The sequence below is a fragment of the Chelmon rostratus genome, chromosome 4 (genome assembly GCF_017976325.1).
Source record: "Chelmon rostratus isolate fCheRos1 chromosome 4, fCheRos1.pri, whole genome shotgun sequence".
NCBI classification, from domain to species: Eukaryota; Metazoa; Chordata; class Actinopteri; order Chaetodontiformes; family Chaetodontidae; genus Chelmon; species Chelmon rostratus.
Genome location: NC_055661.1, coordinates 25,382,630 through 25,670,987, shown reverse-complemented (window position 1 = coordinate 25,670,987; position 288,358 = coordinate 25,382,630). Strand labels below are relative to the sequence as shown.

General features: G+C 43.8%; 10 protein-coding genes across 19 annotated transcripts; 6 read left to right on the top strand and 4 right to left on the bottom strand.

Moving 5' to 3' along the window:
- Positions 1–52,683: 52,683 nt before the first annotated feature.
- Positions 52,684–85,859, bottom strand: prdm5 (PR domain containing 5). Its single transcript, XM_041936178.1, has 16 exons — positions 85,815–85,859; positions 85,315–85,398; positions 84,646–84,768; positions 82,588–82,756; positions 82,312–82,489; positions 81,054–81,146; positions 80,815–80,936; positions 80,067–80,146; positions 77,453–77,537; positions 77,202–77,359; positions 76,623–76,716; positions 72,596–72,756; positions 69,504–69,597; positions 60,894–60,979; positions 56,319–56,423; positions 52,684–53,967 (listed from the first exon to the last, which is right to left on the bottom strand). Exons 1-16 carry the CDS (start codon positions 85,857–85,859, stop codon positions 53,803–53,805), a joined length of 1,842 nt encoding a protein of 613 aa, XP_041792112.1. The 3' UTR covers positions 52,684–53,802.
- A 9,327-nt stretch (positions 85,860–95,186) lies between these two features.
- ndnf (neuron-derived neurotrophic factor) lies at positions 95,187–105,344 on the bottom strand. Its single transcript, XM_041935814.1, has 4 exons — positions 104,986–105,344; positions 99,306–99,500; positions 98,764–98,888; positions 95,187–97,634 (listed from the first exon to the last, which is right to left on the bottom strand). Exons 2-4 carry the CDS (start codon positions 99,497–99,499, stop codon positions 96,238–96,240), a joined length of 1,716 nt encoding a protein of 571 aa, XP_041791748.1. The 5' UTR covers position 99,500; positions 104,986–105,344; the 3' UTR covers positions 95,187–96,237.
- A 15,715-nt stretch (positions 105,345–121,059) lies between these two features.
- Positions 121,060–138,814, top strand: cpeb2 (cytoplasmic polyadenylation element binding protein 2). 3 transcript variants are annotated; one of them, XM_041935398.1, is made up of 11 exons: positions 121,060–122,351; positions 123,764–124,033; positions 128,311–128,401; positions 130,774–130,824; positions 131,933–131,956; positions 133,583–133,756; positions 133,858–133,947; positions 134,131–134,249; positions 134,362–134,476; positions 134,707–134,888; positions 135,204–138,814. In XM_041935398.1, the coding sequence occupies exons 1-11, from the start codon at positions 121,416–121,418 to the stop codon at positions 135,429–135,431; spliced, it is 2,280 nt and encodes a 759-aa protein (XP_041791332.1). In that variant the 5' UTR covers positions 121,060–121,415; the 3' UTR covers positions 135,432–138,814. The 3 variants fall into 3 exon arrangements, with proteins under 3 accessions (XP_041791332.1, XP_041791333.1, XP_041791334.1); XM_041935399.1 differs by lacking the exon at positions 131,933–131,956; XM_041935400.1 differs by lacking the exons at positions 130,774–130,824; positions 131,933–131,956.
- Positions 138,815–140,026: 1,212 nt separating this feature from the next.
- On the top strand, positions 140,027–144,280 carry LOC121605748 (complement C1q tumor necrosis factor-related protein 7). The gene is made up of 3 exons (XM_041935804.1): positions 140,027–140,201; positions 142,089–142,325; positions 143,462–144,280. Exons 1-3 carry the CDS (start codon positions 140,180–140,182, stop codon positions 144,088–144,090), a joined length of 888 nt encoding a protein of 295 aa, XP_041791738.1. The 5' UTR covers positions 140,027–140,179; the 3' UTR covers positions 144,091–144,280.
- A 455-nt stretch (positions 144,281–144,735) lies between these two features.
- Positions 144,736–160,992, top strand: cc2d2a (coiled-coil and C2 domain containing 2A). 4 transcript variants are annotated; one of them, XM_041935063.1, is made up of 40 exons: positions 144,736–144,896; positions 145,043–145,124; positions 145,374–145,427; positions 145,627–145,707; positions 145,825–145,972; positions 146,338–146,429; positions 146,578–146,679; positions 146,782–146,862; positions 146,947–147,165; positions 147,258–147,417; positions 147,502–147,638; positions 147,735–147,866; positions 149,187–149,396; positions 149,546–149,652; positions 149,753–149,893; positions 150,277–150,433; positions 150,978–151,249; positions 151,537–151,714; positions 151,906–152,059; positions 152,232–152,379; positions 153,059–153,197; positions 153,310–153,513; positions 153,632–153,724; positions 153,819–153,910; positions 154,530–154,544; positions 155,449–155,616; positions 155,732–155,789; positions 155,878–155,987; positions 156,399–156,495; positions 156,595–156,693; positions 156,802–156,978; positions 157,922–157,936; positions 158,056–158,259; positions 158,376–158,465; positions 158,556–158,669; positions 158,793–158,927; positions 159,013–159,135; positions 159,219–159,277; positions 159,361–159,538; positions 159,709–160,992. In XM_041935063.1, the coding sequence occupies exons 3-40, from the start codon at positions 145,422–145,424 to the stop codon at positions 159,892–159,894; spliced, it is 4,881 nt and encodes a 1,626-aa protein (XP_041790997.1). In that variant the 5' UTR covers positions 144,736–144,896; positions 145,043–145,124; positions 145,374–145,421; the 3' UTR covers positions 159,895–160,992. The 4 variants fall into 4 exon arrangements, with proteins under 4 accessions (XP_041790997.1, XP_041790999.1, XP_041790998.1 ...); XM_041935065.1 differs by lacking the exon at positions 154,530–154,544; XM_041935064.1 differs by lacking the exon at positions 157,922–157,936.
- Positions 160,377–168,079, bottom strand: fbxl5 (F-box and leucine-rich repeat protein 5). Its single transcript, XM_041935067.1, has 11 exons — positions 167,951–168,079; positions 167,008–167,223; positions 166,115–166,210; positions 165,706–165,901; positions 164,778–164,963; positions 164,513–164,638; positions 163,638–163,792; positions 163,459–163,541; positions 162,550–163,284; positions 161,828–161,976; positions 160,377–161,425 (listed from the first exon to the last, which is right to left on the bottom strand). Exons 1-11 carry the CDS (start codon positions 168,032–168,034, stop codon positions 161,349–161,351), a joined length of 2,103 nt encoding a protein of 700 aa, XP_041791001.1. The 5' UTR covers positions 168,035–168,079; the 3' UTR covers positions 160,377–161,348.
- Positions 168,080–169,069: 990 nt separating this feature from the next.
- Positions 169,070–189,181, top strand: nek1 (NIMA-related kinase 1). Its single transcript, XM_041934888.1, has 35 exons — positions 169,070–169,098; positions 169,516–169,664; positions 169,770–169,866; positions 170,795–170,892; positions 171,119–171,202; positions 171,302–171,369; positions 171,475–171,561; positions 172,033–172,087; positions 172,850–173,050; positions 173,146–173,212; positions 175,278–175,429; positions 175,653–175,718; positions 176,029–176,088; positions 176,172–176,219; positions 176,360–176,440; positions 176,590–176,762; positions 177,197–177,319; positions 177,447–177,549; positions 179,500–179,583; positions 179,679–179,756; positions 180,617–180,712; positions 180,973–181,185; positions 181,290–181,343; positions 181,438–181,678; positions 181,977–182,105; positions 182,230–182,406; positions 183,852–184,034; positions 184,131–184,236; positions 184,414–184,490; positions 184,577–184,794; positions 185,477–185,631; positions 185,890–186,293; positions 186,544–186,677; positions 186,771–186,903; positions 188,385–189,181. The coding sequence occupies exons 2-35, from the start codon at positions 169,548–169,550 to the stop codon at positions 188,396–188,398; spliced, it is 4,176 nt and encodes a 1,391-aa protein (XP_041790822.1). The 5' UTR covers positions 169,070–169,098; positions 169,516–169,547; the 3' UTR covers positions 188,399–189,181.
- A 5,359-nt stretch (positions 189,182–194,540) lies between these two features.
- Positions 194,541–224,960, top strand: sh3rf1 (SH3 domain containing ring finger 1). 2 transcript variants are annotated; one of them, XM_041935080.1, is made up of 12 exons: positions 194,541–194,805; positions 195,756–196,261; positions 212,087–212,362; positions 212,930–213,025; positions 214,336–214,641; positions 217,026–217,136; positions 219,005–219,132; positions 219,986–220,156; positions 220,485–220,768; positions 220,870–221,189; positions 221,716–222,071; positions 222,212–224,960. In XM_041935080.1, the coding sequence occupies exons 2-12, from the start codon at positions 195,881–195,883 to the stop codon at positions 222,378–222,380; spliced, it is 2,598 nt and encodes an 865-aa protein (XP_041791014.1). In that variant the 5' UTR covers positions 194,541–194,805; positions 195,756–195,880; the 3' UTR covers positions 222,381–224,960. The 2 variants fall into 2 exon arrangements, with proteins under 2 accessions (XP_041791014.1, XP_041791015.1); XM_041935081.1 differs by lacking the exon at positions 217,026–217,136.
- Positions 224,961–227,320: 2,360 nt separating this feature from the next.
- cbr4 (carbonyl reductase 4) lies at positions 227,321–231,709 on the top strand. 2 transcript variants are annotated; one of them, XM_041934802.1, is made up of 6 exons: positions 227,321–227,427; positions 227,905–228,053; positions 228,185–228,305; positions 228,477–228,613; positions 229,621–229,755; positions 229,882–231,709. In XM_041934802.1, the coding sequence occupies exons 2-6, from the start codon at positions 227,909–227,911 to the stop codon at positions 230,058–230,060; spliced, it is 717 nt and encodes a 238-aa protein (XP_041790736.1). In that variant the 5' UTR covers positions 227,321–227,427; positions 227,905–227,908; the 3' UTR covers positions 230,061–231,709. The 2 variants fall into 2 exon arrangements, with proteins under 2 accessions (XP_041790736.1, XP_041790735.1); XM_041934801.1 differs by having other exon boundaries at positions 227,322–228,053; positions 229,882–231,708.
- On the bottom strand, positions 231,174–283,868 carry palld (palladin, cytoskeletal associated protein). 3 transcript variants are annotated; one of them, XM_041934798.1, is made up of 21 exons: positions 282,874–283,868; positions 263,517–263,692; positions 263,062–263,128; positions 262,176–262,293; positions 261,996–262,058; positions 258,869–259,010; positions 258,718–258,741; positions 257,863–257,982; positions 256,021–256,471; positions 240,833–241,507; positions 239,937–240,081; positions 239,481–239,582; positions 238,426–238,464; positions 237,273–237,494; positions 236,639–236,788; positions 236,228–236,316; positions 235,270–235,402; positions 233,537–233,744; positions 233,288–233,453; positions 233,032–233,165; positions 231,174–232,918 (listed from the first exon to the last, which is right to left on the bottom strand). In XM_041934798.1, the coding sequence occupies exons 1-21, from the start codon at positions 283,866–283,868 to the stop codon at positions 232,758–232,760; spliced, it is 4,380 nt and encodes a 1,459-aa protein (XP_041790732.1). In that variant the 3' UTR covers positions 231,174–232,757. The 3 variants fall into 3 exon arrangements, with proteins under 3 accessions (XP_041790732.1, XP_041790733.1, XP_041790734.1); XM_041934799.1 differs by lacking the exon at positions 238,426–238,464; XM_041934800.1 differs by lacking the exons at positions 256,021–256,471; positions 257,863–257,982; positions 258,718–258,741; ... (4 more) ...; positions 263,517–263,692; positions 282,874–283,868 and adding an exon at positions 247,375–247,512.
- Between the last annotated feature and the right edge of the window lie 4,490 nt (positions 283,869–288,358).

Below are 288,358 nucleotides of genomic sequence, written 5' to 3'. Positions count from 1 at the left end.
GCGTGCAGAAATAACACAGAGGCTCTCAGGCAGAAAATAAACCAAGCAAAGATTTAATTTGGCTCATATGTTGCAGCAAAGGGCTTTTACATGCATGGCTGCAGCTCTTTATTTGATGTAACTCGCTTTTAAGCTGCTGTCAGTGATAGCCATAACATGTCACCAGAACCTGGGAAGTGTGCGATGGTGACTGCGATAACCTCGGCCTCGGAGATCCCCGGTCTTAACTGTCACTCTCAGCATCTGCAGACCACCAAGCTAGTCCCACTGACCTCGCCGTGACCTGCTCCACCTCGCTGTCGTGAACTCTGCTCACCACACACCCGCCTATCTGTGGGCCTGCGTGCCATTCTGCTACACACTTCACACTATAACGCTTTTTAATGAGCTTCATGTTCATCCAGATTTCTGCTGTTTTTGCTATTGCTGTATTAAAAGTGTGCAAAATCTTTTTTTTTTCCAGATAAAAACAACTATTTCTGCTAAAAGATACACATCATGCAATTTGGTATTTAAGTAATTTACCTGTTTGGTGAGGTGATATCAGTGTATTTGGTTAAATCTCAATCGCTTTAATTAGACAGGGGACGTTTAAAGAAATATTAATATTGTAACTGTAAATAAAATGCAAATTTTTAAACATCTTATTGGATTTACTTCTACTTCTGAAAGTGTTGATATGAAGTTACATTTTACTTCACTGAATATTCATTTCTCACCAACTTACATGCACCAATAATATAATACAGCATTATAAGTGTTTCCATTCACGTTCACAAACGTGATCCCTGTCAACATCAGTGTCCCAAACCTCAAGTCAAAGTTCAGCTGGACTCTGACAGCTGCTCAGTCCTGCTAACACGGCACAGATGAACGAGTGTTTCACACTATGACCTTATCTCTCCCAAATAACCTGACTGAGGAGCCGCTGGTTCAAGTGTCAAGATATGCGCGCAGATCCATGTACTATCATGTGTCGTTACTGCAATCGCTGCATGGACATGTCATCCATCAGCGGATCAATGCACAAATGGATCAGCCAATCAAATGCATTAGTAGATTAAAACCTATACAGTATGCACGTAACACGCTTATCAAATTAGTCTGGAGGCCACTTGTGCAAAGATGATATAAGATCTGAAATGTTGTAGAGATTTGATGCATTAAGGCAAATGAAACAAACACTCTGTTGCACAGTTTGAGTTGGACACGGAGAAACAGTTAAGATCGAAGAAACAACCACTCACTACAGGCTAAGCGTCACAGTAATTGACGGAAAGGCTATTATTTTTTTGTTATTCATTGTTGTGTAAGTAAATGAATTATTATTTTTTTTGATGGTATTAAAAATTGATCCCAGCTTACGTTGAGCAGACAGCAGGCAGAGGATTCACAGGTGTAACACAGACGCACAAATCCTTCACATTTACATTCGCTCCTGAAGGAAATAATAACTGAAAGTCTTTCTTTTTGTAATGAGGCACAAAATAAAACCTGTCACATTTCCTCCAGTTTCACTGAAATACTGGGGATTGAATTTGGATGTTTGACAAACATCACATCCGGAGCCTAATTTTACACTAACTCACTTACTTAGTTATTTTATTCCATTTCAGTCAGTATGAGTGAAAAGAAGCTACTGGCATTAAAATCTTGTTCTTTTATAAATTTGGATTGGAAGTTGGATTTTACACAAAACATGTGCGAAGGTCAAACGTCGCTCAGTGAAACTGTGTCGTTAGTGCCACAAAATTCAGGCCACAAATGCGCCGCTGCTACAAACAAGGTGTTCATCTCCAGATTGTTTTGTATATTCTTTTATTGGAACTGGAAACAGGAAGTTGGTGATTATTTAAACGTTAAATGTTTGCGACTGAATGCACACTGCCACGAGGAGGCTCTTACTGGGAACAGAATAGAGTGAACAGAGAGCAGATTATTGGATTTCAGTGGTGCCCCTCCCTGCGTCCCTGCGTCTGAGGACAAGTCTCTGTTGGACACATAACTCAGAAGTGGTTCTTGGACATACTGTTCGCTCCATATAAATCCTGGTCGTTTTATGAGCCCCTAGTTTACTAAAGCTGTCCCCTTCTCACACACACACAGCCCAGTCAGGTCTCCGCTGGGAAGGTCACATACCTCGTCCTTATTTTGAGACCTCAGACGTGTCTTTTGGTGTAAAAACACAAAACTGACTCACTGCACGCAGACATGTTTTGCTCTCATTCTAGCCAACCTCAGTTATGCGTTTCAGGTCTCAACACACTGGACTCGTCCCTCATCATGTAAACAGATTTTTTGCACCAACATGTGCCACGGTTCAAAATTAAGAGGCCACAATTTCAGTTTCGGTCCCTGTCTTGTGTGGCCCACAGTTTAGAACCCGCCCGCCAAACTAATTTATGATCCTGTTAAGAGAAACACTGCCCAGGATCTTGAAGGCTGAATTTCTGGCCCCAGCGCTGCTACAATATTTCACGATTATCAGGCTATCCCTGGCGGTATCATAAAACACCTCATATTACCACACTTCCCTGTCTGTCTCTGCCGCGGCCTTTTTTTACACCCTCTCTGTGGTGGGTCAGAATTTAAGGCACTTTCAGGAGGCCATATTTTCCTGCAAAACCCTAAACTGGCGTGTGACACAAGGTTGTCGGATGAATTGGTCATTAAAACGGGGAGTTGGCCAAAGTCTCTCCTCTTATTATTCATGTATTCTCGAGGCTTTTTCAGCGCAGCGTGCATTGTTGTTTCAGAGTGGATGCATGTTTTGCTGACAGTAATGCTGATGCAGAAAGAAGGAAGCTGGAGGTCGCAAAGGGACTGCCCACAGCGGCGTTTCTCAGAGAAGTGTTTTACTGGCAGGTCTTTCACTAAAGCGTATAATACCGGTGTTGATTTTAGCCGGCTGTAGACGAGCTGCAGTTAGCCCAGTCAATGGCACTGTTCAAGGCCTCTCCATCACTCTCTATGAGCAGAGCTGCGACCAGCTCGTAAAGCTGCTCATAAACTGACACTAACAGAGCCGGCTGTGCCCAGATACATAAAGCGTCCAAAGCAACACACAAACGCATTAACAGCAAGGTATTAACAACAACTCCGAGCACCGGCGGTTCTCCCCACCTGAACGGAGCCGTGAGAGTGCACATGATTAAAGAGGCTTTACGCTGATAAATGTTTCAACTTGACTGCATTAAAACTTTATATTAAACTGCCTTTTTTAAAGTTTTTGCACTTACAATGTCACTGCTTTCAGAGATGACCCATGAATCACCCTAAAGTGATTTGACTGAGAGCTCAAAATCAGCAAGAAAGAGTAAGTAGGGGGCTGAATTAAGACGTGGAGTTTAAAACCTCTTTTGTGAGATGAAATATTATAATCTTCCAGAGTATGGTGAGATTGACCTGTCAAGCCCGCACTGTATTCAGCAAGGGCTCAATATTAGCTCAAATAATGGCTGCTCTGAATTACTTAATCCTGCTATTATCTGAAATAAGAACAACTGGCCAGACCCAGTGAATGCTTGGCTGGGAATCGGTTTTGTGTCTTTGCTTACGCTTGTAATTGTAACAAGCTGAGGGGAGAAAGCAAAAAGACAGAAATCTATTATGCCAATGTCACTTGGGCAAGCATTCCCATCGGAGCATCACAGCCGAAGAGGTCTTTAGGTGCAGATTCCCACCAGAATGGCACAGAAACCCAGCCAGGAAAGCCAAAGGCAGGTCTAAAGAGAGACAACCTCATTTTACTGGAAAATTGTTAAATTGAGAAATCTATGAAGCACAAAGATTGCAATCAAATGGAGCAACAAATGGAGCAGACAAAAGGGGTCAAAGGTTTTTGTTTTTTGCAGTGAATGGAGGCACAGTGACTGAGGGACGAAGACAGAGCAGCATTTAAGGGCCCACAAAGCTGTGCATTTAAATAAACAGGGTTACGTCCTTCTCCTTTGGGTCCAATGAAGTCCATCAAAGAACATGGTAATGCCCCACTGAATGGACGCAAGGACTCCCGAACTCCTGCCTTTTCACTTCGTGTGAAAGAATGTGACATAATAAACACGACCCTCCCCCCCCCCCCATGAAAAAACAGACATAAACTGAGCTTTAAATATTTTCTGCCCTGGTTACAGCTTTAAATCATTATTGGGGTTGCCATGTTGGCTGTTTGGACGTGTGCACATGTCATTATTAATTGAAGTTAATAGGTAACGTTGCGCCCCCAAGTAGTAAAAACAGCAATACAGGAATCAATATTAATTGCTGAGGGGCCGGAGCCCTCCCAACAGCAGTGGAACAGTTCTGTTTGTTGTGTCTGAACAGCTTCCGGGATTATTAATATACAGGTTCTGCTCTTCCATTACTACAACAAGAATTTATCATAATGGAAAGTTATGGAAGTGAAATTACTGATAACACAATTTACAGCCCTGAATCAAAAAGAGTCTGTGTAAAACACAAATAAAATAGAATCAATCATTTACAAACAGACAGTTTTCTGAAGTGTTCCTGAGCTCATGTATTGATCTCCTTTATACAATCATGTGTTCACAAAGTGTTGAACCTCGCTCCATCCTCGCTTTTGAACCACTGAGCCTTTCCAGGACGCTCCTATTACCTGTTACCAATCAACCTGTTTACCTGTGTAATGTTCCAAACAGGTGTTTTTGGAGCGTTCCACATCTTTCCCAGTCTTTTGTTGCTCCTCTCCCAACTTGTTTGAAATGTGTTGCTGCATCAAATTCAGAATAAGCAGATATTTACGAAAATCAATGAAGCTGATGTGGTCAAACATTAATTTGTCTTTGTGCTGTTTTCAGTTGAGATTATCATATTTTGATTTATTTGTTTTATACAGCATCCATGTTTTAGAATATGTGTCCTGCATTTAAAATTTGACTTTAACCTGCGTTAATTCATGTATTTGGCCAGCTGGGGGCGATGCAAGAAGTAGTCAACACAACACTGACATATTATTACCTTAGCATTAGCATTAGCATTTGTTTGGAGTCATGTTTCCAGCCAGCTGGCAAAGGTAAGTCCAGTGTTTGTTTTCGTTTCCATCAACTCCTGAGGGAAACATCTGGCTTGTTAGCTGCTAAATGCTGCTCTGTGTTCACCAGCTAGTTGCTAACTTTGTGTGTCTGCTGTTTGGTGCTGAGCAGGTTGCGTAATGTGGGCTTATCAGAGATTTTCGATTGAAGACAGCTGCCTGAAAATGATGCGGATAAGAGCGGTGAGAATCAACGACAGTAAAGCTAAAAGATGCTAAGCTGTACCGCGTAGCTGAGGGAAACTCCATATTCAGCTAATAAATTCCGTGGGTTCATACGAGCAACTCCTTTCACGTTACACATAGTCTTTTGATCCATTGTTAGTATAAACATATTGATTGGTGAAGCTTTAAGTATAAATAATTAGCATAAAAATTACCAGCAAAATATAATGGGATGTTAAATGTCAAAACACTCATGCAGAAAGGCTCATTATATACATTCTCATGTAAACATGAACATTTTAATATAGCATCTGGCTGGCTTGTACTTTGTTACCCTCCACCACTGCTGAACGGGCCGTGCACTGAAAATAAAACATCATTCAGACAGAAAAACATGTGACTAACCTAATCCTACCCTCCACAATGAGCCAGATATCAGCGAACAAGACAAGCTTTTATGACCCTGAACAGATGTTATTTTTCCTGCTTATCATCTATTTCTGTTTAAGTGAGCGTGCACACACACACACACACACACACACACAACTGCACGCAGAAAATCTTGTTTACGACGAGAGCTCAGATATTGTGGGCCGGTCCAGAGCAGAGACAGGTGTTCCCCGCCAGCTCGGTCCCAGCTGAGCGGCTACATAGATGCAGCTCTTCCACTCGCCAAAGCATCCACATTCCAACTACTTTTAATTTTACAAGAGCCTAGGGGCCACTAGACCCACTCTGGCTCTGGATCTATGGCGTCTGGGCCTGGATGCACTCCATGGACCCGAGCCTCACACACACACACACACACACACACATACTATCCTGAGTAAATACTGCAGGCCAGGTCCAGCTAGGGCCAAATTGGGTGGCAGCATGGTGCTGAACTTCCACTCAGACATCTGTTCGTTTAACAGTTATCTGCCGTCGTGCCCTCAGGTCGTCTCATTTGGTAAGCCACTTTGTTAAACTTAGAGGTCAGAGGGAATAATACTGTTTGAAAGTTAGCTGTGCTTGTATTTGGTTGGATGTATTTAGCTCCCTATGCACTTGAAGTGTCAAGGCTTACTTAGTCATAAACAGGGTGCGGAGAGATGATGGTATATTTCTGGTTTTCTGGAGTGCAAACGAGTAGCGTGTTTCTCTCTCTCTCTTCTTTCTGCAGACACAGTATCTCATGCCGCTGGGTGTGAGCCCTCTCTTCCTCCGTATAAATGATTAAAACCCTCATTAGCGTTAGGTGATATGGCTGCAGTGGAAAAGGTCTTGGAGAGAGGCAGAAAAGAAAGGGGGGGTGGAAAAGAAGACAGGGAGCAGACTGGGCAAAGAGAGGGGGGTGGCAAGTAAGAGGAGAGGAAAAAACTGATTGGGGTGAGGGAGCGGTGGAAAAAGAATGGGTGGCAGGAAGCAAGAGGGTGGAGTGATCAGTGTGGTGAAACAGCAAAGGGAAAGAGAAGATGGATGAATTACAAGGATTAGAAAATTTAATGTTGATGGCAAAGGATGAGAAAGATCATTCCAGCCAAGGGGGAAAGCAGGGTTCCACTTCTGTTTGCAGCCTTTCTTCTAAAATTTAGCATTTCTACAATGGGATTTGGTTGACTGTAATATTTCCAGTATTAGAAAGATTTGTTTGTAATTCTAGAGGAGCAAAGGGGTCCGTTGTCATTTGGAGCAGAACTCGGGGGGTCTTGACTTGCGGATCTGAGTCTTATTACCGAATCATCTCTAATCTGTGGTACAATCCTCCACTCTAGCTCTTGATTATGAACTGTTCCTGAAGGAGCTCCTATTTAAAATCTGGCACTTTCTTCTTTCATTCACTCATCAGTCAGGGAGGTCCCGCTCAGATGAACAAACTGAGGTTTGCTTGTTTGCTTGACTAAAAAAATCTGCAGAACACAGTTTTCTAAATAAAGCCTGGTAAACTTTGCCTTCTGTGGTTATGCCGTGTGTGTGTATGCGTGTGTGTGTGCGCGCACGTGTGCACCTATCGGTGCACAAGCGCGGGTGGCCTCCACAAAAGCAGATGTTACAGCACATCACAGCAATACAACCACTTTATTCCTTTAATCAGTGACTTACAACAAACTCCTTCCAGCCAATGACACGCTTCGGTTGCAGGAGCTTGGCTTCAGCCAGCACCTGTTGTCTTTGGCTCTGATAGTGTATTTATCTTCTTCTGGCCACAAACACCTGAGTGCTAAACATGGTTCCAAGTCCCCCGACAGATAAGATAAAAACGTAAATGATGCCAACGATGAACTCACGCACTTGAGATACCGAGAGCCAATAAAATGCTGCCAAGAATGATTGACTTTTTAATTAGAATTATTTTTCTTACATAACAAAATGTCAAGTGAGTGTGATTTCCTGCATCCAAGTGGCAGGTAGGTGCTCAGAATACGTGCTCCTTTATTTTGATATATATTTTGGCTGTAGAGATGGCAATGTTGGTGTGCTGATCCACTGCACTGTCCCGACTGAAACATCTTAACAGCTACAATTTTGTGCACACATTTGTAGTTCCTGGAGGATAAATCCACTGGTAATCTTTTTTTTACCAAGGTTGGAAAACAAAGCCGGGACTGGAACGATGCTGGACTTTTCTCTTAGATAACATGCGTCTGTGTTCGTCTTACCATCTCTCAACACACTGTTGATAGATCTGCTGTTAGTGATGGCAAGGCCTGCATGAGATATGACTCAGTTATGACAGATATGAACACCCATGGCACCTTTAACCCCAGAGCTGTCATTATATAAGGCTGGAGACATACTTCTGCATTCGGCATGCCACGGGTAAGGGCATCGCTGAGTCCAGGTCCCACCCCTCCCTTCACACTCATTACAGCTGAGCGGCCTTGATAAAGCGCTGGAATGTCTTGTTTAGATCCACTCCCAAGTGCCACCTCTCAGCTGGGGCGGTCATGTGTCGGCACTACTGGTTCACCACACTATCAATGCTTATTGATGGTTGCTCGCCATCATGTGGTCACGGGCTGGGGGGGGATTCTTACATTTCTGTCCTTTCAGAGAAACACTGACAAGATAAAGCATGTGCAGCACACAAGATAGGGAAACACAGGCAAAAGGAGGTGATGCTATCTAAAATGTGCAGACTGAGCGATTTCCCGTCTCTTCATTTTTGACAAAGGAAAGCAATTAACACACAGTGAGGAGGCTAATACTTCTCATTACAGACCTTTGGCAGCCTTAGCACCATACAAAAGGAGAAATTACACTGGGGTGGATGAAGAGAAGCAATAAATGCGAACCTCAGCTATAGGATGTTGCTATTTTAGATCTGTCTGTGGACCTACTACAATGTAAATTAACTCCTCTGTGGACTCTCAGCTCTCTGCAGAGGACGAACACAATAAAAGCACACTGTAAAATATAATGCAATATGACACACAATCCATGCAATAAATACAACGTTTGTGGACTTTTCCGTTCAGCCTGTGACAGAGAGAAGTTCTTTTGTGGTGGTTTGTGATTTTGTTGTATTGGTTTGAGTTATAGACAGCTTTTCCCATTTACACATAATCCAGGTTGTACATTTGGCACAAGGATAGAAGAGATGTTGCCACAATGTCATGATAGCTTAATTATGGACATTTTTAGTATTGAGAATTGAAGCAACTTGTTGGAAGCCAGTCAAAAGACTGTTTCTAGGTAAATTCGTGTGCAGCATTTGTTCTTTGGTCTTTCAGATACTTAAGGTTAGCACTGAGCAGAGGCCCGTGCAACAGACATGAAATGTTAGCATTAACATGTGTAACAATTTTAAAAAAGTAATGATAGCATGAAAAATGGAATAGTTAGTATTCTAAAAAGTAACGTTAGCATTTTAAAAAGTTATGTTAGCATACAAAAAGTACCATTAGCTTTGAAAAGTAGGGCATAATGATAACAACGTTAACATTAAAACAGTAACATTAGCATTTCATAAAGTAACACTAGCATATAGCATTTGAACTCCCTGTATAATCAGCCACATGTTGTCATGAAAGAGATTTTGTACACCTGTTTGATTTATTTCTCTATAAACTTATGAGCTGAATAATGAGCCATCACCTGTCAGTCACACACTGAAACTCTAATGTCAAACATCGAGCTGATCGCTAAAGCACAGACCACGACAAAATCATTTTACTGAAATAAAGACATCGTAGCAGTGTGAGCTGTCTTACCTTAAATCAAGCATCTCTACGTCACCAGGTTCTCTACAAAAATCACTACAGCCTACAGCTAATTCAAGCTAGCCTGTGGGCATCATTCTTTGAAAAATGAACATTTTCCACCCATTACATCCAGAAATCCATCTATATTATAAAATTTTAGCTTTGACTGCATTCTCACTCTACATAAAATAAAAGAAATTTCAGTGCACTTTATTTTTCAGACTGGCTGTTTCAAAAACAGACTCTGTGTCCAATAGACCAGCTCGAAATCTAAGAACGAACCTGCTGATCAAGAGAGGATTGTCAATAAGACAATATCTGGCAATGTAGGTAAACACATGACACTCAGCATATCCATCTCTGTGGGTAACAAGTAGGCTCGTCCGCTGTTTCACCACTAACAGCCTGAACAGCTGCCTCATTCATTGTCCTGCTGCTGTTCATACAACCACAAACTGCAACAATAGCGGGGCTGAACCGGAGGAATGTCACACACTCGTACACTCCGGCCCGAAAGTGTGCACACAGAAGAAGAGGACAAGTCTCTGGAGGAAAAATGTCTCACCTCAGCACCAGGATAGTAAAGTGAAGTTTAGGAGTGCTTTAAAAGCCAAGCTGCGTCCTTAAAAGAACCCTCGCTGTTACGTAGAATTGAAGCACTTTGTATTGAGACACACCCACGTGTGTTTGTTTGTGTTAGATGGAAAAAAAACAGCTAAAAAATGTAGTATTAATGTTTTTTATGGCGCAGTTTGATGTAAGCTTTGTGACGATCACAGTATAGGTCATGGATAGCGGAATGCAACTTTTAAATGACTAGTTAGCTCTGTTGTGATTATAACCTTTCAGTCTGAGGTTTTCACCTTTCCTGCCTCTCTCCGGGACTTTTTGGATTCCTGTCAGGCTTCATAAGCAAGATCCCAAGTTCTTTCCAGAGGTCTCTCCAAACTGCAGCTCATCCATCACTATGATCTCTATTACGGCGCGAGCTCCCTGCCGTGGTCAAGGACCGTGATAACAAGACAGCGTAGAAACAGATGTGTGTAAAGGTGAGCCGGGTGCACGCCGCACATGGAAAAGGTGAGCACACACCTTTATTTATCACACGAAGAAAGGGACTTTTGAAGTTTAGGGTTGAAAAAAGGAGAAGGGCAATCACCGGTCACACTGCATAGCTGCACTACAGCTAAACTACAATTATATTCACCCTACGCCCATCCCCTCCGGATTCGACATACAGTATTTAATCACAGAGCAATGACCCTCAGGTCGTCTGTCATCTTTGCTTCGGCACAGTCACGCTTTTCAGGCCAATTCACAGCTGGGTATTCCTGGCTCACCTCTTTACCCTCTGCTTAATTTATCTATTTCCTTTGAGAGTACAGGACATCTTTGACTCCGTGTAATGAAGAAAATCTCAACTGCTCAACTTGCGCTGTTCAAATTCCCAACTTTTTTTCCACTGATGCCTCACAGGGATCCACCGGCTCTGGGACGGAGCGGCGGTTCCTATTCTCAGGTTGTGCGACCCTATTGTCTCCCTTGTGTTTTCACTGCAGTCAGGAGGGAAGTGTGACAAAGGCGCCTTTTCTTTCCCTGCTTCTATGTTTGACTGTCTCTGCAGTCGGCCGGTTGGTCTTCCTCCCGCCGCGGGGGGCACACGGGCGATTGTTTTACGCGAGGTTACAGGAAGGTCAGATCCAAAATCAATGAGGAAACAGCTCTGCTGCTCTAAACTCTATTTCTGCCAAGCAGTATCCTCTGAGAGGAGCTGGGATATCAGGAACCCCAAATGGGAGGATCGTTAACATGACAGATAGAGGGAAGAGGAGGGATGAGAGGGAGGGAGGAGGGCTGTTAGTCGTGTGAAACGTGAAACGCGCAGGTGTAATGGAAGTATAATGTTTTCAAGAAAACATTCTCGGTGCTAAGCAGAATTTTATCCACTGGATCCATTTCCCACGTCAAAGCACGCTCACCGAATGTGAGAAAAATAAAAAGCTGCAAGCAGGAAATGACTAAAAACCACAAAATGTTTTAGCTTGTTAATGGTAGGGCAGGGCACACTGGAGCTGCAATTACCAATATCCTGATAAAAATGACACAAAAAAATAAAATAGCACTTCACAAATAGAAGAAAAAACAGTTTAATGTATATCCAAATAGGCATTTCAAGGAGGTGTGGCTTCTTTTGGAGGATATTTAAGCAGTTTCTCTTGAAAAGAACTTCACAATGCAATAATGTCCAGAGTGTCTCTGTGCCCTATAGGAAACCTCAGGGGGTTCCTTTAATGTTTCCTTCCCTCTCCGCTTCCTTGGAGCAGAGCGGATATTACAGATTGGAAGCATATAGTGACTTTATAACTCCATTGATGACGAGCAGTGTGAGCCGACAGCTTTCGAATTATTCTGCTCAGTGAGGCTGATCCAGGACGTTTGAGTTTGGGACAAAGCATTGAATACTGGGTTTGGCTCCACTGCACTGTTTGCTTCCACTGGCTCCAAACCGACTGAGCAGCCTCTGGTGCTGATGTCCACAAATCAGAAATAACTTCCCCATCTACAGGACTGAACGCCTTGAAAGCAATAGTTTGGCTTTTTGTGAAATGCTCTTATTTGCCGTCTCGCTGAGAATTAGATTAGAAGAATGATTCCACTCTCTGTCTGTAATGTAAATATAAACAGCTGCAGCCAGTTAGCTTAGCTTAGCATAAACATGTAACCAAGGTAACAAAACCAAACAAACATGATATAAGTTGCTAATTAGTGAGCTTCTATGTTAAGCTAAGCTAAGGGGCTACTGGCTGTGTATTTTCCAAAATGTCAAACTATTCCTGTGAACCTGCAATAATTGATGTTTTGACCACTAGGGGGCAGTAAAAACAAACAGATTCAAGCTGTGTCACAACACTAACAAAATCCTACAAAGTGGACGCGGTTGTTGCTAACTTGTTAGCAAAGAGTAGCGTATTTACCCATAAAGCAGTTACAGGTAACGTTAGCTTTCATTTGGAGTTGTGTTTCTTGGCCGCCTGGTGGATGTAAGTTATATGTGTAATATTCACTGTGCTATTTAGGCCTCCATGCTTGAAGAAAACATATGACACTTTAGCTGCTAAATGCTAGCTATGTTCACCAGCTAGTCGCTAGGTTTGTCTGTCTGTGCTGGGGACAACCAAAACAATGAGCTGAAAGATGCTAAAATGCTCCATAGAGCTGCAGTCAGCTGATAATTCTCTGTATGTTCATCACCATTTCAAAACATAATATCACTTATAGCTGCTTTATGAGTGGGGGGTACCAACTTAGAAATAGCCATTCTGCTGGTGATTTTTTTAATGTGCAGATTTGAAGTGTAAATACATTTATTACCGTGACCCGGGGCAGGCTTGGCCCCCTTTTTACCCCCTTTTTTTCTGAGTAGTAGTGAAAGTGGACCTGACCCAGTAGGCAGGACATGAACAGGAGGATGTGAGCTCACAGGCACTTAATGTATGAGCTCTACTCATAAATGCCAGTCAGCATCAAAGCGTAGCCACAGTGTGGTGCCAGCCCCACCTGCCTGGGGGCCTCGACGGTATCACTACATGCAGTGATTTGTGGTCTTTTGCCTATTTTCTGTAAATCTGGATGGAAATCTAGGTAGTGAGAATACATTTCATTAGATTCAACTGTATTTTCTGGCAGGTACCAGGTTGGAGGAGAGAGGATTGACCTGTGGAAATGCCATCAAACCAAACTCTAATCCAGTATGAAGAGAATATGCGGCTGCCAGCAGCTTTGTGGGTGCTTTACTAACATCTTGTGTGATTCGGTTTTGTGTATTTACTGTATGTAGCTAAGTGGAGGCTTTGATAGGAGTAGCTCAGATTTACTCAAAACATTACTCTATAAAAATGATACGATTGGCACTTTGTGAAATGTTTTCTGTGTCACATGTTTTTGTTGCTTCAAGTCTATTACGGCGTGAAATTTTGTTGTCACACTGTGAAGCAAGTTCAGATGAGAGTTTGGGAATAACGCCATCCAAGTGTTTGAAGTTTCCTTGTGGTCATCCAGACAGCACGCAGATGATTGGTCGAATTTATTCAGCGGTGCTGAGACTGCTCTCGAGAAAACATCAATTACAGCAGATTGTTCTGGTGGCATTTCAGTTTGGTGCGAGTGGTTTGGCTGAACCAGCAAAGCAAAGGCTGTGTGATGCGTGTTTAGTGAGTTCTGACACGGTCCAGATCTCGGTTGATCCTTCTCTATTGAATAAGCACATGTCTTTGGGGACGAGAAGATTGATACTGCTCCCATTGAACTCTGGGATATCCCTGTCTTTGGCTGGGCAAGATTTCGGGGTTTGTGGGCAATGGGGGGAAACCACTTCCCTTGCTTGTTAAACAAGACCATTAAAAGGCATTATGAGCTGGCCTCTGGAAAGGCTTTTGCGTGTCATTGCTTGCATCTGTTCAAGGGTGTTTCTGTGCTCTCTTGTTTCTTTTCATTATTCCAAAATATAATAATTCTGCTCCAAAGTGTTAGAGAAGCCAGTGGAAACACTGAGGCTAACAGTGAAGAGGAGCCCATATCAGACAACCTAACCTACGTGGAGGATCATCAGTGTTTCGTTCAGCTATCAAAAGATTCAGATTTGGTTTGTATATTAAACAGCAGAGCAACAAGAAATAATCTGTATAATTCAATCCCTCTCATAAACAGCATAAACTCAACAAAGGCTGGAAAATAATAATCAAAAGTGGCACATTTCTGACTTCAAAGCGTCCGTCTGCTAGCATGCAGCACATCTCATGATCTGAGGCATCCAAAGCCTCAACCTATAATCACATGTTTCCCAGGTTACACTGGTGGGATTAAGGTTCAAGTGGTAATAGTGCTGTTCTCTTATGGGTCAGGTGCTGTGGACAGAGTTACACCGGCTTACTGTGTTTGTCAATCATGTTTGTGTGAGAAGTCCTCGCCGTGATTTCAGTGATAACTCGTTAAAACGAGCATTTTGAGGAACGCTGTACTTATTGAAGTCGTGAGAAGAAGAAAGAAGCTGCTTTTTCAAGTTTCCATCAGCATCTATCACATTTTCTCTTCAGTACACCAACTTTTCTATCTTAGCCAGGCACAGTTTCAGCTGTTTTTTGGAAATTCATTCCTATTGTTGCCCCACATGTGTGCATTGAAACAGGTGACATATATGACGTATGGATGGGTGGTCACTGCTGCTGACACCACTTGCAAACAGTATTGCAATAGTACCAGAGCACATTTTTAATAGTATTCATTGTATGCATGATTTTTTTTACGTTCATTAAATTTGGTGGCAAGTGCATAATAATGTATTTGGGGCTCAAAGCCCATTATTTCAAACTTCAGTGTCGAAACTTTATCCAAACTCAGCTAAACTCATAATCACATAATAATCTCTCCTCACACCTGAGTCGGATGTGTTATCCGTTCTGTTGATGATGTTTTCTCTTAACAAGAGAAGTTATACATGCTATGCTGTCCGGTTTGGTCTGTTCTAATGATATGTACTTCTGAACTTACTTTACACTTGTGTTATAACAAGGCTTAGTTTCAGCGACGAATATCTGGTGCAGCTGGCTGGAATCAAATCATGGAAAAGATTAATAAGCCTACATGCATGCAGGACTGCAAGCAGTGCTGTGACATTACAGAGCATTTGCATGTGTGTTTGAATAGACCCGTTGCTCCTCCTGCAGTTTCATTACTGTGGACAGCATTAGTCTGCCAGATAACCGCAAACCAACTGGTGCATGTAAAATAACAGCAGTGTATTGATTTCAAATACATATGGCTTTGGGTTGTATGCGCATTACCAGAAAAAAATATTGTTTTTCTATACTTACTGCATGATTGTCAGTTTACATGGCAAGTCTTTCACCTCACTATTATTATTTGTTTCATCTGTCCATCAACGAAAATGCATTTTAATAAAATTCTGTGACACACTGCGGTTTATAAACTTTGTGGTATAGCAGGACTTGAATTCTTGGACAGGCTGTATGGGCTTAACCCAACCACCTTCGAAACTATCAGGAACCCTGGAACTAGGTTCAAGCTGCAGGTCTGGCACACAGTGGAAAAAAGGGGGTTAATGTGATTAAGGTCGTGGCTGAATAGAGACTTCCCTGTTAGAACTTGGAAGGAGGAGGATTAGATTTGTCATATGCACAGAGGAGCCCTGACTGTGGTTGTGCACACTTCACTGCTCAGGAGGAATCCGTGAAGCGAGTGTCCGTGCTGTTTGGGATGTTCATCGGACAAAGTAATATGAGGGCAGTGTCAGCTGGAGAGGTATTGGGCTCAGTTCCCAGAAATAACGCACTCGTGCACATGGATATTACCAGAATGCTTGTATAAGGGAGAGGCGGCACCAACGCAGAAGCTGTAATTTAATCTGTGTTGTGTAGCTGGATCCCAGTGTGTGAGGGTCATTAAGTATGCATGTTAACACAGAATGAGACTGGCATTGCTTTCTCTCCCTCTCTCTTCCACTACACCATCATTCCAGTGGCAGTGGATGGCCCTCTTATTAGGTCAGCTGAAAGTGGAAAATTAGCACAATTCCCCCAGGCTGGGATTTATCCCACATCTCTTCCAATTAGCTTCCTGAGCTTCTGGAGATAATTGCAGTGTACAGTGCAGAGACAGGAGCTCCCACAACCTTGCTGCTGCTGCTGCTTCTGCATTCCTGTCTCCATTCCTCAGACAGTCATGCACTTCCTCACAGAGAAAAAGAGAAAGTGAAAAAAAAGAGAAAGAAACTTCGGGAACTGAGAGAGTAGCTATAGGATCAACATCCCATCTCTCCTGGTTAATCCAGCTCGGAGGCGGCCCCATCCCTTGAGCCTGGTTCCGTTAAGTACTTACATACGCTAGCAAGAGTTTGGAGTTGGGAGAAGTTTTGCATGTGTTGTCATTTATAGCGCTATCATCTTTAATAACGGGGAGGGATTAGCGCCATTGCCTTTTGATCCTATAATCCGCACTCCTCAAAATCCCAAACTTTATCGGCTTGCCTCTCCGCTGGACCTGCTGATCTGCTGGGAAAGACAGAAATTGACCTCAAATGAGGCGCTGTCCTGTGAAATCTCCGACAGGTGACAGCAGTAATTCATGGCAGAGCAGAGAACAGTTGGCCTAATGTGGCCATTGGAGATGAGCCTGTTGGCTCATATGAGGCTGTTGTCAAGGGAGATTAAAAGACTTCATAAATATGCCCTTCCATTTTGCTGTGCCGTATATCACCGGGCTGCATTAATCAGCGCTGCCCATCCATAGCGCAGTAATTGCATTTGAAGATGAAAGCCGAGGAACTTCATCTTTCCACCTGTACCATACATCGCTTCATAGATTTGTCACACATGATTCATGTCAAATATGGAAACAACACAGCATATATCCTCCTCCAGCATCCATACATGCAAAATGCGGACAGAGAACACTTTACAGCCTTACTCACTTATTGGTGGTAGCATACAGTAGCACTCAGAGAAACATTAGCACTAGTTTAAACAATATCAGTAAATTAAATTTGTACAGCAGAAAACTTAAAAAGAGCAGAGAAAAGAATTAAGGGAGGAAGTCACAGCATCCATAGTCAGGTCCAGTGTTACAACTGGCTTGCCTTGCTCTCTTCATTAACGTGACATGGACTGCCTCCCATCGCATCCTCAGGATTGATGCTCCACTTTCATTTACGGCCCTCCTTTCTCCACCACCGTGCTTTACATCGAGAGGGAGTAGGTTCATCTCAGCGTCTGAGAGCAGCGGCTCGTGATCGCACACTGGAACTAATTAACGAGCCGGGCCTCCGTTTATGTTAAGCAACGTTTGAGAGCGGAGAACGACAGGAACTTAATTACATGGTGCTGGAGACAAGAATAGCCGCTAAAGGTTTCAGTGGCAACGTGTGCAGGGTTGCAGGGGCTGGTAGCTCTGTGAGGCTCTCGGCCGAGGCTCGCGCTCGCACGCGCTGTCACTGAGTGGATATTAAAGTCGTGTGTCACATTGTTTCTCTCTGAGATTTGTGAGGATCGTATTTCTTGTGGGACGTGTGCAGGGTGAAGTACATACAATAGATTTATCCCCATGTTTTCCATCAGCCGCATGACCAAAGAGGTTCACCATCACACAGCCGCTGACTCTTGGCTGAGAAACAACTTAAGGCTGGAATTAGCAACCTTTGTTGAATGACTGCCAGAAGACCTGGGACAGACAACATACTTACTAATCCCAGTAAAACTCCATTACTCCGGGACGTGTTAGCGTGGCACATGGCCCGGCGGTGTGTTGGGGCAGCTAGCCTCTACCAAAATGCAAACAGCTCCGAAAGTGTCTTACTTATTTGTTGTGTGTTCTTGGGTGCCTTGCTAACACCAGCTAACCCTACATTCAGAAGTCACCCGGTTTTGTCTGGAGCTGGAGGACACGTGAACCCTGTGGCTTCACCGTCACCGTAGCTAACTTTAAGCTAGCTTGTGGCTAGTCAGTAAATACATTGAAAACGTAGGCTGGCTGCTTATTTAAAAACAATGTCTCATTTTCTGTTTCTACTTGTGTTAAATACAGCTGATGCAACAGCTTTCACAAGCTGGTTGGAGTTACAAAAAATATGTAAAGAGTCATCTAATTACTTTTCTTGCAGTAATATGTAATATGTAATTCAGTAATTCAGTGGACAGACTGTCCAAAACACGCTACTGTAGCGGCTAAAGCAGCTAGCATACACCCAATTTGTTGTATGTATTTGAAAGCTGTGTGTTCCTAGCTAGCATGCTAACTAAAGCCACCAGTGAACCTACATTTAGAAATCATCTTGTTCAGCGATGGAGGGTTGTGTGAACCACACAGCTTCATTACACCGACATTAACAGTTACATTAAGGCAGCTGTTCATGCTTAGCATCAACAACAAAAACTGCGGCAGGCTACGTGATGTGTGGGTGTGGAGGATCTGGAGCTGTTTAACAGAACTGAAGTAGTGAGTAATGTTACTACTTTTGTAGTTATTGCGTACAATTTTCAAGTAACTTGCCCAACACAGGTGACGTAATCTGGCTGTAGGTGTGTGTCTGGCTATCCTGGTGTGGGCAGCGGGACCCCCCGGGTGACGAGGAATGTCTGTTAACCTAAAGAGGGGCTTGAGAGGTTGACAGGAAGTGAGAATGAGGTTAGCTCGGGGAGCCTTCTAGAAAATGTAGCTGCCATAAAACAACGTGCTCTTGAAATACTTCACTGATGGATTTACAAACTTCAGGCTGGAGAAGAGGAAGTTTGGTTTATTTGATATGGTTTTCGGGGGGGCTGCAATGTACACAAGAAAAATTATGTTAACTACAGGATGCTGTTGTTGATTCACTTAAAGGGCAGAGAGCGAACAGGGTGAGTGAGACTTTCAGGCCTGAAAAGGAGGAAACTATTAGCGGAGGGACCCGTGAAGAACTGTGAGCTTGGCTTCTGCCCCGTCCTTTTATCTTCTTACGCTTCAGCCACAAAGCTCCAGTCCTCCACCTACGGCCGCACATTAAAAATGCATGTGGCTTTCTGCACCTTCAGTTCTTTGCATCGCTTCTGCTGAAGCAATAATTGGCAACTATTCTTATAAATTCGTAGCTCTTAAGAGCTTCCAGATTTGCTGCCGAACACCTACAGTGTGAAGTGGTTTCTGTTTCCTGGGAGTCCTGGGATGTGCATCACATTTACAAGATCAGCATCAATAACTGATTTTTCATATGTGACAGGAAGAAGAAATGTTCAAAATCGATATTTTTGATCTTTTGTGTTTGAAGTCAGAGAAGTAAGTCTCACTTTGAACATTACTCAAGTCCGACTGTGGCCGCTGACATTTTAATGTAGTTTTGGAAACATTTTTGTAACTTTAGCCCAGTGAATCCAATGAAAAACACATAACACAGGTTTGTTTTGAAGATGTTTATGTGGGTGATATAATGTATAGTAAAACGGTGTGCCATTACTATGGTTTATGCTTTGCAGTAAAAGACCTGTTCATGGCAAATATGGAACCAGTTTATGCGGAGGAATGTGGAAGACTTCACTTGGTCATACGGTCTTGTTAGTCCAACACATTTAACCGCTTTGTTATTTATGATGTTGGATTCCAGGGTTTCAGCGCTCACCGGGACCTCACCTGCCGTCTGCAGGAACCCTCAGACCAGACTGGCTGACCTCTGGCCGTGTGAGACAGACAGAAGGAAAGAACGCTCTCGCCGGTGACGACAGCTCGGTTTCGTGTGAATGCGCGAGGAGGAGGGATGACTTGGGCGTCGAAGTACCCGAAGGAGAAAAAGAAGCTGAATTTGTAAGAAAGGAGCACTGTGCTTTAGCTTGGGAAGGGTGGTCAGCCTTTCCTCCTACTTCCCCTCACAATAACCATGCTGCAGAAGCGGCTGCCAAAGCCGCAGCTCTTATAGAGGAAACCGTGACCAGCTGTGACGCAGCTGCCTACACTTGACACTCCAGCATCACTGAATTATTGCATTTAACATGGTGTCCTGACCTGGGCGTTCAAGCCTTGATATTTTCATCTGCAGCCGAGCTTGGTCGGAGTCCCCGTCGATTATCTGACTCCGTTTTACCTTGGCGCTGCGTCACCGTGATGAAACAGTGAGCAGCATTGTTTGGCATGATGTGATCCGTGCCCACTTACGGCTGTCAGCAGGAAACCACATGGAATTCCCCCGCGCTTCGGTAAATGTCGTGTCTGGAAAAGGAAAGCTTAGAGACATGACTTTTACTCTCCTGCAGGCTACTGTGTGGATTTGTTGTTGTGGCCTTCGGGTCCACTGTGCACAGGATGCGATGCGTATTTTTGTCAACCAGTGATCAGTGACCAATTTAATTATACACTAATCAATCAAGTGTAATGAGTCTGCGCCTGGCCGGGTGTGGCCTGCTCCACCCCTAATCCGCTGCATCTGTTTAAGGGTAATTCCACAACCTCACTTGTTTAACTTCACACGCCAAACTTTTTTTTTGTCTACATCTTTCCCATACGATCTTTCTCTCAAACACGTCCTGTGTTCGGGCAGGGAGGAAATTGAGGGTTTTGATCAGCTTTTGATGGAAAGGGAATCTTGGGGTGACGCAGGAATACAGAACAGGACACTACATTCCTAATCTTTTTTATCTGAGCTTTTATTTCTGGACTGGAAAGCCCACAGTCTCAAGCGTTCTTTCCCACGGCACTTTTAAAAAACTGATCTGTCGTTCCCGCGAACTAAACAACGCCATCCTTCAGTGAAAAATGTCATTTTCTTATATGTTTCTAAGCTGCAAGTGAAACATAGCAAGGTATATATCTGAGAACAATGAATGCATTAACCTCGTAAAACATCCACTTTGAGGTCAAAGACGAGAAAAAGACCAGAGAGCCGGTTTCCTCCATACATTTCTGTTCTTTTCCTACATCCTACAAATCTCCACGAGACAAGCTCTGAGGTTCTCTTATGTGTGCTTTTATTTTCCCTTTTCTTTCAACTCCACTGTGTTGGTGCGGTTCTTTCATGACATTTCTGTAATTAAAGCCAAATGGCATATCCCTCGATTATCCCTGCAGCTGCTTGTGTTTAATTCCATACAATCAAAGTGTCCCGTTCAGCTGCTCGCTGTCACAGCTACCAAAGCTATTTGTCACAACAGAGATAAAAGAAACATTTAGGAGCAGTGAAGATATTGCTCATGTTGTTTTACAGAGTTAAGACTTATTTAAAAAGACATATAACATTTCACAAAAATGGTAGCGGCAGATAATACTCCTGCAGCCGCAGAAACCGCCGTTCAAATGAATTTCTATAGTTTGACGCTGGTGCAGCCACAGAGTGTTAGAGTCAAAGACATCCCTGTTGGGAACTTTAGAAATGAAACCCTGTCAGACACATACGCACGTACGAGAGCTTAACGTTTCCAAAGTTGACACTTGTGGAAAAAATACAGCCTGAGTGTTACCTGATATTCTGCACCCCTGTGTCATAGGTTCCTCCAGATGGGCTTTTTTTTCCAAAACCTTGTGACCTTTAGAAAGCGGCATTGGTGTGTGATCCCATGAACACCCCTAAAAGTCAGAGCACAGGCTTGTTTTTGTTTTTGGACCCGTTTCCTTGTGTTTTGACTGGGTTGCATGTGTGCCAACTGTGGGGTGAGCTCATACTTTTACATAAACGAACTCATCAGTGGAGCTTATTAAGGCACGGAAAGCTCAGAGTTGCTGAATTGTTGGAGAGGAAAGGCTTTAGTCCTGTACCGTGATTGTCTTTTCTCTGCTGCTCTTACATCTGCAGAATCACATCTGGTCGTTTGAGACAGCATGTTCAAGCATCAAGAGGGGTTGCATAATATCGTAAGAATATTTTTAGCTCTGTTCCTCTCCTTATTTCTTTTTTCTGAAACCTTCTGGCCTTGTTACATCTGAGAAATACAAGAATACAGGGGTTATAGGATAAAAAAGCACATCACAGGAGGCCTGTCTCTGAGAATGAAATACATTTGTTTTCATAAAAAGAGCAGTAATATAAAACTTTCCAGCCTCTTAAAACTGCCTGACTGTGTGCAGTTACAGTGTATTCCCCTGGGCAAAATCAGTTCATTTCTTTTGGATGCAAGTCTCAATTTTTAATGCCACAAGTGAAATGAATCCAAACTGATCCTGTTTCTGGAAAACAATCTTTATTTTGGCCTTTGCTGGAAAAAGCATCAAAATGTATATAATTTCTTCACAATTCTCTTTTTGCGGACAGCCTCCAATGGCGAAGACCCATTCTGATTGTCGGCCCATTGTATTGGACGCAGTAGGGAAACACTCCCACTCCCACTGCCCTGTATCCTGGAGACAAGAGGCCTAAACACTTCAGCTTGAATTTAGTGCAATCGTTAAACTATTCTGAAGTAATTATGAGCCATTAAATGAAGAGTGGGATTGCCCTGTCGCTGTTGGAGTAAAAAGTCACTCCACATGAAGGTGATTTCAGGAGACGCAAGGGCCTGTGTGCCCTGGCTGCAGGCCGATGGGGTGGACCTCACACACACACTGGAGCTCTGAGGGCTGATGACATGAATGTGCACCAAGGCTGCTTAACGTTCGAGCATGGATGCATGTACAGGCGGTTAAGTACGCACCCGACGACATGATCGCACACACATCGCAGACTAGTATATCATCTCTCAGAATTTGCGAAGCATGATGATTTAGTTCAGTGTCACATTAAGTGAACTTGCTCATCCTTCAGTCTGCACGAGGGCATTAGCCAGCAGCCCAAACACACCATGCGGCCCTTTTATACTCGCTGCATTTTAACCCTCACAACTCAAAAGTTGTGTGTTTACTGATAACAAAACATAGGAAAATATGGCTTTGAGTTCGAGTACGGCAAAGATCAACAATTCGCACAACAAAAAAAGAGATAGATGCATGACAAGGTCCAACCAGAAAAGTTAAAAATACTATTTTATTTTCAACATGTTACTGGAGAAATATGACTTGGCAATGGATCAGTCACAAGGTTAAAATTATGAGTAAAATTCATGATAATCACAATAACAGCTACAGAGAGGGCTGGGAAAGAGAAAGCCACCAGGGTAGATCCAGCCACCACAGCACCGCACATCATTCCCGTGGTCCTGCTCCTCAACACACACACGCTGGCCACACCAAAAAGTGCTGTTAGGTGCTGGGGTAATGCATGACTCCATGCAAGTGAAAAGGAGCGGAGAGGAGAGCTTGAGCCAGCAACCCTTAGAGCAAGACCACACCCTCGTTCTGCAGCCTGCTGCCTAAAAAGGGATTCAGTTCAAAGCTATTATCAATATTCTTTCATTTTACTAACAGATCAAATTATTATGTGCAACTATGCTGTTCCTCTCAGCGCTGCAGAGGTTCAAAGCAGGTTTTTTTAGCTCTGGTTTTCTGGCCTGCAAATTTACTGCACTCAGTTGATTTAAGCCGTTTACAGCAGATAAAGGCTCTAAAAACCCACCATACGCTACCTGCCGAGCACCAGGCAGCAGCCAGAGAAAGCTAGCAACATGTTGGTGAATATAGCAAAGCATTAAGCAGGTAAAGAGCCGGACTTTTCCTTCAGGAATTGGTGGAGACCAAAAACTGAGCTAAAATGGATTGAAACTGGGACTTACATTCACCAGGTGGTCAGAAATACAACTACACATGTTTGCAATGTCAGTGTTCAGGACATAATCTTAAACAAAGACATATAGTCCAAGAGGTGTTGAAGTAGCGGAAGTGGTCAAAGTCACAAAAACATGACAGACTGCAGGTTTTGATTCTTGTTAACTCATCTGAAGTGCAGATCTGAGCCAAGACGGAAAGTGACGACTCATAAATTGAACCCATCTCACGGTTCGTGTGGAGCGGGCCTCTCAATTAAAACGTCAGAGTCCCTCAGCCTCAGCGACATCTTATCTGATTTCCCCGTCGCCCCCCCAGTGTCAAACACGCAGAGGGAGAAGCCCTTCGCTCACTCTGCTTCACCACTCAGAAACGTCCTCTTCCTCTCCCCGTGGAGCCGGGGGGTCTGCAGCGCGATCAGTGTGTCCCCGCGGTGACACGGCGCTGACCGCAGAGAGGCTGCTCCAGACTACCGGACAGATGTGTTTCATTTGGCTTTATCTGTCGACACATCCTGTCTGCGTTGCATGCGAGGACAGCATTACAGAGCGGCACCGAGGGCAGGAGCGCAGACACCAGACTGAAACCTGAACTCGGCGAGCGACGTTTCCCTCTGAGCTGCTGCCTCACGCCACAGTCAGCAACATGAAAACGCAGAACGGCTCACGAGTGTTTCCTCTTTGAAAACACTTTTGACACAGGTCTGTGTTTACCAACCAAGGCCTGGTTTCAGTCATTTGCAGGACTAAAGACATGAAGGTGTGTACATTTACATTGAGCTAAATTTGCCTTAGAAGTGAATGGTTAAGCCACAGTAGCAGCATCACTCTACAGGGGTGGCAGTGTCAGCCTGCTGATTGGTCCCCAGCTTTGATCCAGACTCAAAGATCTCAACAATCTTTTGGATGATTTTCCATTAAAGTACAGACATTCATGGTCCCAAGACGATGAATCCTAATATTAGTGATCTATTGTCTTCTCCATTAATAGGTCTTTTTTTTAACATTTGGTTTATGACCAAAGCATCCCATTAGCCTCTGTTGTTATTGCACATGCTAATCAGCTAATGTTAGCTTGCTGACACTGTAAACTAAAATGATCATAGTAAACATGGTGCCTGCTAAAAATCAGCATATTAGCACAGTCACTGTAAGCACGTTAGCATGCTGGTGTTAGCATTAAGCTATAGTGCAGCCTCAAGAGATGCTAGCTTGGCTGTAGAGTGTTAGGCTGCAGAAATCACTCCCTATTTAAGTTCCAGTACATTATATTTACAGCCCACCATTGTATTTGTGTGTGTGAGCTATTATAGTTGCCTCAGAAATTTCACAATAGAATGAAAAAAGATAGTGTGTGTGTGTGTGTTCTACCAACAATCCCACAGTGCAATTTATATTTTTATAGTACACCACATTTTATTACCTATTTTAAAGTATACAGTTCCCATGTTTGACAGTGTACAATCTGTCAATAACTGCAGTATATGACAGTGTATAATTAGGACCTGCTTCACATTGAAATACATAAAATGATGTTGAAACAACACTTTTATGTAACCTTGGATGTCTTATCATAGATGTCTAGACACAATTTACCCTGAAAACCCACAAATCAATGTTTAGCGACTGTTTGGATCAAACATTCCCTGTTGTCCACTGTCATCAATAAAAATCAAATATAAAAATCCTGTGAGAAAACTATAAAACGTGTAGTATGCAGTAAAATAAAAGGTTTATTTACTGCATACATGTTGCAGTACATTACATTCTTTAAGCTACATTCACCACACACTCGAAGCTCTGTTCTTTCTTTTCAGATAAAGGGGCTACCTCGCATATGTATGGACGCCTTGACTGAACAAGAGCTGACCTACAATGCTCTGATGTGGTGTAGGGAAGTGACCCTCCCTCCCACACGCACGCCTCCCCTGCTGGTCACTCATGAATATGGCTCTAATTGAATTCACTGGAGACAAACGAGTGTTAATTGGGAGGATAACGATGACCGCAGCCAACTATTCAGAGGCCGGTCTTCAAAAGGGGGGAGGCCTCCTGCCCACCACAGGCCTGTTCTTCCCAGCAGGAGGGGGTCTGTGGGGGGCTGAGGGGAGGTCGGGGAGGGGGCTCTACAGTCCTTTGTGCTCCTTTTTCTTTGGGAGGAAGCAATAAAGCAATAAAAAGCCTGGGTAGTTGAGTCCTCTGTGCTCTGACTCCCCCTACGCTGCAGTGTGAAAGAGGAGGCCCTGTGACAGATCATAACCGCAAACAACAACTCAGCCTGTGTGTGTGTGTGTGTGTGTGTGTGTGTGTGTGTGTGTGTGTGTGTGTGTGTGTGTGTTTCATTCACTTCTGATTGTGCTGAGATCCTCAGCATTATCACATCCCTGGAGCAATGCTTCAGTATTAAGTTTTTAGGTTTTTCATGAGGTGCATGCAAAGCGGGTATGGCATAAACATATCAATTATTTAACAGGCTCATGTGTCATCGCCATGCATTAACACACACACACACACGCTTACACAAACATGGATGCCTGACTGTGGACATCAGCTTTCATTTTATACTGTATTAGGATTTGCCTGCAGGACCTTTGCCAGTTGCTTTGGATATTACTTTTGTTTCTTTTATTGCAGTCCCACAGAAGTCTGTCGATATTTAAAAAGCATGGAGGCAAATGTCTTTGCGCTCACTTGACCTCTTGATATTTCATTGCTTTGTTATAAATTCTTCATGACATAATATGATTGGAAATGCTTAAACGCTGAAAAACACACGGAGATAAACAACTGGAGGCAGCTCCGTTTTATTAATTTCTGTGTTTATTAAGATAAAGGAAAGGTGTGACACCATGAGGCCAAACATTGAGGATTTATTGCAGCATTCATTATCCTCGTGTCCTTGTAGCTTGAATGAATATTCCACTTCTGGCTTTGAGTAAGTTGCGTGTTTATTACCTGCACTGAACTTTTGTTTCTGCTGTTATTTTATTAATGGTTCTTCTTTCCAATAGAAACACTGTGATCATTGCTTGAATCTGGCCTGTAGTCACTCACTCCCCTACATGCACACTCACAAACTATCTGCCTTCTCCCAGACTCTCTGACTCTCGGACTCATGATAGACCGAACTAAACTACATAACCCAGGAGCCCTTTGTGACCCAAGTAAACTAACATGATCATAGTAAACATGGTGCCTGCTAAAAATCAGCATATTAGCACGGTCATTGACAGCATGTTAGCATGCTGGTGTTAGCATGCAAGCTATAGTACACCCTCAAGAGATGCTAGCTTGGCTGTAGAGTGTTAGGCTGCAGAAATCACTCCCTATTTATGATCCAGTACATTATATTCACAGCCCGACATTTTGTTAGCATGCTGACGTTAGCATTTAGCTGAAAGCACCACTGTGCGGCCCGACAGAGCCGCGAGCATGGCTGTGGACTCTTGGTCTTGTTTTAATACATAAATGTTTTGAAAATGAGAAATATCTCTGATTATCTTTTACTGTAGGAATTCTGAATGTAATCCTTCATGATTGGCTGATCCCGGTCAAGACACACACACTTATGTCAAACACGTCAGCCTGTTTCGTGTGACTCATGACAGCTGAATTTCTTTGGACCTGAGGCACTGTTGCAAACCTTGCTTGAGGTGCAGCCATTAAGATTATCTTCTTCCAGTTGGCTCTCTGAAAATAAGTTCTCATCCTTTTTTTTTCTCCTATGGGAGCAACAGGAGCACTCAATCACCTCCAGCATGACCCTGGACTGTGGCATGAGTTCAAAGCTGCGCTCGGCCTCCGCATCACCCAGAAGAATCTGTCCAATCACCTCTGTGTCCCACTGCCTCCCTCGCTGGCATCTGTCTTCTTTCCATATATCACAGGTGAGCGTCGGCCATAAAGGGGATTACTCTGTGGGGAGACTGTGCATCCATTTCCACCATTAAACCGGATTCAGGTGCTGCCTCCTGCGCTCTCCATAGGCATCCAGTGAGTAATGGATACCCTCGTGCCTCTCGCTGCCCTTTCTTATCTACTGCACAGCCTGTGGAGGCTCACTGACTCACACAGAGAGAAAGACACAGGCTTACACTCGGTCTAACAGGAACACTTAGTCACTTTTAGTTCTTGTCTGGAGGCTTTCTGGAGTTTTATACAGCAGATCAGTGTTCAAAAGAAGAATTTTGGATCATGACCCGTTTCGTGACAGATTGGCCTCTGCACTGTAGCACGTCCTTCATCCCCCTTCCTCCAGGGACTCATGAAGACGTTTAACGCGCTCTGCAGGATGTTGCCGTGAAGGCTTTGTGTTTAATCGCTGCTTTATTTTACTGATCTCGGCTGATTTTTATTTCTGGGAGTCAGGACTGTGGTGTAACTTTACCCCTGGTGTCTGCGAGCTCCAAGACTCAGCTGGACAGTCGATAACGCTTCACTGGTCTCGCAGTGCTAAAAGCCAGCGTCACAGGGCTGTGTCTAAACACAGGAATGATTTTCACGGCTGAGAGGGCGACGCTCCAAAGGAACTTTAGTGGTGGAGGAGGAGATGAAGTTTGACTATAACTCACAGTGAGCAGAGAGAGGATGGGAAAGGATACAAGAGAGAAAGGATAAGGTATCATCAGGTTTCAACCTTTAAGACTGAAGCAAACATATCAAATAAAGTCCTCTTCCAACAGAAGGACACAGCCCAATCTGAAAGCAGAGTACAGTGAAAACACAAGCAATATTCCCCACGTATTTTCAGTGAAAAAATTAAACTAATTAGCCTTAAATGCAATTGCCTTTTTAAATAAAGCTTTGGATAATTATTACACTAATCAAAACATAATCCTAAAAGTCCATTTCTTCTTTCTTTCTCTTTATTTCCATCTCTCACCCTGCTCATTCAATCTGTTTCTCTCTTTGGAATGACTTTGAAATGTTTTCAAATGGGATTACTTACTGCCAACTGTACTCCATTCTGTCGTCTTCCAAAAGCTGCATAAATAAACATCAGCCGTGTTAGCAGCATGGCTGCAGGGACGATAACGTCAGTTTGTTGTCAGTCCACCACTTTGGTCCAGACTGAAATATTTAACTACTGTATTGATTGCCATGAAAATATCTATAAATATTCATGTTCCGCAAAGGATGAACACTCAGACTTTAGCAATCCTCTGACTTTTCTACTAGCGCAGGTCAAAATTTTAATGTTTCCAGTACTTTGGTCTGACTAAATTCCTGAAAAACTAATGACACTTGCATAATCATGTTTAGTGCAAGTTCGCTAATGTTAGCATGGTTAAACAAAGGTGGTGAACAAGCATGCAAACATTGCTATTGTGAGCATGTTACCGTGCTTATGTGAAAGCAATGGATGAAACATGCAGAGCCATATTAAATATACAACTTTCTCCTCCTTCTGAGTCAGTCAAGTCATTTTTATTCTATTTTACATAGACTAACATTCATTTCCTGCAGACTTACCATAACCATAACCACTACTTGTCCAACCTTAACCTCAACCTAATCTAACCTTAGCCCAAATCTCCACCCTAAAATTATATAATTTACATTATGGGGACTTGCGTTTTGTCCCCATTAGGGGAAGGTGGAACGCACTTGATTCAGTGTTGGCAGGATATCCAGTAAGTCCCAGGAAGGTGAGTCCCCACAATGTGACTGTGTAAACAGATATATGTCCTCACAATGCAATATACATACATACACACACACACACACACACACACACCAACTACCACAAGCCTGAGAGGAAAGAAATGGTTTTAGACTGCTTTAGAAGGAAATACAGTTGCAGCAGACAGGCAGGCAGTTTGTTTTAGAAAGCAGCTCAGATTGACTAAATGCACCTCACCTGATTTAGCTTCATCCAGGAGACACATGCTTGATGATGAGGGATCTGATTGGGCTGTAGCATGGTGCAATACATTTTTGCAACACAAATTTTTCAATTCACACCCTTCTTCCTTCCCTTAGTCTTGTTCCATTTGCAACCAGTCTAAAAATGACTTAGTCTTGTTAAATACTGGACTGCGATGATTTGCTGCACCAAAATGGTTGGAGGCAGTGTGAATGACAATCATCATGAACCTGTAAAAACAGTCTGATGTTGTGAATCATCACACCGATCAGGCCGTGATAACAGTGCAGGCATGGAAAATGCTGATGGCGATGATATAATTATCTGACAGTAACATTCCCTCACCAAACCCTTTGCAAAGGCTATAACGTGGAAAACATTTAACCTATGACTCTCCCTGAGTCTGCCTCACAGTGGCAGATCTCCATCCGAACACGTCTGAAATGCTTCAAACACAATCCTCCTGTGTTCTCTCTCTTGTGCTGAGAGCTTCAAATCAAGAAATTGAGTTGAAGTAATCCAAAACTTGAGTAATGTGAACGACACTTAACGTGATGGCGGCGATGAAATGCTGTCATCGAGGCCTGCCTGTTACATGCATCCGTCGGTCGCATGATGTCATGTCTATGAGGTTCGACACGGCTAAAGTCCCCGGCATGGAAAAAGCTGGGACTTACTGGATATCCTGCCAACACTGAATCAAGTGCGTTGCGGCTAAATGTAATCCCACAAAGCAACTCACAAAGGCATTTTGTGGTGCCCAAACTGCACCTGGATGTGTGTGGTGACGCCGGGAAACTGTGATGGCAGAGCTCTGAGCGCAGGTACAGGCCAGTGAAATAAAACTCCCCCCTGGAGGAGCGCTGCACAAGCCGCATGTTTGACGTGAAATGTTCCAGAAGTGTTAAATTATTCCTGCGCGAAACTCAATCTATTCCCCTCTCGTCGCTGCAGTTTCGGCCCTGTTTGATGCTGCCACCTCAGTTTAAAGTCGTTCTCTTCTGAAGGCTGCTGTACATTCCTGTATCACAAATAAACATCTCCTGGCAGTGGCGCGCAAAATCTTTGATGGCCGAGGCAAAGAGCACCGGAGATCGTCTCTCGGGGGCTGCGATCGTTCATCAAAGACCTGCAGCAGAACCATAACCCAGCTTGAACAATGCACAAGCAAAGGCTTCTGGGAGATGTTCCATATTAAAGCTTGTCTGAACACCTGAAATAGCAGGCAGAGGAGAGGAATGGGAAATTCCCATCTCGTCAGAAAGGCATGGTGATGTGTCCTGAGGGTTGCAGGGAGCACCTCCTGCTGTGTAATTACTGGACTGAAATATATCGTTCATTATACCGTGCAGACCCCACACACTGTGTCGGTGTCACCACAGAGATGAGAAAATGAGACTTTTTGAGATTTATAGCGAATGACAAATGAAGGAAGTAGCTGCTTGCTATGGAGTCAAATGGATCTGACTATATGTTGCATTCATGAGTGTGCCTGACATTTGTTACTGGACAGCAGCGCAGGTGTTATATGTGTAGAATTCATTTTCCTCAGTCAGTTTTTTATACAAACCATATGTACAGTCATTAGATTTTTAACATTCTAAAATACAGTACATGTGGCAGTAAGTCAAGCTTAAAATATACAGCTGTGTTATCAACAATGACTGGACAAAGATTATTTGTTATTTTTAGTTAATTTCCTGTGAAGGACAAGAGAAATACTGTACTTGTTATTTAAAGTTGAACTGAAATTAAAGTTAGATTTTGTTTAGAAATGGATATACAGTATATGTCATTTGTGTTTATTTTGACTTTTGTACTGATTTGGTTTTACCAAAAAGATAAAAACTAGAATTTTAACGCTTCCTGCTTTGATTTCTCCAGATGGCGCAAACAGGGAGGTATCAAATGTTCGTAATAAGACTCCACCTCCAGAGGACTAAAGTTTAACCAGCTGGCGGGTCGACGTTGCTACGGAGACCTGCTGCTTAGTCCAATCCAGGTAACGTAGTCCCAAGCCGTCCCTCCACCGTTACCACTGTGCACATACCCCTCACATTTAGACAAGGGGACACTGTTAAGCCTAAAATCTACCTGGCAACCACTTCCTGTAAAACATCAGAGTGACAAGGACTGGGTTAAGTAGTTCCTACATGAAGTAAAGAGGTGGTCAGAGTCAGATTATATACTGTAAATGAAAACACAAGGTCACATAAATTCAGCACTTAGTGTATTTATTTATTATTTGAGGAATATGTACTCATCACACAGCATTATCATCATTATCATTATCATTTCTATTATTATTATTACTATCATCATCATCATTATTATTAGCATCATTGTTATTATCATAATAATCATCATCATTATCATAAGTATCATTATTATTTCTATCATTATAAGTCTCATCATAATTATCATCGTAATTATTATCGTCATTAATATTATTATCCTTGTTGTCACCAGATGTAACAGACAACGCTCTACATACTGCCACCTGCTTTACCGGAGGGGCAATGCAGCGAACACATCTAATCGGCCTGGTGATTAGAGCTCCCATCAACGTTTCAGCCAACCTTTACTTTTTTTTTTAGAAAGGTTAAAAAATCTGGGAGATTTACTCGAAGATATTTTAACAGAAGTACAGAGAGAGAGAGAAAACAGTGATAAATGGGAGGATACCAGGAAAAAACGCAGAGTTGACAGGTCTGCTGGCTGTGTCTATGAGCTAACAATGATTCAGAGTAAAGCAAGTAAAGCAAAGTAAAGTAAAGCAAAACTAGCTTTTACTTGACGAGTGGAATACAAACTAACTGCAAGATGCCTCCTTCCAAATGTTCAATGTTGTTAACTGATGGCTTGAATTGCTAAAATAGTCTGCATCAAATCTCACATTTTATGTCTGACAGGTTACCAACACGTCTCCAAGCAACGGTGATCGACAGCAACAACTTGATGTAATAAGGTTATGTGAGGCTTGAGTTTAGATTTAAATTAGAGAACCACTTGATTTACATGTGTGTGTGTGTTTCAGTGTGGAAACATGAAGAGAAATAAAAGGAGAAGTCGTTGAGACCAAAGCAAGCAGGGAGAATTTATGCGAGAAAAAAGGAAGTTTGAGTTTATGGTTACTTTTTGTTAGTTAACATCTTTAATTTTACTTCTGGACATGTGCTTTTCTTCCAGCATGTTTCAGATGATACAAAGAAGAGAGGAACACAATGCAGCATTCAGCTGACTCAATGAAATCATGTTAAAACTTTAACAAAACCACATCGAGGTTTTGTGCTTATTATTACGGCTCCTTTAGGTAATGAATGCTATGCTGTCAAAACTGAATGGTGGCAATTTTGAAACAGAGGAAAACAAGCGCACCTGTCTTTAACCACGTCCCCTGAGTGCCGACACTAGCAGGAATAGCCTAATGTAAAGCAGCGGGCCGGACGGTACAATAGACACACGCTGGAAAAAGAATGCGAAGTACGCACACGATGTTAGCGCCTTTGACTTTAAGAGCACATGGAAGTTTAGTTAGCGACGACAGAAGCCGTGTTTGTGTAACTTACTCCGCCTCGGGGCCAGACGGCGGGGACACGGGGCACCCTGTGACATGTATGAGAGGTGACTGGATGACAGACGCTAACGGCGGGACCTTGTGTAAACACGCCCATTGAAGACAGTGTCAGTCAACACCCCAGATTAGAGCGCAGGCTATTAGTCAAGTCAGAAATCCTTCATCTCTCCTTCAGCACACTAATTGAAGTGCCGGCGGATTGAACTGACCCGCGGACAACAAAGCGATAACTCTGAATTATGACAGATTATCAGAGACACCGGCGACGTAAAGCTGAAATAACTTTGAGATAAAAGTTTTAACGAGGGAGCGCTCAGTGGAGAGCAGACCAAGGCCAAATAGTTAGCCTTCGTTTCCGCAGCAGTCATTGCACAGGGTGGATAGCAGAGTATTGAAGCATGCAGGGGAAGCCATAGCTGTGGCTGACAGACACACAGGAAAAGTCGCCTCAGTGATGTACAGACCTCTTTTTCATTGGGCCCTGAATGCACTCACCAAAGCGAATGTGGTTGTTGGCGATTGTTGGCCATAAATGACCTGACAGTCAGTCAGGTTTATGGATGGACGCGATGCTAAATATGTCCAAACAAAACGAGAAGCAGCAAAAATGTATGAGTGATAAAACCGGATCGTATTTAGATGTAGCAGCCAGTGATGGTGGCTTGCAGCCATTTCACGACAGGTTTATTGACACTATTGTTCTTTTCACCAAGTGAGAGATGTTGTTGTTGTTAGAAATTCCCAAAATCCTGGAATTAAGTCTGAGGAGGCGTTTTTCCTGACCGGACATGAATGCATCATCAGGCAGCGGCGCTTCGAGCTAAATGCTAACCTCAGCATGCTCACCATGACGATGCTAACGCTCCAATGTTTAGCAGGTGTAGCTTTGCCATGCTAACCATCTGAGTTTAGTGTATTCATATGCTAACATTTTAATTACCACTAAACACAAAGTACAGCTGAGGCTGATGGGAATGTTCGTAGTTTTGCAGTTATTCGGTGATGAATTAAAGTATTGGATACATTTGCATGGCAAAACAAAATCAGTTACTTGAACTGTTTATTTGTTCTGAATGCTGAACACTAACATCTGGGCTAAAATCAGTGCGATAGTTTGGTTGCTGTGATAAACATCTGGTCCGTGTGGCGTTCTTGAAGCCTGTTTTCAGCGTTTCTGCTGAGACTCGCTCACTGAGATCCACGCTGCCAAAGACCAGGTGTTCTGTTCCGAAGTGCCAAGACTTTCCTCTGGTTGGAGGCTGGCAGCCGGGGAGCAGAGGCTGAATGAACGAATTACCGTTCAGCACTTTTGTACAGCGGCCATGGTCGTCTGATTCTCAAAGATGGTGAAGCCTGGAGCTGGGGACTGGAGTGCTGTCTTATTCCTGAATCAGACGAGCCAGACAGGAAGAGAGGACGGGGATGATGTCATCCGACAGAAGAGGTGATGCTCTCATCCTGTCACACGTCACATCCCCCAAAGTTTAGAAAACACCCCTGCTTTTGTGTTTCTGGGTAATTCCCCCGTTCGCTTTAATCCAACTCCAAGATGAGATGGTTTAAATGTTTTGCTGTAAAATCACGCTGGCGGTTGTGGCGAGGCTTTATCTTGCTCATGTCAGAGTAATGTGGCGTTCGGAACCTCTGCAACCGGCAGCAGGGTTGTGACTGTCAGGATGGGGGACTCAAAACATTCGTGTTCAGCTGGGCGCGCTGCTAAACCGCCGTGTGGATGATGTCATCGCAGCAACCACGACCACAAGAACCATCTGGGTCCACGCAAACCAAATGGTATCAAGAGGTTAGCGCAGTCAGATTTTGTGATTATTTTCATTCTCACTGAAAACAAAGGTGGTTTGGGAGCGTAAGCTAACAGCAGGTACGTCAGACAGCAACACGACTCGCTCAGTTTGGTGATTTCTGCTGCCAGACTGCACAGTTCTGCTTTTTCACAGACCCTCTTTCACTTGTGAACCCGCAGCTGGTGCTTGGATGCATTTGAGCAGAAAGTGACATCACATATTTTTATGTATTTATTGGTCACACTCCTGCGACACCAGTAAATGCAGTCTGGCTCTGTGCAGGATTTTATTGTGTTAACTCGATGATTTGTGTCAGTGCTGGTTTGAGATCTTTCTCAACAGCTTCATCCAAATCGTATTTTTGTTGTATTTAACACAAACGACGGCTGCATGGATTGGCATTCATTCTTATTAGGTATCAGATTTTCTAGCCTTTAACTACTGACCACTGGAACTAAAACTCAATCTGAGTTAGCCAAACAGTCTGAGTAGAAAATTCTTCCTGGATACACCCGTAGATGTTTGAGGATGATGCTTTCAGATCTGTGGATCTGCAGGTGGGTTCAGCATTTTGATCCAGACTGTAACCGACTGTTTCCTCAACTGTGGGGTCTATAAATTAAAGGTCACTATGTGAGGAGTGTCGTCAGGTAAGTTTTGTTGTGATTTGGTACTATATGAATAAAATTGAACTGAACTGAAAATTATCATGAAATTTGCTTTAGATGTTCGTCCCATTCACCCCCCCTCAGCTGTACTTCCTGTTTTTTGCTAATTAACAAATATTGGCATGCTAACCTGCTAAACTAAGATGGCAAACATTAATGGAAGTCTGTGACTCTGACGGTTTATCAGACACAGCGGATTAGATTTTACATTTCTTGAAAGTTAGCAATTCAGGAATTATTTCATCTTTTGCAGCGATGCTCCGGAGGTAAAATTAGAAGCAGCCATTTATGTCACAATGTGATCTAGATAGATAGATAGATATACTTTATTTATCCCAAGCTGGGAAATTGCAGTGCAGCAGCAGCATTACACACAGTGAAATAAGTGAAAATAAGACTATATAAAACAAACTATACATAATAAAATAGCAAAATAGCGAGCAGTAAAAAGATTATATACATAATAATAAAATAGCAAAATAGTAAACAGTAGTAATTAAAAAGTATTGCACAAAAAAGAATATCTACAGCAAATGGCAGTGTGTAGAAGTGTACCGTGACTGTAAGCATAACACAGTGAAAAAAGTGAAAATTTGTGAAATAGGACTAAAAAGAGCAAACTATACAGAATAAAATATCAAAAGTAGCAAACAGTAGTGGATCTATCGGCAGCGATACCACGGCTCAACTTTAAGTCTTGTTCTAAAAGGTCTTTTTTGAAGCAGCACTTCACACAGCGACTGCTCCTCACATTCCCGTGTGCTGGCGTTGGCCAGTCGAGGGTTAAGTGCCTTGCCCAAGAGTCACCTCATCAGCAGTCACGGAGGGAGGGGAGCGAGTTACTCATTGGCTTCCCGCAGCCAAATTTCCTCAGCCAGAGTGGATTACAGTGCCAGCCTGAAACAGCTCCTCGGTGCAGCAGTGCTGGCATGCGACCGCGTACGTTCGTACACAAACACTGACATTCCTGAGCCTCTGGAGGTTCCTCTCTCCTCTACACGGATACATGATCCAGTGCTTATTAAACAGAGCTTACTTGTAATTAAGCCTCCCAGATGGGTTTTGCTTGAGGTTCACTTTAAGCCTCTCTCTCTCCGTCCGTCTCCCTGAAAGTGATGAGTGAAGAGTAATAGGTTTCGTAATGTGCCATAGAAAAATGACAGACCGTTGAAAAACGATAGGGGGCCGTTAGAGTGTGCGCTCAGAAGATTCAAGCAAAGCAAACACTTCTTGTATAGTCCTCAGTTGGCATCAGTAATCAGTGTCCTGATCTTACCCATCCGGTGGTGCTGTATGCAAGTGAAAGCCCAGCTCACAGTAAACTGTAGCAGACTGATGACACAATATGATTATTGCACCGTCTGCACAATGAGACTGAAAACCTTTTATTTAGAAATACGTCTTCCAGTGTGTTTATCTCTTTATCGGTAAAAGTCAGCGTGCAAACAGGATCTCCAAACACACAAGTCATTATGTAACAAACCTGGGAATGAGATAAAGGGTTCATTCTGACTTATTGCCGTCTTTTGTTTGACTCAACCGCAGAAGAGATTCTGCACGGTATTTGTGTTTAACGGTAAACAAACTCTGACAATGTGCACCGTGAAGAGCAAGATGGAACAAGCTGAACATGATGCAGCACGTGGAGGCGCACAGCTGCGCAGGGCGGCAGGAAGCCAGGTGTCCAGCAGGAGAGCGGTCCAGAATCCCGACGGCGCCCTGTGATGCATGTGTAGGCCTCCGACACGTCGCCGCGGACCTGCGCCAAGCTAACAGCTTTTACAGAAACATCTGGCGGGCGACAGGTCTTATTCTCCACTTTCTTGCCAATTAGAGTTTCTCTGCACGCCGCTGTGTTCCCATGCAGCACACACACACACACACACACACACACACACACACACACACACACACACACACACTCAGTCTCTGTTCTCGACCTGCAGGCTCCTGCCAGGTTGGACACACAGGGACGCACAAACATGAAAAGAAACCAATTTAAAAGGGCTAATCTGCCCATTTTTAAACATCAAGTTTATTTTTACAGTCTCCAGCTGGACGTGCTTCGAGTGTGTGGAAGCAATCAGGGAACACGGAGAGGGAGGCAGAGAGAAATTATGTTCACAGATTCGAATGTCACTAAGCCCGGAGGATAAACTGCAGAAACGCATGAAGGCCCCATTGAAAGGAGTCCTGATCCGAGTGTTTGGGCAATTGCCTCCAAATGGATGTCGCGTTTTGTTTTTATTTGCTAAAAAGGAGGCAAAAATAGACATATTCAGTTTGAAAGCGGGCCACATGCCGATCATTAGCCCTCGGAGGCCACTTCAGAGTGTGCTGGTGTGCCAGTCGCTGAGCAGAGAAATACAAGAAAAGCTCTGATCATTTTCACGTCTTCATGTCTGTTTGTGTTCATTTATCAGCGCAGTGAGTGCTTTCTCAGCACCATGTGGTATTAGTGCTCCTGCAGTAATGCTTTTGTTAAACTGTGTGTTTTTAGCTGTGTGGGGAATCCAGGGACAGAAGGACGAGTTCTGGACAAGAGACGAGCTGAACTTTCCAGAGTTTGAGCCAGGACTGTCTGCTAGAGGCTCAAATAGGCCTATGAGTACTTTTCCAACAGGTTCCAGAGCCCATGTAGTAATCTCCCTTACACAATCATGTGGTCACATGAATTCATCACCAATCATGATACTATCACCTGTTACCAATCAACCTGTTTACCTGTGGAATGATCCAAACAGGTGTTTTTGGAGCATCCACATCTTTCCCAGTCTTTTGTTGCTCCCGTCCCAACTCGTTTGAAATGTGCTGCCGCATCAAATTCAGAATAAGCAGATATTTACAAAAATCAATAAAGCTGATGAGGTCAAACAATAAATATTTTGTCTTTGTGCTGTTTTTAGTTGAGTTAATGTCAGAAAGGATTAACAAGTCAGATTCTGTTTTACTTGTTTTACAAAGCGTCCAACTGTTTTGGAATTGAAGTTGTATTACCGTAAATTTATAGAACAGACAAAAAGTCAGAACGAGCAGGCTGAAGTCTGACAGTTCTCTGTCCCCTTTCCGGGCGCTAAGCTAACATCAGCTTGCGTTAGCCGTCAATGCTATGTAGCTACAATGTGCAGAGCGGCAAAGTGATGTGCGTAGGCAGCTAATGCTCGATCATTGATCATTGAGCAGCAGACATTATGAACAACACAAACAAGCTTTAAATGAGATGGTGCATCTCATTTCGTGATTCAGAGCCGTTTCAGCTGCTAGCTTAGCCGCGTGACGATGCTGCAGAGAACGTTAGCAAAGGTCGTACTTTTACTACTGCTACTCACTCACAGTCTTTCATAGTTGATGCTCTCATGCACTGCTGATAGCTGACTGTTGTATTTCTGTACATGGATGTGTGGATGGGGGGTGAAGGTGATCTTGCCTTTTTCGGTGGTCAGAATGACTTTTCGTAAAGTGATAAAGTGACTGTGCGTGTAGTTTTTCAAGAAAGTGTAGTGAGTATTAAGTTGCACCTCATTATCAAATAAATGTTGATACAGCTTATAAAGTCTAAATATGAGGAGCCTTTTTATGTTTTAAAGACGTCAGTGTTGCAGTGGCGTTCTATGGCTCAAACCCTGAATCACTGTTGTATTTGCAGCGTTGTAATCTGCCTGCTAATGCATCAAAAGTGCATCTCTACCTACAGGACACCGCTGCCGAGGTGTTTGTCAGGCTTAAACCCTGTCTGACCGAGCCAATAACCTTCCTTCGCCCCGCGGATGACTCTCCTCTGCCCTCGCCGTTTGACATGTTGCTCCTCTGATGGATGTTTGCCATCTGGACAAGGTGTCCCTGCGCTTTCATCAGGCCCTCAGCAGGCAGGCGGCTAGGCCGAGGGAGCGGGACGAGCATCCCGTGCCTCCGCACAGGAGATAAAACAACCGTCCCATGTCACCACGCAGGAGATAAAACAAGGCTCCTCTTCACAGATCATACATCAACATTATACCATCTGACGCCAGGAAGCAGCAAGGCATGCTGGGTAGATGACACACCTAGAAAGATGGATCTCTCTAATCTGAGGAGTAAACACATAAATTATCCGGGGATATATTTAAGCATGTGGATGGGAAGTTCAATTTCGCTGCGATGCAGCAGGAGAGATTTTTAGCTCACGTTTACATCTTCATTTCATATGACACCAGCATGCAGATTTAAATTGAAACCAGTATGTGAGATAATCTTTCAACCTTGCTGAAATGCATTATAGTGCATGTGAGTGGCATGTCACTCCCTCACTATCCTGCTGGGACTGCAGAGCCTGACGAGCAGCATCTATAGCAGCTTACCTTGCCACACTCTTCATCTGGGAATCAAAAGGCATCATCCTTCCTGAGCTCCACAGGCTCCTGCAGGGGCACATCGCTGTAAGATCGACTGGACCGTGATTCTTCAGGAGACCTTGATGATTTGGCAGGGGAGACACAGAGGAATCACTGCAAAGGTCTTCATCTTTCCCCTCAGCTTAGGACACCATTATTCTTTCTCTCAATAGATTCTGTATCTTTCTCAGCACATTCACTTCTCTCTCCTGAATGTCGTAAACACACACACACACGTCAGCTCACACACATTTTTTCAGTAATCCTGTGGGTCACAGGATTCCTGTGGGATTCCCACAGGATGGGAGTCAGTTTCACTGATCATCATGTGACTGGGACAGGACAGGAAAAGACTCAACAGGAGCAGGTGGGACAGGAATAAAAGGCGACGCCAGTCTTTAACACAGAAATATGCAGTTCTAATATGAATAAACATTATTATTTAAAACGCTTTATTTTGAACATAAAACTAGTCCCTCTGTTAGTCTCTGTTGCACCCTGGCATAGTTAAAAAGGTCGCACCCACTGTAATCAATCACTGAACACACCACCCAACAAGCACGCTGAGTGACACGAATCAAACACACCCATGATGTTGCAGGACCAACAGGTGTATGAGTTTGGCTAAATGCTAAATTGTAAAATCGCGTTGGATCACCTTTAGTGGAAGGACTGGTTATAGTGGGACAGAGAGGCTGAGTGGACTGGTTATAGCGGGACAGATAGTTTGAGAGAGGGTGAGAGGACAGGTTATAATTTGAACCAATGGTCAAGTAAAGAAGTTGAACGTAGAGCTGATCAATTTATTGCTGGTTTTGTCCTTTTTTCTGGTTAAGTCTATAGAATGAGGCCATTTTGCATATCTTTTTACTTTTATCCAGATAAGTACATTTTTCCCAGTACTTTTACTTGAGTAAAAACTCAACATCACAGGAACACGGCAGGATGGGAGTCTTTCAGTCAGTCTGGGACATGATGGGAGTATTTTTGTGCGAGTGGGACATGACAGGAGTGAAAATCCAGTCCTGCGTCACCCTCTAACACGCACACATTTGCATTGAGTGTGATGCAGTTTGATCCTCACTGAGCGGAGCAGTTTTCACTTGCAGCCTGACAAACACTTGACATCAGAATCTCGCTGTATCACTCCTCAGTTCCTCCTTATGTTCTCAGCCTCTCAAACCCGATTATACGTGATTGTTGTGTTATCCTCTGAACATGCTCGAGCCACCTGTCATCCTTCTTGCCACTTAACTAAATGTGGTTTTCATCTCTGGAACATGGTTTAGATTTCTCCTCTGAGCTGAACTGCGCTCTCCGCTTTGCACGACTGCGAGCCGGCCCGCTGTGAACTGGATTACGGTGTTCAGATGCCCATTGGCTTGCAGCGGGACTGTTTATTTGGAGAACTGGCACTCACACTGTCTCAACAACCTCCCAGTCAAGTGCACCACAAGCTTTAATTACTGGAGTTTGAAATGAGGCTCCATTAAAATGAATGACCTTCATTAAAGTGGTATTAAGGGACAGATGCCTTCGCTGGTGGGGTGAACATGCACTAAGGGGGGGTGGGAGCACTTGACCAGGCACACAAGTGCCTGAATAAACAGCTCGGCAGGTTTTTCTTTCTTTTGCCCTCTTTGAGCGAAGCCCCACTGCGACCAGCATCGAGATTACAACCACCTGGCCGCGCGTCCTGCTCGCCCCGTACCCCAAACATTTTAATCATGGATGAAATTCATTTATATGTTGCGATAATTGTGCCTAATTGTTTCTTTGAAGGGGACTGAGGCCGGCAGCATCTGGCTGACATATGGCTCCATGCTTGAGAGAGTGACTTTGTGCCCAGCAGGAAACCGTGGGCCTGATCGGCTTTCTATCGTCCATTTAGCCCGAATGAGCCTGAATCCAAGCCGTGATTCTGAGGTAATGAAGCCGACCCGGTGACTGAATTGGACGAGGTGCTTAAGTGCTCAGCCTTCCTCCACATGTGTTTGAACCCCGCTGAAGGTGTGTCATCGCCAGCGCTGGCTGGAAAATGTTCTTCTCTTTAGGAATTCAGCAGCCTCTCCTTCCCCAGCTGGCCTTCCTCTCTCTGGTTGTACTGTACATTCCATATGGCCCGCAGACCTGGTGATGGTATGCACAAACACACACACGGCACTCCGCTTTATCCGTGCTGTAATGAACACACAGAGATACATGCATGCACCAGACGTGTGCTCTTACAGGCCAGAATCTTAACTACCTTCATCATGGATGACTCTGTGCTAATGTTCAGCGCTGCAAGGAGCGGTTTGCTCTTTATGCAGCAAGGTGGAAACTAAATGTGTGGAGGTCGAGGTGGCGGATGAGTGTGTACCATGTTTGCCTCCTATCACAGGCCTGACATTAAAGTGTAATCCTTATGGCTTGTGACTGCATATAAAGCTGAACACACGACAGCTCCCCAAAAGTGAAGCCAAACCATCTCCTCCCTCCACGTTAGCAGATAGGAATAGAAAATGATCATCAGATAAATCTTTTACCAAAGATGGCTCCTGTCATTTTAGGGAGTTCTCATCACACTCATGTTGAAGTGTTCATTTAGTTATTTGATGCTATAAAAGGAGGCCGTGACTGCATGATTGACAGCTGTGATTGAGTTGTGGCTCCTCGCCGCGATCACTACTGTGTGCACTCTGGCTCCAGATGACGTCGCCGGTGCAAGATGGCAGCGCTTGTATTGGGGATATTTTGGCTTGATTTTTGGGAGGAGGTGAAGTCATTCATCTTTATTTACACCCAGTGCTTGAGGTCTGTTTGCCAGAAATACAACAGAAGAGCAACTGCACATGTATCGTCTTACCGTGCAGCCAAACAAACTAAAGTTGGTCGGTAATGATTGCCAGAGCAGTCAGATTTCATGCTCTGCATGTCAGGGAAGGTTCTCCACACGACAGCAGGTCACAGTAAAGTTTGCTACGTCACTCAGGAGTTGGAGGTGTGTGTCGTCTGCAGCTCTTCATCCAACATCTCCGTCTTACTCCATCACTCACTTGCAAAAATCAGCGCCCCACAAAAACCGACCATGCCTCGTTTTGAAGTATTTTTGCTGAATAGTTGTAACCGCAGTGACAGATAATAAAAGATACTAAAAGCCACCCCACCTTTCACCAACTGAGGGCTTTTAATGTGAACTAGCAGCAGGAGGAAACGTGTTTAGTATTTCCAGTAGCTTCGTAGCGCTCTGATAGGGCTGCAGAGAATGATCAGTCAACAGTGAGGCTGTTATCAGTGAGATGAAACAGGAACACTGGATTACATGCATGCATCTTCTCTGGGGATCCCTCCTGCATGTGAAGAAGTAGGAATGTCAACCTCTGCCACAACCAATAAGAAACTACTATACAGAGAGATAATGACAGAATATACATGCATTCAATGGCTATTGATGGTATGTATATTCTGGTATATCTTAAATAGTGTTTAAAATATGCAGGTATTTTATTTGCAATAACCATGTTTTCCCTAACATCAACCTTACACAGACATACTGGACATAAAAACGTTGGCACTGAACACACGTTTTTGTCTGGCGAGTGGGTCGACTCAACATGCATGACCAAGCTCATAAACGCACAGCTCCTCTGTCATTAAAGGATGCATATTATACACACACGTGTTTCTCTTTTTTTTCTTCCTCACACACCCACTCTGATGTCGGCTACAAGGTGTGTGTTGTTACCGAAACACGCGCGCCAACCTGAGCGCAGTCATTCCCGTGTAAACATAACCTTCGCCAATGGCGTCCGGGGATGCGAACACAGGTTGCCATTGAAGAGATGATTATTTTCGTCTTTCTCTCCTTGAGTGATGTTCTCATTCACGCTGAGAGCCTGTCAGTCAGTCAACCCTCCCCCCCACCCCCCCAAACATCCCCACCTCGTCATTGAGTGTCGTTGATGCTGACATGTCACATCTGGAAGCTCTTCCCTGCATGTGCTGCATAGACATTTCTCGACTCACTTTCCCTTTCCCAGGAGGCCTGATTGTGAAGCTCCTGTAACGATGTGAAAAAGGAGACTGAGATTCTTCCACAGCAGCTCTGGGCTAATGAATGCATTCTGGACGCATTCCACCCAATGCTACGGGATCAGTTTCCTCAATAGGTGGAGAATAAAAGGAGATCAAAATGGTAGCAATTTGCCGCGAGTCCCGGACTCTTTAACGCCTTGTTTGTTCTGAGGGGCTTTGTGGAATGTCAGAAATGTGAAACCTATTTTAAGTTGGCAGAGATGAGATGCTTTGTGGCATGTGTGATAGCATGCGAGCATCTGTAAACAAAGCATGAAATCTAAAAGATGTTTGTTGGACACTTGACACGTGTCGGCTTAGCGGGAGGCAACAGTGCCACTTCAAGCCACTGTTTCCTGTGGAAAATCTCTGGGAAGTGTGCTGCTGTGCGCTGTTACAGGCGAGGGCGTTCCTTTGGCAGGAGGAGAGAATGAAATAATCATTAATACGTCTGAAGGGTGAATGATGTCATACACAGCGAATAAATGCTGCTCGTATGAGTTTGCAGAGTGTGACACTTCAGGCTATAGTGTTTCACACAGTGCAGATATGTTGCACACTGTAACATACACTGCACACAACAACATAGGTGTGCCCGCACACCACACGCACGCCAACACACATGCGCGTGTAGCTGGTCCATTGATGAAGGGTAGGCTGATCTGCTTCCAGTTAGGTTGCACACTGTTCCTGTTCGCCGGGCGTACAAAGAGATGGATCCAATTTCAGGACATGCTTTTAATGAAACTCAAACTGAAACACGTTTCTGATTGGAGAACAAAGACCGAGAATCAAAAGCTGTTGCAGAGGTGACCTGGTCTAAAGCGTGCTCACAGCTCTAAACACCAGCTCCTCACAAAACGCCAACTCCAAACAAGGCCCCTCCAAGCATCCTGTTCCTGTAACAACACGAAGCGGCCCGCCAAACGTAGCCAGGCTTTCTACCTTTGCTATCTAGAATTACAATTTGTTTTGAAAACTCTCTGACACATGGATAAACCATGATGTAGGTTGCTTATGACTTCCAGAGATGTAAAGGCCAAAAACTGAGGCTACTGAAACCTTGGAAAGCTTTGAAGAAACATTTCAAAAATCACTTGAATGAACGGCAATCTCAAACACATGTTGCAGTAACCTCATGAAAAGTATACACCATGAATAAAAGACAAGTCTTTTTCTATAATAAGAAACTGTTTAATCAGGTTAAAAAAAGGGATAAATTCATTTTAAGCGAGTGAGTGTATGCGAGTGAGTGTATGTCATGACAGATTTCTGTGTTTAAACCAGCAGTGTTTTGGGAAATATTCTTAATTGCTTAGAGGAAAAGATGCTCCCTCATGTCTGTGCTCCCTCGGTCTGAAGCTACTTATCTTGCAAGGCAGCTGGATTCACAAGATCTCAAGATCACACGAGATCACTCGAGCCGAGAATGCATCTTGCCAGGCTTCATGTTTGTGGCCAAACCACAGTCGTTTCTGACCAGTCTGCGTCCTACAGGCATGCTTTAGGTGTGACAACAGAGACTGACTGCTGGTTTGCTAGCAGCTCCTAAAGATGTTAGCATAGCTACTATAGCATCAGTTCAGAACTGGAGAGAATTTCTTCATTGAAAGAAGAGCAAAGAACGGCACTGATGGCTTTTCTCCATGGAAAAGACGTTTTTGCTCTTCTGCCGACTGGCTTCAGCAAGACCTCGTCTACAACAGCATATGGTTCATTGATTGGTTGAAGTTTGCTGGTTGTTGACAGATGGCTCATCCAATCACCTGTCAAGTCTTTTTTGAAAGTGCCTGCCCTTTTCCAAACGGTTTCCAAGGACGACTTCTCAGGTGTCTCTGTGTAATAAACCATCTGGTGTGTCAGGTTATGAAGCTACAGCCAACAGTAAGTAGCTTAGCTTAGCCTGGTGATAGATAGAGAACAGAAGATAACAAAATCAATCAAACTAGAACTTCTAAGGCTTATCAATTAGCACATTATATCTCATTTGTTAAATGCACAAAAAATCAAGGTGACTAGTTTGTTGGTTTTTGTATGAATTAAACAATAACTTGACAGCCAGGCTAACTGTGTTCCACTTTATGCTAAGCTAAGTTAGCCGGGCAAGAAAGCAGATAAGCATATTTCCCAAAATGTCAAACTAGCTTCTTGTAACTTTACAACATGCATGTGTGCTCATCCTAAAAGACCAAAACCAACCTAATGCTCCTTCAAACAGCCTAATTTGCGGAATTAAAACGTTTTTGAAAATTGCATCCTTTGTCCCTCAACTCTGCACACAAGACTGCATTGAGAGCACAAATCACGTTCAAATGGTCCATATCAACGTCCCAGAGGGGATCTGAAGTCCATTCTCCCAGCCCGACCAGGAGGAAGGTTTATTGCTTTCCCCACAGAGACGGCTGTGTTCGGTGGTCCATTTCCCCGAGGTCCCTGAGCTCAGCCTGCACCTGTGGCCGGCCACGTCCAGAGCCGCAGAAAAGAAAACAAACGCAGTAAATAACTGCCCCTCTGCTTAATGGAGCTTAAGCGTGGCCTCGCTCATTTGCTGTGAAGAACAGAAGGCTTGAAATTACTTACACCGCAATTCCTAGTGTGAGCGGTCTCCAGTTCTGGTGTGCACGGGTAACCTTGAGATGGTATCAGTTTAAACAGTTGTGGATGAGAAAAAAGGGAGACATAAGAGCAACGACTGTAAAGGTTTGGAGCAGAGGTTAAATATACGGGTTGCCCACATTCGCCAGGAGAAGCGAGCGGAAAGTCCTACACAAACATCATTGTGTGCTACTGAGGCACAAAGACTGAGGGCTAGTGCATCAAAGACTTGTTCAAGGACATGGAGGCAAACTGTCTCAGACCCAACACAAGCTGAAACTTGAGAATGTAAATGAAGCCGTTCTACAATCACTATCTGGCTATTTTTGCTTGAAAGAAAGAAAAGCAGCTTTTTTTTTCCTTTTTTTTTGGTGCAGCCATTGTTTTGAAAAGTCAATACAACTGTACTGCATCTGCAGACAAAAGCGCTATCTATGTAGTATGTTCTTTGATTTTCATAGAAGTGAACAGAAGCTGGATTTCACCACTTCTTCACGGTTTCGCTCTGTGGACAGGATTTTATTTATAACAAGGGTGTAATTTATGAGAATCTGAAGGCCCTGACTGCTCCATAACCCGGGTCGGACTCACTCATTCTTCAGCATGACAGGGCCGGGCTCCTGGAGTTATGGGATCAAGGCTGATGTCTTGCAGAACACCGCTCGGGGGAACAGGTATCTGCGCTTCCTTATTTTATCAGCTCTCCAACAAGTGAACATGAACAAGGGCCCCTATAAATCATTTGCTTCTGATGACAGCCCAGAGGCAGCAGGGCAGCGCATCGTCTGATGTCGTACATATGTGCCATCTTTTTTTGTCTTAGGAGAAATGTAGCATGACAGGCTGAGCTCTCCTCATGCGTCTGTGTGGGTGCAGTACACCTGCAGAGGACTGAAGGGCTGCACGCTAGTTGTGCTACAATTAGTGGCTGGCGTAGCTTTAGCTCCAGCTAGCTTACTTTTCTGTCTTGTTTGTCTTGGTAGTCGGTGAAAGAAATGCTACGCTACATTACCTTAAAACATACAATACTGCATGCAACATGCCTGACATTACATGAAGTGCAAGGGACATTAGCCTGTTGGAGAAGCTAACATTTATTAGCCTAAACTGTGTGAAACAGATTTTTTTAAAGCTGAAATCATAAACTTTTGCTTGTAAGTTGCACATAATATATACAAATCAACATATTTACCAGTGTTTTTAACCCCTTCCTGCTTTAAATTACTACTTTACTGACAAACACATCATAACAAGCTAATCTTTCAAGCTAATCTAAACAGCACATTAGCTTTTTAGCATTAAATGTCAGCATTAAGGGGGAGCCTTCTCTGTTTTTTCCTGGCTGGTGTTGAAATGCTAATGTTTCCAAAGTAAGAGTTATATTTTCCTAGCAATGCTTGAACATTTCACTCTTTGTGTGGCGTTCTTGGATTTTTATCCCACTTAACCGCTGAAACCAAACGGGTGTGGGAGGGAACTAGACTTCTTTCATGCAAAATGTCCATGACCTTGATTCTCTTTCCACTCGACTGGAAGAGAAAGTGAACACACGAACATGTGCGCTTGTTTTCAGTGTATGTACACGGTGTGTGTGTGTGTGTGTGTGAGGGGGAGACAGATATGGTCACGGTCAACAAGACAAGAACAACAGATTCATTACATTTGTTTGACCAATAACTTCCTGTGGAAGATAGATGTGTTTTGGCCCGAGCAGCTGTTCGCTCTGACAACAGTCACTCCCCTCGCATGATGTCCCTGTATGGCAGGCGAATTATCATGCAGTGCACGTACATATGTGTGTGTGCGTGTGTGGTCTGGGTTAACAGGTTCAGCGTGGCTAATTCAGAGGGCCCAGACACAAAGCCAGTCCTACCTCACACTTTTCAGCCTGGCCACAGACACTGGAGGCCTTTCTCCATGAAGGTAGCGCCCTTGTGCATGTTCAGCTGCATGCACATGTGTGTGTGTGTGTGTGTGTGTGTTCGCCTGGTCGTGGGACTGAAACCTAAATCAGCACATGAAAGGTGTGTATCTCAGTGTTGCTTCTCCTGCCTCTCTGACAGGAAACAGACCCTCGCTGTGGTATTTGGTTTCTCCAAACTCACACAGGACTCGATTTCAAACATGGTGCAAAATTCAAAACAGAAATGTAGCATGAGCGGGGACAATAAGGCCAATGTTATGTCACGAGTTAAATTTAATTCCACGGGTTGCTCACTGCTGTTCCAGATATATCAATTTGGCACGAATGACAAAATCAAGATATTTTGCATGTATTGAAATGTGCTTTTTCTTCCATCCAACAGCCCGATGTTTCATATTTACTTCAAAAGCTTTTAAGCAGAGTTTAATCATTTAATTTCTCTGCAGAGTCAATCCTCCTCTCTGTGTGTGTTCTTGCGGTGAAACATTTGCAGCCTTCGCTCCGGGTTTCTGCAGCCCAGCAGGAGTTTGGTGTTTGTGTTGGGCCGTGTGCGTAACACAGGTCTCCCAAAACACCAGGATTATGGGGGCTGACACAATAACAGCAGAGGAGGGGGAGGATGAGCAACACTCCGACCAAAGAGAAAAAGGAGGAATTATGGCGCATCTCTCATCACATTTGCACAAATGTTTTGGCTAGACCAGTTGAGTCTTCTCTGTCATCACTAATCACCTTACAATAAATCCCTGAGCAGCAGTCAGAAGGAAGGGAAGAACCAGAGGGAGGAGGCTGGTTGGAGGAGAAGCAGCCTTTCATGCAGCATTTTCAAATATTCACAGACTTTAGAAAAAGAATGGGTTGAATTTGGCTTCTGGCAGCTCATCACAGACATTTTCTCCGTCGTGGGTCACACTGAACCTTGGCGAAGGTCAAAATCTTACTGGATTTGCTTATTTGTTGTGTGTTTTCTGCCGAGTCGAATTTCTCCTTCGATAGATGAGCTTGAACAGAACACCGGCACTGTTCCTCTCACCCCTGCAGGCGACTGCCGTGGCGCCGCTTTTTGTAGGATCACACACGGTAAACGGACGACCTTGTCTGACTTTTGCATCTGTCCTGTTGCTGCGGCGCACGGGCCGCGAAAAGGGACGCGAGACGTCGGCCCAGCGTGTATGAAGTGAGGACAGCGCTGCGGTTCCTAATGAGGCTGAGGAGTGATGGCACGCAGCAACAACGTGCTGACAGAACTGACCAGAGGTGGACCGCCACACTGACTGATGTCTTAAACCCTCCAGCCTCTCTATGCGAGGGGCCGCTCGTCTCCTGTATTTCTTCACAGTTACAAAGAGTCAACATTCTTGTTTATTGGAATTAGCAGCTATTATTTGGCATAGGCTGCGTCATTCTCCCCTCCCAAAGGGGACAAAACTGGGAAAAGGAGACAACCTTCCATCGTTCCTCTGGAGCGTTTCCTGGCCAGCGTTTAGCCTCTGTACATTGTTGAGTTCTCGTCTTTCTCACGAGTCCGTGTCCAAGGCACCATTGTGCTCCAGTGCTTTCAAATGTGGTTCCATTTCCTGCGGGCAGTTTCAACATAAACAACGGGTCGTGCCGTTTCCCAATCAATATACATCTATTTTGAATTTGCAGGGTCTTTCCACACGGGAAACAACCGCTGATGACAAAAAATGACAAGATGTGGTCCAAAGTTTCTCACTACAAGTGAAATTATTTTGGGGTTAGGGCACGATAAAGTTATTCAAAGCAGCATTTTGCTCTTTTTGTGGACGCTTGCAGGCAGAAATAAGCTATGAACACAATATTGACATATTAACACCGTATGAATTTGATTTGGCAAGTTCGTTAGCAAACTGTTTACACATCTAGCAGACATGTAGCAACATTAGCATTCATAGCAGTCATGTTCCACCAAGTCCACTATTCACTCTCCTTTCAGGTCTGTCTGAGACCTGCTGAGGGAAATATCCAGCTGCTTCATGCTCCGCTATGCTCATACGCTAGCTGTGTCTGCTAACTGGTAAAGTTTGTTTTTAATGAGCTTTTTTTAACAGAGAGCATCCACCGCTGTCTGGAAACAACGTTATGAGAACAGCGAGAGCGAACCAAAAGCGAATCTGTGGGGCGTAAAATTAAAACAGTGAGCTTAAAGGAGCTGAAACCTGAGGGGGGCAACTGAGGGGAACCACAATTCATTGTCCATCACCATGAGCGTCCCCCCTTTCATAAAATAATTGATTATACCTGCTTTAAACATTCTGAAATGATGCATGACTAATAAAAATCATTTTTTTAGGAGACAATGCTTGCATTTTGTCTCTCGTAAACGATGTGTATAAACGACGTTTTGGGCTGTGTGTTATTGGGGGTGGGGGTAGCTGCGTGCAGCCTAATGATAGTTCCTCTCCCAATTTCCTCCTAATGAAATAATCCCTGTCTACCTGACCTGATGCACCGCTCTCTTGCCTGGAGTGGAGTCTGAGCTTTAAATTAGAACCACCTTGTAAATCAGCAAGCAAGGTATTGTGAGAATGGTGTGTGTGTGTGTTTATGTGTGTGTTTTTCAGCTCTAGCCCTATGGCCTCGTGTCAAGCATTTGACCTTTTGCTGGTTTTCAGTGTCAAGGCTTTTTAGGTGCCACAGTCTGTTGCCATGGAAATGTGGCTTTAAGGGACCATCCATCACTGCTTGAAAGGTTGACCCAGAATACCCAAACACACCCTGCCCACTCGTATTAAAATTCTTCGGCATGGCACTCTTCGCTGGGCACACGCATTCCACATTACTCTGGTCAAGGGAGGTGGAGGGGAAGGCTACCTGTTGCTGTGGCAACGCTGGCCAAACACAGAGGTCAGACAAGCGTGTCCGTGTCATTCCTAACGTGACAGCGGTTTGCCATAAACCCGAGCCGGCGTGGTAATAATACTCCTGCGCAGTGGGCGGGGCTGGCGTTCGGCTCTGTGGACGCTGGTCGGGGCCCAGTCTGGCCACACTCACAAATGGGGAGGCAACACAGGAAACTGGGGCTTCCAGTAAAAACATGTAATTAGAAACACATTGACTGGGAGCTTTGGCATGATACACCCAGCAGGAAGGGAGAGACACATGCAGGCAGGGATGCACACAGGGGGGAGAAAAAAAAAAAAAAAAAACTTTACTGAAGAGGAGGACAAGATCATTGGGTCAGTGGGAAAGTCCCATGAGAAAATCAAAGGCTGTGAGACGAAAATGGAAAACCGGAGACATGGACGGTGACAGGCGAGACACATCGTTACAGACAGAAGGGAGCAGAGCGATAATGAAAAGCAGGGACATCGCAACACCCAGTGTGACCCGTCTGCCAGTTTGGGACAGACATGTGGCAGACAATAATACTCCACCGTTGGAAACCCTTACAACTACTACTGTTTACAAGATGCGGCATAGATGCCACTGTATTTGAGAGTGCGTCAGTAAGGCCTGCAGGCCTCACCACTAACAAGCAGCGCGGGCCTTGGCGTGGCCCGGGTTAACTCCAGCCACGCCCTGCACGGCCACGCGGTGAACCGAGCTCCAGAGGGAGGGCAGGTTAGCCCGGCCGCGTGTGATCCGAGAGTCACCGCCGACCACGCCGCCGACGGAGGCCGACCTGAGCCGGAGACATCAGGCAGAGCTCGATTCCTCCGCTGTGAGCGACGGAGCCCAAATGTAACCAAACATGAATACCAGTAATTAGTTAATTGCAAAACAAACAGCACGCACTCAAAGACGTGAAGATAGACATACTGTGACAGTTATGTGTTTTTAGGAAACCAAAACCACACGCGGCGAGATTTATTGAGCTTGAACAGCAGCCCGTTTGACAAACTTCACAGAGCGACGATGAGAAGCTCGCAGCTCGCCCACTTCACTCCGTGAGATTCTCACAGAGTTCAAGCTGGAGATACCCGAGAGCCTCTGCAGGGGACGGACGTGAGAAAGCGTCCCCGCGTCCGCAGAGACAAACCATCAGAGGCGCCCTTTAGTGTGTGGCTTTACAGAGCCTTAATTAGCCTTCGCTCCCAGCAGACTGCCAACCCAAGAATAGAGGTTAGATTAACAACGAGGACTGAACACTTTTAATCAACTCTCAAAGCGTTTCCTCGTGCGCCCCCCCCCCAACGTCAACAGCTCACAAACACATAATTAGAACGAGTGGAGGAAATGGATGTTTGGTAGGTGATGAGGTTTTATACAATTCAAAACACAAAAGTGTGAAGTGACAATTCACAGTCTGCAGACGCAGCACAAACAGCAGGAAAACGTTAATCGGATGAGGAAGCAAACGGCTCTGGATGGAAAACAGGACAGAACTGCACTGCTCGTGAAATACATGAAATACTGTATTGAACGGTGGTTAACAAGGAGCAACGTAAACATACTGTAAGGCACAATAACCCTGGGACACTGGCATGAAAGCATGCTCAACAGTTCACCACGAAACGTCAAGGCACACACAGTACTTTGGATTTTCTGTTGGTCCCTCGTACAGTTCGGGACGCAGAAACAGTAACACGTTAAGCACCAAAAGGCCTCTGGACAGGAAGGGACCGGTGAGCTCCGGTCTGACTGTTTAAGTTTTTAACAGGCAAAATCTAGAAATTTAGAGCTAATTTTGAAATGACGCCGTTCCAATCAACCCACTTTTCTCTGGGCCATTCATAGGGATCGGAAAAGGAGCATGAAGGACTGAGGACAGCATGTTTACAATGTCTGGCTGTGGTGTAAATAAAAACCTCTACATGTGAGCTGTTTCGCATTTTCGTCTCCTGCTCCGTCTCCCGTTCGCCCATCCTGTTTTAATACTTCTTATTTTGGAGTAATAAATGGAGCAACATGGTTTTGGCGTGCGCTCCGCGGCTGAGCGGAGTCTGAATATCAAACATGTTGCCAAAAAACAGCTGTCGAATCTAAAAGAAAGGTGTAAACATGCAGGTAAAACTGGAAAAAAAAGTGCACTTAAAGGTCTTTGGTCACATGGCAACTGGCCACAGGTGTACAGTAAGGTGTAAGGACAGTTGGTGGAGGAGGTCAGGCTGTAACAGTACGAACAGTAACACTGGTTAGAGTCCCGCAGACTGGGGAGGGAGGTGTCAGACAGGGCGGCTCTGCAGGCAGCGCCAACATATTTGGGATTTCTTCAGATATCTAGAACAATATCTAAACAGTATGACAGAAGAAAATACAAATGTACAGCCTACAATTTGGAAAATACTCGCCCAAATGTTTTCCATATTCTACATGTATGTATCTTGAACAGCAACGTTTCTGCTATCTATCCATCTGTGTATACAGCGTGTATACATGAAGCACGAGAGCTTTATCTGAGGAATCAGATATCGTTCTAGCTCTCCGTCTCCCCGTGGACATTCTCCATGTGGACTTTGAGGTAGTCGTTCCTGGTGAACTTCTTGTGGCACAGCTGGCACTCCGCCATCGGCCGGTTCGGGTTGTGCGTGAGCTTATGCCTGCTGAGCATCTTCTTCAAGCTGAATGACAGGTCGCACACCTGGAAAACACACACAGGTAAGCAGGACTTTAACAGTGATAATTAAAGCACGTGAGCAGACTTTGTTGAAGTTTTTGAACCTCTGGTCTTGTTCTCCTGCTCACTGCAGCGGAGACATAAAGGAAGATTTATAAATCGTTCTTTATGTGGACCTTGGCGACGGGGACAGGGAATGCATGCAACTTAACATCCATCACAAATGAGCCATTTTACACTGTACAAATGGCTCCATCGTCCTCGATCAATCATGGTAATCTGCCGCTGGCTGGCGTTCAGCTGCAGTTTAACATACTGCTGCAGGAATCACAGCATGTGTCCTGCTCACTCCATCTGTGAGGAACTTCAGCAGGATGAATTACATTCAGAAAGTCTCACAGACTGTTTGCCTCCGTGGGCAGACGGCGGAAAATACATATGAATGAAATCGTTTTCGGTTTGGTTGGCAAAAATAAGGAGATTCCTGTCGTATTATTATGTCGTCAGTCCAAACATTTCTGTTTCCCAGCTATTGTTTGGTTCAGAGCGGTTCTATGTTTATAACCATACAGCCTGTCATTAGTTTTTCAGGCATCTTGGACCCTCGTATTGATGTGCTATCATGTTCTGGCTTTACTATCCAAGTGGAATTAAATAGCGTTCAAACAATCTACAAATCTGATCCAGTGTCAGTAAAATATCAGGACTTTTAGAGAGCGAAACAGTGACAGGAGCTGATGAGAGACGGGCCTCCTCGTCTCATCACAACCCAGATGTTACTGGATGCTCCTACAACATTTTTAATGCTGTTATGACAGACGCTGCGTACAGAGCCCCTCCAGCCCGTCTGGAAAATGTTCCTGGAACTGTGCGACCCTTTTGTCTGAAATCCACCCCGAAATAAAATCCACATGTTATTTCTATTATCTCTAATAGTTTAGCATAGAATTATTTACATGAGAATCGCTCTTCCACAGCTGGGAAAAAAGAATCCAGATGAATGCTGGATGTCGCTGGGAGACGCTTTCTGCTGATGCTTCACTGACAGTGAATACAAGACTGATTCTGCGGTCTTAAACAACAACTGCAGGCCTTTCTCCAGGGGTATGGGCACATTGTCTGGGATTAGAACTCAAGATGCCTCAAAAACAGGAACAAGAATCTAAGATTAGATTAGATTCTAAATTAATGTCCATGATTGAGCCGTCCAGAACAAAAGTTTTCATAGTCTGACACTGTGGACTCCTGTCAGACAAAATCGAGTTAACTGCGCCTCCCCACTGACTTTATATAAAGATGGAAAACCCGACAGCTCCTCAAAAGTGAAGCCAAAACGCCTCGATCGCCCCCTGGTGGCTGGCAGCAGTATAGATCGATAATCCTAAACTTTTATTTCACGCTGTATATTTAAGTGCTCATTTTTTGGAGAAGTTTGGTTTTAATACATTATTTGATGCTATAAAAAGCAGGTGTGACATCACAATTGGCAGCTAACCCTAACCAGTGACTGAGTTGGGTGGATGTATGGGCGGGACCTCGCAGCTCCAACCCCCAATCACTACTGCGCATACACTGGCCCAGAAGTGACTTCTGAGTTGCACTGCAGTGCAACGCAAAAAAGTTATTAACAATGGATTTTATCATCATTGTTAAACTAGTATTGTTATCTTATTTGTACTTTGGAGATAATCATGCTTTCAATTTTGTATGTTTTGGAACTACAGTTCCCATAATGCTCTGTCTGCTTCTTAATTCTGTTTAAAAGGTGTCTTGCATCCCTGAAAACTTGGGCTCCTTCACATTTAACAGTTTTGAGAAGTGGATTTTGAAGTTGTGGCTTTAAATTTCTTTATGTTTCTAGCTTTCAGAAATGGCGATAAAACACAGCCTTCAAAAAGTTAGCTCCTAGCATTCTGTCGCATGTTCCCTCCCCAGTCTCTGAGAATAATTATTACTCCTACAGTATTATAAGCAGAGGGTAATTTCTCCCTCTGATCCTCTCAATGTGTTTACGTGAGATCAGCCCACTTGGCCCCTCCAGAGAAGCGAGATCGCTATCTGCCTCTAACTGAGTCCCCCCGCAACTCTTCCCCACATCTGGCCTTGTTCCATCACACATACACACACACACACAAAAACACATCAGGGGAGACAGCGGCTGGTTTAGAGCCGGGGTGCCCAAACGTGATGGTGGGAAACAGGCCAGAAACAAACACCTAGAATGTCACTCTGCTCACATTCAGAAAAATAATTCAGAATTAGCAATCCTGCACATTTCAAGAGCATTTTTAAAACAGCATAAACAGCATTATAATTTATAAAAACAGATTTGTTCTTCCAGCCCTGGTTGGGGGTCGAGGTGGTTGGACACTCACGTCACATTGGAAAGGTTTCTCTCCTGTGTGGGTCCTCATGTGCTCGTCCAGCCCTCTTTTCTGGCTGAAGGCTTTGTTGCACTCGCTGCATTTATACGGCTTCTCCTGCGGCGACACACACATACACAGCGCATTAAAAGAGGCCACTTGATCTGTCGGCCTGCAGCAGAACAATGCTTAAAACAATGCCTCCCCTCACATATGGACAAAACCTGGAGAGGGATTTGTGTGCGTTACGGCGTGCACACGTGTAATGGCGTACACATGTACACACACAAGCAGAAAAACAAACAGACACAGAGGAAGATGTGGAAATATCCCTGTAACACACACACACACACACACACACACACACACACACACACACACACACACACACATTCACACACTGATGCCCTCTCTCCTCACACCCCGGTGTGTTCATGAAGATATGAAATGAAAGATTGTACAGCCCCTGCAGTAGGGAGGAAATGACCGGCGTAGGGGCCATCAAAAACACATGGATTCCTCAAAAGAGTAAAGAAAACATGGCAGAGAAAATCCCTTTGAACGTGTATCAGTGCACCGGCACTCTGGGGCTGTAGAATATCACTCCTCTGCCTCCACACCTCATCAGTTTACCAAAGAACATTTCCTCTGCGCCTTTTGGAGGCCTGTCTCAGTGTCAGTCAAAGCAGCTATCTCACTGTGGGTGTGTGCATGTACAGGAGTGTGTGTGTGTGTGTGTGTGTGTGTGGACGGCCATGAAGAGTAGGTGCGTCCCGCGGTCTGAGGGGAAACGGCGTGACAACTCAAAGACTTGAGGAGTGAGGAGCGTAGAGATAGCGGGAGCTCGTTCCCGACGCCACTCGCCGGGAAGCTGTTTTTGACAAGCCCGGCCGATAGCGAAGGCTCTACCCATTTAAAGCTTAGTTGTCATGGGAACGGGGTGAATGCAGGAAGTAAGGGTCCTGGGAAAGGCGCTATCATGTGGGCGGGGCGAGGAGTGCCCAGTGACACCGGATACAAAAGGTGGTAAAGATCAGGTCCGCTGCATGTGCGCCTTGTTTAAGCATGCAACTGTTTGTGTGCACGTGATGAATAAAGACGAGTGTGTGAGAAACGGCGTGATGCTAATTTCAACCTAAATCTCCTGCTTTAACGAGGATCACTTCTTTTTCCATAATGCATGAACGGTTCTTGTGTGACAATGAAAGAAAAATCCATGAGGGGTCAGAGATCAAAGGTCAGGCAACACATGGATGGACTTAGGTGATGCAGTGTACCCAGAATGCATCACTATGACCCCCGTAACATCGAACATCTGTACCTGCTGACCTTCACTCTCCAGCAGCTGTTCACCCTTTGACCTCTGACCCGATCTTTCCTCTGAATCTGACCACTCTCAAACGCAAAGATGGAGTTTGGTTTATTTGCTCCAAAAGAGCCTGGCGTCTCATGTGTCATGTTTAATATGTTGGTATTTGTAAAGCAGCATGCTAACAGGAAGTCACTGCGCTCTATCAGGCTGCAGGGCGCAGTCAGAAAAAACAAACAAACAACAAACAACTCAACGTCGAGATGGTTGATGACCAGGATTTATTTGGAGCTATTGTTCGAATGTGGAATAAATTTAACTACTTGATCTGTAGCGATCAAAATTTATTGTGCCTTTTATTTTAATGAGGACGCTCCTAAAATAAAATGCAGCTCAGTATAAAAACTAGAAATCCGCGTTGAATGAAAAACACCAACAGCACAGCTGGATGAAGGTGAAGCTGGTCGCTGCCACAACAACATATCTGGGTCACCTGTAAGCTCGTCAGCAGAGAGGCGGTGAAGGTTGTACTCGATCCACTCGTCGATACTGAACTCGTTACAGGATCCACGTTAAATGCAGTTTTCTCTGCTGCTCTGTTCATTTGCTGTGGCGAGTTCATGTGGATACATAAAACACTGCTGATACCAAGCCACTTCCTTTCAGAACAAAAGTGCCTTTTAATGTGAAGGCAGCGGTAAACCTTTATTGTGAAATCAGAAGTGTTAATGATGCCATTTAGTTTTTAGATTTATACTTTTTCTGCATTTTTTTTGCCAAGAGACCATTTTTAAGCACGGACAAAACAGTTTCTGGTGTTTGTTGAAGTTTGTTTAAGGAGGACTGACATTACATCATATTAAAGACAAACTTACGGAAACTAGAGCAACTAAAACATGCCACTTTAGTTTGTGATTTGCACTTGATGACATTCAGTGAAGCTTTTTCTTTTACCTCCCGCGTCAACACACAGAGGACAGTGAATGCAGCATCAGCTCTGGTTACCGTTTTAAGGTCTCTATGTGTGCACAGCACTTGTAATCCTGCAGGACTGTGTGTGTTAAGTCGAGTTGGACACAGTACCGCTCGCAGTCCACCTTTATTTAGTCATGGAAAGAAAAGTTTAGCCTTGAAAGCCTCTGAGTTTTAGTGTCCTCGTCAAAAAGTGAAACTCCATGCCAGAGAACACAAGATGGAAATTTTACATAAGAAGTGGATTTGCAATCATATAACATACGGCCACATCCATTCGCATCAGAGATCAAAACAATATTGCAAAAAAAAAAAAAAAAATCTCTTAATATCCAAAATGTCAGCAGTTCATATCGGCATTAAATGTGTTCCTCTTTAGTTCGCCGGTGATGTGGTTTGTGGTATAAACACGCAAACTCCAAACGCATCCATCTCAAATCGTCTGTGCATTAACAAAGAGCTGCGGCTCCTTCTGCCAAATGACATTTGTTTTGCTCCGCAGTGACTTCATCTGGCTCTGCTGTTTGTAACTGTTCAGCCCATATTTCAGAGCGCTGTGAGCAAAGGCAGATCTGGGAACATTAGGAACAAAACATCAGTCAGTTTAATCAGCAGCTCGCTCGAAAATTATACCTGCCTGCTTCTACTGGGCGACCTGGGCAGGATGCCTCCATTATCAACACGCTGCGACGGCCGAGCGCTGCGCTCTGCACAGCGTCACGACGGGACAAATCTTTGAAATTAACCGTGCTGACAGGCCACGACGGTCACAGTCATAGCTGCATAAACTGACGGTGGAAATCTATGATGAAACGCATATTAAGTCTCATTTATCAGAAGTTGCGCTAACACAGTCGTCCACGAGCTCGCTGGGAGCTCATGGGAAGCGTTTTGGTGGAGAACTTCAATGTGTCGAGACGTGACGCAAGGAAATGAGCGGCGTCCCGGCCCAGGAAATGACCTCACGACGTCCAGCGAGGAACCTGCCTTTGACTCACTTTGCATTAGGGCTTGGCCAAAAACGAACGTCCTTCTAAAGAGACACATAATTCGAATTATTTGAATATCTGTTTTTGCACATTATGTCCATCAGGGGGAAAACTAACACAACAAGAGACAGACGATGTGTATGATCTACATGCCTTCAATATACAAAACACATGAATAAAATGTCCTCTTCCATGTAGTTGAATTATGCGCTCGTTTCAGCCTGACCTACATTTCATTTTCAATCAATTAAAGTGACATCTTGCTTCAAGTTGATGCCGGTGTTCACGGGTCCTGGAAGACTTCAATGTCCCAAACGGGTGTGTTTGAAACAGGAGGAATTCCGATCACATATTATCTGATTATGGACCTTGTTTTCCCATGTTTTTCGCATCCAAGAGACGAATGGAGACAACGATGCAGCCAGCAGCCAAGAAAGGTACTGCAATTTAACTCCTCTGGGTGTTTGTGCACCGTCAATGTACGTCCACTAAAAGATTGTTAGAATAATCTGACAACATTATGGAAAGGATCCCTACATTTTTGTTTGTTTTAACCAGAACCAGCTGTTATAGCGCTCTGGCCAAAGCCACCAGACTCCATTCACAGAAACACCAATTTTATCATCGTAAAACACACTTCATTCAAATGCGACAAAAACAAAATAAAACTCACCAGAACCTTCTTTGTTCGTCTTTCCACTGTTCCAACAATCATCACTAAATCTGCTTTGTTTGCAATAAACTCTTAATCTAATGAATAAGGAGAAGAGCAAGAGAGAGAGAAGCAGTGTGGGAAAACAGGATCTTTTCACATTTAAATTGGGAATTGTTTTCACCAAAGAGACTTGTCTGCAGCCCTGGTTCACATCTACATGTTCAGGCCATCAACACGTTTCCCGTGTCTGCATCCGAGCGTTCTGCATCGGCACACAGTTCATCTTCTCCTCAGCCTGCACCCACACTCTCTCTGCCTTTTCTGTCAGCAGGCGTTACAGCATGATTTATGAAAGAACCTGCACATTACCTCATGATTAAATGGGCAGGGAGTGTCACGTATGTTAGACACAGAGGAGCCTTTCCTCACGAGGCGTGGTGTGTGAGACTTGCACCGCGAAGCGCTCCAGATTAATGGTGGGACACCTGACACAGGGTTAGCATCCCTTTCTCCCTGTCTGTCTCTGCACTTATTCACTCGTCTTGCACTGTGAAATGTGGTAAAACACTAAAAACTGTGCAATTAGCTTAGCAGCCTCAGACCAGTTATGATCCCATATACTGTAAAACGGAGAATAGGCGATAGAAACAGGGAACACTTACACGAGTGTGCGTGCGGATGTGCATCTTCAGGCCATCGTTCTTGCTGAACGCTTTGTCACAGTAGGGGCACTGGTATGGACGCTCACCTGGAGAACGAAAACCATTAGTGTGCATGTGAAAATGATAGTGTGGCATGCAGGTTACAGCTGACTCCCATTTTTGGCACTTTGCATTATGAACATTGCACATCATCCTGTAATTTCAATGTGAACATTAATAGATTAATAACCACAAGTTTAACCAACAAGAATTACTGGTGCGGATGAGCGAGGGTTGCAACGCATAATCGAGTAGTCAACCCAAACAGGAGAGCACACTTGTACATATACTGCACATTTGCTTCTATATTCTCCAGCATGAGCTTCTTACAGACAGAGCTTCGCTGTCAGATAGATCCACAGATGGTTCGGGGGTCTGTACTCCTGCTCCATCACAGGTTTTGACCTGGCTACTGGTAGACCAGATATCTTTCGCCCGATGCCATTCGTTCCTGATGCACACTGACTTTCCACTGCAGAGCAAAAGCTTATGTTGGCTGCACTTTGTGGCTCGCTATCTGAGCCACGACTGGCCAACAGTTTAGGAACACATCAGAGGCAGTGTGGCTTATCCCAGCTGGATCAAACGCGGTCCGGCCAAACCTCCACAGATCCTATCTGAGCGCACGCCAACGACGACAAAGAGAAAGTGACAGGCTGTCAGTCAAACGGTCCGCTGACACATGGATCTGTTTACCGTGTGCTGATCCACAGGCCAGATAGGAGCAGCAGAGCTGATTACTAATCTATAGAAGGGATATGAGGTAACCTATAGAACCGCACTGAAATTAAAGACTCAGGCAGGAAAATACTGTATAAAACTGATGGGAAAAAATTCTGCTCTCAATAATTGCTTCATTTATTTCATAGATGTCCACAGAAACAAAAATAGAGCAAGGAATCAAACTTAAAAAGGCCTAAAAGTCCCCTTTCTTATGATACAAAATCACCCTCCTCTGAATTAACATATATGCCTGCAAGTGCACACAGTAGAGTTTAATGAAACGGTGCTAAAAATAGATACCTACAGCTGCACATTTGTGTTCATTCCTTCAGTACAACAATCTAATTTCTGATCCACTTCACAGTAACGTAATCTCTCTTTAGTGGCTAATCGTTGAACAGGCAAGCAAGTAATTTTATTGAAGGGGGAGATGTTTTGCCCCTTTAAGTAATAAGGTTAATTAGCTGTGTTTCCTTGGGATTCAAAATGCAAAGATGCTTATTAAATCAGAAAATCCATCTGGGGAATATACGAGAAGAGTAATATTATCCCGCTGCTACAAACACGACTGTGTTGGAGGGATGTTTCTCTTCTGTTCCTCACGGCACGTGACGAAGCCTCGATTGAGACACAAAGTAAATATTCAATGCACGTGTTATTTCATTAAAAAGCTGCAAAGGCAAATATTCGCTTGTGTGCAGGCTTTTATTTTGGCAGAAGCAAGAGCTTTTTGGTTACTATGTATTTAAATGATTTATATCGGTGGGGTCTGATGCGACTTTGACTTCACACATTTTTATCCTTCCAGCTTTTGCTTGTCAAGCCACAATGGTTTTATTTAAATCATTCATATCCCACAAATCCCACGTCTTTCATCAGAGAAGCTACGACAGCTGTCATGTAGCAGATGTACAAGTCCGGGGTCTAAACCCACCATAAACCCCCCCACAGCAGAGGGCTTCAGAGGTGCATGAGAAGCAGCACCGTGACACCCAGCAATAAAACGTGTAACGTCGCGTCGGCGTGGAAAGGGTTAACGTGACATATGTGGACCGATCGCACAGACTGGAACATGTGCGAGAGGGCAGCTCGCCATTCGGTCCCAAAATCCCCTCCTGTGCAGTTTCAGCCTCTAGGAGGCCTTTTGTTGACAAACAGGAAAATCTGAATGCCAGATGTGTTTTGAGAAAGACGAGAGCGAATCCTATGTCTTATGTAGCATGTGTGGTATCGGGTTCAGGCCCAGCGCTGGCCTTGGGGAGTCCTGGGGAAGGCATTAGTGTGCTAATAGCACCGGAGCACAGTGTGCCAGGGTAGCTCTGCGGCTTAGAGCCCATCCCTCCCAGGAGCTGGCTATTGTCAGTTAATACACAGCACAGACAACCGCACCCTGCGAACACAGAGGCCCGTAATGAGTGCGCACCAATCCACCTACTTAACCTATAAACTCTCCGGTTCTGGATGTGTGTGCCTCATCTGGAAAACGCAAACAGAGAAAATGATGGTATTCGATATTCTAAAAGAGGTCGTTCATGAACGCGGTCGCTCATAGATCACACGACCTCCTCCAAACTACTCGGAGCACAACTCAATCCCTCAGCGATAGCAGGAAATAAACATAAGTCCGAACTTTCTCGCAACATGGGCGTGTGTTCATGCGAGAGGCTTTGTGTCTGTTCTGCTGAGTGTTACTGTAACCAGAGAGCCTCCACTTATTCTCCAGATTGAGCCAGATTGTTTGGGGATTATGAGGGGTGGCTGCAGCACTGAGCCGGGGCTTTATGTGTGTGGAGATGGTAACTGATTTAGCATGTGCTGAAACAGTACACCATCTCTTTGACCCTGGGTGTCTCCCCCGGCCCCCGCTGTGGCCCTCACACTCCTCGTCTGCTAATCGATCCGTTTGGCACCCCCCCCCTTCCCCCTCGTGTGTGTTGTATATGTGCGCGTACGGCCGCGTGTCTGGTTAGCAGATGGTCGGCTTCGTCGCCGCGCCTGCCGCGCAGCCTTCGTGTTATGGAGAACGCTTTGTAGCTTCGGGGCTCCGGTCTGAAAGACATTAGCGCTGTCCGTTAGAAATTAATTCCCGGCTTCCTCCAGTTCAACCAGACGGTGGCCCTCCACTGTCCTTCCCTGCGTCACATGCCGACAGGGGCCACGGGGGTAATGCGACACCGGCGTGTTGGAGATAAGAGATCGCCTTTGATGAGCCGTAGGAACCGCCGACAACTTTTACACTTGACCTTCCCATTATAGCCGTCGATTTCTCCACTTCCTCGAACAATTCTCTTGAACTTGACCACGTGAAGGTGCATCAGGCAGACTCGCCTTTACACGCGTCTCCAAACACAACCCAAATCAAGTGTCCGCACGGCAGCCAGAGAGAGTGAACGGCGCGATGTCGAGGCTCTGACAGACAGTAATTCACTACACGGTGATTTCGCTGTGCAACATTGTAACCATGACCACAGTGGAGACAAACAAAATCACGCGTACGTCAACAGGTTCGGCGGTTCCAGAGTTCTGCCAGATGTCCATCTGAGGGCAGTTGTTCCGTCTGACGTGAGATCGCTCAAAGCTGCAGCTCTTTAAAACATCAAAATATGGCTGTGTCTGATTACCATAACAAATGATGGCGACCGTTAGCATCCTCCGCCCGGTGCCGGTGCCGCATCTAGTGCGTGTTTAAACAATTAAGCCAGCATTTTTTTTCCTCGACTGAAAGGCAAAAAAAAACATCGATAGAGAAAACCCATGTTTACACAAAGAGCAGTGGCCTCTGTTACAGCAGCTCGGGGTCAGAAACGCACTCAGAAAGTTTCCTGGCCATTTGCGTGATCATGCAATTGATTTGAAATTTAGATGGCAATGATTTACTGACGTTAAAATTCTTCACGTGGTACATAGCCGTAGTTCAGGGAGGCAGCTCTACTTTACTTGTCATCTGTAGTCCAACATTTAGAGCAACCGCTGTGTTCTGTAAGTCTCTGAGGAAAACCAGACTCCGGGCTTTGGCCTGGATGTATATTATCTACTGTATGAGACCGGATAATAACAGAATATTGGGTTTGACGATGATGATTACCCAGTGGCCTGGATCGGTGAGAACTCGGGCCTGTTGACTTGTCAGGGTTGTCTCAGTCTGGAGACTACAAATTTGAGAGACGTGACTAAGCAGGAGGGCTCTAACAAAAAGACGCTATTGACTTGTACAATCCAGTGATTTTGGTGGTTTTACCGCTACTAAGTGGGCACTCAGACCGAGAACAGCCAAGTCAGAACAACTCGTGCTGACAGATGCATGAGTCTGAAAGCTTATCAGAGGCCAGAGCACTGCAGAGTGGTTTCCTCCGACACAGCCCAGGTCCAACAGCAGTACACTTTAATGTGTTAGAAACATATCTGAAGTAGAGAAAAGTCATTACAAGTACACATTTAGTTTTCGTGCTTAATTTAAAGTATGTTTGACATATAAATTTAAAAACTGTACTTCTAAATAGACGTCACTTAAATACTTAAAGTGGTATTTCAAAGTACTTACACAAAGTGTACCTTACTGTAAATATATTATAAATTGTACTTAAGTGTAATTTTAAAAAATGAACTAAATTACAAACACTTTTAACAGTAATTTACTTTTTTCAAGTCCTTTGTAAAACACTACTAGCAGCTTAATTAAAGTGTACTTTAATTTCACTTAATCCAAATTGCAAGACATTGGTGATATAATACAATTGTACTGTAACTGTGTTTTGCTCATGAATCCAAAACTTGTGCCAATTTAGCAACTATTTACACTTCGAGTACACTCAAGTATTACTCAAGTGGTACTAAATGACTACCTGAGTACACTTAAGTATGCTTGAAGGTGACAAAAAAAATGTACAAAGTGGACTTTGTACAGTCTGCAAAAAGTAGAATTGAAGTACTTCTAGGTGAAAGTACAATATTTTTTCAGCTGGACAAGCTTTTCAACTCTGGAAAGTTCGATCGAAAGGCAAATACAGCATTCTGGTTACAAAGCAGATGACGAGCCAGGCTGAACCGGGCCTAAAAGTCAAGATATCTTGACTTTTGCAAGTCCAACAACGAACTAAACAGCCCGAGTGGCCCTTTAATGCGACTACATGTGCATTTTTCATCTTCAAATGATTCTAATGTCAGACGTTTTTGATTGTAGACAAATGAGACAGTCCCAGTACATCTGGTGCGGTCTACGTGCTGCTTTCAGTCCATTCATGCCATCGTCCCGCGGCTGAATTGGTGGCTTTAATGCACCCCATCTCACACAGCTGTGCAGAGCCGACGCGTTACAGTGGGGCTTTTCTTTTTGGTTTTCTCTGTCACATGTTTTTGCTTGTTAAATTTACAGGAAAAAAGCTTTTATTTGTTGGTTATGATGATGATGATGATGGTTATGAGCGTGAGCGTTCCCTCTCCGACTACCGAACATGTGCAAACAGTTGGCGACCCGCTGGCTTCACTGAGCATGTGGAAAAAAATAGCGCAGCCGGCTTCCTAATACAACACAAACACTAAATCAGCATTTTTAGGGGTTAAAATGCTGCACCAATTAGTCGTAACAAAGCTCAAGGGCTTACGCTGATCGCCGTGCCCAAACATGACATGTCCAATGATGTCAATGTGACAGCCAGGCGCTGCGTTCTGTCAACGTTTCCCCTGGCGCAAATAATTTTCATGACCCCAGCGTGCGTATTCACCACATCATGGCACACATGGTGGGAAAATGTGCTCTCACTGGGCTGCAATGTGGAGACGGACGCACTTGGGCCACAACGGGGCCAGAAAGGATCGTTTAGAAAAATGATAGAAACATCCATCATGACTGCCGAGCGCCACGACGTCTTCAGCGTCCCGCTCCAAGTTTCTGACGGCTCGCGCTTTTATTGGTTGTCTGTGATCTCATAAAAGCTGCGAAGCCTCGCTGCTACTACACGATGCTCACACCAAATCAACCAAACACACAGCTCACGTCTCTCCGGCTGCTGATGTTTTCACATTTCTCACTTCACCCATTCCTCCCATGACGCTCCCCGATGTTTTTTAATGGTTAGACGATAGGGGAAGGAAATCCCCAAGGAATCCTTACAAAGTCCTCTGTGTTTAGCAGGTAAATAATCAATGCCGACTTGTTCCCGCGAAGCAGGAAGACAAACAAGATCAAGCTTTCCTGCCTGCCACGCGGAGACGCCGTCCATTTAAAGGTCTTTACCTCAGCCGGTGGCCTTCTTTAACACGCGTCTGTAAAGTTTTACTTACATTAACAGTGCCGTTTTATGATTTACGCATTCCACATCTATCACACAGATGGGCTACATGAGCCGTGTGTGCCCACGAAATTACTCCTCGCTGTTCGAGAACAAGACGAGTCTTGTCGGGATTGTCGCTCCGGGAACGACTCACCAAAGCTTATTTTTTCCCCCTCGCACAAAAACACAACAAACAACAAAAAAAAAGCCCGGTCTATAGAATGAGGGGACAGATTTACAGCCAGTCAGGGTCAAGGGTCATCCGGCTGGATGCTTTCTTGGAGTGGTCTTTTCTCTCCTTCCTCCTTTCTTTCTTTGAGGTGTCCCCTCGGCTCCCACCCCTCCCCCAGCATTCCTCCCTTTTGTTTATTCTATATAAATACAATCAGACTGGGCCGCGGCCCACACGAGAACACATTCGCTCTCTGTTGGTTTGTCCTTCACACATACGCATGTACGAAAACACACACATGCAACGGCTCCCGCACGCACACACACACACACACACACACAAAGGAAGCTGTTGACAAAGTGTGGTGGGCTTGTCAAACGACCGTCGTCCTCAAACACACACACATTTTGACACACTATAATCTGAAACACCTGAAGGGAACATCAGATTTCTACATGTGATTTAAGATGAAATCACTTATAAATCAATGTGTGCTTAGAATTTAAAAAGTTGGTGGATGAAGATGACTGGCACATGATTTAAACACAAATAATATCAGCCAATTAATTCACTAATTAGAGCGATCTATGTGGGCTGGTAATGAGGACGTAGCTCTACCTGGATCACGTGAGGAGCCATTTTTGAGAGATCTACTGAGCTTAAGAGCCTTTCAACGGGCCAGTCTGAAGCTAGACAGCAAGTCGAGTAAAGTGATGAATCCAAGCCCCCGAAAAAACAACGGGACAATGAGAGGACGACATGAGAGAGGCGAAGAGATGGAAGTTAAGTCGCAGCGAGGAACAGAGGGAGGCAGCCAGGAGCCGGCAGGGAGGCGGAGAAAAAGACCGAGTGAGTGAAGGAGTTTAGAGGCCAAGAAGTGTGTGTGTATGTGTATGTGTGTGTGTGTGTGTGTGTGTGTGTGTGTGTGTGTGTGTGTGCCAGCTCTCTGCACCAGTCTGTTGGTAAGGAGACACACAGGAATGTGTAGCTTTCCAGTTTAAGGCAGTTTAATGAACATCCAGGGCTCTATTTTTGTGGCAGAGCAAAGGCCGGAGCGAGCAGCGCTCCATCACGCTGGAATTCTCTCGTATTAAAATGCTGGTATGTAGAAACCTGGTTCCAGACCTCTAATCGCCACACACACACACATCTTCCATTTCAAATAAGTCTGGTGTCATTGGCAGCGGGAGGAGCAGGCGACCAATCAGAGCTTTCCAGGTAGGATTAAAAATCGTGACGTCATCCTCTTACATAATTTAGCTTAACTAGCCACCCAGCTACACCCCCTACACTGTGACACACGGCCAATCATCACGAACGTCATCAACTGCTCCGAACAGCCGCTGCTGGGGTGGGATGGAAGGACAGATGACCACAGTAATTACATCCAAATGGAAACAAACGCAAAGTGCCATCTAAAAGTCTAAATAACGGCGTGATTCCATTGGCTGGGACGTGGTTTTGTTCTGTCCTCCACAAGGCTTCAAACCTTGTGTTTCAGAAGGGACTGATGTTTGCGCTTCTACCATGGACACAAGTTAAATAGCTTATTTTTTCAGTCTGTTTTAATTGTGTTTGATGTTGATGTACAACCCTGATTCTAAAAAAAGTCTTCATCCTCACTTGTGAAGCACTGAGCCTTTCCAGGATGTTCCTTTCATACCCAATGACACTATCACCTGTTACTAATCAAACTGTTTATCTGTGGAGTGTTCCTAACAGGTGTTTTTGAAATGTTCCACATCTTTCCCAGTCTTTTGCTGCTCCTGTCCCAACTTGTTTGAAACATGTTGCTGCATCAGTTTCAGAATATGCAGATATGTACAAAAATCAATGAAGCTGATGAGATAAATATTTTGTCTTTGTGCTGTTTTCAGTTGAGTAGATGTCAGAAAGGATTAGCAAATGTGTTATTTATGTTTTACAAAGCATCCCAACTATCTTGGAATCAGGGTTGTACTACTGGGAGTCCACACATGGTGTTTTATTTTGAAAAATCCTGTGTCCAACTTCCCGTCCGGCTCAGTCTGCTCTATTTTCGCTGAAGTCAGACGTTCCTACTGTGAGGAAAAGCTTTGTCTGGCTGCCTCTTCGATCACTGTCTGCTTCCACACAGCCACACAAAAGAGAAGACAGTCGGGCTGAAGCTCCTCTGTCACTAATAATTCTCTGATTAACCTGGTTTACAGAGTGAATGTAAACGGCTGCATGAATGAGGTGCAGCCGTTCGGCTCGTCTGATTATCAGACTGGGTGTTTATGGAGAAGAGTGTCTGATGTTGGCCTGAGAAAGACCGCTGACCGCTTCCAAATGAAGTGTCCGGCTCTTTCACTGTAGTCGGTGACGTTAATGGCAGCTGATGGAGGGTGGGTGTGACGCAGCTCTGACCTGCGGGGGGCCACTGACCTGTATGGCTGCGGATGTGGACCCTTAGCGTGCCGTTGCTGGCGAACTTTTGCCCGCAGTACGGGCAGATCTTCTCTTTCTCTCCCGTGTGAGTCTGCCGGAGGAATGACAACACAGACATATGGTTGATGTTAAGAAAAACATTGGTAACATTCATCCTCACATCCGTCTTCCATTATGAAGTCAAATGTGATTGGCTGTGGAAGCTGGAGTTCGATGTCAGAACATCATCGTTATCAGAGACTCATCAGAGCGTTGGCACAAATAGAAAAATCAGCTGTTGGTATTCTGGTATTTTTGATTGAATTCCCTCGTTATACCTTTTTTTTTTAACTGCATTGTCCGATCAGGTAAATAAAATGTACTTTTCTCCCATAATGCACCACCAACTAGCTTTGGACTCATGAATGGAGATGCACATGTTCACATGACAGTGGATCCACTGAGCCGCCCTGAAGGCAGGATCAAAGAACACAGACGATGCAGATTTGCCAGGGTCCAGAGCCCAGGGGACTACAGGCCAGGTTGCACGTATGCATTCATCTCCTCCTCCTCCTCCTCCTCCTCCTCCTTCTTCCTCTCCCTTCACCTCCAAGCAGTCCTCAGTGCTGAGCTCTGTGGGCTCATAAGGGCTGCACATGCAAACAGGGAAGAGGAGCATGTGGAACGAGTGTGCCACCTCCTCCTCCTACCTTTTCCTCCACCCCCCCAACCCCACTCGCTCCTCTCCCTCACTCTCTCCCTGTTGAAAGGTCCGCTCTGAATTCCTCCCCCCAGCCTGCTGTAAACTCCCCGAGAATAATCGTGAGTATGAAAGGCTCAAACTCAGAGCGACACATTCAACAGCAGTACAACAATACAGGAACACCTCCTCTCTGGGCCCCCATCCTTCCCTCCATCACCCCACTGTGTCCCTCTGACACCTCGGGTGTTTCGTTACAAAGGCAACACACACACAGACACACACACACATGAACAAACACATGCGCTCACACGCTCGCCCACACACAACCATGCACAAACAGATCCACACATATGAGCACATGTGTCCCAGATGGAGCCGTGTTGCATTATTTACTTACTTGTTTGTATAACAGAGAAAACATGGCTGGTTTTCTACCTTCCTGAGCAGGCGAACTCGGGGGAACGCGAGCGGTTCCACTTGAGAACTCAACAATCACGAGTGTGGAATTTATTGGGAGTTGCAGGTAATTATTCAGCGTCTTTAACATAAACGACCGGTATGTTTGTGTAAAGCCTCGAAAACCCGACCCTGTAATTTTCATTCGTGAGGGAATTCTTCCAGAGGAGCTTTGACAGAGACGATCTCGTACAACGCGCAACACATACAATACATGCACATACATGCTGACACACACGCCCTCTCATATAACACCAGAATCACTGTAACACAAGAGCTCCGCAGGAAACTCGGGCCCGTTCTGCCAGATTCACCGTTCATTTACATTTGCACAAACGGCTGCTGCAAGAGCACATGCGGCTAAAGCTCGGGGACACAAAGAAGGACGCCCTGTGCAGCCATTCTGTCCTGTCTTCAGCAGGGCCAGGGAGGAAGAGGATGGCCGATGTCCACAGCAAGTCGTTCAGACTCATCTTCAACCGCGATTTCTTTTCTCTTTTGCTTATAAAATCCCTTCAGGTGGTTTAACTGCATTTGCCAGACAAACTGTCAGATAGTTATTTCTATCAGGATCATCATCATGTATCTACTAAAGAAACTGATATTTGATTAGAAAGTCTCTTAGAGCAGCTGAGTCAGGTCATTCAGGCTCAGCAGCTACATCTAGATATGCTGACCTGGTAATCAAAACCAGAGCTGAAACGATTAGTCGAATAAACAGTCTGTTGATAGACAGAAAGTGAATCTGCGACAAGGGTTTCAGTCATTTTTCATCCACTGGATTCAGAATTTGTTGCTTTTCTCTGTCGTATATCAACGTCTGCTGTCATTTGTTCACAATTTCTCTTTTTTTTTGCTATTTCAAAGACTGAACGATGACCTAATTGATCAAAAAAATCAACAGCAGGTCGATCTATAATAAAAACAAGCATTAGTCGCAGCCCAGCTCAAAAGCACCCTCATTCAATCAGAATGATGGAAACCTGGATCAGATGTTTGGCTTTCACAATGCTCAAAAAGTGACTTATCTTCCTCCGTTTCCTTTTGATTTCCATCATGTGTAAAATCCGACATGGTGCACAGAGCTACGCTCAGGCTTTGACACTAACAAAACATGGCTGTGAGAACTATTTGCGATTATTTAGGGGCCAAAGTTTGCTCAGACAAACAGTTGGCAAATATCAAGGTGCACATTAAATAAGACCTCAACGATAGCATGGCCAGAAGCGGGGTTACTCTGCGCATGTAAACACAGCCAGCGAGTTGTCGTCTCCTCGGCAACCTGGCTTTGATCAAGGCCAGATCTCGCTCAGCCTCCAGACCCCGTGAGCAGCGAGACAGTTCAGCATGCCAGTCTTCAGCCCTACTGTTCCGAGACAACCTCCGAGACGTTTTCTTTTGCCGCGTGCCAAGAATCTGTTTGGTTTCAATCTTGATCCATAACCACACCGGACGTTGTCAGACTTAGGGCTCATAATCTGCAGCGAGATCTGTTTGGGGCTTTGAAACCCCGCGGAGCTAATGGACTAACTGCCATTTCTAATCAACACAGGAATTGATTCCCAAGCCTTCATGGGCAGCAACGGTCAAAACGCACGTCTCCGCCAGGTTTGACAGTCCAAGATATTAGCAGAGCGAGCTGCATCACTTCCACGAGACGAGGAGTCGGACTGGATGTGAAACAACGGGAACATTTTGGTCGCGCTGTCATTTCTTGCCTTTTAAATTCAGTGTGATGGCAGAAGATTGATGATGGAAAATCTGATTTAAAACTGCTATTGAGTGGAATGCTTTCATTACTTTTACCTTCACCTCAAAATGCTCTAACTGTTCCAATAAATACAACAAAAATGCAGCTTGAACTCAGCTCGGGGACAAAGCGACGGCGCTCGCAGACATGCAATCACCGTCTATGATTGAGGTTTGTCTGGCTCGAGCTCTTTTCATTCACCTTCTTGTGGCTCTTGAGAACCGACGGAGTGACAAAGGCCTTCTCGCACAGGTCGCACTTGTACTTCTTGTGGCCGTCATGCACCACCTGGATGTGCACGTTGAGCGTGTCCTTCCTCTTGAAGGTGGCGTCGCACTGGTCGCACTTGAATGTCCTCTCACCTGCAGCAAGCACAGAGGAACACTTGTAAGAGCCATTTCCAGTCCTCTATTGTTGTGCCTCTAAACACACAGTCATCACGCACAGCAAGAGGGAACCAATTTCACCGCGATTGTGTGGACAGAAGAATACAAAAAGGGGTGTTTCGCTGCAGCAGACAACCCCAAACAATGGTCTTTAGAAAGGTCTGGCTCTGCTTTTTTTAAACAGAAGTCGTCCGTTATTGTGCATCTGTGGCTGACATCGCAGGAGGAACAGTAAAATAAACTGCTCTGCCATATGTTTCATCTGAACGTCAAATGTGCTCTGTTAGAAAGCATGCCTTATTTTATTAATCACTCCACTGAAAAGCACTAAAACGGCAGACAGCCAGTATCAGACGGCGCAATCTCAGCTGTTCAGAGCGCGGCCCGATGTTTTCCTTCACGCCTCTGCTCTCTGCCTCCATACAACAGCCTCGATTGTTGAAGAGTAGTTGTTTCCATTATATGGAGATCATTCAATTTCCACAGAGTAGTTTGGAGAGACAGTGTGTGTGTGCGTGCGTGTGTGTCGGGAGCAAATGCTTACAAGCCTGTGCTCATTCTCCTATTACCAAGGCCGCCAACGGCCAGCTCAATAAAATGGAACACCAGAGAAAGCCGGGGTCCATTGTGTTTTTAATCAAATCGAAGCGTTCGCTTGATGATAATTAATGTCAACGACACTCTCACATAAAGATTTCATTATTACTTGGAACAGGGCTTCAGTCTGGTATTAAACCGCCTCCGCAGACACGCACACACAGTAATTTATACAGTCACATGCACGCAGGGTTGCGCTCGAGGTCTTAAGTCCACAGCTGAAGATTTGACCCAACTTAAATGTGCTGTGCATGTTCACACGGCGAGAAACACACGCACTGACAGATTTGCTCGAGTGACACGTCTGGGAATTAATGAAGAATTCTAAATGAAAAATGTTCCAGAAATCGACTAAAATAAAAATAAAAACCTGAAATAAACTTATTCCAACATTTATCTTAGCTTGCAAAGTGACTGACGTTTTTTGTTTGTTGTAGTTTATGATCAGTTATTGAATATATTACATATTACAAGATACTTTCATTTGAAAGTACTACATTACTTTACAGTATGGCTGCCAGTGTAGAGTAATATATTACTGATTACACTACTTTTACATTTCTTTTAGCTCAATATCTGCAGAAGTACGACTGGCATTATATTTGGCTATATATAACAGTTATATTATAGTTTGTGACATAACACAATCGCTGCCATAGCCACAGCCTAACCTGGTCTCTATGGCAACACTAGCTAACCTTACGATTGGCTTTGACAAGCTTTATCAGACGCGCTTGAACATCTCGCGACAGACACTCTCTCAGTTTAATCCCTGCAGCTGTCTGCACTGCCTGTGTGCAGGGTCGCACCTCGGCTGCGTCTCACAGGCATGACCACAGCCTCAAGCCTTTATTTACACTTCAGGTCTATTTTCTTGACTATACGTGCTTAAACGCAAGGTTGATGCCCAATAAAAAAGCACTGCATACATACTTTTATCTCCATTCTTCCATTCTTATCTATTTCAAAATGCAAATCTTACTTTGTGCTTGTGATGTGTGTTCAGAACATGCTGGTTTAAGTTGGTGATTGTCATTTTTGTGCAGGTTTAACCGTCAGTCAGGTCACGTTTCTTAACACTGGCTGTATTTAAGGAGAGCACTGCTGAGTTCTTGTTCCTTGTTCTGAACATCATCATCATCATCACATCACATGCTTAATAGCCAGCAGTAGCCCCTTACATGATTTCATAATGGTAATAATATCACAGAAATGTCATCAGTGATCACTTTTATGACTTCATTGCTGCAAAGTAATATATTACCTATTACATGCTTATATTGTGATGCGTTTTCAAAACACTGTTTATGACTCAAGTTCAGCAGCTGGTCTGACAGCTGCACGGGGGTCTGAATCGTCCTCCAGGATCATCCTCCAGACAGAGCAACGTCACCTTCAAGCTCTGCAGCATGAAAGTGACATTCATCGAGCAGAAATGAGCAATTTACAAAGTTTGTCAAGTTAAGAGAGTTTGGTGAATCAGACGCGGGACACTCGAGGAATTTAGAGAAGATTGTTAAAATGTTCTTGCATGAGTTGGAAAAAAAATGCGATTACACCTGAAAATGCTCCGACAGCTGTGCTTCATTTTCTCACCCTGAAACCATCGCCGGATCGCTAACGTGGTGCCCTAACATTAACTCAGACACATGTATTCACTGGCATGTCTATTCTCTCACCTGCAGTGAAATCCCACACTCGATCCTCCCGCCCCACATACTGTCTAGAACTCGATACATAATACGAGCCCCGGTATTATATAGCCTGCCTCCTGAGACAGCGGCAGGAAATGCCTTGAGCTTTACAATCCCTTTGTTATCTGGCTCAACTGGAGGAGCAGCGCTGCATCCTGCCAAGGCTCGACTGCAGCTCAGGGGAGAAAGTCTGTGCCGGGCCACATCAGCCAGGGCCCACTGGACAACCTCAACGCATACTCTAACGTCTCCTCGGCGAGATGTCTGATAGAGTTATGATTTTTATTATTAATGGCAATATCCACAGGGTGAAGATGAGTCGAAGGCCAGGGAAAATACAAGACTATCTACAGCACGCCAGGCTGGTTTTAACTGAAAGCTTTTCTTCCTGGAGATGATAAAATGCTTCCAATTCTAGATTAAATAATGTGTTCCAAGGTCATTTCTCCTAAAACCTAAATTCAATACATAGCAATGAGGAGAAAAACTCAGGTTAACCCTAAAAGTTATGGGAAGTGCTGCAGCTACAAGACAGAACACAATCCTGCTCGATGTGAAGACAGTATAAAGACACACATACATGCATATACAGCATTCATGTAAACTAATGGGTAGTATTTACCCATTTTGTTTTGTTTGCAACCTGCATAACAGTTGACTATATAATTATTGTATATAATTATTTTCATTATAAATTACTCAGATTAATCAATTAATCGTCTATAGAATGAATAATGCTCATCACAGTTTCCTACAGTGACGTCTTCAGCTAAGACTCTTCATTTACTGTCATGAACGACAAAGAAAAGCAGCAAATCGTCACATTTAAGAAGCTGGAACCAACCAATGTTTGACGTTTTTGCATGAAATACGGCTGCAAAGATCGATCGATTACCAACATAGCTGGCGATTAATTTTCATTGGATCAGCCCATTGATTCATAGTTGCAGCTCGTACACACACACACACACACACACACACACAGACATATTTGACATTTACTTGATTTCTCTCTGTTCAGCTTTGTTGTCTGTATTTTTAGCCGTATGTCTGTTTCTATCTTCCAGGTAATTTTTCTGACTGTGAGTAACTTTAAATCCGGCGTCACTTTCCTTGTACGTACTGTAAGTGTTGGCCAAAAAAGCTGATTCTGATTCTTCCAAATGAAAAGTTGAATTCAGCAGCAAACCCTCAAAACCCTCCATGACTCGATTCACTGCATTCAGGTGTGTTGCAGCTGCAGCCTTACCTGGTCAGGTACGACCAGGTATAGAATGAATAATGCTCATCCCTGTTTCCTACAGTGACGTCTTCAACTAAGACTCTTCATTTACTGTCATGAACGACAAAGAAAAGCAGCAAATCGTCACATTTAAGAAGCTGGAACCAACCAATGTTTGACGTTTTTGCATGAAATACGGCTGCAAAGATCGATCGATCATCAGTTATTAAACTAGCTGCCAATGAGCTAATAGATAAATCGACTGATCTTTGCAGCTTTACTGATGGGTATACCGTATGGACTCATTGTGGGCTCACACTCATACTTACTGTTGTGGATGAGCAGGTGACGCTGCAGAGAGAAGGGGGTGCGGAACAGAGCTTTGCACTCCTCACACTGGAAGGGTCTCTCCTCAGAGTGGGTCTGCAGGGAGGGCAGAGCAGCATCAGCATGTTTAGAGCGCGTCAGCAGAGCCGCCTCAGTCCTGATGTTAATGAAGCTTCTTAAACTGATGTGAGAAGATCAGGCGAAAGGCCCCGCAGCCGATCTGGTTCGTTGACCTGATGAACACAGGCAGCTCGGGGGGCTTTGAGTTCAAAGTGCTTCTGTTTTTCTGCCTCCCCCACCCCGTCGAGCCCGACCTATCTGTCTGAGTGACACTTCAATCCCAAAAGTAAACACGGGGGACCTCAGGGGTGGAGCAGGCCAGAGACCCCACAGATAACAGCCACCAACGAGACCCTGATTGATTACAGCCTGAGTAATAACTCCAGCTTTGAAGCGACTCTGCTTTTCAGTGAATATCTCTCTTCAGCAAGCACCAATCAGCTGCGTATAAAGCAAATATTTAGAGCTCGCTCTTGAAATCCCAAACACATCACCTGTGCTTTATAACATGCGATGCTCACCTTCTTGTGATTCTTGTAGACGTTGCGGTGAGCGAACTCCTTGCCACACAGCTTACATTTGTACGGTTTGTCCTCGCTGTGGATGATCTTATGAGCCGTCACCTGGTCCAGACGCTTGAACGAGCGGCTGCAGATCTCACAGGTGTACGGCCGCTTCTCTGATCATTGACAGATTGAGACAGATGCATTCTGGTAAGCGGAGATGATGCATGAGGTTCAGGAGGGGCGTCTTTAATGCGCCATTTTCCTACCTGAGTGTGTGATCATGTGGCGTTTTAGCTGATTTGTGGAGATGAACTTCTTGTCACATGAGTGGCAGTCGAATATTTCATGTACCTGCAACAGAAGAGCAAAAGAGAGAGCGTTGAAGTTTTTGCTCTTGCTGGTAAATTTTAAAAACTGAGAGTAAAGAGCGTGTAAAAGCTGAAGGATCACGATGGTCAACACAAATGAAATCTTGTCCGTTTTTATTAGACTGATGTCCGCAGACAGAAAAGCAATTAAAGTGATGAAAAGTTTCAATCCCTTTTCTGCTTCAGAGCGTCGCTCCAATAATTGCACATTCAATAGCTCCCCGGCGTACAGCTACAATAGCATGTGCTAATGCAAAGCAGCTCCTCTTGTCACAGCTGCTACTGCAAAAGCTTGTTCAGCTAAATGATGATAATGGCAGTTTTAAGCTGCTTCGGAGCTAACGTGTCATTGTGGAAAGTTTGATTGCTGCTCTGCAAGAATAACGCTTAATGCTCCAATGTCTTCGATTGAAGCTGAAAGAATACACCATGTTTTTTTTGCCAGAAATGTGCCACATTCATAATGACGCTTCTTCTGAACGTCTTTATTAAATGTGGAAAAGACAGAATTTTTCAAAATCTAATGTAATCCTGACCTACATTTCTAGAAACACATTCTGCCTTTCAGATCTAAGATTTTATAGCAGACAACGGCTCAGACGACGTGAGTGGAAAGAGTATGTGGAAGAACTGGCACATACACACATAAGGAGGCCACATAGGACGATTACATACGCCTATTTTAAAATACCCCGGAGATGTGAAACTGGAGAATACTGACTCATAGGCAGGTGAAGTAGGTTAAACGATGCGCTGCAGAACTGTGTCACAACTTCCAGGTGACTTGTTGGACAGTTCGGAAGCGGCTCGGTGATGAATAAGGTGGCGGCGATGGATTAATGCTTGTTGATTAATCTGGTGCTGACAAGAGAAAATGAAATTACCGGCAGGGATAATTGATGACGAATGTTAGTTAATGAGTGACAACCAATAAGAGAATTTGCATAATAATCCAGAGCACAACATATCATCGACCTGAAGCGGAAAAAAGCTCCCAGTGAAGCGATTAATCCATGAAGAAACTGCTATTTATACAGAATTATTATTATCTTTATTATTAAGAAATAATTCATGGATAACTTATGGATGTTATTGTTGCTGGTGGCAGCAATGAGTGACTTAAAATCTTGAACTTTTCTACACCAAACTGAAGCATTCTGGCTAATTATTTAATGCAGTTATATAAACTGCATGTAACTGCATTGAAATAACATCTCTACATGGAAGATATATTAGCCCACTTTGTGCACAGCAGAGGAGGGCAACCTGGAGAGAACTATCCACTCGCATGTAAAAGCTTTCACGAGGGGAGCAGAGGCAGATGCTGCCGGCACACAGTACCAAAACAAATACATATCTGCATGAAAACATTTCATGACAGCATCTAAACAGGCCAGTTCAAATCTGCGATCCATCAGTTCGAGGGAGAATCCTGACGCAGAGGTTAAAACCTCATTGTCTGCCAGCGGAGCCTCTTAAATTTCACAAGGGCTGTGGGATGAGCTTGTGAAAAAGAAACCACCCCTCAGCTCGTTGTCACCCAGAATAAATCTGCAACAACTTGATCATAAAGACGTCCTCACGTGGAGAAGGAGCAAACGAACAAAGTGAAGTCAGGAGCTCGGGGAGCGGAGACGACCGCATGATGAAGAGGTTAGGCTGGGTTACAGACAGGCAGAGTGTGATGGCTTCCACTGTACAGCAGGAAGCAGCCAAAGAGAGACATCACTCGGAAACTGGATCACGCAAAGCTGCGTAAGCTGAGTAAATCCTCTCACATCCGATGCAAAGTATCTGCAGCAGCGCAGCCGGTTTGTGCTGATTGGTGATCGGACTGTATATCGACGATCGAAGGGATGATCGATGATCCTTTGCAGATATGCAGGCAAATTTAACTTACAATCAAAACTAAGATGTTATAAATTAATCTGCAGAATCTGAGCTATGTTGTGCATTTACAGATGTTTCTCCATCAGAGCAGTTGAAGTTCTGGATATGATTTGGATTGTGATGTTAAACATAAAATAATAACATTAAGCAGCACACGTTGCTGTGATGTTGGTGCATCGATCATAAACACGTGGACTTTTAAAAGCGAGCCCTTGTTTGAATAGAGGAGACGATGCTATTAAATAGATTTTTTTAACATTTAAATACATTACATAGAATTTTTACACTTTTTTATGAGCGTTTATTCACTTAACTTTTACTGTATTTCATGCAGAAAGCTTTGCGGTACAATTATTTCAAAGATCTCCGAGCCACACTCAAGATGATTATTGAAAATCTGCATGTGCTTCACTGGTACACATCTTTTATATAACCTGCAGACAGGCTAACATGTGTACTTGGGAATAACTGCAAATACAAGATACGAGAAGTTAATAGTGTCACTTCACTGTCGTGCCCTCTTGTGATGGAATCGCATACTGGCGATCTCCAGTAACCACGACTGGATGGTAGGAAAATGGAAAAGCAAACGATGGCCCAACCCTGCTGCACAGAGCCTCACCTTTCTGTGTTCTTGCAGGTTCAGGGACGAGGAGCACTTTCTGTTGCATATGGTGCACGTGAGTTTCCGACGTGCGCTCCCTAAAAACAAAAGAAAAAGTTCAACAAGTTCGATACACTCATCGCACAGAAACAGAAAAACACCAGCAGTTTAACTGGACAGTGAACTCACCTCCTCACAGCCCCAATCATCCCACTATCCCACTGTTGTGGGGCCTTCCCCTGATCCCCCTCTGAATCACATGCCCCACATCTGACGAGTCTGACCCACATCCCGCCTCGCCCACACACACACACACACACACACACACACACACACACACACACACACCTCTTGTCCCAACCACATTGGTAAAACATAAAGGCCTGGATCTCAGCTCCATCAGCCTCCGAGATGAACGTCTTAATCTCGGGTTGAGGCTTGATTCACGTGTAAGGCTGCACAGATCCCCGCTGCCCTACATCCCATCATAAATAGCTATGGAAGTCCAATTATCTGAAGGAGTGAGCCGCCCCAGAACACACAGGTCAGCAATTATGTAGCGCAAGTAATTAGAGATGTGTCTCAACATTGCCGAGATTTAACTGATCGAGGTCAAGTCCTGCGACTGCAGTTCCTCCAGTGCTGAGGCTGCTAATGGACAATTAACTTCATTACATGAACTTCATTACATTTCGTAAACAGTAAAGTGTGCGTCTGAATATTCGTGACAGAGGAAATCACAGCAGGGAGAGAACGAGACGCCGACCTGTGTGAACATTTCCTTTATGCTTCTTCAGGGCGTCCTTGCTCTTGAATCTTTTACCACAGCTCTCTGCTTTACAGATGAACCTGGCGTCTCCTTTACAGGCCTCCTTATGCTGCTCAAAGCTGGAACACAGGAAACAGAAGAAGAAGAAGAAGAAAGAGCTGTGACCGTGCGTCTGTGCACATGTGAACGTTGTGCTGTATACAGGTTATAAAGTCATTCTGGGCACTGTGTATTACCTGGATTCAGAGCTGAATGTGTTGTGGCAGAGGGAGCACTGATGCGCTTTAGAGTCACCTGATGGATCCAGAGTCTCAGAGCAATGCAAAACACTGAGGAAGGATTCAAATACAGACAAATTAGGGACCAGAGAGGGAATGATAATGATGGCTAAACAAAATAAATCAATACATTTATTTGAATAATTCCTACTAAAGTTATCATCAAATTATCAAGTTTGACCGGAAATTTAAATCAAACTTGTAGAGAGAAAATTATCATTGCTTAAATCAAATTTAATTAACGTAACACTTTTAGATTTTAAGAAATAAATGCATTTGATTTCCGAGAGTTAGATGAGAAGATTGACACCTCTCATGTCTGTTAAACATAAAGCTACATCCAGTAGCCTAGCTTAGCATAAACACTGGAAGCAGGGGGAAACAGCTAGCGTGGCTCTGTGTCTAACAGCACCTGTAATGCTCGCTAATTAAAATGCTACTTCATCTGTTTAATCCGTACAATAAACAGTGTAAAAATGGTGTGTGGTTTAATGTGGGGTCATGCGGCGCGCTGTGTGGACAGAGCCAGGCTAGCTAATTCCCTGTTTACAGTCTTTGGGCGAAGCTAAGCTAACTGGCTGCTGTCTCTAGTTTCACACAGACATTAATCAATTAGGGCTGGGCACTTAATTGAATTTTACATTCAATTATGATGTTGGCTTCCAATAATAACAAAAAAAGAGAATCAAGCTGAAATGATTATTGTGGCATCTATCTGCGCTGTTGCAGTACTGGTGCTTAGAGCAGTCAGTAATCAGTAATACTTTCACACTTTGTAAATATTGTTATATTATATTAAATAAGTGTTTGTACGTATTATATTATCATGTTTTTCAGTTGAAACCAGGGAAATCCACTGTTAAAAATCAAAATATTGACCAAAACAATCCATTTTGGCTATAACTGAGCAGCCCTGGTATCAGTCTTTTCATTAATCTCTCAAAAAGAAAGAAAATAAGTATCTTTCCAGAAACGTCATACTTTGCCTTTTTTCCATTTTATTTAGTTTTATGTGGAACTAGCATTCTGAATTAACTGAGACTGAGCAAAGACATAAACAACCTTAATAAAGCTGAATTTATTTCCTTACCGTTACATTTTATGTAAAACCTACATTTCTGCCAAATTGATTTTTTTCACTACCTGCAGCTTCATTGTTAGAACAGTTAAATAAAACTATGCTACAAGCAGCTAAGTGATGGAACAGAACACCCACTGGCGCTGCAGAGCCTGTTTGATGGGGAACTTCTTGCCACAGTTCCTGCATTTGAAGTCCTTCTCCTCGGTGCTGGGCCTCTGGTGCAGACTCTGGAGGTGGGCGGCCAGGATCTCCTCGCTGGGAAAACTGCTCTCACACAGCAAGCAGGGGTGGTCCTCCTTCTTTATTACCAGCTCTGCAGAGATGTGGCACACACGCGATGAGCAGCGAGGAAAACGGACAGTGATCTTCTATGTTTAGGATTACAAACGAGGCAATGTAACTCCACTGTACCCATTTCAACAATATGTTTGGCATCTTTACTGTTTTCGTCGTCATCTTTGATGACCTCCTCCTCTTCCTCCTCGTCCTCCTCCTCCATATCACTGTCCAGGTAGCCAATCAGGAGCTCCGTGTCTGTCTCTATGTCATCCACAGCCAGGTAAAAGATGTTCTCTCCATCCTGAGACAACAACATGGTTACAGTGTGGTGATCGCACAGCAGTAACGATGCCGCGGCGCGCTGGCAGAGCTGACAAATCTGAGAAGAATGTCGCTAAAGAGAAAAGCATTCCTGCTAAAATACAGTTAGAACCATTTATGGTAACAAACTGTTGAGACTGGCTGACGGTTGAACTCATTACACCCAGACAACAGTCTGTTAGGCCTGATTGAGGCCACAGGTCAAAATCTCAAACCCTTGAAAATGTTGTCATTAACTTTCTTGTCCTTAAAGGTCAAGCTAATAAAATCAAACCGTCATTTTGTTTTAACTGTGGGATTGTAAATATACATAAATAACGATTAAGAAGAGGAAAGCTGCGCAATAAATGTCACTGCTGATGGAACACAGAGCTTCAGCACACATGGATGACCTTTAAACGACCAATCGCTCTGGACATTTGTGTATTAATGGCAGGAACTTGGCCCTTAGACCCGAAATGTTCGTCTCCTCTTCGTTCAACTTCTATTTTTCTTCCATCAGGAGAGAACAAGCTTTTTTTTTTTTTTTTTTTTATCTCTGACACAAGAGCGCAGGAGGTGAAATTTCCCAGAACCGGAGCGCTAATCGAGTGTTCACATGAGTGTGTAAATGTGCGTTTGCATGCTTAAAGAGGTCGCGCAAATTTTTCAGCTGTGTTTGAATCCATAGGCCTCGCTGCTACTGTTGATGCACAATTTGTCAATATAATAACTTCTAATAAAATGCTCTTGTAGTCTTTAAATTGACAAAGAGAAGCATTCCCAGCGGCTGCAATAACTCAACAACAATCACAAAAACATTTCCTCAGAGGAGCTGTTGTGTTAAACCCTCCTCCAGTTCAGGACGTCTCACTGACTTAAAGTCTTACATGTGGATTAAACTTATAGCTCCCAGACGTACAGAGATATATACAGAAACCTCTCCTTACCCAATGTTACATGCAATTTATGGCAATTTGTGCTGCTATTTTCATTATAAAATAAGAGAATTCCTTCGAGAGCTTTATCCTTGTGTGCATGTTCACCCTCTCACCGCTGATCATCGTATTGTAACATATTCAATATGTAGGTCTGTAAATCTAAACTCGTGTGGTCATGTGGGATGTCTCAAACACAACAAACACACACAACAAACACATGCTGCCATTTTTGACCTGCACTGTTGACAAAAAAAGTGATTTTTCAGATCTGGCTTTGAAGGTTTTCCACACTTTAAACATGAGAACAGTGAACATCTTCTGGGGGAGTTAAAAAATCTCACATTTTGGTAAATCATTAGCCTGTCTGATGTGTATTGTCTGTAATATGTATGGTCTTTCTAGGTAAGCCTGAGGGATTCATTGTCCACTGAGAGGAAATGTACCTGTAAGTGCTGTTGTAGAAATGCAGTAGGCATAATTCTTTAGTCAATTCATTGGTTTAGTTCATAATTTATTTCATTGAAGGTTAAAAACAAGTTAAAATGTGTTATTCTGAGCTGATAAACAAGTTACAGGTTCATGAATTTATTGTGTATGTTTTTGTTGTTCCCGTGGCGGAACTAAAGATTTTGTTTTGTGCTTCTAACTGGCTACGACAGTATTAACTGAAGGACAGAGGAGGAAGTTGTGAACGCACAGCTCACATTGTTTAAGTGTAACTGTCAAATGTGAAGCCAACGGACCTCTTTTCACGACCAGCAGCTGATGAGGTATTTTTTGTTGTTCACGTTTTCGTTAAGTTTTATCTGCATTTGTTTATACAACGCGATGCATTGTGTTTTATGACACATACTGTTTGTATGTAATTTATCACAGTTCTCACGGCGTCAAGGAAATGAAGTATGAGAAGACATCAGTGTGTCTGTTGTTGTGAAGAGAGCTACAGTACCTGTATGGCTGCCAAGTTCTTCTGCTCTTGTGAAGGCGCCTGATGGACAAACCGCAGCCAGTTGGCGTAGCGCGGGTTACTAGCATCCAGAATATACAGCACATCTCCTTTACTGCCACGGACCTGGAAAGAAAACACCAGCCGCATGAGCCGTCAGAAGTGAGCTGATTCTTCTCCTGTTGCCTTCATGGTCTGTCTTCTGTGCATCAAAGTGTGCTGGCCTTTCATCGCGTGCACGGGCCCGTGCCTCGCAATGTGGCGGCTGCAGATAATAACATCACAGCGTTTATCTCAGCGGCGAGCATCGGCGGGTTCCCCGCAGCGCGAGATGTGAGTGTGAATCAGTCAGGATGGTTAACAGATCTGCAGTGTAATTAAATGATGTCTTTATCACAGACTACACGTATTTGGACAGAGCTGAGAGCAGCTGTGTCTTTCTTCCACAGCTGTCCTGCGATAAAAGGATGCGTTTTGTGTTTAACCGCAATACGAGCTGCAGAGACTTCCTGCACTCTGTTAATTGCGCCATCACATATTCAGTGCAGCTTTTACAGGTGTGAGGCCGGAGTTATGCCGCTGTGTGCACCTCACCTGTGAGTGAGTCTTGCTTTAACCTCTGGATTCTGAACCTGTAAATGTGTGAGCATGTGCAAATGTGCGTGCATTCACCTCCCACATAAGCCTGGTGTCCAAGCTTTCATCCAGCTCACTGGGCAGCTTTTTCTCACCTGCGAAAGGGCCAAACTTCTCTCCCTTGAAAACAAGCACAAGGATCATTTGTCAGACATGATGCTGCCGTCACATGAAAACATTTCACAACCCAGTGGACTTTTGTTTTGCATTAATTGTTGGAAAACTAGTGAGCATGCCTATTGTTTAATGTGACATGTGAATCCTTCAAGTTCGTGACATTTTTGTTTTTTTTTTGAATTTCCAGAAGTGCCAAAAATCCAGGGGGCGTGGCCAAAGCGTGCATTCATGTTCATCCCCATGTTTTCCTGCAGAACCCTTCTGAATGTGACCACATCCCTTCTGATCCATGAAGCCACCCCCACCCCCTCAGCACCTCCGCACTCCTGCACATGTCTGACAGCAGCGAGGAAACGTCCGCACTTTCACAAAACGAACTAAAACAAAAAAGCTTAAAGCTGAATGTAACGTTCACGTACAGTCGGCGCAGTGCCGGTGCACGCCGACGCCTTCTCTGCCGACATGAATACGCGGTCATGTCGTGAACCAGAGGAACAACCGGAGTAGCTACGTGGCACTTCACGTCAGAGCAGCCCTGGGTTGAGACTGAGACTCTGACACACTACAAGGACTAAGGCGCACAGAAAAACTAAACCACAACGCGTAGAAATTTCTAAAAAGCAACATTAAACGCACCCCGCCTCTAAAGTCGGACACAAAGTTGCGCAGTGAGAAACAACAAACCTTTTTCACCCGCCTCGCCGTGTAAAGACCGATTCCATCCTGGACCTTTGACGATTTCAGAGAAAATCTGTCTGGCACGTACATGCCCAACATTGTCATTTCTCGGAAACCCTTCCTTCAGAGACAATTAGTTGGCTATCAGATGAGCCGGCGGAAGGGGACGAGCATTGTCAGTTTGAATTGCGAGCAGATAGTTTGTCCGTGAAGCGCTCCAGGTTGAACTTCTGTTGCTCCTGCTGCAGGAAGGCAAAGCGGCGTCCTGATTGGTCCAAAGTTTGTAACCAGAGGCTACCTTTGCTGTCGCGCCTGTGCTTCATTCAGGCTGCTGTCTGCCAGCCTGCCACACAGCAGGACTGCAGTCAGATAGCTGAAAGTTGGAGTTTCACCCACAGACTGCATCCTACTAACCCTGCATCTGACAGAAGTTTTGGGGCTCCAGAAATATTAGAAATTACATTAAATCCCTCATCTGAGACGCTTAGCTGTTGGACATTGTGGTGAAAAAGAAGCATTCTGTGAGCCATGTTATCTTATGGGTTTAGAGTGGGTTAAAACATACAGGAATTAAACAGTTTGGACACCTGAGCACGCACCTGAACTCAAGTCCCCACTTAAACCATCAGAATCAGCTTTATTGGCCAAGTGTGTGTGCACATGCAAGGGATGTGACTCCGGTTTAACGAGGACAGAACAATAAGTTAAGTCAAATAAACAACACATACGATGAAGTTTACAATGTGCAGGTATTCATGTGGACATTAAAAGCTATTAAAAGCTGTGTGTTAATTGATTATAAACAGCCAATCAGTGCATCGGAGCGGGTGTCCTTTTCTCTGCTGGGCGGGAAAGAATGGTGCTATTTGAAATGGGAAAGCTTTCTTCACTACGTTAATGGCCCTTAAATACAAACCTTAGTTCCCTGCCATGCACACACACACACACACACACACACACACACACACACATGCATTTCCAGCACAGCCTCATCTCTACTCTTATTTAACATGTATTTAAATTTCTCCTTTTAACTCCTTTAAGTTGCATAAGCCCACATTGTCCTTTCCTCCTTCTCTCATGTCTGTTTATATTTTGTCTTTTTAAAATTAACAATTAAATGTCAATAATAAAAGCAGACCCACTGACAGAAGACACAGTAATGCAACAATAAATAATCTGAATGTTGGCTAATATCACGTGAGAAAAAAAAATCCAATTCAGCAGCTGAGATGCACTTTAGTCTCCGCTTATATTCGAAAATGTTTGATTATCATTGTGCAAACAGATCCGTTAATACTGAAATAACTTCTCACGGTGAACTGTTGCAGGAGCGACGTTGCGTGCCGATACTGAAAGCATTTCACATAGCTCGGAGTAAAAAAAAACTCCATCATTCTCCTCATTCCCCATTAACCTCTAAAGCCTCAGAATAATGTGGTGGATGTGTGTCTTGGCCGGAACTTGTGTGTTCTATAATTCAGAAACCGCACTGTACCAACAAGCAGCGGACCAGAGGTCTGACTGACCCTTTCAGCTTAAAACAGTCGGCTCAGCGGGCCAGAAACCACAATTTACCAACAATCAAAGGCTGCGGGGACAGATGGTTCTTCTGGACCGAAGCTCAAACCCTCTGAGTGAAGCTCTGCAGGCTGAAACATAAATCCCGTTCCCAGTAATGATGGCTGGTACCATATCGATTCTATACAGTAATTACTACTTTCACATTGCTGCTATTCAGACTCTCTGAAGAACGTTGTTGTACCTCTTCATGTCATATTTTTTAAAATATTCACATCATGTTGAGACTACATTCTTTTATATACTCTTTTATCTTTAAGGATTGTTTAAGGTGTAATATGTATTGTCATGTCATGTAACAATGCATGTAAAAGCTGTCATTTACGGATTATTGCATATATGGATTTTTTTCCACATATCCATAGCAGCCGCTTTTCCCCCATGAAGTAGAAGTGTGGTCTTGCCAGTTTTTATATCTAAATTGAGGTTTTTCATTGTTTATTGTTTGAGCTAGTTGTAAATTTACTCAGGGTAAAGCTTACTTAATTTTGAAGGTTGAGAAGGAGTTCAAATTTAGAAGCAAAACTTGACATTTCAAAATAAAAGTTTGCAAAGTGAAGCCAGATGACTCTTTTTTTTTCCATAGCTGACTTACCGCTTACTCGAAAAGCTGGCAGTGGATGTGGTTTCCCACTGCAGCGAAGAACACGACTTAGGAATATGCGAAAAGGCCGAAAGCATCAGACCTCACGTTGTCTCCATCATGCGTCCCGCTCATCTCGACTCACCTTGATTTGTTGATGTTTGCCCCGCGCAGAGAGATTAGCATCGTCTCTGATCGCTGACTGTTTGTGTGCACTCTGTTTTTGAACACCTCTTCAGCAAACGTCTTCGCCCTTTAATCAGCGGCGCGTCAGCGCTGTGTTGGTTTTGTTCGCAGTGTTTACGGCTCGTGTTTATGCCAGCGTCTTCCTGTTGTGTTGTGGCTCCGTGCCGAGCTGCTTCATGATTGGTCCAGATGACCGGAGTTCGACTGAGTCATGATGTCCGTGTTTACCTCAGAGTCAATGAGCTGTCGTGCTCCAGTGTCTCTGTCAGAATTCACTGTTTTTACAGAGTTTACGCTCCACAACTGGAGTAAACATGTCCTTCAGTTTTCCCTCCAGATGACTGTTGTGTTTTTCATGTTGTCGTCAGTGGCCCGGGGTCATGTTCCAGGTGTATTTCAGGGAGTTAAGCCATAGGAGGGGGCTACAGGGTGACAAGCCTGATCACAGCACTGAGAAGGTCTTTGTGTGTCTCTGCCCCACCCATGTCCTCCTTGGTCCATTTCTGTCCCCCCTGACCTCTCTGTCAGTGCCTTGGCCTGTCGGGGCAGGACGATTAAATGTCACGACCCCTTCTTTTTCCTCCGTGCCCCCTGAGGACCCTCCATCCCATTAACTTTCACTCAGCTTTCACTAAGATCCCAGGGTTATCCCCACCAGCTCTGATCTTCAACACCTGCACAAAAGACGCAAAGAAACACACACAGAGGACCCCATTACGAGATGATAGCGAGAAAGATGATAATCCAGATTTGGCCGTTTTAAGACCGTGGAGAGTCTGCTCAGGTAACTCATCGCCTTTTGTGGTGTGTGAGGGTTTAGGGCTTTTCACTCATGATTAAGACTAAAATAGAGGCATCACATTTTTGATCTGGGACGATCTGAACTCGATCCTGTAGTTTGAGCTTGTTATCAATGAAAGCTGCACCCCAATTGCAATCTGAGAAAGTCTGTCGTTAAATGTGTGTCACAGAGAATTTTGCAGCATGATGTGACTCAAATGAGGTGAAGAGTCAACCGCTGGCAGCTCTGTGTTCTGGGCTAAATGCTAACATCAGCAACATTTTCACAGTTGCAGTGCTTGTAAGTTGGTGTTGCTGGTATAATGTTGAAATCCACATTAGTTTAGTGTGCTAGCATGCTAATTTTTGCTAATAAGTGCTAAACCCAAAGTGCAGCTGAGGCTGATGGGAATTAGTTTTGCATGTATTTGGTTAAAACACAAAATATTGGAAAAATAAACACTTTGACCTGATGATGGCGCTGGATGAAACGTTTCACCCTGAGGTTGACCGTTATCATCTGCATCAAATTTCATGGCACTCCATCCAGTAGTTGATGGGAAATTTCACTCAAAACCTCAAATGTCAGAAGATGGAAAAGTCAGAAGATCACCAAAGTCAGCAGGATTCATCCTCTGGAGATCACGAATATCTGCGGAAAATTTCAGGGCAAACCATCAAATAATTGTTTAGATATTTCAGTCTGGAACATTCAGAGAGTCGTGTCAGTAACACAGCTAAAAATCTTTAATTGCACTCCCGACGTAAAACTCACAAACACCAATAGACAGCAGCCGCTTTGATGTTGGAGCACACTTAATGATCATATCTTAAAATCAATAAAGTCATCACCGGCCTTTTAAGTGTAAAGTCTGGCTGTTCAGTGCAGCGGCAGCACATGTCACGAAGGCTTTCTTCTCGAACGTCTTTCATCATTTCTGACTAATGCAGACCCGAGTGAAAAATGCTTTCCATGAATGGCCTCATGAAGTGATGACAAGCCTGCACACAGGCTCAGCAGCAGCGTGATGCACCGAGGATGTGAAAATCCACCATGATAAAGGCTTTTTTAGCTAAACAAAGACATTGAAATCATCAATCCCGCAGGTCCAAGACTTTGACCCTGAAAGTACCCAGGCATGGAGCTGAGCCACTCCGAGGCTGGACTGCCAGTGGAGTCTCCGATGGGCCAAAAACTACAGAAACCACATTTATGACATGCTGAAGGAAAGGATTGCGCTGAAATAAATACTTTGAGTTTCTTTTTTTCTAAGTAAATATTTTCACTGGAGGAAAACCTCAGTTTGGCCAACACACAAATGGTTCCATACAAGATTTTCCAAATGGATGTGTGCATTTTTCTGAAATCTCTCAAACCTGATACTGTAGATTGAGGGGCCAGACCACCTTTTGTTTCATGTTTCACAAACCCCCGCAGTCCCTCACCACAGCTCCCTATTTCAAGGCTGTCGCTGAATAGCCAGCAAACCATTTCCTGAAGCTCCGAGGTCACTGGATAAATGATGTTTTCATTTGACAACCCCGGGTCGCCGCTAAAGGAGGGTCTTCAGAGGGAGCCTTTTGAAATTACAGTACTGATGAAGCGTGAGAAATTACAGGCACTTAGAAGTGATTTCATGAGCACAAGCGAGCACGGGGACCACCCCTATGCAGCCCGGGCGAGAGGGAGCGATGGCAGCGAGTACACAAACACACAAACACACAAAGCTTTTAACGCGTGCACACACAGAATCACGTTCAACCGCATCAGCACCTCAAGAGGACCCTCAGCGCATATCATGTGCGCAGGATCGTTCATGTCTGCGTACAATAATAAAACTGACCTTCGAGTTAAATATACAGGGGGATTAAATGAAAGTCATTGTTTTTTTTCTCGACTTGAGCTATCCTAATGGAGATCGGCTGAGACAGGCAATGCCCGAGGGCCACTGGTCCCTCTCCACCCTTCCTGGGAAAGGGCTCTTGGTCAGGATGGGTTTGGAAGGAAGCCTCCGATTTCTGCCTGGCCCTCCGCTAAATCAGAGCTATGTGGAGCTGGTTTGGACCCGAGCCTCAACAATGATCTATCCCCGGAGCCGCCGAAGTGGAATCGTTTTCATCGTGGTCTTACTCCTCTTTACCTCGCTGCTGGGGCTCCTCTCTGTGTGCGTGTGTGAGATTTCAAAGCGGCGTAATTTCATTTCACACTGTTTACTTTAGAGATTTCTGACACAGTGGCAGCAGTGTGAGAGCGAAACATTTCATTTAGCCGCTCCCCAGTGTAGCACCAGCCCCGTCGATGGCAGGAGTCCTTCATTCAGGGCTGAGCTCTTTGCACACAACAATGTTTCTCTGCTGCAGGAGTTACACTGAAAGCCCCCCCTCAGTGGGTCCGTCTGTTTGCTGTCTGTCTCTGTTTGCATTCTCTCCTCCCTTTTCACGATCTCTGTCCAAAAGTGTCACTCACCTCTAAGTTGAGCAGCAAGTGCATTCACACACACGCATACACAAAACATGCTCACAAATGCCAGCTCCTAAAGCCCCTCATAAAGGGTGGGGGGGGGGGGTGGGAGGTCCACTCCTGTCACAACTTACAACCGCTGAAGCACGTCTGTGATGTTATTTTCAGTTTGACCAAAAAGCTAGAGTCGTTCCAGCGCTCCACTGCTGCTTCAGTGAAATGCACACTCTTGCTGAGTGCTAGATCAGAAGATTAATATGACTCTTACAGCCAGGAGACAGTTAGCTTAGCATAGCAGCTTGACAGCCAGTTTGACTCTGGAGGTAAAGAGAAATCAGCCTACCAGCATCTCTGAAGCTAAGACTTACAAAAACCAAAGAAAAACCAAAGTTTAAAGCCAATTCAATGTGGCGTAAATGTCGTCGTCCGCCCACGTCCACCAGGTGCTCCTACGCACTCCATCCTCTGCGCATGCCTGAAAGTAATAATGATGCTTCTCATCGCTTGCACCAATGTTCTGCGTTCCTTGTCCCTGGTCCTACTCTCATTGAGCAGTCGCACGTTATATTTTCTTATTTTACAGCTAAAAAGAACAAACACAGGAGCTCTTCTTTCTGTCTGATTAAGGTCAGCATTACTGGTACAAGTCCACCCAAAAAATGGCAATGGTCTTAATGCTAAGCTAAACTAGGCCTAACTGATGCCTTGTCTAGAGACATGCAGTGCATGATACTGGTTGATTACTGCATCACTGCATCACTGCAGCTTCACACCACAGACCACATCTAAAGAGAGAAGCCTCGTTCCCAAAAGAAAAGAATGACATGTTGAATATAATTTTACTTTCTCAGTGTCAAATTGTGCAAGAAGAGAGCCAGTTTACATTTCTAAAGGCATAATTTAACATTTTAGGAAGTATGCCTCTTTGCTTTCTTGCTGATAGTAACCAAGAAGATTTATATGACTCTCGTGTCTGTATGATAAATACGTTCCAGCTAACAGTCAATTAGCTTAGCTTATCACAAAGGCTGGGAACATATAGCCGTGGCTCGATCCAGAGGTTAAAAAAATCCATGTTCCTGCACCTCTAAAGCTCACTTTTAAACATCATATCTCATTTGTTTAATCTGTAAAAAGAATAAATAAATAACATCCTACATTTCAATATAAAGTTTAAGAGGTGCTGGTAGGTGGATTTGGTTACTTTTGGGCTTAGTCAGGGACACTGTTTCCTATATTTCCAGCCTTAAATGCTAAGCTAAGCTGCAGCTTCATATTTATTCGACATGAGAGTGGTAGCAATCTTCTCATCAAATTATGAGCAAGAAGGTGAATAAGCATCCATCCAAAAATGTTTCTTTAAAGCACTTAATAAGATCTTTGATCCTCCGAGAACAGACAAATCTGAAAACAGGCGGTCTTATATTTATGCAAAATGTACAAAACCCATATTTTCTGACACCATAAGTTACTTAACCACCGCACACGATTGAGAATTTATGAGGCTGTCTCATTTGCTTAGGACTCAGAGTCTTCCGTGAGCTGCTGCGATTACTCCACCACTTACCCGAGCACTACACGTCTGTCTCCACTCCTTAGCCTGCTCCGTGTACTCACATATATACAAAACTTGTACATCAAAGCCCCGCGCTCATTACCACGCAAAAGATAAACACGGACAGCCCTGCAGATGGTTAGCTCTCGGATAGAGGTTTCTCTGTGTATGTATGTTTGTGAGGAGATCTCCTGGAGCATGCTGGTAAAATAGAAGTGTCTGTACATTTTTCCATCCCAGACCTCTTGAGTTGACCAGAGAGTGGGAGACTCTTTGAAAGGAGCCAAGGACTTCACAGCAGATCTTATTCACACATGCAGCATAACATTTGAGCAGAGCTGGCCAGCTTTATTGGTGGCGCTTTACAGGGATATCCATGACGCTCCCACAGCTCTCTGGAAGCTCCTCCACATTATTCCAGGGCAACAGCAGGTTAATGGAAGCCAGGTGGAGCCTCCCTGCATTTCCTCTGACCAGGAGCGCTTGATTGACAGTGAGTTGTGGCGATGGATCGGAGTTCAGCTACCCAGAATCAGGGTCGCGATGGAAACATGGCAACTCAAGAGCAACAGCTGCTTTTCTTGGCCACAAAAGAGAGAGCATTTCCATTCACCTGAGACTACTCTTAATTGGAACGTGTGGATATGTGCACTGATGTGTGTCTGGCTTTTCTCTTTGCTTATTTGTGGTTAACTCCATCTAATGGTTAAATAGTATTTCAAGTCACCCAATTCTTCCAAATTTGGAGCCTGTTTTTATAAGTGTATGCACTTAAATAAGGGCAGGGGAGCTGAGAGATGGCTTTAGAAGTGGTGACGTGTTTGGTGTCATCTGTTTTTTATTTTGAAGTGGTGCAATTTCAAAAATTATGCAAAAATCAGGTGCAAAAATGTGCTTTTTTGATTAGTGTATTATTCTAGCTTTTAGCTTTTAGGCTATGTAACTTTTAAAAGAAGAAAAATCTCATTTTGCAAATGAAAGGTTGGATTCCTACACAATAAAAAGAACCATTGCTTACTTTAATACACTCTGAGGCTTTACTGTTACAGTCCTACTTGGTCTGGTATGACCAATAGCAATAGCATCTGGTGGCTAATGTTAGCTAATATCAGTAAATTTTAAACAGATATTGCAGAGTGTCTGATTTTACAGATTTGGTTTACCCTTAAAGTATTCTTCATAATTCAACAGTTTTTTTTGCATAAAGTAAAATTACCGTCTTCATGGAAATGTGCTAAAATGTAGCATAGCATTAGCACAAGTGAAGTAATATCATCAAGTGGTCAAACTGACCGAGTAGTGTCAGGTGCACAGCAATATCTATGGAAAGTTTGCTAACATTAACAAACATGTGTCACCATGAGCTACAGGTTAAAAACAGACCAAGTGATGCTGTAGCAGCTAAACCTCTGAGTGTATTTAAGTCTGCATGGTGCGTTCAATTGCTTTAATTTGTAGATTAAAAGAGAGGATTATTTCCTCTATTAAAAGTTACATAGTGTCACTTTACCTAATATAAAAAAGATGATAAACAACAAAAGTATTTGTTGTATTTGACACAAATTATACCAACAAATCATGATGAGAGTTATTTCAGTATAATTTCAGACCTGTTCCTCCACCTCAGATTAAACAAAATTTCACATATGAATATTGCCTGCGTGGCCACATTTCAATGTCCTCATCAAGGAGATCAGTGCACAGAGCGGCAACACCATATGAGGTGTTTTTATCCAAAAACAAAGATGACGAGCAGGCCATGTGAAACAGATGGTCTGTCCTCTCTGAGCTAAAACAAACTTTCAACCCACATTTCTGCTCTGGCTTTTATGTGCGGGTGCAGTTCTAAGTCAGCTTTTATTTCTCAAAAAATCTTCAGCATCAAAAATATGAACAGTTCTCCAACAGAGACAAATAAATGGACTCATAAGTATGCTAAAATGGACGGATTTATTACTGTACATCTATGAGAATGCATGTCACTGAGACACCGGGCTGATTGCAAATGATGGCGCCAAGAGGTAAAATGCTTCCAGCGGAGTTAAGCCACCACTTGTGTGATCTTAGACAAGAGGTCTTAAAAGTTATTTCCAGGGAATAATTTGTCCTCTGTCGGTCTTTGCTTGTCACAAATCATTTTTAGGATCATTTCAAATTGCTAGTATCAGGTTCTGCTTCTGCAGCCCCAATGTAAGAGTCTATAAACACAATGCACAGTGTGCTCTTTCATCTCCGAGCCACGACTGTGATGTTAACTGCTCGGCAAAAGAACATGACACCCAGGGTGACAGAGGGATTACTTGTTCTATATTTAGTGTTTATGTACATGAATATTGGCAGGACAACTCTGTACATGTGACACACACACAGCGATACAGTGATAATAACACAGATCTCCAGCACAGAACACATTTACAAGATGGGCTCTAGAGCAAACACTGGCTGAGATACATCAGGGAATGTCTGAACTACGACAACTTCCTCATAAAACTGGAATTTCCTTGCAACAGTTATTATTGTCATCAATAAAAACGATCAAAAAGAGAGACGAAAAGTATAAAATAATTTAAATTCCTCCTAAAACATGTAGTGAATATGCAGTGAGAAATCTATACAATGTGGGCAGCTACCGCATCTCCTCCAGTCAACGTGATTTGAAACTGAAGAAACGCACAAATATGACAGACAAAGGTGAATGTCATGCAGCGACAAAGAAACATACGAGATGAAAGATGATCTTCTTTGAAGTTCCGCCTCCCCAGTGGCAACATGATGACAAGACGACAAGCCAGGTAACAAAGCGCCTCACGCTATGGGCCACCCACAGGTGCCACAATGAAATGTAAACATAAATATACAGGTTGATATCTCTCTCTACAAACAGTTCAGTCACTGCCACAGGCCCATCCGCTGTGTGAGTAGTCAGTCTGTATACACTCCTTAGTAGAATATCACTTAGAGTTAAATAAACTTATTTAATATATATATTTATAATAGATTTATTCTTTGCAGAGTCATTTAGCAGTATTTCCTTGTTTTCACCAGTTTGCTCTGGTATTTCACTGAGTGACCACTGTGTCCCACCACGTAAACGTCCAGCAGGTAGGTCTTGCCCGGCTCCAGACCTGTGATGGTCTCTGTAGTCACAGCTTTCTGCAGGTTCGGGCTGTGGAAGTACTTGCACAGGACCTTTTCTGACTTCCTGCGGGTCTCTGGCCCGGCACACTGGTTTTGTTCCCGGCGTCGCTGCTCCTCGCCGTAATTGTCAGCCACCTCCTTGCGGTAAATGCAGTATTTGTTGCGGTCCTGCGTGCCCAGCCAGGCCACGGTGACGGAGGAGCAGGTGCGCAGCTTGTCGAAGGCCTTGATGCGCGTGTCCTCCGGAAGCGAAGGGAAGGGCTGCTTGCTGCTGGGTCTTGTGGTGGCTAGCACCTTCAAAGTGGAGGCCCCTTTCCTGCTGCCCCGCAAACGGATGAGGTACTTGGCTTTTGGCTTTCCCCGCAGCTGGAACTGCCGCACACCCTCCACGTTCTGGGAGAGCAGCAACTTGCCATCGCGCCTCACCTGCACCTGCACGGCGTCCAGACACGTGTGGACGAACAGAGTGACCCTCTGATGGGAGGACACGGGAGCAAAGCGCAGAAACTTGCTGCCCTTTCTCTTGATGAAAACATCCGACACTTTGCCGTCCTTCAGCTCCACTGTCTTCTGACGAGCCTCCTCTTTGGTGCGAGCGAACGTTCCCACGTATGCCGTGCTGGTGTTGGTTGCAGAATTCACGGCAAACACGTCAAAGTAGTACTGCGTGTCTGGCTTCAGGTCTGACACGGTGAAAATGTTTTTATTGCCAATACACACCTTCTGAATGTCTGCAGCTTTGGGCTTGGCTGCGTACGCCCGTGAGATCTTGTTACTTGTGAGGCCTCGGTCCTTTCCGAAACCAATGTCAGAGGGAACAAAGCCGAAGTGCGCAAAGTCGAACGGGCTGAAGTCTCTGCCAGGCTTCGGCGCCAGCATGAAGGTATCGTCGACGCTGATCTTAGCTTCAGCTGCACACATGCTCTTGAAATTGTGCTCTTTGTTGATCACGACGCAGTACTGGACGGGCTGGCCCATCAGAGAGCCCGTTGGCGTCGGCTTCCAGGCCAGAGTGACGGTGGTCCGGCCCAGCGCGGTCACATCCACACGAGGGTCGTAGGGCAGCTCCGGGTAGGGCTGGTCAGACTCTGGGGTTGTGGTGGCGTACACCTTGAAGTTGCTGTCTTTCTCTGTGGACAGCAGCTCCAGCTGGTAGAGGCCGGAGGGCGTGCTGGTGGCCACATACGACTCCACATCGTTACCCTTGTAGGTGAAGAGCTCCGTCCCCTCGTCTACGGTCACCTGCTGTTTCTGCTGGTCCAGAGGTTCAGGGTCTCCTGCAAAACCAAAACAAAAAGGCACTACATGAGCTCTTTGACTGACACAGCATCCGAACCTATTTTACAAATTTTGACAGAGATCTGTTGTCGTGACCTTTACGGTATTTTCCTTCCATTTCATTTTTGGCTTTGAGGAAAAATAATTTCCACCCATACTAAAAATGTTTAATGTGTTGATGCTGTGAGGTTACGCCGAAGCCCTGCAAGCCTCACAGACGATTAGCCCCTCACACGGCAGCCATGTTTTCACTCCAAACATCCCCAAAGATCACAGGCCGGCATTCACTTGGCCTTTCCGGGGAAGCTGTGCTACAAAGAGGCGCCTTGTAGCTTCCACGTGAGAGCGACGGCCCTAGCATAATATTATGTTTGTCAACCAGAGAGTGTGCTCAGTGGTGTACTAAAAATTAATGCTCAAAGATCTACTCCCACTAGACACATTTAGCAGAAAGAGCTGTAAAGACAGGAAGAAGTTCACCGGTTCAACTGCTGCGCCAACAAATCTCTACCAATGGCACTGCAGGTGTCCAAAGCTGTCATTATGCCTCTACTTACAGATGAATTCTTTTCACTTGAGGCAAAGTGCACGTCTTCACCAGTCTAACAATCCAATAAATCACTTTGTAATATTTGACCTGACAAGAGCGCAGACACACACGCAGGTGCTCGTGTATTTATATTCAAATGTATGCTCACATCACGCATATAGGCTCTAAACCGACGCTTTGGTCATCTGGCAGGGTCTCCTGTGCCGAAAGGACGTCCTCCAGATGGAGAAAGTTTTCATGTGAGGCAGAAAAGACGAAAAAGAGGAAGGAAGACAGACAGAGCGCAGCGGGATTTACCTTAGGAAGACCAAGACAGCTTAAGTAAAGGGATGCAATGGCTTTGATTCAGCAGGGTGACTACAGTGGAGTGGAGGCCTCCTCTGAAATTACAGACGTCAGGCTGGGCCGAGTCAGACATCATAAGTGGTCAGACTAGACGCTACGACTGTGACTTAATTAAAACCCACCAGAACACAAAGCCTAACATCACTGCGTAGGTTAATTGTGTGTGGAGGATAGTGATATTTCCACATAACGTGTCATTAACCTCTTCCACTGCTGCCTGATGTCAATTATACCTGATCCCTCTCCACTGGCCTCTTCTGGCAGCTCCTGCAGCGTGAGTTTCCACTCCAGAGGAGCATCACAAGGTGTCACAGTCACAGACAGGGGTGTGTTGTCTTCCTCCACCACAAAGTAGTACCTGTGAAAATAATAGGTTGAAGGGACTGATATTCACATTGACTTCATCACATTTTGACGTTATCCAAAATACTGTGTGGGATAATGCGTGAGCAGAGTGAGGCTGTGGCACAGCGTGACATTATCGTAATACTGACCTTGGTCTCCCTCGCTCTGAGCTAACAGACACTCAATTACACAAACAAGACTTTCTCATTTATTATTTAGCTTTTGCATCACCATAACAGATCGTGTTACAGAGCAACATCTGATGTTTCCTATCTATTTACAGTAAGTGGCCATCTGCAAGTTTAATGTTTTCCTCGGTGGCTGTTATGGCTCAGTCAGCAGCGGAAGGTGGGACTGGCTCCTCATAACAACGTGCAGACAGTTTGAATCACTAGCATTATGCAATTCATACAGTCATTGTTTGTCTTACCTTCTGGGTGTGTCCCTGAACAGATAGCCACTGATCTCAGCTCCATCCGGGATGACGGAGGAGTCGTGGAACAGCGACTTGTCCCTGATCTGCATCTGGAAGAGTCCTTCGTCTCTCGTGGGCAGCTTCTGGGCCAAAGCTCCCAGCCCCAAAAGCACCAGCAGAACGGCGCTCCAACCTTTACACTGCCTCATTCTGAAAGACACAGACAGATCACCTCAGTGTCATTCACGTTGCATCCTGGAAACAGTCTTATCATTGACTTCTGTTTGATTTTAAAGGAATAGTTTGAAATTTTGTTTACGTGTTTTCTTGCGGAGAACTAGAGGACAAGACTGACTCATGTCTGTGCACAGAATATGAAGCTACAGTCAGCAGAGCACTAGCTTAGTATAAAGCTTAGAAATGGTAGGAAACAGCTAGCCTGGCTCAAGAAATTAGTCCAGCACACCCTCCCTAAAACCACAACTTCACATCACTTACTGCTTGTGTGAATTAAATAAATTAGATATAATGTGGAAATTGAGTGAGTTTTAGAGGTGATAGTACGCAGATTTCTCAACGCAAGGCTAGCAGTTTCCCCCTGCTTCCAGTCTTTATGCTAAGCTAAGCTAATCAACTCCAGTCTTCATATTGAATGTACAGATATAAGAGTGGTACCAATCTCGTCATCTAAGTCTTGGCAAGAAAGGCTAAAAAAGCATATTTCCTAAAATAGATTTTCATTTTTATGGTCAAGCATAACTCCGTGATAAAATAAAAGACTTTAGAGGAATTGGTCAGCACATTTTCTCCAACCTTTGGACAGAGCCAGTGTAGCTGCGACAAACTGTCTCCAGTCTTTAAGCTATGTTATTATCAGCTAATATTTAGCATACAGACATGACAGTGGTATCAATCTTCTCATTTCACTATTTCTTTAATGCATGTTATCAATCAGTACTGGTGGCTCATATTAGCAGCGATGTGTCCAAAAAGTCTATTTTTGCAGTGGAGGTTCTGAATGGCTTTTTTCCTATCTTTCCTTTCATTCTGGCATTAACTTAAAACACAAACCGTCCTTAATGAGTTTGGCAACAGTGAGCTTTGGCAGCAGACATTATCGTGTTTTTAGCAGAGGTTTGCTTTCATTTTTTTTTTCCACTCTGTATTTTATTTTGTGTTAAAATGTGTTTTCTTGCCTTCTTTTCCTTTTAATCTTAATTAACATTTAACATTGAAGCTGTGTGACAGTACAGGCGCCATCTTTGAGCAAGTCGGTGAGTGAGAGACTGAAAGGGGGAGTGAAGGCCACGGAGAGGAAGGGGGGGGGGATTAGGCCTCGGTTTTAAACACAGACGTGTGAAGGAAAAGACATTGAAACTCCAGGGAACCACAGTATTTCATAAAACGCTTAACATAAAAATCCCCGAATCCATGTCACTTAAGTTTTATTGATGCTAATATGAAAATGTTTAGTGTGGCTCGGGACGAGGTGCAGCTGACTGAGAGCCTCTCACGTATCCCCTGTCTATTGATTTTGCCCCATTGATTGCAGCTGATGGGAACGCCAAATCCCTGGTGATTTAATCAGTGTAATGACGGCAGATTAGCCAGATACTTTACTGCCATTTACTGCAAGCGAGATGGTGTCCTTTTAATGACCCCTCTCCCTTCCTCTGCCCACCCTCCCTTGTCTGTCTCTTTCCCTTGATCACACTTTTTTTTTTCATCAACACTCTCTCTCTCACATTTGTACACAAGCAGTCGAGCCTTTCCACTCGACTCCCTCTTTGCATCTCCTCCTCGCTCATTGGCGCCCTGGACCGAAGCGAAGACAAGGAAGAACCAGGAGGACTCGGGCCCGGACGCTCCTACGCACGGCAAACGTGGCCTCCGTTAAAACCTCAAGCAGGGGAGAAGCCCTTGACAGCTCCTGTCAGTGTCTCCGTCTCGGCCCGGCCTCCCGCCGCACCGCCAAACTTCACAGAGCAAAAGCAAAGCCGCCTAAGTGGCACTTTGAGGTTTGACTCACACAGAGAGTGGAGATCCTTATCGCCTCAGCTTGTCTCATTCCACTTCAGACGCGTGTCAGTTGGAACAAAGACATGTCTATTAATACTCAAGACAGCTCTGAGGTGGTATGCGCAGAGCCGCTCAGAGCTGTCTTTCATTCCGACATCCCCAAACAGCACGCAGACGCAGCGGGGGCCCCGGCCGGCTCTGTCCACCACACTGATGTCATTACGCATAATGTCTGCTATCACTCATACAGTAAGGGTTTTATCACCACCGTCATTACCGCATTTGATGTGTGCCTTCGGAGTGCTCCTCACATGTGACACCACTGATTTAAACCCCGTGACTGAGCCCCTGCTGCTCCCACATGCGCTGAGCCGCTCAGTCTGCATTGACAGTATGTGTTGCAGAGGGATGACATCTGAATATTAGAGCAGTTGTGCTGGGTCACTGCGGTTGCACGGACCAGCGCAGAGTCAACACGGTCACACGGGCTGCTCTGGATCTGCTCTTACATGCGGGCCCGCGCCATTCTCATGCCACAGAGTTCCCTTTAACCAAAATAACACATCAAAAAAAAAAATGCTGCATCTGGAACAAATAAAGCCTAATGTTTAATTAGAATGGGGAAGAATGTATGATCGCAATGTGAGGAACGGATAATTTCAAGGCTAGGTCACCCGCAATCGTGTCAACTTTGCTTTGCTGTTGCTTTTTATCAGCTTATTTATACATTTATAGCTTTTTGTTTCACTTTTAGTGGATTTTGCGACCCATTTTGGGTGGAAAACATCATGTAAATTCTAACTGGCAGGCTGCGGAGTCTGTGTAATAGGATTTAAGGACCAATACAGCTTGCAGTGGCTTCATCAATAGAGGAAAAAGTGATGATCTTCTTTCCCATGCATGTCTTTGACACATCTACAGTATCAAGAAAATGAGCCCCTACACCACCCTCTCTCTCCATTCCTGTGTGATCAGAGGAATGGGACCCCCTCATTTGAATTACTGCTATAACAGCTTTGACCCTGCTCTAATTTGGGGTCATTACAAGCAAATCATGTGCAAAGCCAAAACAAAATGTTCACACCGTGTTTTACATTGCCCAGATGGACGCAATACTCGCAGCGACATCAATCATCTGCAGAATTAAAATTATTCACGATCCGCTGATGATTAAAGGGGGGAAAAATGCAACAATTCAGCCACCTGATCGAGTCTGCGTGCAAGTGTGTGAGCCTACTTTCCAGCGGGAACACACTGATTAGAAGTGCAGTATATCCATGTATGGAGCACAGGACATGCATCCCAGCCCTGTCGTCCGTGCATGTGTGTGTGTGTGTGTTCACGTATAGTCCGTTCGTGCATGCGTGCACCAAACTGCCCCTGACCTCCCCTTTCTCTCCTCACTTTGTTTAACCGGTCCCCCTCTCTCTCCTTCCCCTCCAGCTCCTTGTCAAGACGGATAAGCCTCCTGCCTGCTGCCACATGGAGCTCATTAACAGAACGGGAGGGAATAAAAGACAGTTTAATTTCAACACAAATAAAGAGACATTTCGGATTCCACCCAACAAGACGCCTGGCAGCGCTCGCAGGACACGAAGCCGCTGTGTGTTTTCTTTAAGGAAGTCTGGAGGCAGATTTATGGTGGGTCCTCAGTAGCGAGCTCCATCGCTGCTGTCACTTCAGGGCCAATGTGGGGGCTTGGAGTGAGTGGAGTATATGGGGGCTGGCAGCCAAGGATGGAACCACACAGGACCTGGACCTGTGGTATAGGCGGGCCAAACCAAAGCAGGTCTGGTGCTCTTGGCCAGCTAAACAGCTCATTAATGAATTGGTAGAGACTGTGGTGAGGGCTCTGATCCAATAATGGAGATTTTATCTGATGTGTGCATGTCCATATGTGTGTGTGTGTGTGTCCAAACCATCACATTCCTCCCCTCCATTCTGTGTATAAGTCTTAACCATCACTCGGGACCTGTCTCCCCGCCATCCACAACATCACTCACAGTTTGAGTTTCTGAACGATCCACATCATCAGAACCAGGAAAGCTGGCACAACAGCATGATGGAGAGGAGAGCCCAGTTTCCTTTACTTCTCACCCTCCCCTTGTTCCTCTTTATAGTCCATCTCTGCAGCTCGCATTTATCGCTGCATCCTGGAATGTCTCTGTAAGGGGGTCAGGTCGCAGGGCCGCTTTCTGCGTCGACCCCCCCTCCCCATTCAGATAGCATTGAGGGTGATGAGGGGGGAGTGGTGGAGGCTCTGACTGATGTGCTGGCATTGTGACTGCAAGGGTGATTAAAGATTACAAGAGAGAATGCCCCATGGGAAAGTCACCCACCCACTGCCCATCATCCGGGGCACACATGCACCAGGCCGGGCCGCGTCGTGGGAAATGAGTCAATCATGCTCCGTTATGGAGGAGCAGGGGAAAGGGGAGGCACAGAGAGCCCGTTCAGCAGCTCGTGTGAGCCGCTCTGCCTTCGCTTGTGTCCATCTGAGGGAGCATAATGAGGGGCTTTGCAAAATGGATGTGCCCGGGGGACTGGGAGCGGGGTGTGGATATGATGAATAATTTAACAAGGAAATAAAAACTTGCGTCCTTAATCTTCCGCCAGTGACTCTGGATATGTGATCCAACGGCAGCGCGGAGGAGACGGTGCACACACCGCAGCCTGTCACTGCTCTGGACGCAGCAACACAGGCGGAATTCTTTCAGCCGGAGAGTTTTCATATGCAAATCACGGTTTAGTTACGGTATGCGACGCAGACCTTCCCATTTTAAGACTTTTTTTTTGTTCATGATTCATTCTCCTGAGAAAGTAGAGGGGAGGCAGTGTGGCTTCACCCTGCTGCTAAATACAGTTATTCAAATCCCCACTCCGGGTATGTCTCTCATTAAGCACGGGCTGAGCGGAGAAGCTCGGCTCTCACATGGACCGGATGAGGAAAAACAACTCCCAGCACGAGCAAAGCTGTCACCAATCTGCCCTGAATCATTTTCAAACGGGGAGTTTAATTTATTATAGGTAGGGGGGAATGATCCTCGTAAGGCGCTCTTACAGGTGCGTAAAAGCACCCGAAGGTGACCCGATGGAGCAAAACACACACCCGAATTGCGCTCTGAATAAAAAAAAACTGTGCGCTTCGCAGCCAAACGCATGGCCAGAGAGAAGAGCAGGCACGGCGCACAGGCACGTTATTGATAAATCGCCTTATTGGGTGCTGTGTCACCCCTGGGAGCATGGGAACCTTTCCGAGGCACAAAAGCGAGAGGATTTTCTAAAGTTCCTCAGCTCGACGGTCCCCATCGGCTGCCACACATTCACGACCCAAACAAAAAAGAAATAAAAAAAATAAGCCGAGATTAAAGGAAACATGCGAGTTCGGGCTTGATTGAAATGTGTTTGAAACTTTTAACTTCCCGGAGTTGTAAAACCGCAAAACCTCTTCCCCTCTCTTTCCCTCCCTGGCAGCCGTTTCAAAGGCACCACTTTACTCCGGGAGTCCGGCTCTGAATTTATATGGAGCTTTTATGCACATTTTGAGGAAATAAAAGCCTTGGAAAAGTTAAAGAAAGGAAGTAAGTTTTTTTCTCATCTAATAATTTCCTAGAAGCTCTGGATCAGACGCAGGAACGCGACAAAAACAGCCAATCTTAACATGAGACAGTCTTACCTTCCAGAATATGAAGCGGCGAAGTTGTCTGAAGGATGGTTCTTGCTCGCAAAGCCACTCTGGTGATCACCAAGGTTTTTCTTCTTAAAGTGCCTCACAACTAAAGCGATCTGAAAGAAAAATCAAAAGTTGTCCTCTGCAGTGTCCAGTAGTCCCCCTCAGTTTTCACCTCTGCCGCTGGTGCCTATCAAACGCATTAGGCGACTGCTCTGGTGCGTGTTTGCAGTTTTCTTGCGGATTTAACTGGTCTCTGGTGGGCAGGAGTGTGTGTGTGAGTGTGTGTGAGTGGGTATCCTGAGTGCTGGCAGTGCGTCCCTCCCCTGCCGCGCCGCTGCTATTGAAACCTCCACTGGATTGGAGGCAAAACTGGTGCGAACTTCTTCCCTGCGCTCGCTGTAGGAAGACTCCAAGACGCAGAACCAGCCCACTCCTTCAGCGCACCACAAGGAGAGGGGGGGAAAAAAAGAGACAACAAACAGGGACCAGACAGATTCACTTCAGTTTGACTGGCCCTCAGACTCTAACCAGTGGCTGCAGAGGAGCAGATCTGGCGCACACATCGCCTGAATTCTTGATATTTAAATGATTTTAAACTTGAACTCACACGAGCAGCAGGAGCGGCTGAGAGCTGCTGATAAAACAGACAGTGAGGTGTCACCAGAGCATAAATCTCGACCCGGCGGGGTTCCCCCTCTTACTTTTCATTCCCGAGCTGTTTACTCTGATGCTCCCTGGAAATTATTACTTAGGGCAGTAGCGCCTTGTGGAAGTCACGCAACCCTCGGGGCTATAGTGTGTAGGCAAGTTTTATCATGGGCCCTGATGCCTGGGTGTGCGCAGCACGATCATAATAAACCTCCTCTGCAGAGCAACTTTGATGATGGCGGAGTGGATTGTTCCAGCAGCGCAAAGTTGCTGATCAACTGTGGAAATTCCCAGAGAGACATTAGTGTCTGTTCCTGGGCTGGAGCCCAAGGAAGCAAATATTTATCCAAGATAAGACCCATTGACTGTCTCGGAACTGAATTGCCCCAAATTTATGGCTTGATGGGGGTCCGTGTCTGATGAGCAGGCGGTCTAGATTTAGAGGATGCTGCTGTCCCCCCCAGGAGGGCCGTCTTTCATGTGACGGAGCTGCAGAGTTTCACGCGTGAACGGCTGCAGGTTGAGTTCTGCTTCCTGCAGGAGCTGGACGGATGACATAATCTGCTCTTTCATTTTTTCTTACAGGAGAAATTAAACACTTACAAAACGATGCGTTCAGGGAATTCAGGAAATAAAAGGCAAACAGCGGGGCGACGTATTTCAGCAGAAAATCATGTTTTTCAGGAAAAAGAACGACTCTCAAACATCATTTTCTAAATGTACAAGCCTCAGACTGGCCGTTCATTATCAGTAAGAGCAGTTCTGTTGGAGAGGAGGCTGCTGGGAGCCAGAAAGTGGACAAAGTGTTGGTACAACAGCGTCATCTAGCGTCTGCTGCAACGAGGCCGCACAGACCTGAGAGCAGCAGCGCGCAATGCAAACAAAGGCCTGTTTTTGTCTTTCTGCATCAAGGTTTGACTCACAAAAGTGATCAGTTAAGGCTGAACGGAGTAAAACAGAGTGGCTTCAAGGAGGTTGGAGACTGTTCCTCATCACTGCACCACATACACATCAGCTTATAACAGCCTGCAGGTTTTTAGTGTATTTTCTATAGCATGGAGAAAGGGACTGCTGGTGTGCTTTGACCTATACACAGGTGTGTGTGTGTGTCTGTGTGTGTGTTTGTGTTGGGGTTATTGATGCCTGGGTTCATCATTAGTGCCGCTGTGACTTTCACATCCTCGGGATTAAAATAGATGCCAAATTGAATCTGCTATTAGCCACACCACCAAGCTGTGAAAATGAATCCACTCTGGGGACATGTATACTCACAATAACCCAGACACACACACACACACACACACACACACACACACACATGCACTGACCCAGCTACATGCCAGAATCTTGAAAATGTATCCACACCAGGGACAGTTTAGTGCAGATGGAGGGAGGAGGGGAATAAGGAGGTGGAAAACGCTCCCGTAATGATAATCCCTCTGCACTATTTCAGCTTGACTGCAGAGACAAAATAAAATCTCATTTGAACAGATTTACGGACACTGGATCCACATTTCTGAGCTCTGTTCTTTTTGGGACGGTCAGCTGAGCCACACATGCTCTTTTCTAGCAACGCCCTGTTTCACACTTCCACAGTTACATACTGTAAATTCACATCTGCTGGTTTCTGCTGTGAGCAGAGCTGCTGGAGCAGTTCGCCGCTTCGCTCACTGGCACTGTGATAGTTTTCACATGTTGCATAAAGCAATGTTTTCATTTTTGGAGAATCTGGAGCACTGTGATTTGATTCAAACACAAAACTGCACAAGTTTACACTGGAGCTACTTCCTGCTAAAGAAATAGTCCCCCTGATGACACACTGATTAACCAGAGTAAGCACCTAGTTTGTAAATGCATGCAAAGATTTCTCTTTAAAAAGTGTGATTTTTCTGCTGATCAAAGCATGGTGCTAAAGTGTAACCGGCATGCAGCAGATAATATAATAAGCAACTGTGAGTTAACATTCATTAATTGATGATCCATTAAGGATAAACTAATCACAGTCATCAAAGGCTTGGTGGCTTGATCACTTGTTAAAGGCGAGCAACAGGAAATCATCCTGCATTAGCTGAGCTGTGCTATATGTTTTGTGCCCTTAATATAAAGCGCTAACATAATTTTAATCCTGTAAATTCTGTTTGCCTCCATTTTTTATGAGTGGCTGCAGAAGCTTAGCTGCTGCAGAGCGCTTAGTTCCACGTAAGAGAGGACATTTTTCTCTTTCTCGGCTCTCGTGGTAAGTAAGAAAAATGTTTTTAGTAATTTGGGTCACGCAGCCGTTTATCTGAGCGAGCATATGAGGATTTAACCCAGTGAACTACAGCAATGATTAATGGTTTATTATCAGTGTGAAACACGCAGGTTGAGGGTCTGACTTGTTTGCCTTTTGGATATCCAGTCACCGTTTCACTGACCTTGTTTTCCATCCTGATTGTTTGCATGTAACATCAGCTCTCATCAGATATCAGCACTTGGTGTTCCCTTGCATTTCCAGCAACATTTGCCAGATAAATAAAAGATTTGTAACAAAAAATATGCGAGTGCCTTTGTGAGTTTGCGGTTTATGAGGAAAATGTGTGTTTGCGGGTCAGCCTGGAAGAGCAGATGCATGCCGAGGGTCATCGTGCACTGGCCTCGGTGTGTTTGCTTTGGGGGATAACTCCATCACTGACTGTGGCCTCACCTAAATGATCTCCTTACACCTCCCTAACGGCTCAGGTAATCCATTAATGCAGCGAGGATGGAAAGTAATATCTTATTGGGCTGAAATGCATTCATACGACGCTGAGCGGAGCCTGGAAGGCGTAATCTTCATCACTCACCTCACATCCATTTAAGCGCCGTCTGAGAGGCTTTCCGTCACAGCGACAGAGGAGGATGAGGTCTGCCTTTTAGCAGCCTGCCTGCTAACACTGAGTTCATCATTAACTCAGCAGAGCTACGACACTGCAGGCAAACATCCACTCTGTAAACATCTCTCCATCACTTTTTCTTCCTGTTGTCTCTTCCAGGAGTGGGGGAGGGAGGAGAAACAATGTGTGAGTGCTGACCTGGCTGAAGATGACACGCTTGCCATCTTTTCTAATTAGGTTTAAGAAGGCAGATTGCACACTGGGTGACACTGAAGGCATCATCCCTGCAACACAGAGTGGGAGGAGAGGCAGAAGGTTACAGTTCAAGGGAAAGAATGAGGGAGGGAAGGATGTGGCAGGAAAACAGGCTGTGTCGAGGACATCCTGTGCAAGTGTTAGCCCATCGCGTACCCACCTGGCCCTCAGCAGATACTCCCATCAGCTAATACAAAATAAACCTGTGAGTGGAGGAAAGGCAGGCCTGAAGGGTTCGTTACTTGAAACCATTTTGAGGCTTTTTTGTTGAGTTTGTGGCACAGAGAGATGCATCACGTTGCAGAGATAAATGCAGATAAACATACACGGCATTCTGGGTGATATGAGTGGTTCAGCCTTTTCTAAAATTAGTCTGTAGGCCATCCTTTAAAACTCACTCATCCTCTCCTTTTCTTCAAAAGCTCTTTTGGCTCTCGACAGAAGTAAAAAAAAAAAAAAAAAAAGACTAAAAGCCACAATTGAAACCAGATGAAAGAGGACACGAGTGAAGAGCACATGTCGTGTCAGCGTCTGACTTCCTCTCATTATCCAATAAGAGAGCAGCAGTGTCTGCGTCCAACTTCATCCTATTATCCGTCGAGGGAGCGGCATGTCAGCGGTGCCTGAAATACTCAGGGGACGGGGAGACATAAACAAAGAGCAAAGTTTAGATTCACAATCACACACACGGAGGCAGATTCCAACAGGAGTCTGTCCCGGGCCTTTTTAGTGAAACTCTAGAGCGCAGCAGCTCCAGGCGTGGTATGCCGATTGTAAACACAGCCGTGAGGAGACAAGTAGAGGAGGATCTGCTCTCCCCACTCTGCTTTCTGTCTACAGGAAAGAGGAGGGCGAACTGTTAGAGGCATTACATCAAGTGTAACATACTGCACATTCACACATATAACAGAAATCTAAAGCCACAATCTTTAGGATTTTCATGAAATCAAATCCTATTTTTGACACTATTGTACTGATGCTCTCTGCACTAGCCACTATTCACATTCTACATGGTAAATTTCATCATTAGTGGCGGGGTCTGCCACCCGATGCACGCAAACAGCCGACATGCACACATGCCAACAGCTTGAGTTTGCCTGGTCACGCTGTAAACAAAGCAGTTGCTCTTCTGTTGTATTTCTGACACACTAGCCGCTCAGTGAGGGCTGGCTGCAGTTTTAAACCGCATGTTTTGTCACCATGGTAACCACAGGTGTTGCAAGATCAACCAGGACCACAATCTTAAAGAGCGCAAAGAAATTAGAGATTATCTACAAATGCATGAATGGATTTATAGTCTTGTAATGCCGTCTATTATTGTAATGGCAGTCATTTCTAATCGCTACAAAGCAGGCAATTAGGTGGTTTTGTAGTGTAACCCTATCTGAGAGATTTGTCCTATTGTGAGACAATGATGTGCTCCAGGATATAACAGCTGCGCCCATGAAGCATGCCAAGCTCGTACCGCTCATGACAGTGCAACACATGCTCGTCCACCTTTGACAGTCGGGAATATGTTCATGCTTTGGCGGATGCAGCGGAGCTATGGCATGTTAAACCACGAGCTGCGCTAAAAAAGAGAGACACATGTTTGACATATGCTTTGTATTCTCAGATTTGAGCATATAGAGAAGACATAAAATTACAGCTATATAAAGTTAGAGCAGCAGTTCTCAAACTGAGGGGTGGGCCCCTCTAGGGGGGCATGGAGCCATGGAGCAAAGGGGGTGAGATAAAACCTGGGGGAAAAAAAACATGGCGGAACTGATTGCATGAATATGATTTATGGGGGAAATAAATAAACCAGTTTGCTGATGTCATTGTGCTGAGATTTACTTCACCAACATTTAACTAGAATCCTTTTTTGTTAGTCCCACTTATTGTTAATGATTAATATAAATTGTGTGTGTGGGGGGGGGGACTTTTTTTTGGCTCTGAAGGAGGTCATGAACCACTGAGTTAGACAAATGAATAAAAACATGACAGAAAAACAAACACATAGATCCTATTTCTGAGTCTTAAAAGTATTAATTTACATTATGCAACGCAAAAGTAGCATTAATTAATATTTCTATAATAACAATGTAATAAATGGTAATGTAAAAACATTACGTTGAACTTTATAACAACTTTCAGCTCATTGTTGAGCTGTCTGGTCCAAAAATGTACTCATTGTCATACTGTGTTTTCAGCAGCAGCAGGCACCTTTTTAGAGAAAGTGTAGTGCAGCAGCAGAAAACCTGATATTTCCCTCAGCAGAGGGTGGAGAAGGTGTTTGATAACAAGTTAAAATGTGATGATATGTCAATGTGTGTTCACAACTTGTTTCTGCTGCCCCCCAGTGGCTGAAAAAAAAATCACTTCCTGCAGGTTTAATCCAGATTATCAACATTTATTTAATATTCCTTTATAATTCTTGGCTATGTAATTATTATGGAGGATGTCAGCATTTCTTGGCTCTTTTACAGAAATAATATTATCTCATATGACTTTGGTCTAATCAATAAATCAAATTTCTTTTAAAATCAGGGCACATTTGTAGTCCTCCATTCATCAAGGACCATCGTGATCATGCAAGAGTCATGCATTTGATTTACCTCGGGCACATTACAGAACTCACACAATAAATTAAACTGTAGGCACTCAGGACGCTCTTCTATGTGTTTCTGTAGTTTTCTCTAAAATGACTTTACAAAGATTGTTATTATTATGATGATTGTTATGATTGCCTTATTTCACACAAACTCTTCCTGCTTTTATGCAGACATTAATGTATGTGCAAGCAAGTTCTAAAAATTTACCAGTACAAACGTTTGATCTTTCCCCACACATGCACATGTAAAGTCAGTTATGGCACTAGATTTCCATCCAAATGCAGGAGCAAAAATAGGTTCGCAACAGAGCAGAGAGAATAGTTCACAATGCAAGTTTTGCCTTTCCAACTTTCTCAGATAACCTTGTAAAAAGACAAGCACTCGTTCGTATGGCATTGCTATATGAAGCCTGTGTTTCTCATTTCTCTGCCACAGTTTCAAAGACAAGGGATTTACTGTATTATTTTATGGTCCAGCAAAACCAGAGAGCAAACTGGAAACTTACATCTAATGTAAATCATGAATTCCACAAGTGGATGCATCTGTAGCGTAACAGCCACATAAAAACATAATGCTGACACCTCAGCTTGCGCTTTATAATGCATCGTAATGTTGAGCAAATAATGACGATGCAAGAGGTCTGTTAATGAGAAGCTCGGAGTCTCACAGATTTAGAGTATGTATCGTGCAGGGAGAGAATGTCGCAATCATCACAGAGACTCAAGAAAGCCCAGCGAGGTGCTCAGACTTTATTAGATTTGTTCTGTAGCTGTCAGGGGGAATTTTCAACCAAAATACTGGAACGTCCTCACTGTCTGTTGAGGAAGATTTTCAGTCGGTCCCAAAAGAGACTTTACAGGAAAAGACCATAAAATCCTTTCGGAGAACATTCCAGCAACAATATCACAGTCTGCTGGAGCAAGCCAAGTTTATAGCTCTGATATGAGATGTTGGAGATGAATGAATTTACCCACCTACACACACACACACACACACACACACACACACACACACACACACACAGCCCTGGAGAAACATTCAGGGAAATGAACGCCTAATTTGCTGGACTGAAAAACACTTAAATGAAATGCATTATAAAATGATGTTTCAATGATTTTTATATGAGTATGAGAGTCAGAGTGGTATTAGAGCAGTTCCAAGAAATCAGCCCCTCACTTCCAAGTGTCGTGTCTGTTTAGGCAATAGCTGGGATGTGCAAAACATTAGGAAAGGAAGTAGTGCCCCCTGCTGGCCAGAGAGGCCAACTGCAGCCATTCCTGCAGGATCGTTTCAGAATTGTCTTCAGTCTTTCATCAAGCTTGGCTTTGCAGTACATTCCTCTGGTGGATATGAAGTGTCAGTAATTCAAAAGCAAATCAAGAATGAAGAATTAAAGATTAAACTTTCTATGATTTCTTCATAGTTGACCTTTTTTGATGTTGCTGTGAGAGCTTTGCCCAATGCCTCTTCACGGATATTGCACTGAATATATACACTCAGTGGCCACTTCATTAGGTACACCTGTACAATGTAACGCACAATGTAAGAATAACTAAAAACACACCAAAGACATTCAGCACAGAGGATGTTTCTGTTTCCTATTATTATTTCTTCAATAGATGAAACGTGTTTATGATATTAAGATTCCCAAACTGGTTCTAAACCTTTCTGATATGTTTACTTTTTTGCAAAATGTGATGATTTATTTCACATTCTGGATGCTCTCAATGAATGTAAGGATAGGCTCTAATTTTTTAAGAGTGTCCTCATAAAATACTCATAAACATAAGTTGTCCCTGAAAAGATCCTGTGATGGACACATAGTAACACGATGCAGGAATTTCATGCTAGAAGTACTCTAACTTTGGCAGATACTCGATCTGATGAACTCAGACTGCTGGAGCCTCATATTACATTTGACTGAACTGAACTGAACTTATTCCCAATCACTTAACGTGAGCCAGTCCATAAAGCTATTATGGAGGATGTCAGCATTGTTTTAAGGCAGGCATGTCAAACTCATTCCATAAAGGGCCGTGTGGCTGCAGGTTTTTGTTTCAACCAAGGAGGAGCACACCAGGCCAACCAATCAACATCAAGGGTTCACTTAGTTATCAGCTGAAGACTGAGATCAGCTGATTAATTGATTCCAGCCTGGTGTGCTCCTCCTTGGTTGGAACGAAAACCTGTAGCCACACGGCCCTTTATGGAATGAGTTTGGCATGCCTGTTTTAAGATAAGACACTACAGGAGAACAAGCTTTCAAATGATAGATATCATGATGAATTATTTACACTAAACACACTTTATGTATTCAACGTTTTCTGAAATATCATGTTTAAATATACAAATGAGACACTGTTTAGTTAATTGCACACAAACTTGAATACAGTTCCACAACATAAATCTGAACATTGAATAAATCCAGGTTCAAAATTCTTCTTTCATTTTGTTGAAAGGTTTTTAAAGAGGGAATTTAGGATGTCTGTTTTTATCACCTCATAAATAAGTCAATTTTAACATCTGTTAAAATGAACAGAATGAATGATTTTCATGTGTGTTTTTGAATAAAATGTAATATAAATCATGAACAAAGCCCTCTGTAAAAACCTCCAGAAAATAGAAAGAAATAAAACTGGAAGGTCTGGTGTATAAAAGTGCCAACGAAGTCCAGATTTCTGGCTCAGAGTATGAGGAAAAACTCATTTTGAGAAAACAAAAAATAAGACATTACAGGTGAATATGGTTAAAACAAAATAGACATTACAATTAAACTTCCCCAACTGATTACCTACATTAAGACAATTGTGTTTTGTATTAAGAGTTTTCTGACATTTTATATTTAAATATGCAAATGAAACTATCCAATTAAATATACACTACTTAAACCTGAATGTGTATTTTAGTCTGAAAGACGACATGTTATAGCAGCAAAAAAAAAAGTCCAAAATCTCAAAATTGACCTGTGCATGAAAAAATTACTGTTTTTACCTGGATGTCTGGTCTGAAAACACACTTTAAAAATGTGAAACATAACTTCCCATCTTACTTTGAGCCAATGGATGCAACTGATGCAACTGTTTTTCAGGAGCTGAATGTTTGAAAGGTGTATTCATGTTTTATAATCTCTCAGACAGAAATTATCATGTTTGAGCTTCAGCTGACTGTGATCGTTCAAAACTGTTCAAAACCACAACACAAGGGGAATCTTGCATCATATCTTGCAGTAATAACAGTTGTTGCTAAAGGACAAAAAGTGCTGTTTGTGTTTATGACAGCGATAAACAAACCTGAGCGTAGCATAATCAGCCAAGACAAGCTCACCTGACAAGGGTTTAATTACTGTTTCACTAAGCTGGTTTTCACTTGTTTTATCAAGGCATCTTAAACAAACGCCTCCATAAACCTGCTCAGGACGCCATCTGGACCAGCTGCCCGTCTCCATTCACCTTCTCCAACCTTCTCTGAGCCGTCAATGGATAAACTGTCAAGCTGGGCTGCGGACGAGTCAACAAAGCCAGGGGAGGGTCTGCCGGCCGGGGGAAGGGACTGTTTACTATATATCAGATAAAGCCTGTTTTGTTTGTTTGATTTTCTGTGGCCGTCACCTGGATGGAGGACGTTCAAGGTTGTGCTTGTCACTCTGAAAATTTTCTACGGTTTAGAAACATCAACTTAAAGTGAGCTTTTTTCTTCTTTTGGAAGAGAATCACATGTTTGCAAATGATTCCTCCCACCTGGGAGCTTATTCAAATCATGACTGGAGAACAGAGCTCATTTGAATAAACTTTGCAGGAAATGAAAGTAAACCTTATATTTTTTTATATTCTACAGAGGATTTCTATTGTCCTCTCTGTTCCTTGTACATGCAGCTTAAATAAAATTAAACTTTACTATGATATGTTTTATTTAACTTTTAATCCAGTGTATTTTCACTCAGCATGAATCCTTTTTGCAGAAATCTCCTCAAAAAGCTGCACAGTCTTACATGCTAGCACCAAGTAACAAGTTTCTGATATCATTGGAGATACAATTGTTTCAGCGTTTCCTCCAAAAATCAGTGGAGAGCCGTCGAGACGCTTTGGGACAGAGAATTATAAAGCAGTTAGATTTGCTTCAACTAAATTGAATGTGAACCCTTTAAAAACTTGACAGAAGCCTTTTTACACGTGCCCTCACTGCGTTCATTCAAGAACTCGAAACACAAGAACAAGAAAAGCTGCACCTTATGTTCTCAGGATGTCGTGCAGGTGCTATTCTCACCAGTGAGCGGCAGTAACGCGTAGCGTGCACGGTTCAAACCGCCGCTGCAGCTCAGATGAGGAAGATGAGCTGCTTTTTTTTTTTTTCCTGTGAGAAGGAAAGCAGTCTCTTGTACCTGGGTTCACATTCACTATGCTGGTAGTATTTATAGTAAAAAGATAGGTAGAGGAATGCAAATACACAACCAGCTCTGGAGAAAAAAGAAGAAAAATGTGTCTGTAAGGCATAAAAATACAAATGAAAACCTGAAATAAGCATAAATTCTAATTAATGTTTGTATTTGTAGAGTATTTGTTATTTTAGGTCTACAGTAAAGGAAGTATGGGAGACTGAAACCGCTGCCATTTTTGATAGATAGATAGATAGATAGATAGATAGATAGATAGATAGATAGATAGATAGATAGATCTAATATGTTTTAGCTAATGATCGGTCTGTTTCCATTAACATATGTGCTCTTCCTACACCTGCTGGCTTCCCACAATGCATCTGGAGGCCAGGGGCGCCTGTCACCGTTGACCTCTGACCCCCAGCTGCAGCTCTGTGCCGGGGACACTTGAGATGCCCCCTGACATTGTGTGGAGCCCCCATGCAGATGCACAGAAACAGGCACACATGTACGCACACACACACAGACACACCTAATTGAATTACCTGCAGTACATTGACGGGCAGGTGCATTGACTCACAGTACGGCCTGTGTGTGCTTGTGTGTGTGTGTGTGTGGCTAAGCAGGTTTCCTCTTTGTTTCTCCTTTAAACAGCGTTAAAGGCATCTCCTTCTGTCTGAGACCCCTGTTGTTGCCTGACATTACAGTATGTGTGTGTGTGTACGTGTGTGTGTGTGTGTGTGTGTGTGTGTGTGTGTGTGTGTGTGTGCCATTCATGTATTTGTGTGCAAATAAGCCGCCTATGGAAAGCAGAAGGTTGCAGGCTGTTATCTGTTCATGCGACTGTTTGCTGTTACAACAGAGCTCCTGGCTTCTGTGCAACAACCAGAGGAGATTTACTCTGACATTAAGATAACGCCATCTCTTCCCCTCACACACACAAGCCGGAGCCACGAGAGCAGACAGATGTGATGTGGACGCAATCGCTGGAGAGCACTCGTGGGAGTATTGGGAATAGGATTAGCGGCAAGGACACTCGTCAGGAGAGCTCTGAGACAAAGAAAGCGGGATAAAGTTGATCGAAGATGGGGAAAGATGATGTAAAATGAGGAGAGGGTTGATCTTTTGAGTTGCTGTACGGTGATTAGCAGCGAGGAGGAGGAGGAGAGTCACACACCCTGAGCATGACAGATGTGCCTGGCCAGGCCTACAGCCTCAGAGAACACAACCACCTAATCAGCCCTGCAAGCCTTCTGCAGCGGGCCATAAAATGCAAATATGTGCCACTCTCATACAGACCTACTGCTCATTCAGTCTTGCAGAATAACACCAATCATACATGGGAGGGCCCTTTTGATTGATTCTGAAGCAGTAGTAGCATTAAGTGGTGGGTGTGACCGCTGAGGACAAGCCCCAGCCTGGATAAGAGATAAGCTCATCCAGGCGTCAACTGTCTCACTGTTTGTCAATCTGTTTGTAAGTTTGTGATCTCGTGGTGGGTATGACATCGTTACTGACACCTCTGGCCGTGTGTCCGTGCCTGATGGTGCGCATGTGTGTGAGTGAGATGACTGTTTACAGAAGCTTAATCAGTCAGCAACACAAAGGGCCATTCAGCAGCCAGAGAGACACAACAAAGGGACAATTTACTGCAACAAAGACACCTCCGTCCTGCAGGCCACGCCGGCTGAAAATCTGAACAAAAACCCTCCCATGAGCTGGCATTAAAACCGCAGACTGCCACGCGAAATTAGAAGCTCAGGTAGAACGAGCCTCGGTGTCCACAAGCCTCCAAAAACTGGAAAAACACTGATAACGATGAAGGGTCAGTTCACCCAAATTACAAAAACAAGCATTTATGTTGAGTGATATCTAGAAATGCAGGTGGATTTGGTTGTACTTATCCAGGTTTGGAGACAAACTACACTTGGAAATTCAGCAGCATCTCTTCCCAGAGTGAGCGTACCTGTCACCTTATATGAAAATAGTTTTCTGAGTGACTATTTCTACTGTCGTTCCAGTGATCACTGTTTACAGTCAAGTGGCCTGAAAACTGAAAAAAAAAAATGCAAAAGTGCCGACAATTGCAGTTCCTCAAAGGGCTGGGTCCAACTCGAGTAATCCACATAGACCCCCATGTTAAAATGCATAACTATATGCAAACAGAGATAAACATGTTTACAGACTGGTACAAAAAATGGTTTTGGTCTCGATAGCTAATTTCCCCGATCATGACAACTGTACATTTCAATTACATTTAGGCTTAAAGTTATGTATAATGATCGGTATGTTCACTCTGAGTGACAGCTGGCTGCAAGGTTTCAGCAACCAGAGCAACCAATCTTTGCCCATTTTTCGGATTATTTGGGAGTTTGATGGAGTCAGGCACTCCAAGATGGCGATGGGTCCAGATTGTGATGGGTCTCACTGAACTCAACAATGGCTCTTCAGAAACCTAGAGCTGACGTCAGGGAGTATACATCCATGTTTTAAACAGTCAATGTCCACAGCACGCTCTTAATGGAGGCACTTTTTAATTGTAAAATGTAATTTGCATCACAAACTAAATTCCATTCAACACCATTTAGGCAGAAACCTCAGTGACAGATATTTCAAAACCTGCACAAATTGGGCTAAAACAATCTGCATAGGTAGACTCCACTACAGGTAAATGACATAATACATTGTTTGCAATTTGGGTAAACTACATCTTACATCTGAATCTTGTGATTCCACTGAGAAAGTCGGTCGATGGCACCTCGGCCTGACGACATCTTTGAAATAGGAAACCAGTGTTGAGTGGCAGACAGGCGGCATACTTCCTGTAGGCTGAGATAGGATTATAAGAGATGGAACACTCCCCTTGAATCCCAGAATAGAGTCATCACTGTTGATGGATAGGTCTGTCAAACAGGAAGAGCTGATCAATCCTCTCCACCCGACCCTTCAAACACACCGAGCGAGCGAGAGCCCTGAGTCAAACAGAGTAATCAAGCACACAAAAGGAAATGCAGATTACCTGTTGCTATGACGACTGCAGCTGCAGTGTGACAGCCATCCACTCTGACAGAGACCTAAATAGAGCTAGCTTTACAAGCACAGTGAAATTTGATAGCGCTTAGTGGGCCAGGTGCCTGCTAATAACCAACAGTAGCAACGTAACCGGTAACCTGATTAAAATGAAGGCTGCGTGTGCTTCGTTTCTCACACTCAGTTTAATATGATGTGTCCACATGCGTGATCAGATAATATCATGCACATACTGATATGTGTGTTCTCAGGTTTACATGTGTTTACTGTGTACACTGGACTCTTCAGTGAGCATGCACAGAGAATAAATCTAAAGGTGATTACCAACGTGCAGAACTAAGCTCAGGTTGGTCATTTGGATTGATGTGTCACATTCTGTATGTTGAAGGGCAGCTGGGAATCAGAGAATGGACCCCCCCCTCTCCCCTTAACACCACCCCCGCCTACACCCCACCCACCCTGGTTGACCCCCTCCCCCAGCCCATCATCATCAGACACCAGCAGCTGGCAGCCTGCCCCATTTAACTCCCTCCAGCTCTTACCGGGCCTGGGTAATCACTGGTGCTCAGCACCATGCGTGGCCACCACACCTGCCCCCTCACTGGTGGGACTGTCCCATCTGGGACCTTATGATGGCGCATTTCTGGGGGGGGGGGGGTGTCTTCTTACTTCCCAAAACAGCTCAAGGTGCCGCGAAAAGCGAGAAGAAAATCAAGACGTCAGTGACTGGAACTAAGTCGTGTCATTGATGAAGTTGTTATCACAGGAAATGCTTTGCAGCACTAATGGATGTAACAGTGGTATTGATAATGTGTGCACACACCTGGTAGATCCCCAGCATTTGACATAACAGCAAACTTTATAGGGTGTGGTCTAAAAATATTCCCTGAGTTTTGTTTTGGGAATCAGGTGCTTTTGATTTTTTTGTGTAGGTGACAATGCAGGGCAGGAAGCTGTGCGTAGTTTGTGCTGAGATAAGCCCCCATCATTAAGCGAGCAGATGGCAGGTTGATCATGCACATTGCTCTGCTACTCTGGTATCTGTCTTCCTCATTAGAAACCACATTCACACACAGAGACTGTAATGATTTATTCAGCTTCAGTCTGGGGAAAGAGAAATGACCCCTGTCTGTTTATGTTACACAACAAATAAGTGTTCACTCCAGAGGCGCAATATAATCTATAACTGCAGATTTAAGTGGGACGATTTGTACAAACAACACGAAAGTGGAACTGAATTTGCATCTTTCATTTGCATCTCCCCAACTGCCAGCTGATGCTTGTTTTGTATTTTAAAGTGAATAAAATCCTTTTTCTGTTCATCTGCTGAGGGAAGAGTCAGTCTGAACCCTCTGTTGTTTCTCTCCTCAGTGCTCAAACACAAATGAGCACAGTCTGACACACACACGCGCGCGCGCGCGCGCACTTTCCCATCCACACTCAAATATACTTTGCCAGTAGCCATACAGCGCTGCTGGTGGGGGCCATTTATGAGGCAGATCATATGGTAGGGTTGCTTGTCAGCTTTGAGTTCAGAACAGGCGATGAAGATTCATCTCCCTTGGCACGCGCTGACATAAAAAAACTATATTTAGCTGCTGGCGTCCGTGCGTAAAGTGACGCTGGCGCAGACGCACGCACAATGGCTGTGCGCTGAATAGTGATGGGTACCAGCAGAGGCAAACTGTGCCACACTAATCATGCTGATGTTTTTATGAAAACATTTTTTTGCGCCTGATGGCGTGATTCTCCTCTGAGACTGACCTCGTAAAGATCTGGTGACGGATTCATTCTGATCTTGTTTGTTGGCTTTGAATAAGAAGTCCCTAATTACTGTGTTCGAGGTTGATTTGGGGGTAAAATCAAACAAATGTGTGGCTGTATGAAATAACTTTGAACTGAGCTGCAACATAAACGCAAATATTAAAGAATGCGAGCCAACTAACTGGCTCAGCGCCCTGCACATCACACAATAAGGCGGCTCATTAAGGAGAAGCAGACTCACTACGCGTCTCTGCGGGGACGTTAATGACATTTTTCGCTGTAATTGGGCCGACAGTCTAACTCACTCTCCTGTAGGCTGCTTCCCAGCTCTCGGTGAGGGTGTAGGCCTACTGCACTTTATGAATAATGAAAAAATGACGTAAACAATGCGGTCCTCGTTGCAGCTCGGGCTCGAGGCGAGAGGCGGGCGCACCGAGGCGTGATGCGGCCGTGACGTAGATTCAGTCGGGGATCTTTAATCCTCTGCCGCAGCAGCACAGCCGGTAACCAGAGGAGGGGGTAGCACGGTCGGACAGGACCGCTCAGGCTAGGCTAGCCTACTCCAAGGCCGAAACAGCTCGGTCTTTAGATAGAGGAAAATATCCGCGAGTAAAACAGAGATCACGACTAGAACGAGCCGACTATTTGCACAGGCCGGACCCCCTCCTCTCTGGCTCTGCCTGCAGCCTTTTCACAGACATTTTCCTATGAAAGAGACCTCACTTAGAAACGGTACTAAAAATATATCTTCAGACGCACATAGCTGGATTAAAAAGGCGGATTCGGTCTCTTTTAGCCGGCTGACGGATACTACGCCTCGTCCTGCCGGTTTCCTGGGGCCGGTTGAGTCCCGGTTCGCCCTTCAGCAGCGTCGCCTCGTCCCCGCTGTTCCTGTCAGCTGCTGCGCATCAGCAAAACATGCAGGATGAGCCTGTGGGGGTGACAACCACGCAATTACCCCCGTCAGCCGAGGAGAAGGACAGCAGCAGCACGGTCAGCAAATCCGGGAAGCAACCGAACCAAAGCGACGACCGCGACGGCGACCTGAGCTCATTCGCACCGGATTACGACCGTCCAAACCAGAAGATAGCTTTCCCCGATTTCAGTCCAGATCGCTTTTGCCCGACGCAGTCTATCTGTGACCTTCAGCACAGAAGAAAAATACATCAGCAGTTAAGTCAGCACACTGAGTTTAGCCCCGCGGAGTCGCCCCCACCTCAGGGACGTCTCAGTCACCTGCCGCAGAGGCAGCCGGAGCGCAGCGCTGCTGACCCCTGCGGCTCTCCAGTGGAAGAGGCTGAAACTGATGCTGCGTCGCCATCGCCCACTTCCGTAAATCCAGACAAGATCCAGATGGACTCCCCCATCGCCCACCACTTAAATGGCAACAGCAGCAGCAGCAGCACCGGCAACATGTTGTCCGGAGGTCTCAGCGCCGCTTTCCCGAACCTCCCCACCCAAGAGATGCAGAGCGCCAGCGTAGGCTCGTCCTCACCTTCCCTGCCTGGGTTCGGCACGCCGTGGTCCGTCCAGACCAGCTCCTCGCCCCCTCCCGCACCCAACTCCATCAACCCCATCCACGCGAACGCCATTAACCAGATGCCCAACACAGACTCTGACAACGGCTTCTACCCAGGTATCCCCTCCTCCATCAACCCGGCCTTCTTCCAGAGTTTCTCGCCCGTGTCAGCTAATCCGTGCGCCGGGATTAATGTGCAGGGCTTCAGCGGTCCTTTCTCGCCCCAGATAAACGTCCCTCAGCAGGCGCAGAGTCGCAGGTCCCCGGTCAGTCCCCAGATGCATCCCCAGCAGGGCGCCTTCCTGCAGCAGAGGAACAACTACAACCAACATCAGGTGAGCTGCTGTAGGGCATAAATCACATGAAGGTGACACAGGAGCTCCCCTGTTATTGTGCATTCCCAACTCTGATGACTAAAAGAGGCCCCAGGGCCCCCACAGCTCCATCCTTTTTAACACACTTCAATCAAGATGTGAGGTTCCCATAATTCTTAGTAGGCACCTCCACAGGATGTCCTCAGTTTAGGGAGCAATTTGTGACGCTGCAGAGATAAAGCATTAAGAGTCATGTGTGCAGGCCTACATTATGCAGTGGTGGTCTTTGAAGGATAAAAAGTCTTTATTTTTCTTTGGTCACTGCTCTTGAGGCAAAGGGAGGGAGGGCTGAACAGGGGAACAAGGGAGCATCACTGAATCTAGCTGTTGTTCTCTCCTGGAAGCTGGCAGTGGGATGCAGTCACATGGCACCGGGCCATCCCCGTCTTGTGGTTCAGTCAGTGGGAATACAAAGGCTTGCAGGCTTTGGTGTCCTAAATGGATGTTTATTTGGGCGAAATGAAGACATCTAGTATCTTGGTGGTGTGTGCTGGCAGACAGCGAGGGCGCTCTGACGAAAGACCAGCAGTAGCTTACACGAAGCTTCGGATAATGCAGTGGTGTTGCGGCCTAAGTGTTGGTAGCCTCTGGCGTCAGGTTTCTCATGTGATTTGCACACTGGGTGTGTGTTTGGGAGCATGTGCTTGGCTGGGTGTGCTTAAAGTGCTCCTGTGGTGCTGCTGTTTCACTGACCTTTAACCCCTTGTGTTGATTAGAGTGCTGTGTACATATATTTCCAAAAAAAACTCCAAAGGCCCCTGTTGGTCCCTCCATCAGCCACACATCCGCAGGATCATCACATCTAAAGCAGATTAGTGTAATGAAACGCAAAATTATTTTATCGTTCGTTAAAATGCTTTTTTTTCATCTTCTCATGGCTTTGTTTTTTTAATAATAAAACTATCCTTAAACTACACCACTACATGCACAGCTGTTGCAAAGAGAAAGGGGATTTAGCTCACATTATGCACAGATTGTGTGAGAAACAGAAAGTTGATTGTCCTCGATGAAAGATTTTCACGTGAAAGCACGCAAGATTAAGCACAACGCGATTGGATTGAATGATATGCTTAAGAGTGGACACAAGGTCCAGGTAGAGAGAGAGAGAGAGAGAGTGTGTGTAAGTTACACTGGTGGTGTCGCAGCACACGGGATACTTAGCATTAGACTTAAAGCCCTAAATCTTCTTATCTACCCACCCGTTGCAGGAGCAGATCAGGCTAGGCTGTGGCTGACAGCGAGAAAAGAGAGGACAGAAAGGCAGGATGGGAGGAAATAATGTGTAGATGCTAAAAACGGACAAAAAAAAATGTACACAGCCTGATTAACCTTCCATCTTCCCATGCCGTCTGCCCCCCTCGATGTGTGTGCAGCCCATGGTGAAGCCCTCTCCTTGGGGAGGCCACCAGGGGAACGGCTGGGGCTCCGGGGGGATGTCCTGGGGCCGGGACCACCGCAGAGGGAGTGGCATGGGCGTACCTGGCTCGGTCAGCCACGTCTCGCCCCTGAAGAAGCCCTTCTCAAGCAACGTCATCGCTCCTCCCAAGTTCCCACGCTCTGGAGGATCACTGGGGCCTAAGTCCTGGATAGAGGAGAACATGTTTCGCACAGACAGCAACAGCAACACCTTGTTGCCCCTGCAGGTAAGTGTTTTGGGTTGTTACTGCACTGGCTTGTGTTGGTGGTTTTGCAGGATGATTGGTGTGTGTGTGTGTGTGTTGGGGGAGGGGGTTGTTTTTAGTGTTGCGGTGTGAGAATCGGTTGCTTTAAAGGTGGGAAAGAGCTAGCAACCAATACCCAATCATGTGAAATAGAGTTTAGACAAAGGGCTTGATGAAGAGAGGTGTGTGTGTGCGTGTGTGTGTGTGTGTGTGTGAGACAGAGAGAGTTTCAGCTGAGACCTCTTGATGAAATATAAACTAAAAGCGAATGAGAGACGAGGATTCTTTAGACATACATAGCAGAGCGTAGATGTAAATTAGCGTAAAAAGGGCCTGCATGGTTTGCATTTCAATCAGATGGGGGGGGGGGGGTCTGAATTGATTTGCTGTGCAGGTTTGACTAAAGGTGTGACAAAGTGGGGGCTGGGCTGAAGTCATTTCAGGATACTAACACCTCGTAGGTGAGATCTGCTTCAGGTAACAAGGCCGCTGAAGCTCATCCTGTGCACATTTAAAGGAACCAGAAAACAATCTTTACATTAAGGTGCACATATTCAGCGTTAACTACATGAGCAGGATATTTTCCTCTTAATGAAGCACTCATTAATACCTTATTCTGGGGGTTAGAGTTGTTAAGGAGTCATGTACAACAACTTCCTTCCTTACTACCAATAAGCAGTAATAAAATAAGGTTATTGAGGGAAAACTCTTAAAAGTTAATGGTCTAGTAGTTGTAGAGTAATAAAGATCAAATGTGCTACTGATATGCAAGCTATTGAGCTACTATTTATTGGTGAAAATGTGTAGCTTACTATAAAGTGTCACTGATCATCTTATTCCATGTTTTCACCACATTAGTGATGTCCATCAGTGATAATTACATACATCGTGTATTCTCGTACTTTCCGCCGAACCTGGAGTCTACATTTTTTTCCATTTGTTCATGTTTTGATTATATCTTTCTAGGACGCTGCCGACAGCTAACTCTCCATTCGTCTTCTAAGTTTGATTGATCAGTTTTCCTGGAGAAAAGCGATACTAACAACGCTCTGTGCTGAGTCGTCCATTAACCGATGCATTGAGAAACCAGGCGTTGGCTAAAATGCAGCACAGTGGAGACACGTCAGGCTGTGTCAGATTAGTAAATGATTGTTTTGACATGTGTTAGGCATGCAAACAGAATTGCATTGACTCTAATGCATTTCATTTTTAAAGGATTTAAATATAAATACACAGCACTTATACACCAATAAGTATCAGATTATATATTCATATCAAATAGATACTAGTAAATGTGATTATTCAGGCAAATAACAATACTTATTGGATTGCTTTTCATTGTCTATGTTTATTTTAACTGTAGTTTAGAGTTTCTGATGCTATTTTTTACAGTATTGGGCGAATAAAATTCTTTAATTCTCATGTATCAGTCACATGCTGGTGAAGCTGTGTACAAGAAGCTTTCACCGTCTACACATAAGAATTACTGCAGCGATTGTCTTTTACTCTTCTGATCAGTGTATTTCTTCATAAAAGGAAACTTTACTACAGAGAACAGCTTGTAATGCAGTGTTTTTCTTAAGGACACGTATTTGATACTCAGTAAAAGAGCAGAAACTTTAACTTGTTTGATAAATTACTGTGTGCTGCCACAGTGTCTGCATGCATTGACCTCTAACAGAAAAGATATTCATTACCGTGTGACTCACTCGGACTACAATAATGATATCACTTAAATAATGGTGTCACCAAACGGTATCCTTGTTGCTATGAGCTCAAATTATTAGTGATATCAGTGCCAAGAAGTACAACGCTTCCTATTCCAGGAAACAGGCCCGACTCTGTGGATTGTTCATTTCCATAAACAGTCTCGAACCCAGAATTTTTCAGATTCCAAGTCTTTTCCTTCCTTCCTTTCTGTTTAATGTTTGGCAGTCAGTGGCACATCTCTGCTGCGTCATGTTTTAGACATCACGCAGAGGAAGACACCGCAGGAGAGAGTGGCTTCTGCTTTCACTGAGAGTATCAGACCTTCAGTCTGTCGTGACATTTCTTTAAATTTGACAGTTTGCACACTTTCTTCTTAAAGTGAAAGAGAATATCCATCTAAAAGCATGATTCCCACAGCTGAATGTTGAATTTTTGTGTGTCTTACAATTTCCACTTGATCCACAATGGCAGACAAGTGAAGCTCTGACATGTGACCGATGACTTTAAAGGGCAACTCCACCCATTTTGCACATGAAAGTCTGTCGACAGGTGTAGTCGCTGCTACGTATGTGAAAAACATTGTGTAATGACCTCTGTGGCTCCAGAGGGAGCTGCGTGAAATCTGATGAAGGTGATTTCACTCGAGTCAGCATGCGTTGGGTCTGCAGACAACAAGCGTTAAGGAGCGGTGAGTTTCCCAGACATCTGTAGCCCACTCCTCACCTCTGCTGCAGGCTCGTGGCTCCATCAGTCGCTTCATGTGACTTGATCACTCATCAATCATGTTTTTGTGATGCCGTGGCCTTCCGACTGGGAAAAAGTCCAGAAAACATGGGAGACGGTAGCCTTTCTAACACATGATTAATTAACAAGGAGAAACAGTCTATTTTAACTCAAAACTATGACCTGAACCAACGACTTTTGTTGCCTGAATCCAAACAAACTGTGACAGAAAACTGAAAATAAGTCAAAAATCTCTAACAATGAGTTCCACACAGGACACAAACCCCACTCTCCAGGGTGGAAGTCATGTGCTTCACCCATTCATCCATCATGACCTGCTCCCTACACCGACTTTGTCACACTAAGTATGCTGCAGCAACAACACCAGCACAGCGATAGCAGACAAAACTGACACACCCAGATCTTTGCAGTCGAGTTAATCAAGTCGAGTTGCATCTTTGGTAATGCAGGCAGCGGGTTTTACAACTTTGGCTCAGCTGCATTCATTTCGATCCTTTCTTCAAACTGTCCTTCGTGAGTCCAACATTGTTCTGGGAATGCGATGCTAAATCAATGAAGGCGTCGTTACTCATTGACTAATAGATCAGTGGACAAACCAGCGCTTTTGCTTTAAAGGGTCAGGTAACCAAAATGACTACAAAAAACACATTTTCTCATCTGCCTTTGGTGGCGTCAAGCCGCACAGATCCTTTCCTGTTAAAATATCCAATCTGAGTTACAGTGTTAAAAAAAAATGACATTTTAAAAAAGCAGTACACCTTCCCAGAAACCCATTACCCTGGATACTCCGCAGACCTCTCAGAGCCTGTTAGCAGTTTTCATTGGAAGAACTTTCTGCTTCAGAAACTGTCCCTGTTGACAGCGCTGGCAGAGTGTTTATATGGAGTAAAGGCACACTGGAAAGGATATCTATGAGACAGATATTTCCAAACGTGGAATAACTAAACCAAAGTTATCTGCAGGACGTACATGCTCCTTAGTCAGAAACGAGGGAATAAATCTTCTTGTAGGTTAAAAGAACTCACTCTTAAATTTTGCAATTCTGTAACATGGATTAGTGGATGTGGATTAACTAATAGTTCTATTATGAAGACCTTTTAAGCAGGTAATGCAGTGTTGAAGTAGATGTAAAGTTAGTGGATTATAGTCCTTGCAGAGCAAACTGTCCTTTAAATTACATTTTATGATATTCCACCTGCTCTTAACTCTCCAGTTTATGATTTACTCTCTCTATTGTACTAAACTAACAAATGGAAAGCAAGGCGAAAGCATGTTCAGCAGCCTACAATCAGTCACTATCAAAGTATGAAGTGTTGACCTTTACGCTCCCATTATGTTGGGTGTGGTTGGGCAGGTTAGGCGCTCCGTGGTGTGCTAGTCACCAGAATATCACCAGATGAGTCTGTCATTAAGGAGAGCTGTCTCATCGGCATGCTGATGAGCTCATAACGTTTATCTCAGCTCTGCAGCTGAATGCCACTCCTGGTTTTGGTTCTGGAGCCTTTGGTTCTGGTTCAGTCTCTGTCCATCTGTCTGCGGGGAGTCCGTCCTATAGGCTGCTCACAAATATACCTCCAGGCCGTGAAAGTAAATGAATACGGAAAGAATGTTAATCCAAGCGTGAGCCACTCGCTCGCTTAAGCCAAATACCCACACTTCAGAGGCTTTATTATTTATAAGCCAGATCCTCAAAGTGTGTTAGGAACGTGAGGAATTAGACATGCACCGTGACGTGACGTGGCGTCCTTGTTTTGTCAGCTCTCACTCTGGCCTCATATAAAACCTCACGCCTGTGTGTTTTTCAGGACCGCTCCAGAATGTACGACAGCCTGAACATGCACTCCCTGGAGAGCTCCCTGATTGACATCATGCGAGCCGAGCAGGATCCAATGAAAGGTAAGATTGCCTTTCCCTTTCTGTCTGCGTTTAGCGGTGGGGGGGGGGGTCAAAGAGAGGCGATTGTGTTCGGCGAGGAGGCCTGACCCGGTGCGGGGAAGTGACGGGCCCAGTGCTCCCAGATCTGTGTTGTTTTTCCACACACCAGCTTATTTTCTCCCCCGCCGAGAGCTTAATACTTCTGCCACCAGCTGCACATTTACACGACCTTCCAGCTCTGATCCTGTTGCTGCTTAACCTGAGCGGCACAGAGAGCTGAGGAGGAGAGAGAGGGAGCGAAACGATGGCACTCCGCTTTGCCGTGAATATCTCTAATTAGCCGCAGATGTTGTCTGACAGAGCCATGTGCATATCACACATGAGTAGGAATTTTTTAACTAGAAGAGAAGTGAGCCAGAAGGCTATAAATAGTCGTGGGTTTCTTTTGAATTATTCCTTGTGGTTTGGCAGGAGCAAGCGGAGAATGTACTTTAGTGTGACACTATCCTGGCCTCCTGGGCTCAGCTGCTGGACATCAGAGGAGCAGTGTCAAATAACTGCGCCGTTCTTACCCTCCTCTCATAGAGACAGCTCATTTACAGCCTCACAGGCCAGCTACACTTTCACTTTAAAACATGACCCAGAAATAACATGGCCGGCTTACGTGTAGAAGCACCAAAATTCTTGAGCAGGTTCGTCTTTTTTTTGTATTTGTGGTCTCCTGTTAAGACCCGACTGAAACCGGGACCCGACCTGCACCCTCCTTTCTTGGGCGAGTTTCTTGTTTTTCCTGCCGGAGCAGATGGAGAGGACATGGGCCAGCGTGCCCAGCAGAGAGAGGGGGATCTAGACTAATTTTAGACGTGATCACACTTTCATACACTGTGCATGACAGCCAAGAGAGGAGATGAGAGGGAAGGAGGGCTGCAAGGGTGGGCTCTGCCATTTATAGCACCGAAACGGCTAACACAACAGTGTACACAATCCTGACCAGCAGCTCCAGAATACAGGCCCTCATGAACAAAATATTGTCATGCTACAAGTTGATCTTTTAAATAAAGTTTTTTTTTAAGTTGCCAATGAAGCTGTCAACTTTTTAAAACCCACATGTAATTTTTATCATTGTTGTTCAATCAGTTGTGTATCATAACAATCGTAACATAGTACTGTCACGGTGAAACGTTTAAAGCCGCGTTGTCGAATTTTATCGTTTTTTGTCTTTGGTGCCACCCAGTGGTAGAATCGAAAAAGACACTGGAAGACAATACAAGCCCAGACCCAGATAGTGAGCATGAATGGCTCACTAGCAACACAATATTTTCCCTGGAATTGTCTAATATTTTCCATGTATGCCGTGAGAATAATCTAAAAGATCACATATAAAAATTTACGCACTGGGGCTTTAACATTTGTATATTAATGAAAAAAAAAACCCTTTGAGACATATAAATGTGTTTAAAATGATTTAATGTGACTCTGAACAGAACATTTCCTGATTTAGAGATTGCAAAAACAAAAAAAAAATACAATCTAACCAAAATATTGTTTAAATTAGCAATGCAGCTAATGATTATTATCAGTATATACGAGTATGCTAGTTATTTTCTTGATTAATCTTTTGCTGTATGAAATGTCGTTAAAATCATCATCCCTCAGAGCCTGAGCTTACATTTTCAAATTGCTTGTTTTGTTCGACCGACAGTCCAAAACCCCCCCAAAAAACAGCAAATATCACCTTCTAGAAGCTTGACCTTTTGGCTCTTTTGCTTGGAAATTACTTGACGATTAATGTTCCTCGTCCAGTCAACGCATTGATTAATAGATGAATTGTTTCATCCATAATTGAAATGCATGTGTTTAAACAGAATATGGCATTGCAGACAGGTGTGATATTTCATTGCTAACCTGAATTACCATAAGCATGCGATCCTTCCCGCCCCTGCTTTAGTTGCAGGATCACAGCACATTGCAGGTGGAGAAGTCACAACCCTTCAGGGTCCAGCTCTTAGATGTGATCAGGAAATGATCCGCTTTGTGGAAACACTCCCATCTTACTGTATTACTGTTGATGAAAACAAAGCGTTTCGTTCTGCTGAGTTCCTTGTGTTTTCCTGTAATATCGACTCGAGGTATCTTTGGGGATAAGGAGAGCTTTGTTCCTTTTGCTGACTGCAGCGCTCACTGTCGACATGTGAGGAGGCTGTTGTAACACACTCACAGGCAGGCTTTGTAGCTGTGTGTATGTGTGTGTGTGTGTTCTCACTCCCATGTACACACACCAGCCTCGCCCTGTCCTCTCCATCTGCTCTGTCTCATTCTTATTTGTCTGTGTGTATGTGTGTGTGTGCGTGTGTGTGCACGACGTGTGTGTGTGTGTCTGTTTCTCATGTCAGGCCGTGTGGGATGCCCTAACCCCGGGGCTGACGGCCTGCTCATGCTCAATGGTAATTATCTTTTAGCACCATCTCCCTCTGTTGCAAATTTTCAGTGTTTCCATCAAATAGAGACACAGTTCCCATGATGCTTCCACTGTTACTCTTTAGCCTCATTAGACGCACTCACCCGCATCACAGAGGAACACTAGGCGACATGTGGTAGATCTGCTGCGGAGAAGAAAATGTCTACCAGCATTTGTTAATCTGGTTTCTATTTTTTAAACCCATCCAGTATATTTGCATAATGTGCCATTTGTCAGTGTCAAACTTCCCAACTGCCACACAACTCAAGATCAAACATACAAATGGTTCACAAAGAGTGCTTCCATTGTTACACGGTGTCACCTGAGGACTTTGAATGCACCACAAACAAAACGATGTGACATCCCTTTATTAAAATGGAGATATTCAGTAGAATAATTGAAGCCCTGCAGACAGAAGATACGCATCCTGTTGGCGTCAAAAATAAAATCTCTCTATTTAATGTTCTAACAGTCTCAATAGGACACAAATCTGGGCCTTTGCAAATAATTGCGGGTGAGCTTTTTGTAGTTTTATTGTTGCTCGTTGTTTCCTCCTGAGACCCAGCAATCAGGCATTCATTTGTGTCCTGTGTCGGAGACTCGTTTTTGGCTCGTGTCTCTGAGGCCGAACATGTTGCTGAGATGAGCCTTGTTGTCCCTGACAGAGGACATCCAGGGCTTTTCAGTGATGTAACAGACTGTATGTGGAGTCAGACCTTGACGAGTTTATTTTTCTGATTTTACAAATGGCTTTTATCAGATCTGGCCCGTTTTATGGAAAGCCTTTGTATGTGTCATCTGCAGCGACATCAGGCAACTTTACGTATAATTATTGGATTTTTTTTACTACACATTCTAGTAAATGACATAAACATTCAGACATTTACTCGTTGTCTTGTTGTCCTCAACAAGGGATATTTGTAGTTTTTTTGCAAGTCCATTCAGTGCACATTTTTATGATTGTAGGTTTATTCGACACTGACTAATTCAATAGGTGGTTAGATGAAGAGGTCATGAGATAACTCTGCAGATTTAGGTCCATATATGAAACAATGCATAGCTCAAACTTGCACTCTGTACTTCTTTACATGCAGCCAGGAGCTATGGGAGACGTCGAGGTAAACTCAGCTTTCTACAACATGTCTTTTCCCACGTGGCTTCTTCCCTTGTGGCATGCTTTATTGCTTGTATGGACACCAAACTGAGGCCTTGAGTCTGAAATCACACTTGAAATTGTCTTTTTGTGTTTTTAGATTCATCAGACATGCATGATGTCAAGGGCTTCGTGTTTGGTCATGTTTCTCTGATGCATTGTGGCAGTCGTGCTTCTGCTCTATGGAACCACAAACTCTTCAATATTTAGTAAATAAAAAGACATTGTGAAAGAAAATCATATAAAATATGCAAATGCTTATTTGAAGAAATTCCTAAAAGCCATTTTTCTAAATATTTTTTAGCTCAATGATGAAATTTTGGTTTTTATCACATGTCAGGTTTTGTTTCATAATGCCACTTTTTATGATGGCGCATTTCAATGCTGCCAGATTAGGTCAGTTAGCCTCTGTTAGCTAAAGCAACAACAACAAGAGGCCGCTGCTTTAAGTAAATGCAGTACACAGACGCCATATCTAAACCTCTTTTGCTTATCGTGGCTCCACGTGCTACGTGCTGTACCTAGCTGGCTAGCTTGTGAGCTTAAATCAGCACCAAAGTGAGGCCCAGGTGTTAACAGTGTAAGCTAGCTCCTCTTAGCTAGCCACCACAGAGAAATAATGACACAGAGTTGCGCATCTTTCTCTGAGCAACATTTCTTACATGTTTTTTTAAAAATATGCTAAATATTCTTTCTTGCTGTGGGCTAGCTGTATAGCAGATTTAAATTAAGAGCTAAATTAACTGTAAAAGCAATAGCCTGTTTGCTTTTGTACTTCCGTGGCAGAAAAGGAAGTAACACATGTCACATTTGGGGACCCTAAAAGAAGCACTCACTTATGGGGACTCGCCTGCAAATGGCTCCCAAACCTGGGGTCACCATACGAGAGGTCCACAGTTGGACCCTTGTCCTTCACTTTAATACCGAGTAATAAACTCCCCTCTCAATCTTACCTAGTTAGCTAGTTAGGTAGGTAGCATGCAGCCTTGTTAAGCTAATGAATAAAAGGAAATGTTGGTTTCTGTGTCTGTGCAGTAGCTATAGATGGCAGTGTTGTTACTCTTGCTAACAGGTGCTAACAGGCTAAATCTGGCAACAGCTGTGACCTTTGAAAAAGAGCACTTTAAATATAACCAAGAAAAAAAAATGAAAACGAAAATCTAGTTCCTTAAAATATTTCTCAGCTTATTATTTCATGTATATATTTTATAAAATTTCACATGATTTCATTTCATGTATCTTCATATGACTATTTTTGAACACTGTGGGCCTCCATACCGCTCAGCCATGTGATTAACAGCTTTGTTCCACACAGCCTGCCTTTCCACGCCTGCTTTTTCTGCTGCTCAGAGCGGAGCGCAAACGATTCCTCACTTTAATCTGGTGCTTTGTCTCGCAACCACTCGTAAAACTGCAGAAAAAGCAGAAACGTTGTTTCACGGCCGGCCTCTCCTCTGATTGTCACCCTGCCATAGCAGAAATATAGGATTCCATAAAGGAGAGGCAGATGTTTGTGATTCGTGTTGCTTGTGTGTGTTTGTGTGAATGCCTGACGTTTGCTGTAGCTTTAACTGCCTTTTGTCTCCACCAGGACGCTCCTCCCTCTTCCCTATTGATGACAATCTCCTCGATGATGGCCACGGCAACCAGGGTGTCCCGGGAGTCCTTGGCTCCCCCAACTGTTACCCTCACCAAAACGGGGAACGCATCGAGCGCTTCTCCCGTAAGGTGTTTGTGGGAGGTCTGCCCCCTGACATAGATGAAGGTGAGGACAGCCCCAGTCATTCAGGATTGCACTTTGCTGCTGGCCTTCTTCTATTCTGTCAAGCATCTGTCTGTTTTCTTCACCTCTGCTGTTTCCCTCAGATGAAATAACCTCAAGCTTCCGCCGCTTTGGTCACCTGGTGGTGGACTGGCCACACAAAGCAGAGAGCAAATCCTACTTTCCACCCAAAGGTATTGACAAAAGTCTCCGTATTAAACACACATTCATGGCTACTAAACTGTGTTTGCATTGAGCTCGGATGCTATGAAGGTCTGTCGCTAATAAATAAGGCACCGTTGCACACTGATAACAGTCGTGATACCGCCTACGTGCTTCATGCGCACACTGAGGCTGTGGATGTGTGTGTTTCCCAGGATATGCATTCCTGCTGTTCCAGGAGGAGAGCTCAGTGCAGGCTCTGATTGAAGCCTGCATGGAGGAGGATGGGAAGCTCTACCTGTGTGTCTCCAGCCCCACCATCAAAGACAAACCTGTGAGTCCAGCAGCAGCAGCGGCGGCTAACACCGAGCCGACAGTGCTGCCATATTTATTTCTCCTGAATAAAGAAAGAGTTCGTTTAAGGTGAAGTTTGACTTTGACTCCAGGTGCAAATTCGACCTTGGAACCTGAGCGACAGTGATTTTGTGATGGACGGATCGCAGCCCCTTGATCCCCGCAAGACCATCTTTGTGGGAGGCGTCCCTCGTCCGCTTAGAGCAAGTAATTACACAAACTTTGTTTCTCCTCCAGCAATTTCATACCAGATTTCCATCTACATAACAATAGATGATCAGCTGTGTGTTTGATGACATGAGAGTTTACAAATCAAATCTAGAACAGGAGTCAGACAGCTTCTCTTCCTCGCATCCTCCCACGTCTTTTCTTCATCCTGTGTCTCGTCTAAATTTGTTCTTTTTCTCTCTCTCCGTTCTTCTCACCCTGTGACTTAGTCGAGCTGGCCATGATTATGGATCGTCTGTACGGCGGAGTTTGCTACGCGGGCATTGACACCGATCCGGAGCTCAAGTACCCAAAGGGGGCGGGGCGAGTGGCCTTCTCCAATCAGCAGAGTTACATCGCCGCCATCAGCGCGAGATTCGTCCAGCTGCAGCACGGAGACATTGACAAGCGGGTACAGCCTCCCCGTCATTAACGATACCCTGTTTTTCACAAAGTGTATATGACTCATTCATCACTAGGATGCGTCAGTCACACAGTCTGTGAATGCAAGCCTGTGTGTGTGTGTGTGTGTGTGTGTGCGTGCTTGCATCACCACAGAGAAGCAGCAGCTTGTTGCTATGGTGAGCGAAAGCTTATTAGGCCTGATTGAATTAGCTTCCTTCCCAGTCTCTGCTGCGACGAGCCCCGGCCTTTCATGAACACACACATTATTGCACTCAGTGTATTCACGCGCTCTCCGCCTCTTCTCTAAAATGTGTGCGTGCAGGTGGAGGTGAAGCCCTACGTCCTGGATGATCAGCTGTGTGACGAGTGTCAGGGTGCGCGCTGCGGAGGGAAGTTCGCGCCCTTTTTCTGCGCAAACGTCACCTGTCTGCAGTACTACTGCGAATTCTGCTGGGCCAACATCCACTCCCGCGCCGGACGAGAGTTTCACAAGCCGCTGGTCAAAGAGGGAGCCGACCGCCCTCGCCAGATTCACTTCCGCTGGAACTAGAGACGCGACCACAGCCATGGTGACACAGTCAGAGGGAAGGGAAATGAAACGCTGGCTAACAGGAAAAAGAGCATCGCTCTGCCTCTCCTGCTCTCCTAAGCTATCAGTATAATCTAGTACGTAACATTATACAGTATATACTATATATATATATCTATATATCTTTTGTAGCAGCCAAACACCACAAGCCTCAGTTTTTCACCAAAACCCCCGTCACATCTCAGGCTCTGACAACTCTACGACTCTTTTGTGGTACTTTCATCTTTTCTAAGAGGAGATTTAAAAAGAGATTGATTTTTGTAGGTTTTTTTATTATTATTATTATTATTATTTTTGTATGTGAGACTTAAAGTAGATACGGGAATGTTTTTGCATGGGGGCAGCTCGTCTGTCTGTCTGTCTGCTGCTAGCCGCCCCAACAGTGCGTGTAGTGCACACTTGTTTCTGGGAAATCCTTGATTCTCCAACGGTGACGCCCGCCCCAGGTCATTAACCAAAGGTAGCAAAAAAGATAGGAAGCATATAATTGACACATTTTCTGCCGCGAAACAAAGCAGTTGTTTTTTAATGTTACCATGGGCTCTTTCTTCTTGTTAGAGGGTTTATTAAAAAATGATGATAAGGTTATTTCTGCGCTCATACTGACCCATAGAGTGATACCTCGAAATATGAAATCTGGTTTCTTGCTAACTCTATTCAACATTTATACTTAACAAGCTATTTTAGAAGCTTTGCTGCTACATATACATATATATGAATAAATGTGTAGGTATTATATTTAATGCCGTTTATAAACCAGAATCGTGTAAAATGAAATGCAGTATGCACTCGAACACTAATGGCCCCCATTGCCATGGAAAGTGCATGTTATGACAATAGGCTTAGTTACACATAGAGCATGCAGGATAGATGTGAGAATAAAAAACAAACCACTGAAATCATGATTAAAGACAAGACATAAAAGTAGCATGACCATCTATTACAGATGCCTAAGAGGGACAAAAAAAAAATCAGACAAAGCTAAATAATAAAAAAAAACGTATTTAAACTTGCATGCATTGATGTTTATCTGTTGTTTGATCCGTTTACATACTTAACGATACAAAAAGTGATATTGGTTCTAATGTAGACTTAGTGGACGCCATCTTTTTGTGACACACGGTGGCTTGTATGGCCGAAACAAAGACAAAAAAAAACAACAAAAAAAAAGATCCTGTTGAGAAGCAGAGTGGTGTTCAGTGGTTTGTGTTCGTGTCGTCCCTGTGCTGTGTGACTGTGTTTAGCGTAGACTGAGGCTCTAGTTTAGTTACCAACAGATTACCTAGAGGAGAATTAAAACATGAAAATCACTCCTGCCTTCACTCTTCCTATCCCAAGTTTATGTGGTTCCAAAGGTAAATCCGACACAGCATCGCCCTCCCAGAGCACAACGCTAACGAGAAGCAGCTAAGGTTTAGCTGCGAGGCGGCTGGAGGTCGTGTTAATAAGCGTTTTGCTGTGACAGCCAGGCTTTCGTAGCCGTGTGGCCGCGTGGGAGCGTGCTAAAGATGAAGCTCTCCTGTCTTTGTATTGTTTGATTTCCAGCGTGACCCTTGAGTTACTAAAAAAACAAACTATTTAGGGACAATCTCTCTGTGAGGACGGCGGCCCGGCCGTCCGTCTGGTACTGTACAAGTGTGTCGCTCTCGTGTCGTCGTGGTTTCTGTGCTCCACGTCCCGGTGTGTGCTCCTCAGTCAGTCAAGTGTGTACTGTTACAAAACCTTAACGAAACTGAGACTCGAAGTTTATTTATAGTTGAGTCATATAATTGAATTTGTTTGTGTCGACTACCTACCCATCACTGGCCCTTCAGTATGTTTTTACAATATATATTATGCACTACTTTTCTATACCCCCCCCCCATTTGATTTCTTATCCACCCCCCTAAAGTGATTTCAGTGCAGATCTCTCTGAAACCTCCACCTATTTATAATTCAGATGATTTATTAAATTTTATTTTTTCATGATTACTTATTTAAGATGTAGCGTGAAGCAGTGGTCTTAAGTTGTCTATAATCTGTGTGAGTAGAGCAGGAATCCAATATGTTCTTCTAATATATTCTAATGTAGTCTGGATGTCGTGAGGACCGGGAGTCAGATGGCGGTGAAGGTTGGCGAGCGCGCTCCCGCCGTCCCCCCCGTGGCTTTAGTTCTCATGATGCGAACCTGTTTGAATATCGTCACCTGTAACACTTGACTCGTGCTGTTTTTGTGAGGTTCTATTTTCTATGTTGAACACTGTTACTTTGTTCTGTACGTGTCTTTGTTTTTGTAAAAATCATATTTATTTCACTATTTTTGTAGACAAAAAAAAATCTATTTGATTTTGATTGTATTTTTCTATTTGAATAGGAATAATATACGATTTATTCCCCCCACCACCACCACCACCACCATCCCCAGTGCTAATTATGTCCAAACGTTCTGTTCAAAGACAAAGAATCACGTCATTAGCAACAACATCAAAGGTTTTGATATACAGTTGATTCTTATTTTGATACACATGACACATTTCGTTTGAAGGAAGGAAACATGAAGGTTTTATTATATTCTTGGAAGACACTTGAGATTCTCCCCTGTTGCATCGAGGCCCCAGCTGCCTGTCCTCATAGATGCTCTGAAACTTGAATATAACACATTTTGAAAGGCTGACTAACCTCGAATCTGTGTTGTGATGTGCAATACTGTTTCTAATGTTTGTATAAAAGTAAGAACTACAGTGTAAACCTTTTTAATGCAGATTTATTTTTTTCATTGCATATTTTGCAGATTTCTGATCCACAGTGTCATTTTTTACTGTCAGAAAAATAAACCCCGTTTTTTCATTGCAACTATTTTTAAATCCAGATATCTTTGTACTGATGTAAATGATTGTAGTTATTTTGGATAGTGTTTTGCTAACAAAAGGAGAGACTTTTTCATGCATATTTCTATTTCATTTCATCTTGTTTTATCCCACGTTTTATTTCATTTAGGAGTAGCAGAATTCTTGGAATAATTTTTCATATTTAAATGTCATTGGTATTATTTTGTATTTTTATGTGGAAATACACTATATATAAATTAAAAATGCTAATTGCTAAGATATTATTTTGAGTTTAATTATTTTTAAAGCTAAATATTTGTAATTTTATTGTTAAAGTGACTAATTTCTAAATCAGAGTTTGTGTATAGATTCACAAAAGTGGTTTATGAGGTGTTTGGATTGTAATTATTACTGAATGGTTCTTTGATATGCAAAATGAATATCATGTTTATTTTTATTTTTGTTGGTTTTGTATTTAAATGGGGTGTTGATTACAATTTTTTTTCCTTTCACTTCCTGAATAAAGGCCCATTCTGTTTGGACACAACATGGCTGCTGTTGCTGCTGCTGCACATGCTTTGAAGTGATGAGCACAGACAGAAGAATGTGCTCCACAAAAAGCAGTAATATCATAATTGATGTCCGTTATACTCCATTGTTTTCTATCAGCCGTCACAGCTACAGTGTTGTGAACAATTGATAGACAAGTACAATATAAATACTTTTTATAACACTCTCCTACATCATTACCAAGATCTGGTCTGATTTTATTGCATTTTATTAAATCAGTGGAAATAAGCAGTGGATGTAATTGAGTACATTTACTCAAGTAAATAAGTAAATAAGTGTTAATTTCACCTACATAAACTGATAGTAAGCTTCTCAAATGTAATGAATTGCTTTAGATTTAACCAGTTACTCCCAACAGGTTTGACTTGTGACCCATCCCAAAGAAAGTCCTATTTGACCCCTTGTCACGTTTCAGTTGTGTATGAATTGTTAGCAGCTCCACCAAAGACACATTTCTAAACCTCTCGGATTGTTTCTGCTGAGTATCTTGTCAAATTATCAGTTATTTCACAAAACACCAGAGAAAACTCCCCCAAAAATGAATATAAATATGTGAAGCAGAACTTTTCCTTCTTTTCATCACTGTCAGTCATCTCACGACCCCTCAGATGTGACCATTTGGAGGGGCCATGGACCATAGATTGGGAACCACTGAACTAAACTAGCTGATAACTTCTTTCCATTAAGGAAGCGTTTGACTGCAGGACTTTTGCTTATAATACAATATGACACTGTGGTTTTCCTATTTTTACTGAAGCAAAGTTTCTAAATACTGAGAACTGTACTTAGAGCTATTCTAATTATTTAATTCTGTCAGTTTTGGCCCCATCTAGGGGTGAGTGTCAGAAATGCAAGTGAGGTCAACAAAGCCCTAATGACTTCTGCCATTTATGAATCTGATTTTTCATGGAACAGCAGCCATGGCCTGCAGAATCCAAGCTGCTGACTTTTTCATTGGGTGTCTCGTATTCAAGGAGTCTTTATCCATGACATAATGGAGCTGATGCACACAGGCCTTCTGTGATTGCCTGGATGATAGCTGTTTGCCCTGAGAAGTTTATGAGGCGGAGAGAAGGGAGTGGATAAGGGGAGTGGGGGAAGGAGGGCAGGAGGAGGGAGTGTTGGATGGAGTGAGTCCAAGCTGCTGGCTGCTGCAGCACTACAAGACGCTGTCAGCGGCGAAGCAGCTGAGCTCTGCACGCAGATGTGCGAGAGCACAGCAGCAAAAAGACAAAGAACATGTTAACCAAGGGGTCGAGTCATCACCAAGACCGGAATCTGAGCAGATAGGACGAAGACACTCAACAGGGAGAATTTTCATCATCTTTGGAGATGAACGGCTGCCACCTGTGGGGTAAGAACATGGCTCACACAAACGTCAGTGCTGTTCATGGACTCTCACAAAACAGCTTTCATTCACAATATTAACAAAAATGTCAGAAGCACTGTAGGACTTTCAGTAGAGCTTGGTGAGTGAATAACTTTGCATGTGTACAGCTGTACCAACATGTATGCATGTGTGGCTTTGAAGCTGTGCAATTACATTGATATAAAGATATATGGCACACGGTAAATTTTCTCCCTTAAGAAGTTAGATGTCTAAATTGCCTTTGTTGCTCTTTTTCAACTTTTCACATAAACTGTGAACTGCCCCTGGAGTGTTTGTGTCTGACATCAGTTACCGACACCTACAGGTCACCAGAGAGGCAGCCACTGCTTTCAGGCTCAGACAGTTTCATTAATTTTAATGCTCCACCTGTTCACTGGGAAAAGACCACACTGAGAACCATGACTTTTTTTATTGGCGTTCCTAAATGTCTTCATATCATCATTATTAAAGGAGAACTGCAGTAAGAGTATCAAAAATAGCTTCATTTTGGAATTTACTTTATCTTGCCGTACACATGCAAATGCGCATGTGTGTGTAAAAAGAAGGTCATTTTTCTTGATAATACCCGTTTTACTAATGCTGACATCATTGCTGCAGAGCGGAATTGGCGGGCGGGGTTTCTCTCTCACAGGACCTCACACTGGCTCTGTGACCAGTTCATTACCCTCAAAATCAAAAACATGCTACGCTAACTAACTGTGTGTGTGTGTGTGTGTGTATTTCACAGAGCAGGCTCGCCTTGACACGTCTGGTGTGTGTATGTGTGTGTGTGTGTGTGCACTTCCTGTTTACCTCACTTTCATTCTCTCGTCGTACACACATAATTTGCCTGACGTGCTGGCATCTCACACTGACAGACAAAGCAAGTGCGTAATGCCAAGGAAAACATGCTGCAATAAAAAGACACACTACTTTTTAAAGACTGACAAGGGGATGACTCCTCTCTGCAAACCTGACACACATGTTCCGACGCCCCCACTGATCTGAGACAGCCGGACCAAACAGCAGATGCAAAGCTCACATTCTCACACCCACAAATATGCGAAGAACAAACGTCGAATCTTAATGTTAAACCTTTCTGTGCATTAGCTCAAACTCCCTAAACATTTTCTTGCTGGTAAGCTTCCACAGATGGTTTTATTATGGAATGTTCTGAAAGGTTGCCAGAGTGGATTTACGTGTAAAGGCCTCATTTGCCACTGCTAGATTTCTACCAGTTTTATTACTCTTGAACTGATGGTTATTTTCTGCCAGTGAAGTGCAGTTATTCGTGAGATTCTGTTGCTGGCTCTTTCTCTGTGTAACGTAAATGTATAATGTTTCTGCCTGCTTAAGTGCCATTGCTCCATGATTAGGTTCCCCTGACAGAAACTGTGCTGGATGTTATGTCATAACTTGGGAATGTTTTGGCAAAAAAGAAGACTTGGAACTGAGACAAGGGTTTCGTTTGAGGTCTCACATGCAATTCTGTGGTGGATGAGAACATCAGTGTGTGAGACAGAGTCAAACAGCCATTGCTTCTCATTACAAGAGTCACATCTGGCCTCATGCTGTATTTCATCGAAAATTAGATTCGCTGATATGCTTTTGCTCTGTCTGCACCCATGACAACACAGCTATAAGTGTTTAATAGTGTTGTGATAACTGATAGCAGGTTCCCATTTCTGCTCAGAACCTGTTTAAGAGTCTGGTCACACAACACACTCATTCTGTCATGTTCAGTTTTCTCTTTCGTCTCTGCTCTGAAAATCTGCAAACATAAATCTATTTAGTTCTGCTTCTTCATGAGAGATGTCCCTAAAAGCGTGTTAGGTGTTAGTAAAGTTGTCTAAAAACTGTTTGCATTTACAGATTTGAAGATGTGGGCGTTGATGGGAGTAGTCTGTCTGTGCCACTGTGTCTTTGGACAGCTGTTTGAGACCAAACTGAAAGGAGCACCGCGTCTGATCTGCAGTGTCCCCGGGTCACCGGGCCTGCCCGGCAAACCTGGTCCCAGCGGGCCCCCGGGAGCAGATGGGAATGTGGGTATCCCGGGAAGAGATGGCAGAGATGGCAGGAAGGGTGAAAAGGGAGAAAAGGGAGACACAGGTATATTATGAAGCATAAACAGATACAGCATCAGTTTATGTGTGCAGATAAATAAACACTACCTCTCTGTGCAAGAGAAAAGGGTCCTTACTTTACAGCTGGTGTAAAGAAAATTAGCTGATGAGCTCCACAGAAAAACTCATTGACGTTATAAAGATTTTTATGAAATGAAGCGTCAGACAAAGTATGCAGGAGTCATTTAGAATAGCACTGCAGGCGTAAAGATGGCAAACTTATATAACTCCCACAAAAGGGCATCATGAACAGTACAAGGGATAGTTTACTTGAAAGTCACGCTACACAAACGACACATATTTTCCCAAAAAGCTACATTAAAAATAATAGAAAATCATTCTAAACTCAAGGTTCACTTACAAGCTTTTTACTAGAGCATTCAACTTTAAGTGGGTTGGCTAAGACCCTGACCATGAACCAGCTTGTGGCTGCATGTCATTTACTGTCATCACTCATCTCACTATCTAATACAGCCATTAAAAGCTCAAAGAACAATTCTCATAAAAAGCTAGCTAGTGAAGCTTGAATCCCAAATATTTGATATTTTTAGCATAAATGTTTGTTTACAAGGTCAAAAATGAACAGCCTGAGATTCATTCTCAGCGTATATGTTTCAAAAACACGAGCTAACAGCTGTTTGTCAAGCAGAGTACGTTCATTTCTGCACTGAAATGTTGTTTATACGAACATGATATAACTTATCATTGGTAAAGATTTATTTTCTTTATTTAGGTTATTCAGGTGGTAAAAAATTCATGTAGTTGCAAAAATATTTGGAAGGTTTGCGTCTGCTCGTCTCGTCCAGCAGAGCATTGATATCATCTGTGCAGTCACGCACCTGTGTTTTCCATTATATGTGGAAACAGGAATTCAGACTCACACCTTTGTCTGAACATGAAACTGCGTATTTAGTTCAGAATAGCCGACTGTTGTCGTGGTGGCTGTGCTCCAGGGGTGACTTAATACATGACACTGGGTGGAGTTTTGTGTTTCCATTGATGGTTCCCTTAATAGTCAGGCTCAACAACTGCAACAGAAACTGATCCACATGGCAAAGTCACCAAAAAAAAATTCAATGAGTGTGCAGAAGTGATGATGCCAGCATGATTTCTCTGTTTCAGGGTTAAAGGGCAGAGTTGGCCCAACAGGTAAGATAGGAAGCCGAGGTGATCGTGGCCCCGCAGGGAAACGAGGGCCTACAGGAGAGAACGGAAATGGAGGCCCAGTTGGTTCTCCAGGCCACGACGGGGAGAAAGGGGACAAGGGTGAAAGAGGGCCACGTGGAATTGCTGGAATCTGCAAGTGTGGCAGCCTGCTGCCTAAGTCTGCCTTCTCTGTGGGAATCACCAGCAGCTATCCTGCAGAGAATATCCCCATCAAGTTCAACAAGGTTCTGTTTAATGAGGGTGGGCACTACAACCCACAGACAGGCAAGTTCATTTGTGCATATCCAGGCATTTATTATTTCTCCTATGACATTACACTGGCCAACAAACACCTGGCCATTGGTCTGGTGCAGAATGGTCAGTATCGCATCAAAACTTTTGATGCCAACACAGGGAACCATGATGTAGCATCTGGGTCCACTGTGATGTACCTGAACCCAGAAGATGAGGTGTGGCTGGAGATCTTCTTCAGAGACCAGAATGGTTTATTTGCAGACCCAGGCTGGGCTGACAGCTTGTTCTCTGGCTTTCTTCTCTATGCAGACACAAACTATTTTGACACTCTAGCAGAGGACTATGCATAGAACCTGGAAAACATAAAACAGAACTGTCACTGTTGTTTTATTATTACACATATGGTATGGTCAGACTATATTTTTATACAAATGTTTGTACTGCTAGTTATATTATTACTATTGGGACTTACCTACTGACTTGAAAATATAGTATTTAATAAGTCTTGACAAAATTTCTGATTTATTTGTTTTGGGTGGATGTTGGATCAATAATAACTTAAAATAAACATTGTTGACAGGTAGAGCTTGATTTGGTTGTTATTCTTTGTGAAATGGCAAAACTGAAGCATGTGTGTGACAAAGACATTGCAAAACATATTATGAAACGTCAAAACGGGTCAGCTGTAATGTTTTCATTGGCAATGGTGCCAAAAACAACAGCTAGAGGGGAGAATTCCCGTTTTGCGATTTGGTGAACTTTCGGCCACCGTAGTAGGCGGTCCCGTACGGCAGGAAGTTGTTTGATTGACAGGCTGTCGACGAATGATAATCCAAAAGTCATCACAAGTTTGAACGCATCGGCGCTCATTTTCAAGGTAGGTTGAGAAGTAGTTTATCCCGTTACTAGGCAGCGATAACGGTGCTTGTTTGCAGAGTATTGAGAGATAATATCTTGCTCGGAAAAATAACGTTACAAACTTCGGTAGATAAGTGATACGAGCGCAGGGATACATACATTGCACGAGTAAGTTATCCGGTTACAATAGAGAGTAGACCGCAGCAACAGTGGTCATAGCCAGGTCGCTCTCTGCATTAATTAGCTAACGTTAAGTTACTGTAAAGAAAACTATCACCGCCACCCTGGCCTCCCCGAGGTAAGTTAATATTAGTCATTCCCTTCTTGGTTTCTGCCATTAACCACTTTAATGTGGTTAGCTAGCTAGCTATACGTCTCTGAGCTGGCACTCATAGCCATGTAAGCTAACGTTAGCTCAATAACTAACTCTATCTCTGTTGCTAGTGACATTCGAGAAAAACTGCGAAAGAAACGTCGTGCTCTGCAGGAAACGTTGGTAAAAAGTAAAAATGAGGACGACATTCAGGTAAAGTTCCAAAAGTCATATCTTAAATTCCTCTTATTACAGATAAACATATCTAGCGTTGATTCTGTGGACTGACAGTAGTCCTATTGAGTTCACTCATCCAGCGCAAACTGAGCAAGAGCACCGCTAGACAAGACTAAACATGACATGAAGGGGCGGCTCACTTAATACACACTCAGAGTCAGAAACACACAGAAACACGGAGAAAAAAGCTGCTAACGCGTTAGTAAATCTAATTATACTCGACAGGCTCTGGTTGCATCTACCAAAACGAGTAAGGGGAAACTACAAACCACAATGAAGGTTGGTGTGTGTTGTATAGCTTAGCTTGTAGGCTGTAGTTGTCCTCCTGTGTGCTGCTGGCTGCTCAACAACAATCTCCTTCTCTCTTCCCTCTGCCAGTGAACCAGCTGTGCTTAATAGCATTGTGAACAGATGTAAAGTTTACATATGCAGCCTGGCTGTTGCTGTTTGTCTGAACTGAATGCCTGTGTTACACCAGGAACCTCAAAGCAGTGAGGAAGACCCTGGAGAGACACTGAAACGCACCTTAAGGGCTCAGAGAGAGAGGCAGAAGAAAAGGGTACATCTTCCTCTTGCACCCTCAGTTCTCATTCTTTAACTCGATTGATAACTGTTTCATAGTACCCACTTAAAAGCTCTAACAGTGTATGTTGTTCCATCTCTTGGCACACATCAGCTGCTTGAACGGTCTTCAGCTCAGGAGCACCATGATGATGAGGTGGAGGAGATCTCCACCATTCAGCACCACAGTGAAGATGAGGGATCAGCTGACAAGACAGCTGACCCTGTGGCATTGTCAAGACCTCCGACTGGTTCTCTAAGCGGTTAGTGGCCATGTCTTCTTTAACTTGCCCTGCCCTCATGCTTTTTGGCTGTTCTGTTATTTGTCATTAAAATTTACCAGTACCAAAACAGTACTGTGTGAGCCTTTACTGTGCAGCAAGGATGATTTGGTGTTTATATTTAACAAAATTACCTAAATTCTCAAAATAAAGGCATTTAGTTTTACCTTAATCCATGTTAAATAACAATAAAAATAAGAAAATTATGATTTAAATTTGCAAATATTGTATCAAAGGAAAAGTAAACAAAACTGAGAGGCTCTCGGTGCAAAGATTTGTAATGAGACAGTTGGTGTTAGTAATAATTTAGTGCTGAGAAATTAATGGAATTATGCTTTGTCTTCTAGGTCTCTCCTCAAGAATTCAGCATACTTCTGGCTCTCAGCATTTAGACGATTTCATGACGCGCCGCTTGGAAGAGAAATTGAAAGCAGCCAGAGTAAACCCACCTTCTTCTTTTTTCCCACACTACCTTGTGTTTGTGTTTGAAGATTATGAAAGAGATCCTATTCCAAAACCATTTGTTTTGCAAAAATTTGCAATAATATTTACAAATTAGTACTGAAGCATGGCTTCTTGTGTTTCAGTCTAAAGGTGAGAGCCTTCAGCAGCAGGAGGCCTCTCTGGAGGCACCCAGTCGCCTACAGAGCCTCAGAGACAGAGACACTGTAACAAGGTTTGACCGGGAAGTGAGTATCTACCTCAGCTGTGACTGCACAGGGACATCTAGCCGTGGTTGTACCCATGTAACCCAATCCAACAGTGGAGGTTTAACCCCCAGTGTTTTGCAGGTTGATCCTGTCAGAGCTGAAAGACATGATGCACCTCTGGCCCCCAGCACCAGGGTCAAGTTCCGAGATGCAGCAAGACGAGTAAGGCTGTAAAAAGGTTGTAATCATTTTAAGAAGAAGTGATTTGTGTTGTTGTATTTATATATTCATTCTTTGCATATACAGGCAGAAAAAGGCCTCCCGACAGCCGAGGAGGCATACAACTTCTTTACATTCAACTTTGAGCCAGATCTAAAAGATGGGACTGAGAAGATTAGCAAGAAAAGACAAAAACAGAAAAAAGCAGCTGAGGAGGACAGAGATGAAGAAGGAGAGGGAGAAGATGCCGAAGAGCAGGAAGATGGTGATGTAGATGAAGTTGAACAAGATGAAAATGAAGATCAGGTAAGAGAAAATAAATTCTCTGTGTGTACTGTGATTATTTCCACCTGGTCTGAGTAGATTCCAGATGCCTCATATTCATCATCCCACGGCAGAGTGAAGACGCTCCACTAGTGCGAGATGAAGAGCAGGATTTGTTCGTCACTCAACAGTCATCCCAGGACTACCTGGAAGTGAGGAAGGCAGAGTATGCTGGGTACAGGAAACTTATTCAGCAAGAAAGTGAGCTTCTCTTCACGCCAAGTTTTCGAACAGGTATTCTGTAATCTACAAAACCACCCGATTCACATCCACAGCTTTCTGTTCAGAATATTAACCGTCTATTTATCATTGTCACAGTCCCAACCTCTGTAAAACTGCCTGAAAACATGAAGCCTCGTTATCTGGAAGACGAGGGTCTGTATGTAGGGGAGAGGCCTCCTGTATCCCTGACCAATGAGAACATTCTGGAGAACCGCATTTTGAAAATGGAGGAGGTAATCTCAACCAACATGTCAGACACCTCACCTGTGTCACTGGCACTGGTTCGTTCAGGAATTCTTTAAAGTGCATCTCTCGCTAAATTTATTAAGGGCAAGAAGTGGTTTGGAGATGATGGCAGGATCATGGCGCTGCCTGACCCCATAAAGGAATCATCCACTAGACCCCCTCTCTTCCACATGGAGGAGGACCTGGACCCTGCGCTCCAAACTGTGTACAGGAAGGTCAGACACACGCCTGCTGTGACTCTCACTTCGATCATTCCATTCATTTGCCACATCTGAAGCACCGTGCACATTCATACTCTGAACGTGTTGTGGCTCTGTCAGCCATTTTTTTGAAAAAAGCAAAAGGGCAGTTTGGCATTTGGTACAAAGGAACAGGGAGGGGAAGGCATCTGTTATCAGGCAATAGAGCAGAGGTGGAGGCTGGCACATCTGTGATATCATCTCTACAGAAAATATACAGCTACATCAAAACTCCAGCTAGGCATTGTTGGCACCTTTTGAAGGAGAGCAGGAGTTGGAATAGAATAGAAACAAGAAAGAAAAGTTTAAACCTTAGGTCTGTCACAATACCCACACTGACATAAAAGTGTACATTCATACAATGGCAGGTAGTAGGAAATGAGAAAATGGCAGCACACAGTGCACATTTTCCTTAACACCACTTCAAAGCAGTGATCAGAGCTAAGTGTATCCCACAATTCACCACAGTCTACAGCGCCAACACCAGACCAGCTGGTGGTGGTAGTGTTTTAGGACTGACATTAATCAGCCGACACAAAGATGTTGAAGTTTTTGACATGTTGGATTTTGTGGCCAAATCCTACAAATCTCCTCCACAGATGGTTATCACAAAACATTAACAATCTCTTCTTCTTGTTGGTTCTGATAAGAATATTTTTTATATGAGTTCTGTCTTTGGATTATCAGTTTTAACTCACTGCATGTAAAATCTTACATGTTTAAAACCCACTTACTTATTAATTCATAAATGAGGGTTAGGTGCGCATGTTACATCTCACTGACAAATTATTTGAGCAAGCAGATTACACGGCCCATCTTGAGCTAATTCTAGACTTTATTCACACCTCTAAATTCATTCATCTCAGATTTTGAAGTGGCGTGACTGACCATAGAGGCATGATATGGCAAACATGTAACACACATGACACAAGATCCAAAACAGTGTTCAGATGTGGTTGACTGGTTGGGAGTGGGACGTAAGTATATTTCCAGTGAGTATCATCAAAGGACTTCTGTCGTCATATGTATTTTGTTATTCTGGAGATACAGCTGCCATATGTGATCATCTAGAAAACAGAGCATTCATTGTAGCTCAATTGAGTGTTTATGATACAATGCTGTCATGCATGGCTTTTCATTCCAGCGCTCCCCGGTGGTGTTATCAATCTTGCCAACTATTTCATGCTTTCTTAAAGCTTGCACACATACTCAGACACACACGAGCACTGAGCGTATTTCATTATGTTATCATTTTCCAGAACATTGTGTGATGGATGATGTGTTTCTATCCGCCAGGCGCTGAAGTCTAAGTATGCAAATCTGTACATCGCCAGAGCAGCGGACCCTGAGGGAGACTACCAGCTTGACGTTGATGTCTCTGGGCTGATCTTCTCCCATCACCCACTCTTCAGTCGTGAACATGTCCTGGGGGCCCGTCTAGCTCAGCTGTATGATCAGTACCTAACCAGGCAGCACAATAATCTTACAGGACACCTTACTGACAAGGTAAATTTCACTCTCTGACACTTTCATTTCAAATTTCACTACAGCCAATCTGTAAAATGTTCCTAAATACATAAAAACGAATCTTGAATGTATCAAATAATCACATATACCGCATATCTGCTGTGTTTTGTGTGTCCTTTGTGCTGTAGTTGAATGGATTGAGGAGTGCGCTGCGGAACATGCTTGATATCCATGGCGGGCAGAGCCTCACTCAAGCTATGCAGCAGAGAATATCTGAGTACAGTCTGGAGGTTAGGTGAGTGTCCGAGATTGTGTCCCATCCAAATCCTGCTCCGTCTCAGTCAGTCCTTTAGCACCATGACTTAATGACTGTGTGTTTCCCCTGGATATCACAGGAACACTCGGCAGCTGCGAGACACTGAGCAGGAGAAAGACAGGACTCTGCTGAAGAACATAGTTAAAGTGTGGAAGGAGATTAAGGCCCTGAGAGACTTTCAGAAGTTTACCAACACACCCTACAAGCTCTACCTCAGGAGGTAATTGGCCCATGTCTGTAATAATACATTTGCTGATGCTGCTACATAGAACTTTAATAAAATATTGTGTAGAGAAGTGCTTTCAGAAGAAAGGTGTAACTCTAACTCAGCCTGCAAATAATTCTTATTTAAAGGGATAGTTGTTGTTTTTTTGTTTTTTTTTTGAAAGTATACGCTATATATGTCACATTTGATGTGAAGCTGTTATGAGCCACGTCACTCCTTTGGCAACCCCTCTTCAAAAAACCTGAACTGTCCCTTTATGGATACATTTTTCTACAATGCACATTCACTGCCTCTCCTAAGAAATGCTTGCTGGATAATGCATGTTGCTCCACAGATTCCTGTACCCTTGTTAATAATGCACTGTGTTCTTGCTCCAGAGAGAATGTGGACCGGGCATCAGATGAGCGGGAGTATGAGGATGAAATTTTGGCAGAGGTTGTTGAATTGGAGGCAGAGTGCGAGGAGGACTACCAGAAGAAGTTGGCGGAGTACAAGAAACAGCTGGAGGAGTGGAAGCTCTGGAGAAGGAAACAGGTACCCGCTAGAGCTAAGACTGATAAATCAGCAGATATAATATCACTACTGTGAAGCCTAATACAGGAAGTAGCAATAAATTGCAGAAAAATGCCAAAGCAGGATTAAAGCGATTTAGAAACTGTGTCACATTTGCATAGTAGTGTTATAGTTTTTCCACCAGAGAGCACTGACACGTTGATTTTTCAGCTGTAAAATCAGTATGTATGTACTATATCTTGCTCACAAAACAAAGGGATCCATATAAAGTTTGTTTGTTTATGCTGGTATCAGCTGGTATATACTCTATAGTTATTAATATCAGCCTCATGAATCCAGTATTTGTCAGGTTATAGTACTTACCTATTTAGTATTTGTTTAGGTTAGCTTAGTCAGCTAGCTTAACAGAATCACTGTCATAGAATCATTTCAGCAATTATATTATCTCTCATGAAGAATGATAAATAAATGCAGTTCAATGTGTGGTTTCAAGACAGCCTTGTGCCTTGTGTGAATATATACATGCTGTCTTAATACACACACATCGTATGTTTGCTGTTTTCAGAAAGCCAAAAAGAAGAAGAAAAAGAAGAGGAAGAAAGACCAGGCACAGGATGACACAGAAGAAGAAGACGAAGACCAGGAGGCGAGCGAACCAGAAGAGCTCGTTGAAGAGGGTCCCCCAAAGCCGGAGCCACCAGAGAAGCCGGAGTTTGACTCTATAGAGCAGCGGGTCAGAGAGAAAGCCTCCAGGATACGCAGGAAACCAGCAGAGGCCATCTTGATCCCTGAGCTGTCTGCATCTGGAAACATCACCGCCAGTGAACTCTGCCCCAGGTATGAGCAAGAAAACACGGAAAGTAAAAAACAGCAAGTAAGGGCAAGAGATTTTAACTTCAATTCAGTTTCAATTTCTTTTTTCAGTAAATATATGATAAGATAAGATCAACCTTATTAATCCCTAGCTGGGAAAATGTGGTATTATTGGAATATAGAAAATAAATCCAGTCACGTTGTTTTGAGAAAAGTAAGATGATAACCTTCAATTATAAATGAAAGTGCTTGTGAAGATGAACTACACTGTTACTGTGGACATTTTTCATGATGTTTATTTCTCATTTTAGGGCTGAAATAGCTCGAAGAGAGGATGTTGCCAGGCGCTCTCTTTTCACCAAGATACTATACAATGACAAAGAGGTTTCCCGGACAGACAGCCGCTCCCTGAACACTGACTTCAGAGTGCACTTTGGCCAGATTTTCAATCTCAAGATAGTTAACTGCCCCCAGAGCATCAATTTGCAGGTGCAGTACAGAAACACTGAGCATACTGCCACTTTGTTTGTTTATCTGTTTGATAGATTGCGGCATGAACTGTATTCTTTGCTCATTTCTGCCTCTGTGTGTGTGTGTGTGTGTGTGTGTGTGTGTGTGTGTGTGTGTGTGTGTGTGTGTGTGTGTGTGTGTGTGTGTGTGTATATACTGTGTATGAGTAGGTGTTTGAGGAGATTGGCTCATCATGCTCCCTCCTGGCTCAAGTGTTTGTTCCAGTGCCAGAACCCTCCGTTGTGACAGGCAACGTCCCTCTGGAGGAATTTGAGTTTAGCAGCAACCAGAGAGTGATGTTCGACCACGAGGGCGTAGGAAGTGGTAAATGCTTTCATTTGACCTGAAACACTGTCACTCACAGATATCTTCCCACTCCGGGAATAACATCTGTATTTGATTGCATTTTATAGCTCTCACATTTGTTGGACAGACACCGTTCAGTGGTTACAGTCCCTGTCTTCTTGTCTCTCGTCCTGTATGTGTGCCTCATTAGACGTGCCTCTCTCCTTTGAGGCTGATGGCAGTAACAAACAGACCCTGTTGACCTCTGGGAAACTGTCGTGCTGTGTTTCTTGGGGGATCGGAGAGGATGATGTACCACTTGCCCCTCCTGTGTCTCAACAGCCTGGCGGCATACACAGGTAATGTCACTTAAAGGATGGTATTGGTGGTTTTGCACATTTTTGCCCATGAACTAGAAATCCTATATGATTTACACTCTCCAAAGCATTCCACAGGTGTTTATAATCATGAATGCATTATCCTACCCTCCAGGCAGCATGTGGTTTAGTTTTATGTCAGCATGATATGAACTTGGCGACTTAGTCAGACTTGAAACTTGTTTAATGCTGGAAGTCAATCATGTTTAACGTTTAGCTTTATTTCTGCGTCAAAGGCTGTGCAGCTGGAGAAGTTTTTGAAAAGTCATCTGTAATGTGTCATCTGAAGTGTTCAGTTGGGAGGTGCTGAACAGCCACGTTAATGTCGCCATGCCACAACAGTTCCCATGTTTTCTCAGGCTAATAAGTGAATCACAAGGCTCATACATTCTTGATGCAAATTCACAAAGTCAGAGCTTCCTACAAGCACCTGAATGCATCTGTCTGCAGGAAGTTTCAAGAAGCTGCAAATGAAATGCCATATCACCTTAAAATATGCTTCAGCTTCTGTATTGTGTGTGACGTCTGTAGTTTATGGGCTAAAACATGGAAAAACACTTGTGTAGTCCTTTAAGTGTACTTTGTACCTTGTCTACGTAACAAACTACCCAATGGTAACTGGTCTGTAGTAGTATTAATCAGTTTCCATCTCTGTTTTCAGTGGCTTGGGCCGTCTTGATGCTGTTACATATATTGGTGCATCTGGACTATATGACATGAAAAAAATTGGAGAATGGGCCACACAGTCACGACTGGACCCCAACGATCCAAAAAACGCCTCCATCATGCAGCTGCTAAAAGTGGGTATCAGAATACATTGTGCGAATTAGGTCTCAACAATCCGAGAGACTTGCCATTTTTAATTTTTGCAATGAAAACATGGCATCTTTCTTTCTACCTGCGGTTCGCCAGGTGGCCAGTAGTGGAGAGGTAACGGCTCCAGAGTACTTCCGTCTAGAACAGCTGCAGGAGGAGTTTAACTTTGTGACTGATGAAGAGTTGGACAGGTCCAAAAGATTTCACCTGCTCAGGCTCAGGAACCAGGAAGTTGCAGAGTTTCGAAATTACAAGTGTGTTCCTGCTCTGGAGAGGGAGGTCACCGATAAGGTGTTCCAGGTCAGCCTTCAAATATTTACCATAATGCAGAATATTATGGAAATGGAAGAATGAGGATGCGTTACCACTGTATTGAGCTAATTATCATTTTTTTCCTTTTGGTTAAAAATGATTTCAGGAATACGAGAAGAGACTGAAAGAAGGAGAGATAATTGACACGAAAGAACATCTGGATTCACACCGAGCATTAGTAGCCAAACACCTTCAGAAGGTGAGTAGCTCATGTGATGTAAACATGTTTGTCGTACCCTAATCTTTATCACTAATTGCGCTAAGTGTTGTTTAATCTTCGCATTTTCCCACAGATCAGAGAATCTGTCATCAACAGATTTATTCTTGCCAAGCATCACTACCTTCTGTCCGACTTGGTGATAGAAGAGGAGATACCAAGCATTGGGTAAACTCAGGCTTTACTGACTCACTTTTAACTCCCATCTTTCACAACTGACATTCTTTCATGTCTGTGTTATGCATGTTACTGTAATATTTCTTTCTGGCCAATCACAAAGTAGTTACTGAAGCATGTATACAAAGTGCTTCTTCCCGTGTTGTAATTAATCATTTCTAGCGCTTGTTCCTCTTGTCAGAACGCATTGAAAAATTACAGAGTGCCTGAACTCCCTGTTGGAGATGTAAAGGAGAAGTTAGATAAGTTTGCTCTGTGGGATCAACAGTCAAATCAACCTATCAGAGAGAGTGACAGGGCCTATATAAATCACAGGCTGATGTTAGTATGTTTCTTGGCCTGGTGCTGGTTCAGTTTATTTGATCTTGAACTCAACACTACATTCCCCTGGCTGAGTAATACTCTCCGCTGGAACTGTTCAAGGCTGTGTTTTAGAGCAGGTTTGATAACATATGGACACGATGTGTGCAGATTTATACATAATAATTTATATCAACGCCAGTCACGCTGTTGGGTGTTACTTTGCACGTTTTTTACATTATTGAAAGTGAATGTTATAATCTTTTCTGTTCCATTTTTCTGTTATTCCTTTGCTGTGCATTTTTAACAGTGGTGCAGGTCCAGGGTATGTGCTTAGAGTTTCTTTCTTTTTCTCTGTGTTTCTGTTCCCCCATTTAGTTTGAACCCTGAGTACCTGTACAGTAGTGGCAATCATTGTGTAGTATTCAGTCCTTTCAGGATTTTGCAGATGATTTAACAAAAATTTAAATGAATTTCAGTTTGTTTTTGAATGTTTTTGCTGTAAAATTGCACAAATTCATAAAAGATGTGTGCTCAGCATCTTTTGCTAATCAGTGTGATAACACAGTTAACATTTATGATATTGCTTTGATATTTACATACCATAACAATATCATATTAACAACTACAGCTACACAACACTTGCTTAAACGCTTGGTAAGACACCATGGGACTGTAATATGCTGGCATGTTTCCTTTGTTCAAACAAGTGAAGCAATCCTCTTCCTGGTAGCCCTCTGTGCCACAGTTTAATCCTGCATAGTTCCAGTAGTAATACGCAGTAGATGCATATTAAGCAACACAGTGTAAACTACTTTTCACCTTGGTGGTCCCATTTTCCAACAGTTCTTACTATGCCATAATGAACAAGACAATGTTGAAGTAAACTTTGCCTCAAAACAACAACCCTGATTGCAGAAAAGTCGAGACGCTGCGTAAAACATGAACAAAAACAGAATGCAGTCATTTGCAAATAAACTTTATACAGTCATGTGTTCACAGCTTCCCACCTTTTTTGGAGTTGGAGTTGTACTATTGTGATCATATTGCAAATACCTGGAGGGACTGTCTGATGGTGGTAACAATTCCATCCCACACTTTGAATGAAAGATATTTCTGATCGCTCAGTAAATAGTTTTCATTCAGTATGATACCAGTTTAAATGAACTACTTGCAGGCCCCTGTTGGTTGTTGGCTACATGATAACAGCTGCTTGTTGTGACAATCAGGATTCTGGGAATAAACCTTTTCAAGCTGGCTGAACCCAAGCGGCCGCTGAAGCCTCAGAGGAAAGAAAGAAAGAAGGTGACGGCTCAGAATCTGTCTGACGGAGACATTAAACTGCTGGTCAGCATCATCCGGGCCTACGACGTCCCCATCCGCAGGCCCCAGAGCAAGTGAGCATCGAGTGCACCCAGTCAGAACCAGAATAGTTCAGATGAAGATTAACAATACTTTTGACAGAATGATAAACTGTGTGTTGATTGGTTATTGTTTTGTTTTTTTTTATAGTAAACCAGGACAGTCGTCTCAGAGCGCCATGCAGGACAGCGATTGGCTGCTCAGCCAGGTACAGTACACTTTACCTTCCAGCTGATTGGCAGCAAGATCTTCATTGTCATGTGATCTACATTATGCTTGTTTTTGATGTGTTGTAGGTACAAGTGAGGCCCTTTGTGGAGGTTTCCTTCCAGCGTTCAGTGCTTCAAACAACCACAGCTGATGGACCAAACCCCTGCTGGAACGAGGAGCTGCAGCTACCATTTAGGTGATTTATTTTCTATGATAAATGTTCCCTTTGCGTGTGTTTCTGCCTACCTGAGACAGCTTCAATCAGAAATATTGAATGAAATTTACTAATGAAGTAGCTCCCAGCTCTTATTAACTGCATGACAGTTGTGCTTTGGAGACAATGCTGGGGAAGTGTAAGCACATTGTAAAATCCTGGAAATGGTTCCAGGAAAATACTTCAAAGGCTCTTCAGGTTATTCCAAAATTGCTGTGAGTGTTTTATGGCCGCTGGGTGCTGCTCGTGGTCAATTCCAAACCAGCTGTATCTACTTACATGCTTATGTAAATATAGAAACATACAACTCTTTTCAGATACTGGAGCTAAGTGCACTTTGCAGAGTTAGATAACACCTACAAACTAAATGTAAAACTCTTCTCCTTTCTGCAGCGCGCCAAATGGTGACTACAGCACCGCCAGCTTACAGTCAGTCAAAGACGAAGTTTTCATTAACATATTTGATGAGATGGTTTATGAAACTGGAGTGGTGAGTAAAACAGTTTATTTTCTCTCACCTCACTCACAGTACTTATATCAGAACACGCTCCTTGAATTGCTTTATAACTGAACACCTTCCGCTCCTCAGAATGATAAAGACAAAGGGAAATCAATACACACCCGGGTGGAGAAGCACTGGTTGGGATCTGTCAAGATTCCTTTCAGCACCATTTATTCTCAGTCCAGGGTGAGAGTCTTTGTTGTTGTGTATTTTTAACACACATGCATTAGCACACTGACCGCCTGAACAGCTGACTGATGTTTTCTTGTTTTTTTTTTAAATTCCATTGGATAGATTGATGGGACATTCAAGGTGAATACACCAGCAGTGTTGCTGGGGTACAGTAAGGAGCGGAGCCACGGCACTAATGGTGGTTATGATCATTTGCGAAACCTGAGTGAGGGAGCATTTATTACACTCTTCATCACCATTGAACCTCAGCTGGTGCCTGGAGAGTCCGTTAGGGAAAAGGTAAGTCGTGTTTGAGTGGATCCTGTCTGCTTTTTAGTGCCCAGCCTGCACAAACACGATTCCAAAAGAGTTGAGACGCTGTGTAGAACGTTAGTAAACCAGAATGTGACATTTTGCTAATCTTTTTTTTTGTAACATGTGCTCAACTTAAAACAGTACAAAGACAATATATTTAATGTTTGACCTCATTAGCTTCATTGATTTAAAAAAAAAAATCTGCTGATTCTGAATTTGATGCAGCAACACGTTTCAAACAAGTTGGGACAGGAGCAACTAAAGACTGGGAAAGATGTGGAACGCTCCAAAAACACCTGTTTGGATCATTCCACAGGTAAACAGGTTGATTGGTAACAGGTGATAGTATCATGATTGGGTATGAAGGGAGCATCCTGGAAAGGCTCAGTGGTTCACAGCGAGGATGGAGCGAGGTTCACCACTTTGTGAACACATGATTGGAAAAGGAGATTAATACAGGAGCTCAGGAACAGTTTTATTTACATTTTACACAGCGTTCCAACTATTTGGGAATCAGGCTTATAGTTTGTATTACTCCACGTGTGTCTTAACATCCACTTCATTTCATATATATTTCTATATCAACATTCTATCAAGCATGTTCAGTTTCAGTTATTTTTATAAAAGATTGTGTTGCCATGTTGTACCAAAACAAGGGACAGTTCACAGGAGAGACTGAAGTGTACAGATCATGTCTCGTGACAGGGGACAACATATAAAGTACATAAAGTGGTTTGATTAACAGTGTCACTTGATTTAAGTTTGAGTCAACCTCTACCTATCCTGCGGCTGAAAAAGGTCCCTTATTTTGAAACAATTGGTCATCATGCTCTTAAAAGTAGGTGGTTATGCATCAGTGTATTAATTTATTCTAATATTTGTTGTCCTTTTGTGTCACTTATTTGCTTGTGCTCTGCTGCATGTCTAGATAAAGGAAGTGAAGGTAACACTCTTCCTGTTTTAGTCACTCATTCATGACTGCATTACTCTTAAGACACATGAATTCGTTTACACAGCGCTGACCTGTATTCCTCTGCCGTAACCTTTGACCTTTTAATCCAGTTTGACAGCCAAGAGGACGAGCATTTGTTGCAGTCTTCAGAGAGGTTTGAAAGGGATGCAGCTCGGGCTTACCCGGACCGACCCTGCATTACCACTGTCATAGACCTCAATGGAAAGACGGTCTTCATCACACGTTACATTCGACCCCTTAAACCCCCGCAGGAGCTACTGGATGCATTTCCTAATAACCCCCAGGAGGCCACGGTCAGTCGCTTGATTCAAGTGAATGCTCCAGATATTGCTCCATCACTCTTCACCCATCTTCTTCAGTGGTAGTTGTTTCTGTACGGTAGTGACATGTTGACTCCATCCTTACGCAGGTCCTGGTTGCTCGATTTGTCTCGCTCATCCCCTCTCTGCCAGACAGGGTTTCGTTTTCTGGCTCCTGTGACCTGTGGAGCACCTGTGATGTGAGTGAACCCTGTCTGAGGTATTGTGACTGTAAGAGGAGGGAAAATACCCAAATTACTGTACTCTGTGTTTCCTCTTCTTGTTTTTAGCAATTCCTCACCCTCCTAGCGGGAGATGAAGAGGAACATGCTGTACTATTGTGCAACTACTTCCTGTCTATGGGCAAGAAAGCCTGGCTTATAATTGGCACTGCTATACCAGAGGTGTGTAACAATCATTTTGTAAAGCCACAGAGGTTTCAGGTGTGTGATGATCTGTAACAACACTGCCCCTACATGGAGAAAAGCTGTAAACATATTTTTAAATATCTGCTCTTTCTTTCTTAGGGACCCACAGCTTATGTCTTGACTTATGAGCAGAGCCGCTACCTGATCTGGAATCCCAGCAGTGGTCAGCACTATGGACAGTACGACACCTTCTGCCCACTGCAAACCGTTGGCTCCCTGGTCAATGCTGACAATGTGAGCGAAGAGAGACATCAAAGTACCAGTTCATGGTGTGGCTTTTTCCAGCAGATTATTTAATCTTCTCTGAATCTTTGTTCAGGTGTGGCTTAACATACAAGAATATACGTCGCCAATGACGATGAGTTTTGACGTCACAAAAGCCAATTTGTGGAAGCCGTTTTTCTCCCACGCCTTCTCTCACCCCGGCCTGTCAAGTGTACAAGTGAGTGTTCATCATTTCTGTGTAATCTTGTTATATGTTCAGCCTTATTTCATGTATTTTCTTCTAAATCTACTTTTCTTCAGCCGGAGGAGTTGGTGTATTGGCGCGCAGACAAAGCAGCTGCAGCAGAGCTTCAGGACAGGCGAGTTAACACTGAGTCATGATGATTTGTTAGGCTGCAGTTCCAAACTCTATAAAACACGTTCGCCATCTCGCTCTCCACAGAATTGAGAAGATCCTGAAGGAGAAGATCATGGAGTGGCGACCTCGTCACCCAACCCGCTGGAACCGCTACTGCACCACCACCCTGAAGCAGTTCCTGCCCAAACTGGAGCTGAGCGGGGGGCGGGACGTGGCCGAAGGGCACCGCCACGAGTTGCAGAGCCTGCTGGGAGACAACAGGGTACGAAATGAAATGGGAGTGCCAGGAAAAAAAGTTACTAGACTGAGTCACTGAATGATGTCATCAGTCCTCAATCTATCATTTCAATGATGTCAGCTGGCAGAGAGCGTAGGTGTCACATTAACAAATTCATATCATAAATGAACACTAATAGGATTTTTCTTTTTTAGATCTCAGGATTCCCCCTGCATCTGCCATTCTCTGAGATCCAGCCCATCATAGAGGCAGTGCACAGCACCGGAGTTCACAATGTTCAGGCATCAAATGTGGAGTTTGCCCTGGCCGTGTATGTGCACGCCTACCCTAACAATGTCCTGTCCGTGTGGGTGTACCTGGCCTCGCTCATGCGAACGTGATAGACGCTCATCTCACTGTCCACCACCGCTTTTGTATTAAAATAAGCTTTAGCTTAATTTTAATCTGATTACTATAATTACACTACTCACAGTTTTGCACAATATTGTATATCTTATGTATATAATGTATATCAGGTAAATCTTAACACAGTTATATATTTGTACGCCAAATCCAAGACAATAACTTTGAATTGAATCCCACCCTTTTGAACCTTATGTTCACCTCTTGGCTGTCAGAGAAAAGCCACGTTTGAGGCTATAGCTTCTGTCCTGTGGTATTAAAATGTGTTTCCATTATTTTATTAATCTATCTTAACATATATGGGAGCACAGAACAGTTCAAATGTATTTAAAGGACTTATACTACAACCTAACGCCACTACTAAAAACAGACTAGTTACAAATTACAACACCAACAATAACGATCAGTGTTACAACCTTCACAGCTTTTGTACTTCACTTGTGTTCACAAAATAATTAAAAATGACCAACAACATGGCTTTTAACCCCAAGATACTTTTATTGTTCTGTTTGTAAATTGAATAATTCCAATAGAACTCCTCATGCAAGACTTTTGAACAAGCAAATAAATCCTGCTGCAGAATGGTTAAAGATGGAGTACAAACTACTGAAAACTGACCGAACACACAGCAGGCTTCTCCCAATCTGAGGGTTACTGTTCCTTTCAGCTTCTCTAAAAGCTCTTTACTGTGGGCCGTATTCAAATCCCTCTTATATGAACATTGGTCCATTTCTTCGCCCACAACGCTGGAGTGCATAAAGAAAAAGAAAAAGCAAAAAGCTAATAGTGGTGACTGTGTATATTGGTATCACAAAGTTGGAGAAAACGGTTAAGACTACACTGCAGCATCATGTACCAATTCCTTTGTATGTACATCCTTTACTGGTGTCTCAGTAACTCAATGGTGGCTGCGCCAGCTGGGGGTGAATAAGTCCTCCATGTGCAGTGAGACTATGTGTGGATCAATCTGACCTGTAACCGTCAACAAAGGGGAGGCAGCGATCAATTCACTCTCCAATAAATGGCAATTGTTAATGCGGATTATAAATGATCAACTACACACAGCAGGGGGAGAAGAAGACTTATGCAAATCAGTATAGTTTTAGTGAGAAAAACAGGATTTGACTAACAGGAAACATGAAGTACTTGGTGTTTACGTTTCTCTAGTTTTTTTTTTTAATTTCTCAAATAAAAAAAAAAAAGGAACCAAAATGTATTTTTAGACACTTCAAATCCAATACCCCCCCTTTAGGTTTTCCTTTTCTAAAAGAGTATTTCCATTCAGTATAGATAAGAGTGGAAATAACGGGAGCAAAATTAGTTTCATTCCAGAAACACTTTTAAGTGACACAATACAGCAACTGGTATTCCCAGGATAAAGTGCAATAAAAAGGAGACGTGACATTTTAGGAGAGTTGGTTGCTTGGCAGGATCACTCCCCAGAGCGACAGCAGGCCCTGAAACCACACTGCAGGTTCTGGCAGCCGCTGGCCGTGTCTGCGTGAGGACCTGTGAAAAAACACCACATAGTGGTCATCTACTGAACTGCATGCCGTTGGACAATTGAAAAATGCTTACACAGTCTACGGCTATACTTGAAAGCAGATGATCATATTATACATAAATAGGTAAAAAATGAAGTGAACACTGGTTGGCTACTGTAATGTCTACTTACCTTCCACCTCAGTAGCATCTGTTACTTACACGAGGACACATGCTATGCAGGTGGGGGTTAGTAATGTTTGTTACAGCTGCCACAGATTGCAACAGATCTTTTAGATTCACTGTGACATATTCACACACAGTTCAACATAACACAGCCTATTTCCAAAGCACCTTCCTCGATCATCAGATTGTACAAGTTTATGTTTCAGAGGATAAAGGACCCCCTAACAGCTTCACATGCGTTACCGTTGATGTTGTCGCAGTAATAGAAGTGCTCGTCATTGAGGGAAGGACAGGCTGACACCAGCTCCTGCAGCCCCACCTCAGTGATGAAGAGGCAGCCAGACAAGTTGAGATGCTCCAGGACGGGAAGCCCTCCGCGCTGCGACAGAGCCCTGAAACACAGAAAGGCACCTCGTTACAGGCGCAGCGACAACAGCAGTGGGACCATCTGCATGAACACTGCTAATCCAGTCTTAACCTAATAAAAGTAATACTGCTAATTATAGCAAATGTAACGAACAGCATCTTTCTCTGATAATCAGCATTTCTACTTGACCATTTTTTTTCAGCCATTTGAATAACCACTCATCACGCCCAAACTCTATGGGAGAAAGGTTGCAGGGAGGAGGAGTTTACCAAGATAAGTGGAGTGTTGCACAAATGACAACACCCACACATGTTATTACACCATCTTGTGTTTGCAGCTGCCACTGAAAATAACTACACTTGCCACTTACCACTAAATGCTGTTTTGAGACTGCATCAACGCAACCTGACAAAATGTTCTATTTGTCAGCTGATCACATCATTCACTCATTCATCTCACTGCATGACAGCAGTTTCTGAGATACTAACCTCTCAAAAACATTCATGTGAACCCAGATTTGTATGTGAAATCATGCTATTTCAAGTATAAAACAGGTGTTTTTTAGTATGTTTGAAGAACAGTAATGCATGATCTTTACCTCAAGCCCATATCTGTGACTTGATAACATCCAGAGAGACTGAGAAATCTCAGTGAGCGTTTTGCCTCTGACTGATCAGTCCTGTTTTCATGCCCAACACACTGCAGGCCCCCAGATGAGGAGCATTTAGTCCGAAACTCTGCAGTGCTGCTTATGGTGGGGCCAGACTCGCACTGCGGCCCAGTAAAAGTCCTGAGGGCCATGTCACTCGTGCAGCAAATGGAGTGGCCACAAAACATTTCCCCAGACATGGCAAACTGCTGATGCAAATAAGAGGCATTTGAGCCAGTCCTGTGCCCGTGCCTCCTGCTGCTCCTGCAACAGCACAAGCCTCCCACAAACTGTGTCTCTACAAAGCTTTCTGCCTCAGGGAGAGGCATCCCATCACGGCGGCTCCACTCTGCAGCGTCTTCAATATCAGCAAGGTCTGAGGGGTCCAACACCCACACTCGCGTGGGGGTGCAGGCAGAGCCCCAACGGCCAGTCCCGTGCTTGAAAATGATGGCCTGCCGCTTCTGCCCCACTGGATGTAGGTTCCTCTCTTCCATGAGCGTGATGGGTAGCGGGGAACTTTTAAGGAGCTTGGCCCGTCGGTCGGAACGTTTGTCAAAGCAGGTGGAAGACGTCAGGTCGCCCAGCCCCACAGACAGTTTCTTCAGGGTGTGATCCGTAATCTTCTCACAACCAGACAAATCCAGGTGCTCCAGAGAGAGACAGGCTCCGAGAGATGACCAGCTGAAGGAGGTAGGACAGCAAGAACACAGTCTAATGAGTGATGAGTTACATGTAAATAGAAAAAGAGTCGACCAGGGTCGCCTCCAGGCAAATTTAAAACTATTCCACTGGTGCCATAACCACTGTGTATAACTAAAAATTACTTAATGGTACTAAAGACGTTTTAATATTTACCTGTCAAATGCAAAATCTGTAACATCAGTCTGGGTCAGGTCCAGGTGAGTGATGTTGGGGCAGAGACTGAGGATCTGGCGAACCTGAAAAGAGGACAAAAGTATGACAGTTCAGACACGATCTTCCTGATCACAAATTGTGCAACTGCAGTGTAAAAATAAAGATTTTGGGCTTCATACCATTTTACTTGAGACTGTAGAACTGTATGCCAGGACAATGGACTTGACAGACGGACCCACAGCTGGCAGGAGGTTCTGGATGATCCCATTCAGAAGCCTCTTCTCTCGCTGAGCTGTGCTAATTGCCAGGGAGCCTTGTGTATGGCCTGACACGTCTAAAAATGAACAAGAACAAAGATGACACAATTGATAGAACTAATTCTAATCCTCATCTTCAGAGAAAGGACTACCAGACACAGCCTACGGCAACACTGCAGGCCGGTTTTACTACCTTTGCCAGAGTGCAGCCAGAGATCAGGTGGGAGCAACCTTTGAGAGTGCCAACTCTTAAAAGGGTGAATAAAGGTGATAAGGGAGCATGTGAGTGGATGTGGAGTGCCTTTCATGAGGATCTTTGGCAAACACTTTCAGATTTTATGATAGTACATACTTTCATTACCCTTTTTCAAAAAGATAACCAGTCATTAACGATTATGAACTAGTTTTGCTTTGACTATTAAAATCAAATATTAGTAAAGGCAAAAACGCCCGTGCCTTTTGATAAAACTGCTCAGGAAGATTGATTTTTGTAAACTACTTTATCTGTAAAATATTTTAGAACATAAACTTCTTTTACAGCCGACTAGCATAAATAATTATGTGCGGAGCATTAAAAATGGTGGTCATTGTGTTTTAAGGGCACACACTGTGATTATACAGCTGCCGAAGACAGATCAGTGGGGTTGAAACTGACAACAGTACATCATTATCATCATCATTATTATTATTACATATTCCTTTCTGTTAGCTTCTTCCTGAAATGATCACACATACAACAAGTGCTACTGTTTTAGTAACAAACTGAGGTTTACGCTATTCTTAAGACGAAACCTCACCAGACTCATCGACATCAGCATCCTCATCCCATTCCTGATAGGCCCGACCCTCATTCTGCCGACTCTTCACCCAGTCCTCATCTGGGTCCTGGTCCAGATCCCCAGGGGGGCCACTGTAATAGTCACCTACAGTAGAGACATGAAATACTTTTAAGCAGTGCACCACCACTACATACTTAAGTTACTGCAATTTTTGGCAAGTAAAATTAAGCTAAGCAAACAAGATTTTGTTCTTTAAGATAGTCACCAGCTAGCAGCAGCCTACCTCTGGCCCAGCGGACAGGATAGAGGTGCCTCCACAGAGAGCCGGTCTTTGCCAGCTCTGACCAAGAGCTGCACACTTGACTACAGTGACACAGATCTTCAGGGCCCAAATAGTGGAACAGTCTCACCATGATTTCTGTAGGAAGCTGGGAGATGTGGGCTGAAGAATCCCCGTTCTTTTCCAGTTCTGAGGAGGAGGACAAAAAACAGCTTCGTTTACAACTGACTCAAATGTCAAAAGTATAAAATGCACATTTTACAAACACCATGACAAATGTTTAAACACGGAACTGCCTCGCAGCCTTTCTCACAGATGTCATGTTAACATTTCAAAGTAGGAAAATAACAGCTGTAAATCCTAAAATGAACGATGGCTGAATCCCAGCAGCCTCTGTCTCAGGGTCCTGCTATTGTGCATGCTGGCTCACTGTCACATGTCATGAGTTACTGGGACACTTGAATAGGACGGAGCCTTTTTTAATGCTTTTAGTAACACCAATGCTTTTCTATGACATGTCAAAATGTCTGTTATGAAGTGACAGACAATACTGTTGTTCTGCAAAAATCAGCAGTCAGCATCAAATTTCGTTAATTTTATTTGCCACAAAACTGTTTCCATTCGTGTGACAAACGTTTTTATGTACCCACATTTGAAAAGCATACAGACCCATGGCTTTCCTCTTCAGAGGCCTGTTTTATACAGACATACTGGAAGAACTGGTCATGAATGTACCAGCTGTAACCAGTATACTGAATACTTGGCACAGCAGTGGTAATGAATACTGGTGATAGTGCTTCCCTTAAGACCTGCATTTGCAATAACCTGGCTTCAGGTTATGAGGAACATGAAGCATTTCTTTGAATTACTTATGACTTTTTGGCTTGTTTGCACCGACATAGTGTTAACATTCAGGAATATACTCACTAACCATAGTCTGTCTTCTCGTGATCGGCATATTTGAAGGCTTTGTGCAGCTCCTCGGCCTGGCTCCACAAACTGAAACCCTTCAGCACCTCGGCGGCACAGTCCCATTGCTGCTGGCTGCAGTGTTGTGCAATCACCTGTTTCTTGATGTCCTTGAGCTCCTCGTACGTGAAGTGCTGCATGAGCATAGGCTGAAACACCTGCAACGAATCTCCTTAGTTTATACACAGCTTACAACGCAATTCACTGGGGTATGAAGGAACATATTTTAAATACATTTCATTATGTTTATGTTGTCTTTTATGTTTTTATCTTTGTTGTTTATGAACACAATTTAGTCTTACCCATTCTTTGGGAATTGATTAATAATGAGATCTATATAGTAAATAAAAAGGAATCTGAACATCTTATACCTCTTCTTCTTCCTTCATGTGGGGCAGAAAGTCTTGTGTGAAAGCTTCCAGTCTCTCCTTCAGCTGCTGGGCATAGTTAAGCTGCTCATACTCACTCTAAAAACACATAAAAATTATTAATTCATGGAATCCCTTTAAAAACATGGCAGTTGTGAATTCTTTACAATCCCATCAACGACATCTAGCAGTACCGTCTTTTCATAACTGAATTACCAAGGGTGCAGTCACCTGTTTTTCTTAAGTAATTAGATTATTAGGTATGGTAATTATTATTTCCAACCTTCTCAGACCTCGTTTCAAAAAGTCCTCAAAGAATAAAAAAAAAATTATCTCAGCACATTTCTATCTCATAAAACACATCTTTAGCCTAGGACAGAATGCAAGAGCTTAATCCAAAGCAGAATGTTCATTTCTGTTTTACAAACTGACTGGAGAGCGGAAGTTAAAATCTACACAGTTGCATAATTCTGGACAGCACATTTTTGGGTTTGCCCATGGACTGACAGAGAACAATATCACAAAAACAACTCTGTGGATGAAATTACACAATTCAGCCCACATCTTTCTGCATCTAGCCTATTAAAAAGACCTACATAATACTAGCCCATCTTTATAATTAACATGCATACATGAGAATACAAATCCCTGATGTTGGTACTGCAATCTTTCTGTGCCTAACATAATAGTTATTCTAATGACAGAGTCTTAACCGACCACTGAGCATCAAGTATCAGCTATGCCCTGCAGGACCCATCTATGCTTTCCCTTTAAAGTAAAGCCTGGGTCTTTTCTGCTGAGCCAAAATGTGGAAAAAAAAGTGCAACAAGTGCAATGCAGAGCTACAGCATGACAATAAACTATTCTTTAAAACAAAAAAATCAATGCATATTTACCTTGACACTGTGCAACCCCTTCTCAAAGAGGGACAACATCTCTGAGAGTTTGTTGTCAGAGTGCACATTGTACACAGTGCAGCAGCGCTGTTGCAGCAGGCCGATAATGTACTCATTCTCAATTTGCTCATGCATCTTGAACTCCTTAAAGGTGGCGCACAGTGACTGAAGAAATGAGCGGAAATCATTGTTGTTGGAGAAGTTGGTCTTTGACAACTGTGGAAAAACAAGAGAAACACTCATTTGTGATTAAAACATAACATCGTTTGTGTTTATACTAAGATCCATGAGATAATCATTAGCACTTCCGCTGGATAGTTGGTAGCTCTATTTGTAACCCCGCAGGGCACAATTGCTGCGGTGTAAGATCAGACAGCTAAATTACAGCAGTACATAACATGCGTAGTTTGGCTTTGCACACCCACAGTACATTAGCCACTGCCGCTGAAGGAGCTTGTCTTAGGGGTGCTGAAATTTTAAAAACCAGCCTGGAAATTTCCGATATAATCTACAGCTTAGAACATTAGAAATTGCGTTGTGATGCTTAAAGCATGTTGCATAACAAGCTATCTTGTAAGTTAGTTAAGCTAACGTCAGATAGCTAAGCCAGTTAGCAAGCCTTAGCTGGGTAGAGGATGGGTTATTGGAAAGTTAATTATGAGCAACCCAATACATGATTCAAACCACTGGTTATGTAAACGTCTAGATGTAACGCTAACTTCAGGTTCATTAGTCGCTGTATGAGGCTATCAAACGCTCCCAATGTAACTTAGTCGTGAGACAATCATCCGGTAGTTCATTCGCTTCGGCTGAGCCAATCCTGAGTGCTACAGACACAAGCTAGCTGGCGTGCTAGCAGGCATTCACCCGTTCGTTGGCCACACACTGCCATATATTCCTTTGTCAAACTCCAAATTAACGATCGATGTTTATTTTTACATACCTTTTCGCAATACAGGCCCACTAGCTGCTTCATACGCCAGTGTGGACCAGTAAAAACATCCACCTCGTCCGGAAAGGGAGCCATCTTCACACACTGTGCCTCAGTGCGTCATCTAACTCGCAGACTGCGATACAATCAAACAAGGAGGCGTGTGCGAGCCAGTCATGTGACCAGAAGCTATGCGCGTAGCTCCCCAGTAACGTCCAACGGTGCAAGCGCTGATCTTGGATCAGTGTTTGAGAAAAAAGGAAGATACATTTCACCCTAACTCGAGGACAAATACGCTCCCAGACCAGCAAACATATTTCGAAAAACTTGAGATTCCAAAACATATCACTTTGCATACTGTTAGATTTTCTATAGCTGCATAAGGTACATACAGGCACATATTAGGAGCTAACAAGATAGGAATTTTTTTGTTAAGGCCATATTTAGAAGCAATGAACTCATTTGCTTATATTCTATTCATATGTTATTTACTATATATACGATATATTTGTAGTTTGAATGTTATGCTTGTCAGATTTTCACATTTTTTTCTTATTTTTCATATCTGCATTCGCGTTCTTTTTCTTTCACTTACAAGCTAGCCGTTCCGTTTTATAGTCTATATGCATTCATTCTGTCAAAGTTCAAAATGTTTACTCATATAATCTATTGTATCGTTTTTCCACTGAATGTCTTTTCTATATTAAAGCACTATATTTGCAGTTAAAATAGTTTGAGGCAATAGTTATTATCATTAGCCATTTTTATTAACAGCCATTAGTTTCATACTTATTCAAGTAAAGTAAGGCTTGGTGTTTGATTATCAAAACGTTGCCAGAAGAAAGTGCAAAATGCCTAAATTTCGAATGAAACGTATTTGGTTGGCCAAACCCCGGTTCAAAGGCTTCCATTGTCTCCACTAGTCCACTGTTGGCTTTTGGTTGCTATGGAAAATGTCCACAGGAACCGTCCCGTCGGGGGTGGAGACTCGGGTCGCCAGTCCCAGTGAAAGATGATTGACAGCTGTATAAACCAATTCACGATCGAAGAATATGAAGTGGCCAATTAAAATTCAGCAAAAAAGAGCTGTAGTTAGATAGAGAGCGCGAGGGCGGTAGCAAGCATCAGAGTCTCTGAGAAAGCAGCGAGACGGACTAATGGTAAGCCAAGTATTAGCCACATAATAGCATCTATATACCGCTACCTAGTGAGCTACCTTAATTATATTACACAGTGTTGCGGGCACTGACAGGGAATATATTTTATGTTGGATGCTCTTGTTCTTCATCTGCGTCTGGCTAACTTACTGTAACAGAAACGTTAGCTGTCTTGCTACCAGCTGTATCGTGTGTTGTCTCAGCATCACAGCCCGTCTGAGATCATTTTCTGTCTGACAACACTCCTCCATGGAGCTAACATATTTACAGAACGACGCACAATTACTATAACTGAAGTTAATAATGGTGCATCAGGTTATTGCTATGTACAAAACTACTGTCATTAAACCTTTAGCTTTATAACCAAAGCCTAATCAGCTCGAGCATAGCTTTGTAATATGTGCCTTGATCTCTTTGCAGACCCAGCATGAGGAGCCAGTCATTCCACTAACATGGACAAGTACGAAAAGGTGAAGAAAATCGGGGAAGGTTCATTTGGAAAGGCCGTCCTTGTCAAATCCAAAGAGGATGGGCGCCAATATGTCATCAAGGAGATTGGCATATCTGGAGTAAGCTCCCATGCATAATATTACACAAGCTTCATATGTCACTGTGAATGTGAGCTCCATTTTACTGCCTCGCTCTGTTACATTCTGTGTTCCTCATTTTGACAGATGTCAAGTAAAGAGAGGCAGGAATCTCGGAAAGAGGTTGCCGTTCTTGCCAACATGAGTCATCCCAACATTGTCCAGTACAAGGAATCTTTTGAAGGTATTTGCACAATCCAAAGAGCTTAGCCATTAGTTGGAAGAACTGCAGTTGATCAATTATACCCTATAATAAAAGGTGTATATTACATATATCACTGGACAGGTGGGGAAAAGTATGCACAGAAGTACATCTAGTAACCAATTTAAATGGAAGGTAATTATGATATATTTTCTAACAACAGAAATAGTTGCTAAAATAAGTTCAGCATATTCAGGTAAGCGTTGGAGAAATTGTGGTACACAAATTGGCAAACATACCCACATATTATGTCCTAAATTAAAAACATTTTGGGGAGAGGTGTTTGATGCCTTTGAAGAAGTATTTCATCAAAATTTCATAACTCTCTGAAGATGGCATTACTGGGAGTAATACCGGAGGGCATTGAAGGGTGAGATGAAAAAATACCTTTTACAAATACTACTAACAGCAGCAATTAAATGCATCACAATTAAGTGGTTAAAACCTGACCTCTCAACATGGACCGGGAAATTTATCAGATGGAACAAATAACATTGTCTTTGAGACTTCAGAAAGATATATTTAATAAAAAGGTGGAGCCCTGTGATGTAAATCTTTCTACATATTTTGAATCATACATAATTTTTGCCTTTCCAATTCATCTCTCATGAACACGCACTTATACCACTACACATATTCACCTTCAACTCCCCTTCCTGACCCCTACCCACTTCTTTCCCCTGTATTTCTGTTTACTATTTTTTTTTTATTTTATATATTAATTATTTAGTATGTTTTTGTTTGTTTGTTTTCTTTAAAATTTTAAGGAATGATCTATAAATCATATAGATAAAGCTGAAGAAGGGGGGGCGGGAAATCTGAGAAAATTGTGCATAAAATTGTATGACTGAAATAAAACAAGTTTAAAAAAGTGTATTATGTCTTTTCTGCCATATGAAATTGTTTTTAGAGGGGGGCTGCCTGTATATTGTGATGGACTACTGTGAGGGAGGAGACCTCTTCAAGAAGATCAACTCTCAGAAAGGAGTACTGTTCTCGGAAGAGCAAGTAAGCCACTAACTCTTTGAGACAGTCATGCATGTATAGGACATATTGGTTGAGAGAGTGAAACAGCATTCAACACATAGACTGACTTTTTCATGTTAACTGGTGCTATTCCATATCTTTGTCCTCTTCTTTGAAATGTATTTTCTGTGGGTTGTATAATTACAGATGATGTAGGTAGGAAGTTGACACTGTAAAATGTGGCTTTACCATCTTTTCCCTTTCCTAGATCTTGGATTGGTTTGTTCAGATTTGCCTGGCACTAAAGCATGTACATGATCGAAAAATCCTCCACAGGGACATCAAATCACAGGTATTGTTTCATGCACCACAGGTGCTTCCCTCAGTGTTAATAAGTGTTTGTTTGCATTGTGTTGCCTTATTTACACGTCTTGTCACAAAATCCACGCAGAACATATTTTTGACAAAAGATGGGACTGTACAGCTCGGAGACTTTGGAATTGCAAGGGTGCTGAACAGGTATGTAAAATATCCCATGAATAGATCTGCAGGTCTCTACAAAGCCCGGTTTTGGACATCATGAACCATAATACAATTTGCTTTCCAATCTGCTCTCATCTGCAGCACTGTAGAACTGGCAAGAACATGTATAGGAACACCGTATTACCTGTCACCAGAGATCTGTGAAAACAAGCCGTACAACAACAAAAGGTACATTCTTGATGTTCTGGAATAGCATGGTTTCAGTGTTTGTCTCATTTTTGCTGTAAATTAACATTTAATCATAATCCAGGGAATAATATCTGTCCCGACATATTGTGAGTCATGCAGGATTGGGTGGTGGCCTCTGGGTAATGTAGAGGTATCATGTCTCCTTATTGAGTGAACCTATTGCTACAACAGGATGCTAGTATTGATTTCCTCTTTAACTATTTTAAGTATGTGTGTAATCTAATCTACTTCAGTTACAACAGGTGAAGTAAATTTAGCAGTACCTCAGTGTTCAGAGTTTTCTCAGCTATGAAGTCCTTTTTTTCCCCAGTTAATGATAAAGAAAGGAAAAGAATTGCAAATGACTGTTGATGCCTATTGAATGAATGCAAAGCTCTCCCAGAACATACCCCTGCCTGTCCGTTTGTCTGCTCTCTCCTCTCACTCTCCCTACTTTCCCTCCCTCTGCAGTGATATTTGGGCCCTAGGGTGTGTCCTATATGAAATGTGCACTCTTAAGCATGCAGTAAGTATTCTGTGTGTGAGCTGTTTACTGTTTAATGTAGATTTGATGTGCAGCCTTGGGATGCTGATTAGAACATAATAGAATGTGATATTTGCTAATCGTTTTTAACATATATTCAACTGACAGTACAAAGGCAATATATTTAATGTTTCGCCTCATCTGCTTCATTGATTTTTCTAAATATATGCTTATTCAGCATTTGATGCCAGCAACAAATTTGCTGACAGTGACCACTTTTAGCAAGCTAATGGGGATCCGAATAAAGGTATCATGAGTGGGTATGAAATGGGCGTCCTGGAAATGCTCACTCATTCACAAGCAAGGATGGAGTGAGGTTCACCACTTTGTGAACACATGATTGTATAAAGGCGATTACTACATGGGCTCAGGAACACTTTGAAAAACCGTTGTTGGTCAACAGAGTGCATTTGTAAATGATTGCATTCTGTTTTTATGTATTTTTTCCAACCTTTTTTGGAATCGGGGTTCTACGCCTTACACAGCATTGCAATGAATGCTCTCTCACGTGCTGATTTTGGTCTCTTCCCTGTGTGTACTGTATGTTTGAAGGTTGACAAACGAAGTTACAAAGAATGAGTCATTTTTCCTGAGTCTCATAATCAAATCTGTAACTTCTTATAGTCTCAACCACTCCCTAAATACCCCCTGCTTTACTCCATCATTGCTTATGATCGACTGTGATTGCACTCCATCATTTCTCTACAGAGGTCACAAACATGTTCTGCGTGTATTTCTCCTCAGTTTGAGGCTGGCAACATGAAGAACCTCGTTCTGAAGATCATCCGTGGCTCGTACCCTCCCGTGTCTGTTCACTACTCCCAAGAACTGCGCTCTCTCTTGGCACAGCTGTTTAAACGCAACCCTCGCGAGAGGCCCTCAGTCAGCAGTGTACTGGACAAACCTTTCCTGACCTGTAGGATAGAGAGGTTCCTCACACCACAGGTAGAGCACACACTCAGGTGTCTGTGATGCAGGCTGAATTTACATTAACCAGAAATGTGTTCAGTTAAAAAAAAACACTTATTCTCTGATTCCAGATCATTGCTCAGGAATTCCACCATACTTTTCTTCACAAGCAGCCTAAAGTGGGTCAGGGGCCACCAGGTAAGCAAAAGACCGCCAGCTGGGCGCCGCTATCCCCTGCTGTGAGGCAGAAATGGAGAGGCACGCCATCATGGCTTGGCTTGGCACAATATGTGGGTGGGGTGTAGTCAGGAGAGGGATTTGTTGAAATTGTTCAGATTTGATTAGATGACTTTAAAGCTTAGACGCTAGGAAGCTGAAAGAGGAAGAGATGCAGCGTTTTAGAAGACTGTTGGCCTCAACCCATACCTCCTTCACCCACATTGTTAGATGAGGAGATGGAGGATGGACTTAGAACCACACTCTTTAGGAAATGTGCACAAACTAAGATCCAAACAGACCCATCCTACTATGGTATCACTCTGCCAGCCACAACGACCCCCAAATCACACTTGTTCAAGTTTCACATTAAGATGGGAAAATATATATTTACCATGTATTTGGAGAGAAAAGTGAACAAGTAACACAGGGACACAGGAATAGAACTTGAAAAAAGTATTTTTTTATTTTATTTCTGTGTCTTGATGTGTGTACCACTGTATGACAAGGTTGATTTACAGTATATTTACAGTGAGTGTTAATGAGGCCTAAATTTAGGGGGAGATTTGTTTCAGTTGGTGTTCCTAATTTAATGCTCTGTTGGTGCAATGCAGGCCAGGGGTTTGAAACATCAAGTGCATTTCAACTGCAGTGTGAAATGAATTACTGAATTGGACTTTCATGATAAGATGTCTCTTTACCTATTAAGCATTATGTTCCTCTACTTATTATGTAAAGCCCTCATCAAACATACCATCCCTGCCACTTTGGCCCAGCAGTTTCCATGCATATCAACAGAGGATGTGATGTGATCCGCACCGCCCTCCATACCAGCTTTTACCACCTGGAAAGACCAGACCCGTACATCAGGATGCTCTTGTTGGATTTCAGTCCAGCCTTCAATACTGTCATTCCCAACAGACTGGTTTCCAGACTCCACAGCCTGGGTCTGAACTGGACTGTGGAATTTCTGACCGATCACCCCCAGACTGTCAGGTTAGGAAAGCAGACATCTTCCACCCTCAGCCAGAAGTCTGGTGTTCCACAGGGATGTGTACTGAACCATCTCCTGTATACCCATGACTGTCTACCTGTTTACGCAGCAAACACCGTCATCAATCTGGCAGATGACACGACAGTTATTGGCCTGAGCGCTAACAACGATGAGTCAGCATACAGAAGCGAGGTGTGAAACCTGACGGCCTGGTGTTCTGCCGACAAGCTCCTTCTTAATAACAAGAAAACTAAAGGCATTGTGGTGGCCTTTAGGAAGACAAGAAGAACAAATATCAGTCTAATGTTCAGTGACAGCGAGGCTGTGGAGAGCGTTTTCAGTTCTTGGGGGCACACATCGTTGAGGACTTCTCCTGGACCATACGCTCCTCCACTGTCATTGGGAAGGAGCAGCAGCGCCTCTGCTGCCACAGTACCTTCTGGTGACCGTTTATCATTGCACAGTGGAGGACATCCTGACGCAATGCATCACAGCGTGGTATGCCAACTCCCCCAGGAAGGAGCCCATAGCTCTACAGAGCTCATTGGAACACAGCTGCCAGCAGTTGAGGCATCAGCATCATCTGTGACCCAACCCACCCTGCCCCCCTCCTCTTCAAATTACTCCCTTCTGACATGCGATACAGGACGATACATGCACGCACCACAAGACTAAAAAACTGATTCTTCCCAAATCTGTCAAATTGTTGGACAACTCTGTTGTGCAAATACTGCTAATTACTTATTGTGTATATGCACACCAGTTGTCTCTCTGTGTAGTGCTTTTTTTTTTGTTCTCTTTACGTTGTTTTAAATACCAGGGAGTGCCATAGTCATTTTGTTTTGTGGTTGTCTTGCGCGGCAGTGCAATGACAAAGTTTCTTGAATCTTGAGTCTGTAAGATGGAGGCAGTGAGTAAATCTGATAGAAAATATACAGTGTTGTTGACATAAAGTTTATTTGTTTGCATTGCACATTGCACCGCTGCACATAGTCTTTGCTGTTGAATACTGACTTGGAAAACTGTTTTTATATTTTTCATTTGTTTGACTAGCCAAACGTTCCGCCCCTGGCTCCATACCGCTCGCCCCAACCCAGAAGATTACCAAACCAGCCAGCAAATACGGAGTGCCTTTAACTGTGAGGAAGGTGTCAGACGCAGCCAAAAGGCCTGCAGAGAGGAAACCAGCTGTCAAGCATAAACCGGTTAGTAGATTGTGATGACAAATGGTTATAATTTTTTTTTTAAGCATCACTCATGACCTTTTTTTTTTTTTTTTTGCTTTGTATGTATATAAAAAAACCTTTATTTGATGTTGAGCTTCTAGTCTGGCATGTCGGAGGCCTCTCCCATCTGTGTGTGCAAGTGTGTGTTTTTAAATCATAGCGTGTTGGCTACCTCTGAACCGCAGTGTCATATGTTGCTCAGGCCCCTCTCCCAGCAGCCCCCCAGAAGAGAGTGAGTCAAGTGGAGGAAGAGAGGAGAAAACATGAGGTACAGCTGAGAGCCCCCATAACTTGAATTTACCGTTAGATCTCCCTACTTTTCTCTCCACATTTACTCACACCTGAAGGTCCTTTCCTACCAGCATTTTTACTTTTCCTCCCTCTCATTACGCTTGATCCCTATATTCACCCGTTTTCTGCTCCCAGCCCATTCGGAGGGATTTTAGCTTTCTCTTTAGCCGACCTTTCCCTCCTCACCTGCCTGCTCAGTGACAGAGCAGTCCTGCTGCCTCTCGCCTCAAAGCGGGTGTTTTTAAGATGTCTCTTTTTGATTGAGATGCTTTTGCTGCACGCTGCAGGACGGCATCAGAAAGAAAAAGATGGAGCTGATTGAGAAAGAAAGGAAACAGAGAGAGCAGGTGGGTGCATTGTTAAATCCCTCTGTAAATTTTCTGATGGTTTCCAGCAGTTTTAATAGTTTCCTGATCTGTGTTGCCTGCAGATGTTCCTGTTGAAAGCAGACCAAATGAAGAGATATGAAAAGGAGAAGGTGGGTGTTAAATTTGTTCCTTGTGGGTGTTGTTATTTCTCTTCTTCTGTGTATCAGGCCATTACTGTAGTAAGTGGGAAATACATTGGAAGGTGTCAATGTGCTGTATGTCTCCAGCTAAAACCTGTGATCTATAACAGATCAATCGGATAAACCAAGCCAGGGAACAAGGCTGGAAGCATGTCTTGAGTTCTAGCGGAGGCAGCAGCCCAGAGAGGAAGGTACTGGATGCACATTTCCTTTTTGTATGATTCAAAGTGTTACTCATGACATCTTTTATGTTTTTAAGTATTTCCACATTTTAAGATTGCACTGTGTCATGCAGCTCCTCCCTCTGGCTCACAACCGCCTTTTTGTCTCCTTAACTCAGTGTTATGTAGGTGGTGGAAAGAGGGCCATCCAGGGTCAGGGTCCTTCTCCAGCTCCTGTCCCAAGTAAAAGCTCATATGAACACTACCACGCTGCCCTTGACCACATGGCTAAACCACAGCCTAAAGTCATCAGCAGGGAGGGATCCTCAGCAGGACCAAGCAGTCCCATTCGGTAAGCAAGGGTGAAATATTCAGTCAGGGTGGGGTAGCGGGTGTCAGTGGAGCAGAAGTTAATCACCATTTTATTAATGACACACTGTAGCTGAGGCTATCCACACTTATTTTGAGTGTGCTATTTTGCCTTAGCATTACTTTCAATACTTCTAAATTATTTCTATATGATCATTAGTATATTATTCATTTACTTCTAAAGCATCTTATTATGTTCTACTTATGTGATTGAATTGTTTACATTATATATATTAGACATTATATGTTGGCAACACTGTTTTCCCTCCACGATATTGCGGGTGACAGATTATTGTTAATTTCTTGGTATTGGAGGGATCATGGTTGCACCCTTGTTGGTAAGTTCAGGTGTGTCTGTATTTTAGGTGATTTAGCTGTGTTAAATAGTTGTTTTAATGGTGTTGCTCTGTGTGTAAGAAGTGTACCGGCTGCTGCTGGCCCAGTGCTGTCCAACGGCCCTGCACGACTCCTAAACCCCGATGCAATCAAGAGGGAACTACAGAGGCTGCAGCACGTTTCTAAACAAGCCCATTTTAGTAGGTCGGTAAAGCAGCTTCCTCCTAATCAGCAAGTGAAACTACACATCTGGATTGAAACTGTGCAGTCTTGCTGTTTTCACAGTGTGAAAAGAAGTTTTAAAATATGAATTACCCAAATCTGTTTTCAGGCAGTGTGGTCAGTTGGCTCCTGGACGGGCCTATCAGGTGGAGGAGTTTTTACAGCGGAAGAGAGAAGCCATGCTCAACAAAGTTCGTGCTGAGGGACAGCTGGTACGTGGTGTGACTTATGCTGCAATTTTGAGCGTAACCTATTGAGTATTTAGTCCTGTTGCTGAAGTACTGCACCGTTTCCACTACAGTATTTACATTTCTTTGCAAACTGTGTATGATTTTCTATGCACAAAGATGAAAAGTTACACTGGTGTATTTCTTATGAATCTTAAAGCTCCATGAAGCATTTTTTTTTATTAAACACTGAATCAGATGGCTGCATATTGTCCATGTTTTATGAAAGGGTTGTTAGTACAGCAAAACCAACTAAGCATCTGTTGGCTTTCAGCTCATTGTTTTGGTTTGCTGGTTTGTAACGCAGAGACCCAACAGTTTTCTCTGCCCCCCCATGTAAACCATGAACAGCCTGCTCTCGCCGTGAGCTACTTGCTTAGCACAAATTGCATTGAGCTAAAGTAATGGAGTGTCTAGTAAAGAAAGTTCAACATATGAGAGGCCAGAAAAATAATTCTCATATGAGAACAAAGATGTTTTTCTGCTTGATGTGTAAAGTGTTTATGTAACACATAAATCCATGAGATAAGTCAGATAAAGTTACAGTATGTCAAGCCTCTGTTGTTTTCTGTTTGTTTTGGAGTTTTTCTGATCCCCAGTGGTTAAAATGTTTGAGTTCGGCTTTAGACCAATGTAGTTTAACACAGTATTAATTAATTTCCGGCCACCAGGGGGCAGCAGAATCTCAGAAGAAGCTGACAGACGACCAGCCCTGACTTGTTCTTGCTTTATTATGTTGTTATAGATCATTTTGTGTGCATCAGCTTGTCCTTTTGACATCCAGCAGATATAATGCAACATAATCATCCCACTGAAGTTGTGTTTCTGGCCACCTGATATATGTAACACCAATATTTACTGGCCTGGTTTGGTCTTTACCAATCCCTGAGAAACATTTCTAGGTTTTCAGCTTCCTACATGGTTGACTCTCTTCACCAGCTACTTGCTAATGTTGTCTCTCGGCCAGGTTTATTGCTGGAAGCCAGCTGCCATATGCTGCAGGAAAGGGGACTGATGAGGGTGATGTTACTGAATCAAAGAGTAAATCTGTATGCTGTAAAAACAAAACAATGAGCTGTCATAGGCTAAAATGATCCACAATTGTCTGTCAGGTCATTTTTATGAATTGCACCTTTCAGTTTACATTTAGTCATTTAATTCACTGTTAATATATCAATTGATCAATGCAGCTTTACTTCATTGGTCCAGCTCATTGCTGTTGTGGCAGTTAGATGTCAGGGGCTGCGTCCTTCTAAAATGTGGTTAAATTGAACGGTAAACAGGGTACTCGGCAAAACCTGGCTGCAATCTATGGAAGCCGGGCTGGTTCTTTTCGGTGCAGGAGGCCCAAAGCCAACAAAGAGGAGGAGGTAGGAGCCCAGGCCTGAATGCCCAGCCTCACACCCCACCTCACTCATGGCACGTCTGACTTGGCTCGTCTTCTTCATACGTCTGCACAGAACTCCCTTTGACGCACCCATAATTCAACCCAGCAGCTCAAACCCATGCCCACTCCTTGTGCAATGTGTGGTTCTACCCTTTATTTTGCCTCCAAATAATAGCTGTTATTCTCAACAGTAAATACCATTATTTTTGTTTCGTTTTGCATAATGTGCCATTTAAAGTAACCATGCCACCCCCGTTTTGAGTTGTGTATTGCAGCTTTGTTTTGGTTTGAATGGAATACATGAATATATACATCTATGCTGCACTGTTAACTGCAAAATGTGTTGTTTTTATTCTGGCTGAATGGCTGATGTGTTAATATACAGCTGCCAACATCATACTGTGTTGTGAGTAAAACCGTGTTTTTTATAGGTGCTACCTATGTATGCTTTTTTTGTTAGTATGTTTAGGTATCAGTGCTGTCGTCTACCTCTCTGTGTGCAGGTGTGTCAGGCATACAGAATATAACATTTCTGTGTTTGTTCTCAGGAGTACTTGTCAAGACTGAGGCAGATCCGCCTGCAGAACTTCAATGAGCGTCAGCAGATCAAAGCCCGGCTCAGAGGAGAGAAGGTACAGTCCCCCACCCTCAGATTCTGAGAGGACCTTTAATGCGTTCAGTTCTCTCTGACGTTTTGCCTCCTCGCTCTTGTTGGTGTGTGTTTCAGTATGACAGTGATGGTTCTGACAGCCAGGAGTCCAGTGAGGAGGCAGAGCTCAGGAGAAAGAAGATAGAGGCTTTAAAAGTGAGTCTGCCTGGAAAATAAAGTCATTACGTTTTATATAATGCAACATTTATATGATAACAAGAGTGATAAACTCGAGCACCTGGATTATGGAATGACCTGTGATTTGTTCTCTTGGTTGCTTTAATGAGAATTAGAAGGTCAGAGATGTAGCTACATGCTCAAGCAGCATGAACCCTGCAGGTGAGCAGTTGAGTCTTATAATAAGTTTACAATTACATGGGAAACAGTGGAGAGAAAGTAAAACATGACTATTCTTGACACACCTCTAACCACTAAAATACCAAAAATAGGGCAAGACATCACATAGGCGGGGCCGACTCTGCCTTTGTACTGTGTGGTCATGTTTTCTGAGGAGATGTAAAGTGACCCTACACACCCACCTGACAATCGTGGCCGAGGACCTCCCATTGCCTCCTCCTGGAGAGACATGATAAGTTTCACTGTGTGCATATTGAGTTTTGCTAAGTGATAATGCAGTTGGTCCTGCAGGATTTACAAACAACGGCTATATTAACTGGTACTGAATTAATTAACTAAATTGTTTTGACTACAGGATCATGAATATATATTGATTTTATTTATTTATTTAATCTTACTATGTGAAAACAGCCACAAAGTGTGCTCTGCTGGGTCACACTGCCTCTGGTACAATGAGGTATTTATTTTAAGATAAAAAAAAAATGAAAAACCTGACTGCTGCCTTCTGCTCTTTGTGAGACCAGAATAGAAACAGTGAGCTATCTTTGTGAGGTGACATAACAGCATCTCATTAACGGAGATGCTTATTACGATCGCCCAAAAAATCTTTGGCCAAAGCCTCAGTCTTCTTCGTTTGTCTGTGTACATGTACCTGCCAGGCCCAAGCAAACGCCCGTGCTGCTGTGCTGAAAGAGCAACTAGAGAAGAAGAGGAAGGAAGCGTATGAGAGAGAAAAGAGAGCTTGGGAGGACCATGTAAGTTCTATAATTCTTTGCTCCCCCCTAACATTCCTCAGCCAATACCATGGCCTTACTGGTGCATTAGTTTAATTATAGTTGCCCTGGTAGCTAACCTGGTAGCACGTTCTACCAGGTGAGCTAGGGCTGCTGAGGTTGAGTAAGTTGCTATATGTCATCCCCTCCATGTTTCTCTTCAAGCTGTAACTGCTCATGAAGGTAAAACGCCTGAAAAAAGGTACAGTCTCTACAATCTTGGGTGTTGTGTGTTGATGAAGCTTGCAGCTCGGGGGGTGAAGGTCGGCATGGCAGCAGGAAACGTAGCGGCGGCGCCAGCAGCAGTAGCAGTATCATCTACCTCTGACGGTCCTCTTCCACAGCCCAGTCCCTCTCAGCCAGACAAAGCTGCCAAAGCTCCAGCCCTGCCTGCATCCAAACCCCAGTCCACCCCAGCTATCTCCATGACTGCTGCCCTGAAGAATGTTGGAACAGTCAGTACACATTTGCAAAGTCTTTCACACCCTAGGTCATGGTATTATTTGAGTGTGTATCCCTAAGCTACCTGTATATCAATTTTGCATTTTACGTTTGGTAGACTACTCCACTAAAAGAAAGTTTGCCGCAGCCAGAGACCACGATGGTCATGCAGGTGAGATTTCAGAAATCATTTATTTAAGTAACAGTGCGCTAAAGTGGCAGAAATTCTGAATCTTCCCAAGATAAAATTGTTTTTTTTACTACAGAGTGAGAAAAAGCAGATTCTGCGCAGACTTAATCAGAACCTGAAAGCCCAGAGCCCAGTGGAGGAGGTGGAGGAGTCGCGTTCACCCCCTGCAGAACCGTCTCCCGCACCCCAACAGAACCAGTCTGACACGGAGAAACGTCCCTCTTCGAACGGAGACCGTAAGAAGTGGGATGCAGCAGAACTGCCTGTACTTCCTGTGGCTCAGCAAACCTTAGAGGAAACCTGTGCCACAGCAAGCGGTAAGTGGAGCCCTCACAGGACAAAACTCTCAACCCTCATTATTAAAACAGATTATGCTTTTACCATTTAGTGTCCTATACACTGAGGAGGTTTAGATGCTGGTCCACTTACAGCGTCTTCGTAGTGCAGTCTTTTATACTGTATGTTGATTTTGAACTGAAATTATTCAAACCCTGAAGTGTAATTTAGCTTGCCTTAATATATTAAATAATAAGTAATTTATCCACATTAGGGCTTGTGGTTAAAGGTTTTGGAAGAAACTTTGTGCAGCTTTTCTCCCCAACATTCTCTCTCCAGCCTCCTCCTCTGTGTGTCCAGAGGATAGACCGTCCTCTGGTGGAGACAGGAAGAAGTGGGAGGCAGGAGTTCCACTTGTCCTCTCTGTAGCTCAGCAAACTCTAGAACAGACATGCATCACGACCATTGGTGAGTTCCTGTCTCCCTGAGTGGGAGCAGTTTTCCTAAAAATCAGGACAATCCGCAGTGTGCACATAAACCGCTCTAAGTGTCCTTTGTCTCCCATTCTCTCTCTCTGTGTGTAATGTCCCAGAGCAAACAGCAGGTGAAGTTATACAGATGGGTGGGCTACATGAAGGAGCCCCTAGGAAGGTGTGGGGAGTGAGTCCGGACTCTCAGGTGCTGAGAGTGCTTCAGGAGGCAGAGCTTCAGCCTCTCACCCAGCAGCTGGAGAATGCCACCATCTGTGAGGAAGACTTTTCGAGCCCTGGTTAGTCTTCTTTCACCCTTCAGCTTCTTTTTCTCCCCACAACATTTTTATTTAGATCTTTAACACCATGAAATACATCGTTTTACATTCATAGAACATATAACATTACATCTAAGCCCTTAATATAATTAATGAAGGGCCTCCACGTGTTCTCAGATATATGCTGTGTAGCCTTTAATGTGTAAGTTATCCTTTCTAATGGAAGCCTTGATCCACCGAGTAGTGCTTGGTCCATTAATCTTTTTTTTTTTGGCATAAAGAAATCTTAAATGCTCATTCATTTATGCTGTAATTATGTTTCTGTGGATATAAGACCAGCAGCAAGGTCAGGGTCCAGTGCAGCTTGTTTTGAAATAATTATAACTCTTACCTCTTCGCAGAACGTTTAAGTCTCTCTGTGTTGCCAGATACAATGAAGGGATGTTCCTCTAGTTTCAGTACATTTTGTGCATAACGTCTGGCACGTTTTTGTTACGTTGATTTAATTCCAACGCTGTCCCATATGTCCGCACTAACCATTTATACTACGTTATCTTAAGGGGTGTATTTATAGACACTATGAGCATCAGTGCAAGCTGTTTGCCAGTCTTCATCTGAGATTTTAAATAGCATTGCTTTTAATTTATACTGTGGATAATACTGTGATGAGTAAGAAGCAAAGTGTAAAACTCTGATATGATACCATTTCTCATGTTCTTACATTTGTTAGAGGGTTGACCTGGTTTTTATTCAGATCAATCAGAAGACCATCCGCTTCTGCCCTTTTCCCCTGATCTCACATTCTAGATGGTGATGCCAAATTTCTTCTTTGTTAATTTCAAGCTTTGGATCTTTTTTATGTTCATTTGGGTTATGTCGTTTACGTCGTTCAACCAAAAACCTATTTAGGTTTTTGTAAATTAATGTAATTTTTTGTATCATATAATTCTTTATAGTAGCTTCTAAAGACATCACTCTACTTTATCCGCATTTATTAAATGTTGATTAAAAATCTTATTTCGTGAAATTAATCTATAGAATTGGTGCAAATGGACACAGATTTTCCATATTGAGGCCGTGCTGAGTGTCATGAAATAAATGGAAAATTCGTGCCCATGTACATGAATAAAATAGATTAATTTTGTGACTATTTCATGAACTACCGTGTCGCTGGGTTGGTACTTTAGCCTGCAGGTTAGCTACATCGTCTTCAATGCTTGAAATTCAGAATTCTGCATGTGAAACTCTTCAGTGAAATTATTTATCTCCTGTCTCATATCTATTGCTGCCATAATTCCATCAAATCTTGATGAACACACTCTTTTCATGGAGTTTATTGTGCCAGTATATGTATATGTATTTATAGTACCTCTTGGTTGGATTTTTATTGTTCTTGTGTAGCAATGCGTGGAGGATTATTATGGTTCTAGTATACTCACTTACTAATGATACCATATTCTCTCTAGATAAGCCCAACCAGACAAGAGCGGCTGAGATACCTAAAGAAGTGATGCCCTCTAAATCAGAGCCGTCAGCTGTGGTTCGGAGCCCAGATGTTCAGCAGGAGAGTGCACACACCACGGAGGAAGTGTCTGTGGCCGCTGCAGTAGAAAGAGGGACACTGCCGACCAACCTTACTGAGACTCAGGGTCAGCATGACACTCAACCTGATATTGATTCGATATTTCAGCTCCCCAGGTATATTTTCAGTAGAATGCAATCCTGTCTGGTTTCAATACTTCCAGATCCAGCAGACGTGGAGTCAGTGGTTTTGGATGAGACACCTAAACAGGCGTCGCGTCCCCCAGCGGGTGTGCAGCAGGCATGGGAGCAGGAAGCCCAACAGCCAATGTGACTATTCACCTTCATTACTATTTTCCATTTAAGTTAAGAGACTATTATGTTACAGCTCCAATAGAAACATAGAATGGTGATGTTTTATTTTATTTTTGAAATTAGTGTTTTATATATGATGCCTTTAATACGTGTAAAGACTTCACATGGAGCTAAAGTGTATTTTTCTTGCAGGCCACCAGAGGGTATCACAAGACCAGGAGGCTCTAAGGAGGTCGAGAAGAGTGCAGAGAAACCAACTGAATCCTGCGGTGAGGTTAATGTTTAGTGAGTCAAAACCACTTTTTTTTTCTGTGATTATTATCTTAATTAAATCTCCCCGCGCTCCCTCTCCCAGGCTTGGCACAGTGCGAGGAGCCCCTGTTTACGAAGTTGTGTTCCCCGGCCCACCGACGCACTGCTGCCCTTGCAATCCTCTCAGCTCAGTCCTCCATGGATGAATCATCGTCGTCTCTGGCCTCTCGCTCGCGCTCAGTCTCACCGCTGCGCTCCAAACACCACGACGCCCTCCTCATTGGTCTCTCTACGGGCATGTTCGATGCAAACAACCCCAAGGTGACTACTGGCTGAATCTGAATTTGTAATTTAGCTTTTTCACTGGGACTGACGTAGTTTGACGAGGAAAGGTTGATAATTAGATCATATAACAGAATAGGATATGTGAGATTATTTAACATGATCAGGTGGACTGCTGTTGCAGGGGTTGAGGAAAATCACACTTGTTCTTGTGGCGGGTGTGATGTCGAGGCTTGTGTGGTATTTTTAGGTACGGTTTCAGCCTTCTTTATTAATGAAGGGCTCTGGAATAGAGCCAGGGCCATTAATCACAAAGTATGAACGTGCTGTGGGTCTGATAGGACAGAAAGAGCATCCATCAACCTATATCTTTCATAACCTTCATCAGGGACGCTGGGACCCGCAGAACCCAGATCAACATTTTTAACTCACAGAGCTACAGAGAAGAGCTACATAGAATATTAATGGAGGTTTCTCACTGCTTTTTTAGGGTTTAGTTGTTCCTGACTTTTTCTGAAAGTTAGTACCAATTAAATTATCTCAATTTCCAATAACAGAGCCCATTCCAGTGGTCTCTCCATGTGCACATATTAATTTGTATTTATTGGTAGTTGCAAGTCACACCATTTTCTAAACACAGTTGTGTGTGTGTGTGTGTGTGAGAATTGGTATGATTGATGAAAACATCGCCTGTGTCGCTCTGTTTGCATTGTACCGTCAGATGCTGCGGACGTGCTCTCTACCGGACCTCAGTCGTCTCTTCAGCCCTCAGCAGGACTCGGCGGTGACTAATGCTAACGTTGCCCCAGACAACAACCTGGAAATCGAGGACCTGGATGAGGCAGCTAAAGATGACGACCAGTCAGAGCCTGAAGAGTAAGACAAACATAAATTAAATCTCAAAAGCAAATGTGGGCTTGGGCAACACTGTATGATTTTGCCAAATGATAAACTGCTGCAGTCTAGACGTGGCTGGTATTTTTAACAGTGACCGATATCCTGGCTTACCCTGATTCTGTCAATCGTTTTCCGTGCAGGAGAGACAACATTAGAAGAAAGCACAGGAAACTAAAAAGAAACTAAAAATACAGCCAGTTGATGGTATACTGTGTCTAATAATTCCCTTTTCCCAAGTGCATATGAGGATGAAGACCTGCGGGACATCCGGGCCTCCATGGAGAGACTGCTGCAAGAAGAGGGCGACTTAATGAGCAGCCCCCCGGAGGCTGGTGCAGGAGACTTCAACGGAAACCCTCCAGAGGGCGAAGACCAAGAGCTTTTCAACAGGATAGCGGCTGAGATCGATCAGGACAACAATCAGATGACTGTAGATGATGACGACGACGATGATGACGACGATGACGACGACGAAGAAGAGGAGGAGGAGGAGGAAGAAGGCGAGGAGGATGAGGAGGACGAGGATGAGGAATGCTCTAATGGGAGTCCTGTTGATGAAGAAGCAGGGGAGCTGCTTACTAACGGTGTGGGAGAGGAGAACCACAGCAATAACAGCCAGCTCAATGAAGAGTGGCATTCAGGTACGAGGAAGGGAAATTTTTAATTCACTCTACTTCAGTACACATTCATTTAGCTCTTGCGCCAACAGTACCTGTGGTTGATGGTGTGGAGAACGCTGGCAAACTACTTGTAGCCTCTATGAAAATTAATCCTGACTTAATATTTTATGCCAGATGATTCATGCCTTTAATAAGCTGCTCTGTTATAAATGGGTTATTTTTGCTAACTAAGCACATTCAGCATTATGAGAAGTAATAAATCCTGCTGCAGATGGCAGTGGGGAGGACCAGAGCGCAGAGGCGGCGTATCATGACAGCATCTTCAGTCGTCTGGAAGAACTTCGCTTCAATCTGGAACAGCAGATGGGCTTTGAGAAGTTCATTGAGGCCTACAATAAGATAAAGGTATGAAACACGGTCTATCTCCCTAAATGTTGACACATCAAGACGGATTGAACAGATTGCTTCCAACAGATGGTTTCTCTTTTGGCATTTAAGGCTATACATGAAGATGAAGATGAGAATATTGACCTGGGCTCCAGTTTGGTGTTGAGCATTTTGGGAACCGAGCACCAGCATCTGTATCCCCACATCCTGCATCTAGTGATGGCAGATGGCGCATACCAAGAGGGTTAGTGACAGTAGTTAGCTCTTAGCTGATCGTTGGCAACAGTGTTGAATTGTCCTCAGTGGTTTCCCTGTAGCACAGAGCTGTGTCAGAGTGCAGAGTGTTTTAATCTAATCTCTAAAATCGTGTCCTCTTTCCTCACATTGCTACTAAATCGTGAAGCTAAGTTGATGTGAAACACACTCTGAACGCTGTCTGCCTGCTTTTTCTTCCTCTGTGACAAATCAGTTGTCAGACAGGGGCCACGGCAGATACAGAAAGCGGGGGTGGGGGAGTCGTTCTTTTGAGTTTGACAGGTTTCCCTCAGGATGGGAGCAGTCTTCAGATAAAACCTCTCACTGAATATCTCTATTTGACAATTCTTTTGTTTTCTATTTTCACTGTCTTCAGTAGAAGAAATGGACGATGCAAATGTCAAGCATCTCCCATGAGAAGCTATCTCAGGATCTGTAGATGATGTATCTTATGGCTCCCATGCATACAGCAATAACACTGTGTATATTTTGAGGCATCTAACAGAACAAACCCATGCACTGCAGTAATGCAGAAGGCTACCGTCACAAACAACTTCTCCATCACATCCAAGCCGCTGCAGCTTTTAGGTCACTTTTGATGCCTGTTGTTCTCGTTAAATGTCAGGTTGCATTTATGTTTTGGAAATAAGCATCAAGAAGTAAGAAGGTCAACTGAACGGACATGAATCCCTTCTGCGTGACAGATGGGAGCACTGTCATTGGTGAACAGCTGTGTTAGCGGTTCTGTGAGGCTGCGCTGAAGTCAGCAGTGCTTTGAGCTAACACACTCATGTCGGCATGCTAACATGCTCACAATGACTGTACTGATATGCTGATGTTTAGCAGGTATAATCTTTACCGTATTCACCACCTTAGTGTAGCATTTTAGCATGCTAACATTTGCTGATTATCACTACTGTATACACAAGTAGTATTGGTCAAATTAAAAGTTTGAACTAATGGTCGCGATATAATTAACAATCAATCCTGAGGGGGACATGAATGTGGTATGAATTTTAATGGCAATCCATTTGAAAGCTGAGATATGTCATTTTTAAAGAATTTACCTCTGATGGAGGCACTAGAGGAAAAGTCGGGTGATCGCCAAAGTCATAAGGTACCAGTTTTTGTGCCAGTATATGTTGAGATATTTCACAGGATGAGTGAGAATTTGAACCTGCTGGTGGCGCTACACGTCAGTGGGATTCACCCTCAGAGGTCCTGAATGTGTATGGAAAATTTCATGCAACCCAAATTATGTTTAATAGATTAAGTTAAAGGTTAAAGGTGACTGACTATAAACTACGACAATAGTGGGATTGAACACCACCAGTGGTTCTTAGAGTTTTGGAGTCTCTACTGTCATTTCTTATTAGCAGACATGGTCTAACCAATGACCTCTGCGTCTTTAATGAATTATCTGTCCCAACATGATTCTCTTTCTCCTCTCTCTCCCTCCCTCTCTTTCAGATAATGATGAATAATGCTTCCTGCAAGCCGGCTGCTCTACTGGCAGCTCTGACAATCTGCTAGCTATCGGATGTCTTCCCATCACGCACATCATTGGCAGAGGGATCTATGCATGAGGTGTCGCAGCCCCACATCTAACAGTGTTTCAGGCACACTTGCATGATGAATAACTAGTACACTCGAGGCTGTGTTTCATACTTTTGACTATCAGCACCTGACACTATTTTCTCACCAGTGTTCATTCAAAAGTGCATTATCGAATACATGTTCCTATTAACCAAAGTTAACTTCGCAGTTCCGTCAGATGTTTATGAAAGAGTATTTCTGTAAAGGAAACGTATATCGTCACGTTGATTAATAGCATCAACCCTGTTGTGTTTCAGTTTGTGATCGGGTCAGTTAGAATCCACTGTGGCATTTTATTTTGGTGGGCAAAGATCTGGTCCTCTCAGGTGCTCTCTTTCTAATCGTCACACATTCAACCATAGCTTCAAAACCTAAACCAGGTCTCCCTCAAAACAAAAGTACCAAGATTTACTACCGAGAACCAGTTGAACCTCCTTTTCTTACAACTCTTTTCACCAAACGTGAAGTGAAATATTATCTAATACATTTTCCACATTTCTTACTGTTTCAGTTAACCCAAACTAAGTCAAAGATTTCTGTGAGACTGCTGTATGTTGCCAAGATACTGTAGCAAGACTGTGGCATTAGAGTGGTGGGAGTGATGGAGGGGCCCAGGCCAGATGGATGTTCAGTGCAGAGAGCTGGTGGTGTAAGCAATGATACAGATGTTAACAGTAATGTTTATTTGATTATAAGTTAAATATTGTAAATCTTTATATGAAATAAACACTTTTTTTAAGAATCTGAGGCCTTTTACATTTCTTTCTACCTCACAACCATGTGGACTGAATAGTTAGTTTATTTGCACAATAATGACGACACAAATATATTCAATTGAAAAGGTTGGAATCACAGCGCAGTAGGTGAAGGACAGAAGCCTGAAAAGCTTATTCAGACAAATAAGAAAATAAAAAATCAACACAAAGCAAGCATTATCTATATGCACAAAACACACAAGCAAGCTTGAACAGTAGTAAAAGAAAAAAGCAGAAAACAAATCTAGAACAAGTAGACACAACCAGCAGAATTATCTTACCATAAGGTCCAAGATGAAATGAGAAATTCTATAACTGTTCTATAAACTGGAAAGAGGGGGCGTCATATTCATCAAATTCATCACTGTGGACCTCTAAATTTCAAAAGCTGATGTCTTGATGTGAAGGTGAATGGAATTTTTTTTTCACCTGGTGAATATGAGTGAATGGTAACAAAAGGTAGAAATTATGAAAAGTATCTGGAGGATCTTGCTCGCAGTGTTTAAACACTAGTTACCTTTTCTATAGACAGCAGTGAATATTTTTTTAAAAAGACCTGCAGGTGGATCTGGTCTGCTAAAACCTGAAAGTTGTTTGGTAAAATAGGATGGATATGTACCAGCAGCAGCTGATAAAGGGAGAAATGAGCAGAGAGGAGCCTGTAAGGTGTGGCTGCAGACACATCAATGCTTGCAGATGAGCTGTCTTACATTATAGAAGATGTTTTATTAGAAGTCTAAAAGAAAATAATTCTGCTTTTCATGGGTTATCACGCTGAGGGGCCACTGGTGAGCACACAGGACTATTTTCATCCACAGCCCTTCAACAGACCACTCGACCGTCTGTCAGCCAGCGAGATTTATTTGAAGTTGCAGTCCCTGTGGAATAATATAACAAGACTTCCAACACCATGTCTGCTTTAGTGTGACAGGAGAAGAGGGTGTGCTTCCTCCGAGTCAGAGCGTGACCAAGTAATTGATTGTAGCATCCTTCCAATAAGAATAAACAAACTGATTTGATCGTGGAGCTTTGCAGCCTTTCATGACTTCAGTGCTGTAGTAATGTAAGACTGTTTTTCCAGGTTTCTCTTCATTTTAACAGTGTCATTAAATACAAAGTCAGCACCTCATTCATCTGTAGCTGTTAGTTTTCATTGCAAAGCTTTGATTAGGACCTGGAAATCATTGTAATGACAAATTGTAAATAGTAACAGAAGCATTAGAGGTAACAGGGAGCAGAAGCTATCCTCAAGGTCAGGTCACCTCTTTTAGGTGTTTAGCTCACGACAAGTAATTAATCTCTTGCCCACTAGCTTTGATGAATGACACTGGCAGATTGCAAACCGCAACCCAAGTATGAACCTGCCATTATTGACATTAAACCATCAACTGAAAGAGGCTTTTTGTCTGTGCTAAAATGATGGTAATTAAATTCAAATGTCAACGCACAGAATGCATTTTCGAGATGAGGTTGCGTGTTGTCTGAATTGAATATGCAAATGCAAAGTAAATTTTACATTTAATCAGGGTTCAGGCCCTAAAGGGGCAGAACCCTCTTGTGTTTGAGTTTATTATTAACATTTTTATTGATTTATTTAATTTTGCTTTTTTTGCTTTTGTTTTCCTGCTGCAGCAGCTCAAGTTGCCCTGAGCTGGAATGAGCCAGAAACTCAAAACTCTGCCCAGTAACTGGAAATGGTGCGAAAAGTGCTTCCAAAGAAATATGAGCCCAATCAGCCAGATGGTGGCGCTGTAATTAAGGCCTTAAAATTCAATTTTGGAACGGCCACACCGGTCGCACTGTGAGTAGATCGACTTGAAATTGGACACACAAGTCCTGCTCAATGTGCTCTACAATAAAAAAAAAAGCTTCTTCAACTATTCAAGTCTGTCATTTAGATTTTTTTTTTTGGTGATATCTGAATAGAACTTGAATTTGTCAAATCATCATAACTCTTGGTACATTTCCTCAGGCTGCATTTTGAGCCCAACCTATAGGGGGCGCCACAAATACCAAGAGTGTGTACCTCAAACCCAGTAGACAGAATGTCACCACATTATGCATCCATGCTCTGGACGGGGGAAGTATTAACCAAAATCTCAAGTGCCACATTGATCGGTGCAAGTGGGCGTGGCCAATCACATATTAGCTCATAGCTCAAGATGCCTTTGAGCGATCCTAATTAAACTCACTGGAGACATCTTGTGCCGCCTCCTGAACATCCCCACTGAGTTTTGATCACAGCCACTGAAGGGTGGACAAATGGCGGAACTTTGAGTGTGCAATTACTGAAATGCTGCAGGCTCTGTGATAAGGAAACAAGTGTGTGATTGGTGTCGCTCCCCCTTCAAAGAGGAATAAAGTAGCTGAAGCGACTGTGCTCAGCTCTGTGAGGCCTGAAACACACGCATCATTTTGACCGTCTGAGCTGCTTCCATCTGTTGAACGAAAAAGGGCCTGAACCCGACTTGCTGCTATATTTTGAATTTGCCATTCAAGATACACACACACATTTGGCTCATGGCTTCCATACTACCCAAGCCAGAGAGGAATAGCACTTAAAGCTGTTACATACCATCCGCAACGGTGCAATTCATTCAATATTTATGCTCCGTGGTGGCGTTATGTCTGTTGTTCCATTTCAGATTCATCAATTCTGTTTTAAGTCCTGCTATGTGACTTGTATTATGCATGGGTGATAGTTTTATATCAGAAGTGATTTGCATTCCACTTGTTCAGAGGTATATACAGTACAGGAAGGCAGCCAACTGTCTTCTCACGGGCCATCATAAGAGTATGAGGGGCTCTGACAAAATGCTTCTGGCTTTCTCTGAAGTATAAAGAGGAAAGGACATTTTAGGCTCAGTTCGGAGTCCAGCAGTTGGTTTTGTTTATGTCTGCTTCATCAGAATGTCATTTTCTAGAATGACAGACTGAGAGGTTTGTTTTTGACTTGCCAAAATACATCTATTTGGGCCTCTGGCAGTTAAACACAAAAGGAAGACACATATAGCAATGTGCATGATTTCAGTCTCATATACATCAACCTATTTTCTCTTCTGACAGCATACTTTGGATGAAATTAATTCAATACTTGGTTTAATCCCAGCTCTCAAAGTGAAAAATCACCCCACAGAGAAACATATGCACTCAACCGTTATCAGTCAGCATTCATTGACATTCAGCTATGGTCCCTAATCTAATTTGAAAGCAGGTTGCCTCCGGCTGAGTTAGTAAGTAAAGCCTTATCAAAGTAATTCGAATGGAGATCAGTGGCCACGAGTGTCCTGATCTTAATGAATATTAAGCCACAGAGAAGACAGATTGAGATATTGTTGTTTTAAAAAAGTGAATGAGGTGGTGTTGTCAGCTCGTGAACAGCGTTGGAAATGATAGCTCTGTAATCTGCACTTCGCTTTTTGAAAATGGTTTTCCGCTTTGGTATTCGCTGCATTTCAACACTTTGTACCCTGGACATCTATTTACAGTAATGGAGTGTACAAGAGAGGGCAGTATTTCTGTCAAGGTTTATCCCTTCATGGAAATTGGGACATATGTCTTGTCATGTCCTCTCCTGCTTCCCTTGTCCCCATTTATAGGCAGTAACCCAGCTGTCACCTCCATCATATGAGGGTGTGTGTGTGTGTGTGGACAGCGATCTTGTGTTTGCCCTCAGGTGCAATCATTGTGGGAGATTATTGCCTTTCAGAGTCTACAAATCATTCCCGCTGCCTCTCTGAATAACATTAAGCGACGTCTGCTGAAGCCTTTTCGCCAAACAACGTGGAATGTGCGCAGAATGCGAGTGTGTGGTAATACATAGGGGTCAAGCATAAAAGGAGGGCAGAGGCCATTGTCTCAGCCGAGGTGGAGGGGCGGATCGGCTGCCTCTTCACCGTGAGGAAATATGACCTGAGGGCTCCTGCCAGCTCCCATAGGATCACGTGTGACAGAAGAGAGCCACCTCCATATAAATCTCCGTCTTTATTGCTCTTTTCTTCCTCTCCCTCATCTCTCCCACTTGCTCAATATGCAGTGTCCTCCACATGAGATAAAAATAAATCACATGTTTATTGTCTGGCTGCTTGCTCTCCTTCCCCTCATGTAGTTTTGTGCCTCTGCTGTGAAGGTTATTAGGAGTCAAAGGTCTATTCCAAATGTACTTTTTGTAATAAAAGCAGCGCCTTTGGAAAAGTGCTCTCCCTCTCCCTGCGGGCCTTTTCTCTATTTTTATATTTGCCACTGACAGGTCCATCCGTTTGCTTTTGCCCCAGGAAAAGATACAGGGTAGCACCATCCAAAGCAGGGTGCATGTCTGCTGCAACTTGTGTTAGAGCAAACACATTAAACAAGATAAGAACAGTTATAGCATCACAGAAAACAATTTATTGATAGAAGCCACTATAACATGAAATTTCATCAAGCAAGACTGAAAATACTATAACATCAGCATCCTGAATGTGGGACTCATGCATTAGTTTGTGCCCAGAACTATTGCTAAAGAAAAATCAGTAAGTATAGAAATTCTGCTAGCTTTCACTACAAATTTGGGGAAATGTGACCACCAGATGTCCCTATTCACTCTCTGGTATTAATTTAGCTACGCTATGTTTCAAAAATGAGATTATGTCCTCCTACCACTGAAAGTAAGCAAACCACTTATAGCTATTTATTATATCCACACGACAAAGCAGCACATCTGTGTGCAATATCTGAGCTGAACAGAATACACTGCTGATATGCAACAAGATGGGGGGGGGGTCATATTTTGTAGATAATTTAAGTCGCTATGCTGTTTAACAAGAGCACCGGGGGAGCTGGCTTCCAGTTAACCGCACGAAATGTTCACTGGCGTCGCCAAATGATGAAATGAAAAACAAGTTATTTTCCACTCCGCCTGGGAAGAGATGCTGCTCTTTGACACATCATTATAGATCATTAGACGATTCAGTTCACGCCCGTTTGACAACGCTGGACGACGCCTTCCTTGGGCTTCGGAAATTCCTGCTTTCCACAGTGGTAGTCTTCTGTTGTTTTATAAACGCGCCAAACTTTAAATTTAATCTGTTATTACATCAATTACTAACATTCTGCACAAATATGTGTGTGTAAACGCTACCGTTCAGGTAATTTGGTGGCTCGTTCATGTGTACTTGCTACTCACCACCCCGTAATTGCTCCCTTTCCCGACAGCACTTGAAGCCCACACACTCCCTCCCCCTCTCCGCTTGTTTCCAGCAACACAGTCCAGCAGAACAGAAGTAGCGTACTAGCATGGCGCTCGGTGTAGTTGGAGTTCCGTTGTGTCGCCCGTGTCCTTTTCGTGTTAGGTTTTACTTATGTATCTGACAGAGATATGTTTACATTAAACGTTGCGCGCCTCGAAAGAAAACAAACATTGGAAGAACAGTAGTATTTGTCGAATACTCCAGTTAAGCGGCTAGTTTACTCTAGGTAGCTTGCTAACAAGTAAACGTTAGCGAGAAAGCAAAAATTGGGAGATACGGGGCAACAAGAGGAGGAGTCCTGTTTTGGAAGAGGTAAGCTGAATTACATTTAGTGGACGAATTATTTTAAGTGTTATAGAGAAATTGATTTCGTCCCTGAAGTTATATGAAAGCTTTTTTTTTTCAAAGTACGATTTCTGTAAAAACTTCTAATTGTTAACGGTAGTTGCTTAAAAAGGTGGCAGCATTAAAGTAGCGCCTCGCTAGCCAGCGATCACTGCTAGCAAACTTAACTTCACATTTGGTAGTTGTAATGTTTCTCGTTGCCGAGAAAACACTACCGCGCAGAGTACTACTGTCATAAAAGGTCCGGCAAATATCGGTACACGTTTTTCGTGCTGTTAAGTGTTACGTAATATTGACATTTTTTCACCCGGGTAATGTTTCACTATAGCTGTACAAGCTTGTAAGATTTGGATTTTTGTCTTCATGTGATGTCAGCGTTTAGAAATGAGTTACATCAGGCTGATTTTATTGGTATTTTTCTTTATTGATCACCAGACATGGCGAGTTGTTCCCATTCTTGATATATTTCTCCGCGTGTTTTCTCTCTGGAGACACAAATCTCAGTCTGTCACTCCTGCGCCGCTGATACGGGTTTCTCCCTTTTTGTCGCTGTCATGGCGTGTTGACCAGACAAATGTTCCAAGGTCCGAAGGATCCACAAGATTACAGTTTCTAGGTGTAATTATCCGCTGTTAAGTAAATTAGATTAACTTGCCCTTCAACCCTGTGTTCGTTAATCTAAAGGCAGACAGCTGCTGTGTGTTTTAACAGTGTTTTCAGCTCATCACTAAGCTGTGGTATTAAATGTGGCGTCAGTTTTTCCAACTGTGCCAACTGACATGTAAAATTTCCCATGCTCAATATATGAAACAACACTACACTGTTTCAGCCATATGTGATGGCTGTTTTGTGCATACCATGACCTATTTCTTGTGTGTACATTTGACTGATTTGCATGTGTTGACCCTGGTTTGTAGCTGATGCAGATGCCATGGCCACAGCCGAGGTATGGGAGTGACGTGACAGAGCTGGTCCTGCTTCCAAACAAAAACCTTGTCAGCATCATGTTTTTCTGCTGAAGTGGGGGCAGAACACACAGAGAATGGACGAGTCAGTGTTGCTGGATTTGCTTGAGTGCCCTGTTTGTCTGGAGCGACTGGACGCCTCAGCAAAGGTTCTTCCCTGTCAGCACACCTTCTGCCGTCGATGCCTCCAAGGCATCCTAGGCTCACGTGGAGAGCTGCGCTGCCCAGAGTGCCGGACGTTGGTCGAGTGTGCCGTGGATGAACTCCCCAGCAACATCCTTCTTGTGCGCCTGTTGGATGGCATCAAGCAGAGGCCTCGAAGGGCTGGTCCTGGGGCAGGAGTCTGCACAAATGGTACATCTGGAGCCGTGGCCAGAGCACACAGCAGCGGAACAAGGGACCAGGGTACCCCAGGAGCACAACCCCAGCGAGCGCAGGCTAAGAGCACCCTTGTCCGGGTTAGTATATTCACTGTGACTGAACATGGATCAGTGAGCACGAATCTGTTTCCCATTGTTAGGGTCAAGCTGAAACAAAACAGAGAAAATCTGTGTGGATTAAAAGCAGCATGTTGCATTACTGGCTCTCTAATCTTTGCTGCGGATTAACTGTTATCATGGTGATCTGAAAGCCAGCCAGTTGACTAGCAGCCCAACATTACTCATGTCAGTGATTGAGAGCAGTTAATAGTTGAGCCAACAAATTATTCTGTACTGCAGCTGGGCTCTTCCCGTAACAAAGGTTTTCGGTTCTTTCTTAGTTGCTGACGATACCTCATGCCAAAGTCTTTCTTGTTGCTCTTGGGATTCCTGCTGTAGATTTGCTTGTGAGTGTACGTGAGAAATGCAGGGTGGGACTACAGGGTGGTTTTATCTGCAGTACTTAGAGGCACTGTAATGTATAGTTAAAGAAGCAGGAGAAAATTGTGTAGTTTTCAGAGCCTGAGTTTCAGCAGTTTTATTTAAACAGACGTGAGATGAGCTTTTAAACACATGGAAATGGCTAAATCATATCTTAGGGTTATCTTTCTGTAAACTTCTGTAATCCCAAGGAAGCAGGGGTTGATTTTAATGTGTTTTTCTCCTAATGGTTAGGCGGAGACACATGCAAGATGAAAGCAGATGCTGAGGCCAATGAATGCCATGGCATGTCTTGCTTTGGTGTTTTTGTGCTGTTTATATGCTATTTATTTAATCTGTATGTCTAACAAGAACTGCTTATTTTCTTTATTTTGACATTCCTCTCTAAGAATTCCCAGTAAATCATTGCTACTATGTAGTAATCCTAAAACTCAAAATCTGTCTGCAAATGTTCTACTTTCTCTGAGCTGCCCTGTCTGTTTAAGGCAAAATTTTTGCTACACCAGATAATATAACACGGTAATATTATTAAATATTGTAAATATACTCTAATCACACCTAAGGTAGTATTTGTGATGGTATTGCTTTAATATACATACTATGTATGTCAAAAACCTGGATTCAAAAAATGTGGAAAACACTCGGGCCCCTCGTTGCGCGGCTCTGGTCTCCACATAGGGAGGATAGTTTAGATGAAAAGATGTCAAGGTCTTGTGTAGAATCATTGGAATGTCAAAGCGCTGATAATGTATCTGCGTAGCCATGCAGGTACGAAGATCAGAGACCTTGCTGTAAATCGCTACTGGGGGACCCGCCTCATTTGCCGTAGTATCACTTCACAGGATACGTGCTCATTTCAAAGCTGTTTGTGCATTGTGGAAATTCCCTCGATTCTGAAAAGCCTGTTAGTTGGAGATAAAGAGGTGGACACTTGAAACTGCCACATTATTTCAGGTTTTTAAGATTGACAGTTGATTATAAACCCTCAGTGTAGGCATGCACACAGTGTATGAAGGTGTTTTGTCTGAGTCTATATAATTGTGAAGTGCATTCAAATGCCATTTCCTATTTTCCTTGCAATTCCAACTATTTTGTAGAATGTCATGCTATTGACTAATGGTGTTTCTCAAGTCTGTTCTGCCATCATGAGGCATTTACTGATACCCCAAGAACAAGAAAAGACATGGCTGTGCAGGTGTAACCTTTTTAGAACATAAAAGACAGAGATCAAAGCTCTTGCTGATTGCCTAGTCTGATCTCTGGCTAGTGCTCCATGGGGACTGAGCGCTTCACTGCCCCTGGGTGACACCCTCAGTCCCACTTCTTTGTTGTTCGTCCTCTGTCCCCTGATTTTTTGGGGTATCTCAAGGCTTGAAGCAGCTCTTCTGGTGCAGTGTCCCTGTTCAAGCAGAGCTCCACCTCCAATTCTTATATGGCCAGAGAATGGCCGGGAGGGGGGAGGCAGTGGGGACAGCCTGACAGATGCACAACAGGGTTTTGTTTCGGGTCCCCTCTGATCTTACTGAATGACCAACACGTGTAGAGTAGCCAAGAGTGTGTGTATGGAAAAGTAACAGAAGCTGATGAGTGTTAAGTGAAGGTGTCATGACCAAAAGGGACAAATGCTTAGTGTGTAACCTTGCACAGTCAGCTATCTGCCCCTCCTCTTATCATCTCCAGGGTTGCTTGCAGCTGTTTGACACTCTGGCCCGGCATCTCTTTGATGATGGGAATGAAAAGGCGCATCTTGAATGCAGTGCTGTGGTTGTCTGGCCCTTCACAGTCAGTTTAATGACTCACCTCCATGGTGCTCCGTTACATGGATGTTTTGTCTTCCCCTTGGCCTTGTTGACTCATATGACACAGTATTTTGTTCACACAGATTGAGAACAGATAGCTCAGTGGTATTTTTGCGTGAAAGCGAGTTAAGCCATTGGAGCTGTCTGGAAGTCAAAGGTTAAGGTTCAGGAGTCATGGCAGTCAGGGGTCGGAGCCAAGGAGGGAGAGGGGAGAAAAATTAGAGGATCTCTGCGGATGTCTTCAGTTATCATTATGGTCCACTGGAGAGTTGAGCAATTACTCCCACAGACTCAGAATATAGCTTTTTTATGAGAATTTCTGCCTTTGTCATAAAACTTAAACGTTCCTTTTTAATGGTGTTGTGCATTAGCCACAGTTTGGCTTACATTTAGGGCTATAATATTTGCAGTAATGCTTATGAAATAAAGCTTTGATTAAGAATAATAACTTCACTCAACTACCTATTGGATGTGAGTGTGTGTATGTGTGTCTGTCTATGTGTGTTTAGTTGATGGGAAATGAGACACTATTCTTTCCTAAGCTCTTGGGGATGTAATTAGGTCATTGTCTCTTCTTTGGTAATGAGAGCATTTTACAAGGGTTTCTTTTTTTCCCTTTTTAGGCCTCTTACATTTGATGGCCCCCTCCACCTGCCATTATTTCTCATTATCTTCAAATCCATTAAATTGATTCCAAGTGAACAAGAAGCAAGATTTATTAGTATATGCTGCTGATTGAGGGAAGTATTCTAATGTTGTTACCCCCAAGACATAAGAGTTTTTTCCCAGTTATTTTTATATTGAAGTTTTGGTGTGTTTTGTCCTCTCTCTTTGTAGTTGATTTATTTCTTCAGAGAACAAGAATGTTGTTTATGGGTTCCTTATGTAGAGGTATCTCATTAAAATTCCTGTGCACCTCCCTTGTCTGAGGTCGATGAGTCACGCTGGCCCTCTTTGATGACATCATATTGTTGTTGAAGCCTTTCCTCTTGGCCGGCTGGCTGACCTCTGCCTGCGCGACAGAACCCCGTCATTACACCCTCACACTGCCCACATACTGGCAAACACATACTTACTGCTTTCCACTGGGAATTTTTCAAGAAGGCTTTGGTCTATTCATTCCTTCTCTCTCAGCACACTCACACTTTTCTCTTGCCTCCTCTGTATTTCCCACGGAGGTCTACAAGTAGCCGTGACCTTCTGGACAGTGCGTGTCAGGGATTTTGGAGCCACCTGTAATTTTCTCTTATGAGACACTGACACAAGCTGTATTTTTCCCATATTTCTGCTATGTACCTCCTCTCTCCTTGCTGTCTAAATCCAGGCTGGAGCCTGTTAAAGGTCTAATGAGATTAGAGTTTATTAGACAGTGAGTCGGCACTGCTCCCCGTTCTCCTTTTACTGCTGACTGCTGACTCTCATTCAGCGGAAACAGAACACTTGTTATTTAGTGAAGCAACCTGTGTGTGTGTGTGTGGTTGCCATTATGTGTTTTTACACACTTTCCTAATACACTTTCAGACAGTTTGTTTCTTGTTGACTAGTGCAGTTTTTCAGGGCCTGATTCTAAATTATATTTCAAATGAATGGTTTCTAGCTGTGATTAATGATTAATGAGAGAGTTTCACACCACCAACATTTAAGTGGAACATGATATGAAACCCAGAAGGATTAAAATTTATCCATTCATCTATTTCCCATACCACCCATCATGCACAATCTCACAGTGGAGTGGAGTTTATCCCATCATGCAATGGGCCAGGGACGGGTACCTGAATAGCTTCAACAGGTGAACAGTCAATTGCACTGCTAACGTACATAGACGCACGTATGTTTTGGAAAACATACAGTCAATGAGCAAATGGACAGTTATGCTGTGGGGAAATGTCTCTGTCCTCCATGTGTGGGTTTACATACTTTCCAAAGAGAAGTTCAAAAGACCTAATCATGTGATTAAGGTGCAACCAAGGCCTCCTCATTGCAGCGTAACACTGCTCCCCTGATGTAGGGTGTGTTGTCTTTCAGGGCTTTTAAGATTTGCCAGACACAGAGGAAAGAGTTGAATTGTTTTGCTCAGTCTCCTTTCAACCTCTTTCCCCCAGACAGAGTAGGATGTTTTGTGTTAGTGTGTGAGTGTGTCTCTGAGGAATGCCATGAGTAGTTACAGGTCACTGTTTCTTCTCTAAACATTGGGCTTGTCTAGTCTCGTCCCACTTGCCAGCTCACGTTCACCTTCTTCAGTAAACCTTCTATAGGTATCAACAAGTATTTATGTGTACTTTTGCTGTAAGACATGCAATGCTATTCTTTGAGTCACAGGTAAATGTGGTGATTTGAAAGGATGGTAGAGGCCTGTGTCTGCCATATTCATAAAGTCTGTACTTCTCTTGATAATCGTGCTTGCAGGGATGTGCCTCTGCACCTGAAAGCCTGAGGGCAGACTCAGCGGTAGCAGTTGTATCTTGTTGCAGGACATCTTTTCATATTCTTTCAAAGTGCTAGCCATCTGGCCATACTTTTCTTCACAGTTTGGACTGCCCAGCTCCCTATGTCAACTGATGATTGCACATAACCTCATTTTGTAGGTTCTGTTCACAAAAATGTTTCAATGTTTGTTGTTATTTCCAGTGCATTTAACATTAAATTCTGGGTGGTCTACCAGCTAAAAATGTCACATTTGTCAATGGCCCACATCCCCTGCTTCTTCCATCCATATCTCAACTCCTGCCAAGTCTGTCAGCAAAACAGTCGTAAGGGAAGCAGCCATGACCTTCTTTACCACTGTCCTGTCACACCTGTGAGGGCCACTGAAAGCATTTCCCCAGCACTTTTTTATATGTGTGAACCAGTGTCCAAGGTTCCTCAGGAAAAATATTTTGTGAACCAGCTCTTATCAATAGTTTGTTTTACAGAACCACTTTGACAAGTGCTTGCCATAATTTAATAATTCATCTTATGCCAGTAATTACACTAATTTCTTCTTGCTTGGGTGATATGGGTTGACACGAAAAACAAATGTTTTCAGTGATATTTATTCTTGTGACTGTTTTGTCAGCTGTTTGACAACATGTGTCCCCTTGTGTCCTTCCTTATTCCCAAACTGCCCCTAATACCTGCGTGGCCTTAACAGAGCAGTTTGACCTCTCACCCTGTGTTTTGATTGGTGGGCCAGGATTGGTCATCCATGGGCCGTTTGACTGCTGGCATGTTAAGTGTTTAGTTCCCATCCCTAAGGCAGAATCATGATTTGCTGGGAGTTTCGTTTTCAGTTGTTTGACCTCTGACCCGAGAACTATTACTTGCTATTCATGCATCTTCAAGCAGCAGCAGCAGCATGTTGCCTCTGGCTCACCTTGCTGCTGCATGAGAGATGTGTGGTCTCTGACCTCCTTCTGAGATGGGGCCAAAAATTATTCTATCAAATATTTTAAATGATTCCCCCAAATCTCTAGCCTTTCTTCTGTAAGCCACGTGTGTTTGCTGTTCTGCTATGAGCTGAGAAGTTTCCTGTTTTTCTTTAAGGCCCAGAGGTGCAGTTAATCTGCGTTTGTCCCCCGAGTGACATCTTTGTCCCAGCTGTGAGAAGACACTGAGTATCCGGTACTTCAATTCAAAGCAGTCATGGATTTTTGTTTATTTTTTGGCTGCTGTAATAAAGACAGTATTACTAATAATGCCCTGCCACATCTTATGCACCGTAGGTTACCCTAACACATTCATTGCAAGCAGAACAGTGGTCAGAATCAAAAGAAACTATCTTGCTCCCTAAACCATTCGTTTAAAGTTGAGGTTTTGAGGTTTTGAGAAGCCGCTTTTCCAATACAGATGGTTAGAAAACAAGTATTCTTTATTTTATTTTGAAAGACAGTGACACAAATCTTGCAAACCCAGCTACCGCAATCTTGTGTTCTCAGTTACTCCACATGTGTGGGGTCTGTCCTGCTGACAGTGTGTGATTAATTACTGAAGTGGACTTGAATAGGGGAGAGCACTGACAAAGACTTGGTGTTTCTTTCATCCAGACTATGCTGTCTGCACACACACCCCACCACAACCACTCACTAGAGAACTACATTTACACTCAGGTCCCATCATGAGTGTTCTGGTTATAGGCAAATGTACTTTGAGCCAAGTTGTTTTACACAAACACAAGCCTAGCCCTCTGTGAGTTTGGTCTGACCAAGCCAGGTCAATGTTTGTTTTAATGAGTCACAGTCTGATTTTAGATCCTCAAGGGCCCTTATACAGTGCACACCCACAAAAACACAGGTGTGTAGTCAGTACACAAACAGATCTGTGACAGCACTATGTGTGTTGAGATGTCAGCACAGGCTTGAGCCAAATAGCCTGTATTTCTGTTCTCCATGATAGAAAGGTGTGATCTTCATGCTGATCATGTCAAAGCCCATTAGCTCATATGTATATGGATGGACATCCTGATTAGCTTTAGAGGCACCAGCATATGTCTCTCTTTTCTCCCCAGTGCTTAATGGTGTTACTGTGGGCTGAGTAACCACAGCAACCTGAATTTTTGTAATGTGAGTGTGTGCCAGCAGAATTGTCTGCCTGTCAAATATCTCTAGTCTTATGAGACCTGCTCATGTGTTTGCCTCTAATGGCTAATGTGGCAATGACCAGTCATCATCAAGATAGACATGAAAAGCATATAGTCCTCACAAATACTTAATTTTATACTCAGAATGCTGAGCCTGTTTTGACCCTTTACATTTTTTACTATGAAGTTAAAACTTAACTGTACTTGCAAAGCATAAGTCTGAAATCTCTGTCTGAGCAGGACTGGCACAAACTAGTTAAATGGAGTAATTGCTGTAATAGAGCAGTTCTGTTCAGGACTAAACACTCAGCAAATCTTTGTAGAAGAACAAGAAACTAGTGAGGCCCCCAAACTCTGAGCTCCTCAGACCTGCTCCTCTCGCTTCAGTACGCGATGCCTCATTTTGCATTCAGTGGACATAAAGGAAACCTAGCAGCTACATGTTACATCTGGGTTGAGTCGAGGGTGGAATGGACAAACACACTCACACACTTTCTTAAGAAAGTGAAAAATGGTCAGTGCTGTGCTGCTTCTTGAGTCGGAGAACAGATGCAGTGTTTGTGCCTTGGCCCTTTGCCAGACCTGTGTCAATATCCTGGCTTTGTTTGTCCACTGTAGAGGCGTACAAATACCAGCCAATGCAAGCAAATGGTCTTCAGTTGCCCACTAGTCTGACATGTAACACTGGATAACTGAAAGATATGCAGGCGTATGAGAAACAGACATTTAACAAAGATAACTGGGAAACAACATAGCAGTGTCTCTATAACAGGTTTTATTTGAGATTCAACAACTACAGAATGGACAGTTGTCCAGTTCCTCGTCAAATTTCCCCTCGACTTGCAACTCCCTTCGTAAATCAAAGTCAGCCTAGGCAGAGCAGAGCAGAGCAGGTGGCTCACCCTGAATGACTAAGAGGAACAAAAGGCCACAGACACTGCACGCTTTCACCAGCACAGTGGAGAGTAATGTGAGGAAATGCTTAGTATTCAGCTCATATTGACTGGTGCTTAATACACAGATACTGTGAACTAATCCCTCTGTAGCTTGGATACAAGCTAACTTCCTATGTGCAACTCCTCTCTCTGTGCTTATCCAAGTTATTAGATACCTGGCAAATCAAGGTACCACTGACTGTATGATCTCACTGGTAATTGAAATAATGCTTTTTTACCCAAATATTCTATTGATTAGTAAGGTGCTTATTCAGCTATTGCCACTGGTAGTGCATGGAAATGTTTGCATTGCAATTGCTGGAGGCATCATTAACTTGTCGTTAATTTATCAAGTTTAAAAAGTTCTGCACTGTGGTTCAAGGTTGTGTTTGTTTTTGAGTGCCACCGATCAAAATAGGTCTCAGGGGGTCGATGTCCTCTCGCATGCTTATACTGTACATTTTGCATTTGTTTGACTGATTTCTTAGTCTGGTCTATAGAACTTTAAAATAGAAATGCAAATGCTTATCATGTTTGTCATCAGTGACACATCATGTTTACCTTTTCTTGCCTGTCCCAACTGTGATTGCTTTTGATTATAGATTAGTTAGGGTTAATAACTGAATGTCAGCATGTCTGTGTCACAGAACCATATGGTACTGTAGGTTCAGGATGGCAAGCCTTGCTTCCTCTGTCTCATTTCCTTCTCAGTCTTTTGATCTTACAGTGTTTCTCTCCCCTTCTCTTTCTAGTTTGCATAGCTTCCCTGCTCTCTCTGTATGCTCTGAAATGTGAGTGGGTTCCTGTGAGAACTGTTGTTAAGCCCAGTGTATGATCTGGCACAGAGTTAAAGAGTTGAGTTCTTTCAGTTTTTAGTCAGACAAGCAGAATGGGTGATCCCAGGGCCACCCAGAACCACCCTTTACCCCTCATCTGAGGCCAGCCAGGTATAGAAGCCAGCCCGTACACATTAGGCTACACAAGAAGTTGTGGCAGTTCATGTGCAAGTGGTTTCGTGCAATTGCATTTTCACAGTAGAGCCTACACATACACCCAGACACACGAGAGCTTCACGAAAACCGTGTGACAGCTCTACAGTGTGTGCGTACGCTCTCCCATAAATCCATACTCCCTTCCTGCTAAACTTCTTTCTTTCTGATGACTAATCTATAGCTTACTAAGTGCACTCAGCTCAGTAATGTCTTGATTGAATGTCCATGTGGTGAATGTTTTTATAGACTCCACCACCATCAGCACCACCTTAAGACAGAAATCTCAGTGAAGTTCCTGATTGTGTACATTGCAGCCTTTAGGGGCCTGATCAAAGCCATTCTTCTTAGCGTTGGGATAGTCTAGTACCTACATTCCCATGAGCCTGAAGGCAACACCTACACGGTGGCATTAAAACTGTAGATTGCTGGAGTCATCAAGTGACTGTTTACCCCTGACGTCTGTTAGCACTCAGGGGAGTGGAGGACATGGTGGTATTAGTGTAACTGTGAAATGACCTAGGAACATGGAAGAATATCAGGAGGAACAGGAGGAGAGTTTCAAGGCTTTCTGAAAACTTCCTGTTCTTCTCACATGTGATCCAAGCTTCCGTCTGGCCTCCAGACTGCTCTCAGTGTTTTCGTGCCTGTAGCCTAATGTGTGGGACCTCATTTGCTATGTAGTGATGGAAACAAACAAGCACAGCGAGTTGTAATAGGGCAAAGCTCTTGGAAAGCTTGAATGGTTTACTGCCCATTTCCCTCCTTACAAAATGCAGTCAAGTAGATAAATGATTCTCACTACACTAGGCTTGAGTGTCGCTTAGACTTAATTGATTCTGATTTCTGCTTGAGCTTGCTTTTTCTTTTTTTATTCTACTGTGTGCATAGTGGACCATGGTCCTATAAAAATATGGGAAGTTGTTAGGCAAGAATTGACTCTGGCTCAACATCTTACCAAATGGAAAAGACTATTTTTACTAGTTAATATATATACCTGGCAAATTCAAGAAAATTTCACATTTTTATACAAATCCTGCAAATCCAATATTGTCATAACATAATAAAGATTTCGTTAATTTGCTCCTTCAGTATGTAATGTACAATTGACTTTTTTAATTTGATGCTTGAGCATTAGGTGATTCTTGGTCATTGTGGCTTTACTTAGGGATATAAGAATTGGTACATTCTCTACCATGCTGCAATAAAGTTTTGTGGTGTTAGAATGACTTCCTCCTTTGTATTAAATACTTTTAGTGAGCTTTAGAGATGTTGGTAGGTGGATTTTGTTACCTTTGGACAGAGCCAAGGAACCTGTTTCCCTCTGTTTCCAGTGTTTATGCTGACTAGCTGTTGGCTGTAGTCTAATATTTACAGATCAAACATGAGAATGGTATTGATCTTCTCATCCAACTCTTGGCAAGAAAGCAAATAAGCATAATTCCAAAAATGTCAACTCAACTATCTTGTTGAGGTGGTTGCCCATCAACTTCACTGGTGCCCTTGGCACCATCACTGCACTCTCTCCCAGAACTGGACTCTGGATTCTGATTGAGTTTCTCTCACAAGATTCATGGCACTGTCAGGAGACCCATAAATGGCCAAAAAAAAGTGCTCCTGTGTGGAGTTTCCATAGAAACCAGAGAATGGAAGTTTTTCTTTTGTCTCAGACTGAGAGGGAGACAACAGCTCCAGATGAGTAAGCTGTGTCTTGAGGTTCTGCTGTGACAAGAGCTGAAAGTCTCTGTTTGACTGCATTATTTGAATATCAGTGAGTGAAAGTTTTGCCTGTCCTTTATCCTTGATTGAGTCATTCTTGGTCTTCCTCATGATTATGTTTTTTGGACGTACAGGACACACCCCATTTTGGTCTGATGGGAAAATCAGAGATCCAAAAGGAAAACAGATGTTCAGCTCTCATTCGCCACAATTGTTTTGCCCAACAATTAAGAAATGGGGGAATTATTAACAAACCTATAACTTTCACTAGTACATTAAGATAGCGGATTTATCCACAACTGTATGTAGAATTGACCTTGAAAAAGACATGCAGCTACTAGAGAGACAGACTAAATATATCAAAAATTGTTTAAAAGAAAATACAACTACATGCACGTTTTCAACCTCTGATTTTGTGTGCACCATCACTTACCCAATTGTGTGCTTGGTTAGTTTTGTTCAATTAGGGTCTCTTTCTGGCTACTGGCTTTTATAAACATTATATCTCTGCCTTTTTGTTCGTCAGCCATTTCCTGCATTTTACACCAAGAAACCCTCAGGTTTTTAGACAGCATGGTGGAGGCAGTGAAAGAAGCCTGCTCTACAGTGGTCATTAAAAAAGCCATTAGGAATCAATTTAAACTAATGCAGCTCTAATGGAATCAAGATGCCCCACGCCTTCCGAATTCCTCGCTACCATCATGTGTCAGTGCTTGTGCCACGATGTTGGTGGCAAGATCTTCAGTAAACACTGACTTGGTAATGAACAACAAATGTCCGATGGCCACCTGGTCAGTGTGGCAGATGCTGCTTGTGCTCCCAGTGCTTGAATGTTTGACATGTCTTGGCCTGGATGTGTTTGTAGAAGGGCAAACCAGACAGACTACCCCTCGGCCCCGACACAAGGCACACTGTTTTGGCTGTAGTACCCCCTGCTCATTCTTAAACCCCTGCAGAGCTCCTGGAGGTATCCATATGGGAGTAGACACATGTCTGGCACTTACACAGAGGGGGTAAAGGTTTCTGTCTACGGTAGTTACACACCACCCTTGAACTGCTGACGGAGCACAATCTACCTGTAACCTTTACTATTTCTCAGTAAAAACAAACCGTAATGTTATGTGTCAAAGTGAAGTGTATGATGACTAACAGATTCAGAATTTATTGCGATTTTCTTGAGCTGGTTGTTTGTCTGTATAAAGCAGTTGTGTTGCAACTGCATCTCAATTACATTATGCCTTTTTGCTGGTTAAAACATCTTTTGCAAACAGTACTGTGTAAAGGCAAGCTGTTAGTCTAATTGTCCCCATTTGACCTACTCGTTCCTCCTCTACATGCATGCATGCATGCATGCATTGTGTTTTTATGCCTGTCTGCTCACTGGTTGTTGACATTTGGCTGTGCTGTAGAGCAGAATGCTAGGGTAATTCACTTGTAATCCAGTGCTGTGGAAGAGAACACTATAACAGCCAAATCCCCTTAGCACACAGGTCTAATTGCATTATCTGCAGTACAGGAGTAATTGCACACACCAGCTGATGCTCTGCACAGTGGGCCTAACCTCTCCTGTTTTCTCTTGCTTTCCCTACCATTCTCCATTAACTATCTGTCTTTCACTCTTGCACACACAAGTAGGTTAACAGCCTTAGTATTACTCTTTACAGTAAGTAAAAAAATGTAATGAAAAAAAGTTGAGGGGCTAAGGTTTGCCCAATGTAATGTCTAAATACTTATTTCCAGCAAAGAATTGTACGAGCACAACCCAGTCATTTAGCCTCTAAAGGAAAATGAGAGCAAACACTTTCCGCCAAATCTATTCAGAGAATTCAAATGTGCGAATCTTGGCTTCTTGTGCTTTGCTGGGACTTTCCTGTCCCCACTGAAGTTAGTAAGAGGAGACTCTGTTCTCAAACATGCTTATTGCGATCTCATCTAAAGAAAAGTTAAGACCAGGCAAGGCAAAGGCAAAGCAAGTTGAGTTTGTGTTTCAGCTAAAATCAAAGGATACTTACATTTCTATTTGATAGTTACTGCTCCTTATCCTTTATTGATACCCATAGGTTGGCAGTGGATAGCCACAGAGCATTGCCCCAGGGACCAACCCCAGTTCTAAGATAGTGCCTTGGACAAGGGCACTGACAAGAGAAGTGATCTAACATACATACTTCTGATGTCAGGGGAAACCAGAGCACCTGGAGGAAACTCACACAAACACATGCAAACTCCACACAGAACGGCTTGGAACTGAACCTCTGGCTTTGAGGTGACAGAGCTAACCACTGAGCAACCGTGCTTAACAACTCAAAATGTGGTACGAGGACGTTGTGAAAGCAGCTGCTTGGTGAAGCCTACTTAATTGACTGTTGTATTGCAATCTCTGTTTTTCCAGCTGATACAGGGTAAAGACACATTAAACCCTCAAAACATTCATTTTAACTGATAATGGGCTTTACTGCTCAGCATATTTATCATGTCAAGCAGTCTGAGAACCAAAATATTTGTGTCACCAAATCACTTGTCTGCTATCTTAGTTGACAGTCCACATGCTACCGCCTCAAGAAAGTTAGGCTGCTGGATAGAAATATTTTATTGTTGGATATTATTACAAGTATAGGTATCTGAAAAAGTAAAGGTGGAGTTTAAGATTTAATTTTACAATTATTTGTTGATTTAAGTTTGTAGTCTTCAAAATAAAGAACCACAAGCCTCTTGTATCCCACAGACTGCCTTTTGGTTATGTGGTAAATGGGGTGTTGCTACACATGAACATGATTTCTACCTAAGTCATGTCAGGGTCAGTCATTTCATGGGAGTTGTTTAACAATGAAGACAACAACTCCCATGATCCCACACTGCTTCACGACATCATCCAATTGCATATTTTATTTTTATTGTTTTCATTGAGGGACCCCTAGCAATGGAAGTTACATACTGTGTTTTTACATCTTTAAGGCTAGAAGTCAGAAATTTCACAAGTCTGATACAGCAACCCAACAGTAGCTTATTCTGCTGTATAATTACTTACATAAGCTTTCACTGCAGATGTTGAGGACAATTTGAGAGGTGCAATGAAGAAAAAAAAACTTGCTTTGCCCCTCCTTAGACCAGAGAAAGTCTGTCTGATATTGATGTCTTTTACCAGGCTTTTGCATACAAGGTACATCACCTTAATGTAATGTAGTTTTACCCTGCCTCTGGGGAGGGTTTAAGAATAACAAAAGCAAGGAGGATCTGTGTGCATGATTGTATGTTTATGTGATACATGTATTTGTTTGTAGCAGCCTGAGATGAAACCTTTTAGAACATTTATGTGGTAGCAACTCTTTAGTTTTCACTCTTGTTAGAAGCACAGTTCCCTCTCCTTTCCAGAGGGGATGTTTGGTCAGGACTGATGGTGCTCCTTTATGCAGGTCGACTGCAGACACAACAGCACTGTCTCCATGGACACAAACCGGATATTAACCCCCCCGGCTATCACCCACCCACACCACCTCTTACATCCAGAGGCCCCAATAGTCAGTCTCTCATGATTTTCTCTCTCCCTCTCACTATGTTAAGTCAAGTGAAACATGGAAATGCACCTCTTTTATGATGCCAGGACAGAAAGATCAAAACAACAGCTCAGTAGTAGGCAGTAAGAGTGTGGGATCAAAACATAGGGAGGAGTGAGTTTGGTCTGTGTTTGGCCAAAATCCATCTGGAGAAGCAATAATTGCTGAACTAATTCAATAGAAATCGGTAAGGAAATCTTGAATTCCTGCCAGTCTCATCTAGCCATTCCAGCTAATAGCAAGGAAATATTGTTCTAATACAATGTCTTGTACATGCAAAACTTTATTTACTAACACCTTTTATCAGTGGAATCACTTTCACCGTGTGAAAAAGCAGTTACATAACTATGCTGACTCTGGGCACTGTGCTATTACTAAAGGTTTTATTAAGTCCTGGCCTTGGTCTGCAAACAAGTGCTTATAAACTTCACAGTTTCAAGGGGACAAGCATTTCATATTTACCATGTAATTAGATCCCACTGGCTTTGTGTAGCTTGAACCTGATCTGTCATTTGCAACAAAAATGGCAGAGCTTCCACTTTCATTTGCATTTTCATCACGAAACTCCCTGCCAGGCCTGGGTGGGCTCAAAAGCCCTGTTTTTCCCTGAAAGGAGGCCCAGTCCCAGTGCAGTGTGCAGGGGGCTGCAGTACCCCTCCTCCCACCTCTCTCTCCCCACAGGCTGGACCGGCAGAGCCAGAGACCGATTGGCTCTGTGCTTTAGGCTGTGTGATTCTCTGCAGCAGGGTAATGTCACCCTGGCTCACCATCACGGCTCATTCTGTACTTTTATTCTCCTCTGAGCCTTTAAATGGTTCATTAGCCTTTAACAAGACTGCAGAGCCTGCTCCAAACTCTGCGTTAACCCCTCTCTCTCTCTGGCTCACTTTCTCTCTCTGCCAGGATCTGCCTGAGTTCTAGCCATTTTTCTTATCACTGTTTGATTGTATTCCTTGTCGACTCTGCAGTTTCAGTTCAAGAGTTGAGATCCAGTCGGTTACTAGTGTTTGTGATTCTGATCACTGCGAAAGATGTCTAACAGCAGTGGGATAAATGGTGGGGGGCTGCTTTGGACTGAAGCCTTCCTCATGGACACACACCCTGAATGGAGTACATTGATGCTTCTCTATCCTGCTACTCCCCCCTACTCGCTGGCCCTCTTTCCCTAGATTGTCATTCCCTGAATGGGCCTTTCAGGACTCGAGGCTAGCAGGCTGAGATACAAAACCTTCCTCTGCAAGATAAAGGGACAGAGCCCTGGGCCCTCTGAAGGCGTTAGTCAGCTAGTCACAACGAGCCAGGCTCATCACACTTAAACTGTGAACACACAACATAGATCTTTTCACTATCAGGGAACAAACAGGGCAGTTTACTGTGGCTTTATAAAAACATGCAGTCACAGATTTCTTTATCCTTTTTGTTTGTGGTGTCCAAAAAAACAGACTAATTTTATTTTCCATAGGGCCAGGTTTATAGTTGATTTGGGAGTTAAACGACTGGCTATGAACACAGTTTTGGAATTTGATGTCTCTTATATGGACTGTTGTCTTGTTCTGGTTCGTGGGGCTCAGCTTGGATTTTTCCATTTCACTGTTTTCTAGCACTGCTCTAGTACCTTTCTGAAAAATGTGCTCTTGGTTAGTGATTAATTTTTTATGAATCCTGCAACTAAGCCTGAACTACATTAACTTCACAAAGAGAAAGCAAAAATCTTTTTCCAAAGTTATGATACTTTTTTGAGATTGAAAATTCATTCTTTATTGCATTATTTTTGGTTTTGTGAGCTGTATTTCAACCACTGCAATATGTTCTGGTTTTTGCAAAGATGGCTGGTTGGAATGCAATGTGCGTCTTACTCTCAATCTCTGTTTGTAGGGTGTACCCCAGCTCCCTTGTGCCAAGGCACTCTACAACTATGATGGCAAGGAACCAGGAGACCTCAAGTTCAGCAAGGGTGACATTATCATCCTGCGCCGGCAAGTGGATGAGAACTGGTACCACGGGGAGATGGGCGGAGTTCATGGCTTCTTCCCAACCAACTTTGTCCAGGTCATCAAGCCGCTGCCACAACCACCACCTCAGTGCAAAGCTCTGTATGACTTTGAGCTCAAAGACAAGGAAGCAGACAAGGACTGTCTGCCCTTCTCCAAGGTGAGACACAGTAGCACTGCAACAGCCACAGCTCTGCTACGTGGTCACTGTAGTAAAACAAAAATACCTCTCATTACAGTGACACTCTGTCTTCTAAGCATTCATTTTCTCAAGTTATGCATGTGTTAGAATGCAAGGGCTGTTAACTGAAACGCCCAGAGAAATGGTTTATATTTTGAGCCAGACTTCTTGATGAACAACTGTAATTAAGCTGGACAGAATGAATGCCATACAGAGCAAGGCACAGCTTAACTACAGTAATTGAGTAGTTATGTGTGTCCAGCTGTTTGGGTCATACTTTGATGTTTTTTGTATTCTGTCATCAGCTGTTTATATGCCACATGAGCAAAAACAAAAACAAGCTTACGAAGTAGTTTTCCAAACTGAAATCTTTGCAGTAGACTCCAGTGTTTTTACTCTCGGGCATGTCCCTTTTAATAAAACATTGTCCCTACCTCATTATTTCTGTTCAGTGTTTGTTCCTGGAGGATGAGAAACACTCTTAGTTAGCAGCATCCTTAATTAGGTTCTCCCTCATGCAGCGCCCCTGTCTGTCTTGAATTTCAGGATGATATCCTGACTGTGATCCGCAGAGTGGATGAAAACTGGGCAGAGGGAATGCTGGGAGATAAAATTGGAATTTTTCCCATCTCATATGTTGAGGTAAGAAAACTAAGCAGATTCTTTAATGTCAATATGTCACTGATCATGAGTGGAGTAGGAGCCCCACGAGGATCAGCCAAGTGCTAAGAGCCTTTGAACGTAGTAGTCTCTCCGTATGCTTCCTGAAAAATGTGTATGACACCTCTGTTCCTTTTGAAATGCTCATATGTTTCATAGAACCTCCAAATGTGTCTTTGAAGATTTAGACAGTCACAGTCTCTCCCTCTCTGAGATCCACAGGTCTCACTTAAAAGCTTTAGGAATAATCCAGACAGAATGAAGCAAACCTTTGTCCTTTAGAGATGATTTCATTTAAAAGCTGTTGATGGCGGTGTGCATTCTGTTGTATATATTATAAACATGCAGAAAAGATACTGGATTGAAGTGTGTTGTAGTTAGTATAAAGAAGAGCATTTTTTTTTTCAATAGCTGTGACAGGTTTCTTTATTCCTTTCATGTGTATCTGTCCTTTTTTATATTCATATTTTTATACACTGAGTGAGCGTTTTGCAGAAGCAGAATGCGGACTGTATCTAAAGCTGTATGTTGTTTTGTTTGGCAGCCACTGCAGCAGAGTATATTTTGTTGTCCTCTGACTAGATAGTATGCACTCTTGTTCTGGTTTCATAATGGTACAAATGCAGTACCATCACAAACATATAGTGGCTCAAAATGTTCTTTAGGTTGTGCACAACAACTAAATATTTAGGTACTTGATTTTTCATTGCCTTGGGACCTTTTTGTTGCCTCTTCAGTTATTTATATACAATGATTTACATTTGCTGTTAAAGGTGCTCCTAAATCTAATAAGGTTAAGGTTCCTTACCTGGTATTTTGTTCGTAATTGTACATGTCTGACTTAATGTGCTGACACAGGCTCTCTCTCCTGGATAGGAGTGAATTGCTTAGCTTTTATGTCCTAAGTAGAGGGAGCTGCTCGGGGCAACGTGTGGCAGCAAGTGAGAGCACCCTGTGATTAACTGGAACCTTTTTAGTGTTCCCCCTTTAATTTTTACCTCACAGGTGCCTAAAAGGGTCACAAAGTCTGCACTCTCAGAGCTGGCTTCCAACTACGACTCCCACAGACTAATATGTCCAGCGTAAAAACCCGATAGATCATTCTGCTGCTCACCATCTCTACTGACTAGATAAAGATAGAGGTCTTCCATGACAATCAACTTTATTATAGAGAGTGACAGCTTTCGTGATCGTTTTAATATTCTTAGCTCCAATGCTCCCTCCCCTCTGTCTGTTATCTCCACCTTACTACTCTCTCTTCATTGCCTCCTGTCTGTCTTCCTCTCTCATAGTTCAACTCGGCAGCTCGTCAGCTTATAGAGTTGGACAAGCCGTCGGACTCCAACGGAGACTCCGGTGAGGGGGCCTCCTCAGGGCCCCAAAGCAATGGTGCTCAGCGGGCAGGGGAGAAGAAGAACAGCAAGAAGCGACATTCTTTCACCTCTCTCACCATGTCCCACAAACCCATGCTAGCTCCTCCCCCTCAGCGGCACTCCATGGAGATCAGCGGGCCGGTTCTCATCAGCTCCAGCAACCCCACAGCGGCTGCCCGAATTGGAGAGATCAGCGGGGGGCTTTCCTGCAGCGCACCTTCACAGGTAAGAGGGTGAAGGAGAACTGCTGCTGCATTGCAGGTCCCTCTCTGGAGGTTGAACTCTGTGTTGACCAAAAACAGACAGCTCATTCATGGAAGCATGCAGTCTGACAAATAACCTCCATTTTATAGGATTTGCATAAATGTGCAACACATACATCATTATGTACCCTCACTAGGTTGCTCATTGACTGTTTAGAATGCACTTTGTGGCATTCTTGAATGCAGTGTACAAGAAGAGATGACTCTGATTTGTGTCCTCTTCAGTGGTATTTAATTGCAAAACTGTAAAACAGAGTTCACAATCATGCAAAAAAAACCCCCAAAAAGTCCAGCTCCAGCTCTTTTTATTTTCACAAGATGTTTGTTGTTTTTCAAAGGCTCCACTCTCCTTCTGTCAGCAATTAGGCTGACTTCCCTTTTCCCCCATCATACCAAACAGGCCATTGCTCCATCCAAGCGTTTGAAATCATGGATGCGTGACTCCACTCGTCCGCAAAAACGACTCCAGCTCAGCCCTCAAGGTTTCCACACCAATCCCGACATGACAGGAACTCGCAGCTGCTTTATGGTTGCCAGCCGCTGGAGATTGGCTTTGACTTGGTGCTAGACAGTCAGAACAACAGACATGCAGATTTACAAGACAAGTGTCCTGCTGATTCAGCTGAGGCTCTGTATGACTGGAACTAAAACGTGCAACTAATAATGATTAAGTAAACGCTGCATGAAATTCATCAAATAGGTGTTACCCATTGTTTGAATTAACATGAATTCATCATTCACCATCTGTCAGTGATTCTGTGAGTGTTACCAGAAGTTTGAGAACAAGTGAAGGTGATCTATCTGAGGGTTTCAAAATTATTATTTTGCTCTCATCACCATAAATATTTGACTGGCTTGTTCACACACTATTTACTACTACTTTTCCTAAGTTACATGAGCAGTATAAAAGCAAACGCTTTTAAGGGCAAGTGGTTTTACAGCATCCTGAGGTAGATTTCATATTATATCCACCTGCATCCTCACTGCTGTCCTACTTTGAGCTTCTGGGAGCGTGTAGCTAACTCAGGTTTTCTATTATTTTCTGCCCTTTTCTTTTTTCTCTCGAGTGTACTGTCTCTGCTGTCTGGATACTGCAGACTCTCTGAAATGTTATGTTCCAAAACTCCCTATTAAGCTCAATCATCAATCTTTCATCTGCAGCGTATGTGTTTATGTGCTTCTTTTGTGAGAGGGAGACAAGGAGAGTACCTGTCTACAGTCAAGTGGATCTCAAGGATCTGCAGTCTTTTTTTCAAATCAAATCCTTTCATGTAGATATGATTTAGATATCATCAGAGACGTCTATCCATGTGTAAGGTGTAATCACATTTTTAATGACTCCAGACTTCTCCCACAAACCATTATCGGGATGTTTTTAGAATAAAAGAAACATATATTTGCGCCTGTAAACTGATCCTCCCAGGTGACAGCAGGGCTAACAATACGTTTGATTTACAGATCTCAGTGTTTAATAAAAACACAATAGAGACTCTCCAGGCGCTGTGTGCACAGCCTTTTTTTCCTCTCCTCTCTTCTGCTTCACCTCTAATCATCTTCTCTCCTTCCACCCAGACAAAAAACAACAAAGGTAAGCCCCATTTGCCTAGGGGGCTGAGTAGTCCCCGTCTTGGAAATGAACACGCCTCTTATCTAACAATGCACTAGACAGGATGAGGGCGAATTATCCATGAACGAAAACAGGCTGCTGATGACAGTATTCTTCTTAAATTCTAAAGGAAATGTATTTATTTAAATGAACATAACATACCTGCCCTGTACTTGACAGTTATTTGTTTCCAGGCAGCCATTTCATTAACAGTGTCACCTTTGAGCACACTGTTACATGTGGCTTTCCCTTGGCACACCCAGTGAACAATAGATAAGGAAGCAGTGAGGACTAAATCCAAGGCAGGCGTGCTCTCTGAAAGGTTCACCTTAAGAGGCGGCTCTGTGTAGAGCAGTCATGCGAGGAGAGACCACAGGCTACAGGGAGACATTGTGTGTCCAACAGTATGGCCTTGTTACCAGGACACCACCATGACTCACGTGGATGACTGGCGGGAGAAGCCACCTCTCTTTACATGCCCAATCAAATATCCTGCTGGGTGGTCACCTGGTTTCCTTTGTCCAATCACATCATTAGACCACTGCTGTGGTTATGGCTAAGTCACCATGATACAATCCCACATGTGTTCATCACAGCTTTGTGAGAGTCATTTACATGCAGCATGACAGAAGAGAGAATATATTTAGCGCACTTCATTCTTCACGAGTGAGTGGAGCTTGCCTTATACAGTGGATTCATTACGATATATTTGATTGTCCACGTTTCCCTTTTGTTGGCAGGTACACATTTGCACAACTGGACTAATTGTGACCCCACCCCCTAGTAGTCCTGTTACTACAGCAACGGTCTTCACATTTCCCTCAGAGGCGAGCTTCACAGCTATCCCTGTGGTAGGTGGAATCCTCAACAGGTCTTATAAATCTTAAAAAAATGAGACCAAAGCCACACAAAAACAACCCAACAATGGACGAGTTAAACATTGTCGGAATAATGGATTCAAAGCTCGTATGTTGCTGTTTCTGGAATTCTAAACAGACGAAATAATATAAAGATATGGCATATATGGTACAATAGCCAGAGAAAATACATTATATTTTCAATTTCAGTTTAGTTTTCTACAAACACACATTATTCACATTATTTTGTTTAGGCAGTCGACTCGTTTGTGTGTGCATGTGTCATTCTGTTGCATTATTTGTATCCATTAAATACACTTGTTTTCATTTCAAAATGGCCTGGTAATGTAAAATATGGCAGAAATGTGAGGGGTGAACATGTTTGCATAAAGTGGTAAAGGAGCATACATTATAAAATGATATGTAAACATGGGCTTAAATGAACTGATGCTCATAGCAATGTTCCCTCCACAACTTTTGCTTTCCCATGAGAATATGAGCTTGTTTAGATGAGAAGGCCTGCCTCATGGCACTTCCCACCAGCTGCAGCAGGCAACATAGTTAATTGAGGCTGTGCAGATGTGAAATCGTGTTAATCTGTGTTCTCTGTCAAATAAGATACAGCCGCTTTATTATTTCACAATTTGTCAGCCAATTCCATAAAGATAGCAACATGGAGGAATCGTTTAGTCAGAAATTAACTTGTTTCTGACACGTTTCTGCCGAGAGGGAAAAAAAGAATCGGTACAACTAAAAATGTCAAGAAATCCCTTCAGCCCACACAAAACAGCAGGCATACTTCCTGTCTGTCTGTGTGTACGCTCTGGCATGTGGAGTTTTTGAATGAGCAGGAATGTGTACACAAAAGGTTGAGCTCTCCGCTTCACTTGGGAACACTACATGATGTTTTTGTACAGATGATTTCTCTAGCCCGCAGGCAACCTAATTATCTCAGCTCAAGCGTCAGCAGTGAACCGAAACGCACATCGACACTCAAACATACACATAGGCCTGCACACATACCACGGGGGCCGTCTGAGTGCCACTCCGCCCCACCATTGTGTCATGGAAGCTATTACTCTGCTGCTCAGCGCTGGCAGTGTTGAGTTTGGGAGGACTGATCTCGCTCCTGGCCGTAGGAGTCATCCTCACCGTCATTCTGACGCTGTTTGTGCTCATTTAGGCTTTTAGTTTTTCACAGCTTCTAAAAATGTGTTGAGTTCTGTTGTTTTCATGTGCTTTATGTTGACATAGCACACTGGCTCCTCTAATCTAGTGGAACACCAAAGACAGAAAATGTCAGGGCTCCTCTTAAAGCATGCTGGGATCATTAGCCTCTAGTCAAAAGCTTGAGTCTCCTTTGACATTACAGACCATCAACAAGGGAAAACAAGTGACTCAAGATGAATCCACTCATGCTTGGTTTGAGGCTTGCTCTGAAGTGTGCCTACGGACATGTTTTTCATTTCATATGGTCCCAATTAAATACTGCAACGGATTATAGCTGTGTGGTCTCCTAGCAACAAACAAACAAGCAGAGAAGGAAATTCTCAGTTGCAAGTGGAAGTCGGGGACAAGTCTATAATGACTGCCAAACCAGGCTCTCCCTTAGTGTCGGCAAACTGGAGGGAATATCCCAGATGACAGATGATCTCTCATTCTCTTCCCCTCTCATAAACAAACTGGTTTCCCAACTTACGTAACACGTACTCTCTGTTTTTTTAAGGCTTGTTTTACTTTTTTTTGTCTTTCTGCTTCACATTGAGATGGAATAAATGATGAATTGTTGTGAAATTGTAATCAAGACGATGACCCGATCTAACTGCTAACTGCTAATATGACTTTATTTTCTTCTTTTACAGGATGCTCTCCCACCGCCCCCGCCTCCTCCCCCACAGTCCTCCGTCGATGGAGCAGCATATTCATTGGCTGCCGGACAGAGACCCTCCCCCAGCATCAGCGACCAAAGTGGGAGACAAAGACCCACAGTGTGAGTTATAAAAACAGTCCCACACAAAAATATGCAGTCTTCTTAAATGTGCAGTGAAATGTCAGAAGCGGTTTGCGCACTGATGGCCCAGGGCTTTAATGCAAATGCTTAGTTCAGAGAGGGAAGTCTTCGCCTGTCTGTGACCCCTTCAGCTGTCAGCGTGAGGCTGCAAAGTGTGAGCATGTGCACAGGTGAAGGGGTCAAAACCTGCAGATGACAGTCTCCTGGGTCCCATTGGAGATCCTCTCTGTCACCCCTGACTTCTGACCCTGACCTTTACCCTCATTACTCCTGCAAGACACCACACACCTGAAAAGAATTAGATCCACTCATGCCTGCTCTTCCTGCCGTCATCTGTGTCTGCCTGTGCGTGCATGTCAGACGCTGAGGCATTTATGTTCCCTCCACCCTGACAACACTGAAATCAGACTGAAAACATCCCTGCTGAGACTCCTATCTTCCTGGCAGCCGTTCCAGGCCTGTTCATGCGCTGCTGTACAGAGATGACCCGCAAATTGTTTTGTCCTCCAGTGCTGATTTTCTCTGGGTCAGAGGGCACGGTCTCTACTGGAGGGTCTCAGAGGAGATGATGACAGATGTACAGCGAGGCAGTGGGATAAATCCACAACAAATGGCATGCTGTACAAAATATTAAACTGCTTTTATTTCCATAAGCCGTAAAATCATCCATGTTAGCTCATGTTCGCTCCATTTCGTGTTGTGTGTGTGTGTGTGTGTGTGTGTGTGTGTGTGTGTGTGTGTGTGTGTGTGTGTGTGTGTGTGTGTGTGTGTGTGTGTGTGCGCATATTTCTGGTGTTAAATTCCTTGTCCTTGTTTACTGTTCTCGATCTAGCTATGTGGCTATGTTCCCCTACACTCCCCGAAAGGAGGATGAGCTGGAACTAAGGAAGGGAGAGATGTTTCTGGTGCTGGAACGCTGTCAGGACGGCTGGTTCAAGGGCACCTCCATGCACACTGGCAAGATTGGAGTCTTTCCTGGGAACTACATGAGCCCAGTCAGCAGGTCAGTCATTAATTCACAGTCACTCATTTGTTATTGTCGATGCATTGTATACTTGCATGCCTGGTTTCACGTTCATTTGTCTGTGATGCATAGCCATGAGTTAATAACTTCGCCTGTTTGCGATTGTATAAAATCCATATTTATCTTCCTACAAATCAACAGTTGCGGAAGAAGAGCAAATAAACTCCCATATTGATTTAAAAATGTAGTGAGAAACAGTTAAACATGTACCTAGAGCAGTGAAAATTAAATACATTTTATGAGGAATAAAAGCATCCTATACTTAAGACTGCTGGGCCTTACCTGTCTTTATGTCCTCTCCCCTCAGGACTGCATCGGGAAGCACTCAGTCCAAAGTGCCCATGAGCCTGTGCACTCAGGCTGGCAGAGGAATCACCATCGTCAGCCCCTCATCTGCTCCCCTTGGGGCAATTGTTCCGGGTCCTGATTTCAACAAACCCCTCGCCGTGTGCTCCAGCGCTGTACCTCCCAACTCCCAGCCTGCAGCTGTGGTAACAGCAGCTCAAACAGCCACAGGCCAACAGCCAAAAGTCCCTCTGCATGTCAGCTCCCAGATGACTGTGAATCAGGCCCGCAATGCAGTCAGGACAGGTACATTTACTGGGAGGAAAATCAATACTGGATGCTGCCTTGTTGTATGAAAGGACAAAAGAGTTTTAAATATCTAATATTGTTTTGTACCACATTTGCAGCTGCATGCCACAGTCAGGACCGGCCCACAGCAGCAGTGACACCCATCCAGTCTGCAACACCCGTGACCTATCTTCCACACCTTGCAGTGTGCCCACAGCCCTCCTCCAGTCCTGCCCAAGGCTGTACCCGGGCCGGAGTGGCAATGGGCTGTGCTGCTGCCTCTCTGACCCCACCCAATGTCAGTGCTGCATCCTTGGAGGGTGACGCCTTGAGGCCTGTACCTATCCTCAGTGTGCCTGTCGGCCCTGTGAACAGCTCTGCCCTCAATCCTGCGTCTAACAGCGCGGCTCTGGCTTGCCGACTGGACAAGGATGTCAAGGTTGGATGCGTTTATATATTTTCTTGGGCTTAAGTAACTCTCTTTAATTATCTCTTGCTCTTCCCATTGTCAGTAGATGTTTGCATGTTTGATCACGGAGGAGAGTTTGTCTTCAGTTCTAGCATACTGTTTGACTAACTTGCCAGATGATTAAAATGCCTCGTAATGATTCAGAGTGTCTGAGATTCCTGATGACATTTGTTAGGATGCTACTCACTGACAGCATTCACCACTACTAATCAACAAGGATAGGTTATTGTTATGCACAGACTGTTTCTTTATTTCTTTCTGTCATGGTTTTATCTTTTGCAAACAGACAGCGGCCATGATTTTTCACCCTTCTAACCTACAGTTTAAAACCTGTCCGTGCTAAGAATAGGGATCCACAGTTGTGCGTGTCGGTGGTAAAGAAACAGCTCGTTCCAGACACTAGAATACACCTGTCTGTGGTTTGTGAAAATTACTTGTGCCTCAGTGCCTCAGGAGCTGTTCTCTAACAAAAAAAATGTTGCTGCTGTTGCCGCAGAGGGAAAAGAAAAGCCTCCTGAAGCTGTTGTCCTCCAACAAGAAGAAGTCTCGTCCTTCGCCGCCCTCTTCTCCTACTCTTGAAGCGGAACAGGCTGCTGCCGGAGAGGTGCTACACGGCGCAGTGGGCCCTGACACCTCCCCTCCCTCCACCTCTGTCAGCTGCCTCGAGCCTGAATCCGCTGCTGCTGCTGTCGCTTCTGCCTCTTCATCCTCCTCCTCCTCCTCAGCTCCAGAGTCCTCCCATCGGAAGAGCAGTCCCCTTGACGGATGTGCACCTATCGCTCCTCCTCCTCGCCAGCCGTGCTCCTCTCTCTTATCTCAACAACACGATGCACGGCCCATCATATGTGAGAGGTACATGACTTCCCTGTTTGTGATTGATCTGTCCTGTTTGTAGAAAGTGTAACACTATATCACAGCTATCATGACATATCAGTCGTCATTGTTGTCCCATGTATCAGCCACTGACTGTGCCTCTGGCTTTCCCTCCCCAGGTACAGGGTGGTGGTATCATATCCTCCCCAGAGCGAGGCCGAGCTGGAACTTAAGGAGGGCGACATTGTGTTTGTTCACAGGAAGCGGGAAGACGGCTGGTTCAAAGGCACACTGCAGCGGAACGGCAGGACCGGACTGTTCCCTGGCAGCTTTGTAGACAGCATCTAACACACACACACACACACATTTCAGTGAACCACGGTCAACACCAACGTGACCCAGCTGACCGGCGCTACAGTGCGTCGCCGTACAAACCAAACGGATCAGCACTCACGAGGTTGTCGGGACAGGACCGCCGTAGTGACGCTTTAACACCTTAGAGCCCGCTGTGGCTCTGGTCACTGAAAAAGAACACTAGTGGCACATGAGAGAGCTGCAGAGAAGAACAGAATATGTTGTCATTGAAAGCACAGTGGACAGAGTTAGAGGAGAGCACACTACTCATGAACTTTTCCTTTTTGTTGATTATTTATATCTTTGTAACGATTCAGCTGTTAAATGTGTGCCTTGTACTGTTCCTCACTTTATTGTACATAAGGACACAAAGATGATTAGTCCTAAAACAACAAGTATGAGCTGTTGATATAGATATATTACACGTTTTAACTTATTTCATAGATTGGCCTTTTTGTAGTGCAACACATTAAGGGGTTAAGCTGGCACATGCCTTATGCCATATATTACCACACCAGTTATACTTCTCTCCCTCTGACCGCTGATATAACAGGTTTAACATTAATTCAGGCTGTCAGCAGGTAGGAGCAGATATATCAGATGCAGCAGAGCAGAACAAATGAGCGGTGTCATCATCACTTGTGCTGTATAGTAGGAAAAAGGACACTTCCCCGCAGCTCTAAAGGCAGTACCTAAACCTGAGGATCAGACGAGCGATCTGCTGCATTGCACATTCAGGCACTGTAGCTGCAGCTCACAGCCGTGTGAACATTGCACATCGTGAACTATCTCTGGGCCATTCACAGGCCTCCGGTTTTTGCTCCTGGTGTTTGGCTGACATGCTTAAGACTGTTACCTGCAGCGATCGAATACTTGCATGTGATTAGCAAAGCCTTCCGCAGTAGACAAAGTGGTGATAGACGTGTTGCAGGGCTGTTTGGTTATGTCTTTTTAATATGCGGAAAACACACTCCAAGATAGACCTTGCAATCAAATATTGCTTACTTTGTACCTTCTTTGTATTTACTGACCAGAGTAGCTTCTCTCCTAACCCCTCGGCAATAGCCAGACCCAGACGTAGCTCTGCATCACAAGAGCGACATAACATTTCAGTATCAGTGCACAACAGATTCTCGTCAGTGTATGTTTGTTGACACCTGCTGCTCTTAGAGAGTCTGTCATTTAAACTAACTTGGACACGCAGTAAGGCACACAGGATGTCGCTCATCCTTCAGCAGGCTCTCAGTTTTTGTTAACTATTACTCATTCCTGATATGACTTGTGGCAATAAGAAACACAGCTAGCTAAAGCACAGAATGTTTGCCTAAAGTAACATATCATTGTATCACTCCACAAGAAGAGATGTGTCGTCTACTTCTGTTGAACCTTGAAAGATGAGGTTTTATTGAAATCAATCACTTTGACCCCCTTGATTTTTTTCCCTTTTTTGTGGTCGGGTTTTGTTGGACGTTACGTCTCTACAAAGTTCTTAATGTTAAGTGTCGTATTGACTTGAATGACTGTAAGATTTCGTTGTGATTGGAGGGGATTTGGTCATAGTTTTGGTGCTTGTTAAACGTAGAGAATAGACAGTTTTAGAATTAATACTTTGAGAATGAAGACCAGTTTCTTTCAGTGGATCAAATATCTCAACATGTCATTTCTCTTTTCCCAGTATATTCTTTTAAAATACATTTGATAAATGAATGAATTCTCCAAACTAAAGGTATTGGGTAACATTATAGACTGACCCTTCCTGCCTCAGTGGACCCCACAACATTTAATGTAGTGTGACTTCGTCATCTGGTATTCAGCAAGTCCTGTGAGGTCTGAGGGGTGTTTAAACACTTTAAAGTTGAGGCAATCACTGAATCATGCCAAATCTGGCTTTGAGAATGAATTTACCAACTGAATTGGACCCGTAGTTTCAAGTGTTTTTGTTTTTTGTGTTTTGTTGTTAATTGGGGGACCACTGTGTACCTGACTGCTGGAATATATTGTAGTTTTTTTTAATTGATGAGAGTGTGTAAAAGGATGGTACAAATCACTGTTAGGGCCTTTTGTTGTCTTATGAATTGGTACTTGTGTAGAATTAATCTGATATGTTGCATTGTTGTCTTGGCAATCACCACACCAACCTCAGGCTCTATGCTAAACTCTTCCTCTGAGTGTCCTTTCATTTCACTGGTAAGCCTTTAATACACACATCAGACTTCCTCCAACACACATGTATGCACTATCAAAACATTTCTAATCAAACTGACTTCTTGTACGTATTGTTCATGCATAGGCTGCACAGTTCTCAAAACATGAAGCATTTCTTACAGCAGTTAATAAACTATGTTTTCATTTATTGGCACACATGGCAACGCAAGTTTGCTTAATTCAACTTAACAGAATTTCCTCATGCCAAGGTGACTTACTTGATTTTTTTTTTTTTTTTGTCTGTAGTTAGTCTTGTATGTCTGAAAATGGTGAAACTGAAATCAACTTATTTGGCACAAGTCTCTTATGTGAAAAACATTCTGAAGTATTTGAGGGAATAGCACATTTTGTAAAAAATCTCTATAACAATAAAAGCTAATGGTTTCCAGAATTTCCTCAGGCTATGTCATTGTTTCATGACAGCAGTGCAGTGTTCCCTCTGTCTCTGTTTTCTCCACTTTGTGTTGTGTTGTCCACTTGCTGCCAGGGCAGAACTGTCCAACCAGGAGTATTATCAAAGACAAAGACCGCTGTTGACAGGACGGAGTGCTGGTGTCCCCGCCATGCTCCTTTTCCCCGTCACAAAGCTCGGATGGCCTAAGATGCACCGCTTCCGAGGTTGACAGAAAGTGTACGCACACACGATAAATTAACAGTAAAAAGACAGTTGTTCCAAATTAAATGAATCTGGGGGGAAGTCACGGTACATTTGGTCGTTATTGTCTCCAGGAATAAATGGCCCTTGCCGTAGAGGAGCTTCTCCTGCAGACTCGCAGCAGAGCAGAGTGTTGCGCTGAGAGGTGAGCCTTCCCGATGTGCTCAGCTGGGAAACACTGACAGGAACTGACAAGCACCCAGAGAGGTCATTGTGCTGCACACGGTTCCCTGCAGAGGTTTGGTTACCATGGGAATAAGTTGTTCCAGTGTATGAGCACAAGACTTCACTGAGTCGAGAGTGCGTATGTATCATCCATTCTGTTTGACTTCATCACATCTGTTTCACAGTCTGTGGCGACTTGTTTTGCTCTGGTACATGATAACCTGATGCAAGGTCATCGCTGTCACTGACAGAACTGTGAGTGGTGGGTTGAGTAATGCGCTTGTGGAAGGTGGATGTTCGAATGGCGTGCATGTGAGTAAATGTAGGTAAATCTCTGCAGACAGTAGGTAAAAGTCAAGAGGCTGTCAAGACTTCAGGAATTGAGTCTCAAGGTCAAAAAATTCTTGATAGTGTTGAGGCTCAGGATGTGTCAGCCATTTCAAGTCACTCAGTGAAAGGATGTGGGTCAAGTCCCTCTTAAACCCTGTTTACTGCACTAGATAACAAACTAGAGATCAGGTGTTTGACTTGCTCGACTAGAGGTCGTTATATGCTCGGATTTCAAAGAGATGTTCAAGAAAATATTTCCTCTTTGTTACTAGAACCACATTAAAAGATGGCAGTTTCTGAAAAAAGTCCCTTCATTCCAGAAATACCTCAAAATATACAAAAATAGTTGCAAAACTGAAAGAAAGCTTTAAGGTTTCTGTCGTGCAGGTCTGAACCGAGGCTCAGTACTGAACAGTGAATGTGTGCAAAATCCAGAAGGCAAGAAATACTAAAAATTAATATTGTATGTCTGAGAGTGTGCATGCCTGTACAGAGACATATCTTGCATGTGTGTATGTGCATCAGAGCAAAATACGATTCTGTTGGCAAGTATCATTAGATCACTAAAGTGTGAAGGAGGGAAATAATGTCTTGGTGTTGAGGAAGGTGATCTGAATGCAAATCAAGCTCTATTTCCCCCTCTGACACGCAGTTTGTTGATGAACAATGTGGTACAGAGTCATAACAATTTAAGCAAATGCCAACGTACAACCGCCTCACACGGCGGCTGCATTTTTCTGCTGCAGTGTGCACATGATTAATGCTGCGAGGCTCAGTGTCACAGGGCCGCTCCGGCGCAGGCAGTGAACGTGATTTAACCTCAGCAAATCAATCCTGCAGAATGTCCTGGTCTGATGGAGCGTCCAGGTGTAGGCAGAGGCCACCCACTCTCGGCATCACTCAGTTTTTTTTAAACTCCAGTGGCAGTTTCATAGACTTTCCCGGTGAAATATGTTTCTGTGAGGAAGAATGATATATGAAGCAGAAAGGAGAATGACTGACTGCAATTAAAAATCAGTGAGCTAGTTCAATGTGGGGGTGCAGGGGCACTCTGGTCTGTTGGTATAAATAGCTAATAATTCATTCACTTACAAATATCAGTCAGTTGTAACCTTCTTATTGAAAACATGTTATGACAGTAATAAAGCACAATAAGGCTACTTGACTGGGGCATCTGCACACACTCCCAACAGTCATGTGCAGTGAGACCTATGACCTTTGCAGATCCAGTAATTAGTCTGTTCTCTTTTATCTAAATTATCAACTGCTAACACAGATACAAGGAAATAAAATGCAACGTTGCTGCCCTCTTAAATTTACTGGTCTATCTAAATGACTACTGAACTTTCACTGAGACAATATCAGGTTATTGTGGTGTTCAGAGTCCATGTGGACAAATATTAACGTGCACTTCTGCAGCCGAGAGGTTTTAACAAAAACAGCAGAACTCAAAGACACAAACATCGAGCCAGATGGGTGCGAAACAGGCGGTGCACAGCAGTCCTGCAGTGCGCTGTGAGCTGCGGCCACAGCGCCATCTATCGACCAAAGACGAGCAACGCAGCGACGCTGAAAGAAACATGGCGGCGTCCGTGAGCTCCGCTGATGTCCCGTCTGTCTTCAGTCAATAAACTTACTTAAAGAGGAGCAAGTTTTGTCCGACGGCAAATAACAGTCGAAAATAAGGCAAGTTACAGCTATTTGTATGAACTTTGTTATTCAGTGGCAGTTTTCCGGCATAAAACGTTACCAGAAAGCTTAATGACCGCTAAATGTAACGTTAGCTAACATCGTTAGCTTGTCTTGCCATCGACTCCCTTAATAATAACGTTAGACAAAGTTAGCAAAGTACAGGCTTTTTAGAAACATTCACCTTCAAAGCATTTTATCCACCTCATTTTAGTTCGTACATGTTTTATCATGTAGCCGTCGTTAGTGACTTTATCTCTTTATACTTCATAGTATTTCTTCGTGTCTTATCGGTAATTATGTGGCATATACACTCATTTAGGCTCGTGTTAGCTATTAGCTACATGTTGTGATACACACATTGAGTTGCAGGTGTTGCACAGTACAGTACAGGACTATAATGCTCTGTAGGGTTGTCCTGGTTGTAGTACACTGGTGCAGGTCTGTGGTGGTGTGTGGGTCTGTCTCCTGCAGGCTCATGTCCAGGCTGGCAGTGGTGTGTGGGGGCTCTAGGGGCATCGGGAGGGCTGTGTCCCGCCTGCTGGCAGAGAGGGGCTGCAGGCTGGCTGTTGTGTCCAGGAACGAAGATGCTGCCCGCGCCACTGTAGCATCTCTGCAAGGAGGTACAGGAATCTCATTCACTCTTTTAGTCGAGCACTGTTGGTTTTATTGGTGGTTTCTCTTGATTTGACAGATGACTTTCTGTCAGGAGCCGATGAAATATATGGTAACACCTTGTGTGTCTGTTCACTAGGTGACCACGTGGCTTTCAGCTGTGATGTCTCCAAAGAGCAGGAGGTGCAGAAAACCTTTGAGACGATCCAGAAGACCTTAGGAAACGTCTCTTACCTTGTGAATGCAGCTGGCATCAACAGGTGAGCCGAGCTGAAGGTGAGCTCCTCTGTTCATGCCCTGCTGTGTTTACAGAAGTGTATATATGCGCATGTTTATGTAAATTACTATAATGCTGCCATAGAACTCTGAACTATATGGCTGACCTGCGTTATGTGTGTGTATGTGCTGTATCGCTGTCTGTGTTTGTTCAGGGATGCTCTGTTACTGAGGACCAAGCCGGAGGACATGGTGGCTCTGCTTCACACCAACCTGCTGGGCACCATGCTGACCTGCAGGGCAGCCCTGCGCAGCATGCTGCACACACAGGGAGCCGCCATTGTTAATATAGGTACAGATAGCTCTGAATCCACAGGCCTCCATGATTAGTATTATGTTTTCAGTTTGGTCACTAGGTGGCAGTGTGCATCATTTTATCGTTGCTTCAGGTTCGCTTATGTTTTGTGAGTGTTGCTTGAAAGGCAGAATGAGTCGGATTTTCTTAAAAAAATAATGTATTGACTGTGGCCCATCAGGCAGAGTGTGTCTTTCACTAATCAGAAGGTCGGTGGTTCGATCCTGCCTCCTCCAGTCTGACAGTGTGCAAAGTATGAACTGGTGTGTAGCGTGGCTGATGGCGGTTACTGTAAAGTTGTGACATCACAACCTTATGGAAGTCCTGGTGGCTCGTTTAAAGGCAGAGTTTCTGAATACAGACTTAGTGCATTTCTCAGTGGATTGAGCATTTTGATAATTTCAGTCTTTATATAGCACAAGACCTGCTGTATAATCAAAAATGATGGGAATCTCACTTACTACTGTATGGCTCCAATTTAGCTGCCCAGAGCCCAAACTTGTACATTTTACATTTAAGTGCATTTATGCTTGTTTTAGCCCATTTACTACTAAACTGCTATCACACTCACTCACAGAACTACTAAATACAATACATCATTTTAGTAATATGAACATTTTTAGATGATTCATTTTAATTGGACTGAGGATTTTTTTTGTCACATGGTAATGTGCTTTAAATCAGGGATGTCTCCAACAACCCAGACTGCACATTGACAGTTTAACAGCATAGAGTATGTGCAGTATGTCGTTTTTTTCTTCAGTCCTGATATCCACCTGTCTCTCTAAATTCGTTTTGTTAGTATACTGAGATAAATTGAAAGAAGTGGCTGAACATATCTGTAAACCTGTTGTATGTTTTTGTTTGGGACTTGATTTGTATTAATTGGGCTAAAACACTCTTATTGTCCTGGAAGCGTAAAGGCATCCAGTAGAAGCTTTCCACCAGTGTTTTATTTTGGAGCATTTCTGTCCTACTAAGTAATGGTTGTCTGCTGTTTGTAGGTTCTGTTGTCGGCCTGAAAGGGAACGCTGGCCAGTGTGTGTACAGTGCCAGTAAAGCCGGTTTAGAGGGCTTCACACGCTCTTTGGCTAAAGAAGTCGCTTCGCGCAGTATCAGAGTGAACCTGCTGGCTCCAGGTACAATACGACTCCTTCCCGACCTTTCTGCTCAGCACCTACTCTGGCTTCTTTTGTCTGTCTCAGTTTCTGCCATCTTAGCCTTTCTAAAGTCTTTCTCACGTCCCCGCCCTCCCTTGCTTCCAGGTTTCATCCGCACCGACATGACCGCAGGGCTGAAAGAGGAGGACGGGCTGCGATCTATCCCACTGGGGAGATTTGGCGAGCCGGAGGAGGTAGCTCAGGCTGTCCTCTTCCTTTTGGAGTCATCCTACATTACAGGACAAGTGCTGGTGGTGGATGGAGGACTGCAGCTGGCCATGTAGGGAGCGGGGCCTTACTCTGGAGTTACCTTAGCATTGAAAACAATGGCAGTGGCACAGGTGAAAGCCTTACTTTGCCTTTTCTTGAAAATTGTCTTGTTTAAGCCATAGACTTTGGAGACTGTAGAGGAAATGGACAGCGGAGTCTCAGGTACTCATGACTGAAGGACACAGTGAACATTTAGATTGAACAAGGCTTCATGGCCGAAGTGGACTGATGCTGAGTGTGAGATTGGATGTACAGTATTTGTTATCAGCCGTTTTCTTGTCAAAAGCTGTAAAACAGAGTAAACTAAATCTTTGCACCAGCTGTATAACGGCAGTCACTAGTTGTTGACATAGGAGCCACAAATCCACCTCTCTCAGAGGATCACTGTCCCGCCGCTCTCCGTCTTTCTGCTGAGTCACTCCGTCCAGCCGCAGGAGGCGTGGCCTGATGTGTGTGTGACAGTCGGTCGTGACTAACGCCGCTGACTCCAGAGTGTCTGGCCCAGTCCAGACCTCTGTGCCCCGAGGTCCTAAATTTGATCAGTAGATTGAACTCTGTCGGTCTTTTTCCATGACTGTAAAGCGACTGCTCGTGTTTTGTTCCCCGACCTCCCCCGGGAGACCCCCTCACAGCCAGCACATGTTTCCCCTCCACCGGCGGCCCCCTGAGCCCACCTCTGGAGGGGCCTGACGAGAGGCCAGGCATGTTGGGCTGCAGCTGGAGGAAATTAGAGGTAGTGGTGGAGGTGGGAGGGGGGTATTTTTAGCTCTGGGAATGTTTTGAGTGTCTGGTTACAGCTTTGGACCTGTAGTGTGGATGGATGGGGTTGGAGGTGACTGTCATGCTCAGTGATGAGATTTGAAATGCTGCATTGCTCGTTCCTGCCATGGAAACATGCGGTTACCTTCTCTAAGTGTCACAACCGCGACTTTAAATGAGCAACTTCGATTGTGCACTCGTATCCTAAATGTTGTATTTTCTATTAAAAGGAACTACATTATCCTGTTGGTGAGCATTCTTAGCAGGAACGGTATTTCCACTGTGGCTGATAATGTGTTTTTTGGCATTCTCTTATTGTTTTAGGAAGAGCCTGCCAGTCTACAAAAACATCTCACGCTGTCTCTTAAGAGTTTGAATTTTATTAACTTTCATAACCTAAAATAATATCAGGAGAACAATCCATATACAGGCATTGATTGGCATAGAAATGTGCAAACACAGTAACTGTCAGCTGATGCAAGCTCTGAACAGACACAGAAAAAGATGTCCACTTTGTAGAGTATTACAGAGGGGATGATTGCCTTCCACTGTTGACCAGCGCCGAGTGTTTCCTTCCCCTGAATACTGGAAAAAAGTTGTGTTTCTATACATCCTGGAAAAAAAAAAGTTGTTTGGCACCGTACAAGTGTCCAAAAATAACATGCAAAGAAGTTGTGTTTGTATTAAGCCTAAAAGTGATTTAAGGCAGTAAATATATTTATAAAACTTCATGATACAGAAAAGATTGTTTTATCAGTGAACAAAAGGTTGCTGATATAATTTATGTCAAGATTCATGGGAAAGTAAAGTTTGTTTTTCTTCATACAAAAATAAAATGGACAATCTGTGATTTGTGTGACAAATACACGGAAACCTTTCACAGCACCCTCTGTCGAGTGAGAACATTTCAATTCACACTTTTAAAATAAGCCATCAAAGAAGGGAGAAAAAAAAAAAATCACAAAAATGACCCGCCATCACCAAAGTTTTCTGCCGCCGCTCACGTTCCTCAATCGAGCGTTAACTTACCACATTAAAGACGTCCATCACAAAAACCTGCTTTTCCCTGTCGCTGCTCCTTCCTGTGGCTATTACATCCAACCTTCCTCAAGTTCTGCTGCACCCACAAACAAACAAACAAACCACATCCACGTGTGAGCGTTCCCTTTTCCCCAGACCTCATTTCTTTTGCTAAATCAAACACTAAACGTACTGTTTGTAAGGCCCGGCCTTTTCCGATATCTGTAAGCTAATCTACGACCTGACAACACTGAGACTGTATGAAACTCCGGCTACTTCCGCATACTGTAGACATCAGCACTGTGCTACACAAGCCCACATAATAAAAGTCTGTGATCTCCTTCGTCAAAGCTCGCATGCTTTGAGTCATTCAGTCTCCACCTGCGGGACGTCCCACTTCTACACAAAGTCGGTGCAGTGCTACATATAGATACAGTATTAGTCTGTGTATTTCAAATGGCACCGCTTCAACATGCATAGTAATTCTAGGTTTCATTTTTAAACCTGTTGTTTTTTGTTTTTTTTTATCTTTACAGACATGAGAGGCACTTAAAAAGACAACCCTTTGCAAAACAGAGTCAACCGTGCAGTTCATGAAACATGAGAGAGCATTTTTATGAACGCGCTCATCCTCGTGGTAAACACTTCAATCGTTTTCCAGGTCCAGTTGATAAAATGAAGCATGGGCAAACAGCTTGATGAATTCTGTAATATAATGGGTTGTGTCATACTATAAAAACATAAGAAAACCAGGCTGCACCAGCTCACTCTGCCCACCGACCCTTTAGTTCTGTGTCTGCAGTTCAATGATAGAGGCCCTCAGGTGGACAAGGTTATATTTGTCTCAGGAGTACTGGGAGCGAGGGCAGCTTTCAGGGTCTTTTTTTTGGGGGGGTGGGTGACGTCGCAGTCCTCGTTCCTCCCTGCGGTCTCTACAGGTCGTCACTTTCCACCAGGCCACCGGGCTGCAGGGGGCTGGAGTCGGGGAAGAAGGCCGCCTTCACGTCCAGCCCTCTCTCTGTCAGTGCGGCGTAGCGGCTGGTGGAGGGACGCACCTTCTTGGGCTTGGGGAGGTTAGGCTGCTGCCATTGAGCTGAGGACGGACACAGGAAGGTTAATGATGTGTAGAAATGCAAAGGGCCACACAAGAAATGCCTGATTCAACAAGGTGTGTGCGTGTGTGTGTGTTTTAGAGTCAAAACTCACTGTGGACATCGAGGCGTGCAGTGCTGGATACGATGCCAGCTTCATTCTTGGCCGACACAGTGTACCAGCCAGCGTCTTCTTTCATGGCTGGCTGGATGATCATGCACAGGTAGCCACAGTTGTCCTGGTGCATGCTGGGAAAGAAAATTTCAAGGAAGTGATTATCTACATTTTCTTTTGGGAAATGCCCGCAATCTGATACAAATGTACGATGAAGCGAGCATCAAAAAACTGTTAAAATGCTACTTTTATTTACCTGATTCTGTCTGTGTTGTGGGTGAATGACTCATTCTCCCTCTTCCAGAAGATTTGTGGGGAGGGGACCCCTGTGACCCGACACTCCAGCCGCACAGGGTGACCCTCAGCCACGCTCGTGTTCTGCAGCTTCTCGGCGAATGAAGGGGCCTTGTGCATCTCCTTGGCTGCAAAAAAGAGCGCGTTACTTTCGTCCAAATCACACCTACATGTACCTTCTGCACATTCTGTTTTGAATGATTCTGTTTACCTGCAACGATGAGTTCCAGGTTGAAGGAGTTCTGCCCGGCTCGGTTGCTGGCGATGCAGGTGTAGATGCCTGCGTCACGGCTGGTCACGGGCTCGATGACCAATGAGTGCACGCCGTTTTCCCTCACCAGCATCTTATGGGCGGAGTCAGGGCGGATGGTCTGTCCGTTCAGCTGCCAGATGAGGTCAGGGGTGGGCAGGCCGCTCACCTGGGGGTGGTAAAGAACACAGCAAACGTTATTGCTTGTTGTCCACCGGTGCTTGTTTTAGCTGTTTTGCCCGCATGTGTTCGATGGAGGCAGTGTGTGTTTGCTGGGAATATGAAAACAGTGTTTGGTTAATATGTCTGTGTTGTGTTTGTCTGGAGGAGCCCGTCGCCTCTGTCATGGGAAAAAAGTGCACCGAGAACAGACTTGTCTCTATTTGCAGAAACCCAACTCCTGCCCTCCTGGAAAATGTGCCACTGTGGATGCATATATTTGGTAATATGAACAAATGAACATCAGCGTTCACAGATATCGCAGAGCAGACTAAGCAGTGATAAGTCTTTCTGGAAGCGGCCCAGGACCCTTTTAGAAGTTGGGACATTTTAAGCATGGAAACTTTGGAAAATCCACAAATGATCTGAAAATAAATATTTGCTATAAATATCCTTGACATTAAGGGCTCTGAAGGGAAGGAGACTCTCGGTTTATTTCTGACAAGCGTACAAAAAGGCAGTCTTTTTATAGTGAGTTAATTGTGGGTCTGTTTCATTTTATTACGTGAACGAGTTTTCAAATAGTTTCTAAGTGCTGCGAGCTGGAGGGAGGAAAGGTGATGACGAAAAGATAAAGAGCGAAAATGAGCTAAAAAAGCTGATCCCACTTAATCCCTGAAAAATGACACCTCTGTATTCTCCCTGTCTGCTTTGAGCCATTCATAACGCGAGGAAGTGATGAAACATCTCGTCTCCGCTGGTTTTTATTCCCTACAGAAACTGGAATGCACGGAAAGGGAAATGTTTCTTTGGCGGCGCAGACACGGAGCCTCCCTGAAAGCAACACAGACGCTGAATTAAAGGGCGGATCTGAAATGGCTTTCTCTATTACTATGATTAACATATTCTCTTTGGTGCGGGCATTTTCCTCTCCAGCCAGTTATTTTGAACCATCTCCCTCTTTCCTTTATCAAAGAATAGCAGCGCAGATCAGGTACTGTGTTCACCTGCAGAAGCCGGCTGTTATCTAAACGACTCCACTGCTTCAGACTGCGATCCCATTCGATTGAACTTACTGTAAATGGGCAGGCAGAGCGTTCCAAGTCAAAAATGGCAGATTCTGGCATCATTTGTCCACAAAAAAGGGCTTGAAACTGCGGTCGAATATAAAAATGTCCTCTTCACATTAAAGTTCATAGCTTGTCATGCCATACTAGCCCTAAAAACATGGTGTATAATTTGTCTTCTCTCTTTTTAAGTTTTAAAAATGTCCCTCAGTAAGCAGCTCTGTCTCAAAGCCGACCAAACACACTCCAATAACTTCTATGGATCTTTTACCAGCCGCGCTGGGATAAATGTAGCCAGTCTGAAGCACTGAAAACAGATGAGGTCTCTTCATGCCGATCAATAAATGACTCTTTCATGTGGAAATTGTGGCAGCCTCCATATGGCGACACATTGATCTCCCCTCCCTCTTAAATCATACCGTACACCCAGGTGGGCGCAGGCTGCACTCTCAGAAGGCGTGTATTTACCTTGCAGTCCATCCGGCACAGGCGGCCCTCCTGAACGATGAGGTCGCCGGGCGCCTGCAGGAAGTGGGGGCGGAAGTGGCGCTCTTGGATGTTATCGTTCTCATCGCCGCTGTCTCTAGACCTGGACCTGGGCCTGACAGACGGAAACACAGTATTTGGGATTAAAAATCAGATTCAGATCAGATTAATCAGTGGGTTTTATTTTCCATCTTAATCATTTTCTGTTCTATTTTAATACTATTACTCTAAATACAAAGACTTCTTTCCATGTTCATACTAACTTGTTTGTATATATAGATATATCCCCTTTCATAGGCACAATATGAACATTTTTGCTCTTATTTCTTCCACTTGACCTCCGAGAGTCTCCTTCGACTTTTCATAGCAGGTCAGGACCCACAGTTGTTCCCGTGACTCGATAACAACGACATCACCGCTCGCCGAGCAGGGAGGGAGAAGAGAGCGAAACGCTGATTCTTATCTGGATCTCTCACTGAAAACATCTCTGAGCTCAGGGAGTGTTCATCTAGATAACAGATTACAGGTGGGGTTTTTTTTATGTGCTGTGAGGAGCGCCTGTGATCTCCTGCGCTGTTTTTCACTATCCGGGCTCGGATGAAGGCGCGCTGTGTATACAAGGTCATTAGAGCAATGAAAAACAGAGCAGAGCAAACAGGTGTTCCCTCTCATTAGCGCCGAGCTTTTCTCTCTCCCAAACCGACAGTTCAACAAAGGAAAAAACTGTGATTCGGCTCACAGCAAACATTTGTGCGAGCCGCAGCTTCTTGGAACATTTTACGTCAGGATGATGCACTGCGCAGGAGTGTGAGTGAGCACAGACGTCGTGCAGATGGCGATCGGCCTGCAGCGCATGTGCCAGCCAGCGGCTCGAGGCGCGTAAAACACAGACGTCTCTTTTTGTCTTCCCTCCACCTCCCGTCAGTCAGCGAAGCCTCACCTGCGCATGTGTCCAGGTGCAGAGCGTTGGCTCCGGCCTCGCTGGTTCACAGCCTGGACCATCATCCTGCCGGTGCAGCTCACTCTGCCCTGTGAGGGTGAGACATGGGGAGAGAGAGGGAGCTTATGAGGTGTTGACACTCCACCACACCACTAGCAGCTGTCAGACCGGGAGGAGGAAATAAAATGTGAGTGTTAGAGCTGGAAAAAGCTGTTAGAAAGAGTGTAGCACATGAACGCTTGACCCTCATGAGGGCTTTGGTGATTTCCTGTCTCATTCAACGCCCTCTTCCTCTTCAGGCGCGGGACAGACGTGTGTGTGCTTTGTTTTTTTGTGGTTTGTTGGGATGCACGTGCTCGATCATATTTAATCTCGTTTTTTTTTCTCAGAGCCCTGCAGCCCTCTGCTCACCTCAGGGTTGCCTGCCATGATGGTGTAGTTGCCGTCGTCGTCCAGTGAAGCTGCAGCAGTGTGCAGAGAGCAGGTCCCGTCGGCGTCGCGGCTGATCCTGTAGTGCTCGCTCCTCTTGGAGATTTGCTTGCCATCTTTGAACCAGTAGACCTGTCACGCAAAATAAGAAAGTGCACAGAGGACAGCTATAAGATTTAACAGACTGACCTTGGGGAGAACAGAAAAAAATACTTGCTTATCCTTCCAAAAATTAAACTTTGCATTTTGAATTTGAATCAAAAATGTGCTCTGGTCTTTAAATTGATTTAATGCAGTGCTCTGTCTCTCTTTCCTCTCTATCTCTCTGCTATTTCTTTTATTTCGTCAGTTCATTCTGAAGCCTGTCATCACCATGTCATTAATGTGGACGGAGCCAGGCAGCCAGCCCAGGCCAGTGTGTGTTCTTGCAAAAGGCCTCCTCTTATCACAACACAGAGCATATGTCCAATATCTACACCCTCAATCATCAGCATCACACATCAGCGACTTCCCAGCGAGGAGGGTAAACCGCCATAAACGCTTTAATATTAATAATGGCTGCAGCCAAGCATGTTTAAGCAGGGCCTTTTAAGTAATGTGCAGTACAAGCTCCCACCTTTGGTTTGGGGTCTCCGTTGACCTTGCAGGAGAAGGTAACCGGCATGCCCTCAAAGACTTTGTAGTGTTTGAGTTTCTGGTCGAAGGATGGCGCCACCCCCTGGCCGGCGGAGTCTTCATCGTGCTGCACGTCGTCGTCTGACTCCTCCACCGGAGAACGCTCCAGACGGAATTCAATCTCGCTGATCAGGCGCTGCTCGAAGCTGGACACTTTGTATTCCTGCACACCAGAGACGGAAAGAGATTCAGAGAGAGGCAGACAGATACACCACACTAGCTTTGTGTGATCACGTGACAGAGGCAAGCACATTTCAGAGCGTGCAGAAAGCTATCAGAAGGTTTGCCCTAGTCTACGTTTCCTGACACACCAATTAACCTGTCTTCATTGTGACCCAAACTACCGACTTTCTCCCAATTCTCTAATTCGCTCTGCCCAGATGAGCCACTCCTCCTTCCCACCATCTCCATCAATCTCTCATCAGTGTAGCTCTGCTGAGGCAGAGGGAACATCTGCGGAGCCACATGGTCTGATGACACATCACTCGGATAATGACAGGCCTCGGGCGCAGCTGCAGAACCAGCATTTATCCTCCTGAACTCACTCCTGCCGCTCGTAACGACGGCAATCAAACAAGTGGCCCATCCTGATCCACTGAGGTGTTATCCTGTAACGGCACCAGCAGCTGCTGCAGCGTGTTCCTTTCTAATATCTTACAAAGTCATTCTTCTAATTGCTACTTAAATCCCAAATGTGGTGCAGCATGCATTGCAGACGGAGCAAAGTGCAGTCTGGGTAAAACCACACATGCTAACCAGTGTTGCAATCAAGCTTGAACATGCTTCGTCATCTGAATCAAGTGAAACTACCTGAACAGCATAAAAGGTGCAGAGACCAAGGTGAACGCATGCTCGACCAGTTCTATTCTGCTGTGTTCAGCAGACACAGCTGCCTGTGCATGGACCACACAGCCAATATGGAACCACAGGGACCAGAAAACTAATTGTGTTGCTGCCCTTTGTGGTCCATTTGTTCTCTTATCAGCTAATCCCCAGGCCCGATCCCGTGAACACATCTGAGCTTTCAGCGTGACTTTCTGTGCACACTTACACACAGCGACACACAGAGTGAATGACACAAAGGTTTCAAAAACCTTTTGAGGGACAGATTCTCTATCAGACGTCTTGTCTTCCTGTTGAGAGAAAAGAGGGAGTTTTGTCTGCGTGTTTTACCGTCACACAGTTATTCTGTGCGTGTTGTGTTTCAGTGTGTGTGTGCAATCTTACCTGCTCTCAAAACACATAATTTAAATTCACATGCTTCCAACTCAGCATCACAAGTTGTGCTCAGAGCCATGCAGCGCCACAACCAATCAGCTCGCGCCTCATGCCAACAGGCTACATCACAGCGGGATGGCACGGCGCAAACTCGATTTCATGCGTCAGCGTGGACATAACTTGTGTTCTAGTGATGTCTGTGACGTCACTTAACTAATCAGTGTGTGCTCTCTGTTAATGGAGGATACTGTGTCATTCAGAGCCACCTCTGTCAACTCGCTGCACGCTGTCTGTACAGCTAATGAACAAATTAATCTGTTACGATGGTGGGTTGTGTCCCAGTGTGGCCAAATTTTAAATGACAAAAACATTTTTTAGAAGCAGTTATAAACATAATTTCAACCAATTCTCCATAGGTGGAAATAACTGAAGCTCATCTATGAATGAACAACCAACACTGTGTGCAGGTGCTGCACTTCCACAGAACCTTCACAGTCAAACAGCTACACGAGCCTCGAGTGTTACTCCCCAGCATGTTTGCAGCCACACTGGTTTCTACCAGTTTGCATAAACAGAGCTTTTTATGGAGGGCTCCGAAGGACTTTGCAGTGTTTATACCCAGCTTTCATAACTCGCTCTTCAACGGTGTTTACAGGGACTGAGGGTGGAGGTGTGTCCCGATTCAAAAGGAAAGCCAGTAGTCATACGATAGGAATGACACCAGCAAAGTATCAGAGGACAAAACAGAAAACAGGAGGGTGACTGTGTGGCATACATGCAACAGTGGGATTAGTGTAAATAAAAAAGAGTCAACACTGCTGGTGTAGACATGTTCGTCAAACGCTTCCATGCCTGTATGATTTCAGGTGTGTGTGTGAGTGTGTGTGATTTTCCCTCCAGGTGTGTGGATCTTAATGTTTAGCCACCGTACCTGCGTGACTGGCTCCTCCTCTGTGTCCTGTGTGTTTAAGACTGTGGCAGCGTTGTCAGCACCCAGCAGTCTGCGAGCCATCTTCTCCTCATAGGTTAACCTCTGGAAGCAGGGATTAATGGGGTCGGCAGGGGTTAGTGAGTGAGTTGCAGAACACACACTTATACACACCATCGGCTAGCGACTGTATCTGCGCCTTGTGTTAATCGGGGATGTAATTATGCATGGAGAAACATTATGAATTTATTTGAGGGTGCATGACACAACAGCTTGTTTAAATACACTTTTATGGGTAGTAAAACTGCTTTCTTGCATGGATAGATGTATGACTTGTTAATATGTTACTGAACAGGCTCATTCTCTAACTGCCTGCAAACACTCAGTTGTTTCAGTAATGGAATAAGGCTAGAACACACACACACACACACACACACACACAAACAAACACACACACACCTGTTGTCCATTGCTTATGCGCTCCTCTTTAAAGCGCAATTTTCTCTCCAAGTCCTGGATGACGGCGTCTTTGGATCCTTGGATGTCCGAGTCAGAGGCGACGCGAGGCGTCCTGGGGCCCGAGGACTTCCTGGGGAACGCTTTGCTGAAAGAAGGACAAAACAGAAACCTTTTCGTTAAAGTAGCGGCACGCGACTCTGCGACAAACACGCGTTATCTCAATACGTTGCGACTCCTCTTTCCTGTCCGTTTGCTCCCTCTCTGGCTCTCTCACATCCACCCTTATCTGGACATGTCCAGCTATAGCATTCCTCAATGTGTCTTCTTATCTCTCACAACTGCAGCAGGAATGCCAGGGCGAGAGGGGGAGTGCTGGAGTGAGTGAGGGGCTGATGAAAAATGACTGGCGAAGACTTGAAGGTGGAATGCCCTTGATGGGGGGAAAAAAGCAAAAGTTCTCCCTCTGGGACAACCATCAGAGGAGGATTATCTACACAACAAGAGATTTGTATCAGCTAACTCAATATGCAGAGCCTGGAATCTAAATCCAGCAACCTCGCGGTCCATATGAGCTGGGCGAGGAACTCTGTGAAGTGATAGATCTTGACAGCCAGTAACTTTGTACACCGTATATGTGAACTACGATACTGAAACCTGAGTGTCCTCTGAGGTCCTTGCGTATATTTTGGTGCCATATGGGGGCTACAGCTCTTACACCCTGGGAGCACTTGTGTCTACGTGTGTGGGTTTGTGTGTGTCTAAAAGGGCTCCTCAGTTAGCGTTTTCCTGTAAACACGCTGTATAAAAATGTAAACATGTCATCTTCCATCAAGCAGACATCCTGCTTCTAGCTGGCAGCAAGTGAAAGTGCATGGGGGGGGGGCGGGGGTACTTACACAGTCCCGTTGCCTTTGGGAAGGCCCAGGGCGTTGACTGTAGGGCTGCCAGGTGAGGAAGGTGTGGAGGGCAGCACTGAGGACAGGAAGCTGGAGGCAGGAGATGGAGGGACGGAGGAGAATGGCGAGGACACATCTGAGTGGGCTGGAGACAAAGAGACGGGCAGAGGGGGAGGAGGCGGAGGGGGAGGGAAATCTTGGGCGGGGCCTAAAGGAGAGGACAGGTTACTTGAGCTGAGGAAGGGCGGAGGCGGAGGCGGGAAGGAAGGAGAGCTGGGAGACTCCACGCTGGCGGCCTTGGTGAAGGGGGGCATGGCGACCCTGCTGAAGGGCTTGTGTGAGGTGGGAGGAGACAGGGGGGAGGACAGGCTGGATCCCGAGGAGCCAGAGGACTGGGTGGCGTAGCCCGTGCCCCCGGGGCTCTGAGCAGCAATGAACTGCTTGGGCCGGGCGTAGTTGAAGGTGCTGGCCTGCATGGCTGCGTTGCTCTCCAGCTCCTGGAAGGAGGGAGGAGGGGGGAGAGGTGGAGACGGTGGTGGAGGTGGAGGCGCTTCCTGAGGCGGTTGCTGAGGTGGAGGCGGGACTTCCTGGCTCTCCTGCTGCTGCTGCCAGTTGGCTGCTTCCTGCTGCTCCAATAGAATCTGGTCCTGCAGCTGCTTCAGCTGGGACGCGTTCCTGCGGAGCAGAAGCATGGCGGTCAGTTATCACACACTAAGACATCTTATGCCTTCTTAAGGACTCTTCATTCTTTATGGGGGAGGGGGTCTATGCAACAAAGTGTCGCACTCGTAAAAATGTTACAAAATCACGCAGCTGTTTTCGATTCATGCATGACACCATCGCCTGGTCTCCATCCAACTGTAGTCAGAACACAACTGGCAGAAACGTTGGAGGCCAGATGTGAGCGTAATCGATGGAGAGTTAAAATGCCAGTCAAAGCGTCGGGACAGCCGAGTGAGGCAGAAACACGACCGATCGCGTTATCGTTAAAGCAGTTCGAGGATGACATCGGCACGTGGTCGTGAATGCGGCGGTTTTCAACAGGAACTGAAGTGAACTGTTTTTCCTCGGGTCTGAAGGTGATAGCCTGTCAGGCCTGAGGTTCAGGCGAAGCAGTGTTATGTGGACAAGTTGTGTGTGTGTGTGTTAGTGTGTGTTCTGGGAAGGAAACCACCGCAGCAGCAGCACGGACTGATAGGTTATCAGCCTCCAGCCTGTAACAAAGACTTGTTAAAAAGCCAGCCTGTTGACAATGCATCAAGTACGGTAAAGGAATGAGGAGATAAGTGTCGTGGTGAGAAAATCGGCTCTGTTTTACACTGAGCAGTCGACCATGACGCGCTGTGAGCCGGTCGGGTTCAGCGGCAGAGCTCAGATGTGATGTTTTTCTGTCTGAGTGAAGCGCACGGCCGAGGTGTGGCTCTGAACGCCGCTGCGATGAAAGGAAAACAAAAAAAAAGCAACGATGCGGTGTCATTTTGCCAGGGATGGGTCCTGATGATGAAGTATTGTGTTTTTTCACGGAGGTGTGGTCGTGCAGTCTCTCCCCCGGCTTGGTTGATTCACTGCGTTGTCACGTCATTGTGGGGGAGAGGGAGGTTTTGAAATTTTGTCCAGTCATCAGCTCTAAACCCAAACTTTTTTTTTTATTTTCTTGTACAAGCCTGATTCCAAAAAAGCTGTGACGCCGTGTAAAACAGCAGTAAATAAATGCCCGCGTAGTAATAAGGCTTCATACAATCATGTGTTTCATGATTGCACGAGGAGCTGGCTTCACTTAAACAAGCTCCACGTGCACCAGGAGGGTTTTTAACGAGGACTAACTTTGAAAACCACAAGACAGAAGTGAATTTGTCGAAGCTCTCCTTGAGGACCAGGTGGAGGACACGGGTCTTTGGGAAAGGTTGAAGTCTTAAACCTTCAGAGTATACAGCTATGTGTACGCGAGCCTGATGAGCTCCTCATAGGCAGCCTGCTCAGAATATACTGTGCATCCCAGTGGTGCATGTTGTCAGGAGTCCACCAGGACCAAGTTCACGTGCCCAAATCTTTTCCAGATGTCGGATAATCAGCGGGGTCTTTTGACTATTTTTCATCTGTGAGAGAGCCCCCCTCCTCCCTTCAGCCTCCCCCTGTATACATTTACAAACAGTGAATATTTCTCAGAACTGACAGTGGTAGCATCGTGTAACAAACCCACCACACCATCCAACAGCAACATGACCGATTAGTCTGTCCTAGCCAGTGATTTCGGTCATACGAGACTTCGCATGGCCAAATAAATGGTTGTTCATTCGAAAGCCTGCACTGCGATCGCTCCAGCCCGACCTGGTGGCCCCCCTGCAGCCTTCACTGACCTCCAGAGCACAGGATCGATTCAGTGCATCCTCCTCTCTGTATACATTTTTCTTTCTTTACGTTCTCTGAAGGCCTCCTGCTCGGGCCTCCACAAAAAGAGAGCTTTTACAGGAATAGTTTGGCAGCTCGCAAGGCTCGCGGCGCTCTGCAGCGGTTTGATTCCTTTTTTGGCTGTGTTCTCGGAGCGTCGGGGAGAAGCACCCTGCCCGTCTGCTCCGGCGGAGAGGAAACACACTTCATTTCCTCGCGGCCTCATCCCTCTCGACCCAGCACACGGCTTCACTGCCTCGGCATGACAGACCTCAGAGACCTTCGCAGCGTCTGCCTATGTTTTTGACGTAGGAGATAAGCGCGGCAGTGGGGAGAACAGCTCTGTTTAACAGCTCTGTTTTTGACAAGCGTATGTAAATGTATGAGCAGGAGGCAGAGTGGATGTTATCCAGCTGTAACTGACATCACCCCTTTGCCTTAAAAGGCACTTTCTATGTAAAGCAACTACGGCTAAACAAGCACCTTCATTCATTACAAAGCCAAACTGCTGAGCAGCCCTCTTACACTGAATCATAACACCCTCTCTCTCAGTATGGTCAAGAAGTCTCTGAAGTATGTGTTGATACACAGTCAAATCATCCATCCGCATTAAAATGCGCTGACATTTGACTTCCATCTAAATATGAGTTTCCAGAATTCTAAATTTGCCAGATTAGATTGGCCTCTTGTTCAGACGTTTGGCATGCTTCATATCAGACCGCGCGTCAAAAGGTCAGCCTGTATAATTTGCAGCTGCATGAATAGTTTTATGGCCCACTTAAGGATTTACATCAAGCAGAGGACGGGGGTCATCCAGACTCGGTGACCCTGCGGCCTCCAGCTCCACCGCAGAGCGCAGGACGAGGCTGCTGCACACACACCGTGTCCTGCTCTTTCATCCCAGCTGTGCTCTGCTGTAAAACCTGACCTGCGCCTGGTGTAAACCATTATAAGGCATCTACAAACGGCTCGAGAAGCAGAACAGACCTCCATCTCTCTCTCTCTCTCTCTCTTATTCTTTGTCTCTGTGGCGGAGCGGGGCTGAATTAGCAGGGAAGTGTTCCTCTGTCGCCATGCCAACGGCTCTGTGTTTTGCTGTTCTGGTCTGAGCCAACTGGCCCACAGAACGCCAAGCTCCGCTGAGAGAAAACGCTCCAGCCCCTCTGTCTGTCATTCTGTAACACAGCGTTACTCTTAAGTCTCTCTCCCTCATTGCCTCTCTTTTTTTGCCCCGATTCTGGTGGTATAAATAGGCAAAGCCGTTAAGTCTTCCCCTCTTTGATCCTGAAAAATACTTTGCTTGGGCTGGATCCTGTCTGTAAAGTCTTTAATGTGGGGAAAAAAGAAAGACGGGTAGTAAAGGCAAAGAGGGAACTGGTCTGGAGTGACTTTGTCTCTCCGGTTTCTGCATGGAAAAGCTCAATAAACAGACCCAGGAACAGCTTAACAGTAACTCGGCTGAAAGTGTGTTTTACAGCCCAGTTATTTATCAGTCAGCTAAACACTGGGGCGTGCCAGACAGAGTGGGTCTTTACCAGCAGCGTCTTGCTTTAATAAATGAAGACCTCAACATCTTTAAATGGCCGTGTTTACTCGGCTTCCTGAACAATAACGACCCGGGGTGCGTGAGAATCTTGTCCACTGTACCGCCGGAGCACGCTGCGAGCCGGCCGCACGTTTATCCGCCGCCCGTCTCTTAAGCTCCGCAGCTGGCCGAGGAGACGGAGACGCTTTATTAGACTCGGCCAGCTGATGGCAAGAAGCACGCCGCCGGGGGAGAACAGGAAGTAGCTGAGTGTACATAGCCAGTAATGAGGGGCTTCCTTCTGTAAACAACAACACGAGGAGAGCTGAGGACGTGCCTGTCCTCTTAATGATTCTGTAGAAAAGGTGAGATTAGAAGAGGCATCTTCCTGGCTGTGCAGCAAGTGGAGCAAGGGAAGGGCTCCAGTGGGCGTTCTGGCTACTGTCAGGATATAGGCCCATTGTGTGTTTGCATTACAGCTCTGTATGTTTGTTTCTGCAGCCACCTGTGAGCTTGGTAACAGCGTGACCTTGCCGTTTGTCAATGATTTATATCCAAATAGTCGATTTGAGCTCTGGTATCACACCTACAACACAAACATGGGCTTGGAAACCCTGCCTGAGAGCATTACACGCACATGCGCACACACAGCCTTCACTGTGATTTACATTATGGGGACTTGTGTTTTGTCCCCATAAGGAAGGCGACCCCCCCCCCCACACACACACACACACACACAGTGCTTCACCTGAACTGTGACTCCGACCTCATGACAGCAGAGGTGCGAGATGACATCACCAAAGCTGTGGCTTACAAAACTTTCTAGTCACACACAAACAAGGTGTATCTTGTTTTGATGCGCCCACACACACCTGGTTCACGGTTTCCCTGTATTCACCATCGAGCGTTGCATCATCGTCACTACAGCGCGTCAGTGCGAGCCCGTCTGATGCCCCCGAGCAGGAAGAAACCATCGATCTGACACAGCGACTGAGCTGATGTCTGAATGACTGTCAGGCTGACAGACTGTGAGTAACACACCGGCTGACTTAGGTACCGTCTGATTGATGTGAAGAAATATTTTTGGTGTCACTTCTGATTGTAAATGTGTCATGTAAGGGATTAATAAACAAGTATTGAGCAGACTGAGACATGTGTTGCATCAGATTTGAGCCACAGCACAGGATTACATAGAAAAGCCACATAAAATCATTCAGATTGTACATGCAGGAGCTGCAATGTAAAATCCTCACGCACTCATACACACACATCACTCTCCCTCCTCCTCTACTCTCACAAGAGAAACTAGCAAAAGATCTGCTCCAAGTTTCCTATAATCTCACAGGCCGCCTGACCCCAAACACCAGGCTGCTGCTGCTGCGAACGCACCACATTCAATATGTCACACGTACGAAAAACCCTCCATCTGCAGCTTCCATTCATTCACGTCTCCCCCGTCAGCTGACATGTTCTCCCTCAGCCTTTGTTCTCCTGGTATCCTTAACTTATTTTCAACCCCTCTCCTCCCCGGGTACCCCCTCCTTCTCCCCGTTCTCTTTGGCTCTAATTACACCACATAAAACAGAACCAGACTGTTTTCGTTTCCCCCCCCTCCCTTATTCCAGCTCACGGCTGCTGCGTTCACCCACTTTCTCCCTGCCCTACTTTCTTCTTTCTTCTATTATTTTCCCCCTTGCTGTCTATCTGGGCTCGCATTTCATATCCAAGTGTAGGTGAAGAGGGCTCTCTTCAATCAGCGAGGCCTCCCTTTCTCTATGCGCCTCCATCCATCCCTCCCTCTTCTCCCCACTCCTCCGCCTTTCGCTCGCTCTGTCCAAGTGAGACGGGGAGTGTTTTTTTTTTTCTTCCTCTGCAGCAAGAATGCTGAAGACATTCTTCTCTGGATTGGAGTGGGAAAGACATTGCCATCAAATGGGATTAGCAGCAGGAGCGGAGGGAGAGGAGGAGGAGGAGGAGGAAGGAAGAGCCAGGGGGAGAAAGAGGAGTTGGCTCTGAAGAAATCAGCCAGTGAGAGAGTTGGAGCCGAGTGAGACGCAAGCCTTTTAACCTAACAGACTCTATTGTGTTAACTAATCCATCTGACTCCACCGAGGAGCTCTGCAAACAAACCGACCTCGCCACACAAACAGTCGCTCTGCAGTACAGATACACAAGAAAGAAAACTCGGTCCTCCACCTTGATGCCGCTCTTCTTCTCTTTCTCTCTACAGCCTGAAACTCACTACCTTTCAGGAGCCTCCAGCAAATGAATGGGTATCACACTCAGCCTCTCTGTGCTCCCAGAAAACCACACATCCTTTCTGAAAGCATATGATTTGAACATTGCCAGGCCGCTGAACCTGGAGCACAAGAAAGAAAATCTACCTAACTTTCTTCCTCTACTCCCGAATTCAACTTCAAAGTATCTGACGCCGGTGCATTTTTTAATTAAAAGTGAGAAATAAATGAAGAAATGAAAGAACTCTAAAGGCAAGGACAGCTCTAAAAAGTTTAAAGTTTAAAAGAGACGCTTCATTAGTTTAATCATTCATCCTCATCGTTTCATCAGTGCCGCTGAAGTTTGCTGAATGAGTTGTCAGTGTGCACGAAAGAAAAAGCTAAAGTTTTACCTTCAGTGTTGTGGTCTTGGTGTGTAGCAGCTCTGATATTTCCCTGCAGGAGAGTAAACTAGGGTGCAGTGCTGCTCTGCCAGGTATGAGGAGCATATATAGAGCTCCGAGCAGCCAGACAGATGACAGACGCTCGCTCTCTCTCTCTCTGCATGAGTCAGTCTGTCTATGAGCTCCTCCTCTTCACAATAAAAGCTCCCAGCCCGGCCAGGACCAACCCCTTTCAGAATAAAAGCGCAGCCGGTGGTGCTGCTGACCGAGGAACTTCCCTTTGAGTGTCAGGGAACAAGAATAACTGCAGCTTACGGAGTGGCAGATAAAGAAGGCGTCGATTAGAAAAGCAGAATGAGAGAGATCTATATCTTTAACTCAAATTTCTATTGTTTCCTGAGGGACTAAAGGCTGCAGAGACGGGATGATTGAGGAGAGAGAATGGAAGATAGATTTGAGAAATTAATCATCTGAGCAGCTCTCTCAGTTTCAGGTGACACAAATGAAATGCTCCATTGTCAGGTAACGTCTGAAACAACGCCCCTTTCTGGAAATAAAATCCACATTCTGTTCACTCCTCACAGACACATTATCTAGACAGAGCCCACGCAGTATCATCTACCTGCCCAGCATGTGAACATAATGGTTTTATGTAGCTCACATGCTCTGTTGAACCTTTGGAACAACTTCATTTGAGGTCCCTGTGCCACTGTGAAGCGGTTTCATTCACTGAAATATGCTCACAAATATTCAGTCCCTCAGTACGAGAATTCTTCTCTCATTTTTGTGGCATGAAACAAAACCTTTTTGGGAATTCATCATTTCTATTTTTGTGTGTAATGCCTCTATTTTTAGAGCCGGTGTGCGTTTTCCAGGCCGCTGATGAGTCACAGCGTGTTGATGGAAGGCGGGGGGCCAGGGATCTGGTCCAGTGTGGTGCTGTGTGTAGTTGTAAGCGCGTATGTGATTGTGTCTGTATTCCGGGGAAATGTCTTGGAGCGATTAGGAGAAGGTCTTTCTCTCGAGTCATCCCCTGCGTGGCGGCGAGTCAGACTGAATCCTCTCACAGTCGGCTCTCGGTGACAGCAGTGTCATGAGATTGGAGCGTGTATACATTGTTACACCCTCTAATTAACATCCACAAGTGGAAGTGGTCTGACTGGGAGTGTGTCTAAAGAAGTCTATACCGCAAGCGCAGCCACACGCACCGACAGCCGGGGTCAGGATCTAATCAGAGGTTGATTGACCTCATCCGGAAATAATGCCATTCTCGGAGCGTGTATGTACGCCAACATGTGTTTATCTGTGTGTTTAACATACCAGGGTGTTCTTTCCTGGGAAACACAGGCTGCTCTCTGTGAGGGGATCACTGAGGCCTGTTAGTTTCCATGCTGTCAACTCCCAAGCATACGCTCTGGTCTCTGGCTCCCCTCGCCTCTCCGTGCGTCTTTTCATCGCTCTCTTTTCCCTCCGCTCACCCCTCTTTCTCCCAGCCAGCCCCCCCCCCATCTGTGTTATGAAGGTCAGCTCTGACAACTCTCTTCCTTATTTGGAAAGTTTCTCCATTCCACGCGGGTCATTCTAGCCCGACCGACCAATCCAGTGGTTAGTTGGTCTGGTGTCTCAGCCAATCCTGGGTCTCCCATGTCCTTTTAAGGACTGCCCATCTCTGACTCTGGAGGTCGATGCGAAATTATCTGCTTTTCCTGCTCTCTTGTGTCTCTGCTGACTTCATTTCGCTTTTTTTTTTCCTTTTTTTCCTGTTACACAAGCTCTTTCTCTCCCTGATGACAACTAACTTTCTGTTTCGGCCTTTTTCCATTTGCTGGATAATCAAAAACCTCTTTGGCCTGCGTTCACTGAAGCGAAGGCATCCATTAGGGAACTGGTCCACAGTCAGTGTTTCACTTCCATTTTTAATTAGACGTGTGATGATGATGAGCCACAAGCGAAGTTCTCAGTGTGTAGCCAGTGCCATATGTGGTTCCTTAACATGCATGTTTCCCGCTTTCCATAAAACCACAAGCAACACCTCGACAAGAAAGTGATTGTTAATACTTCATTAGAGAGTTCATGACTTGCACCTCGTAAACACAAACACACTGCTGAGAGGAAGCTCTGAGTCACAGCGCAGATATGCGACAAATCCTAGCAGCCAGAGCTCCTTGCTCAGCAGTGCAACACAGAAAGAATATAGATCCTGCTTTGAATGTGACACAACAAGCCTGAAAAAATCTTGATAGTAGTCTGATATAAGAAAGAAATACAAGCAGGGACAAACAGCAACAGCCAATCACCTGCTGCGGCTTCACACTGTAAACCCTAACCCAGCTCTGTGTGTGTGTGTGTGTGTGTGTGACTGATGAGGGCTGTTGGCAAAGAGCAGTTTGTTGCCTTCAGTTTGCATGCAGTTCCCCTGACAACAGCCTCACTGGGGTTAAAGAGGTTTGGAGCTACCGCAGAAATCATTTAATCTTACTGGTATGGCAATTATGTCAGCGGACAGGGATCGAAAGGTATAAGGTCAAGCTGCGTGCAATACAGGCCACATTATAGTGGATTAGGCCGTTCCTCATCTGCAGTATGTAAGTATGCAGAGGCTGGAAACGTTAATGTTGGTAAGTGATACACATGGTGTCACTTACATGCTGTTGTTCTAAGCTGCTGTGAGTTTAGGTGTTTGTGTGAGTGAGAGCTGGGCAGCAATTCAGTATTACTGCATTTTGACTTTTGATGAAGTTGTATTGTATTAAAATGATTGTATCATGTTATTGGTTTGTAAATTGTATAACTCCAAAAAAGTTGGGAAGCTGCGGAAAACATAAAAACAGAATGCAACCATTCACAAACAAACTGTGTTTTTGGAGCGTTCCACAACTTTTCCAGTCTTTGTTTGTGTTTCTCCTGTCCCAACTTGTGTGAAACATGTTGCTGCAACTCAGAATAATCATATATTTACAAAAATCAATGATGCTGATGAGGTCAAACATTACATATGTTGCCTTTGTCCTGTTTTCAGTTGAGTTTATCAAAAAGGATCTGATCTTTTCACCTGATCTAATACACAACAGTGGAACACAGTTAATTGCACTGGACATCAATTAGATTATTTTATATTACTTGACATATAACAGTGTCCGAAAGATATTTTTATTAATTTAATGATGTGAACCCCTCCCCTCAGGAAACAACACACAGTCACTTTATTCACCACCAGTAGTTAAGCTAATTCTTTTTGCACTACCATTTACATTTGCACTATTACATTTTCTTAATGTTTCACTGTTTAGATTGCAGTTTTTTTATTTAGATTGTACAGTTTTTATTTATCTCTTTTTAATATATGTCCTGTCACAAAAGGTTGAAGAGTAACGCAATTTCGATTCTCTGTTTGTCCTGTACATACTGCAGAATTGACAATAAAGCTGACTTTGACTTTGACTAATACGAACGACTTCAGCAATTACTCCCAGCCCTTGTGTGGTGGGCCGTGCTAAGATGGTCTGATGATGTTTTTGAATATATCTCTAACTTTAGGAAGCAACCTGTTGCACACTGTCTGCTGTGTAATTCCCTCTGAGGCAGAACGTTCCACTTCCTCCATTGACACAAGTAAACATAGACTGGCCTCCACTTTCCTTCCCAAGCCTTAAAATATCAATACCGAGTGTAATCACTGTTTTGTGTATGTCCAGCAGATCTTTGATTTGTTTAAATTCACCTACACAACTTCTTTTTACTACCAACCTATGTGGATTACCAGCCAATCTGTGTTATCATCTCTTTCACAAAGGGACAGCAGAAAACTTGAGAAACCCTGAGTCACTGTGCTTTACAAAAACATGAAATCAGTGTAGAAATAAAAGGCTAAATTGAGGTCCTGTTGAGTGCAGAGGCGTGCCTGGTTTTCATCAGCGGTAATATTAGTATACTGAGTACAAACGAACATGCTGTAGCGCTGCATAAAAGAAACCAGAAATCTACAGACACATTGCTGGTGAGAGTTCAACACGTAAGACATTAAAGCTTTGTGGAGTGAAATCCGTGCAAGAGAACAATTTCGACTGTCAAAGTTGATTCCTGGTCTTATGAAAGAGAGATTAAGCTGTGGAATGGCTTGAGGATAATTGTTGCCTCTGCTACTTGTGCTTGGTGTGTGACGCCCACCCAGACGTTTTCCCAACCTATAATATAATGCTTTGCCCCTATTATCATGGTCAATATCGTGGTGGTCACACCTTCCACATGTTGCACTGGCTTAACACTTCTGACTGTCTCCTCCTTTGTCTTCTTTGTCAGTGTCTTGAAGTGGTTTCTTACTATCTTGCCTGAATGTTTCACTGCATCATAAGTAGGCTTTTGCTAAAACATGGCTGTATGCAGGTGACTTAGCAAGCAGGCAAAGCTACTACATAAAAATCTGTGTATCCTAAATGTGAAAGCACACAACCACATGCACGTTTTCCTCCTGTACTAGCAAGGATGTGCCATTACACCAAAATAAACGTAAGAAACGCAAAACGTTCCTGTGAAATGCCACACTAGGCAAACACGTACCTTTATCAATACAGGAAAGCTGACACTGGACACCAGCGGCACTGACACCCCATCCATCAACACACACCCACAGCCATGTGCATGCATGTGCATGAACGCACACAAACACAGATTTACAAGCTCCAGGTGATATCAGTCTATCATTATGTGGCTTTACAGACAGTCACGTGTGTACAGTTGAACCCTGGAGAGCCCTGAACAGAGAGGAGCTGTGTTGTTGGATCAGGGGAGAACATAACTCCTGCAGCAACGAGCCTGTGTTCAGATGCAAAGTCTCATCCAGCTGAACTACGGAAGGTCTCAAAACGGGTTTCATGGAACATATTTAGACCTTTCTGCAGGAAGCCCAGTTTATCTTCCAGAATATCTCACACAATGAAATAGGCTTTAATCCCAAGATAACCTTTAGTTGCTTTACATAACACCTACATGCTTAAAGCAACAGGTAATTTTAGCAAAACACTTTTGTTTTGTAGAGCTGTTTTATGAGACGGCAACCAAAATTCGTGCAAACACATCTTAATTTTAACCTACTTAAGCTTGTCTGAAAATAACACATCCATCGAATTTACTGACTAAAACAAGTTGCTAAATAATATGTTTCCGTGTAGAATTACTTCAAAAAATTCTGCTAAAAAAAAAAAGAGGCTGAAATCCAGAGGAGTATAGAAAGAGACAGTGCTGCCAATTTTCAATCTATCTATTCTTTACCATGTGGTAAAACTCTGCTTTCTCTCCAAACCTGTGGGTTGATTCAGATCCAACCGGCCAATCTGAGCCTCTCCCCTGAGAATTTCCTTTGATTCTTATCCTGACGTCTGACATCAACGCCGGGCATCAAACCCAAATACCGACCGACCCGGCTCTCTCTTCCTTCAGCACAGACAAAAACAGCAGGTCTGTTTTTACAGCTCGAGTCCTCAGCAGTCCCTCCTGGCTGCCAAGTCACACAACGACTTCACGGATCACCCCTGACACAGACTTCCAGTATGTTATTCCTATGATTTACAGTGATTTGTTCTAAATTTGTGAACAGGAACACATCTCTCCAATACCTATAAACGCTGCTGCTGAGATTATAATGCTATTTAATGCAGACGTCCCTCCATGAATAATAATGAATAATTTTTGGGGATAGCCACATTGACTAGGGAGTAAAAGCTTACATGTACAGAAAAAGATGGGGAACTGCTCACTCAGATAATAAAACTCAATCCATACTGATCCCCCTGCCTTTATGTAGATGCAGTAAAACAATTTGGCGATTTCATGATATTGCCTTCTTCTAAAAATACACGACACAAGGGTCATAGTTTCCACTGTGCCTATTGATTTTATAGCATTTTCAGCAAAGCGGTTTGTTAGAAAGTGGTGGTTCTTATTAAAAAGAACTCCTGTAAATAGTAAAAAACAAGCAATTAAAGTAATAAACCAGGAGCATTTTCAAAGGCTGCAGGCTTTGCTGTGCTCTGATCTTTCATGGCAGCGGAGAAGAAGAAGATGAAAAAGATGCGCGCCTGTGCGTTGACGTGCCACACGACAAACGGGATATGATGACATAAACTCAGAGGCTTGAGGTCCAGAGAGGTCGGACTCTGTTCCTACATGTTACCTGAGGAAACAGAGTGCAGTCTGGCACAAACGTGACCTTTGGTTAATGGCAGCGCTGCTGTTTTTACTGTGTAATTACAGAACTGAAAGGGGAGAGGGCAGGAGAGGGGTGGCTTATGCTTTCTGCACTGTTGGGAGCTGATGTGTGATGTTATTGTGGATGAACACAACAGAGAAGCAGCTTTCCCACTTCTTTAATCTAACGTAAAGATCTGACCTTGTAACAACAGTTGGTTTATTTATCAACAATTTGTATATTAATCTCTCTTGTAAGATTTGAAATAAACTTATCTTGTGAAATCTGCATCAACAGAACAAAACACAAACAAAAATCTCATAGGCTGCTTGGTTCTATAGAAAACTGGATAGCAGGAAATCTATATTTCTTCAAGGTAATTCCTATCATAGCACCCAGAAACCATGTCAGATCTGTTAATCTAGGGTATGCAAATCCTGCACCAACAAGCATGCATGACTAATTTACAACATGTCAGCTGTAAATGATCATCTGATTCCACTCAGTTCCTCTCCGCTGCCTCTGATTTATCATCATACAGCGTGACAATGTGAAGTAATTTACATGAAATTAATCAGAAATGGAATCTGCCTTCATTGCTACCATCAGCTACTGTCTGTGTTTGCTTCCATGATAGTTTGATGTTTAATGTGGCGCCACTCAACTCACATCCAGAGCATCCCCTTCACAGCCAAATATTTACCTGTAATTTTCTGCCTCCTCCTCTATATTCTCAGCTCTGGAAGCACAGAAGTAACAAGTCTTAACATTTATGTCAACACATATGCAACACTGTAGCATCCGTCAGCAGGAATCAAATCCAGCATGCAGTGGAAATGTAGTGTGTAATGCAAGAATCAGGCTTTACTGCACAGTAACCAAACTTTAAATGCAGCCCGTCACAACCCACAGCGGCACTGTTAACCCTCCAGTGTAGATGAGATATAGTGGCCATGTTGTTCAGTACTGTGACACATCAGACATGTTGTAATATTAGGAACCTCTATTAATAAAGCAAGTAGAAAGTAAGTTTTGTCAGACTATGTAAAATATTGAGACTGCAAAATAAAAAGTGCAAAAACAAAAGTCTGAAGCCTTGCTTGCACCTCTGTGAGGCTGTACTTCCACACAGTGGTGCTTTGAGCTGCTGACATTAGCAATGCTAGCATGTTTAGCAGGTATAATGTGTTACTATTTTCGTTTTGCAGGTTAGCAAGCTAATATTTGCTAATTAGCACCAAACGCAAAGTAAGATGAGGCTGATGTCTTTAATTTTGCGCAAATTTTATCACAAAGTTTTTATAATAAATCCTCTGGGGATCATGAATGTTTGCACCAATTCTTATGGAAACCAGTTCTTATCTTTAGGGGATCAAGTCAATAGGACTCATGTGGGGACAATTAATGTTCGTACAAATTTTGGTGCCGGCTCTAGTAGATGTTCAGATGTTTCCCTGAGTAACTGACTAATAAGTGAGTACTCACACTAGAGTAAACGTCGGCAGATCACCATAGATATTACACTTCATCCTGAGAGGAAGTGAAATTTAATAGTTTTTGACATATTTTATACTGAACCACAAAAGTAACTTCATGGTGGCAGTAGAAGGACAGTGAGGGGATCACCAAACTCAATTGGAGTCATCCTCCGAGAATCATGAAAATCTGTACGACCATCCACTGAATATCTGCTGAGATATTTCAGTCTGGACCAAAATGTTGGACAGACAGACCGACACTGCCATCTCTAGAGCTGCGATGCTCACAGGGCTAAAAAGCTAAACAAGCAAACAGAGTGCTGTCAGGCCTGCTGTCATTCATCATCACAAACGCATCAGTGAGGCATCCTGGTGGCCTTGGGGGTAACAAACATGTCTGGGTCAAGTCTGGACATGGACCTTCCATCCCTTCTTATTTCTTGTCAGTGCTTGCTACTGTATTCTTTCAAATAAAGGCAAACATTACTTTTAATGAAAAAGAAATGCATCAGCAGCTAAGACAAAAAAAAAAAATCCATGCACAAGAGGTTTGTGGACCATTGACAGTAAAGCCATTCAACTCTCTTCTAACAGTGACATCCTACCTGGTCCCTATAGAGCTCACAGAAAGGTGCTCAGGAAGAAACCACAATGGCTCTGTCCTGGGCTGGGCATGCAGTCCGAGGTCAGGCAGAAACAAAAGGAGCCATCCAGCAAAAGCCACACAGATCTGTTTACAGCCACAGACAGGCAGCAGCTGGCAGACTCGCCCTGGCAAACGTGTTGCCACATTGACACCAGCATAAAGGCAGGGGAATGCTTTTGTTCTAAACAGGCCTGGGATTCCCCTGTTAACCCTTTCACAAAGCTGAAACACTATCATTTCCACTAGTCCTCAGACAGGCCTCCCAGTCTGGCTCCCTCCCACCAGCCCTGCCTGGGGACTAGCCTGCCCCAAGGGCACAGACACATGAGGATACAACAGGTACTCACAGCTTTGGTTTAGGCTTGGTCGGCAGCGGAGGACCGTCCTTCCCAAGGGATGGATGTGAGTCCGGTGCCACCTGGGCTGGACTTTTGGCTGCAACTGGGACATCTGTCATGAAGTCAGACAGTGGTGGAGGTGGAGGTGGGGGTGGTGGCGTGGTTGCTTTAGGCGGGCTTGGAGGTGATGGTGGATTTGGGGGTTGGCCATTCTGTAGAGACCCTTTTCCCTTATCGTTGTCCTCCATCTCTGAGCCCATCTGTACTGGAGGCAGGGATGACACGCTGGGCCAGATCTCGAGCTCCTTGACATGGAAAGCCTCGGTGCCGGGATGAGGCAGCATCTTGGGTGGCAGCTCCAGGAGGCTGACTTCTGTGGGTGGGGGAGGAGGGGGGAAGGCTGCTGCATCCTCAAACCCTGAGCTATCACCAGACATGCCATTACTCGATGAGTCCTCGGCTGCAGAAACAGAAACAAACACAAACACAAGAAAAGTGGAAAATGCTGGACTAATGTTTAGTTTTTCTTCTGTCCCTCAAATACCTCTGTAGTTACTGATCACATGCACACAAGACTGTTTCGCAGCTGACGATCTAAAGTAGCAGCTGGGTCCAGTCAGGCTGATTCCTGTTTATTCAGCCTTTCCTTTAACTGTGCGGTGAGTGCTGTACTGTACATACATAGTTCTGACTGTGAGAACACACACACAGAAATATTTGTGTCCTGCTGTACTCACAAAGAGTTGCTCATCAACTCACGCCTCTCAGCCTTCTCCCATGCAGACTACACAATAATAAACACGACAAAAGATGCTCATCTCATTAAGATTTGCAATATAAGCTTTATAACTGACTCCAAACCACGCGACCTCCAGGGAACTGCTGGACTATCGGAGGTTATCGTGACCGAGCCCTGATTCATCTGCCAGATTACAAAAACAAACTCTGCACTTGAGAAAAGTTCCATTTAATTTTTGTTGCATTCAACATTCACTCCCAAACTGTCTCATTTTTCACCACAGTTAAATAATAATTATACTTGTTTTCAGTGCTTACATCGACATTTATCATGTTCTGTCCCGCTCTTTATCCCAGTTTACAAACATAATTTTGTCTTACGGTTTGAACGTGATTCGTCTGTCTGTGCGTCAATCAATCAATGTGTCATTGTTAAGGCTGCTGCTAGTCCTTCATAATTAAGTGCCATTGTGTTTGACGCTTGTGTCTCTTTCTGACAGAATGTGTCAGTATGCTAACGGTTAGCTGTCATGCTAAACAGACAGTAGGTCTTTTGTAAAGAGCTTCAGGAGGCTTGAAATGTTCCAATAACCTTCCCAGAACGCTCAGGGAACTTAACAATTGTGTTAATAGCCGTTTTTAACAACATCTAGGGAACGTTGTGTGGGCACGTTCAATAAACGTTACCACAACCAAAAAATAATGTTCCCAGAAAGTTTCGGGAACTAAATTTGGAAGCTGGGTTACTTCCTCCTACGTAAAGTACTAAACACAACAAAACTGCTGCGTTCATGGCATCCATGGTGTTGAAAGGTGTGCTCGGTAGGGGTAATTGTCCCCCATCCAGATGAAAAAGCCTGTGGTGTATGCGTAAGATGTGGGAGTGCATGGACATGTGGTACACTCAAGGGTCCCAGTTCGGGGGTAGGAAAGTATGGTCACCTTATGTTTGGACAGCTGGCATTCACACAGTGTTGCTTATCAAACCCCTTGGTCCAGTCACTGTAGTTTAGCCTCAGCAGGTAACACTGCAGCATTCAGCTGTGGTGTCTGCTGCTTGTCGATGCTGCCTTGTAACAACGCGCTGAACACCTCTGTCTGTGTTGCACGCACCTGCAGTGACGGCGAGATGGGCCGTGCTGTTAATGGAGCCAAACGGGTTGGACGCGGTGCAGCAGAACAGACCTCCGTCCTCTGGAAAGGCCTCGGCTATCACCAGGGTGCAGATCTCCTCTAAAAGAAAACACACAAGCACCATCAATACACCTTTAATACCCGTTTGTGATCGATATGGGTAGAATTAAACACCTGACACTGATGAACAGCCACTGCGAAGGTATGGAGTGACTTGTTAACACTCGATTAGTTTGTAATGAGGTGTAAGAGATGGACAGGAAGGTAAGTTGATGATGGACATGTGACCCAGACTGGTGACTCACTATTCATAGTCAGACACACGGAAGAGCAGCGGGGAAAGACAAACCGGCATGGATGCAACTACTCATGACGAAACACAAACACTGGTGCACAGATGTTCAGGGACGTCTGAGTGACTCAGCTCGAGAGCAACACCTGAAACGACCCCTGAGTCACACAGGTGGGAAGCAGTCTGACATAAATTAGCGTGTGTGTCATTGTTTATCTGGGCCTTTGCGTGTGTGTTTATGCGTTGGAGCTTGCGGGTGGTGGGGTTTCTCAGACTTTCCCCAGGGGCTCCCTCTGACTGTAGTAGATGTGATAATGAGTGTCCTGCGAGACTCAGACTTATGAACTTGTGATCTGCTGTAGTCATGATCGAGAGAATGCCTGCAGCTGATAATGAGCCCATCAAACTCAATCTGAGACTCCAGACACAGCTAATAATCCGTTAATAATTTTACCCACTGACTGCGGCTGGGAACATGAAAGCAGTGTTGTAATTGGCCGAGTCACATTTGGATAGACCTGGGAGGAATTCGGGTAACATACCTGTCTCTGCTGCAGATCGAGGCTCTGATTCATGATGTATCATAGGGAGAAAGAAAGAGAAAACAAACAGAAATATTTTGGTGATTAGCATTCATCAGTTGCCAATTTAGTGTTAGACAATAATCAATTATGACTAAGAGGAATGTCTCACTTTTCTGGAGAATACGAAAATCTGGGGAGTCCAGGATCTCCTCTCCCTGGCGGTACCATCGGACCTGCAGAGGAGGGCTTCCGCGGACCCTGCACTCCAGAACCACCACCTGGCCCTCGGAGGCCTGGGCATCCTGCAACAGCTGCACACAGGAGGGATAGAGTAAGAGAGAGAGAGAGGGGAAATGGGAAACAGGATTGAGTGAGTGAATAATGATGAGGAAAAGAGAAGAAACCAGCAACCAAAACGATAAATCTGCCTCAGAGTTGCAGCACGGGATAGAGGGAGACGAGAGGCCAGCATTTGAGGGACTGAGAGGCCAGAGGACACCTATAAACAGTCGCTCTGTTTCACTACAGAACACCAGGGCTGAGTTCTGCCTCAGACCCACAGTCTGTGAATTTCTCCATTATGGGACAGGTACTAACATGATAGACGTCCAGAAAAAAATACCAAGAAGTATTCCTTTTTTTTAAGTCTCTCCCAACTTGCTCCACAATGAGCTGCCACTCAAAAATCCATCTGAAAACAGAACGGCCATTCAATCATTGACGTTTTTCTTCATGGAAATCACAGAATCAACTTTTCATTTTGGCTAACATGATATTTTTTTAAACATCACAGACACAGTAATTTGTAAGTATGCAAAGATACTTCCCTCCAAGAACCTGATGTCGACTGACGTTTTATTGGAGCTGTCTGGTCCATCAGTTTTGGGCATCACGCAATCCAACAAAAGTCATAAATCTGACGGTTCAGTCGGTCCGTTTGTATCAACTTTAGCCAAAAATGAGCGTCTGCTTTGGTCCAAATAGCTGTCACCAAAGTCTGCTTTCTCAAAATATTGTATTTCAAAATTAAATCATTTCTCACATATTTGGAAAATGATGAACTGTAAGTGGAAGTATGACAGTTTGTCAAAGTCAAGTCATCTTTTCAACATCTTCTTATCATCCCTGACAGCTAAATACAGGGGTGTACATAGACTGTGAAGGCAGATTCAGAAAGGGGGGCGGGTGTAGAGAGAACAGACTTTCAAACAGTATAGAACCAGTCCACCTGGGTTCAAAGAGCTCATATTAAATTAAACTTGTGCTACATGTGCCCTCAAAAAGACAAACCCATCTCCATCATGGTTTTCTTATTTTTGGTGACATACTAGCAATCTACAACAAAATTATTTGCAATACTACATAAACTATAACAACTGCAAATAAAATATAAAAACTATTCAATTCAATATAATTTCTTATTTTCTTTGGTATTTTATCATATACAGATATGAAATAATGACTACTGGGTGATGTTGATGTTGTCCAATGTCAAGTCTCTATTGACATAAATTTAAAAACATATAAAAGTTAAAACTTAAGTTATGTCGCATGTATAAGTATTTTTGCAAAGTATAGCATTATATACAGAGCATGACAAAACGATATGTGTGTTCTTCATAACTAGTAGTTATCCCACCAGAATAGCGTGCACTGGGACCCAGTGTAACTTACCTTATGCCACTGGCTAAATACCTTCCTTCTGGAAGTCTGTGAAAGTCTCCTAACGAGCATCTTTATAGGATCACTGTGATTCTTTGTTATAAATAACTAAGTTTAAGACATAAACCATTGGTCATTATGTTACGATGTTGGCTATATGCTGATTATCATCACTGACACACTTGTCTCCTATACTTACAGTAACTTCACAGATAATTGTGTGAAAGTTGAGCTTTCGGGCGACAGAATAGGCGAGGAGTTGACCCACCTAATTATCGATGCTCTCAAACTCAAACTGTAGGACCTCCTACAGATGCCAGTTAAACTAAAAAAAAAAAACAATAATAAAAGGCCCCCAGTTGCAATTACCATCAATAATATGGCAGCTTATAGTTTTGCAGACCAAAGGGGCTGATGGAGACCCCACTGTCAACACCGTGTTGTATCTTCTGCTAGTTAACAGAGTTACATAACACTGGTGTCCATCAACAAGAGGCACTCAGTGTCAGTGCTAATAAATGTGCCTGAGCCTCTTCCTCTCTGTGACTGCGTGTCTTTGGCATGGGCGTATTTTGGGAAGGCCAGGGGTGGAATGTACATCATGGGTCTGACAGTGTATGTGTGTGTATGTGCGTGGGCGTGTTGTACGGGTGACATCACGGTGCTGACTTCACCAGAGGCGAACATCCTCTCATTGCGATGATTAAAGCCTGCAAGAGTTTTTAAAGGAGGCGGGTGGGTGGGGGTGAAGAAAAACAAATGTCTTTTTGTAATGAAGTGGAAAATGATTTAGGGCCTGACTGGCTGAATGAGTGTGAAAGAGACCTGACCCTTGTGGGTTTGGCAGGGCCGTTTGAAGCTCTGCCTCAGCCCGTCTCAGCCCCGCCATCACAAGACCCACAGCCTGAGGGAGAGGGAGCTGGGGGATGTTGGGGGAGTGTTGAAGAGTCTGAGCTGGAGAAGGGTGTTCTTGAGCTGGAGGAGGAGCGCTCATCAAAGCTCATGTTTTATCTGACCCCCACTGCTGAAAGCCACAGTACTGCATACTATTATTATGGGAAGGCAAGGAGACTGAGTACATGTATATCATGTTCTAAGTATGTAGTGCATGCGTGTAGGTATTGCATGCGTGATATACCGTATGTACTGCAAGCTTTTACGTATCTGTGGCTGTTTTTCGTGGTTTGGGCTTTGTCCCTTGGTTCCAATTAAGGGAAATATTAATGCTGCAGCACAAAAAATATTTTCGACAATGGTATGCTAAAAACCTTGTGGCAACAGTTTGGGGAAGGTCCCTTCAGCTTCATGCCAATGCCCCAGTGCACAAAAACATTTCCATGAAGAAATGGTTTGCGTGAAAGAACTTGACTGGCCTGCACAGAACCCTGATCTCAATCCCATCAAAGACCTTTAGGATGAAATGAAACACCAACTGCAAGCCAGCCAACATCAGTGCTGGACCTCATTAATGATTTTGAGGCTAAATGGGAGCAAATCCCTGCAGCCAGGTTACAAAACCATATGAAGAAACTTCCAAGAAGAGTTTAATCTGTTTCAGAAGCATTTTAATGATTGTGGGTTTGGAATGACATGCTATCCAACCATGTAGTGCAGTACTGTGTCTGCAGGCTTACCTTGGTGAATATAGGAGGACCTGACACCTCCCCACCATACAGTGAAGACACTGGGCTCTGCATCTAGAAAATAAAACCTCAGAAAATTAGAAAGCTGTCTGCTCCTATTGTTTAGGAGACATTTCAACCATGTGTATGAGCTTGTGTGGATCTGCTGTCCTGTGTACAGTAGGTGCTTACCCGCTGCAGGGGCTGAGACAAAGCCTGGACCAAGGTGGAGCGATGAGGAAGGACCTCAGGGGTTTTAGGTGATGAAGAGCGTATTGTCAGGGACATTGAAGTGGTCTTCTTCTGAACTCTAAAATGAACGAAGTATAAATCAGCACGCACGGACAAACACAGGATTTTCTTGACTCGATATGGTTTTAGTTAAAATATGATACTTGAATCAAAGAAAATTGTCTCCCCAGTAATTAAGATGATATCAGTGATCTTGGCTTCGGTGTGTAAACAGAAAGGGAATCAGGAAGCAGTCCAGATGGAGGCAGATTTATCCAACTGATAATAATCAAAAACATTTCGAGAACTAGAAAGCACACAGAGCTGGTACTGTTAGAGAGAGTGCCGATACTCCAAACGCTTTATTCTAATAATAGCAAATGTTTATACATTTTGAGTGCAGCATGCATCTCGATCCGGATCTACATGAAAACACACGTAACTGTGAGCCAGTCAAGCAAGTGCTAAACTGAAAAAAATGGCCATTTCTTTTTTTTAAATGTCTTCTTTTGCAACGTTTAGAAAGCCTTTCAAAAGTTCATGCATCCACATCTGGATCAACAGATGAGAGTATGAAAGAAGAGAGTGAAAGCACGAAAAGGTTCAAAAGTTTACCATTTGGAAATAAGTATAGGCGACAATCCTGACAGGGTGATTTTTAACCATATTAACAGTCTGCACCTCTCATTATTCAGTGTGGCCTAGGGTCGGGGTCATGGCTCTTTAAGGGCCTTTTAAGGGCCTAGTTAAAGGCAGCAGGTCTGATTAGCCGCTGCAGGGCTCAGTTAACCTGTTCAAGGTTCAGAGGGTCATTGGGTCACAAGAGGTCATGCTGAAACACACGTACTGAGGCATGGTTCCCGATCTGGAGTTTGACGAAGCTCCTTCTCCTTCAGAGTCTGATGACGAAGCTCCTGCAACGGGACAAAAACGACGCGGCGATGGTTATTTATTCTGTACGATACAGGCCATCTCTTCAACAGCAGAAAATGCTAACAACAAAGACAGATCAGCAACAGATACCAGAAAAATGTTCTGCTGTTTCCAAATGTGCTAAATGTAAGCCAAAATGATGACTATATTTCTCATAAATCCTGTTCAAAAAAGACATTTCATCTAGTCCTTTTATCCAATCTTATCCACTAACGTCAACAGTTGTGCTAGAAGAAAAGCAGCTTTGTTTTGTGCCATAAGGCCTCAAAGTTCCCTTTGAAGGGTCAAACTAAATCTAGTACAGTATGACTGTATAAAAGCCCATAAACTGAGAATACAATATTTTTTCCTGAGGTGAAAACATCTGACCTTCGATGTAAACCTCTGCAGAGGTGTTATCTGCTCCGAGACTGTTGGAAGCCACGCAGGTGTAACGTCCTGTGTCGTCCTCAAAGGCTTCAGTGATCACCAGCGTGTGCAGGTCACCATCCCTCCAGATCTGTATGTCGGGAGAGTTGTGCAGCTCACGGCCTTCGCAGAACCACCTGGGAGACAAGATGAATCACAGCTTTGGTTACTTTAACATGTTGTGCCAGTCGGAACAACTGTTTTGCATTACTGAACAAAGGATTACAGTAATCACAAAAGTGATGTTGGAACGACAGATTAAGCTTCGAGAAGAAGCCTGTAGATTGTTCAGACCGGTGCTCCATTTGTTCAAACAGCATTATGTTTAGCAATAAATACTGTAGCTAGCTTTTAGGAGAAAAACTGAGTTTTAATTACATGAAAACCTGTTAAACTGGGTGATTAAGATGGGGTTATTTTTGGAACTGTAACAGTGTGCAGCTATGCGTTAATTCATTGTGACTTTTAGCAGCATAAAGTTGAGACGGTGTTTCAAACAAAACCTTTTTCCATTCTGGGTAGCTTTGGCCATCTTTCCTACCATGCATAATTCATATTACATTCATTCACCATGTTTACATGCACACTAATTTTCCACTACTACATTTGATACGGGTCATGTAAACAGCATATTCTGTGTTGATATCCCAAATTAGGCCTTTATCCAAAGGAGCATTTCCCGATGGAGACTTGTTGGATATGCTGGTATCATTCAGGTTTTAGGAGGTTTTTACCACTGTGTGCAACACACGGCCTGTTTATAATCAGCTCTGTGCGTTGCCTAACATTTGACAAGGCTGGGCTACAGATGCATGTACTAAAGCTCACATTTCTGCTCGAAAGGAGAAACTATTTTTAATAAAGACTTGGATATCAACAGGTTTTTGGATATGCACAAATATCACAACTCAGAACTTTTCAAGAAGGTGGCTGAACGAATGAAAGAGGGGGAATGTGTTCACACAATTGAACAAGTCCGCCACCAACGCCAAATTCCTATTTTGCTTATACATGACAAGATGGAGAAAACTGATAATATTTTTGTTGGAATAAGGTAAGTAGTTGTTGGCTCTTCCCTCATACTCACTGCTTAAAATGTCATTTACCTTCCTTCTGTTGTATGCTCTACAAACCATGAAAACTTACATACAAATGATATAGTGGTATATGAAGACCTCCTGTATATAATGTTTGTCATCTGGATATTGTGGATGTCATAGTGTCTGGCATCATTATTGCTCTACCTTGCTATTGCTTTTCTGTCAACAAAATGGATCTAATAAAATCTACGTTTTAAAATAAAATTAAAAAACATATTTTCATGCAAAGAACCAACATGAGGACAACAGGCCTAACGCCATTATGCTAATTGGCACCGTTTCATGTAAAGTGGAATATTAGTAACTTAGTAGGAATATCATCTTTTTCAGGGGATGCAGGAAATGCTGGAAGCCACAAATTTTACACAATCTTCTAATTTAATATTAACTTGTGGACCCAGAGATCCAGAGTTTTACAGAGAAGGTTGTCTTAAATCTGAGTCATGTTATTTCAATGTTGTCTGGTGTTGAATTTTCCACTTCTGGCCAAAAGACGTGAATATTCAACTGAAGGCTGAAGAATCATTGCTGAAATTTCAATACAGTCATATCAGACAAGCAAGGGCCATTACTCTTCTTGTCAAATACCTGAACTTAAATATACCTTTGCAAAATATGATGGACGCCTGCCAACCTCACTAACATCAATAACTACTCATTCACACACTCACACGCCCTCTGGGCACGTCTGAGTCTCCATATCTGCCAAACGTCGGCCACCCCGAGGCACTGACGAGACGGCGTGTTACGGGAAGCAGACACACCCTTTCCCTCCTTCCAATCAGAGGTCTGTGTGTCTGGGCAGGCGCCTGAGCCCTGCACCACCTCCCTGGGGTCTGCTCACACCGGCTTTGTTCCCTGATCTGGGACCCAGGAGGGATGAGAGAGTCCACAACACAACCAGCTTCATCTGTCTCATCTCTCCTCGCAGGGTGATGATTAAAGCAGATCCACCCCCGCGAGCGCCATGTTACCACATCAAATACAGGATCAAACAACAGGGGTCACCCGTCTCCTACAAACACACACGCATACGTGCTGGCCTCAAACGTCATGACTGGAAGGAGCCAGTTGCTTTTATCAGTTCTAACGTCCTACCTTCTTTTGTAAGTGTATTATGACACATTAGATCGAGATACCGACACACTGTACAGCCTATCAGCACTCTATTAAAAGAGAGTATATACGTCCTCTTCACCTCCCGACCTCTGCTGACAGGGGAGGAGCAGGAATTCCCAAAATGCAGGAAGAACAGCTGCTCTGTCCGCCCAGAGTCCTGACCTGAGGACATTCCAGCTATCTTGGAGGGCTGTATAAAAATTCCCGACACCCCGCTGCACGGCCATTACTTGATTTCATACGCTCTGGCGTGTCAGTCAAACGGCAGGCTAGTTCCTGTTCCAGAAAGCAATCCATCAGCCAAAATATTCAGACGACGCTTCATACTCGAGGATTCACGCCTGGCGGAGGCCGAGACGGGGGAAAGTGAATGAATGAATGGCGAGTGCAGGAACGGGAGGTGAATGAGCATGAGTCAGGCTGGGTCAGACGGGAAAAATGATACCCTCTGTCATTGTTGAGACGGATCAGGCTGAGCCATTCATCAGCAGCAGTGACAGGTGGAGCAGTGCAAAGCTCTGTGACTCCGTTTCGGCTGTTTTCACACTGAACCGCCCTCCTCGGGGTAGTTCCTCTGCGTTATCGCTTGACGAAGTGAAACTACGGAAACTTGGCTGGCTCTATGCTGCAGCCAGACGCCGGTGTGTTAAATGACAGGAAAGAGATTATGACGTGAGACTAATGAAGAGTTGTTCATGGCACGAGCAGGGAGGCCTTATCCACTCGGTGTGTCCGGGCCTCGAGGCAACGGAGACCAAGAGTCATCTGGCACGCTTCAAACACCCCGGCAGCTACTTGCACATCACACATGATCCAGACAGAGAGAGGCTGGGACGACACAGACGTCCTGTGTAACATGACTTTGTCATACGACAGAGGCAGTAAGCAGCCGGAGAGTGGGAGTAAAAAGTTGATCGTTTGAGCAAACCAAGATGTCCCTGTGGTTTTCAAACCCATTTTTCAGGATTATGGCCAAGAGGAGAGAAGGGGGACTTGTCTGGGTGACTGCCATGTCTGCTGCTTTGCTTCGAGAAACTCAGGTTTCTTTTGTCGGTTAAAACCTCACGACTTTCTCACAAGTTACTCGCTGCATTAATCAAAATGGTTCACCGTGGATCTTGCAGCCATATGCTCTGAGTTTGATTCAGTATAGGAAAATCATTTTTGAGCACCGTTAAATCAAACACATACAGAAAAGGGCTCGCTGTTACACATGACATCATTTAACTAATGACTATTGTTTGTGTGGTGGGGGATGTTAAAGCTGTTGGAAGCACTGGAAGTGTGTGTTTTGTGTGCGTGTGTGTGTAACTATAGTGAACAGAGGCAGGGGGATTTGTTTTCCACAGGGTGGGCTGAATCTGTCCAGATCCAAAGAAAAGAAAATAGAGCATTTCCGTGCAGCAACATATGTGAACTAAAATCCAAAATAGAGTTGTAACTCAGGCATCCATCAGTGGTCTCATAGTGAGTTTTTTTTTTTTGTTTATTGAACGTCTTCAGTAGTTTTCCATCCTGGTTATGGCACAAAGGTCTACCAGGCTCTCCTTGTTGAATTGAAAACACATCTGCTCAGTAGGAGTAAAGGAATGGAAATGTAAATTTGTTTGGGCACAATTCGATGCAACACAGAGCAGAGCGCAGGACTCGTCAGCTTGTGCTCCCCTGAGGCTCGACTGAGCATAAACTAGGAAGCACAAACCATTCCCAACAAGCACAACAATAAACCCCCTTATTAATCAACCTTAATGATCTACCATTATGCATAATTAGTGAGTAAACTCATTTAGAGACAGACGGTAATGTTTATTTAATCCCCTCTCTATTTCCGTGGAATGTGCTGAACGTGGTGCTCGGCCTAAACGGCAGGGAGGGTTTTCTCCAGTCGGGGACTTTGTCGCACATGGGCCAGCAGGCAAAGGAGGAACTCCACCATCAATAGTCTCATTCGGAAGGGAAGCAGGGTGTGTTGGAATAGCAGTCACTCAGTGGTGTGAAAGAACTGGGTGAAGGCACAAATATCTTGGCAGAAAGTAGCTTTACCACCCATTTCCTCTTAAACACAATACCATTATAAAACCATTCCGAACACGCATGCAAAATAGCTGAAAGTGAACCGGCTTCTGAGTGACGCCTCATTCGTCTCCCGCCCTTGAGGCCACGCAGCCAAGATGGAGACTAAACATCCAACCATCACAATCAACCAGCCTGTCAGCAGCTCTCTGAATGAAGACAGCAAATGAGAAAGCAATTAAGCACATCTCAGTTCGGACAATTGATGCCAGATGATGCCTGATCTCAGCTCCGGGGGGCTCCCTACACTACCCTATTCGCACGCAGAAGAAGAAGAGAGCATTCCGCAGGACAGGCCAAACCAGACCCTGTTGCCCTGGCCTCCATAGTGCGTGCTGAGGGCCACGCTCTCCTCGTCTGACCCTGTTGTTATTTGCTGCTGTTGATGGAAAATTTTATGAAGCCAGGCTCAGTTTCACCACAAACCCAAACGAGCGGAGGCCAGAGGAGCGCGGAGCGAAGAGAAAAAGAAAGACGGAGGGTTTGATCGCAAAAAACGACCTTGACGGGATGTAGGAGTGACAGGCTTGGAAAAAGCCACGAGACAATCAGTAATCAATATGGGATGTAAGGGACGAGTAGGCTGGATGTATACTTGAAAAAATACATGTTTGCCTTTGTTTTAACTCCCAAGTTTGCTCAGTGTTCAGTTTCTAGGTTACCGACCACAGACGTCAACCAAAGTGCAACTGGACAAGAAGAGCGGCATCAAGGCTGTCTTTATCCCTAATTACAAACTACAATAGAGGTCAACTGAAGCTGCCCAGAGTCTATAGCTAGCAACGCTGGTTTTATTATCCGCGACAGAGAAATCTCCTAATTCACGCAAACACAAGCTGGAAAGCTTATATTGGGTTTCCTCTTTCCCACGCACGCTGACTGCAAGCATGATGGATGCAGCTCTGCAAGGCACAGTGAGAGCTCCAAAAGCACAACCCCACTAAAGCTGCAAAATATTTATTCCCACCACAACCCTCCTCATTACAGTAATTTTCCGTAATACCACATAATGCATCATTTACCTGCCCTTCAGGTATGCAGCGGTACCAATATTGGGACCACTGAATGCACCATTTACCAGCCCAACAAAATATTCCCATCATTAAACTGGGATCAACTTAACATGCCAAGAAAGTGGCCTGCATCCGATTTTCTACCTTCTCAAACAAATGCTAAGGCTGTGAACATGGTAAACAAAACCATTGTTTAGGCTACATATCACATTAATGACAGTGCGGTTTCTCTCAGTTCACGGAGCTTTTTAGCATCTTTCAGCTCAGTGTTTTGGTTGTATGGCCCAGAGCGCTCACTGCTCTCATCAGCATCTTTTCTCTAATTGCTCTGATAAACCTGTTTACATAGCAGACAGATAGTTAGCAACTAGCAGGTAAACATAAAGGCACACGTAGCAAGCTAAAGACCCAGTTATATTCATATTATACAGTTGATTAAGACCAAAATAGAGCTAAAAGGAGAGCTGGATTCAGCATCAAGTCAACAGAACAACTCCCAAATATTGCTTATGTCGTTGTAAATGTGCCGAAGGTGTAAGTGCACAACTGTGTGCTATATTACCTTTAAGTTCATCATGTAAAACATTTGTGTGATATTCAGCTTGTTGTGTAGTTTTGCACCAAGCGGCCAAAAAAAACTGATCAATACTGCTTCAGTCTATCAATATCATGATGGCTAGAAAACATCTGCAATGATAATTTACAAAACTGTAATTAAACGTTTAATATTTAACCCCTTGAGGCCTGAATTTATTTAGAATTATATTAAAAAATTAATTCTTTGTGCTTTTGCTTTCAAATTGATCCTAAATTAAGAGGGGTTTGCTAGTAGACATAAATTTAGGTAGGTTCACCAACTAGAATAGGGTTCAAACAAACAGTATGTCCACTTTTTTCAATGCTTAAATGCAGTAAAAACACCTTCTTTGTGTATTCAAATTTCATTTATTTCATCAAAACAGCCACAAAATTGGCTTACAACCATTACATTGTAACAACAATTAAAACGGGTTCTTTCACTTTGACCGGTCCGACGAGAAACCAGTGCTTGCAAAAGGTTCCTAGGTGAGTGTTGAATATGCACAAACTGGCATTAGAGGAATGCATGCGCGGCTGCAATGTGGATTAAAGCGGTATGATAAGAATTCGTGTCAATCGGCGTTAAGGGGTTAATATTAATCAGTTTGGTAATTACAGTTTTTTTTTTTTTTAGCTCCCAGGATCTACATAGTGTCAATGACACACTAATTCTTGTGTTGAATTACTTCATTATTGTATTTTTATGATGTCGATACAATAGATGTACACATCCCACTAAGTTGCATCTATTTGTTTGAGTGTTTTGAGTTCTGTCATCAGGAGAAAAGGAAATATTCGCCTCCCTGATTTCAGCCTGTGTTTAGCTTACGTTTCCTGCTATGTGCTCAGAAATGCATGCAACCGCAAACGTCTTGTTTAAAGATGATGCATGCAGGAATCCAGCTTAATAAAGCAGCAGAGGCCATCTGGTGATGGAGCTCTGCTAATCGGGGGACAGGACCAAGGGCCAGAGTTCACTGGAATATTCCGGACGGCAGACAGCTGCAGACGACAGATCTGACCGGAAGCAATGACTTGAATTTTAAACACTGATGCATTACAGCAGAGCAGGGTTCAGCCCGAACCATCACAGGCATTAATATAAAATGTGAAATTCATACTGTGGTTAGTAGGAATTCATGAATAACTTTAGCAAATACTATATATATTGGTAGTGTGTGCACAGTTCTCGCAGCTTGAATGATAAGAATTGTTGAGATGAGTGAAGTGTGTGTGTGGGTGTGTACGACTTAGGCTACTTTTAGGGACACATTTCCAACTCAAGACCAATTAATTGGGGACAGCTGGTGTAACTGGGGACAAGGGCTGTGTCCCCAATTGGAAAACAGCTGATTTTTGGGTCAGTGGTTAAGGTTAGGGTTAGGCAAGTAGTGATTATGGTTGGGGTAAGTCCCAAGGAAATGAATGTAAGTCTATGTAATTTCCCCAAAAGTCACATACGTAAGTTTGTGTGTTTGTTTATGTGTGTGTGTGAGTGTGAGTGTGCGTGTGTGTGTGTGTGTGAGGGAGAGAGAGAGAGACTCAACTGAAATAGTGACAGACATATGCAGCAGCTGAGCTACAAATGCACACACCTCAGCACTCATGGGGATGCACCCACATGAATGCATGCACATACACAAGCACAAGCACAAGCCCGCGCACACACACACACACACACACACACACACACACACACACACACACACACACACACACACACACTTAATTACAGCCACTTGTGTAAGACGGCTGAGAGAAATCGGCAGATTTAAAAGAGGTGAAAGGCAAACAAGTGTTTTCCTTTTGTCCACAAAGAACAATAAAGCCATTCATTCATTCAAACAGAAATTACACACAGTCTGTGAGCTGCTGGTTCAGTGATCAGCATCACATTTTAGAGAAATAAAAGTTAGCAGTGATCTCCCAAAAGCCCTAAATTCTCAGCCAGGTTCAATGAGATGCCAACTACATGACTGCACTCTCACTCAGGCTGAGTGTGCTCATCTCCCTTTTAACAATGAATGCAAGGCTAATATCAGTGAAGACCAAAATCAAAAAGATTCATCACGTTAGCTTCACTTTCACCTGCGCACACCGACGAATGACATCACAACGTAAGATGGTCGGCTTACCTGAGCTGTCGTGCTGCTCCCAGCTAGTTAAACCACGTCACTACAGATTTCCTTGATCTTAGGCTGCACACAGAGCCTCTCCTCCTGACAGCATGACACTCACTGAGCCGCTGACACTCTCACACCAGGACTGCCACTATGAGTCACACAGTCAGACAGACACACACACACACACACACACACACACATACACACACACACACACAATGCTCGGACTGAGCAGAGGGTTGAGAGGGAGGGAGCAGCCCCGAACTGCCAAATTCCACACAAGACACAAGGGCAGAAAAAACACATTTAAGACTCATTTAAAAGACAAAAACTGTTTCACTGCTGCCCACACTCAACACATTCATACAATTCCAGTGGTTGTTCGAATTGTCTCCATGTTTTTCTCTTCCTTACAACAAGGATAAATCCTACCAATGCTCGTCAAACTCACTGCAACTCTAAAACCCCTCATGGCTGGAAACAGGTAAACGCCCTCTAATCTGATACGTTTTGTGGGCTGCAAACATTTAAACAAGCAGATTCAAGGGCAGGGATTTTCTAGCTGTTTCCTTGTGAAATCTGTCTCTCAAACAAAAAAACAAAACTTGCTTTTTTCTGATCCCATGCAAGTCCAGGCCACAGTCTGCTGACTATCAAAAGCACCACAGCGAATCTGGGCTGCAGCCAAACGACCCACTCGCCATAGAAACCTCTGGGGTCTGATCTGTGACGGCAGCAAGGGGGAGCCGTGAAAAAATAAAATGACAGCGTTACAGTACGTAATACAGTGTGACACAAAGAGAGAGGGCACTAAATACACTCGCCCTTACTTAATAAATCCCACATGCCAGAACTAAGTAGGCCACTGAAAAAGCCCAGTTAGGCCCGAACAAAAATAGCTTGGATAAGTCAGGATCTAAATAGACCACTTTGAGCTGGCAGCACCTGGCAAGTGCAAGACAAATGGCTGTGGCTACTGGTCATACTTTATACACACACACACACACACACACACACACACACACACACACACACATATATATATATTGACCATATAATAATCCCAAACACTCCAAATGCTGAATTCACATAGGTCAGCAAATATAAATCTGGTATTTGTGGTTTGTTTAGCGCCAGATGGTTGATGTCTGATGCTCACTCTGCAGCAGAATGAAAGGGTGTGGTGCGCTTCACTCTCCGCGGGGGCTCGACTCAGGCTTGAACGCAAGCGGAGCAGGCGGTATTTCGGTCGCTGTCGAAGAAGAGAGCTACCACTGGGACGGAGCAGATGGGAATATTTGTGGTGCTTGTTACCGGTGTGTGGGGTTGGACGACGTAAAAATCTACGATGGGAAGAACACACACCTAACGACGTCCTGTCCCAGTGACACACACTGTAATCATGTGGTTCTTTTATTCAAATACTTCTGGTTTGTGAAAAAGACTCACTCCCATTTGTAGCGATAAGAACACGAAAAGCACTGTACTTCCCCTAAGTGACTATAAAACATGGGCTAATAAGAGGAAGGGCTTTTACAGCCTCTGGATGTTCCCATTAATTGTGAAATGACTGACAGCGGCCTCCTCAGACCAACTGCTTTGTCTGGACTGAATAAATTAAAATGAAAGAACAGAAATGTGCAGCTTTCCAAAATATGAGTCAACAAGAATAAAGAGATTCCTCCCTGCAAGCAACATGCTGGGTTTATTAACATACAAACACACACAGGTGCACATGGGCTCAGCATTCACACACATACATGCACTCGCTGATGCAAAATCCGATCTCAGTCACAGCACAAACAACCAAACATTTCCACACAATATTTCACTGTTTAAGAGGGTCTTTCAAGGGTCAGCTGACATCACAAAAAAAATGGGGGTATGTCTTCAGGGCAACCTGTTTTCGCTCCAAGGAGACAGAATGACGCTAACAAAAACAGAGACAGAGATGTCCTTTTATGATGTCATGCTGTGAGGACAATTTATCCTCCCAACTGTCAAATAAATCCAGCATGAAAACCAACAAAAGCAACATCCACAAGAGCCCAAAATTAAACATATCAGCCGTATAAAATAAATGAGATGACGTCTTTAAACAGCAACACGAAGCCTCTACTAAAAGGTCAGATGTCTCTTTGGTCCACTGCGGCTGAGACACGTTTTGAACTAGTAAAATTACCTGCGGGTGTGAATCAGTGTAATTCTGACTGGTGTGGGATGGAGGAATTTATCGGTTAATTTCTAGCAAGGAGTCTTCCCCGCAGGTTTCCACATACGTACTCGCACCTAAGCCGAAAGAGGATGTTTACGTCAGATGTTGTGCTTTGAATTCCATCGATTTAAAAAAATTCTGACTGAGGCCACAAGCATCGATCTTCCTGCCGCTGAGTAATTACAGCTGGAGGCAAACCACATAACTGTCTGTGTCAGCGCTAATTTTAGGTATGTATCATAACTTTCTGGGAACAACAATTAGATGGAGTTAATGCAATGGCTGAACCACACAGAGCAGATCTGTGGTCACATGTATGGTCACGGTCTGAGTCAAGTACCGTACAGCTATGTCTTTCAAAGAGGTACTATCGACTATTATAACGACATTTACTCTTTTTGATAGTCGTACTCTTTGCTGTTGTAGCTGGCATCCTGTTAATTATACAGTCCAGGTGCAAGTTTTTATATAGAGGAAGCAGCACACTTCTGGCCATCTGTAGGCCAAATCTACCAAAAAAAACAAAAAACAAATGTGCATGATCCCCCTTCCACCAGCCACCCACGAACTTGCCACAAACATGCAAACACACAAGCATACAAAAATATCTGCTTCCATGACAGCCAGACCACCTCTCCTGGTGTGTGGGTGAATCGTGCACCACGGCATTGGTATCCTGGAATATTTTCGGTTCTAAGGCCAAATCGTAGCCAGTCTGAGTTAAGGGTGGAGATAGTGAGCGACACACTGATAAGGTACTTTACAAACTGGATGCACATGAGTCAGTCCCGAACTCAGTGCACCCTGTAATTCTGCTGTGTTGAAGAGTGAAAGAGACGAGAAATTACTGTAAAATGACTGCCAGCAACATAGGACTAGAGGAGATAAATGGCAATAGAGGCAACAGGCTGATGTTGCTGTAGTCAGGGATTGAACTCTGCGACCTCTCCTCCACACTCTGAATTTACGGGCTCAGATCTGAGCTCTGATCAGACACACATGAGCCAGACATGGAGCATCTTCCTCTCTTCCTCCTCCCCTTTCCCCCCCGCATGAAACCAAATCCTGCAGACCCCCCACTCCAACTGTCTCTCCCCATGATGTCAGGAGCCGTAGCACTGAGCTGAATGCTGGGGAAAGGCAGGGATTTATTCAAGTGATGTACAAAAGGCAAACACAAGGTTGAGGAACAAAGATGCACATCCTGAGTTTCTATGTGAGACAGTTTAACATTCACACAGCTGTTATCCTGCCACATGTACATGGGAAGGAAGACTTGAGCTTGCTTTTATGAGTCCCATCTGACCTCTCATCTGCTCGTAAAACCAGTATCCCTGCACAGACTCTGATTTGCGCACAACACACAGCCAAGTGCACAACACATGTAAACACATTTTACAGTTTTAATCACCGAGAGAGTCTGCTGCTATTTGACGAAAAACACCCAAGACACAAAAAACACACACAACAGCGTGCACTAAATTCCACCAGTTCAATATTGTCAAAGATGCATAATTGAAGCAGGCGCAACATCAAACACAGGTCTCTGGCAGCCGCACAGGAATCCAACGTCCAGGAAAAATAACAGGCTAAAATATCTCATCAAAAGGCAGATTACTGTAAGCTGAATCTAATGGCCATGCCTTATCAAGCATGATGAATAGCGGAGAGTCATTTAACAGGTGAACAGAGGAATGTAACCCGGTGCTTACTGTTCACAGCCCAGCAACTACAAACCTTAGCTGAGTGCAGAGCAGAGACAGACAGGACTGCAGTGTCTCAGAGGCGTCCTTGCTACTGTCAACAACACCAATGCTCTGCCCACTCCTGAACTAATGTCTACCTGTGCTGGAAACAGCCACTTTAGGTCCCACGTTTATTGTGAGGCTCGAGTAATTTGAGCTGTTGTGATCTGACAGGAAGTAGTTTGAGCGTTCATGTGTCGCTGAGCACGAAAGCCCCGCTGGAGCTGGCGAATGGCGATGCTAAGTGTGTGCATGTTTACGGATGAGGTCGAACAGGCCTGTGCGGAGGAGAGGCTTCAGCACAGAGTCAAGATTTATGGAGTGTCCTCTGGACATCCTCCTGCTGAACTTGTCTTAGATTACCAGGCTGCTGCCGTGCATGACTGCTGCCTTTGTCCACAACAGACGTGCTTCATATTGAATCTGGTATTCCACTTCTTCAACTGTCACTGATCCATGCATATAACTCTCTACAAATCTCATTTCCCTCTACTTTTACATTACTCCCTGTCTTATTTAATTCCTTCTTGCCTCATTGTTTAGATTAGCAGTAATTTATTGACCCTATACAGGTTGGACATACAAGCAGAATGAAAACATTCCTTCTTTTATGGTGCTAACTATATAGTACGTTCAAATAATATTGTTACACATTTTTGGGACTAAAAAAAAAAAACAGAACAGTGACAAATCCTTTTTCATGGTGTACACGACTCACCCACTAAGCACTAAATGTGATTTCAACATGGTGCTGTCAGTGAGCCCAGAATCCTTTTGGCTGCGAGTAAAGTCCATGCACAGAGCTAACATTATTAGACATTTATTCTCTTGATTAACAACTTTAAATACACATTTACACTAAATCCAGTATATACAAGACACTTGTACATGCATTTCTGTCAAATGCTGCACCTTTGAAAATAATGTGACTTTTAATCTAACAGTGTTTTACCCTACATGCCTCTAATGTCTTAAACTGACTACTCGAGATTAGCTAGGTGGCCAGAGCTGTGTCTTGTATAATGTATGTGCATGGTGGAGAAGGCATATTTTGGTAGTGTATGTGATAAAGGGTTGAGGTCAGGAGCCTTCTGGACTCCGAGGCCAGAAGCAGAGCAGAAAAAGTCTCACCTCGTCCGGTGAAACTTCACACTGTGTCTCCAGGCCAGCGGAGGGCCGGGGGCCACCGTTGAGGCTGAGACAGCACAGCTCCATTCATCACAACTGCCATTAACGTACTGCTGAGGAATTACACTGACGTGTGTCCATCCGACTGTTTTACTGCTGATATCTTCCTGTGTTTATAATCTGCAGTGGCAGATCTGACAGTGACTGCTGTACAGTCTCCTCAAATAGATTAAATTAAAGTTTCTTTATGAGAAGGTCTTTGGTGGCCTGCGGGGAACAAGCTCAAATGCACTCACGCTTTAAATACGTCTTTGTACAAGTATAGCACACAGTCACGGACACAGTTCAGTTTTCAGCATGGTGAGAACTAAATAATACGTCAAACTGACTACCTCACGGCAACTTGTGAAATCTCCATACAGTGTCCCTAGTTAAAGTTACACCTCTTAAATGTTTTCACGTTTCAGGAATGTTAAGCTTCTGTCAAATAGTCCCCCATATAGTATTAATTTTAAGTGAGAGTGCAGCCCCACACTCACACCAGGCTCGCTCATTATTTGGAGCTTAAATATGAAATGACATCATGCTTGCAAAATTAAAAAAAAAAAATGAAATAATAAAAAAAGCAGGTATAAAAATACCAGGGCTTTTTCCTCCCCCCTCCTCCTGCTGAGATCAAATGAGCCCATGAGGGAGAATTTAAAATTATGGCCTTCCTGAAACAGTCAGCATTACAGTCGGGGTACGTCATGAGTCAGCAGTGGGTCACCTGCTATGACCTCATACTAAGTCTGTTTCACACAGTGTAGGAGGAAGGGCTACTGTAACTGTTAGCTAGTTTAGTAACTACTTCTGCAATAACAGGCTGAACTCACATCTCTCCTTTATCTGTGTGCAATAGTGGAGGAAGTCAAGAGACCAAACCCCTCATAACAATCGTTAGTATCTCCTTAACATGAATGCTTCCTTGACTATAATGGTTACTCTCACCGTTCTGTTTTCTTACACTCCACATAGCTTTACTTTTCAACTTAATGAAATTAAGTTCACGGCCCTTGATGTGTGTCAGTCCACTAAAATGGCAAAATATTAAACAGGGGCAACACCTGTCAGAAAATACTATTAAATAGTAAGTTGTGTGATTTCCACATAATAAACAAGGAGAACTGATTTTATGACAGCAACTGATCATCTCTGTAGTTTATTGTTGGCATTTTTAATTCACAGTTCTAGTTTTTCACGTATTTTTTCAGAATTTCTGGCCACAAATAGATGATGTCATACAATGTCTCATCAACTTGTACGAAACCAAAACAGTAAAAGGATTTTTGGCAGCAATGATAACATTTAATTATACCCAACATGTCTGATTAAAGGCCAAAGTGCTTTGCTCTTGCAGTACTCGTATGTCCACGGTGCCAGTCTAAATAAGATATGGAACTAGAATAACATAATGGCACGAAGTATTTCCTGCAGCCTCAGATTAGAGTGATTTGGCTTTTATGGCTGTGGAGGGACGATTTACTTCACCATTTGATCAAGCATTTTGGTTCCCAGGGCTGAACCATGTCTATTATAATTTCCTTTACCCAGGTGAATAAATAAAACAATAAATGGATTTATTAAATGGATTACGTCTGTGTGCCTGCTGCCGTCTATGATCCTGTCGGTCAATATTAGCTCAAACGGAGCACCATGCTTGAATTTAAACAAGCACCCTCCTGTATATTTGACAACAAATTCCATCATCGATCGATGGAATGTCGTCTCCTCATGATGTTGGAGACACCGCCTTGTGTAGATATCATAGCTTAATTCATCGGTGGCGTCTCATCTTCCAAAAGTTTCCCCTTGTGGTTTTGTGCGGTTCAAACCAGGAAGTGGATGCTAGTCTCTACTGTAAATGCCCATCTCTCTTCATTCAACTCAAGTCAAGTTTTGAAATGCCTTGTTTGCACAGCAGGCAGTCAGGGTAATGACATGGAGGAGCATCATACAAAATTCCTAAAATAGCACGCTGAGCATGCCACAATTTTCTCTGTCTGCTTGCAATGCATTGAACTAGTGAGAAATCAGCCAACAGGCACCCACAGCATGTTTGGTGTTCTGCACAACCAGACCTCACACCATCAATTTTGTTTAGAAATGCTCTCTTTAACCACACAAACACACACACACACAAGGGCTTTATGCTGCCTGCATATATTCCCTATGCTCTCATGCCAAAAGCTAATCTTTAATCTAAAAACTAGCCTCTTAAAGAGGTAAAGGAAAGCCAAGATGACCTCAGACTGCAAAAATGCACAAAGTGGTTCCCACAAGGATATAACACACACGCATCCCAATACCAGAGATGCATCATTATACACAGAGCATTGCATAAAACATTGTGTGTGAGGGGCATGAAGACATACTGAAGAATACCAGGCGCTCAGCACCGTAAGGCTCTCCGGCCGAGACAAATTGTGGCTGACCACGCAAGACCGCGCCCAGCACCCAACCACCAGGAATGTCTCTTTCACTGGCCGTGCAAAATGCCGGCATCAGCTCAGCACCGATTTATTAAACCGAGAGAACGAGGAGGTGCGGATGTGTGTCACCTGCTGGGACTGGCAGCTGCATCAAAGGTGCAAAACATTAATTGAAACTTTGCAAAAACGTATTTAAAACAACGAAGAGAAACATGCACAAATATGCACAGCAGCACGCTTGTAAATGCACGAAGAAATGACAGAGTGCATATTTTGAACTATAGATTAAAAGAAGCTATTAAATGTCCAGTGGGGCTTACAAAAAACATGCAAAATGTGAAAACAGGCCTAACTACTGAGATGAACAAGAAAGTTGAGACAAAGCTATGCACATGCACATACAGTAAATCATACCTAGATGAAATACTGCTTTACTGTTTTCTGCTACATGCTGGTATTTCAGCAAGAAGCTCTGCAGATAAGAAATTCAGATATATGAGTGTGAGATGTTTGAGTTTAAAAAATATTTAGTTTGGGCATTTTGTATTTTGCACAAATATTTCTGGTTAGTGGCATATGCAGCAGGGGTAGCACTGGCTTTTAGTTTCTCATCTTATTACAGATATAGATGATAAACCCTTTTTTGCAACTGTACCTCTTAATATCACTATGTGTGTATCTTTTAAATACGCAGAAGAAGCTGCTTCCAGAAGATGCTCAGTATTGTTTTGAATAATATAGAATTTGCTGCCATCTAGTGTTCACAATCATTAGCCAACTCAGGAAGTGACAGCATAGCCAATGCTGAGTGCATGTCATGAATAGAGCTGGCACTGCAGCCACACACACAATCTATCAAACAGTCTGCACTCAGTTAAAAATCCTTCCACCTCATTCTGTAACAACAGCTGGATTCACTTCTTTTTAGTAAACTTGTAAACTACACACAGATTATGAAAGCACATACTGGAATATAATTTTTTACTTTTCCACGTTACTTCTCTCATTGTTCCATTTATTTTCTCTGCTATGTAACATCAGCGTGGCCACAGAGTCTGAGCTCTCCTGTTTCTCTGTGGTTAAACATGCTGCACACTACCTCCATATTCCCCAAGAAGGTGTGGGGAGACGTGTAGGCTGGTGACTGAAAACGCCGTGTCATTGCATTGCCTGCATTCCTGTGCCTGGCTCCTGTTGGCCTGAAGACTATTTATACAGCGGCAGAAGAGGCCCCTCATGGCCTGCTGGGGAGATACACGTTCTGGGCTGCTGACTTTATACCTTCTGATTACACACACACCTAAAAACACACACATCGTCTGCTTGAAACTTCATGAAAGCGAACCGCTTTAACTCTGTCGGACCCTTCGGAGGGCCCACTATTCAGACAAGACAAGGACTGGTCAAACCCACAGTGGTTGAAATTCTAGGTGAGATTGCAAGTTCTCAAAAAATGGCAAACATGCCAAGGTGACATGCAGTCAAGTGTGCTTAAACTGAAGCACAAAAAAGCCCAACTTTTCAATTTTATGTAAGTGTGCAGCCTTTCATGGAACATTGACTTCAAAAAATAGAATGACTGAAGGAAGTGCTGCAACAAGCAGACTTACTAAGCATACTCAGCAGAAATTCAAAGGAGCTACGCCTATTAGTAGGATTTAATAGCTTAAAAGTGATGAATATGGACAGTATGGACCGGGATCACTGAAATTAAGCCAGAAAAGCTAAACTATCAGCAGGAACAGACACATACAGCAGAGAGAAGCCCTGAAATCATCACATTCAAACAGGTTACAACTTTAATTAGTGCAGGTATGTCTCAACAGTGAACAACAAGCATGTTGACCGAGCTGTGAGGTTGACATATCTGGAAACAAGAGAGGAGTGTATTTTTAGTCTGAACTGGTGCAAATAACCTGGGGCAGGGGGCTCTGTCCACTCAAACAGTCCATTCAGGCATAAATTAGACAGAGTCCCCACTTCATCTGGCACAGGTACCAATGGACAAAATGTGCTTACGCTTAGTGGAAGTCCCCCCAAACCCGAAACCAGGTGGCCTGCTTGTCAACACATGAGCAACTCTCACCTCCTGGCCGCCTCCCATTTCGCACACCTTATCTCTAATGGCCAGGCCAGCAAGGCTGAATCCTGACGCTCGGTCTGGTCAACATCAGTAACACTGTGATACAAAGGTCTGTTCATACACTGCAGATCAGGGCATGTTCATTCAATATGTTGGACCTAGGAATGTTAGAAGAGCTTTCCAGTAATGTTACCTGGCCTATTTATGACAATTAAATGTTTAACTCCTTAAAAATCTTGACCCCTGCCTAAATACAATGGAGGTCAAGGAATTTTGTTTGAGGTTGAAAAATTATGTTTAAAAAAAACAACAAGTCTTTCAAAAATCTGTGTCTCGGTTACTCTGAATAGTCCACAGAGTTCACTGTCAACTGTTTTGATTGGGCTTTCAATCAAAAGAAATAATCCCAATGAAAACTGTGGATTATTCATGGAAACAGAAATTAAAGGACCAGATTTAGGGAGAACTATGGGCTGAAAATGGTGAAAATAGCAAAGCATATTAGGTTTTCATTATTAAACAATCACCTGAAAATAATAACCATAATAAATCATAAATAAGAATCGTTGTGTTTTTGTTACCTAAGAATGAGCTCTTACTATCTACAGAGGGAGCGGGTACTCTTCCGTGGAGTCCGCCATAATTCTACAGTAGCCCAGAACGGACAAACCAAATGATGGCACTAGAGAGCGTCTTTTACTTTTTGCATTATGAGCAGCCACTGTAGGTTCTCCTACATGATTGGAAGTAGAGGTTGAGGTGAGGGTATTGTAATTAATTTTTTTGGTCATTTGGATGGACTGACCCTTTAATCACGATTTGGGAATTACTTGGCTCAGCACCAACGTCTTTAAAATGTGCATCACTGGTGTTATATGAAAAGCAATTGTGGGTATTTTCCTGTGTTACTGCAGCTGAGGACAACCTTCTTCCTTCATTTCCAAACCAACGTGGTGAAATCACATGGTGTCCCTTAAAATGAAAACAAGGCTGATAGAATAAGGGGACAATCTTGTACTCTCAGTATGTTGTAAGAAATCTCTCAACCATTACAAATATTTGGTATCATATTTGATATAAATCTGAGTTGTACCAGTAAATGTAATTACTGAACGAATCAATGGTTTGATAAATCAGTTGAAAAGTCACTGATCACTTAAATAAAATAAGAATATGCATACTGATGGATCCAGAGATAAAAGAACAAAACAGTTGGTTGATGAATAGATTAAACAAATGATGATCAGAATAAGAAAATTTAAAAACTTTTTTCATTAAAGTTGATAAATAATCACATTATGGATTTCTTCATCTCTCTTGTAATTCTAATTTTCCATTTTCCCATTGTCAGTCATTTTTTCTTATCAGGGTAATTCTGAATAGATGTGACAGATCCAAATGCAGATTGGGATATTTTAAAATCTGTTTGTTCTGCACTGCAGAATCTGAAGGGTGTGAATTTAATCTCCACAAATACAGTGTGTTATAATACCAAATCAGCAGGTACCTGCCTAATCCAGCCCCCTCAATGATGCAATATGTTTCAAACTTTTTCTGCCAACACAGACAAGAAGTCCTTAATATGCTGAGGAAGATCATGAGACACCACTGAAAGCTCCTAAACAGACGCTGTGGCGATATCGTTTTGTAAACCAGTATCAAACCTTACCTGACCAGCGGCAGAGGGTTTCCTGTGACTCTGCATTCCAGACGAATGGGGCTTCCTTCTGCCACCTCCTGACTCTTCAGCTTCTGGAGGAAGCAAGGAGGAGACAGCGGTCCATGTGTGGTTGGAGCTCCAGAGTTTTGATACCTTGCAGAAGCTGCCACTCCCACCGAGCCTCCTGGCTGAGGCTCCTGGCTGGTGGCCGGCTGGCTGTACTGTGGTTCCTCTTGGTTGGGGGGCAGTGAGGGAGCAGAAACAGATCCCTGAGGGACTGGCCGCCGACTCCTTGGAGAAAGATAGCCACTATCGGGAGAGGAGGAGTCCTCCTCCACCTGCTGCTCCAAGTGAGCAGAACCTTTGAAGATGGAGGACAGCTCCTCGATGAACGTGGCAGCCCGGCTACAGAACTCTGTTGCTGAAGCCGCCCGATCGTTCAGCTCCAGGCCTTCATGAACCAGCCGGGGTTTATCCTGCTTATAGACTGGCTGGATGGGTTTGTGGCGGACAACCTTCTCAGTAGAGGAGGGAGCCTCGCTGGACACCTGTACAGGTTTGCTGAGGAGGGCGTTCTGGCTGGAAGAGGCTTCAACTGCTGCACTGTCATCTGGGCAGGGGGCTTTGGTCTGGTGCTGCAGGTTTGGGCTTGTCGTGAGGTTTTCAGTAGTCTTGGAGGGCACAGGAAGTGAGGGGACATTTTGGAGAGCCTGCTCCTGGGATGTAGGATTAGAAGGGCCTGGATCTTCACATTCAAATTGGTCACCAAAGGCCTCCCGGGCCAGGTCCAGGCTATGGTTGATCTCTTCTGCGCTCAAGAAGGCAGTAAGATCTGCAAAGTCTGCATCTCCAGAATCTAGCTCTGTCACTGAGTCCAGGTAGAGTTCTCCATCAGAGGATGCCTCAGAAAACACACCCCCATCGCCCTCCAAAGTCCTGCCTCCTGCCGGGTCCTTCAGCAGCAGAGAGATGGGGAGTGGCTGATTCCAACTCCCGTCCTGCATCCTGAAATACACATCGACTGTCATTAACCAGCAGACTACACACATCTACACTGTGGGCAGTTCCGTTGATGCTGTACATGAGATACTTAAAGGGAAATGACAAACAAGAGGAGTCAAGCTTCAAATACAGACTTCACAATACTGGCTTGTTTGCTCTCGCAGCCATAGCTGGCAGGATGACTCAGGCCAGTGTTGTCTGGACACAGATGGTTGGTATTAGCAAAGGCCTTAACTGAGGTCATAGAGAACATGACTGGCATTTCTTCCTCACTCTGTTTCTGAGGGCACATTTTAGCCCATCACTCTGTTCTTTGGTGTGTTCACCTCACATGTTTTACCCTAACCTTAATGGAAGGTTACGGCTAGAAAACTGTTTTAGTAATTTAAGTTAAAGTTAATGATTCTGTCTATAAAATGCTGATTGCTGATGATTAAAATGCTGTAATTAATGTTCTTATTCTGTCTGAAATCTAATGGCTCTTTAATTTTTTTTCTTTGTGAGTTTTTCTTTATAAGATGAAACAATCACTGATTCACATAATTATTTATTAATGAACTAATCATTTAATCTTAAAATCAGATGAATTAAATATTTAAAATGTAAAAATTTTAATAACCATCCAACTATTCAACTAAATGTGCATGCAGTGTATGTGCTGTGCATTTATGTCACCTGAGGCATCCTTACATGCTAGTTTACATTATGAACTAGTCTCACTCTTTGAAATGGATCACAGGCACGTTTCCCCTGCTCTGATCTCTGGAGACGTGGACCGACCCTGGATGTATGGTGCGCCGTGAAGCTGTTTGTGTAGATACATGCATGACTCAGTGTGACAGTCAGAGCCTCATGGCGTCCTGAAGACCAGCTGTTGTTATTTTTAATCTCCTGGGCTATGTTTCACAGCAGCAGCACAAACTCACCCACCCTGAGCTCAGAAAAGAGGTCCTTGAAACCACTACCTTCAAACATACACAGGTAACATACGAATGGACACGCACGAACATGCACCGACAGTCACTGGGTTCAAGCATTAAACGGACAAGCCAGGACTATGTCTCTCAAATGTACTATTATCTGAAGAGAACAATAACAACGGCGCAGGGCTGATTAAATATGAATGTGGAAAATTTCAAAGGTTGAGACTGATTGGCAGAATGGTAACAACTCTCAGTGCTGTCAAAGTTTCCACTAACACATATTCTTTCCTAAAGTTAATAAACCTTATAAGGTTAACTTAATTATTTACTCTCTTAGATGTTTTTTCACAGCATTTGATATATTTAACACAAACAGTTTAAAATAAGAATGAATCCAAATGTCCTTAAAAGAACATGACAGAGAGGATATTGTCTAAGTAATGCTTAAATATGACTGACACTATATATAACCACTACACTGACAACAGCTATACTGTTATACTACATGATTTAATTCATTTTCTTAATAAACAATCAACAACCAAACCATAAGAGAGAATCGACAAAAACAGAGCAAAACTTACCTTAAAGTGGGCTATTTGTCCAAATGCTTCCTCCTGGTTTTGTGGTTCCAGGTTTGTCTTGTTTATTAAGTAAGAATGAGCCAAAAAGAAGCTTCTCTTTCCAGAAGAGCAGCCTTATTGGTCAGACAGTCAGCAGGATCTCTCAGGTTCAGGGTCCAATTGCGTACTGCCTCTGCAGTGGCCTGCTGTCCCATCTGTCCCGGCCTCTAACTGCTCACTGTATGGGGCTATATTTGGCCCCGGCTCAGGTTTCACAGCCAGAATACTGGCGAGAAGAGAGAGTGTTATGGTAGTCCAGGGGAACAGAAGGTAGTGGTGACATTTTTACACAACCTGTATTTGTTAATCAAACATGGAAAAATAACAGTGCATCCCGTTGTAACATTTAACACCACAAACAAATAATATGCACTAACAATAGGACAGTACAGTTTGGGTTCATGCAACATTCAGAGTCTCTCAATGTGCACTGGCCTCTCTTAAATCCAAAGGTTTGCATAATGAGGAGATATCAAACATCCTGCTGAATACAACCCCTGTTACAAAAAGTTGGGAGACTGTGTAAAACATAAATAAAACAGAATGTGATAACGCGCTAATCCTTTTTGACATATACATAATTGAAAACAGTACAAAGACAATATATTTAATGTTTGACCTCATTAGTTTCATTGGTTTTTATAAATATCTGCTATTCTGAATTTGATGCAGCAACACGTTTCAAACAAGTTGGGACAGGAGCAACAAAAGACTGGGAAAGATGTGGAATGATCCAAAAACACCTATTTGGATCATTCCACAGGTAAACAGGTTGATTGGTAACAGTTGGTAGCATATTGGGTATGAAAGGAGCATCCTGGAAAGGCTCAGTTGTTCACAAGCGAGGATGGAGCGAGGTTCACCACTTTGTGAACACATGATTGTATAAAGGAGATTAATACATGGACTCAGGAACAGTAAAACTGTCAGTAAACACAATTTATTTGCAAATGATTTAATTCTTTTATTTAAGTTTAACAAAGTGCACCAGCTTTTTTGGAAACAAGTCCGTCACATGCTTGCTGGGTTATTGAAGACGTCTAATATGACAGCAGCTTGTCAGTGTTGCCACTGCGTCCAGCTGAGTTGACCCCTTGACCCCAGACCACCCACTTATCTGTCTCACCTATGGGTACGTTAGGGGAGGATTTAGCAAAGATCAGTGCTGTAGTGGTTTTGTTAAAGTCAATGCTGCTTACATGGAGTATGTTAAGATTAAAATAAGGCACAGATGTGTAGCATTTTAAACTCTCTGCCCAGCCAATGACATACAGAATTGTCTCAGTTGGTAGACCAGAGAACGATGTCTCAGACTAATGACAAAACAGTGGTTTAGAAGGATATCAGGCAGTCGAGGACCATGCAGCCTCACTTGGTCTATTTCTAGGCCACTATCACATTTTGTGCTCTCAGAGCTATTCTGGTTCTTCATCAATCTACTGATTACAGTTAAGTGCCAGTGATAAGTTTGGAAGGAATTTCCACTGTAATAACTATCTACTTTGCACGCATGCATCAGCCAATCAGCAATCTTCTAAAATTCTACTCACTCGTCACTGTAACCCAATTACTAATTACTGATACTAAGGTATTATTTAAAAAAAACTGCATTGTGGTGACTTCTATAAGCGTCAGACTTGTATCTGTGCTGTGATCTGTGTAATAATAGTTTACTCTGTATACTGTAAAGTATCCACCACAACACTATTCCTTGCATCACAGATTATATTTACATGCCACCTACACACACAGTACACAATGTGCAGAATTATTAGGCAGATGAGTATTTTGACCACCATTCTTTTTATGCATGCTGTCCTACTCCAAGCTGTATAGGGTTGAAAGCCTACTACCAAATAAGTATATCAGGTGATGTACATGTGTGTGATGAGAAGGGGTGTGTTCTAATGACATCAACACCCTATATCAGGTGTGCATAATTATTAGGAAACTTCCTTTCCTTTGGCAAAATGGGTCAGAAGAGAGATTTGACGGACTCTGAAAAGTCTAAAATTGTGAGATGTCTTGCAGAGGGATGCAGCAGTCTTGAAATTAGCAAGCTTTTGAGGCGCGATCACAGAACAATCAAGCTTTTCATAGCAAATAGCCAACAGGGTCGCAAGAAGCGCGTTGAACGAAAAAGGCGCAAAATAACTGCCCGTGAATTGAGGAAAATCAAGTGTGAAGCTGCAAAGATGCCATTTGCCACCAGTTTTGCCATATTTCAGAGCTGCAACGTTACTGGAGTGTCAAAAAGCACAAGGTGTGCAATACTCAGGGACATGGCCAAGGTAAGGACTGCTGAAAAACGACCACCATTGAACAAGAAACACAAGATAAAACATCAAGACTGGGCCAAGAAATATCTTAAGACTGATTTTTCTAAGGTTTTATGGTCTGATGAAATGAGAGTGAGTCTTGATGGGCCAGATGGATGAGCCCGTGGCTGGATCAGTAAAGGGCAGAGCACTCCACTCCGACTCAGACGCCAGCAAGGTGGAGGTGGGGTACTGGTATGGGCTGGTATCATTAAAGATGAGCTTTTGGGACCTTTTCGGGTTGAGGATGGAGTCAAACTCAACTCCCAGTCCTACTGCCAGTTTCTGGAAGACACCTTCTTCAAGCAGTGGCACAGGAAGAAGTCGGCATCTTTCAAGAAGACCATGATTTTCATGCAGGACAATGCTCCATCACATGCATCCAAATAAACCACAGCGTGGCTGGCCAGTAAAGGTCTAAAAGAAGAAAAATTAATGACATGGCCCCCTTGTTCACCCGATCTGAACGCCATAGAGAACCTGTGGTCCCTCATAAAACGTGAGATTTACAGGGAGGGAAAACAGTACACCTCTCTGAACAGTGTCTGGGAGGCTGTGGCTGCAGCTGCGCGCAATGTTGATCATGAACAGAAATGGCAGAATCTATGGATGGCTTTTGAGTGTCCTC

Excerpts from the sequence above, each read along its gene's own strand:
- prdm5 (XM_041936178.1), bottom strand. The coding sequence starts at position 85,859 with ATGTCGGCAGAGAAGGCGTCGGCGTGCACCGGCACTGCGCCGACT. Across the intron at positions 84,769-85,314 it reads ACACCAGGCTTATGTGGGAG|GTCCGTGGCAGTAAAGGAGA; the intron begins GTGAATGCACGC and ends TTTTCTTTCCAG. Across the intron at positions 80,937-81,053 it reads ACATTCAGCTCTGAATCCAG|CTTTGAGCAGCATAAGGAGG; the intron begins GTAATACACAGT and ends CCTGTGTTCCAG.
- palld (XM_041934798.1), bottom strand. The coding sequence starts at position 283,868 with ATGCAGGACGGGAGTTGGAATCAGCCACTCCCCATCTCTCTGCTGCTG. Across the intron at positions 262,059-262,175 it reads TGTCTCAGCCCCTGCAGCGG|ATGCAGAGCCCAGTGTCTTC; the intron begins GTAAGCACCTAC and ends TTTATTTTCTAG. Across the intron at positions 240,082-240,832 it reads CCCAAAGGCAACGGGACTGT|CAAAGCGTTCCCCAGGAAGT; the intron begins GTAAGTACCCCC and ends TCCTTCTTTCAG.
- sh3rf1 (XM_041935080.1), top strand. The coding sequence starts at position 195,881 with ATGGACGAGTCAGTGTTGCTGGATTTGCTTGAGTGCCCTGTTTGTCTG. Across the intron at positions 213,026-214,335 it reads TTCCCATCTCATATGTTGAG|TTCAACTCGGCAGCTCGTCA; the intron begins GTAAGAAAACTA and ends CCTCTCTCATAG. Across the intron at positions 220,157-220,484 it reads TACATGAGCCCAGTCAGCAG|GACTGCATCGGGAAGCACTC; the intron begins GTCAGTCATTAA and ends CTCTCCCCTCAG.
- cc2d2a (XM_041935063.1), top strand. Across the intron at positions 149,653-149,752 it reads GAGTACAGTCTGGAGGTTAG|GAACACTCGGCAGCTGCGAG; the intron begins GTGAGTGTCCGA and ends TGGATATCACAG. Across the intron at positions 153,198-153,309 it reads CCATCATGCAGCTGCTAAAA|GTGGCCAGTAGTGGAGAGGT; the intron begins GTGGGTATCAGA and ends GCGGTTCGCCAG.
- fbxl5 (XM_041935067.1), bottom strand. The coding sequence starts at position 168,034 with ATGGCTCCCTTTCCGGACGAGGTGGATGTTTTTACTGGTCCACACTGG. Across the intron at positions 163,793-164,512 it reads TGCTGATGTCGATGAGTCTG|ACGTGTCAGGCCATACACAA; the intron begins GTGAGGTTTCGT and ends GTTCATTTTTAG. Across the intron at positions 163,542-163,637 it reads CTACAGTCTCAAGTAAAATG|GTTCGCCAGATCCTCAGTCT; the intron begins GTATGAAGCCCA and ends TCCTCTTTTCAG.
- cpeb2 (XM_041935398.1), top strand. The coding sequence starts at position 121,416 with ATGCAGGATGAGCCTGTGGGGGTGACAACCACGCAATTACCCCCGTCA. Across the intron at positions 128,402-130,773 it reads CGAGCAGGATCCAATGAAAG|GCCGTGTGGGATGCCCTAAC; the intron begins GTAAGATTGCCT and ends TTCTCATGTCAG. Across the intron at positions 130,825-131,932 it reads CGGCCTGCTCATGCTCAATG|CCAGGAGCTATGGGAGACGT; the intron begins GTAATTATCTTT and ends CTTTACATGCAG.
- cbr4 (XM_041934801.1), top strand. The coding sequence starts at position 227,831 with ATGCTCTGTAGGGTTGTCCTGGTTGTAGTACACTGGTGCAGGTCTGTG. Across the intron at positions 228,054-228,184 it reads TGTAGCATCTCTGCAAGGAG|GTGACCACGTGGCTTTCAGC; the intron begins GTACAGGAATCT and ends TCTGTTCACTAG. Across the intron at positions 228,306-228,476 it reads AATGCAGCTGGCATCAACAG|GGATGCTCTGTTACTGAGGA; the intron begins GTGAGCCGAGCT and ends GTGTTTGTTCAG.
- ndnf (XM_041935814.1), bottom strand. The coding sequence starts at position 99,499 with ATGAGGCAGTGTAAAGGTTGGAGCGCCGTTCTGCTGGTGCTTTTGGGG. Across the intron at positions 98,889-99,305 it reads TTCAGGGACACACCCAGAAG|GTACTACTTTGTGGTGGAGG; the intron begins GTAAGACAAACA and ends TTATTTTCACAG. Across the intron at positions 97,635-98,763 it reads GGCCAGTGGAGAGGGATCAG|GAGACCCTGAACCTCTGGAC; the intron begins GTATAATTGACA and ends TTGGTTTTGCAG.
- nek1 (XM_041934888.1), top strand. The coding sequence starts at position 169,548 with ATGGACAAGTACGAAAAGGTGAAGAAAATCGGGGAAGGTTCATTTGGA. Across the intron at positions 173,213-175,277 it reads AGTGGGTCAGGGGCCACCAG|CCAAACGTTCCGCCCCTGGC; the intron begins GTAAGCAAAAGA and ends TTGTTTGACTAG. Across the intron at positions 179,584-179,678 it reads CCCGGCTCAGAGGAGAGAAG|TATGACAGTGATGGTTCTGA; the intron begins GTACAGTCCCCC and ends TGTGTGTTTCAG.
- LOC121605748 (XM_041935804.1), top strand. The coding sequence starts at position 140,180 with ATGAACGGCTGCCACCTGTGGG. Across the intron at positions 140,202-142,088 it reads GAACGGCTGCCACCTGTGGG|ATTTGAAGATGTGGGCGTTG; the intron begins GTAAGAACATGG and ends TTGCATTTACAG. Across the intron at positions 142,326-143,461 it reads GGGAGAAAAGGGAGACACAG|GGTTAAAGGGCAGAGTTGGC; the intron begins GTATATTATGAA and ends TCTCTGTTTCAG.